The sequence below is a fragment of the Harpia harpyja genome, chromosome 10, assembly GCF_026419915.1.
Source record: "Harpia harpyja isolate bHarHar1 chromosome 10, bHarHar1 primary haplotype, whole genome shotgun sequence".
NCBI lineage: Eukaryota > Metazoa > Chordata > Aves > Accipitriformes > Accipitridae > Harpia > Harpia harpyja.
In genome coordinates, this window is record NC_068949.1 from 30,251,009 (window position 1) to 30,482,628 (window position 231,620).

The 231,620-nt window shown below is 55.2% G+C and overlaps 8 protein-coding genes across 10 annotated transcripts; 5 read left to right on the forward strand and 3 right to left on the reverse strand.

Annotated features, from left to right (window-relative positions):
- Nucleotides 1-9,061: 9,061 nt before the first annotated feature.
- NKX2-3 (NK2 homeobox 3) lies at nucleotides 9,062-10,810 on the reverse strand. Of its 2 annotated transcripts, none has more exons than XM_052799589.1 (2): nucleotides 10,349-10,810; nucleotides 9,062-9,702 (listed from the first exon to the last, which is right to left on the reverse strand). In XM_052799589.1, exons 1-2 carry the CDS (start codon nucleotides 10,689-10,691, stop codon nucleotides 9,062-9,064), a joined length of 984 nt encoding a protein of 327 aa, XP_052655549.1. In that variant the 5' UTR covers nucleotides 10,692-10,810. The 2 variants fall into 2 exon arrangements, with proteins under 2 accessions (XP_052655549.1, XP_052655550.1); XM_052799590.1 differs by having other exon boundaries at nucleotides 9,062-9,698; nucleotides 10,339-10,810.
- Nucleotides 10,811-35,680: 24,870 nt separating this feature from the next.
- On the forward strand, nucleotides 35,681-40,036 carry GOT1 (glutamic-oxaloacetic transaminase 1). The gene is made up of 9 exons (XM_052799291.1): nucleotides 35,681-35,894; nucleotides 36,230-36,411; nucleotides 36,994-37,117; nucleotides 37,351-37,463; nucleotides 37,658-37,762; nucleotides 38,338-38,488; nucleotides 38,624-38,789; nucleotides 38,919-39,061; nucleotides 39,348-40,036. Exons 1-9 carry the CDS (start codon nucleotides 35,780-35,782, stop codon nucleotides 39,485-39,487), a joined length of 1,239 nt encoding a protein of 412 aa, XP_052655251.1. The 5' UTR covers nucleotides 35,681-35,779; the 3' UTR covers nucleotides 39,488-40,036.
- Nucleotides 40,037-41,772: 1,736 nt separating this feature from the next.
- Nucleotides 41,773-62,262, reverse strand: CNNM1 (cyclin and CBS domain divalent metal cation transport mediator 1). The gene is given in 13 exon segments (XM_052799290.1): nucleotides 41,773-42,551; nucleotides 43,337-43,453; nucleotides 43,548-43,661; nucleotides 44,002-44,179; nucleotides 44,393-44,556; nucleotides 45,589-45,651; nucleotides 48,780-48,827; nucleotides 49,005-49,104; nucleotides 49,288-49,457; nucleotides 49,734-49,874; nucleotides 50,446-50,589; nucleotides 60,709-61,886; nucleotides 61,888-62,262. Coding segments are annotated over 13 exon segments (2,961 nt in total). The 5' UTR covers nucleotides 62,238-62,262; the 3' UTR covers nucleotides 41,773-42,357.
- An 11,329-nt stretch (nucleotides 62,263-73,591) lies between these two features.
- On the forward strand, nucleotides 73,592-187,899 carry HPSE2 (heparanase 2 (inactive)). Of its 2 annotated transcripts, XM_052799732.1 has the most exons (12): nucleotides 73,592-73,866; nucleotides 74,922-75,079; nucleotides 86,685-86,846; nucleotides 147,795-147,968; nucleotides 148,556-148,727; nucleotides 160,031-160,078; nucleotides 168,777-168,870; nucleotides 171,486-171,592; nucleotides 172,719-172,833; nucleotides 186,329-186,474; nucleotides 187,474-187,620; nucleotides 187,703-187,899. In XM_052799732.1, exons 1-12 carry the CDS (start codon nucleotides 73,607-73,609, stop codon nucleotides 187,866-187,868), a joined length of 1,749 nt encoding a protein of 582 aa, XP_052655692.1. In that variant the 5' UTR covers nucleotides 73,592-73,606; the 3' UTR covers nucleotides 187,869-187,899. The 2 variants fall into 2 exon arrangements, with proteins under 2 accessions (XP_052655692.1, XP_052655693.1); XM_052799733.1 differs by lacking the exon at nucleotides 86,685-86,846.
- Nucleotides 187,900-188,825: 926 nt separating this feature from the next.
- Nucleotides 188,826-193,733, forward strand: HPS1 (HPS1 biogenesis of lysosomal organelles complex 3 subunit 1). The gene is made up of 18 exons (XM_052799811.1): nucleotides 188,826-189,008; nucleotides 189,091-189,228; nucleotides 189,295-189,437; nucleotides 189,666-189,774; nucleotides 189,976-190,136; nucleotides 190,225-190,327; nucleotides 190,427-190,531; nucleotides 190,623-190,692; nucleotides 190,802-190,869; nucleotides 191,478-191,645; nucleotides 191,720-191,896; nucleotides 191,968-192,035; nucleotides 192,170-192,292; nucleotides 192,395-192,459; nucleotides 192,654-192,799; nucleotides 192,897-193,010; nucleotides 193,150-193,232; nucleotides 193,515-193,733. Exons 1-18 carry the CDS (start codon nucleotides 188,910-188,912, stop codon nucleotides 193,675-193,677), a joined length of 2,103 nt encoding a protein of 700 aa, XP_052655771.1. The 5' UTR covers nucleotides 188,826-188,909; the 3' UTR covers nucleotides 193,678-193,733.
- Nucleotides 193,734-194,817: 1,084 nt separating this feature from the next.
- Nucleotides 194,818-199,766, forward strand: PYROXD2 (pyridine nucleotide-disulphide oxidoreductase domain 2). Its single transcript, XM_052799812.1, has 16 exons — nucleotides 194,818-195,128; nucleotides 195,567-195,586; nucleotides 195,832-195,925; nucleotides 196,006-196,079; nucleotides 196,191-196,337; nucleotides 196,481-196,634; nucleotides 196,872-196,933; nucleotides 197,045-197,142; nucleotides 197,564-197,705; nucleotides 197,797-197,931; nucleotides 198,033-198,105; nucleotides 198,216-198,372; nucleotides 198,507-198,661; nucleotides 198,824-198,930; nucleotides 199,037-199,157; nucleotides 199,375-199,766. Exons 1-16 carry the CDS (start codon nucleotides 194,951-194,953, stop codon nucleotides 199,443-199,445), a joined length of 1,788 nt encoding a protein of 595 aa, XP_052655772.1. The 5' UTR covers nucleotides 194,818-194,950; the 3' UTR covers nucleotides 199,446-199,766.
- A 2,287-nt stretch (nucleotides 199,767-202,053) lies between these two features.
- LOXL4 (lysyl oxidase like 4) lies at nucleotides 202,054-208,632 on the forward strand. The gene is made up of 15 exons (XM_052799245.1): nucleotides 202,054-202,147; nucleotides 202,732-203,032; nucleotides 203,230-203,408; nucleotides 203,554-203,765; nucleotides 204,329-204,367; nucleotides 204,492-204,708; nucleotides 204,857-205,040; nucleotides 205,312-205,466; nucleotides 205,780-205,947; nucleotides 206,150-206,312; nucleotides 206,439-206,682; nucleotides 206,947-207,062; nucleotides 207,161-207,297; nucleotides 207,508-207,619; nucleotides 207,733-208,632. The coding sequence occupies exons 2-15, from the start codon at nucleotides 202,753-202,755 to the stop codon at nucleotides 207,801-207,803; spliced, it is 2,277 nt and encodes a 758-aa protein (XP_052655205.1). The 5' UTR covers nucleotides 202,054-202,147; nucleotides 202,732-202,752; the 3' UTR covers nucleotides 207,804-208,632.
- Nucleotides 208,633-209,839: 1,207 nt separating this feature from the next.
- R3HCC1L (R3H domain and coiled-coil containing 1 like) lies at nucleotides 209,840-222,109 on the reverse strand. Its single transcript, XM_052799676.1, has 8 exons — nucleotides 222,078-222,109; nucleotides 220,292-220,317; nucleotides 215,057-216,525; nucleotides 211,177-211,352; nucleotides 211,007-211,077; nucleotides 210,794-210,889; nucleotides 210,467-210,607; nucleotides 209,840-210,286 (listed from the first exon to the last, which is right to left on the reverse strand). The coding sequence occupies exons 3-8, from the start codon at nucleotides 216,509-216,511 to the stop codon at nucleotides 210,231-210,233; spliced, it is 1,995 nt and encodes a 664-aa protein (XP_052655636.1). The 5' UTR covers nucleotides 216,512-216,525; nucleotides 220,292-220,317; nucleotides 222,078-222,109; the 3' UTR covers nucleotides 209,840-210,230.
- Nucleotides 222,110-231,620: the final 9,511 nt, after the last annotated feature.

Consider the following 231,620-nt stretch of genomic DNA (forward strand, 5'->3'; position numbering starts at 1 on the left):
ATTTCGGCACTGGGTGAGGCTGGAGGGCTTTGTGCACCTCACATAGGAGATTCGGGGCTCAGCAGGGCTTTTGCTCCGATTTTGAGCAAGTAAACTAGTTTGATACTTGACGAGCACCTTAAAGCACTACCAACACACTTGCTCAAAGCGCTAATATTTTTTCCAATTTAATGATAATTACCAGAATAGCTTATTTTTTGGCCATTTTGTTAACTGTCTTGATAGAAACTTCTTTTAGAGTCCCACCCAGCTCTGGACCTGCGAGCCAGCCTCACCGGCTTGCGTGCTGAGCACAGAAGTATCACCTCATTGTGCTGACCCTCCCAGACCAGAGCTCTGGGTTCCTCAAGCTGGCTGCCCGTGGGTGACGCCTGGTTCTCGCAGGATGCTCCCATAGTGCCTGCAGGAGGGGCATGCGTCCCACGGTGCCATGCCCAAAATAACTCCCTGGAGGAAATGCGTTCACAGCCATGGTATGTGCTGCCGGCGAGCATCTGGCTCGGCTCAGGGCTGCTCCAGAGGATCTGCCAGCCTGGCCCGGCCTGCTCACAGGGCTGCTGGGGTGGGCTGTGGTGAGGGGAAAGAGGGGTTTTCCTGCAGCTGGAAAGGCTGCTGGGTGAGCAGGGAGGATGCGCAGCCCTTGGGGGCATCAGGCCCCAGCAGTGCCAGAGGACTGGAGGGCAGAGGCCCAGAAACTGCAGGGCTGGGTGCTCGACACCCTGGCCAAGCCCTAGCCCAGCCCTGGCTCCACCTTTCCCTTAAGCACCTCTCTTGCTCTGGTACTTGACAGTGGGTGATGGATGCCAAGCGACCACCCATGGGATTTTCAACGGCTGTCCCAGCAGGTCTCGGTGTCCCTGAGCACAGAGCGGCCATGGCCACTGCTCTGCAGCCTGGGTCCACCTGGGTTGTGTGCTGTGTCCATCCTCTGCTCCTGGTGTGGGCTGCAGGCTCCTGGTCCCTGCTTTTTCTGCACTAGCAGGAGGATGAGAAACTCCTTAAAGAAACAAAAGCCACCGGAGGTCTGGAGCCTCCACTTTTCCCACCATTTCAGGAGCTGGGGCTTTAAGAAATAGTCTGAGTATTGCAAGATTTGGCAGCCCTGCGGCTCCTCCACCCAAGAGGGAGAAATCTGAGAAGCAGAAATGGCTGGGAGAGACCAGGGGAGGATTAGCTTGGTGGGCAGGGCATTAGACGGGAGTTTGCAGAAGACGGGTATGACTGGCCTCTGCCAGGATGGGTCTCCCTGCCCAGAAGCCGAAAGCTGTTGGTAGCGGAGCTGCAGCTTCGCCTTTAGCCCTCACCACGAACTGGGGCAAACACAAATCCTGTGGAGGGAAAGGCATAAACTGGGGCTGGGGAGAGATTTGCACTACTAAATCCATCAGCCGCTAGAAGAAGCTCTATAAATGTCAGCAAGCAAAGGCATGATTGAAGGTGACTCCAGGATGTTTCCAGGAATAACTGCCCACAGAAGTGCTGGGGGAAGGAGCAAGACCCCCAGGAATGGAGAGATGATAAGTCAGCACGGCACAGAGTTGCTAATGTAAGCAATTGGCCTGAGTGCCCTCTTGTTAAGGGCATGGCCTTTCTGGTCTCCTGGTGCTTCGCCAGCTTACCCAGCAGCGGCTGGGTGTTGGCCAGTGCAGGCAGCAGCAGCTCTGCAGAGGATGGCGCTGCCTGTGAGGGGTCTGGTGCTGCAGGGACAGCAAAACTGCCCAGGGGGTTTCCAGATATCCCTTGGGTCAGGCCACGGAAGACTGGAAAAATCCCCTGTCCTGCTGCCGTCTCCATCCCCTGAGCTGAACCTCTGCCACAGACCAAGAGCTGGCCATGGCAGCGGGCAGCTGCTCCCCAGCTCTGCCAGGGTGGGGGTGTCCCCTTGCCAGCCAGCCCAATTGCTCTGGCACCTTTGGCATGATAAGATGCCCAGAGGTAACAGAGTTATTGGCTGGTTCAGCTACAGCCGCTGCCTTTCCAAGGTCTGATAATGCTTCTGTGAAGCCATGCTGCTCTGGGTCTGTCCTACAGCCTCCTAGGTATTTGGCTGCACTTCGCCTGAGATCCCTCCTACAGCCTCTTCTGAGTAAAGAGACTATTTTTGGCTTTCCAGCAAGGAAGCCACTCTCAGCCTAGCAGTTTTGGAGACAACCCCTTTTCCTTTTGCCTCCCTGCAGGATCCCCAGCCACATCCAGCAGGGATTTGCTGCCTTGCCTTCCTGTGTCCGACTGCCCCTTGAGCCCTGTCTTGCCGCTGGTGCTGGGGGGGGGTCCCAGATGGGGTGAGCCCTGCAGCCCCCAAGCAGGCAGAGCGGGGCAGCACTGCTGGCCTTGCCCCATTCCAGGTGACAGATCCAGGGCTGACGCAGCTTTGCCGCGGCACAATCCCAAGCTATTTCAGGCAGCTTGAGTTTGCCATGCCAGGAGCAGCTCAGGAGCCCCTGGCCGCTTTCCTGGGGTAATTGGAGACACCGGCACTCCCACAGGTTAAGGGCAGATGAGGGGAGCTGGGGGGGGGGAATCATCTCTCCCAGAGCAAGAAGGGGAGACCCCTCCAGCGTGTCTGCCCTGTACCTTCAGCCGGCGGTGGTGGGCTCCTGAGGTGCTCCTGCCTCAGGGACCCCAGACAGGCTGCTGGGTCCCAGCCCACAAGGCCCTTTGCGAGACCAGCTCAGGGGCAGGTGGGGGGGCAAGGGCACTGCCCTGCCTAACCATATCCCTGCCCCTCCTCTGCCAGCGCCCTGAGCTACCCTGAGCTTTCCTGCCCCCCAGCTCCTCTGTGGTGGGTGCCTGACAGCCCTGCTCAGTCAGAGGAGGTGGCTGGAGCCCACGGGGAGCACAGAGGTGGGCTCCCAGCCTCCCTCCAGCCCCGACCCACCCTGGCTCTGGGATTCCTCAGGGTTCTGTCAGACCCCAATAAAGTCGTATATGGTCTCATGACCCCACGGCCTCACAGTGGTGGTAAACGCGGGCGCCGGGGCTGCCTGGACACAGAGCAGACATTGCCTCTGGTGGGCCCTGAGAAACCCTCTTCTGACCCACATTTCTGCCTGGGTTAAACTGCTGAGAGACAGCTCCTGGACGGGCTGGTCCCAGCCTGCCTGGCTCCAGCCAAGCATCGTGGTGCAGGAAGGCGGGGAATATAGCCTGAAAGGTAATGCTGAGGCTGAAAAACCTGCTTTCTTGGCTGTAAAGAGCCACCAGAGGAAGCAGTGCCCAGGACTGGGCTGGGACTGCTCTCAGTGTGCCTGGTTTGATGGGGAGATATTGGTAATACCTGAACTTAATGCAGGGTCATGTGTCAAAGTCCCCCAACAAGGGGCTGCAAAGTGGCCTTGGGAAGATGCTGCCTGGCTGGAGCTGGGGTGTGGGCAGACGGCGTGTTGCACTGGGGAGGTGGGAGAAGAGTTGCTCATGGGCTAGATGGGAGTGGCAGCAGTGGTCACTCTCTCAAGGGCACATGGATGGGGACAGCTCAAGTGTGCTGTGACACTAGAGTCTGCTCTGGGATCAGTCTCAAAAACAGCTAAAGCAAGGGCTGTTCCAGGAGACCCGGGGGGGGGACGACTCCAGCCCTAATCTCCCCAGCCCAGCACACCTGCAGGTATTGCACTGGCGGCAGTGCTAGCCCCGGAGAAACCCTGCAATCCCCCCCCAGGACACCTATGGCATGGGGACTGACGTAAGAGCCTCCTGGCAGTGCACAGACCATGCCTGGCACGGCTAGGTGGGTGCCAGGAGAAATGCAAATCCGAGCAGCTTTCTCCTCTGTTCCCAGCACCTTTGGGTGCCCATTAGACCTGAGCAGTATGTGGCCTGGGGCATTGCCAAGGGCTATAAAACCCGGAGGGAGTAGGGAATTGGGCCATGCCTCCATCGTGGGGGGGAGAGCTCCCTCTGCTGAGGACGCAGCTGTATCAGGCACTAGATGCTGGACACCACAACCATCATAAATGTCCTTGGGAAATAACTTGCAGGGGGTGAACACAGTAGCTAGAGGCTGCGGGCAGTACCAGGAGTTTTGGGGGGTTGGGCAGCTTCCAGCATTGGGTGAATTGCACCACTTTGGGATGGAGAAGATAATCAGAGCTAAAAACCTGTGGGGTCTCTCACAAAGACATGCTGGGTGCCTGTGCTCAGTTAAAAAAAACACAGAGTGCAAAACGTTCCTCACTAGAAGGGGACCTGCACAGTGGCTAGAGGCCAGGAGGGGAGCCCCAGCTCTCCCACCGCAGTGGGGACACGTGTGGGTGCTTTCCTTTCACTGCGTATACAAGCCCCAGCGATGCTGCCCGCTGCAGCAAAGCTGCTGCGTGTGCCGGGGGACCCCAGCTCCCGCAGAGCTCAGCCGTGGGGAGACAGCAGCCTGCCCAGAGCCAACGCAACCAGCCCAGCGTCTCCCACTGGCGTCCTCAGCGCCGGGGACGCGATGCCAGTGGGGGAGGCAACCCCGCCCGGCTGCTCTGCAGCCCTCCAAGCCTCGCAGGGGCACTCGGGCACCCCCAAACCGAGCCAACACCAGACGCAGAGCCCCCGCGGTGTGGGGTGGCGGGGACAGAGGGGTCCCGGTACCTGTCGCTCCCGGTCCCCGGGTGCTGGCCGATAGATGGCGGTGGCGTATCTCGCTTGGGGACAAGCCCCGGGAGCAGTGTCCCTCCTGGCAGCCCGGGGGACCTGGGGTTCCCAGGCAGCACCCCGCCGGCAGCCGGGAACCCCCTGGCCCCGGCACCACCCGCCCGCAGCAGCCCCGGGCACGGCAAAGGGTCGTTCCCGGGAAACGGTCTGTGGATTTTATTGCCCAGGCAGGGTAGGGTGGCTCGGTGCAGCCGGGAAGAGCTCTGGCAGGGCCCAGGGAAGGTCTGGCCTTCAGCAGCGCTCCGCTCTGGAGGGGACGAAGATGCAGCCCCCTTCTCTGGAGGGGTCATGTGAATCCCTCATAGCAGCACTGTGCCTGGTCTCACCGTTGCAGGGAGGAGAAAAGGAGCAGCTGAACTATGCGAGTCCCCCCACCCCGCTTAGTCAGGTGTAGTCATCTTGTCATGCACGGGACAGGCTGCAGGACTGGGGAGGGTCTGTGGCCATCAGTGACTCATCCAAGGAAGGGAGACAGGTCCCTGGCCCTCATGTTGGCCGGCAAGTAGTGGGAGAAACCCTTGCTGGAGGCTCCACAGCACAAGTACCAATATTTTAATTTAATTACCTGATCCATGGCCAGCCACAGCTTTCTTGGCATTGGAGAGTGCTTGTGTGACAACCCCGCATTGCCACTGCCAGGAGGAGCTTCCAGCATCTCCGAGCCCCGACGGCTCCGCAGAGCCCCAGTGGCCAGGCAGCCTCGGCAGCTCCCAGCATGCAGCATGGGGTGGCTGTGGTGGGAATTGCTGCAGAGCAGGAGCTGCCACTCCAACCCAGACCCAACACAAAGGGGCAAGAGCTGGGCACCACCCCAACACACAGCTGGGTCCCCGGGCTCCCGGCCCCAAGGCAGCGGGAGGTGGCTGTGCCTGAGTTGAAGTAGATGGGAGCAGAACTCAGCAAGGTCTGCCCAGGTCCGTGGGCAGCCTGGCCGGCCTCGCTGGGAGCAGGTGTCTCGCTCCGCACCCAGGCGAGCTCCTTGCTGACGGCAGCGAGTAGGTGGTGAAGAGAGAAGGATGAAGGGCATGAGGGGGAAGGATGACCGCAGCGGTGGGGGGAGGAATGGATAAAGTTGTCAGGAAGGAGAGGAAACCAGAGCACATCTGTGCTGCTGCAGGGGGAACCGTGCTGCTCCCGTGTGATCCTGAGCATGACGGAAAGGCCACAGAAAACCAGCTAGCACTGGGATTTGGATAGAGCCTCCCTAGCAACCACTGGACAGAAGGAAGTTCTGCTCATGGGCTCCTCCTTGGCCAGGAAACTTGAATGAAGCCCATGCACAGAGTGGGCCTGAGGCCTGGTAGTCAAAGCCTGGCTGCTCCAACAGTCCCTCCTTTGCTTTAAGTCAGTGCATTGTCTTAAGAGAATCTCGTCCCTGCCCAAAATCAATCAGCACCTTCCTGCCCTGACTCCCAAACAGCAGTAAATCCCCCGCTCAACCAGGAAGAAACAACACGTGCCCTCCGCCCCTTGACCATGGCCCTCCTCACCCCTCCCTCCCCAAGGTCCCTCTGGCCATGCTGCCACCGCAGTGGGACTATGCCGAAGGGATTTCCACCAGCACCCTGCGCCTCTCGCCTCTCACCCCACTGGCAGCACCCCACTTTGCCCTTGGGCACAGGGGACGGGGTGCATCACGGGCAGCCACTGCCTCCAGCGCGGCCGTGCAGCAACTTCCCTCCATTGTGTCTCCCCTCCCTGGGCAGCCCATCCAATCTGCAGTCTCCCACCATCTCCCTCCCACCGGTCATCGCCGGCTGTTCCTCCTCTTTGGAGTGCTTCACTTCCGCCGCCCTGCTCCGGGTCCTCCGGCATCGCCATCTCTTTGTGCTGCTCCATCTTCCCCATCAGCTCGGGGGCTTTGGGCGAGAGTCTGCAAAGGGGTCCCTCCCACTAACCCTCTGCCCTCCCCTCAGTCTGAGCTGGTGGGACAGCTGGGATCTGTCCCAGGAATGGGGCTCGCTGTGGTAGACATCCAGAAACTTCCACTGCCATGCCACATCGGCCCGCAGCCGGGCCTCTCGGCATTCCCCGGCTGGGCACTGCTCCAGCTCTGCATGGGGAGAGCAGGGCTGGGGAATACACGCGGGTGTCACCAGCCGTTAATGGGGTGAGCTCAATACTGACCTCACGCCTATGGCAATGCTGGGCACTGGTGGTGCTTGATAATGCTGGTACTGCCTGGCATCGCCTCTTGCAACACGGCTGTGGGGTCCCCGTGTGCCCCTTTGCTTTACTTAGCTGTCCATGCTCCAGAGACTCTGGCTACAGATGTGGGCAGCATGTTCCACACCAGGGTTCCGGTCTCATCCGGAGCCCCTGGGTGCTGCTGGGGATGCAGTGGATTTCTAACCAGCTGCCACGTACTTGGAGGGGATGTGCTAAGCTGGAGCTCCTCTCGCACACCCTGATTTTGGAGGAGCTTGTATTGTGGTTATAATTCCTCTGGCTTGCATGCTGAGGCAGGAACTCACACGGGTCCCCTATTTTTGCAGACAACAACCTGGCAGAACATGGAGGAAAATGCAACTCTTTCCTATGGCAGAGACAAATCTCCCCAGCCTGACTGCTGCTGCAAAGAGAGAGCATTACCTATCTTTGTTCTTGGCTATCCTGTTTCTACCCACGAGACCACAGGGCCCTAACCACTCATCTCCGAAAGCCAAGAGCAGGGCCTGGGCTTCCTCTCCCGCGACACCTTGCTGCCATCCAGCAAACAATCGGCTGGGCGTGCCGCATCCTCTCCCAGCACTGGCCCAGCAAAGCCTGCCGGCCTTGGGGTGGCTCACGGGACAGCGGGGTGCCGTGCCGTGCCGAGCCAGGGCTGGGAGCCGGGGCCTGCTGGTTGCCCACTCTGTCCCCCCGGTGCTGCAGTGGAAAGAATTTCTCCGGTTCCTTTGCAACAGCAAACCCCAAGGGTGCACGTTCAGCTCGTGTGGTGCAAACGTGCAGCGTAAAACCGGGTTTAGCAGCGTGAACGGTCGTTACCTGCTGCTTCTGCAATGGCAGGCTACAAAACCTGGTCTCTGCTCGTGGCGGAGGGCCCGACGAGCGACACGCATGGGGAGGGCAGGGGGAGGACACGGTGGGCATCGCTGGGCGAGGGGGGAGGCATACCGAGCCCCCGGGCTGCGGCCGTCCGGCGGCTCCGAGACGGCTCCACTGCAAAGATCTTTGGGAGCTCCAGTGCCGCAGCCGGGGAGACCTGCGGGACGGCGCGGGAGAGTTCCCGGCGCCTCCGGTCTCCGCTGTCGCCCCGGGCGAGCCAGACCGGGCTCCGCGGGTGTCCAGCCCTCCCCGGGCGCGGCTCCGGCTCCGGCTCCGGCGGCGCTGCTCGGCGGGACCCGCACGGCAGAGGCATGGCCGCGGCGGCGGGGCCGGCACCGCCCCGGGGAGCTCCGCGGCGGCGGCGGCGGGACGGGGCGGCCCGGGACGGGACGGGGCGGCCCGGGGGCGACCCCGCGCCGGTCCCGCGGGTCTCGGGGGCCTCGGCCGCCCCCTCCCCCTGCAGCCGAGCGAAATGGCTGAACATGGAGCAATAATGCCCCGGCATTCAGGCTGCCCGGCCCGGCCGGCCCTAATCAGCGGCCCGCGGACCCCCCTCCTCTCCCCCTGCGCTCCCAGAAAGGGGAACAAAACCCAGCACGTTTCTTCAGCCCCCGCGCATAAAGCGCCGGGCCTGGGCCTCAGTGGGGGGCAAAGCGGCCCGTCAATCTCGGCGCCGGGGCCCCTTTGTCCCTCGCCTCCCTGCCACACCTTTTGTTCCCGAATCCAATAAGCGCCTATTCCCGCTACCTTCCTCGGCGGCTCCTTTCAGCGCCGGCCCGGCGGCCACAATGGGCCCGGCTCTGAGCTGCGCGGCCCCATTCAGCGCCCTTGGCACGCTCACAAGCCGGCCGGGCCGCCCTGCCCCGCGGGCAGGCCGCTGCGACCGCCCCGCCGCCGGACGCGGGCACGGGCACCGGCCGCTGGGCGAAGGAGGAGCGGGCGGCAGATATTGCACCTGGTTTATTGACTGACTCGGCGAGCTGGCGCTGGCAGTAACCGATACAGAGTAGAGGGGCCGCGGCACCCCCGGGCCCCGCCGTCGGCTTTTTACAAGCAAAGCTGCTCCGCTGGCGCGGCGCGATCGGCTCCAGCCCGGCCCGGCCCGGCCGTCGCGGCGGCTCCGCGGGGCGGCGGCGCTTGGCTGCGAGCTCGGGCGGCCCCGTCCCGCCCTGCCGCGCCGCTCCACTCCGCCCGCCGCCGGCCCCGCACCGCGGCCCGCGGGAGCGCCGGGGTCCCGCCGCGCCGTCCTGCCGCCGCTGCCGCCGCTCCTGGGCGCGCGTTGCGCGGCGCGCAGCCGGGCTGCGGTGCGGATGATAACGGGGCCCCGGAGCCGCCGGGCCGTCCTGCCGGTCCGCCCCCGGCCCTCAGTGCGTGCGGGCTACCAGGCCCGGATGCCCTGCAGTGCGCCCTGGCTGCAGGAGGGCCCCGCCGCCGCCTGGTGCAGCGGCTGGCCGCCGCCGCCGAAGCCCCCCAGGCCGCCCACGTTCACGAAGGGGCCGGCGGCCGCCGCCGGGCTGCAGGCGGCTTGCATGGAGGCGCCGCCGGTGCCCGCCGGGTAGGTGCAGCCGTAGCCGGGGTTGTAGGAGGCGGCGTTGCCGTAGCCGTAGGTGGGGAAGCCGTTGTAGGAGTAGGGCCCGTTGTATGCCGAGCTGTAGCCCTGCGACCCACCAAGGCACGGCTTGCCGTCGCGGACCAGCACGGGCACGGCCACCCTGCGCGGCGGTGGCGGGGCCGCGGGGCCGCCCAGCTCCAGCGACTTGTCCTGCCGCTGCCGCTTGCACTTGTAGCGCCGGTTCTGGAACCAGATCTTCACCTGCGTGGAGGTGAGCTTGAGGCTGCTGGCCAGGTGCTCCCGCTCAGGCGCCGACAGGTAACGCTGCTGCTTGAACCGCCGCTCCAGCTCGAAGACCTGCGCCTGGGAGAAGAGGACGCGCGGCTTCCTCCGGCTCCGCGGCTTCGGCCTCTCCGCCTCCTCCGCCTTCTCTGCCGCATCCAGCGGCTTCTTCAGGACGCAGCTCTCTGCACGGGGGAGCACAGGTCACGGCTGCGCCTCGCCGACGCCGGGCGCTCGCTGCTCCCGACGGGCCCCACCGGCGGGCGAGAGCCCCGCGCCGCTCCCTGGCCGGCTACGCGCCCGTCGGGGAACGACGGTGCAGGCGGGGAGGCGGCGCCGGGACCGGCCGCCTCCGGCGCCGCCTGTGTTTGCGAGGGGCCGGTCCGGGCGGCGGGACCGGGCGCGTTCCCGCGCCTCTGGGCCGGCTGCGGCGGGGCGCTGCGGCACCGCGGGACCGAGCCCCGGGCCGCGCCGGGCACCTGCTCGGCCGCCTCGCTCCCCGAGGGCCCCGCCGCAGCGGGCGCAGGTTGGGCCTAACCCGCCCCGTTCCTCCCTCTCCGCTACCGAAACTGCGGAGCGCGGGCCTGATCCGGCAGCTCCGGATCGGGGCCCTGTGGAGGCGCTTCTCGGGGGGGGCGGCGAGCGGCGGCGGGCGGTGGCAGCCCCACGACGTGCCAGTCCCGGCTCGACATGCCCAAGGGACGCGGCGGCGGGCACCGGGGCTTCGCAGGGCGATGCCCAGCGGGCTGGGAACGCACCGCGGGGAGCGAGCGCGGGCCCGTCCCGGCGGGGCGGTGCGGTGCGGGGCAGCGCGGCGGGGCCGATACTCACTTGGGTCGCGGGCCGCGGGGTCCAGCTCCTCTCCCGGGCCGGGGGCCTCGCAGGAGCCGCGCAGCACGGCGTGCACGTAGTTGTCGGCGGAGATCCGCGCGTCCGCCTGGCCGCCGGGCGCTGCCATGGGGCTCAGGTAGGACAGCTTCTCCTCCTCCTCCTCCTCCTCGCCGTCGGAGAAGCGGGCGCCGTCGGCGGCCGCCAGCAGGCAGGCGGCGGGGTGGAAGTGGTGCTCCAGGTGGTGCGGGAGCTGGGCCCCATAGCGCGGGTCCTGCTGCTGCTCCAGGTTGAGGATGTCTTTGACGGAGAAAGGGGTGGAGGTGACGGGGCTCGGTAACATCATCAGGGCAGCGCAAGCGGCCAGGCAGTCCCGCGGGCCCGGCGGCGCTCGGGCGGCGGCTCGGCGGGGAGCGCCGCGCCCGGTGCGGGGGGAGCAGGCAGCGCCGAGAGACGAGGGGCCGCGCCTGCTCCTGTCTAAGTTGCCTCCATTAGCCCGGTGCTGGGGGTCTGCGTTTTGTTACAGCTTCTGCAGGGACAGCCAAGGGCTCGGGAGCCTCCTCTGCCCCGGGCCGGCACGTCACGGCGAGGAGGGGCCGGGGGCCGGGGGCGGCCTCGCCATTGGAGGGAGGGGGAGGCAGAGCCGGCCCCCTGCCCGGCTCCGGCCGCCCGGCCAGAAATAGCAATGTATTAAGGCTGCGCTCGGGGAGGCCGCTTCCCCGCAGAGCGCCCCGGCGGCCCGGCACCCTCCCCGCGGGCGCGGGGACGGTGCGCCGGGGTCGGGGTCCCCGCAGAGAGCCGCGGCCGCCGCGCCTCCCAGTGCTAAGCACGCGTAGGTAGGTAGGGACCCCCGCCCCGGCGCGCCCCGCCGGCCCCTGCCCGCACACGGCTCAGCCCGGCCCCGGGAGGGGCGAACACGTGCGGCCCCGCCGGCCCGGCCTCTCCGCCCCGCCAGCACGGCCGCCCGGCTCCGCAAGTGCCTCCCGCCGCCCAGGACGCGGCGCGGAGCGGAGCTTCGCCTCCGCCGCCCCGCACTCCTCCCGCAGCCGACGACGGCCCCGCCGTCCCGGGCGAACGGTAGCCGCGCGACGTACATGTAGCCGACCCGCTCCGAATCCCCCCGTGCTCCCGCAGATGCCCCCGCAGATCCCCCCGCGACGGGCCAACGTGCCGCCCGCCCCGGCTCGCCGTAGCCGGTGCGCAGCGCGCCCGCCCGGGGGAAGGCGTGCTCCGCCGCCGCCGCTGGATCGGTCCCCGCAGCCCCGCGACAGCCAGGCCCGGCCGGGCCGGGCCGGGCCGGGGCGGGCGGGCAGGCCGGGGCCGCGATGCCGCGGGGCTGGGGCAGGGAGGGCTACCCCGCGCCCTTCCGCGTTTCCTTTCGTTTTCTTTCGTTTTCTTTCGTTTCGTTTCGTTTCGTTTCTCCGGCCGGTAACGGGCGGCGAGCGGCTCCGCGGAGCCACCACGCCGCCGTCCCGGCGGGTAACCCACCGAGCGAGCCTGTCGAGCCCCATCCGTACCGCGAGGTCCCCGGCCCCGGGGCTGCGCCGAGCACCGGCCCAGCACCCCGGTGCGGCGCGGCGGGGGTTGCCGCGACCCCGCGGCCGCGCCCCGCGGCCCCCGGGCCCCTCCGAGGGCTCAGCGCCGCCGCGGCGCGGGGAGCGGGCGCACCGAAGGCGGGGCGGAGGGTCCCGGCAGAGAGATTTCGTTGTGATTAAAATCCTGCCGCCCCGCAGGGCTCGGATCGGCGCCGAGGCGAGGCCACGGGGAGCCGGGCGCGCACGCCGGGCAGGTGAGTGTCCCGGGGCCGGGGCTTCGCAGGGCCTTCCCGGGCGCTTCTCTCGGGTCGTTACCGCCCGGCGGCTCCGCCGTTTACCGGCTCCCGCCGCTCCGCACGGCCCCGAGAAAGCCATGTAGCGGCGGCGCGGCCCGGGACGAGAGCCCGGGCCCCGCGCACTTCGCCACAGCTCGGGCGTTCCCGGTCCCCCGGCGGGGCCGGTTCCCGTTCCCCCGGCGCGCCGGATCGTTCCCACCGCGCCGCTGCAAACCCCTCGCCGTAAATCGCGGCGGGTCGGTCTCTTCTCGCCGCTTCCCGCCCACTCCCGGTGCCGGCCGCCATCCTCCCGTCCCGAGGCCGCCCGGTCGGGACGGTGACGGGGAAAGGCGCTCGTCGTAACCAGGCCTGATCGGGGCCCGGCTCCGCGCTGTGCCGCCGGTGCGCGGAGAAGCCCGGCGCTGCCTCGCTGCCACGGCCCCGATAACAGCAACAATTAGCGCCTTCTCGGTGTTACGCATCCGCCGCCGGCCCGGCCCGGCCCGGCCCGCTCCCGCCCGCCGCAGGGCCCCGCTCCTGGGAAGGTGGAGGCGCGGAGGCCCGGCGGCAGCGGGGCGGGCGGCCGGGACTCTGCACGGTGCCGCGCTCCCCGGGAGCCCGGCGGCGGCCGGCTTCCGTGGCAGGGAGGGCAGCGGCCGGTGCCCTCGGTGGCGGCGGCGACGAGGGCTGACGGGCCGCAGCCCGGGGTCCGCCTGCCCGGCCGTCTGCGGGAGCAGCAGCCGCCGCCGTGCCGAGGGCCCGGCCCCGGGCCCGGCGGGGTCTGGCTCGCCTGGCGCCATCGCGCTCCCGGCCGCAGCGGGATCCCGGACGGGCCGAGCGCCAGGCGCGGCCTGCGGGCACGGGGAGCCCGGGCCGGGCGGAACCGGCGCTTCGGGACGTCTTCCCCGGCGGTGGGAGCGGTTCTCCCGCCGGGACCCGCTCAATCGTGCCGCCGCGCACAGAGAGTGCTCGGGGAACCCACGGCCCGCGGAGGGGGCAAGCCGCGGCCGGGCCCCGACACGCGTGAGAGCACCCCTGTGTTATCCTGGCTTTTCCTGCGGCCGCCTCGTCCCCCGCCGGTGCTCCCGGTGCGGTAACCGAGCCCGTGCCTTCCCGCCCTGCCAGCATCCCCGCTTCGGTGGGGCCGGATCAGGCCCGCTTCGGCGGGACGCGAGCGGCGATCGCGCAGCTGGGGAAGCCGAGGGAGCGGGGAGATGCTCGGGCCCGGCCGAGCCCCTCGAGGAGCGCGATCGGGCCGGGGCTAGCGGCGCGGGGGTGCAGGAGCCAGGGGAGGGCGCAGCCCCGGTACCTGCCGGCGGGTGTCAGCCCCGGGACGCGGCTCCGGGGCTTTCCCAAGCTGGCTGGGCTGGGGTCACCGGGCTATTAATGGTTATTTTATTTATATCATTAGCGGCGTCCCCTGAGCTCTGTTTACAGCGGGGCCTTGTTGTCCCGGCCGCTCCTGCACTCTGTTTAGACAGGGGATTATTGTAATGGATGGAGCTCGCCGTGCGGATGCTGCAGCGGAGCCAAGAGCCCCCCTCGGGCCCGGGGAGGGGGGAGCAGCCGTGCAGCGGCCGCGCACACGGCGGCTGGCGGGCAGCCCCCCCTTCCCCGGGGCCCCGGGCGCAGGCAGCCCGGTAGCAGACGGCCGCGGCCGGGGGCCTCGCTCGGGGCGATGCTATCAGCCCCAGGGCTGCTAATTGCTCCATTAGTCTCGCGGGTGCCGAGTGCTGGAGCCGGCCCCGCGCTAATGGCCGTAAACAAACAAACACGTTAATCCGGCCCTGTCTCCAGCCCCGGTGCTCGGGGAGCCAACGGGGGACGGCGGCGCGGCCCCAGCGCGGCTGCGGGAGGCCCTCGGCGGGCGGCACCCACCTGCCCCGCCGCCCCGGGCAGCCCGGAGGCCCGCGGGCCGGGGCCGGGGCCGGGGCCGGTGCGGACCCGCGCCGCCGGGAGCTGCCCCCCGCGCCCGGCTCTATTTACACAGAGCCTGCCCTTGTGTAAACGCTGCGCGCCGTGGTTTATCTCAGGGCCCGTCTGTTTCTCGTTCTCTGTCAGCAGCGCCCGGTGAAGGATGGCCCTTTCCCAGGGGCTCGGCTCTGATTTATGTGAGAACCGCAGCGCGCCGGGGACGCCCCCGCACGGCGGGGCCGGCGACGCGCCGCGGAGAGGCGGCGGGTCCCGGGGCAGCGACCCCCGACGGGGCCGCCGGTGGGGACGCGCCCGGACCGGCCTCGCACGCCGTCGACACCTACCCGCCGACAGCGAAGCCCGGTCCGGGACGGCGCGGTACGGCACGGCGCTCCGCCCGCTCCCGGGCCGTGCTCTCCCCGCACCGAGCCTCGGCCGCGGCGCAGTCCCCCACGGTGCGCAGCGGGCGCGCCCGAGGGGGTTCCGGGGGGGGAGCGGGCACGGAGCGGACCTGCCAGCAACTTCCAGCCCGGGCGCGCTCCCTCCGTGCGCCCGCCTGGGCACGGACCCTGGCCCGCCGTGCCTCCCGGGGTGAAGGGCGGCTTTTATCCCAGCCCCGCCGCTTGCCCAGGAGTGACTCTGTTTCACAACTTTTTGAAACAAAATGTTATCTTTATTCCTCAGGAGCACAGAGGGCTTCTGCAGGTGGCGGAGCCAGGTCCAGGCAAGGGATGCTGTGCACTCACCCAGCAATGTGCTGTCTTCGTCTCCCACTGCCCTGTCCCAGCCCTGCCCAGGCAGCGCCGGCACCATCCTGCCCATGCGGGTCTTCCAGTTGACAACTGCCTCCACCTCTCAGGGTGCTGGAAACCCCCTGGCTTGGCTTTGCCAAGAACCACCCACATAATGCCCATTTTCTTGAGAAATATGTCACTGCAAATATTTGCTTTTCTTCAGCATTTTCTTGCTCCACTGGCATTGGCTGATTTACTTTTGCTTCACAGTTCTTCTTCACAGTACAGGGATGTACGATTTGGAAATGTGTCCTAAAACAAAGCCTCAATGAGAAATGTGTTTTCTGGGGGTCAGAGACCCAGACTCTTTAGTGTCCTGAGAAACGCATACGTTTCCACAGTGGGAGCTTGATTTGGGGGGTACCAGTAACTGTGTGCAACATTCAGTGCTCAGCACTTTGGGGGGTAGGAGCGGCGCATGCACGGGTGCTCGTCGTTGCAGCAAGGGGAGCTCAGTAGGTTTGGACACCGAAGGGAAGGCTGCCCTTGATTTCACTGCCCGATGGACCTCTGAAACCGAGGCTGACGCATTGAGCTCCGTGAGAGCCAACTTGCAGGAGCAGGTAAAGGTCATCCCACATCTGAGGCAATGCAGTATAGGAAATGTCAGTGCCAAGGACCCTCTCCCACCTGCTTTTATTTGGCGTCTCTGGTGCACAAAGGATATCCAGGCTTCACAAAGCCACAGCCCCGCGACTGTGGACGTGCAGAGGGTAGCAAATCACCTCTTCCTCTGGAGGAGAAGCTGTCATAAATCACAGTTTACTGCTCGTGCGATGAGAAGGTCCCGTGTCGAGGCCTCTGCTGGAGGACACGGACACGCATACACCACCCCCTTGCTAGAGCAAAACCCACAGCCTTTCTGGGAGCACCTTTGCTCTGTGCCTCGGAAGCCATTGCTGCATGTTTGCATCCATGAGGTTAAGAAGCCGGGCTGAAATTCATCCTTCAGCAGAGGCCCAGCACAACGCTCACTCACCGCTCGCATCCACAGGCCTGCGTACCACTTGCATCCCATAGGGCTTAAGTGGAGCCTAAGTGGACCCTGGGCCTTGCGCTGGCGGCCAGCCCGGCACTGGATTTCAGCTCCGAGCCCAGGCCTGCAGCTCTGATTCATGCACGTAATCCTGCTGAGGTCAGCGGGTTTCATCCTGCTCCCACTGCAGCCCGTGGGATGGTTCACACGAGAGTGGCAGGGTCAGGCTCTGTGTTTGCATGTGCCGTAGAAAATGGAACAATTAAGATTAAACCAATTAAATTTTAACAGGTCTGGAAAGCGTTTTATTACATAATAAACAGAAGGGATTAGCCGTGTCGGGCTTTGCTGCATGTGTGCTGGCGGAACGGTTCCTTGCTGTCCGCGGCACTTGGTGTTCATCTGGGCTGGGGACCTCCCTGCGCTGCCGCTGGGGCCGGTCCGCTGACAAACACACGGGGCTGGAAGCACAGCTGCATGCTGGCTCCCGTTCCCATCCAGCGCCTTCCCCCGAAGCATTCTGGGTGCAACGCTTTTCTTAGTCCAAGCAAAGCCTTTTCTAGAAGAAATTTCGCAAGTTATTCAGTGGCTATTTCTACGGCGTCCTTCAGGGAGAGGGAAGCCCTCGTGCTTCTGTACAGGCGTGCTGGTGAGGAGTGAGCGGCTGGGCTGGATCTGTGCGAGGTGGTGACACGTGTCTCATCTTGGAAACAGAGCTGATAAGTTTCTCTTGTTTAGGGCATCTGCCCGGCAGCCAGTCCCCACTTCTCTCCCTGCTTAATCAAGATGCCTCCAGCTGTAAGCAGGGCTTGTTCCCATGTGGGTGAGGCCATCCTGGGCATGGCTACCCCCAGAGCTGGCAAATCTGCGCCAAAAATGGCACACAGCTGTGGGTTTGCCAGGGTGGTTTCGGGGTAATTGGACTGAGAAAAGATGCAGAAACCAGCTCTGGCAGAAACTATGCTGCAACCTTGGCTGAGCGCACGCATGGGGCAGTGCCCAGGCAGCTGCCTCTCTGTGGTGGCACTCGCTCGGGTCTGCTGGCATTCATCTATAGGGGCTGCCGCGGGCTCCCAGGGGCACCCACAGCCAGGGGCTCTTGCACGGCTTCATCTTCTCAGCTGTAACTTGCCGCTGGCCAGCTCAGCAGCGTTGTGCACAAATATCCCCCTGCCTTGCAACAACCTGCAGCTGGGGGCGAGGGAGGAAGACCGGGGCTGGGGAACCTCATCCTTTCTGTCTCTGCTGGGTAAATACGGGACAAGAGACGGGCAGGCTCAGCCGAAAGGCATTTTGCACGCTGCTTCCAGAGGCCACCACAGGCCCAATTCTGACGCTGTGGCTTTTTTTTTGTCTGGAAGCGGAATGGTTGCCGCGGGTGGGGACTGTGGCATGTTCAGGGGCAGCGAAGGCAAACAGCTCCCTGGCTGGCTACCATGCCTGGAAAGGTTAACGGTGGAGCGTGTGCTTGGTCTGCACACTTCTAATAAACAGCCATTCTTTCGTTTTCCTTTAAAATACTTTTCATATTTTGCAATGGCTGCTCGTGTTGCTCCCTCCTACGACAGCTCTTCACCAACGGCCGCTGTATAAATAGAGCAGCCCCTGGGTCCCGCACGCAGTCGGGCGGGTGGCAGATTTGAAAACTTCTGTTAATAGTTTATTTCTGAGTCCGCCTAATGAATTCTCCTCATAATTACTGCACAGAAATTGTTAGTGTATCCTGATGATTCAGAACTTTCTAACAACAACTCTGGACCAAATTATAAACTGTTTTTCTATCTTGGAGTGGAGACTTGAGAGAGGATTCCTAATTGTTCTCGTCCCCTCGGGGGCCAGAGCCGGATTATCCCACACAGGCTTTTCTGCAGACTTGTTTTTAGCCTGTCGGTGGGCTCTCTGCCAGACCGAAGGGATGGGGAACTCAGTTTTCCAGATTTAAATCCCCCCCCCCTTTACCCTTCCACTCCACTTACACCTCTAAGGAAGAGCATGGATTAGAAAGGATTTGCCCTCATGGGGCTTTGGTTTGGGTCTGTAGAGATCGGTCCTTAAAAGCTTTGCCTTTTTTTTATCCCCATGTAAACCTGACTCCCGGCTTTACACCAGGAATGGGCAGAAGTGAAGTGCTGTTGTTCGGAGAGCAGAGATCTCCCATTTCTTTTGAAATACCTGCCTTTAAATGGCGTTTCCTCTTGGAGACAATGGCTTAACATGAAGGACAAGCAGGTGGGGATGGGCAAGGGCAGTGTTTTGGGAGCAGGGCACGGCCGGACCCCCTCCTGCCGTGGTTGCTGTGCTTCGGCCATGTGTGCAAAAGGCTGGGTGGGCCCAAGGCTCATCCAAAATGCCTCCCTGTGCCAGAAGCAAGAGGGCAGCCCGGATCTCTTGATACGGTTCCTGTCTTGTCCCTGTGCCGCTGATGTCCCAGCGCACCGGAGGTGGTGGGCATCCCAGCATGGCTGGGATGCTCTCCTCAGGATCCATCCTGATGCTCTCCCCCAAGGACCTGTGCTGCACTGGGAATGACCCATGCAGCGATGCCGTGTCAGGCCAACAGTCCCGGGGGCGCTGGGGCCATGGCGAAGGCGGCCAAGGCAGCTCTTCCCTTCCTCGTCCCCCCCTTTGCCGGGGAGGCAAGAGGCCACGCCACCAGCCGTGCCCCGTCTTGCTGGAAGCGGCGACGCCTGTCTGGCTGCCGGGACACCCCGCCAGCCCTGTCCCGGGCACGTCCCCCACGCCCGGCAGTGGCGAGCGGGCACCGTGCCGCGTCACGGAGCCACCCGGGCCCAGGCGCCCTTCTCCAAACATCCCTCCCTCCGCGCGCCCGCGGTACCCCCACGGCTCGCCCACGTCCGCCCCGCGCACCCGCCCTTGCTGACAGTGGGGAAAGTAGGAGCCGTGTCCTTGCGCTGACCTTCGCCTGACCTTCCAGTAACGCTCGAGAAACCCTCGGAAAGGCTTTCTCATTGTGCAGCCCCAGGGTTTCCAGGGAATTAGTCAGCAGGCTGGAATTGTGCTCTGTGTATGTGACCCCCCCTCTGCTCCCCCCCCCCTCCACCTCTCCCATCTCTGGAGCCGGACCGGTCCAAGAGATATGTTGCCAGGGTGACAGCGAGGTGTGATGGATGGACAGAGAGTGGCTGTGGAGTGGCAGGGCCGCTGGTCAGTAACCCAGGGCTGTGTTTATAAGAAGGAAGAGGCTGTTTCCTGGAGCTAACATAATGCAGCTCTAAAAAAGGCAGGGGAAATACATCATGCGAGGAGAGCGCAGCCCTGGGAGGGGAGGGCCGCTGGGGAGCCCAGCACCAAAGCGAGCCTCCAGGTCAAGGTGCCTTTGACAGGGGCCTTTTTTATAGGCCATTTGCGTGAGAGTTCGCTGCTGTTTCTCTGCAGCCCTGACAGCGGCTCAAGGCCCAGCCGGGGTTTGGGGAGGGTCTAATCTAAACTCGCCGCTTTCCAGCTCTTCTCTTGCAGGACCTGCTGATTTATTTGGAAAATAAATAATCGTCGCTGACTGTTGTTTCGTTGCTGCAGAGCGACAGTCCCCCCGCTCGGCATGTGTCCATGCCCTGTCCCATAGCGGACGCTCGGAGCTGTGGGGAGCTGGGGAGGGACCCCAGTGTGGACGGAGTGAGGGGCTGAGTCCGCAGCCCCCCCGTCTGCCCCTGCCTCGCCGGGCCCCAGGGAGCAGCGATGCTGATAGCCACGGTCCCTGCATGGGGTGAGGGCCTGGGGCATCGCTCACGGCACTCATGGTGCCAGGGCTCAGAGCTGGGACAGAGGTGACCAGCTGAAAAGGCGAGGGAACATCCCACCCTCCTTCCCAAACGCCAGCATGGCAGTTTTCTTCCCTTTAGCCGCATCGCAGGTGTGCGAGGTCCTCATGCCCGACGCCAGCATCTCCCCCCCCCCGCGGGTCCGGGGGCTCTGCAGCCCTGCATGCCCGCTGCTGCGAGAGCTGCAGGGTCGTCCCTGCACCTTGTGTCACCTCCCAGTCCTGCGGCCACACTCCCCCTAATGTCACCCCCTGTGCTGGAGGGTCTGGCCGTGGGAGAAGCAGTGGCTCCCGGTGCTGCAGACAGGGGTTTTCGCTCCCCACCTGGCAGCGTGGGAGCTGAGCCCCCCAGGTGGGCTGGGGCATCACCGCTCCCTCGGCCCTGCTGCTGCTCCTGGTGCTCTGCGCTGCCCTTGTGTTCTCAGGGCCTTAATCATCCCAGCTAATCAGAGACCAGTGCCCCAGAAAATAGCCCCCAATTTTTTCCCTACTAAAACAAAAAAATCCCAATTAAAGCATTTCAGAAAAGAACTTCACAAACAAAAAAAGGAAAAAAATCCAGGCTCATTCGGCTGTTAAGTCCCACCATTTTCTAGGTAGGCAGAAATTGTTTCTACTACAGCTGAAAAATTATTGAAATGTTGAAAATTATTTCTTCTTTCTTCTACTACTTTTATTCTTACAACCCTTCAATAGCTGAGCAAGTAATATTGCATTTAGGGGTTTTCTTTTTTTTTCTTTTACAAGAGTGCCAAAGCTTTGAAAAGTGTCAGCATAGGAAAGAAAAGATGAGAAAAGAGGAGGAAATCTAGCGCGAATGTCAGGCGTTCCTCAAGCAGCTTCGGGGCAGGGGAGAAAAAGACGACAAGGAAAACATGAAAACACAGTGCTTCCAAACTTTGAACAGCTTCCTGGTTTAGGAAACTGAAATTTAAAAATTTCTTCAAAATATCCCATCAAAAAGTTAAATGAAAATTGTTTCCATAGAATAGTTTTCAATATAAATCTTTTTGGGCAAGAAAAGTTTCTGTAATTTTTATACTGAATAAGTATTATAGTTTATTATTCACATTGTTAAAAATAGTAGTTCTACCTCAGTATGATAATAAAAATCCTCAATTTCCACCTTTCCAGCAAATATCTGGTTTCAGTCCTGTCCTCACTGGTGCAGGAGTAATTTTCTTCTTCAAGTAGAGCCTCATTTTTGGCTCAGGTTTTTGCTTTTCCCTTTTTTCTTCAGAGGAGTGTTCTGTCTTCAGCATTGCTCATACTTATCCTGCTCTAATTCATGCAAATACTGCCACATGCACAAATTCCTCAGTGAGTTCAATATTAATCAGCAAATTATTCTTTTTGCAGCCCAGCCTGATCACTGTCTAAAAGTCACTTTCTAAAGAAGTATTTGGTGAGTATTTGTATATTTCATGTTTGCATTGTTCTAAGTGACTTTTAACATTAGGTTCTCTCACCCACTTTCGGTTCAAATGAGCGTGTTCACACACACTTACATTTGAAGTTGCATTCGGCTGGGATTTTACACAGCTGTGTTTGAACAACTTTCAAAAAAACAACCCATATTTTGGAGTTATTTGGTTTTGTCTGACATATCTGTCACAGCTGCCAGTGCAGGGGAAGGTGATCCGCACTTCTGGAAGCCCCAGTGGGAGTTGGACCACGCGGGTCCCCGAGCAGCCCCAGCCCCAGCCCCGCTGCACGGGTGTTGTGGGGCTGCCGAGCTGCAGCCCTCCGAGATCAGCTGTGAGTGTGGGCTGGTGTTTTTTCAAAACACTGTATATTACCGTTTCCATGACCAGTTCTCGTTGGATTTGTGTCGGACCCCTGTGGCACCCCTGGACATGTGCTGCCTGGGGGGAACAACGATGCTGGTCCTGGGGGAAGGGGGTGGCTCATCTTTCCAGCTCTGCAGATTAGGGCTGCCCGGCTCCTCTGCAAGCCTCCCCAGGTGGCCATGATACTTCTAAAGGACTCGTCCATGTGCGGCAGTAAGCTCATTAGCTAATTCCCTTATTACGCAGCATCAACTGAAGCATGTGTGTTTGGGCTTCCAGGCAGCCCCCTCTTGCCTTTCTCCCCAGCTCTCCTCACCTCCTCATTACTCCCTTCTCTTTCTTTTAGGTAAGAAGGAGGGTTTTTAAAAGTCTCCTTGGCCCAGCCATTTTGGGTGCACGCTCATCCCTCCCTCGCCAGTCCCGGTCCTGGGGTACCCCCAGCAAGAGGGGCTGCTGCGGGCTGGGGCTGCAGTGGGCAGGACCCTGCTTGCCCGGCAGTGCGGCGCTTTTGCCTCTGCCAAAGTAGCTTTTCGGGCCCGTTCACATTTCTGTGTCAATCTCGGAGCCCAGCCGGGTGAACGCACTGAGGGTTTGATTCAGACAAAGCAAGGCATGGGGGAGTTTTCTTGGAAGGAGGCTGCGGCGTGAAGCCGCCATGATGGGATGCTGCTCTTTGCGGCGTTGCCACAGGTTTTGAGAGGGTCGATGGGCTCTTGCATCTTGTTTGCAGAGAGACGCCGAGCCCCTTGCCCCTGACCCCAAACCAGGCGGACACTCACCCGGAGCCAGGGGGTCAGAGCCCGCGGGGCCAAGCCTTTCGCCCCCAAACATGGGGAGCCTGGGGGCCCTCTTCCCTCACTGCCTGCTCCAGGAGAAGCCTGGTCACAACCCCTGCCTGGGGAAGAGGGACGGACCCAGCATCCCACCCTCTTCCTTCTGGGGGGCCACACACCGCAAAATCCACCTCGAGCCGGCGCTTTCCGGCCCTCTGTGAGAATGTACAGTTTGTGGCTCCTTCATTGACTTTGAAGAATGTCCTTTTATTCACAATGTTATTTCCTTTAATCACTGTGAGGTTGCAGGAAATCTTCTTGGAAAATTGTTTCAGAATGGCTGGAATCACCATACTGTCGTGGGGATGGAAAAGTCACTTGAACTTGTTTTTATTTTACCCTAAAAAGTCGCTGTCCTCAGAAGGTTCAGTTGAATTTGGATAAACATGGGAGTTCCGAGGATTTAGTTGTTGTTGAGCAGTTCCCCCCCCCCCCCTTTTTTTTTTCCAAATGAACCTCTGTGTCTTTCCAAGTTCCTGAGCTTTACTCAAGATCAGGGGTGCAGAACTGAAAGAAAAATGGGACATTGGCATAAAGAGATTGAAGACAGGCAAATACATCATTAGGGGACACAACATAAGAGTAGCAATAATGAAGCGGTAAGTGAAGCAGCTTTGGCTGCCAGCTAAGAGGTGAACCAACTGAATTTTCTTCTACTTTAGGATATCTATGCTGGCTGACACAGGAAAACAAAGGATGTGCTAAATCTTGACTTTTGTGGGACTTTAGTCCCATTTCCACGTCAAATTCTTGTGAGCAATGGAGAGAAATGTGGTCTAGGTGAATGTGTGGCTACATGAAAGCACAGCTGGCTAGAAAACTATTGAAAGGGCAGTTACCAGTGTTTAACCCTCAGACAGGGTCTGGTCGGGGTCTAGGGCTAGTCAATACTTTCATCAGTGATTTTTACCTGCAGCATCAGTCTGGTAGGGCCTGCAAGAGTGCTTTTCTTAGAAATTGGAGAAATCCGAAATAAACCTGATAATAAGAACAAATATAAGGCTTTTCTATGAGTTGGGGAAAAATCAACATCGCAAGCACTAGCTGGGGAACGAGCAAGGTTGCTCTGTGGGAAAGTAGCTGGAGGTGACAGTGGGTCCCGCAGGGAGCGGGAGCCACCAGCAGCCCAAGTGAGAAGAGCGAAATCAGGCTGGGACATATAAACAAGGTGTTTGTAAGACACCTGATGTGATCCTGCTGCACTTAGAAAGTGTTAACCTGAGCGCTGAATCCCACTTGTGGCTCAGTGTTTCAAGTTGCGGTTCTTGGAGAAAGCCCAGGGAAGAACTAGATCAGAAATTCAGGAAACATGACATACTGGAGAAGGCTGAAGGACCAGGGTAGCTTGGTATCAAGACGAAAAGACTGCGGGGAAATAAGATAAAAGTCTTTAAATGCATAAAGCCCTGCTACAAAGCACGAGATAATGGGCTATTCCCTGTTTTCAGGGTGGGTAGAAGAAGAAGCCATCGGCTCACCCTGCAATGACTGTGGTAAAGGAGATTAAAACTCGTTTTTCTTGGGAGCTGTCTTCACCACTAGAGGCTTATTTTAGGAAGAGGTTAAGACAAAAGCTTCACCAGGAAGGGTTGCCTCATTCAGGGGTAGGCAGACAGGCTAGGTGACCTTTCAAGGGCCTTCCAGGCTTATTTTTTATAGTTCTATGAATACGGATACTAAAAAGAGAAAACATCATTTTGCCTCTGGCCAGTCTATTCAGGACTGGTCCTTGCCAGGTGTGTTTTGCTTCAGCTGTGAATGTCATCCAGGTTTCCATCATCTCCATCAGCTTTTTTTTGTTATTTACTCGTAAGAATTTTTTTCTTTCTGTCCAATTTTTTCCCTGTGTCTGTACATCCCTGTGGTCCTACTTTTGCCAGAATGGTCATATGCCTTGTGTGGTCCCCCCAAGCCCTGCACAGAGACACCTTCTCTTCCCCACCTGATGGACCATATGCTTATACTTGGGATCCAAGAACATCCTGGGGCAGACTCCATCTCGCTCATGAATTTGCCTGGTGACAGACTCCTGGTGTCGTAAGCTCGTATCTCGCTCGTGGTTTCACTTCCATCGCAAGGCCCCTGTGGGTCGTCCGTGGGCTGGGTGTTTTTCTCTTTCTAAGACAGGATGAGCAACTGTCGTCTCCCTCCATCTGTGGGTTTGCAGATGTCGACTGTTCAGTGTTTACGCTGAGGTCGTGCGATGGGAATTTTTCTATGCATATCAGTGACACGATGTATTTTTACTCATGATGTTTAAGATCAGAGTTAGTCATTAGATCACCTATGCTGATCTCCCCGACTGCCTCGTCTTGTTACTCTTTCTGGATCCGAAAAACTTGGGGTTTCACTAATGCACAAAAGCATCTGGTCTGGAGGAGCAAGGGAGTTCATGGTTTGGTCTTACTTAATCACTGATGGTTAATCCACTGGCTAATCAGCATTGCTCAGAAAATGTATGTCGTGTTTCTTATGCAGGTTTGTCTAGCTTGTAATTTCCAGCCATTGATTCTTGTTCTGCATTTTTTGGCTGGAATAAAAACGCTTTAGCACACAGTATTTTCTTACTCTGAGAGTACTTGTGCATAGCAGTCAAATTTCTTAAGCTTTTTTAAGAAGAAAACAGGTTGAGCTTGATTTTGTCACTGTGGGGTGCATTCTCCTGCACTTGTGTCTTTTCTGTGGCTGTTTTCTGCACCCTCTCTCATTTCACAGAATAATTTTGGCCTCAGGAGCTCTGGCGGTACAGCCCGCTGGTCGGGCCTTGATCTGTCGAATTTTGGAAATGTCTGAAGATGCAGATCCCACTGCCTCGCTGTGTCCCTGTGCCAGTGTTCAGTTTTTAACCGACCTTGTGTCTCCCACTTCCAGCCCACACCTCCCCAGTCTGGCTGCAAGGATGCTATGGGAGACGGTGAAAACCAGGCAGGGGGAGGGAATCACATCTATGGCTCTCCCTTCATCTGCGTCTTTTTAAAAGGGGGCACCAGGCTAGTCGCAGTATCTCAGGGCTGGCATCCCATCCCCTGCTGAATAAGACACTGCCTCGTAACTCCCATTCACTGTGCCCCCTGCTCTGATGCCCAGGACTGCATTCGCCATGTGGTCCTAGCATCGAGCTCACATCCAGCTGCTCGCTCCTGGGACCCCAAACCAACCCCGCTCAGTGCCAGAGCCCTGCCTTAGCCCCTGCCACCCAGAGGGATAGCCCACTTTCTTCGCTGACACATCCAGCTTGTCATTCAGCTCAGTCAAAACCCACGACCAGGTGACTCCATCCCCTCTGCCATGTGCCGGACTGCAGCCAAGGTTGGCAGCAGCGAGTTGGTGCTCTCAGCTCGCCTGTGTCTGTGCTGGGTACCTGGAGTCCAGCGCTGACCTTTCTTGACACAATTTCGGCAACATCTCCCCGTTGAGAACGACTTCTGGAGACTGGTCAGGATGTAGGTAATAGATGGGCAATCAACATTAATCAGGACAAATACTTAACTGGAATATTGTTAAGCACCTTGCAGATACCCACAGGTCTGACACGTGCAGCCTCACTGCTCTCCCTGTTTTCTCTGAAGCCATTGCTTTTTGGTCCTACAGGCAGTTTGAGTCCCTGCTAGAGTCTCACAGACAAACCTCTTTGTTTCCCATTTTCAAGCAAGATTTCCTCAGAAGATCCTATGAAGACAGCTATTGACTAATAATATCTTCACCATATATGGTGCATTTAATTCTCAGTTTGTGCGCGGCTGTGAGCATGCGTTACCCTGCGTGCCGCAAGCAGTCAGCTGCTGGCCAGCGAGCGTGTGTTCTCCAGCCCAGCACAGCTGCACGCTGTGGAGACCCAAGGCTCGGGTACAAAACCAGGTACATTTTGGCCAGGCCTCTGCTTTTCCTTCCATGCAACGTCAAAGCTGGACGGGTTTGGCCTGTGCAGTGCAGATGACTGCACTATGCGTGCTTTTATAGTGTAGCATTTCAAAGGGCTGGTTGCAAGGAGGTGCATGCACATTTCCTGTACGTCTGGCCAAAAATCCGATACTTGAGAGCGCTGGGGAACCCTATAGTTTTGCAGAACGTGCCATTTTGATGTTCACAAAAGACAAGGCATTGCCAAAACCTGGGGAATGGCGTGGAAGGTGCCAGCATTATTTTCCTTCTCCTGGCTTTGCTTAGTTTTATTTCTCACTCTGCCCCTCCGTGACCATCTGGCTGGCTTGTTCCTGCACCGTGCGGGTCCCAGCCCTGTGAGGGACAGTGGTGGGATGTGCCCCAGCTGGGATGAGGGCTCAGGTTTAGCTTTGCTCTCTGCCGGTGACTCGGAGACGGCCAAGGCGTGAGTGACTGCACCAGTGCCGATGTGACACGTGCCAGGCTGGGCGAGTGCAGGTGTCTGGCTCCGGAGGGCAGGTATGTCCCCAGGTGCCAGCTGTGCCATCAAGGGCACCTTTTGTGCAGGTCAGCCCCCTCAAACCTGCCCAAACGTGCCGGGGTCTCTCTAATGGTCAGGCAGGAGGACAGACCTGGTGCTTCCAGGTCTCCTCTCATGACATCCGCCGAGTCCGCTTCCTGCACTCATCTTGTCCTTCTATCCAAAACAATTATGGAGGGCTTGTTGGTTTTGGCACAGTCCTTTATTTACAAATCCCATCCTGCTTATAGCTCATGGTTTCATTATCCTCTAGATGTTTACAGAGCTCCTTTTCTTAATATTTGTGCCATTATTTTACTAGGGACCCGGGTGAGACTTTCCAGACAGTAATTGTCTGGCTCATCCTCTCCCCCACCAGCTCTTTCTGCAGAAGTACACATCTCCCTGCTGTCCCTGCCTGCCCGGGGCACCCGGTGAGGCAGGGATGGGCAGGCCTGTGGGCAGTAGCAGAGAGGTGTCCCGCCGTGAGGATGCGAGGAGGGATGTGCAGAGGGGGCAGCTGCCCTGCTGCGCCCTGCCACCCACACCACGTGTGCACCCTGCAGCCCCTTGTTGCTGCATCTGGGTCACTGATGTGCTCCTGTAGCCTTGAGCTCCTGATGGACACCCCCTTCCCCCCGCACCCCTGCGCACCCTGCTCCCAGGGTCAGGGCATGGGTGCACATCCCTGGCCGGGGCACTAGCCCCTCGGGGGGCTTTTGGCTGGCTGGGGACCACATCCTGGGAAGGCAGACGGTAGCAAACCTGGCGCTGGGATTTTGGGGTCATTAGCATGGTGCAGACGTGGGTCGGCGGCTTATGCTGTGCATTGCTCTGATGCGGGTTCCTGCCTCTGGGCCGTCTGTCACAGGGGCTTGTTTAACCTTCTTTGCCACAATATCTCGCAGTCTTTAATCTGTTTATCCTCGTAACCCCGCTATGAGGTGAAGGATAGTTATCCTCATTTCAGAGGTAGGGAACTGAAGGGATTCTTTTCAAATGTAGATCAGTGTTTAATGATGCAGAGATAAAGATTTTAAAAACATGCCCGAGACAACAGGCGAAACACGTGTAACTAAGCTGGGTGTTTCTGCAAATCCCATTAAGAGCCTCTGCCTTTTTCAGCTGCTGCTGTTTTGGGGCAGACCTGGCACAGGGACCCACGGAGGTGCCAGGCGGGCTCCAGCCTCCCGGCCCATTAGCCAGGCACAGGCCAGGCACGGGGAGACAGAGCTGACCCCTCGTCTGCCATTCCGTTTCCTTGGGTGCGCTGGGGGTGTGCGGTGCCACAGCAGACTCTGCTCAAAGCAGGTGTTGAAACCTGAAATGCTTGAGTGCGTAAGATCCTCGGCTGCATTTAGGGATGAAACCTAAAGCCTGTTTATGCTGCGAGCGTGTGCATAGAAGTGTAAGGTAGGGAATACGAGGGGGTGCTTGTGCAGTATCCCTCTGGCTGGGCAACACAGGCAGCGCCGAGCCCACTGCACCACTGAACGAGGAGCGAGCAATAACAGCAGGGTCTCTTTGCTGTCACTGCCTGGGCGATTGATATCTACAGTAGATCTGGTTAAAAACCTGTGGTTTCTGTGCAGTGATCCTGGCGAAAGTGTCACCGGCTGCTGCGCAGGCCCTTCCCAGCGGCTGGCCAGTGGGGTTTGGTGCAGGTCTCCCTGCTGCTGCTGCTGCTGCTGCTGCTGCTCCCGGGCAATTGTTGCTGTGCTTGTGGGAACGCAGTGGCTTGGGCTGTGCGGAGGTCAGTGCTTTTGTCTTGCTGCAGGGAGTTTATCTCTGCGGATCTTGCCTGCTTTCCTGGGTCAGGCTTCACCTCCGCTGTTATCAGCAAATGCAGGAACAGCCCGGTCCAGAGCCAGGCTGCGTAAGAACCTCTCGACCCCCTTGCAGCGGGAGGCTGTGCTCTCGCATCCCTCCCACGCTAACGGGCACTGGCCAGGCCGGAGCCCGAGGGCTGGGTATGGGATGTGCATGGCCCCGTGGTCGCCGTTCCCCCTGCACCGCTTCGGCAGTGCCGTTCCCGTGCACCCCGGCAGTGTGGGGCGCAGGCGGCGTGGGGCGCAGGCAGCGGGCACGGTGGCATGCTGGCAGCAGCCCCACACTTGCAGCCTTGTGTTTTGCAGCAGCGGCTGCAGCCAGCAGCAAAGGAGGAGGCAGCAGAGCTGTTGGGGCCCTCCCCAGTCTCATCTCCCGTTGGGTCCTCCACCCCAAACACAGAGAGGACAGATCCCCAGTGGCAGCGCCAGTGGCACCGATTCCCCCTTCCCTGCCGGGCTGCCCCGTCCCAGAACACCCTCCCCTTCCCAGCAGCTCCGGCCGGACCCCTCCAGCTGTCTCCAGAAACTCAAACCATTAGCATTTCCTGTTCAAACATTTCTAATAAATAAATGGAGACATCATGCCACAAGCCCGCAAGTGACCCAGAGGCGGGTCCGAGGCCGGGATGGACACGACCACCCAGCGCCCGACCCCCTGGCTGGGCGCCAGCCCTGCCTTTGTTTGAATTCCCGGGTGAGTAAGCACTCGGCTGACGCCAGCCCAAACGCCGTAAGAAATTATTTTTGATATTAAATAAATTGTTTTCAGTAAATCTGTTCCTACACCAAGGTCCAGAAACTACCCGCAACACCAGGCTCCCTGCAAGGGAGCTGGAGTCCTCTTTCCTGGCCTCGTCCCAGCCATGCCGGGGCAAACGCCCTGCCCGGAGGGGTCCAGCTGGGACTGGCTGTGCTACAGATGTCTCCGTCCTGCTGGCCCCACGGGTGCAGCCGGGCTTCTGCAGCTGCCCAGCAGCCTGGGCATGCCGCGGCGGAGTAGCTCCCTGTGACATGTCGGGTGTCTCTGTCCCAAGGCACGAGCAAGTCTCGCTGGTGAGGGGGCAGAGGCTTGGACATGGGGTTTGCTACCTCTGGGGGTGGCAGCTATCTCCCCATATCAGACCTCCCAAAAATAGCTTCCTTGGCTATGCAGAAGTCCATCCCTCGACATAGCAGTGCCTGTCCTGCTCCAGGGCTGGGGATGCTTGGGAACCGACAGCCCAGTCTTTTCTCCATTGGTCCTCTGCACCCTTGGGAAACCATCTTTAATGTGCCGGCTACCGGGCATCAGCGCCTGGGCAGGTCATTGTCCACAGACCGGTCTCCTGACATCTGCCAGTGGGTGCTGATGCAAAAGGAAATATTAGGGGAAAGCAGATCTCTGAAACGCGCTTTCCCAGCCCCAGTGGCTCATCCCATGGCGAGCACTGGGACCAGCCCATCCCTTGCCCCTTTCAGGGCCAGCGCTTCTCCGGGGTGCCTGTGCTCCTCCTGGGTGCCTGGGGGATGAGCGGATGCAGTAGAAGTGAGCATGGCCATGGGGTAGGTCCTGAGTAGTCCATGGGCCAGGCTGGCACTCCAGGGACATCAGGACTGATGTGCAAAATCGGTTTGAATAGCGAAATGGTGAACCTCTGGCTGCGCCCAGGCAGCAGCAATGGCAGGAGAGTTTGAGCCTGATTGGGCTGGTGGATATGCTCCTTCTTGGGAGTGCACAGGCTTTGTCCTCACTGCTCTGGGTTGCTCTCTGTCTTTCAGCTGGAAGCAAAGAAGATGGATATGGAGCTAACCAAGCTCTGTCATGGTGGCAATTAAGAAGAATACCAGGAATATAGCTTCCACTAATTTTTTAATTTTGTTTTGCTGAAGCCAAAACTTCCTTCAGGAACATGGTGTTTAAAGGCCAAATTTTGCTGTTGAAATTTTCTGAAGCATTTAAAGAGGATGAAATTTTCCTTCAAAGAAAAGATGTAGATGTTCTGCTCCAGAAGTCTTCATTCAGTGGGATGTTACGCTCTGGCATTATAAGACTTCAGAAACTGAAATGCAGTGAAACCACATTTTAAATAATTTGGTTTATGGAGAAATTATAAAGTCTTTTCTGATTTGGAATTATTTCATTTCTTTAGAGCTTCTGCCTTGCTCAAGGGAAACTCCTGTTGCTCCCACCTACAGCAGGCGAGAGAGGAGGTGGGACGATGTGTCAGGGGTCAGGCAGCCACCACGGGCACAGCACCCGAGTGAGCGGCTACCGAGCAGCCGTGTGTTCACCTGCAGCTCAGCAGAGCAGGAACTGATTTTTTTTTTATGCTGGTGGGTGAAATCCCTGGCACTCCCTATCTGTGTGTGCAGTGGGGCTGGCGTGGGCGGGAGGGCAGGAGGTGGATGCTGCAGGGCAGTGTGGCCGGGGGCTCAGCCTCAGGGGCACTGTGGAGCTGTGGATGGGCGCTGCCCGTCCCCAGCCATGCTGGGATCTGAGCTGCTGCCGGTGCCCCGGTGCAGCAGGAAGGCAGTGGCAGGGGCCCCTTCCCAGCCCCTGACGGTGCCCCTCTGCAGGACCTGCGGCCCCGGCTGCCACCAGGGCTCGGTGCCATCAGCACTCGCAGGCGCTGACAGACGGACCAGGCAAGGGGCTGGCGGGGGCCGGAAACTCCTGATCCCTCTTTATCTGCCCCTCACCCCGCTCTCTCATCTCCCCGTCACGCTCTCCGTCTCGCCTGGTATCTCGCGCTCCTGTTACCGTGCCTCCCCGGCTGCTGGGGGGGCTGCCTGCCCCTCACAGCACCCCGTAACCAGGCACTGGCCCTGCACTCCCCCATCCCAGCCACAGTGCCGGGTCCCAGAGACCCCAGGACCTGCTGGGCTCGCTGCCTGCAAGGAGCACCAGCCCTGAGCGAGGGGAGGCATCTCAGGTGCCTCCGTCCTGTGTTTGCACACTGAGCATCAGCCACAGCGGCAGGCAGGTGCCTGGGATGGAGCTCTGTGGCTGCAGTGCATTGCAGGTTGGAGTGGGAGGAAAGGATCAGGCCCAGCTCAGCATCATCATGTGCACTGAGGAGGTGAAGGAGGCTCACTGCTGTCTTCCCCAAATGTGCCAGCTGCTCCTGGGCTAGGGTCCAGCTGGGTACCAGCTCAAAACCAAGCATGAACCTTTCACTTGGCTCTCCTGGCACCCCTGATCCCCATCGCTCCATTGCAAACCCACTGCCCCAGCTGGGCAGGGTGGTGGTGGTGGTGGGGGTGTCAGGATCCGCAGTTAATGTAGCTGCCCCTAAACGCACTGCCAGAGATCAGCTAATCTGATAATTACAGCAACAAAAGCCATTTAGACAAACCATGACCTGACCCCGGGAGCTTGGAATGAAAACATTTTACCCTCCTCTGTCTGGATCCTGCACTGAGAAAACATCTGTATTCGGAGGATGGCTGGGAAAACAGCCCCTGCGCAGCACCCACTGGGAACGGCCGTGGCTCTGCTCCCTGCCCGCACACTGCCTGCACCCAATCTTAGCCTGAGATGGGCAGCGCCTTGGGGCAGGGCAGCCTAAACCCTTGCTGTGATGCTGGGATCGAGGGTGCCCTGGCGCTGGGCTCTTTGGCAAGGAGGAGGATGAGATAGAGGCTGTAGGGGGTGTGAGGATGGACCTTGCAAGGGGGAGTGAAGGGGACGGGGTGAGCAGAGCTCATCTGTACTGTCCCAGGAAGGGCTTTTTCCAGGCCCACGTGGGGCTCAACAGTGCAGGGAGGGCAGCACCTGGTCCTCAGTGGTGCCCACATCCCTGCAGCAGCCTGAGCTCTGCAGGAGCCGGGCTGGCCGCCGAGCCCCCCTACCTCTGGCTCCCAGGAGGGGCTGAGTGCGGGGGGCCGTGCCTGCGTGAGGTGCGGCAGTGCATGCCCAGGGGGGCTCCTTCGCTCTGGGTAAGGTGCGCAAGCCTCCCCATTGAGTGGCAGGTCATTGCTGGCTGTCAGTCGGAGGCAGGAGATGAAGGGAGGGTTGCCTCAGGGCCGGCTCCCATGTTTCTTCTGCTTTTACATACATTCTGGTGGCACCCTTTGTGTAGGCTGGGGAGATGAAAGCTCAGGGCCAGAGGGATCTTGCTAACCCACAGCCACCCGGCTCGGGGCCCGGCGGCCTGCTGCTTTGTGCCTGTCTGTCTTGTTCCTGCATCTGTTCCCAGCAGAGCCCCGCTCTGCGCCGCCAAGGGCATGGGACGCTGGCCGGGCTGGGGGCAGCCAGGCGCACCGGCAGGTAACTCCTGCTGGGTCAGTGACCCCGGCCTCGCAGGCACAGGCAGCAGCACAGACGGTCTCCTCCGGGCCAGCAGCACTGAACTCAGGCTGCCCAGGAGCCCCTGAGGAAGGAGAGCAAGACAGTGCTGATTTCGGGAAACCGCATTTTTTTCCTGCGACTGCCACTGCTCAGCCTGCTCTGGCAGTCCCAAGCAGTGGCTTGGTGCAGCCAGCTTGGCAGGCAGAACCCCTGCGCTGTTGTGACTTCCCTGCTCTGCACTGGGAAAGGGCTTGGCCATGTCCCCAAATATCCCAGTGCTCTTTGGAGAGTGGTGGGATTAGAAACCAGTAAGCATGGTGAGAGCCTGCCACTCTGGGGACTCCCCAGCATTTCTGCCTGCTCCAGAAATAGGATGCTCTAAGCAGCCTTGGTCAGCTTTTCCCATTGCAGCATCCCACTTGTGCAGTGCTTTACTCCTCGTGAGCAGAAAACACGATTCACCCTGTGGTGGGCTACCCCCATTTACCTCTGATGCTCTTGTTCTCATCAGCTGCTTCCCTGCTCAGCACTGCAGCATCTCATTTAGCAGCATCCACAGACCTCAAGAAACCCAAGCGTTCTTGATCCAGTTGGGGTTAGAGTTAAGCTTAGCGTTAGAGTTAAGGGTAGGGTTAGATTTAAGGTTAGGGCTAGAGTTAAGGGTGGGAGTCAGAAATGCCCTCACAAGGTCAGGCATTTGCAGGGGCTCACAGCTATTGCAGAGAGCGGACCTGAAGCCCTTTCTGGGTTTCCACTTGGCCTTTTCTCAAGGTCCGATAGAGGTTTTGTCTGAGTTGGGCTAAAAACCCCACCAGGGCCAAGGCTTTGGTCTAGTGCTACTGTCTTGCTCCTCTGCCTTTCCCATTACGCTGTTTTCTCCAGAGGCAGGAGCGTTGGCATGCTGCTGCGCCGCCAGGCAGCTCTACCTCTTCCCTGCTCTCATGCTAAGCAGAAAGTGCACTGGGCAGTTCTTCCAGGTGCTGCCCGGAGCTGGGGGAGGCAAGGGCTGTGCCCCCGGGCTCCCTCCCAGGCAGCCGGGCTGCGGAGCCACCTTGGGCATGGGAGGGGGGGGAGGAGCCAAACTGGTTTTCAGAGGGATCTTGGCTGGGTTAACAAAGGGTTGTATGACACGGGTTGTCTGCAAAAGCGTTTGGGGACAGCATGGCCTTTCCTGTCCCGTATCCCCGTGCTTTATGTCACGAGGGGCGGGGGGGGGTCGCGCTGCCGGGGGTTTTCGCGGCGTCCTTCCCCTTTCCCTCGAAGCCTTTCCCAGATGCTGCAGGGTCGCGGGCGGATTCCCACAAACTTTAGAAGCCGCTTGAGCCAGGCGGCGGGTTCCTAACGGAGCCGGCCATGCACCGGGGAGCAGCGAGCCCCCTCCCCGGGGATGCGCGGCGGGGAGCGGCGGGCGGGATGCTCGGGTGGCCCCGGGCCGCCCGTCCCCCCGGGCCGGGCCGGGCCGGAGCCGGTGACGCCTTGCTGTGCCGCTCCCCGCGGGGGTTGCGGGGTAAGCGGCGGGGCAAGCGGCGGGGCCGGTCCCGGCGGCGGCGGCGGCGGCGGCGGCGGCGCGATGCGCGGGCCGGCTCTGCCCTCTGCCGACACCCCCCCAGCACAGCCGCCGCTCCCGGCCGTGTGCCTCTCCGCCGCGCCCCGCGACGGCGTCCGCCCCAACGCCCAGGGACCCCAGAGGTCCCCGCACGGCTGGAGGGAGGCTCCCCGGGCGGTGGGCGGCCCGCAAGAGCCACAGAGGCTCGGGGCCCCCCGTGGGAAGCGCTGCGCCTTCGGGAAGGATGCAGAGCTGGACGGCAAGGTGCCACGAGAAATTCCCTGCGGATAAGCACGATGCCGTGCGCTCGGGGAGAAGGGCCCCGAGCTAAGCAGTGATCCCAAAGGCTCCCCGTGGGCCAGAGCAGGGTTCGCCTTGGCGGTGGTTGCCACCGGCCGGAGGCTCTTGCTGGGAGGGGAGAAGCCCCCAGGTGACCCCGGGGTTTCTCCGGGGCTGGGAGGCTCTCAGGGGGCTACCCCACAGCCTGACCTGCAGGTGGCCGGGAATCGGGAAAGTGCCTTAAAAACCCCGGGGCAGCTGCACTGGAGGGTCCCCGAGACCCGCCCTGGGGTGGAAACACCCCCCCGCCCTCACAGCCCTCCTCGTCCCGGTCACCGCACCCCTGGGAGCACCCTGCACCCCGGGCACTGCACCTGCACCCACCACACCCGGGCACGGCCCTCCTAGCACCCCCCTAGCCTTGCACCCTGGCATCCTCCCGCACCCCCGGGCACGGCCCTGCACGGCCCCCCGGGGCTGTCGTGCGCCCCAGCTTTGCACTCCAGGGCTGATCTGCACCCACGCATACGCTGCACCCCGGGTCCCCTATGGGGACCGTGCCGTGACCCCCGAGCACTGCACCCCCGAGCGCTGCCGCAGAGCAGCGCTGCCTCGGGCACGACATCCCCGGCAGCACCCCGTACCACGGGCATTGCACCACGGGACCACCCCGCAACCCCATCGCTGCCGCTCCCGGACCTCCCCCCCCGGGACGCTGCACCCCCGCAGCCCCTGTGACGGCTCTGCACCCCTGCGCCGCGGCCCCGGGCCTGCCGGCACCCCCCGATCGCGGCCCTGGTCCCGGTCCCGGCCGCGGTCCTGGTCCCGGCCCCACGCCGCGCCCCCGGGCGCTGCACCCCGGGGCGGCCCCGCCGCGCGTCGCCCGCCCAACCCGCGCGCGCCGAGGAGGGGGTGGGGCCGGGGGGGGGGGGACGCCGGCGGCCAATAGGCAGCGCCTGCGTCTCCGCGCCGCTCGCGTCACCGGGCGCCGCGGCCGCCGCCGGCCGGCGGCCCCGCCGCGATTGGCTGCGCGCGCTCCGCCCGAGGGGCCGCAGGGCCGCCGCTGGCTGGCGGCGGGGGCGGGGCCGCCGGCTGCCCGCTGATTGGCGGCGGCGTGCGGCGGCGCCGCCCCGCCGGTGAAGGTGAGCGTCTCCTCCAGGCGCCGCGCGCCGCCCGTAACGGAGCGGAGCAGAGCGGAGGGGGCTGCGCCGCCATGGCCGCCTCCATCTTCACCGCCGTCCCCCGCGCCCCGCCTGTCGCCGTCTTCAAGCTCACGGCGGACTTCCGGGAGGACGGGGACGCGCGGAAGGTCAACCTGGGCGTGGGCGGTGAGTCCGCGGCCTCCCCCCGGCCCGGCGGGGCCCTTCTCTGCGGGGCAGGCCCGCCGGCGCCCTTGCGGCGGCCCCGGCACCTGCCGGAGCGACTGGGCGGCAGCGGCGGGACCCGGGCTCGAAAGGTCACCGGGCCGCGGCGAGGCTGGGTGCGGGCGGGGCGGGGGCAGGGCAGGCAGCGGGTCACCGGCGAGCGTCAAGGTCGTGGGGGCGGCCCCGCGCCGGCCTGCCTGCCGTTCTCGGGTGTCGGTGCCCCGGACAGGCCCCACCGGGGACCGGGAGGCCCAGCATCCCGCCGGGTGTAGGAAGGACGGCTCTCCTTCTCCTCGCAGCCTACCGCACGGACGAGGGGCAGCCATGGGTCCTGCCGGTGGTGAAGAAGGTGGAGCAGATGATCGCCAACGACCACAGCCTGAATCACGAGTACCTGCCAATCCTGGGCCTGCCCGAGTTCCGGGCCAACGCCTCCCGGATCGCCCTGGGTGACGACAGCCCCGCCATCAAGGAGAACCGGGTAGGTGGTGGACAGGGAGCGAGACCGCTCCTTGCTGGGAGAGCCACTGGGACCCCCAGCGTGTCTACACGGCAGACAGAGCAGAAGAGCACAAATGTGCGGAGTAACTGCATTTTGGCGGGATTTGGGGATTGCTCTGACGTGGTCTTTACTGGTCGTAGGTTACTTGATGAAGCCGTGTACTTGAAGCTGTTTGTGCAAGTAGTCGTAGTTTTTGGGAAAGACCGGACGTGGGCTGTGATTGGAATTTGTTTTTTCCTTCATCTTTTAACGGTTGCCCCACGGGAAACTGAAGTCGGATAATAGACTACCTTTCCTGAAATAAGCTGCTAGCTGGGAATCTGCTCTGTGCCAAAAAGTAACGGGAATAACTGGAGTCTATTTATAACTGTAGAAGGTGTCTGGATGGGCCTGAGCGCTGAAGGAGGTTGAAGACCACTGGAAGGGGATGGTGTCCTGCCTGGGGCGACCCCAGGGAGCACGTCTGGGATCCTGTCTCGCTCTTGCAAGCGCCGCTGTTCTCTGCACACTGAAGGCGAGGTTGACCCGGGTGGACCCTGCTGGCAACTCTCTCTGTTGCAGATTGGAAGTGTTCAGTCCTTGGGCGGGACAGGCGCTCTGCGTATCGGCGCGGAGTTTCTGAAGCGGTGGTACAATGGAAACAACAACACGGCGACCCCGGTCTACATCTCCGCTCCGTCCTGGGGTGAGTGCTGTCGTCAGTGCTGCTGCCTCCTTGCAGAGAGCCCTGTGGGTCAGTGGGTGAGGGAGGCACGGCAGGGGCCTGGGCGGTGAGAGAGGGGCCTTCCCCTTGTGGGTTAAGGGAGCGTAAGTGTCTCCGTCACGTATTTTAGTGGCATTTAGGGAGGTACTGGGACTGGAGAAGGTGGCTTGCCGGAGGTGGGGTCCACTTTTCTGAAAAATGATTTCTTTCCTCAGAGAACCACAACTCTGTGTTTGTGGATGCTGGCTTTAAAGATATTAGAACCTACCACTACTGGGATGCTGCCAAGAGGGGTCTGGATCTCCAGGGGCTGCTGGATGACATGGAGGTGAGTAAAAGTGGCATGGGATGGGCGGAGCTTGGTGCTGTGCTGTTGGCAGCTGGCTGGGCTCTTGTGTGCTGTGCCTGGAAGTGGATCTCTGCAAAAGAGACTGCTAGTGCGCAGAGTAGCTCAGGCCTCTCCCTCTGCTGTGGGTGCCCAGTCTCATCCGTGTGTGTGATCAAGACCTAATCTCTCCTCAGAAAGCCCCAGAGTTCTCCATTTTCATCCTCCATGCCTGTGCGCACAACCCAACGGGCACAGACCCTACTCCTGACCAGTGGAAGCAGATTGCTGCTGTTATGAAGGTATGGGCTGCTGCTAGGGCTAAAGCAGTGCTGAGGGGACAGGTAGCTCTTGAGCCAGCCAGAGCACTTGCATCCAAAATGGGCTCTAGGGAATGGCATGAGGTGTAGCAGGAGCTGGAAGACTCCTGCTTGGCAGGTGTTGAAGGGAGAGGTTGACAGGATGCTGGTTGTCTGTGCACAGAGGATAGAAGCATCCCAGTTCTGCTCGTGTCTCCAAGTTCTTGCTTTCAAACTCTGTGGCATGAGCTGCAGTGAGGTTTCTCATACTGGGAAGATTATCCACGGGCACCTGCTTTTCACAGGTGCTGGACAGTAGGATATAAGGTGGTGCATCTCTTGTGCCTGTGTCCTCAAATGCAGTTTTATCCTGCATTTGACCTTTTATTGACCACTTCAGTCTTCCTATTCTTTTACCCCAGTAGAAAGAAAATATCCTAGTCTGGTGTTGCAGGACCATGTTTCCTTTGAATTCACCCAGAAGCTCAATGGTCATTTTTCCCTCCTATGGGGACAGCGGGGGGTAAAGTGAAGGTTGTGGGGAAGGGGTTTCCCTCTAACACTGTTCCTCCTTGCAGCGCCGGTTCCTGTTTCCGTTCTTCGACTCGGCGTACCAAGGTTTTGCCTCTGGCAGCCTGGACAAGGATGCCTGGGCTGTGCGATACTTTGTCTCCGAGGGCTTTGAGCTCTTCTGTGCACAGTCGTTTTCCAAGAACTTTGGGCTCTACAGTGAGTGTCTGGCAGTAAGCTGGCCCAGTAGCATCATACCCAGACAGATGGGGCTGGCATGCTGGGGGGTGGGGAGAGCACTGCCTTGCCATGATGTGTGCAACCAATGGCTCATGTCTCTTGGCTTGTCCGCAGATGAACGTGTGGGGAACCTGACTGTGGTGGGGAAGGATGCAGACAATGTGCAGCGTGTGCTTTCCCAGATGGAGAAGATTGTGCGCACCACTTGGTCCAACCCTCCCTCCCAGGGAGCACGCATTGTGGCAACTACGCTTTCTTCCCCGCAGCTCTTTGCTGAGTGGTACGTGTTGCCAGGGCTGGTGGGAGAGGGAAAGGGGGGGGAAGCTGTCTCCCTGAGTGCCAGGCTTGGCCAGATGGCTCCAAACCAGACAGGTGCCTGTCCTCACGCTCTGCTTCCTGCCTGCTGCAGGAAAGACAATGTGAAGATGATGGCAGATCGGGTCTTGCTGATGCGGTCAGAGCTCCGGTCTCGACTAGAGTCTCTGGGGACCCCGGGCACCTGGAACCACATCACAGAGCAGATTGGCATGTTTAGCTTCACAGGGTTGAACCGTAAGTACCAGGTGGCCTGGTGAAGGGAGTATTGGGTGAGGACGGTTATGCTGGGGGTTGAACTGGGCTGAAGCAGTCCAGGCAGGAATCTCTCAGGGACCTTACTGGTGTCCTGGCATCACTGCCTCTGTGGCTAGGCAGGGATGAAGCATCAGACAGCATTTTAGTGGCCAGTGCTCGAAGTTTTCTGCTTGTTGTGAAAGATTCAAGCAGCCTCGACTGGTTCTTTGGGCTTTTCTGATCTGTGGGGTCATGGCTCTGACCTGATGTCCAATTTTTTCCCCAGCCAAGCAGGTGGAGTACATGATCAAGGAAAAACACATCTACCTGATGGCTAGTGGGCGCATCAACATGTGTGGCCTGACTACCAAGAACCTGGACTATGTGGCCAAGTCCATCCATGAAGCCGTCACAAAAATCCAATGAAGCACATGAACAACCAAACTTACATGAAGTCACCAAAGCTGTAGTGTGTAGTCCGTGTCTTTCCCTGCCTGTGGCTTGCCTTGTCCCACACCTCTTGGGGTTTAATAAAGGTGGGAGCGGTAGCTGAATCGGGGATAATCATCTTTTGTCCTTTTTGAAGTACTCCTTGCAGTATGGTAAGCCAGTGCCCCCAAGAGGGTGGGGGCAGCATGAGCTGCCTTGGCTCTTGTTTGACTGACAGCAGCCTGGTCTTCAGGCACTTAGAGCTGCATCTTTAGCACATCCACATCAACTCCATGTAACTGATCAGTTTGATCTAGGTGAAGTCTGGTGCCGGTGCAATGCGCTGTGGGATAACAGCCCAGTCGGTTGGGATCTTTTATGGCTTGTGAACTAATGTCACTTGGTAGTATTTTGGGGAGGGGCAAAGCTGTTGCTGGCTTCCCCCCCACCCCGAGTTCTGAGCCTTATGCGAGCAAACATTCGTAATTGTGATAATTGCTTCTTTGTGTTGCTGACAGAAAATTAAACCTTCATCTCTGAACACTACCCCCGCCTTGTGTGATGAGCCTTCAGCCTGCGCTAACATCTTCCCAGGCTGAGGTTAAAGCCTCAGCATCCTGGTTTGCCCACTGGGTCTTACTCAGTTTGTTTCAAGGCTTTCCCTTTCTCCCTCATGGTGTGTTGCATCTCTGATGGTCATGGTTGCTACTAATGGGGCACAGTTCTATTGGGAGAGTGTAGCTAAGGGCTCCCTGTGGCTCTACATGAAGCTCCTCCTATGCCCGTCTTGCGTTCCTCTTTCTGTTCCCCTGCCCTGTGCTGTCCAGCTCATCCTGTCTGTCTGTATGTGCTTGCTTTCTGGATGGTCATGTGTTACCCGGCCATCTGGCCACCTCTCCCTGGCCCAGAGCTCCTGGCCTGCTGCTAATGTGTTGAAAAGCAGGTCTTTCCTGTTCCTCCTCAGCAGGCCCCTGGTGAACTGCCACCTACTCCCCCTGGCTTCAGTGGGACCTGCCAGCAACAGCCTGTGTTTCTGGCACTGAAAAAGAGCTGGGACCATCTGCTGCTGCTCTCTGCAGTCACTGTTTGCAGATCTATTTGTGAGCTGATACCACTACCTTGACAGAGCAGCCTCCTGCCAAGATCTTGGTGAAGAAAGGGGAACAGCCCCTTTCCTTGAGTCAGTTAGCAACACCCACTGTTGCCCTGATGGATTTTGCTTGTGCTGCAGCTTAGACAGTAAAGGTGAAAATGGTGCTTTGTTCCCGTGTTGTGTTTGCAGAGAGACAGTGCATGGGGGTCTCATTTGTCCTTTTCAGATTAGTGTTCATGTCACATAAGAGAGTGAGGCAGAGGCAGCCTTTCCTCTGTGCAGGTGCAGAGCTTTTTCTCATCTTGGTGTCCACCTGCAGCTGGGATGATGGGGTAGTGGTTGTTAAAGGATGACTTCTAGGGGTGATCTCAGGAGAAGGAGTTGAAGAAATCAACTCTGCCTTTGTTATTTCTGACATCTGCTTACACTTCTGTCCTTGCAGACCTCTAGGTGTGGTGCCTGGCTTACCCCCCCATGTGATCTGTACCAGTGCTTTGATAGCCTTACCAGCCTTGTTTTTCCTAACGAGTGACCTAAATTTCTCCTTTTCTGCGGTGTAAGCTCATTACCCATTATCCCATTTACCATGGCAACAGAGAACAGATTATTCCTTTCCTCTTTGCAACAGCTTTTTATGTATTTGAAAACTTCCTCTCTCCCCTTCACATCCTTCACCAGTTAAGATTAAGCGACCCTGTTTCCTTCAGCCTTTGGGGTAGGTTGTTTTCCAGCCCTTGCTTTCCTCTGGCTTCCTTTCAATTGCTGTGTGTTTCCTTAGAAGGGCAGTGCCCAGACAGGGATGCAGTTACTCCAGCTGAAGTTTTATCAGCATTGGTGGACTATGAGATTTCTGTCGTTATCTGTCAGGCTGTACTCCAGCATGTGTATCCCACTATTGTGTTTGCAATGGCAGGATATTAACTCCTGTTCTTCCCCAGTCCTTGTCTGCACTGCTATGGTGTAACTCTCTGCACCGCTGAGTGCTTTCCTGGCAGCAAGTGACAGGGAGCCCAGGTTTACAGGGAGAAGTTGGGAAGCACTTGCTGACCTGGTCCTCCACCTGCTCCCTTCAGCGATGCCGAGTCCCATTATGCCAGGCACCTCTGGCTGCAGGTATGAGGGCAGCCTGGCCTGGTGGGAGAGGTTAGCATGTCTTTCCCTACATCCATTGACACAGACAGGGCATCGCTCAGGGAGAAATCACTTTTAATGTTAATATCCCCGTTGCGTTCAGCCTCTACAAAAACTACTGACTGGTCTGTACCAACCCAAAGGCTCAGCGCAAGCCTCTCTCGCACAGGCAGCCACGTGCGGAGAGGAGGATGGTTCGATGCAGTGTGGAGCGGCCCTCCCCAGGGAGGGGGGGCTGCGCTTGGCGGTGAGCTGGACTCCCTGCCCTGTGCCTAGCAGGGGTTCGGGAGTGCTGGGCTGTGTCGATGGTCAGCGTGCGCAAGGTGCTGCGAGTGTGCACGTCACTATGCACGGCACAAACACGTGCTGGGGCCCTGAGCTGTATGTGGCACCGCCCAAACAGCACGTTCTCCTCATGGTGGAGACCCCATCTGTGCGGCACCCAGCACCAAGGGGCTCCAGGCCTCGCTGGGATGGAGATGGTAAATGATGCTAAGGGCAGTTCTGGGTTGGGCCGCCCCTCCCTGCTCTGTCCGCAGGGACGCCGTGCCAGACACTTCTCCACCTTTCCTTTTTCCACCTCTTCCTTGAGACCAGTTGCTACCAGGGAGCAGCTGGGCAAGGGCCCTTGGACTCCAGCTAGCTAGTCCAGGCCGCCTGGGTGGTTCAGCCCCACCGGGGGCACATCCTTTCTCGCCTGGGGATGAGGCTCTGCGCAAGTCCTGCAGGGAGGGGCGGCACGGGCGGGCAGGCGGGTGGGCAGGCAGGCAGCGAGCAAGTGCAGACCTGCTGCTGTTGAACGTGAGCCTTGCGGCGGGAGACCCCCATGCTGCAGACCTGGAAGACACAAGCGCAGCCTGGTACAGGCGGCCAGAGCTTGCCCTCCCTGACCTGCTGCTGCTTAAGCCTGCAGCACCTTTCCTAGCCAGACTTAGGGATATTGGTGCAGACACATGTTTCTAGCTGCGAAAACATGAGTCAGGGTCTCACTCTGTCTCCAATATCCATTCCTGCCCCAAGGATGGTTGGAGTCTGCTGCTACATCCCTTGACCCTGCTCCAGCCCCCAACAACATGTGTACCTGCATGGGCTCCAAACCACATCGTTTGGCTTTGCCGCTTGAAACTTGATTTTATGCTATTAAAACTGAGCAACTTCCCATTTGCTGGGGAAGGAATATTGCACCAAGAGGCAGGTTCCTACCTCCAGTCTGCATGGGCCTCCAGCACTGTGCTCTGGCCACGCTGCTGCTCAGGTGATTAATGGGGCGAGATTGGAGCTCTCCTCTGGCGTCTTCTCTCCCTCCGGTGATGACCGTGACTTGCGCCCACCTGCAGCAGCAAAGGTGCCTAGGGCTGGGGTGCTGGGGGCCAAGGGTGCTCAGGACGGGGGGTGCATAGAGTTGGGCCGGGACCAGGTGGCTGGCTCTGCCTGAGCTAGCCCTAGGTGCAGTTTTTGCCTGCTGCTGGGGTACTGCCAGGGAACTGGGCTGCCCCTGCTGCTCCAAGCCAGCCCCATGCAGGGTGTCCCCAGGACAGGGCTGGGGAGCAGCTGACCTGGGCAGCGGGGTGCCGGGGCAGAGCTCTCCCCCTGGGTGCTCCCTCCCTGGGTCAGTCACTCACTGAGGGATCTCAGCAGCCTCCTGCCCAGCGTCTCCTCGGAGCTACTTGGCGATGAGCTGGTGCCAGCCTCTTTCCCCAGGGACTCTGCCTCCGGGACAGTGCCACAGCACTCACTGTCTGCAAAAGCCCAGCGTGGCTGTAGTGTCTCAAGGCACCGCAGGCCTCGCCACCCCCAGGGTCATGTGTGTGTGCGTCCCCTGGCCACACTCACTCTGCCGCTTGCTGTTCTCCTCATTGTCAGCCAGCTCCTCCTGGATGAAGGGGATGCCCTCCATGCGCAGGAACACCGACTCGCTGGGACTGCGCAGCCCCTCGGAGCGGCAGCCTGCAGGGACACAGGGCAGGCGTGGCAGCAGGGTGGCGAGGTGCTGTGCCCTGGAGCAGGACACCAGCCACGACAGCAGGTCCCAGTGCCAGGGACCCCCAGGGGACACAAGCACATGGCTATGAGGAATTACACGCCTGCACGCTTGCACCTGTGTGCGTGTGCAGGCACAAAACAGCATCCACAGGTGTGTGTGTGCAAATGCCCACGTGCCCCAGTCCATGTGCAACTGTGTCTCTGCGGTGGCATGCTTGTCATGCCAGTGGGTCCCCGCACAGCCCTCCCGGGGAACATGCAGTGTTGGCCTGTGGTAGGGAAGGGATGCTGCTGGGTGACTCACACATGACGCTGTTCCTCTCATTCAGGAGAGTGGTGGGGTCCTCCTTGGGTGTCTGTGGGGTTCCCCGTGTGGTCGAGGCCTTGGTTGAATCCCTGTCGAAGACCTCCATGTCAGGGGACTGCGGTGAGCTGTCCATGCGGCTGGCCACCAACGCGTTGTGGTACTGCTGCCGGGTGACCTGGGCACACAGACATGCATGCCCAGCTCAGTGGGTACCAAGCCCCACTGGGACCTCCCGGCGACTTAATGGCACCAAACCCCTGGACAGCAGGAGTGCGGGACTCCCCAGCACCCACTGGGCACCCACCAGGCTCCCAGGGCAGAGCAGAGCGAGAGGGTGCCTGGGCAGGGGGTGGCTGGGGTGGGACAGTCCCTGCCAGCTCAGCGGTACCTTGACAAACTGCACGTCGCAGAGGATGTGGACAGAGTAGTCAGGTGTGTAGATGTTGTTGCTGCTGCTATGGAGCTGTGTGGTGCTGCCCCCGTAGTCATTGTGCTCCCGATTGGGGGACTCGGAGCGGTTGAGCCCGCTGCACCGCGACGGTGACCTGTTCACTGCAGGACGGGACGGCAGAGAGGCAAACACTCACTCTCATTCGTGGTGCCGCTTGGGTCCCCGGTGCCGGCGCAGGGCCAGGGTGGACCAGTCACCTCTGGCAGCTGTGCCCCACGAACACCAGGGCTGGCAGGGGCCCTACAGGGACCTGCAGGGGCGGGGGGTCTTCCTCGGTGCATGCTGGCGGCAGAGGCTCTGCGCCATGCCAGCCCCATGCAAAACAAAGGGACCGGGCAGGCAGGCATCCGACCTGGCGCCTGGCAGCAGAGGTCAGGGCTGCTGCCTGCCACCTGCCCGTCACACTGACTGACTGACAGCTCTCCTGCTAACACAGGCCTTCTGCACGGCATTTGGCACAAATTCTCCTGGTTGCAGCTGGCAGCCCACAGGGTTTACTTAACCTGCCTCGAGGGCACGCTCCTGTCCACCCTGACTCCGACAGAACAGGAGCAGAGGCTGCCACAGCAAGCTGGCCCATCACTCATGTTGACTGATGGCCTCTGACATGCGGTGTGATGGATTTTGTCTGGTCAGTGATTTATTAGGGAACAAAGGCAGCTTGTTCCTTACATGGGCGACGTCAACATCTTGCTGACTTTGCTCTGCTGCTAAAACGCCCTTCTATTACCCAGATTGCCAGAAAGCAAGCGAAGTAGAGCAGCGTGCATGCAGGGCTGCGGGTAACCGTGGTCAGAAGCAGCAACTAGCAAGAAAACGCAAGCACCGAGTGCAGGAAGTTACAGAACTGTGCACCAAAAGCCCGAGCTGCCCATGGCTCCTCCTTATCCGCATCCCGTTCTTCCCAGGGTTTGCATCTTACTAGGGAGGCTGCAGCAGGGACAGGGCTGCTGTCCCCCATCTGCCACCCGTGCTCCAACTAGTGAGGGGCTGCCTGGAGTGGGGTGCCCTGGGTGCTTCTCTCCTGGCACTGCCTGGCATGCAGGGTGGAGGGGGCTTGGTGCACTGTGCACAGGGAACTGGAAAGAGCCTGGCACATGCAGAGGTCCCTGCCCAAAACCATGCCCCATTACCTGGAGAGCCAGCCAGGGAGTCCCCTCTGCTGAAGGCAAAGGTACGGGACACTGAGACAGGCACTGCAGAGAGAAAGGAAGGAGGAAGGAAGGAGGGGATGGGGGAAGGCGAGAGACAGAGGTGAGGGTGGAAGACAGACCAAGAGGAAGAATGAGAAAAAGAATCATGTGCCAGCAGCCCTGGGCTGGGCTTCCACCACTGCCTCCAGTATCCCTTCCCACCCCTCTTATACCCTCCTGCTTCTGCTCTGCAGAGGCACTTGACAGCCGCGGGGACCACGACACTGGCAGGGACATCAACTTGAATGCTGTAAATCAACAGGCTGCTCTGTGATGAGGTAAGAGGAGGTGAGGCTGGGGGGGGACCAGCTCCTGCCAGGCCTGTCTGCACAGCCACACATCTCCTTAGAGCCACGGTGAGGGCAGAAAGCATCTTCCTCCCATCAGCTGAGTGCTGGCACCCTGCTCCAGCCTGTCGCCAGCCGCTGCCAGGACAGGGGACTTTGTGGTCAGCTTGTGCCACCTGGGAGATGGGTGGAAGCTAAACTAAGTCACTGTGCTTGGCATCTGGGATGCTTCTGTGTGTGCAGGCAGGTGGCAGAGAGGGAATGTGCTCTGCAACAGTGCCCACCTCCACACAACCCCACAGCTGCAGGCAGGGGCCCCTCAGCATGATGCAAAGCAAAGGCATTCATGCCCAGCTGCCTGCAGCTCCCCCCAAGGCCCTGGATCTCAACAGACTCGGGGCGATGCCAAGAAGAGTTCCCCACCGGGAGCTGCTCCATGTGGAAACCACAGGAAGCCAGGATCCCATGTCCCGGGGTGCCTGACCCATTGCCACAGACAGGGCAAATCCCTGGACATTCACTTTCCACGTTTTATTGCCATGGGTTACAGCAGCAGTGACAATTTCAAGGGCAGGCATTCCCCCTCCCTGTGACTCACTGCCTGCGGGGAGCTGCCCTGTTGCCCTCCACAGCATCCCTGGGCCATGCCACAGGGGTGCAGGGCTCCATGGGGAACATGGAGAGACTGGCACGCAGCGTAAGCGATGCACTTGTTAACACCTCCTCATGCCTCATCTTTCCTCTCACTGCCAGTAGCGTCCACCTCGAAAGCAGTGGGAGATCTGAGCCCGCTGGCTGCCAGCACCCTCCTCCAGGCACGGCCACGCTTCTCCCAGCTGCCGGCCCTCCTGCCCGGGGCACACTGCCCTCCCTCCAGCCACTGCGTCCGCAGCGTGGCTGCAACGCTCTAGGAACCGTCTGCTGCCTATGTGATTAGTGTTCTTAAATTGCTTCGAAGGTAAAACCTCCAGGAAATTTGTCCTGCAGCCCCCTCCTTCTGATCTCTGCGCTCCTCCCCCAGTAACTCCTGTTCCGTGTCCTCCCCTGGATCAAAACCTTCTGCAAATAGAAGTCCAAGCAAAGGCACCAGCACGGAGCGCTGCCCAGAACAACTTCATCCAGCTGGGAGCAAAGGACAGGTTGATAACCACTAGCACTCTGTCGTGGTTTAACCCCAGCCAGCTCCCTGCTCTCACTGCCCGACCCACCGTGGGGCTGGCTGTACTGGGTCTCTGCTGCTGCACCCCTGCCCCGGCCGCCAATGCCAAAGATCGCCTGGTGATAAAAAGGTTGCATAACAACGGTTAATTAATAACAAATTGTTAAATGCTCAAGGGTTAACGTCTGAATTCTCCGCTGTGACACACTACTTGCGCTCATTTCTGCTGGGCTTTGCTTCAAGGAGGAAGGAGGACGCCAGCCCGACAAGGGAGATGCCCTGCGACCTCTGCCTCCCACCCGGCCTCCTCACTGGCCAGGGGTGCAGCACCGCACACGTCCTGCGTCCTGTGGCAGGCAGGGTGGCAGAAAACATCTCGTGACACAGCATCACGCGCAAGCACGGAGAGCAAAGGAGCCCTGAGCAGCAGCGTCCCGGCAGGCAGCACTGCGGACACGCGTGGCCGCACCGACATGGCTCCCACCGTGGCTCGTGCCCTGCCTGTCCCGTGGCCCACAGGCAGCACTCACTGCCTGAGCCCCAGTGGGGCCCTGGGGATGGTCACCGAGGGCACGGGGGCATCAGGCCATGCAGCAATGTCCCAGGGGAAATGGGACACTTTATTTATTCCCTCTCTCCAAACCAAGCACAGGGGAGCAGGAATGCACACTGCAGGGTTAATCCAGCAGTCCACGAGCCAGCCTTTCGAATGGAAGAAAAGCAGGCAGCAAGAAATAGGTGAGCCCTAGAGCTGCACGCAGACTGGAACGCATGGGAGTGACAGTCACCTGCCCCAAGGGACTCTCCCTCTTCTCTCCATGACAACTCTCCCTACACCTCCCTAAAGGTTGAACTTAGCGGGTTCTTGTTTTGATTAGGCACCCAGCGCATCCTTGGCTTACCATCAGCACTGCAACATCTGGGGTTTGGGATGACGGATGTGCCGGACTGGGGGTGGGCAGCACCTCTGCCTGCTCCCAAGCCACCAGGCACTAAATGTTTGCAGGGGTGATCAGCAAAGGCGGCGGGGGGGGCTCACAGTCTCCCCTGATCAGAGCTCCCTCTTAACTCTTGCAAGCAGGGGATCTGCTCATTAACCCATCAGCTCTACAGGCAGGGAATTTATTGGGACCGGGACATCTACTTCTAACTCAGCTAATTTCCACAACCACCATGTGCGAACAGCTCGTAAGTAAATTGACCCATCTCTGCAATTCCTGAGCAGCCCCTGTTCCCCCAGCGTGGGACCCGTGTTCAGCTTGTGCTCCAAGCCTCGGGAACACAAACGGGTCCAGAGATGTTACGCTGAGACCTAGATGCACCATGCCAGAAGTCACAGGGCTTACTGCTCCCATCTGTGTGGGCATGCTGCTGCCTGTGGGCAGTGCCCCTTGCAGTACCCCTTGCAGTGCCAGCCGTGCTGGTTTCCACCCACAGGGATCCAGCACATGGCTGAAACCTCAAAGGGACTTCAAAGGGACCTCAAAGGAAACTCCAAGTCCCTCTGCGGGGACATTGCTGCATTGGTCCCTCAGCATGTTGTTTCTCCACCGAGGTTTTTAAAGGGGGTGATCTGAGCGCAGAGCCTGAGCTGCTCTGCACGGGATGCAAACCCATCCCTCCTCCAGCCGGCCAGTGCAGCAGAAGAGAGGTTTTAGAGCCCCAGCCTGTCCCAAAATACTTACACAGGAAAGAGGATCCAGCCAGGCTGCCCACTTTCCGCACGTCGTTATCTGAAACGACAGTTGGAGGTGCAGGAATCACAGGGGAAGGGCTTCCGCCTGCCCCACGCCCCATAGCAGGGCCACCCCACCCCACGGCCAGCCCCTTCTCCTAGCCACCAGCCGGCTTAGCCCTGTGGAGGCTGCAGAAGCAAAGGCAGGGCCAGAGGGAGCCCGCAGAGCCTTTACCTGAGGAGATGACAGCCATGATGGCAGGGACACCGTAGTAGGTGAATGCCCCATTCTCAAACCGCAGCCCTTCCTTGCCAACCTCCACCTCCACTTTCCCCTGGAAGGAAAAGGAAAACCCGCTCAGACAGGCACCCCGTGCTCCTGGCCACCGACCCACCCAGGGCTGCAGGGACCCCTGCTGCCCCGTATGAGAAGACGGACATCTCCGCTGGCAGAAGCAGCCCAGAGCAAGGTGGCAAGGAGAGACGGGCCACCCTCTGCTTGCCACTGCCCCAGGCACCTGCAGGATGAGGATGAAGTAGTCAACGGGGCGGTTGCGCTGGTAGAGGTAATGCTCCGCTGCCTTCTTGTTCTTTCGGTCGTACTTGAGCTCCTGGATGACGTTGGGGTGTTTCAGGAGCCGCAGGAGGATCTTCTCGGAGAGGTAGGGGGACTTGAAAGGCTCCACTTCTAGAGCGGAGGCAACACACACTCACTCAGTGGGGTCAGGGCTGCTGGGAACCCCTCATCCTGAGCTGCACAGCCTCAGCCTCAGCACCCCACTGCACTGAGGGGACCCAAACGCAGACCCACGATGGAGGAGCAGCAGGATGCCCAGGGTGGGGGTCCAGGCAGGTGAGAACTGCTCGCTGATGGGGGAAGACCAACCCAGGAACAGCTCAGGGATGTCCTGCAAGGCTGGTGCTGCTGCAGGGAGATGCAGGGCTTGCACAAGGGCAAGGGTACCTGTTGCCATGAACCGATGCGTAGCCAGGAGGAGCTGTGGGGAGATCTTCACCTTCATCTCGCTGTCTGAGAGCCTGAAGATGGAGAAGTCCTGGGGCTTGCGTCCCCGGTGGGGCACCCGCTCCTTCTTCCGATTGTCCGCTGCAGGGCAAAGAGCAGAGCGGTCGCCTGCCTGCAGCAGCCACAAAGCCACTGCAGCTGCAGAGCCCCATACCACATGCACATGTATATAGAGAGGCATGTCTTGCTGCACCCTATGGCAGGGCTGCTGTGGAGCAGCAGCCAGAGCAGCAAGGTGCACAAAATGTGCCGTGCATCACAGCCTTGGGGTGGAGGGAGGGAGCAGGGTGGTGGAACACGCTTCCTTCTCAGGAGCACGTCCTGGGTTGCCCTTGCTAGATGCATCACCCGAGCTGGAAAGGAGCTTGGGAACCACCCATGGGCACTTCATGGCCAACACATGTGTCCCTGGGTCAGACCCTGCCCCACCACCGGCTGCTGATGCTGGTGCTTCTCTTATCTGGAGCATTCAAGACTCCCTGACATCTGACCAGCATCTCTCCATCACTCTTGTTTTTCCCACCATGACTTTGAATTGCTCTGGGGAAGGACCACGATTTGTTCTGGCCTGTTTCCTACCCACATGTCTGTCTGTCTGTGTGGGCTCCCACCCTGGCTCCTGCAACTGCAGTAGCTGCTCTGGGACACTAACTGTACAGATCCGTCTCATCCAGGATCTCGGACTTGATGATCTCCTCAATGACATCCTCCAGGGTGACAATGCCCATCACCTCGTAGAACGGGTCTCCTTCCCCTTCATTGTTCACCCGCTGCACGATGGCCAGGTGGGACTTTCCTGCGAGGGGAGAGCAGAGCGGCAGTGAGACCCCCAGCCCACGCGAGAGGGGTCCCCAGCACGGTGGGCTGGCAGGCGGACAGCGCTCGGTGGTAGGCACAGATCACAGCCAAACCTCAGAAGCAGCCACTATTGCCCAAACCCACCCCAACCGCACTAACCCACAGAGAAGGGCTGGACACACAGCCCAGCCTAACAGGGCTGCTACTCCCCAGGCTGATTTCTAGGTGTCACGGGACTCTGCCTGGGTCTTTTTTGGGGCCGCTTGCTTTCTTTACCCAGGCAATCTGCTGCGACTCAGTCTGTTTAGCTCTTTGACAGCCTCCTGTGCAGGAATGAAGTGTACGTTATACCAGCTGCTTCTTGCTTACCCTCAGCTTCATTGGCATGAGAAAACTCTTAACAGAGCAATGAGACAGTGTCCTCCAACACAGAAATGTAAGCATGTCCTTGGGTTCTACTGGCTTCCCTCATCCTCCTGGTGTTTTCTCATTCTGTTAATTATCTTTCCTATCAAACTGCCAGGAACAGCTCCCCCACATCTTTCTATCCATCACTGTCTGGACTGATCCTAAAGCTTTTCTTAAAATACAGGCAAAGCCTCCAGCTCCTTGGAACGGCAGCTGGTTTTAATGTAGAAATGTGTATGTTTGTTTGCAGCTTTCAGCCCAGCTCCTGCAGAACTCTTGGGTGAACCATCTGGATGCAGAGGCTGAATGCTTTTCAAGCCATCAGCTTGCACCTGAACGTCTTCTCCAACCCTTGCCCCTGACAGCCCCTCCTCTCCGTTACCTTAAACAAGCAGACTGGGACCAGGACCTTTAGCTGCAATGATGGTGACTCCTGCTTGGAAGTCGCAGTGTTTCTCAATCACAGTTTCAGTTTCCTCACTTGCCCCAGTAAGCTGGCAGCTCTGCTGACACATTCTCAGGCTTCTTGCTTTTGGCATACTTGAAACGTTGCTATTTGTTTTTGCACGTCCAGCTCTCTGTAAGCTGTTTTGACTTCTCCAACTTCTCCCTTCCTTTACTGTCTGCTCTGATTTATGCTCCTGCTCAGCAGCTTGACCAGAACCCAACTTCCAAGCCACAAACAACTTCTGGGTTTCTAGCTCCAGTGTATTCTTGGATCTGCCAATGAACAGCACTGGCTTTCTTACTGCCCCTGTGGCTCCTACACTGCTCAGCAGTGCACACAGGTTCTGAACCTCTAGTTTTACTGAGAACGTTAAAAATGTCCTTCATCAGTCCCACAGCCAACAATTTCGCCTCCCTCTGTTTGCTCTGCATCCCTGGGGTCTGCTGTTGCAATGCCTACACAAACCCAACCGTACCATGGGCACTGCAGGGACCTCCAGAACCTGCAAACACCTTATTTTCCCCACAGGCCCAGAGCTGAGGTCCTTGAACAGCAACAGTCACCCAAAAGGGGGGCAGGTCCCTTCTGCTATGCAGCTGCTTCTGCATCTGCTTCTCCCATAAACCCTCCCTGACAAACTCGCCTGCTGCTCTGGGCGAGGGGATGGGAACAGTGTTTATGTATAAAGATGCAATAGGGGTGGGCTCCTGCCTGCTGCACAGCTCCCTCCTCGCCCGCTGGTGCCCTCTGGCTCATCCCTGCGAAGGGACAGGGATGAACGCACCCAGGGCAGCCCAGCAATCCCATCAAACACGTCTTGCTGGGGACCACGCGACCTTCAAATAACCCTGCCCTGGATCTGAGACGAACAAATGATATTTCTCAGCCGAAGATCAGTACTATACATTTCTCACAGCAAAGCTTGGGCACTTTCCACAGTATAAATTCCCTCCTCCTCATACCAAGCTTTTATTGCAAGATTTCAGAGAGCAGCTCGCTGCCTCCCACGCCTACGGAATTAGAACATAACATCGCAGGAAGTAGCACCGAGATGCACTTTAAAAAACCAAATCAATAGCCTTGGGGCATTGAAAATTCAGCATGTTCTTTGGACCAGGCTATTTCACTCCTTTTTGTACATGGGTTTGTGCATCTTGTCTGTTCAGTGGGTAATAAAGCAACATGACTTGAGACTTAAAAAGAGAAAAGCAGCAGAGTTGGCTGCAAGACAGCAGCAACAGCTACGTTTCATCTTAGCAAAGTCCAACTTTTGAAAATGTCTCCTTTGCCAAACCCCGCTCCCAAACACTGGGGCCATCTGGTCTCCTACAAGTCCTCGGGTGAGTGAGGAGAGGGGAGAAGTTATTTCTTTTGGCCAAAAGCTTGTTGTTAATGACATTTACATGCAACCCAAAACCACCGAGCCCTTACAAAAAGCTTAGGTGCTACTTAAAGGCAGTCAGAGAGTAATGGAGGCAATTCTTTTTTTTGGCCAAACACCTACATCGACGCTGTAATTTACTCTAGAGCAGCCTCAGAGAAACATGATTCCAGCTCCATGTTCACGTAGCGACAAATGAGATTATTTAGAAATAACCCAGCACTGTTAGTCTGGGAGGGGACCCACAGTTTCACTACACTGGGGGCAGAGCCAGGAGGGCTGTTAGAGTGCTCAAGAGTTCTTTATTTTCACAGAAAATAAACACTTGTAGCCACACCATAAACCCCCACGTTTAGGTTTCCAGGCTAACATCCGCATTAGAGATGGAGCAGGTACCCAGCAATGGAAAATTGTTGCAATTCATGTGGTTGCTCCTGGCCCACACCGAGCGAGCTGATCCTAGCCCCTGCCTGGCCAGCTGATCACAAAACACCCCAAAACCCACTCCCATCCCTTGCAGAGCTGGGTGCAAATGACTGCTGCTCCAGCTGGCCCCCACTGGGAAAGGGCTGACTTGCCCGGATTTCCCACCTGAGGGACAGGAGATCGTTTGCAAAGTCCTGCCCCCCAACCTGGCTGGGTCCTGGGTCTCCTCCCATCACTTTTTTAACAGACCCTATAAATTTGACAGTGGGGAGGGAGGGTGGGTTTGTAGGTGCCCTGCCTGTATGGTCATGGCTTGTTCCCTCATGGACTGGGGATGCTGCCAAGCTCAGCTGCATCCCCTTACCCTGGGAGCTGCTATACTTGCACAGAGCAAAAGCAGTGGCATTTGGAGCAGGTATGAGGGCAGAAGCTGGGCTATTTTATGAGGTGGAAGCAATGTCCAAGGGAGAGTGGCACAGGGACAGACCCAAGGATATCAGGGTGGGGCGGAAGGGTGTCATCTTCTCTTCTTGAGCTGTTACACTACAGGTCTGCCTCGGTGGGAGTACAATGGAGAGAGATAAATCATTTAAACAAAACTCCAAACTTGATCTAAACCAGCTTTAAGATCTGTGAAACTGATTCAAAAATCTGAGCTATTGTAACCATTGCTTGATAGCTCAAATGAAATGAATTATAAGGGTGAGCTGCTTCCCCACTAGCAAGCTGTCACATGTGAATTTTACAGAGCTATCACTGATGCAGGAAAGCACAGTGAAACACTGGAGAATCAAAGCCTTCGTTTGGCAAATGCTAGAACAAATGGGCAATTAACTTCACTTTTGTGAATAGCTCCACTGGCCTCTGCAGGACTGCTCTCGCACAGGAAGTCTATAGGTGATTAAGTGTCTGCTCAGCATGGGATACAACTGTACTAAATTCTTTATGAGCTACATGAAATCTGCTCTTTTCAAACAACAGCTTCAGTAGAAAGTTAATGCCTCAAAATGCTAAATTACAGAGCTAATATAAACAGCCAAAAGCTTCCGGATGGAGCGAGCATCTGAACAGATATCTAAAGCTTTTATGCCCATTTTTAGGAGCCTTGTTTTTCATAGGTACCTAAATGACCTTGGGCTCATAGATCCACCTCAAAGCGTCCTCCCTGATGGGAGAACAGGGTCTGAACACATGGAAATGCCTTTACTTGTGGGAAAGAAACTGCTGTTGGCTGCAAATATAGCCCAGACTACTTCCTTATCATTTTTTTATGTAGGTGCTCTGCCAGAGGAATGCTAAAGATGCTTTAGCCTTGTCTCTCGTTCCACAGGATGAGCATTCTGAGCATGAAATTTATTTTCATGAATTTTATGGTAAGATCTAAAGCTGTTACTAGGAGATCAAAGGTACAGGCACAAGCCATGAACCATTTACAGCTACAAAATGGAAGGCAAAAAAAGAGTAATTGGTAAATAAGGTTGATTTGTGAAACAACCATGAGGTAACTGAAATCTGTTTTCTGTGTGCTTTTCATCAGAGCTCTTCTCTGGGCCAGGGGCTGCCAGCATCTCTGTGTCCTCTTGCAGTCCTGCATCTGAAGTAAGTGGGGACCCTGATTTGAACTTCTTGACCTGGAAACGTGTGTGAGTGTGCTCTTGTGTTACCACACCTCAGCACCAAGGGTGAAACCACACGCCTGAGGAATTGCACCTAGAGACAAAGCACGTCTACACCTAAACAGGGGGGAAATAACCAGGAGGGCTGCGGGGCACCCAGCTCTATGGGGAATCAGAGCTATGTGAAGGGAAAACTGTAAACCCTAATCTAAACCAGACCTTCCCCAGAGATGAGAACTTCATCTGCTTACATCTGTCTCTAGTAGAATACAAAAGCCTTTCTCATACTCTGCTTTGGTGCTTTTCCTAAACCTAAGGAAAACTGGGGAAAAAGATGGAATATTTGGAATAGCTGATGTATTACCATTGACAAAACAGATCAGGAGGGTAAGGGGGATATTAGAGGGGACATGGAGTCTCATCTTCCATCTGCTGTACAACAGGGTTCTGACCTCCTGGGTATGACCCTGCCTGCCCCCAAATGGTGGGTTCCCTTGCATGTTACTTGGAGCCTAAGGAAGCCTACAAGGATGCTGAGGCTTTCTGAAGCTAAAAAACTTCTAAAAAGCTGATGCAAAACTGTTTTCATTGGTGTCTGTAGCATAGGCCACTTTATGTTTTCCCACAGCTCAGTCTGAAGGTGCCTTTGACAGCTCCCAAAAGGGAGATGGCTGGCTGGGTGCCCTCTCCCCCAAAGACACGGCTCCCCTCTCGCTTTGCTGAACACCTCCCCGGAGCAGGCCTGTTCCTGGGCTTGCTGAGGCAGGGTAAAGCAGCCCAGGATCCACACAGTAAGATTTAGCACTGTTTGCAGGGGGGAAAGCAAAGTAATGTTTCAGGCAGAGTTGCAGCACGAGTCACTGAAGCCATCTTTGTGAGGTGTATCGGCACCTCACCCACTCTCAGCCTGGCAATCGGCCATCAGGGGACGTGTACGGGATAGTTCCTGAATAACAACGAGCTCCTTAACCCATACAACTGGCTAGGGAGGTCATTGCTTCAGCCCATCAAGTGCCCAAGATAGCGGCTATCACACTTGCACAAATCTCTTGAAGGCCGATTTAAATTTCAAGCCGTGCTTTGTGCTTTTGTGCTTGCAATGACTGCAGGCTCAGAAGAAGGACCTTAAGAAAAGCAGCTGAAGTGGTACTGGCCCCACAGTTCCTGGCAAGTGTGAGCATCTTCTCCAGCTACATTCAATTTGTAGAAGTCTAATAGAGGCCGTGGAGTATTTTGAAAAGCAAAGACAGACAGACCCTAGGGCAGAGCTGTCTTCTGCAGGACAGGCTGTTTTCCCTGCTAATCCAGGAAGTTTGTTTTTGGAGAATTTACTTTTAGTAACTCCTAAAAGATGCCAAACCACAGAAGGCTAATTTGAGCTGCACGTCAGCCTCTGCCCTGTTGCAGGAAAATGAACATAAGAGAAAATTTCTACTGTTCCTCTCACAGAGGAAAATTACTTGCTAAAAGGTGCCACTGCTATATATAGACTCCCCCAGGAAATTAGTCAACAAAATCTATAAATTACTTCAGGAATGGGATAAGACTACGACTTTCCAAAGGCACTACAGAAGAAGGAGGTGGACCTCACAGAAGAGTTCCCCATGAGGAGTTAGATCACAGGACTGGAGCCGCAACACGCATTGCTTCGGTTATTTTGTAGGGATGGAGGAGAAACAGACTGCATCACCCACAGCATTTCACGCTGAATGAATGCATAAACCTTTCCTCCTAGCTCCATGTTCCCAAGGTGAAGTTTATCCTACTGGGACCTCATCTGCCCCTCTACATTGCTTTAGCTTGCTAAATATGGTGCAGTTATTTCTCTGGTGTATTAGGTATTTCCTCCTGGGAGCCTAGAATAAAGGTAGGTACTCCGAGATGTACCAGTACCAATTGCCAAGAAATTGTCTCCAAATTTTTTCACTCCAGTAGTTTCAGCTCCTTTCAGGCTGCAGGTGGCAAAGTTACTGTGCTGGTATGTATTTTCTTATTTGTAGAGAAGAGGGGACACATTTTCTGTAGTGTCCTCCCCTTAGCACTTCTATGTAGATGCTGCACAACTATGCATGCCTTCTATAATGACCCCGTCTAGCTTGCCTGAAAAGATGGCAAATTGGGTGTCCAGATCTCGCTATTTCCGAGTGCATTCTGCTGAGTTTTGATGAGAAGATAAAGTCAAAACCATCTTCTAGCACAAGTACTTCCTTCTTTCAGCTGGACCTGTCTCATGCTGCTGTAATGTTTTTCAATAGTTTTTGCAGCTGCCCTCCTCTTTCGGGCTGTGGGTCGAAGTCCAAGCTATCCCATTGCAGGCTACCCCCCCCCCCCCCACTCCTGCTGCTGTTTGCAGCCTTCTCTGGGTTCTTCCCAGTTCCCATTAGTGCCCCCAATTTAACCATCTTTCTCCAGGAATTAGTGGCAAAAGAGACATCGAACGATGCCAGCAGCAGCAGGCTTGTGAAGGGGCAGATGTGAAGGGTTTGACCAGTTCTGCTGTGATGGGGCAGGGGCCAGGTTTTGTCAACCAGGAGCTCACAGCTGCTCTTGGGCCCTGTAACCACACCAGGCCATTAGTTCTCTAGGTGCTACTGAAGTGCATGCTACTATTTTCATATAATTTAAATGTTTTGGCAAGCTGATGCTACAGAAGTGCCCTTCCCCAGGTTTGTGGAGGGTAATCCCACCTACAAGGGGTCCTGCTGGGGGAGAGGGGATTTGCAACTCATCTATGCATTAAACTCAAGGCAAATGTCAATGGGCCTTAATGGAACTGAGCTCAAACAAGGTTAGGCGTGAGCGTACGTAGAAACTAATGAAGGAAAACTTCCCTTCAAACCCTGCTATAAAAGATCAGAGAGGAAAAAAACTGATCGTCTTCACAGCTAGGATAGTACAATGAGAGAAAAGAAATGCATCAGATAAACAAGGATAATAGTGTGGTATCGGTGAGTAGGAGGAGAGACAGAAAAGAGAAAGTCCTGCTGGAGGTGTGAGCAAGAGTCCTAAAGTGCTGTATTTAATCATTCCTTGACATCTTCAGTAAGAAGGAACAAATGTTTGTGTACTGTGGCAAGGAGCTCTGGCAGTGAAATTGTGTTACTTATACATTATGCAAAAAAAATGACATTATGGGTATAATGAATGTGACAGAACATTAATCATTAGTGAAACAGATCAGAAGTATACATTGCTATCCAGGAAAGAAAGATATAAAATGTAATGAGTATTTTGTATAAACACTGTAATAACAAAAAGAAATAAAGGATACAAAAACTGTTGGAGTTAATCACGGGAGAAGGAAAAGAAAGCTGGCAAGGTTTCTCTAGAGGTTTGTCAGGGACCTAAGGACCTGGAGGTGGTTATCAATGCCCATCCTTACTGAGACTTGAATTTCCTAGAAAGAGACCAGGCCGTAACAGTGGGAGCATTTGCTGTCCTGCAGGCACTTTGGATGCGCAAAGTGATGAATGCCTTCATTAAGCACTTGCTGAGCCAACAAGCAATCAGCCTACTCTCTAATTAGTGGAGGTGTCACAGAAGACCCCACCACAGAGAGCAACCTTGGTTGGATCAAACAAGATACTCCACCATAATTCAAACAGACACAGAAAAGAAGACAGTGATGAAGATTCTTAATTACAAATGGGAAATCTTTATTTTAGAAATTAAATAGTCAAGTGAACGTGGCTGAAACAGCAGTGGACGGGACCAAAGGCAGCTGGGAGCGAACGTCTGTCGCAGTGTGGGAGCTGGCACGGGAATCTGTATGTAGAACTAGGAAAAGAAAGTTTAGGAGGGGTTCAGGGCTTGGCTGGGGGGTGGCTATCTACAAACACAGGGTGCTGGGGGTGACCAAATGCCTACAAATAGGGGAAGAATGAATTGGAAGAGAACAGCAACACCTGAGGAGAAGAACATTTGGGGGAAGAGCTGGAATTGCTAAACACCATGCTGAGTTAGATACTAAGACCAAAAGCAAGTCTTTTCAGCCACATAATTGAGAAAACAGAAGGAGAAATTAGATGGGAACAGAAATAAGTTTTAGGAAGAGCTCTACGTAGGGGCTGTAGCAAAACGCCCCAGAAGGCCATGATGGCAACCAGATGTAAGGGAGGAAGACCCTGAAGCGAAATGCCAAGAGTTTAATGGAGTAAAGCTGAAGAAGGACGGATAATCTTCATGTGTGATGAGGACTAGCATGTGAAAGTGTAGAGCAGGTAGCAAAGCTTGTTAACGCACCTGTCAGCTCAGGGAACAACACACACAAAACACCCCTGTTTAAGCAGGGCAGAGAGGACAGCAAAGGGCAGTGAGCTAAGCAACCACAAGTCCATTTCTATAGGTTTATTGATCCGTAGGGTACCAGGCTGTAGAGCAAATTTGGAGGGGGAAGTAGTTGAATGCATCAAAGTAAATCAGATAAAGGGCAGGGGAGGCTGACCAAGGGGGACTGTGCCAAAGTCATCTGACATCTTCGGTAAAACCAAACTCCCTAGACAAGGAAGAGGTAGCAGAGACCTCAGGTGAACTTCAGTAATGTAGTATCATGCAGGAAGCCAGAGTTAAGAAGGAACTGTGAAGCACATAAGGAATTAGGAAGAGGAGAGGGAACTGGTTATGTTAGAAGAGGCATGGGGCTGGGGGGAAATACTGCAGCTCATCAAGGTTGAACCCAGAGAGCAATCTTAATGCTTTTGCTAACAGTCTTGGTATAAAACCCAGGAACTGGCTGATTTGCACCGTTGTGAGTCTCCAGTTGTCCTGAGGGGCAGAGAGGGTTGGTGGTGTGTCAGACAGAATGCTCCCTGTGATCCCAGGAGGCGGTGGGGACACAGTTGTGCATCTCCAGAGAGGATGCTGACCTGCATGTATCTGATGATCCCTGTCCTGGCGCACAAGAAACGTCCTCCCTCCCCTCCTCCCAACTCTAAAAACGAGCACGGAGGTGACTCACAGAGAGGCTTTCTCTGTATCTTGGATGGACCAGGTTGGCCTTTCTCACATGATCAGCTCTGCTTGCGGCAGAGCGGCCCCAGGCAGCCCGGGGAGCCAAGTGCTGTCCTCCCGCATTACATAATGCAGGATGTCACTGCTGCAGCCATTTCTTAAAGACTCACTCACCACTGTACGACCTACCGAGTAACATGCAGCAAAACACAATTCCCAGCGAGGGGGAGAAGAAACCACATGCTGTGTGTATTCTCGAGGTATGGTTAATGAAATACAGCTCTCAGCATCTCTGGGGCTGCTGGCAGCTGCTGCATTATGAATACTGTCACAGCTGCAAAAAAAGTACAGCTATTTGTAAGGGTTTAGGCTTTGTTCTTCCTTCAAATCGCTTGCACAGAAACACTTTCTAGACCTGCTTCTCACTGCTAAGCTGAAAACACAAGAGCCGAGTAACAAGATGGGATCTCCTGTCATAAACTCCTCTGCGCAGAACAGAGTGGCGAATGCTGCCTTGCCTGGGCAGGGGTGCGAGGCAGGCACCGTGCCCACGCTGCCAGGCCCCCGCAGAGACATCGGCCCTGCGGGACGGGCTCACCCGCTGAGCCAGCAACCTCTGAGGCCGAAAGCCCTTACAGTCTCCATAACATCACAGGCACGACCGGCATTGCAGGCCCTCGATCCACCCGGGGGCTGTTCCAGCACGTGACACCAGGGTCACCGCCACACCAGCACATGCAGGGCCCAACTCCCCCCAGCATCCCCGGTACCTGCCGGGTCCTGCCAGGAGGCCATGCGGGGTGGGCCGTGGGGCTGCTGACCTGGGACTCATTGGGGGTGCAGAGGGGTGCAGGGGGAGCCCGGGGGGTGGCGGCCGGGCGGCCTCACCCTTCTTGAACTCCTCAAGCAGCGTGTCAAGGCGCGTGTCGTTGAAGACGCAGTGGAGCGGGCGGCGGTAGAAGCGGGTGACAGTCTGCAGGGGGGTGCAGTCATCGGGGTCGACGAAGGCCAGGTCCTTGACGAAGAGCAGGTCGACAATGTTGTCACGCCGGTCGCCCTCGTAGATGGGGATGCGGGTGTAGCCAGAGCGGAGGATCTCGGAGACGGTGGCGAAGTCCAGCACGGCATCGGCACGGAGCATGAAGCAGTCGGCCAGCGGCGTCAGCACGTCCTCCACCACCTTGGTGCGCAGCTCCAGCGCGCCCTGCACCATGGCCAACTCCTCCCGCACCAGGTCGCCGTGAGGGCCGGCGGCACGCAGCGTCTCCAGCAGCCGCTCCCGCGTGGAGAAGACGCTGAGCTCCTGCCGCAGCGCCCAGTCCAGCAGCCGGCTGAGCGGGTAGCAGAGGGGGAAGGCGGCCAGCATCAGCAGCCGGGTGAGGCACAGGGTGCGGGAGGCGATGGCCAGCCCGTGCCGCGAGCAGACCGAGTAGGGCAGCACCTCGCCGCCCAGGAAGACGGCGGCGGCGCACAGCAGCACCGGCAGCCAGGGCGCTCCCCGCGGCCCACCCGCCGCCGCCGCCGCCCCGCCGCCGGGCAGCGAGGCGCAGAGCCAGCCGGCCAGCGCCGCGTTGGCCCCCGCCTGCCCCAGCAGCAGCGTGCAGAGCAGGTAGGTGCCGCCGCCGCCGCGCACCGCCTGCACCCGCCGCGCCTGCTCCCGCTCGGCGGCCGAGCCGCTGTTGCGCAGGACGCGGAGCTCCAGCGGGTCCAGCGAGAGCAGCGAGAGGCGCAGCCCGCTGAACAGCGCCGACAGCGCCAGCAGCAGCAGGGCGCCCAGCGCCCGCAGCCAGCCCGCCTCGGGCAGCGGCAGCAGCCAGGCGCCCAGCGCCGGGGCGGCCGGCCGGACCCGCAGCAGGAAGCCGCCGGCCGCCCCGTGGTGCGCCCAGGCCCGCCCGTCCCAGGCGCAGAGCGAGAAGAGCCGCCCGCCCGGCGCCGCCGCCGCCTCGCCCTTGCGCGGCTCCCGCACCCGCACCTCGGCCAGCGCCGAGCCCGCCGCCCCGCCCGAGCGCAGCGGCCCCACCACCTCCACGTCCGAGGCCCAGGCGCTGCGCTCCCGGCACCGCTCCGCCGGGCCCCGCGCCGCCTTGCCCCCCCCCCGCCGCCGCCGCCGGAGCCGCCTCCTCGATGAAGACCAGCCGCGGCTCCCGCTCCCCCGCCGGCCCGCGGCTGCCGTTGCCCTCGGGCGGCGGCTGGAAGTAGAGGCGCAGGAGGAAGCGGCTCCCCTCCGCCGCCTGCACCGCGCCGCCCTCCAGGGACACCCGGCCCGGCGCCGTGTCCTCGGGCCGCAGCCCCAGCAGCCAGGCGGCCCCGGCCGGCGGCCGCGGCGACAGCGAGAAGAAGAGCAGCAGCACGGCGCCCCGGCTCCGGCCCCAGCCGCCGCCGCCGCCGCGCCCCGGGCCCGCTGCCGCCGCCGCCATGCCGCTGCGCCGGCACCGCAGCGCCCGCCCGCCGCACCGGGACTGCAGCGGGGAGCCGGCACGGCACGGCACGGCGCGGCGGCACACGTGGGCCGGGGGGGCGGGCAGCCGCCGCGCCACGTGCGACCGGGAGCCGGCCCGCGGCGCCTCGGCGGGAGGAGCCGGCGGAGCGGGGCTGCCGGGACGGCCTACGCGGGGAACGGGGCGGGGGGGGGCGGGTTCGTCCTCCCGCCCCGTACGGCCCACGCGGGAGCATCCCTACGGCGGGCGGCACCGCGCGCTCTCCCCACATCTGGCGCGACGCTGGCGGGGCTGCCCGGGAGCCCATCCCCGGGGGTACGGGGCCGCCCCCACCGCCAGCAGGTAGAGAGGGCTGCGGGCCCCGAGCAGCGAGCCCTGCCCCAGCCACCCGCGACCGGGCTCGCTCCCGGTTTCACCCCGGGTGCACCGCGAGGGCCGGCTGTGCGGGGGGGCTGCGCGGAGGGCTGTGCCTCCCCGTGCGCTGTGCGGTCCAGGTTTGCTGAAAGGCTTCCGCCGGCAGTCCCTAGAGCTGGGGTGTGCAGTCAGCCTCCCTCTGTTACCCGCCGAGGCCCAGCTCTTCAGTTCAAATTCATCTCCCTTCTTCCTATGGGAGTGATTTTTTTTTTTTTTTTTTTTATAATGGGGGGCGGAGAGTCGCTAGGTTTGCGGTCTTGCTAGGAAACAAATGTACCACGCTGTAACTAACATTTATTCTCACGTCTAGACCTGATGGGGAATGTGATACACAAACGGGGTTTGTCAGCTTCAGGAGTATATGCTGAAGAAGGCTCTTAGGGACTGTGGAAACTTTCGGGTCTTCCCTGGACCAACATCCACGACAACCTTGAAATGAGGCTGGGGAACCGGAAAAGAGTCAGTTGCTTACAACTGTAACAGGCTCACTAGTGGCAAAACAGGCAGCTGGTCATAAAATGTCATGGAGGAAAAGGAAATGCTCCAAAAATTCTGATTATTCACTCACTGATGCACCCATGAAAATGGGCCACTTTCTGTGTCAGTATGTCAGCAGGCAGATAGGCGTGAAAAGCTGCTGGGGAGATCTGTGCTCCTTGCTGTGTTAGGAGACACTCTTCCCCCTCTCTGGGAGACGCAGCTAAATTTTTTCCAAATTTGATTAATTCCCTGGGATTTCACAGGGGCTGTGTGCTGCTTCACAAGCTCTTGCTGATCTTCCCCTTTCTAACTCTCCCCTACCTCCAGTGGGGAAATACTGCCTGGTGCTCTACCTAGGCATAATTTACAGAGGAGCCAACTGGTAAGCTCCTTTTGCAGACCTTACCCCAACTTCTATCACCTGAGGAACAGATCTCACAAACCATCCTAAACAGTACCCAGAGTGACTAGGTACAAGCTCAGTCTGCTCCTGCCTTTCTTTCTGCAGGTGGTGGGGACGAGCACATGGCTGCTCCTTCCTTACTAGGACCCCAGGGGAACTACTGTGCGAGACCATCCCAAATTTTTGAAACTGCAGGCTGTCATCAGCACTGAATTTCTCTCAGATTTCTTGATGCCAAGAACATTGTAAAGACGATCTGGTTTTGTGCATCACTGCCATAGCATTTTGGATCGCTGTTTGGAAGCTGTGTACCCGTGCCAGTACTTACTCATCTCTATTAATTTGCAGATTAGATTCCTGAAAGATTTTCTGGTGATAAGTTTCTCGGTATAGGAACTGAACACTGTGAATTACAGGCTTGCTTTTTTAGTTGAGTAAGTACTTGGAAAATATTCTTGCCTATAGTACCCTTGTCATCAGAAATCCTCAGACAGCGGTTTGGAAACCAGTGGTCTAGGCTAGTACAATTAAAAAAAAAAAACCCATGGCACTGCAGGAGGAGGAACCACAAGGTGGCAATCTCTCTCCGTACTTCTACTGGCAAAATAAACCTCTGGCAAAAAAAATCTCGGACAGTGACTGTGTAAAGCTGCAGAGACGGTTGGTCACATCTCGTATCTTCCAGAGTCGCAGCAACATTCGTTTCGATGCCGGATTTTCTCCTCTGAACGCTTTTCCCTTTAGGATGAAACTCTCAGTCTTGAAGAGGTGGCACTGGAGGCTGCTCTTAGCTGGCTTTTCCATCCTTTGCCCCAAAATGGGCACCAGATGTTGCTTGTTAGATTGCTAACTACCAGTGCTGCTTTGCATGCATGCTGGCAGAGCTACTGTGTGCTTGGAGAGGAAGTTTCCTCCTGCACTGGAGGCACTATCTGGTTCAGAGTATGGCTAACCTCATGTTATATTAATGTACAATGTAACAGTTGCGTCAGGATCCTGCTTCATGCACGGAGATGCCTCAACGGGAGCAAAATAACCTGGACGTTAGGACTAGGCAGTGATATGTAGGTTGAGTGTGGCATATGGTCTCGAGGGGACTGCAAAGCCTTAGTGACAATAGCTCCACTCCCCAAAAGATGTGGCCAGAGGGTGTAAAAACGCAGAAGAGAAATAATGCTTAGTTTGGGGTGGAGCTGCCCTGTTCCTGCAATATCAAACACCATCTGTTGCAATGAGCTCCATCTCGATCAGGACATAGTTGTGTCCTTGCCAGATGTTAGCTTACATGTGCTACATGTAAAAGTAAACTGGTGCGAAAGCTGTGGTCTGATGTGCTTTCAGTAGGATTTGCCCTGCATAAGTGACGACGTGCTAGCCAACCTCTTGCTGAGAGGATGCACTCCAGAAGTTGCAGGTGTGTGGCTGGAGCGTGTTCAATGAGTCAGGATAGGAAATATCTTCCAAAGCTCCAAATAAGACAAAACAAACTGAGCTTTAGCACATGCTCAATTGATTGAGTCTTTGGCAAAGTATGACATGAATTTGCAAGGCTCTCACTGAGGCCTGTCCCGGCTGTATCCTGCCTGGCGAGTCCTTCAGCAAGCACGGCATAGCTGTCCTTGTTTTCTTCTTATGCTGAAGCCTCCTTCTTTTACCTGTTCTTCCCTTATGAGATTGCTCTTTGGTTAGGAATAATAACCTGCTTCCCACCCACCAGGACTGCTCAGGTTCTGCTTTACACCATGTCTGCCACCACTGAGCTCCTGCAGTTTCTGTGTCGCAGCCTGCAAATTCCACGACCCTTGCCAGTGGTGACATCTCTGATCACGGCTGTCCTCTTCCAGCTCTGACTGTGCAGGTCCAGGCAGGACCTGGAGGAGGAGGGAAGTGTGGACATGGGGAGTTTTGTAAAGACCCCTCACATCACCTTGACTTTAAGGTCTGAAGTCAGAGACCCAGAGGCTGCGGATTGCAATTCGCTTCCTTCCTGGCTGATGGGAGTCCAGGGGGTCTGCTCTCTGCTGGTCCTCTAGAAAAGGGCCAGGAGCCACTGGGGGACTGCTAGTGGGGATAGAAATGTTAGCAATCCAAATCATGATGGGAAACAGGAGGAGTAAAGAAAATCTGGATTTTTTTTTTTTTTTCGCCCAGAAAGCAGGAAGAAATCTAGCAAGCACAAGGCTGGCTTCTCCTGGAACATGTGTGCAATGTGATTGTCACTAATGCTCTGTAGCCAGCTGAGAGAAGATACTTTCCCCAAGTAAGTGAAATAAGCACTGAGATGTGGGATATATGATAACTTCTGAGGCAGAAGGAATAAGACCCCAGGCAAAGGAGCTCCAAACAGTGCACTGTGTCTTTTTTTTTTTTTTCCATCTCTGAGTCTGTGGTGTTGAATTAACCCCTTTTCTCTATCCTGGCCATGGTTACTGCAGGTTTGCAAAGCTTTACCCAGCCTTCTGGATGATGATGTGTTAAGCGCTTGGTTTGTGATAACCAATTTTCTCCTGAAATGATACCAAAAGTCTGCTGGTTTGATTTAAACTGTTTTCCAAGCACTTTGGTTAATAACAAAAGACAGTCCACTCCAAGAGAATCTTAACTTGAGGAAGCCATGAAATTTAATTCATTTCTGCAACTTAAATGTATAATCAGTGACATATGGTAATACTAAATACAGGGGGAAATGTCATTGTTTAAGTCAAATTTCTGCATTCAGTCAAAACCCAATAGTTCTAACATCAAACTGTAGTTTCCATTGTACAGGAAATAAAGCATCATTTTTTCAAAGAAAATAGACATGCAATTGCATGCCTATTATGTTGCTTATATAGCTTTATTTTTAGCTTTCTCCATGTTGCTGTTACTAAAGGGCTAACAGAAGGGGAACTGTGGAGGGAGAAGAAACAAGGCAACACCCAGATCATGGTAGAAAGGACAAAGGAGATGTCTGTGCTGTGAATATATGCTCTTTCCCTGCAGTTGTTTCTGGGTGATAAGCTACTGTGCCTGGGCTAGGGACCCTGTGCCTTCCCCCTCACTTCTGCAGACATGCCAGCACCTAAGCAGAGCTGAGGTGAGGCTGTGTTGCTGTAAGGGCTGTGGAAATGCTTCTGTCGGAGCTTTGTCATCATACAACATTTTTCTCCTGCCCCATTGCTGCCAAGCCAGGGGAAGGAACTATTTGCTTGTTCATTGTCAGTAGGAGGGGTAGGGTTTATATCAGATTCGTGTGAAGCTGCAGGCAGACCATGTCTTTGCATGGTTTCAACCTTGCAAGTGATGCTTGCAGACCTTTGTCTCTCATCACCACCTTAAAGAGGAGCAGCTCAGGAACTTAACTGTTGTTATTGGAATTTATGCAGAAAGAGGATTGCTTTTTCTCGATTTGTTTGAGAGCTTTCACTGGGCAATGGAAGCAGGGTATTGGTTTAAGGTCTATCCAGCATCAGCCCATCTCGTTCTCCCTCCATTAGTACAGCTGGCCTTTGCCCCTCGTTCGGTGGTGCTCACTTCTGATCCTCCTCATCTCCTGGGTTCATTCTGGGCATTCACTGCTTCTACACCACTGGCATTTCACTTCATTTCTCCTTCGTCTACTTGTCTGGTTTTCAGGCATGACCCATAGTTCTCAGTGGTTCCTCCTCTTGCTCTCTGGCTGTGAGTTTCATGTGTTGCTTCTGATTTCTCTACACAAACCAACAGTTTGCAGCTTTGACATAGCTGATTTTTCCTGTCTGTCTATAGCAGGGCCATGCTCAGTTGTCCTGATAGAGCTGGTGACAGAGGTGCCATAATCAAACAGATACAGGGGACGGAGGTTTACAGTTTTATCATTATCTGAAAGATTCCCATTTTTTTCCTGTCTTTCTCACCCCAGCAGTGTCTCTGACTTGAGACTGTTTTGGCTGCTGTTTCTTCCCCTGAGCTCCATCTCCTCATTGGTTTCTGCACACAGCCCCTTCCTCTTTTTCATAATTGACTCGTTTGCTCCTCCAGCCTTGCACTTCATCCATCTTCCTATTTCCCCTCTCTGATCTACTCCTCATGTCCGCTTCCTTCATTTTTGCTGCTGGAATGTGAAGCATCCCTCCAGAAAAATAGAAGGTCTCTGTGAACTTTTACCATCCCCCCCGTATTCCCTTTTCCTTCACTTCTATCATCTCCTCCCAGATGGTGGGACAAATACTTGCTCGCATTCATTTTCAGGCTTGTAAAACTGGCATATTCACTTCTCTTTCTTTTTCACGTGATGATGTGAAACGAGGATAATTCTACACATTTCTCTGCTCCTCAGGGCTGGGCTCAGTTTGAGGAAAATATTTCTGAGGCTATTGTGGTCTTTGGAGCGCTGCAGAGCTCCGGGTCTCACTGTTGTATTTTACCTCTCTATCTCTTTGACAAATTGCTGTCACATTTACTTCTACTCAAGATACGAAAGACAAAAGCTAAATCAGACCCAGCCATTGATGAGTTTGGAGAAGTTTGTGGATCCAAAGAGTGTTCTCTGTCAAAGGGTGTTGTTATACACAGGTATTCTCAGTCATTATGTGGGGTTTTTTTCTGCTTGCTGAAAAGGCACTGGGCAAAGGGGATTTCTGTCTGCTGGAATGGCACCTGGTTTGACCAGCTTCCAGAGCAGTTCCCACAGCTTTATGGAAATCGTGCATCTCTGTTTTTCAAGAACCTCAAAACACCTGTTGGAAGATGGACACTTTGGGAGCTCACTAGTTCTCTCCGTAGACAAATCGGCAGGATTAGGGTACCCTGAGCTTGTCAGAGTATTTTTGAGACCACGTGTCAAATTAGGCAGATTAAGGAAAATAATAAATGCAGTTTATTCTAGCAGAGGACATGGTATCTAACTGCTCACAGAACTGGGAATTAAGTTACAACAAGAAAAAAAGAAAAGAAAAATCATTTATCAGCAGCTGCCTAAAACTCAACTTCATCCCCCCATTTTCTCATGTGTCTTTCCATGGTGTGCCAGCTAGGGAGAGCCCACACTCGCAACCTTTATGGGACCGGTGCCTTCTTTTTGTCCCTGTCCCTTTTTTTTATAGGCTTCTTAATTAGGCAGCTAGTGAGTACAGATTGACTCTCAAAGGAAAGCTTGGCACCACTGTGCTCTATTTTCCTATGGCTAGATTTGGAAATACCAGTTTGTGTCCCTTTCATGCTGGCAAAAATGCAAAGACAGCATTGCCAACTGTGCTTTTCCTGACCAGGCAGTTGGTTTTGATCGATGCCTTGCTTTTTGCACGTACGGAGGGAGGAAGCGCTCTCAGTAGGCTTGCTTTCCTCCCGCTGTAGCTGAGCTCCTTAGCCAGCCAGTCATCCTAGCCCAGACAGATGTATTTGCTTGTTACAGAGCTTCCCAGGTCACCTACATTAAAGAGCAATGCACGGATACTGTATTAAATCAAGCAACTGTCCTCTGCCTGCTTGTTCAGGTTAGACATGATACATAAATGTGCTAGAAAATGGTTTCAGCAGTGGAGTTCAGACTGTGCAACCCCCACCTTGAGCCACTAGCAGTTTTAGGAGATAGATTGCATTCCAGACATTAAGGCTTTTGTGGTGAAAATGATGGACACTGCAGTGCAGAAAGAGCAAGAACCTCAATAAAAAGAATCTGTCATGCAATTGTGTGCTCTGATGACTACAGCTTTACCACATTCACTGGTCTTGCTCTTCTTCTCAGAAATTGTCATAGCGTGGTACAGGGCAGGAACTTAAGAGTCTGAAAAGACATATTTTGGTAAAGTATGTATGGATAACGCTCTTAATTTTCACTTGCTGAATTTTCTCCTTGCTGGCTTCTTTTAGAGCATCCATAACTCAGGTTTACTTGACAGCACTACAGAAACAGACATGGTTGATGTCTTGGGAATCAAAGACATGATGATTTTTTTTTTTTTAAAAAGGCTGTCTAGCCTGTTTTATCCTTCCCAGCCTAATGGAGGTTTGTTTGGTACAGCACATCCTCTGATGATAATAACTTTCATCATTTATGAGCAGAAGTTTATTTTCTAGCAAACTAAAAATGTTCCTCCTAAGGAGGTTTTCCCTGTTTTCTTTTGGGCCAATTTGTACAGCCTGAGATCTCCGTTTAAATTTCCATTGTGCTTTTTCTTCTCTCTCTTTTTTTTTTCTTGTATCAGCCCTGCCATCCAAGGAAGTTTCCTCTGCTGAAACCCTTCAACAACTGCTCAGACCATTTACAACAAGCACTTGCACAGGCGGTAGCTCTACAAAAGTGAGGAAAAATCAAAGTAACTACCTATAATAACGAAATTAAATGCAGATTTAAGTGTCTGTGAACTGCGACTGACTGAAAGAGTGCCAGACATTTTGCAAATATACACAAAAAGACAGGCCCCTGCTCTAATCGGCTTATAAATTAAAAGGAAAGTACATTGGCAAGAGCAGAAGAGATGATATGACATGCTTTAAATAGTTTATAGGGAGCTGGAGGATTGTTGTTTATTTGGTGATGTTGGGAAAATATTTAATGTGCTTTGGTTAAACTCTTTATAGAAATGCTTCTCCTCCCCCAGTTTTCTTTCCCAATGACTGTTTTGGAGATTAAAAACAGCAAGTTTAGCGTAGATGGAAAATGGAGAAACGTACTTCCAAATCGACAAAACCGCGAGTAAATCTTTTATAGATACTTTTTACATGAGTCAGGCTTTCTAAACTCATTATCGTAATATAAGAAAGGACCAGTGCTTCACCGCCCCTGCGGACGGCCAGCCAGGGTCGCAGCTGGTGTAAATTGAGATACCTCCTATCTGGTATGCATTGCTGTGCAGGAGGTGCGCCGTGGCCCCCCCACGCACCCCTTGCAGGTTCCCGGGCCCTCCCCGAGCTGTGCCGGGTGGCAGCAGCGGCTCCTGGGGCTCCCCAGGCGGCAGCGCTCGGGGCCCGGGGCTCCCCGTACCTCCGCGGCTGCCCCAGCACTCACAGATAACCAAAGCTTTTTAGCGTTTAAAGGACTTCTATAGCAAACCTACAATTTATTTAAAAAAAAACCAAAACAACAAAAACCAACCAACAAAACCCCAAAAAACAACAAACCCAAACCGGTTTATTTTTAGATTCGACTTGCCAGTTGCTTGCAGCCAGATGCAAAGTGCGGTGCAATTGCTTTTCAAAGGCCACCAGATCGGGGCAGGTTCCAGGTGTTGGTCTGGAAAGCTGAGACAGGTAAGTGAATATTTCCTTTAGCGCTGTCTTCCCAGAATCTGGAAGCTGACCCTGGCAGCTGGGAGACTTTTTTGCTCCTTTCCCTGCTGTTTTATGTTGTTGGTGATACCTCTGCAGATAAGTGACTTCGCTGCATCCGGAGTTTGCGTTCAAAGCAGAGACTAATTGTGAGGAACGTTTCAGAATAAACACATTTCTCCTCCAAAGTAGTTTGTTTGTAAGGAAGAAAAATGTATATATAGGAGGTTAAATGGGATAATTTGTTTTCTTTCTTGTCCTTTACTACATAATGCACCAGAGTTTCATTTTAAAATAGAGCCATCCTTAGCAGAAGGCACAGTACAAAATTCCGGCCTGCAACCACAACACTGATTTGAGCAACAAATGCCCCTGAAGCCTTGCTGACACCTTCTGATAATACAGGGGGGGAAAAATTTATAAAATAACGAGATATTTCAGAAACATATGTCCCTCTTTGGGAGGTGACCCCAAAACTGAGCAGCTTCTGAAGAGGAGGCTTCGGGTCCTGGGTCAGTTTTAAGCGCTATTGCAAACCGCGGCTGAAGTGTTTGCAGCCGAACACAATTTTCCAGGCTTAAATTGCCTTCTTCCTGTCCCGGGATGCCAGGGCTTTGCACAGCTGAAGTTGCACAGCCCTTTCCCCCGGATCCTCTTACTTCTTCAGCGCTCAAAGCCCCGCTGCTCCGGGCATCCCTTTGCTGCTTTTTGTCAGCCCGTGCTGCGCTCGGCAGCCTCCTCGAGGCGTGTTGTGAGCCCCGCTCCCCTCTCTGCCTTAGCGGGATGATTTCACGACAGGTCCTGGTTTGTGCATTCCCTGCTCACCCCTAGCAGGGCCAGAGGTATGTGTCGTCCTCCCCCTCCGTTACTATTCAGTGCACAGTGACTCCGTGCCCCGGCAACCCCTGCCTGGGTAACCCGGGGCTGGCAGCGGGGCAGAGCTGGCTGCCCCCCGGGGCGATGGGCTCGAAGCGTTTCGTGGGGTAGAGACGAGGGGAAGGGCGATTTCCACGGGAGACGGCGCTGCCCGCGGACTTCCCCAGGCCCGAGTGCCTCCACTTCGTGCGGGGCTCCGCCGAGCGCACCGAGCTCCGGGACTTGCCGTCGCGGGAGACACCGGGCCCGCTCCTTCCGCCTCCCGGGCCCGGGTTGGGACGGACGAGGAGCGCAGTGGCTCCGTACGGGCACCGGGAGGAGCGGGAGGGGGTTCCCACGGCGGGGAGCCCTGCCGGGACAGCGGGCTGCCCGTACGCCGGCTCGTACCTGACCCCGGCCGGGCTCCCCGAGGGCGGCCGGCCGGTCTCCGGCTCGCTCTTCCGTGGGGTTCCTTGCGGCTCGGCGCCGGGCGCGATTTGTGCCTCTCTCCCGGAGCCCCGCTGCTCCCCGCCGCGCCGGCCCCTCCCGACCCCGGCGCGGGGGGTGTCCGCAGGTGGGTGCCAGCTCCCCCGCCGCGCCGGGCCCCTCACCAGCAGATGGTGCTGCGGGCGCCCCATCCCCGGGGCTGCGGGGCCCCGACGGACCGCACCGGGCCCGGCTCGGCCCAGCCGCTCTCAGCCCTCTGTCGCCGGGCCGGGCAGCGGCACTGGGGCCCTGCGTGCCGCCGGGCCCGGGCGAAGGGGGGACCGGGGCGGGCCGCGGCGGCGGGGGGGCAGGTAGGACGCGTTACGTGTCCCGGAGCTCGCCGGCTGCTGTTGTGCGAGAGCCCGGGGCTTGCCCGAGAAGCGGCTGCTGGCGGGAGAGGATGCCCGGTTCGGGTGGCACTCCCTGTGGTGGGCCGTCGCTCCCGGGATGCTCGGCAGCCGCCATCGATCACGGGCCCGGTGCCACCAGCCTGCGCCCAGCGTCGAGAACCGCGGCCGCTTGCACCTCTGCAGAGCGCCGAGCCCGGGCCGTCGTGCCCCGGGCCGTCCCGCAGGCAGCGGCCGCGGGCTGGCCCCGGCACGGGGGACATCGTCGGTTCCATCGAACCGTGCTGTCCTTTGCACCCTCGACGCGGTCGTTTCCACACCGGGCGCTGCTGCCGCCGCCGCCCCCCCTCCTTTCCCCGCCGCCGAGCCCCGAGAGCGGCGGGAGAGGCCCGATTCCCCGTGCGCGGGCCGGCCGAGCCGGTGGCTCCGGACAGGGCGAGGCGAGCGTGCCCCGCCGGGGCTCCGGGCTGCCGGCGGCTCCGAGCCCCGCTGCGCCCGTCGGGTCCCGCGGAGCCGTCAGCGCTCAGCCCCGGGGGCCTCGCCCAGCACCGCGCGTCCCGGCTCGGCTCGGGGCGAGCTCTCCCCGCCAGTAGTGCTTTTTTTTTCGGGGTGATTAACTCCCCTTTCCCCCAACCAGGGCCGCCCCCGCAGCCTTACCGCCTGGGCCGTTCTTGCAGCCGGCGACAAGCTAGGGCCGTGCTGGGCAGCCGCCGCCCTCCGACCCCGGTGCGGAGCTCCCCGGTGTCTCGGTGTCCCGGTTTTGCGCGGTGCGGGAGCTCCCGCGGCGGAAAGCGGCCGCCGGTGGGCGGCGGAGGCGGTGCAAAGCGAAAGCTCGGTGCTGGCGGGGCCGCGGCGGGGCCGGCAGGCCCCGAGCCGAGGGGGTTAAACCAGGAGCCTCCCCTTACCTTCAAAAAGTTAAAAATGTCTGGAGCCTGCATCTCTTAAAGGGGCGGTGCTGGCTGCAAGGAGTCTTGGCACCGGCTGCGAGAAAGGCTGGTCAGGGGCGTGAGTTCCCCTCCACCAGCACCAAAACATTGCAAAAAAAGGCAGAGCGCCCCACACTTTAGATAAGGACAATTAGCCACCAGCGAGCCCCTGCAGACAGCGAGTTAATTAGGGGTTTCCTGCTCTCCGGCATGCCCTGTCCCAGCTCCTGCCCCCCCGGGCTCTTAGCCCTGATGGCACCTGGGCTGGCTCTCATGGCCACCTTCTCGCTGCCCTCCCAGGCCGGGGACAGGAGAGCGCTGCCGGTGGAGAAACCTCCAGGTGTGAAGGGAAGAACTCTCATTCTCCTTGATGTCAACACCAAGAGCCCTGTCAGGATAATCAGTGAGAATTTCCTCTCCCTGCAGCTGGACCCCTCCATCATTCATGATGGCTGGCTCGATTTCTTAAGGTAAGGCAGGAGCCCCCCGGCGCCCTCCCCACGCCGCCCGCGGGGCTCCCCGGCGGCCCCGCCGCCCAGCCCCGCCGGGCTCCGCGCTGCTGGCGGCGCTTGTTGTGACGGAGGGAGCGAGGCCATGGTTTCCATTAAGATGCACATGTTTGCAATGGAGAAAGCATTTCGGAGACTTATCAGTTATGACTGCAAAAATGTCGTGCTCCCTTCGCTCCAACAACCGCTCCTCCGCAAAAAAAGCACAACACGGGGCCGAGGCAGCACAGGGAAAAAAAAAACAAACGAACAAAAACCAGCAGCAGGAACGGGGCCGCCTGCCGAGCCGAGCCGAGCCTTCCCCAGGTCCCGACGGGCGGAGAGCGGGGTGTCGGCCAGGTCTTCAGAGCCCTCCGCTCCCCGGACTTCCAGCCCCGCGCGGGGGGCAGAGCCGGGCTGCAGCTGCGCTGGGCTCCACCGGCGGTGCGGAGCGGCCGCGGCCTGGAGGCGCTGGGACGGCCAGAAAGCCCTCTCCCTGCTGGGTAAGTCGGGGAGGGAGAGCGGGTCTCCTCCGCACGCCCGCTCCGAGGGTCCCTTCGCCTGCCGCCTCCGGGGAAGGAGCGGGGCGAGGAGGCGGGAAGGCGCGGGCGAAGCGGAGCCGGGCCGGCTCCCGCTTTCCTCCCCTCCCCGGCTCCGCTCCCCTCCCTGCCGGCTCGGCCCGCGGCACGGTCCCGGGCTGAGCGCTTCTGCCTCCGGGACGTCGCTGCACTTGTCCGGGGGGCGCCGGGGCCGGGGAGGGGAGGGGAGCGGGGGGGGGGAGAGACCGGGTCCCGCCGGCCTCCGGGCCACCGCCGGCGGGCGGGGCGGCTCCCCGCTCTCGGGCCGCGCCGCTCGGCCAGCGCAAAGCCCCGCAGCCGGGTGCCGCTGCGGTGGTACCCGCACCGCGCGGGGCAGCAGCGCCGGGGAGCGCAACGGCGGGTCCCCGAGCCCCGTGGCCGCCGGTCGTTGCGGGTACCGGGGCCGGGAGGGGAGGGCCCGGCCCGCGGCGCCCTCAGCCCGCTGTCTGCTCTCCCCAGCTCCCGGCGGCTGGTGACCCTGGCGCGGGGCCTGGCTCCCGCCTTCCTGCGCTTCGCGGGCAAGAGGACGGACTTTCTGCAGTTCCACAACGTGAAGAACCCGGCCAAGAGCCGCGGCGGGCCCGGCCCCGACTACTACCTCAAGAACTACGAGGACGGTGAGCTCCGGGGCCGGGGCGGGGGGCGGGCGCGGCAGCGGGGGGCTGCGGGCGCCGGGCGGTCCTGCTCCGCCTGCCCCGCGCTCCCTGCGCCCAGGCGGGGCCGCGCCGCGCCCGGGCAGCGCTGCCGCCGGGCACCGGGCAGGGGAGCCTCCCCCGTGCCCTTTCCTCCCCGGGAGGGGTGAGCCGGGGAGCTCGGCGGAGCCCGCCTGCCCGTTGCCCGTGGATCCGGCGGATGCCGGCCCCCGGGAACAAAAGGCCGGCACCGGGGAGCAGGGCTTTTCGTATTCCCCCCCTCTTCCCCGCCGCGTCCGCCGGCTCCCTTCGCTTCCAAGCCCCGAGCGGGCAGCGCCGCCCGCTGCAGAGGGGGGCTTTGCCCCGGTTCCTGGCGGGGACCGGGCACCGCAGCCCCGGGCTGCCTGTGCACGCACCGCCCCGCGCCTCTCCCGCGGCTCTCGGGGACCCCAGCCTTTCCCCAAGGACCCCGCCGTCGTTCCGCGTTTCTCCGCCCGCCGCAGACCCGGGGCTCCCCGCCGGGCTTGGTGGCGGCTGGGCCGCTCGGTCCCCGCCTGTCGGTGCCCGGCCGGGGCCGCTCCCCCCCCGACCCGGACCGCTCTGCATTCGTAGGTCTTTCTAAAGGGCACTGCCTGGCCCACGGCTTTCCGCTGCTCCCCTCTTCTCCGCGGCTCTGCCCTCCTCCCCAGCGGTCCCCAGCTGCACTAAAGGCTTTCACCTTCTGCGGCCCTTTATTCACACAAAGAAACTTCGTAGAAAAGTCAGGGCCAAGTCTCCATCCTAAGGCATTTGTTTTAAGCAGCAGGATACCATGTCCGCATGCAAGAATTTATTGATTTTTCTCTCTTGCTTCTTTTTTTTTTTAAACTTTTTTTTTCTTACTCAATGACTTACAAAAATTAGCTGAAGATATTTCCATAAGTAATTTTGAAGGCCAATTAATGCCAGACAGATCCTGGCAGGCAGGTCTGTGGAACAGAGGAAGTTTTGCAGAGACCTAGTCAGCAGCACAGTGCTGAATGGAAAAAGCAGATGCATTTGCCAGTTTTCTGATGGCTCTCACTCCCGCTGTTCCCTCACGTAACATCTGATCTCACGGAGATGAATGTCCCTCTATTCCCACACGCAGGCAGGTGGGTAGGTTTGCATGCTCCATCTTTCACTTGGTCTCATAGATGGAGCAATCCCGATGTTATTCCTTATTTTTCTTCTCCTTGTAATAAATCTCGGGTTTGTTGTAAGCTCTGCCTACTGAGATGTACTTCAGGAGAAAATGCTGACCAAACCTGCTGCAGCCACCTTGAACAGAAGAAATTAAGCGTAGTGCATAAAATTGTGGATGGGACTCATACAAAACATTTGTAGGAATAAATTTTCCCACTTTCAATATTTCAACAACTTGCAGGAGAGAACTTGCACTTATTAAATGTCTTCACAAGAGCTTTCATGTTAGGGAAGGACTGAAAGCTTTTGTTTTTTTCAGTTTTCCTCATGGCAATAAAGTTGAAATGTAGCAGCCCTTCAAAATGAAGCTTCTCATAGAAGCTGTAACCACAGGTCTTAACTTTTCATCACTTAAATATGGAACAGAACCATTGCAAATGTGGGTGAGGGAAGGAGGGGACACATGTGGTGTGTATCAAGCATCGGTGTAAATCAGAAAGGTGTGGTAAAAGGGATTTCCTGCCTGGAAGCAAAGCTTTTGTATTTGTTCTTAAGGTCTGTGTGCAAACTCCAGGGCTAGAGTTGCTGGTAGCTCGCATCTTTTTGTGCTGAGGCTGCACTGAGGGCTTCACTAGAGGGATCCAGTTCTCCAAAATGAAATCCTGATGCCACTGCAACTCTCTGCCCTGCTGTACTGGATCTGAGCAGCCATCTTCTTTCAGAGCACTGGTCTGGTTTTTGTTCCCTCATCTGTGGCTCGCCCGGGACCTGCTTGGGATCAGGGCATGCACAAATGTACAAGCAGATGCCCTTGCTGTAAAGAACTTGCAGCCTGAGCAGACAGCACAGAAAAAAGATGCCAATCAGTGCCTGAGTGTAGGGGAAGCCAGCAAGCATCCTGCTAGGTAGTCTTCCTCCTCCACAAGTTATCTGGGGTGGTTGAGGTTGTTTTCCATGTCTGTGGCCTTTTGGATGTCCAGCATCTATTTTCTGAAATTTCTTGTCTCAGCTTTAGTGGCACGGGAGCGGGGAAGAAGCAAAGGGGCTCGATTAGTTAAAAAAGTCAGAAAATAATGAGAAATCAGTGAATCTCTGTCTTATGCATCACCTTAGTGATTTTTAGTTACATGACAAGCGATAGTTTGGTTGTTTTCTGCTTTGAGTGTTTGTCTTTTTGCCTGTTCACCCTGTGGGTGCACAGAGACTCCAGGCCCATGACCCCAGTGCCTGGGCTCTCTTTGCAGCCCCCATAGGTGTTCCCATGTGGTCTGTGCATAGATGGGGAGGGAAGGGCACATCTTACGTTCCTCTCAGCTGCGGCAACTCAATAGGGTGCAGGACTGAGAGGTGAAGGGCACCTTTACAAGACTGCTCGGAGAACTGCAGTCACTAATGAGTAACTCTGTGAGTGGTAGTCGCATTACAGGCAGCTGCACTCCTCTGCGTGCTCACAGGCTACCCCAGTGTGGCCATCTCAGGCATTCAGATGGGCAGCAGCAGCAACAGGACTGCTTTGCAGCATCCTTCGTGGATCGTCTGCCCTGTGACTATGCTTGCTGGAGTTTGAATGAATCTCTGTACAGGGATCTTTGCGCTGTAAATCCCCCTCTGCCACCCTGTTGCCCTCCAGACCGGGTATTCTTCACTGCTGCCTTTGATAGTCTTTTCTATCTCTGTAGTGCTCCACCTTCCTGATGACTCAGAGATTCGCCCTACTCTTTCTCCTCTGTTTAAATTTCTATTTATTTCCCTTTCAAACTGTTACAGCCATGCGTACCTCCACCTGAAAATTGCCTTTACCTAGACCTGCCTTTGGGCTCACCGACCCATCTTTTTCCTTTGCTTTCCTCCATGGAGAGTGTGGGTGCTCTCTGAGGGTTATAGTAATTGTTTTAGACTTGTATCTAAAATGTACTTAATTTTCCTGAAATAATGTGTTCCCTTTAGGCTTCAGGGTCATTCTTGTACAAATTCTTCCTGGAAGCACAGACCTGGAAGTATTGTGTAATACCAGGTGTGTACGGCGTCTGTCTTTTGTAACCCTGAACAACCTCACCCCAGTCCAGACCAGTCATGTTTGGGCAGTAAAGGTAACAAAGTGGTGAGCTATCTGTGGTGGCAGCCTGTGGTGCCCATGAAGAGGCTGCGTGTGGCAACTTGTTTCAGCACTGCATATAAAGCTGGCACAGCAGTTTCATCACCTGGTGGCAGGTTTGTCCGTACCTGACAGAGCAGCTTGTAAAAGCGATTACCTATGATGAATGGTTTAAGTGAGCCTCAGGGTGTGCAGTCCCTGTTGATGGTAGCATGGCTATATGTACCCCCTGAACTTTGCTAAATATGAGAAGGTCATCTAACTAATCTGTTATATTAACACCTCAGGCTATAGTGTACACCAGGTGGCTGCCATCCCATGCAGCCCCTACTTTGCATGGTCAGTCCTGGAGTCCACCCTATTTGGATATGGCATTGGCCAGCCGGAGGTCTGTTAGAAACAGAAAACCAGTTTAATGTATGTCACATTCTGTGGTACCAGGAGGTGGGGCTGTGCCAGAGACTTTTTGACATTTGATGATCAAGAGGGGTAACATTTTTAGCCTGAGACACTTTTCTCTCCCTTAAATGGTGTTTCTCTGTATGTGCCCTGGTGAGTTTGTTTTTCTTCACCAGCTGTGCTGAGAGTAGTGCTTTGTTATCTGGAGATGTGTTTCTCTCCTGCCATAGGCACATGTCTGATCCCTGGGCAGGTACCAAGATGTAAGGTCTCATGCTCAGTCTATGTAGTAGACCTGCTTCTCCTTTTGCTGTTGAATTGTCTACCAAGAAATCCGTTTGTCCTGTCCTTTCAACTGCCTCACACATGCCAAGGACCAGCTGGGTCTGAGGAATGGGATGATAAGAAACATTGGTCTCCAGGAAAACAGACTCGAGCAGCTCCTTTTTGGAGCAAACACACAGGGCAACCTTTTTGCTCAGGCTATAGTTGCTGGTACAAAACCTCTTCTGAAGTCGGGTTTGCTAAAACCTGACTCACATGCTGCCCTGGAGCTTGGTGTTGGAGTGTTACGTGTGGTGTGGAGACCTGGTGTTGGTTCAGCAAGGGTGCTGCAGGTGCTGTCTCCATGCCTGAACCTAGAGCCCAATTTGGAAGCTCCCTGCTGGTGCTACAGTGTGAGTTTGGTGGGCTAATGTGGAACCTGCTCATCTGCCGGGTGGTCCTCAACTGCCTCTCACCTGGAAGCCACACAGACCAGCTTTGGACAACCTGTGGTGGCATAAACATTGCTTAGAGTTTCCCCCTGTGCATATGTGCTGTGAAGGAGAACTCAAGGGAGAAAGAGAAGTTACTTGTAGCTGGAGTTCTTCAAGATACGTTGGCCCAAGCGCACGGCTCATCCATCCTGTCCCTCAGGCTTTGTGTAGCCTATTGGGCTTGTGTGGCTGAGAAGAGACCAAAGGACATTTACCACACACAGCCACAATGGGCCTCTGTGGGTCATGGGAGGGAGAGGGGAAGGGGAGCACATATGCACGCTGTAGGGTAGTGCGTCAGAAAAGTTTCTGAGCTGAAGTGCATATGGACAACACATTTCAAAAATACTCTCTTAATTACTGGTAAGTTACTTCCTTCTATTTTATCTCCTTTTTTGGAGAGGATACTGGGCATCTGGAAAAATGGCCGATTACCACAAACAACTGGAAAAAGACATGTTTCTTATGCCTTCCATACTGGTCAGGAGATTTTGCCATATAGTGTGGGAAACTTCTCATTATGCTGTGTAATTCTGGCATAGGTTTTCTGGGTGTCCTTTCAGTCTGGAATTCATTCCTTCAGATGCCTTCAGGTACCTGGCACTGCATCTGAACCTCAAGATTTGTGCAGCAGTGGGAACGTCGTTTCACCCTTGCTCAGTTTGTATTGCACGGGATGCTTCTAGGATGCCATGCTTTTAGAGTATGTGCGAGGGTCTTAGGTATTAAGTGGAAAGGAAGATAATAAATGCTAAATGACCTGAGGATTCCTTTACGTGTGTGTGGTTGCGCAGGGGCTGGGGCTGACCTCAGCCAGGGCTGCTGCTTCCACCCTTCTGCCCCTTCTGGCATGTTCCTGCCCTCTCCTGTGCCTGGAGCCTGAGTTTACCTGGTGAGTCAGTTCAGGGAACCCAGCTGGCCAAAGCCTGATGGTGGAGAGGTGATTGCACTTCAACTCATTCAGCTGCCTGAACCGATTAATGACGCGTGACCGTGGAGGTGTAGAGGACAGTGCTGGGAAAGGAAAGCTTGCAGGGAAAGATGGGAGTGCAGCAGCCTCAGCCTTGGTCAGATTAAATCCTACAAAACTGTGTCCTGAAGGTGGTGAAGCTTGGTTTGCTGCCGCCAAAAGGGCTGGTCCCCCTGCCTTCTTTTGCTCTGCACTGTGTCCTTCTGCTGCTTCCCTTCTATTGGTGCTGGCATGTTTCTGATCCTCTGCTAAGCCAGCAGAAAACTAATTCAGGAAAAAAAAAGGCAACTGTTTTACTGTGAATTTAGTGAGTGGGATCATGAGGGTCATCATGGGGTATGAAGATACCAGAACCAGAGCAAGGGAGGGTTATTGCCATGTGGCTGGGACTGCCCCTTTGGCTCTGCCAGCTCATAAAACTTAGCAGCAGGTGTTTCTGAATGAAGAACCATCCTGTTGTCCCAGTAAAAATGAACAAGTTTTCCTTTATTCAAGGAATCACCTTCTGTTTCTGGTTGCCCAGAGCCCCTTTTTTGTCTGCCTAAGCATTCCTCAACAGTTTAGGCATCTGTCCTTGCCGAGCTTGCAGAGGGAACAGTTGTTTTTTCACCCTCCAAGTGTTTAAAACACGGCTCCTTTGGGAGGGCTGCAGCATTTCAGACATTGCAAGCACTCGGTCCCAAAAGACGGGTAGAGCCTCTGATGTCCTTTGGTCTCCTGGGATTTGCCAGACCTGGGGCTGCCTTGGCGTGAGCTCTGAGGCAGCCTCCTGCTCTCTAGTTCCCAGGCACCACAACTGCAGGGAATGAGCTGCAACCTGCTCTGCCTGGCAGGGATTTCTATGTAAGGAGCGCCGGTGCTTAGTTGTTTCCTCAGAAATTAAAAAAAAAAAAAAGGCCATAGAAATCACCTTACACAAGGTAAGGGAGACACTGCGCATGCGGGAGATGCTTCCAAAGATTTCCTGTTTATCTCAACTTTTTCTTTTTAAATTTCAAACTGTTTTGCTAGAATTATGCATGAAAATTGTTTTAATAACTGCAGGAAATGGCACAATCAAAGAATTAGATCCTGATTTATTAGCTATTTGCTGGTATATGGGTGAGATGAAAGATTTCTATGGTTATATGTTTGATTGTTTATAATAAGTGTCCTAAATTCTCTAAAAAACATTACATATTTTTGCTAGTTCCACACTTTTTTGTGTGCTACATCTTCTTATGAATGAAAAGTGATTGATGCAAAGTTACATGCACGAGGGAAATGTGTGTGACTTTTCATATACGACTATGGGTTTTAAATTAGCAGTTGCTATTCAGGGAAAATTTTTTGAATTTATGGTCTCTGAATACGTTTAGGGAAATAAAAAGTGAATCCAATGTTGGGAATATTAGAAAAGAATTGCAGAAACTCATTGAGAGCATTCTTATGCTATAAGCAAACTAGGTGACGACACACTAATTGGTGTAAATAATATATATGTGTCGAATAAGGTGATGGAAATGATCAAAGTCACAGCTTTCAGTCATAGAGCTTAGAGTTTTTTTCAGCTTGGAAAAAATGACTGAGAATATGATAAATGCTGTGAACTCAGTGGCACAGAGAAAAGACAATTTGGGAATGATTATTTTCTTGTTTTCATGACACGAGAAATAGGGAGAATCCAGTGGAATTATTACATATAAAACAAACAAATATGATATTTTATTTTTTTTTATATAGTGGGAAATAACTTGTGGAACTCATTGTCAGGGAATTTTGCCCAGCTAAAAGAAAGGAATGGTACTGATGTGTCAGAAATTTGCCTATTGAAGACAGACATGATGAGGATGCAGTTTCTGGCTTGAGAAATCTTCAGGCTTTCTAAATAGAAATTGTGTTCCAAATTTCACAATCACTGGGCATTTTATAATAATTTCAGCAGACAAATCTGGTGTTTAAAGCATTTTAAAATGTGGTGATTTAAAAAGTAGATATTTTACAAGTTTGGCAACCTGCAATTTGTAAGAGTTTTGGCTGGTGACCCATTAAACATCTATTTAACTTCCGCACTAACGCCATTTTCTAATATTCCAATTTTGTAGTGAGAATATTTAGTTTTTGTTAACATAAAATAGTTAGCTTTTTTCTTTTTAAATTCACTTTCTAAGGCTGGAAAGCTGAAGCAAACAGTCCCATTAGGAGGATGGGCAACCTCAGCTTGTTCTGGTGCCACGGCAGTGGCAGTGGTGACTGTGGCTTTTGCTGGAGTGGCAATGGCTGTGGGCAGTGCTCGCTTTCACACACACACAGAAAGATGAGTTACTTCTCTTCACCCTTCTGTCACGCATGCCTTTGACCATAACCGTATCCCTCTGCCCTGTCCGCATAAACCTGGGTCTGTGCCCTCCTCCCATCTCCCAGCTGACCAGCTGCAATAGCCAGTGTCTGCTCCGTGACTCCAGTGACTCCTGGAAGGGAAGTCGCCTGTGGGCAGATGGTGGCACAAGCCATCGGATGGGCGCTTGCACGCAGGCCACGCTGATGCCGTGTAAATTCCCGTGTGCAGAAGCTCACTCTGTGGGTCGGGGAAAGCCTCTCCAGCAGGCAGCTGGGAGCTGTCTCTGTGTGCTGTGTGCCGTCCCAGAGGTTTCACGGCTTGGGAGCTCTCTGGCCCGGTACTGGTATGGTGAGAAACGGTTAGTGCAACCCATGGTGCCGGCAGCTCACAGAAAGGGACTGCTAGTCCTGGGACGCCCTGGGATGGGCATCTTGCCCTGGGATGGGATTACTGTGCTCGTGTCGCTCCCGAGGGGTATTTTCTAACTTGTTCTTCAAAATTTCCATGGGTAGATTGGGTGACCTCCATAGGCAGCATGCCTGTAAGCTCTGGAGATGCGCAGATCCCATAGGCGGGACAGAGAAATGTGCAGGCACTCGGAAACAAAGCAGCCTTTGCAAAGCAGCATCCTCCATGCAGGGTTCGCAGCCCGGCGAGGGGAGAGCTCCTTGCGGGAGCCCGACACCTCAGCCGCTCCCGGGCTTTCCCCTCCGTGCGCCGGTGTCTCCCGCCAGCCGCAGCTCACCTGACCGCCACACGGGTGTGCTCCCGCCATACCGCACGGCGGCTGCCGGACCCGGCACCGCGGGATCCGCGCCGCCGCCGGGCCGCCCCGGAGCGCCGCGCCGCTCCGCTCCGCTCCGCTCCGCTCCGCCGGGGGTCCGCCCGGCCGGGCCGCCGCCGCGGGAGGCTGAGCTGGCCAGGGTACTGACCCGGCCCCGGCCCCGGCCCCTCTCGGGGCAGAGCTCGTGGTCTGCCGTCTTTGGAAACCATTTGGCATCCTCTGGGGCTCCCACATCTGGAGTTCTTCTTTCGCACTTCTGGCAAGTGCTGCTTGGTTTCGTGTTTTGCTGGGTGGTTTATTTCTATTTTTTTTTTTTTTTCATCGACGTTTAGGAAGGCAGCGAGTGTCCTTCTCCTGGAGATCCTGCTCGGGGGCTGCCCTGTCCAGCGCCTCCTGGGGTACCCTCCTCCTTGCCCTCCTTGCGTCTCTCTCTTTTCTGTCTTATCCTTTAAGATTTGAGGGCTACGAGCTCCTTGCTGGCTGTTTCCCCTGCGTTGTTCTGCTGAGATTTCCCCTGAGCCTCCAGAAGCTGTGGCCTGCCACCCCTCTTCCCTCGGTGCTGCTGGTCCCCAAAAGTGGTGCGGAGGTGCCCTTGCCTCCCCCCCTGCACTGAGTACAGCCTGGTGGGGTCTGGATGACCAGGCACCGAGTTCTTTGGAGAGCTCCATATCCCAGACATCTGCCCACTGTATAAGCTGGAGCTATAATGAATGTGGGGTCCACCTCTGTTTTTAGGTCTTGGGCAAGTTTCTTGGGTCCTTCATCAATTTCAGAAGCCAGGACCTTGCATGTCTTGCCGCTGCTTCCTGAATGTCTGCAGTGGTAGCTCTCTGAGAACCCCATGAAGACGACTGCCAGAAAGTGCCCCCACTTTCTGTGCCCTGCACACCTTCTTCCAGACTCTCCCAGGAATTTGTCTGAATGTGACTTGACTTCCTTGTGCTAATCCCTGTCACTGCAGCTCCATCACCTAAGGACAGGACTCCAAACACTGCTCCTGCTCCTCATTCCTGGGCCTGGTCCCCTGGGCCTGCCCTTTGTCCCCAGACCCTGCTGACAGTGCACACAGGGCCATCCCTTGCCCAACCGTGTGTTTGCTGTGACATGTGGTCCCTGAAGATGGAGGTAGGGGTGTCATGCAGGACCCGCTGCCACGTCCCCTTGCACTCTCCAAGGTGCTGTCCTGGCCCCCGACCAGGAGGGCAAGGACCCTGGTCCCAGGCCAATGGTTCCTCCACATGGGTCCACATTGGCCCTGGTTTGGTTTTTAGGAGCCCTCCCTCCCTTTTAGGAAACAAACTTGTTTTGACCCAGCCTGGACTCCCTTATAGCAGTTTGAAGAGAATTGGAGAAGGTGTATTGACTGTCTAGTTTCAAACCTCTCTGCCTCTCAGTCTTCTCCTCCTTCAAGGCCTCCTTGATGTGTTTTGCTCCATTTTGCCTTGGGGGTGGGGGCGTACAACTGTTGCATTCAGTTCTGTAGAAAAGGAAATCCGCCACCCAGGAAGGCGAATGACTATTCATGAGCTCCAGGTGACACCAGTAGCTGTAGTAACAGCCTTTCTGGTGTGGGAGAGTGATAAGGTTGTGTTTCTCAATCTTCAGTTCTCCAAATATCTCACACAACAGGGGTTCAGGATTGTATCATTCATTAGTCGGGCAGAGTTTGAGTAGGCCCAAATCTTACTCAGTGTCTACCTAAGAGGTTGTGCACCAAAAGCACATGGCTGGGGTGTGTGTGCTCTGCAGAGGAACATTATTCCTTCCTCTTGCTCCATCTCATCTTTCCACATCGAAGCCCCTGTGCTGGGTGTTAATCCCAAACTATGCAGTAAAGAGACAGAGCACAGCCTGGGCAAGACAAGTGTAGTGACTCTAGGGTGAGGCTCAGAGACAGGAAGGTGATGTGGCTTCCAGTCCTCCACCCCACCTTTGGAGGGGATTCTCTGCCAGCTGAAGATGTAGCAGAGCTTTGAACCTAGGTTTGCTGAACCTGGGATTTGACACCTTGAAAGACAGAAGCACGACCATTGGAAACAACTTTGGTGTTCCATGATGTGCGTAACAATAATGGAGCTGGAGAGTGTATGTGGAGCAAGATGTGACTCTCTTCTGACAATAAGCTCCTTCAGAAACTTCTAGCTAGATGGGAACTAAACCAAGCAAAGCGCAACCTCATGATGCAAAGGGTGACCTCATGCAATGTGGTGGAAGAACTCCAACTTCTGTCCTTCCTTATCAGTGCTGGCTGCCTAAGGTTTTGTAAGAATTAGACACAGCATATGGTGCCTGTGGATCTGAGCATGTTACAGAGTTTATTAAACTCGGGAAGGGACCTTGCAAGGACTAGTTTGCACCACTCCCCTCCTGTTTAGACTGGACACATCTTACTTGATTCTTGTTCTGCCCTGCTACCCCCATCTTGCCATTTCCCCAGCAGGCGAGTAGTTCTAGGAGAGGAATATCATGTTTGTATTTCACAATATGACTTAAAAAATGCTCATGTGAATAGAAAACAATTGATAAATAATCCTCCTGCCTTCTGAATTGAATGTCAGGAGTTAGAAGGATACAGAGACCTGTTCAAAGAGTCATAAGCCATGCTGACCTAACTCTAGCTGTGATAGCTGCAGCGAGGATAAACAAGGTGGGAACAAGCCTTCTTCATCACCTTTTTGACAGGCAAGGGTAAATGGAAGCCAGGGGTCACCAGAATGGGATTTAGTCTTTTCTCATTATTTAGCGTCAAACACACTAGTAACAGGGTCGTAATATAAATGTTGGGAGACTTTTGCACTTTCCTGCAAGGGAGGATCACTGTAAGAGATCAGCTGCTAGGCAGGTGAAGGATGGAAGGGGTGGTAGGTTGTGTGAGCATGTTGAAGTCAATGACTTGAGCTTCCTGTGGGAGAAAAGGGAGACTTGAGCAAAGGAGGTTCATTGGATACGTGCATCCAAGGGGTTTGGACCCTTTTTTTGGGTTGCTCATGCTGAGTGATGGTTGTGTGGCTGTCATGTTGGCTGGTGCTGATCCAAGCGTCTGGTGAAAATCAAAGCTGAGGTTTGGCCATCTCCCTTTTTTCTTTCCCTTTTGCTGTAGACATTGTTCGCAGCGACATTGCCCTGGATAAGCAGAAAGGCTGTAAGATCGCCCAGCATCCTGACATAATGTTGGAGCTACAGAGGGAAAAGGCAGCTCAGATGCACTTGGTTTTGTTAAAGGAGCAGTTTTCAAACACATACAGCAACCTCACATTAACAGGTAAGGCTGCAAGACCAGCTCTGGAGCCAGGAGCTGGGCTAGTTCTTGCTAACTCACAGGTGTGTTAAAACCCTCGGGTGCTTCACCTCTGTATGAATCAGCATCTCTCTGGCTGCCTCTGTTTCCTACCAAGATTACTGGGTGCTGGGAGGGAAAGGACCTGCAGGAACCTGTGGTGGACTCATAAGGCCTCTGCAGCTGGCACCTACGCAGACACTCCAGATTTGGTGCCCCTGGACAGAACGTTTTCTACAGTCTGACCTAAGCAGAATACCACAGCACGTGAAGTGCTGGAGAAATCTCCCTGCTAACTGTTCACGTCGATGGGGCTGCAGCAATTACTAAATTTGGAGTCCTTTAAGCTGCAGCTGATTTTTTTTTCTTTCCAGAGCATGCACTTTGTGTGAACCCAGTAAATATTAAAGAGCAAATATAAAGGGATAATGGCCCAGACAGAGATGAGAGGATACTCTTTTTCTGGCAACTGTTTGTATTATTCGGGGAACAGAATCTCAAAGGATGGAGGAGACTGCCACATTTTGGATACACATTTAATGGTGCTTGTAAAGGACTGATGTCTTCAGGCAGTGAGTGGGCAGAAGGATGGGATCCCAGCAGCCAGCAGTGACCTTTCATAGCTGTTCTCCTTATCACTACAGCTGGATAAGCCACAGACGATGGGAAGGAGGAAGAGACTAATAAATCAAACAAGATCCCCTTCTTCTCTTGCTGGGTCCCTTTCTTATGAAAGGCAGGGAGGCATCTGATTTTTATGGGAGGGAGGGCCCCGTGCTCTGGCTGGGGAAGAGATGGCAAGCCCCATGGTGGCCCTCCCCTGCTGCTGGGCTGGGAGAGGCAAGCGGGTCCTGCATAACCTCCCCCCCTGCTGCCGTCCCTAATTCAGTGTCCAGCCCCTGCCTTGAAGCCAGCATGGGTCTGCGTCCTCGCCAGTGCAGCAGTGAGTTCTGGCTCTCCTGGGGACATCGGCTGTGCAGGACTTCTCAGGGACCCCACAGAGGTGGGGTGATACCCACCCTGGTGATACCAGGGCTGGCAGTGGACTCAGCCCAGGGGGATGGTGGCCATCAGGGCCACAAGTGTGGCTGAATCGCATCATTCCTGAAAGCCCAGCATTTAAATGGGATCCTCAGAGCCGTTTCTCATTCTCTGTAACGTAATCCACTTGGCTGTTTATTCCCAGTACAACTGCTGGAATCAACATTGTCAGCTTTTCCCCTGACAACTTGCTTACTTTCCACTAAACAAACTTCCCTTGAGAAGAGAAGCCGCTCTCCCCTATCCTCCTTCCCTCGCTGCTTCAAAAGCTCTCCGGCATTGCTCACATTTTTTACAGAACCTGCAGAGCAGAGGTGCTACCTGGTTATCAGCTCAGTTCTTAGCCTTTCCAAGTGTGTTTACAGGACAGTTCAGAAGGTTTTATCTCTAACTCTCCAGGGGGGAGAAAGCAATTTCACTGGAATATTACCCAAAGAGCTATTTTAATGTCCTTTAACTCCCTTTGAATGTGAGCAGAGCAACTTCATAATTGTTATGAAGTTTAATCTTTTATTTCATAGACATAGTCTGAGAACATGGACTCTAGACAGCTAAGCATAATATTTAACTGGAACTCTACTAACTTGTGTAAATATTTCCCTTCTCTGTGATGGATCTGGTGTTTGGGGTGGGCAGAGGGGGTTGTACATCTGTTGCAGAAGGGCATTCCTTACCTTCAAAATTCAATCAGCCAGAGTTTGCTTGAGGACTTCTTTTTGTTCTGCACAGTGGTTTTGTACAGTGCTGTAAGGAGTCCCCAGGTAGTGAGGCAAGGTGCAGGAGCCAGGATCCAGACCTGGTTTAGGGAGGGACAGTGATGGGCTGAGTTTGCAGGGATAGAGTATCCGGGGATCCCTGAGAACAGGGTCTCCTCCTGGAGGTCTGTATCCAGGAGTCCTGTGGCCTCATGCAGTGCATGTACTGTGGATGACCCTCAGTACTCAGTGTCCAACCTAGACTGGAGGAATATTCAACCCCACGCCTCTGTGTAAGAGGGCCTCCTACTACTGCTAGTTCCTGCAGCACTTTAACTGTACCAAAAAAATGTAAATGGAGTATCTTGCCCAAAGTAGTATGAGAATAAAGGTGCTTTACGATGGGATAGCTACTCTAGGAGAGCTTGGGAGTAGGAATACCGCTGTGAGGCATCTTTATTCCCGTGCTACTACCACTGTAGTGATTTGGATAAAAAGTCCCCTTCTCTTCCTGCTCCTCCCAGATGACATTGTTATATGAACAACTTGAAAGATTGTAGATCAGGCCTCCCATGCTGCCTGCAAGTGTGGGCAAGTGATACTGCCATCAAACTTTCATGCATTATCCTCATGGCTTTAAGAATGAAAGCTCTTAGAGTGCAGGGAGTGTGATTCTGCAGGCCCTGTGGCATCAATGTAAATCGGGGGCTTTTTCAAATCTATTCACCAGTTGCACGTGGTTCCCAGCGCGCTCCTTATCTTAGCAATCAGGCAGCATTGTGGTTTTGCACTGGGATTTAAGCTGCTCCCAGCAGCAGGTACCTCCAAGGTAAGAGGGTGTCTTAAAATGAAATATGGGGGGTTTTGTGCTAAGACACAACTGAGACTGAGTGAAACCAGGCAGTCTTTCTGGCTCTTGTTCCTCCAGGAACACATGTTAGACTCTGGCTTAGGCCACTTTGGTTTCTCTAGGCAAGTACAAGCTTTACTCAGCTCCTGTCTGCAGTCTTTCTCTTGCAACTTGTATTTGCTTTCTGTACATGATCTTTCTAGGCTTACGGAGCCTGCCTCACTGAGATGAGTGATAGTCTTTGATCTGTGACAGTACTATTTAAATACTGTATAACATTTTGAGGCTTATTAATCTTTGCTGCTTCCCCCGTGGTGCTCAGAGATAGGTATCTCATTTCACAGATCAGCATCTCTGATGCTCTCGGGTGAGCCTGTGGTAGAGCAGGGGGAGAGCACACAGCATCGTCTGATCTCCTCTGGGAACTGGCGCTCTCAGCTCAGCCCACAGTGGGACAGGGGAGGAGGAGTCTTTCCGTAGAAACACTTCTCTGTTCCTTCTCAGTAGGGTTAGGTGGAGCCAGTGGTGATTCTTTTATGGCTTGTATCAGCTGGAGTAGAAGTTGCAATTGTCACAGCAGGCTCCTCTCCTTTGTAGCCCTCAGGAGAAATGTCCAGGTGACAGTAAGGTGATTTTCGAGCCCTGGAGCTGAGGGGTGAATGTACAGCATTGGGCTGGCAGCAGGTGAGGTGTGAGGAACTGCCCAGGGCACTGGAGACACAATGTGCATGCACGTTTTAGGGAGCGAGCTTGTGGGGAGTGGGGCAGCAGCAGGCAGAGCTTTTATAGATTAAATCTGAATCCCTCCATCTGTGTTGCCAGTTTGGGCTGAGTTAAGGTACTGCATTTGTACTTTAAGAGACTGGATATCTGCAGGTTTCTGCACTGTTATTAAGTAAAGCCTGTTAAGCCCAATGGAAGAGGGAATTGCTCAGGTCAATAGACATATGTGAAAAACTGTCCCCTCCTGTATTTACATGAAGTGTTAAGTGTAACCGAGCTTCCCAAGATACAAGTACGACCATAAATTTCCCTCTAGGAGTTCCAATCCTGAGGAAACAAAATAGTGCCCCACTTCTCATTCTGAACAGTGGAGAAACATCTCTTCTTTCTGCTCTACCTTCTGCCTGAAGCTACAATGCAGATTACTTCACTGCATCAAGAGACTAGTGATGACAGCTCTCCAGCCTGTCCTACCACACCACATCTGCACTAAAAAGTCAGTGAGGAGACTGCAGAGTGTGTGGTGGGAACCCTCCATCCTGTCACACCATGTGACACAGCCTCCAAAAGCAGCGGTTAAGGGAGGAGACCCTCCCCACAGGGTACGTAATACTCCCAGATGACCCTCTGTGGTCCCACCCTGCTGAGGGTGTTAGCGGTGGGTCTCTTCCAGCTGCACTGACAGAGACTTGAGGGGGTTAAAATCAGGTGGGAGCTGCCGAAGAGTGTATTTCACTGTCTGTGTCCAACATTGCAATCAGGTGTTTTATACTGGCATCCTATTATCCCTGTTAAGGTCATTAGATAACTTAAACTCTGCCGTAACAGCAGTTATGAGCTCTGTGTGAGGCTTTCCTTGGAAAAGTCTACTTCTGGAGATGTTAGCAGCCAGGCAGAGACCCTCTTCAGCCGGGGTAAGTGGTATGGGTGTGTGATGTGATGGTGAAGGAGGGTGCACACCAGCTTTTCCAAAGTGGGGATGCGTAATGGTGGGATGAGTGGAGCAAAGCAGAGCGAGGGGGAGCAGAGCGTGTGTGTGGCTATTGCAGAGCAACCATGTGTGGGGTGGCACAGAGCAGGGATGAGGGCAGTGTGTCTGCATTCTGCATAAAGAGTTTGCAAGTGAGAAGCTGCCCCACAGAAATATGTTTTTCTCCTCTCCCCTGAAGACAGCGAGAGCCACAGTTGTGCTTGTTCCTTGGCAGGGAATCACACAGCTCAGGTCAAGCACCTGTGACATTTGTGTTTCCTGCACTTGTGAACCTCCCCCAGTGGTTTTGTGATTTCTGCTGAATGCTGTGGCTCTGGGAGGTGGTGGTCCTGGAGCAGGACGGGTCTGCGGGGCCTGGGACCCATCCCATGGGGCGCTGGGTCTGGAGGGGACCGTGGCTCAGAGGCTGCCCTTGCGAGGGGGTCTGTGGAGAGAGCAGGGCATGGGACTGGGTGTGCTTTTGGTGCCTGTGCTGCTGGGCAGAAAGGCTGCTCTGCTTGCTTTTGCTGGAGTTTTCCCTAGATATATGGTTTTAACCCCAGTTACAGCTAACTCCATGGGGCTGGAGGAGGGGGCCACCTTGTCAGATGGGACCTGGGAGGGTTGTTGCAGAGGTAAGGGCAGCTTCCTTGCCTTTTTGGCAGCTTGTTTGGGATCAGCAGCCTAAACATCCTGTGGTCTGCACAGCAGTGATATGTATCATAGCTGTTTTACTGGGTGCTGCACCAGGGTGGTCCGCGCTGCGCTTGCTCTCCAGCTTTCCTTCAAGGAGAGCACTCTCTGGGGCTGTGTAACAGGCCTGTGAGTGGCTTTCAGATCAGGCTATCTGCCCTTCTGTCCATTGCAGGCCCTTACGTTATACACGTTATCCACAGCATTGTATAAAATAGATCTGAAAAGGACCTCAAGAGGGCATCTTCTAGCCTTTTCCGTGACAAATCAGCTGTACCTGGTCTCCGCTTGGGGAAAGGTGTATAAGGAGAGGCAGTATCTTTTATGTGACCAGCTGATACAGCTGAAAAAACAGACAAACTTTGGGGTGCTTGAACCCTTTGTTGGGGCTGAAGAAGAGAAAGCCTCATTCAAAGCTAACTACCCAGTGAAAATAATTTCTCTGAGTTTGTCTCTTTGATTAGCACAACTGGGGTACTGGTGGAGAAGTCATGTCAGCAAGGGGAAGACAATAATGTCATCAGCCCCTATGGGAAAGAGAGAGGGAATTGCTGTGAAACACTGGGGGGGGTTACTGGGAGGAAGGGACCAGAAAAATTGTAATATGTTGTTAAAACAATATCTGTACTGAACCCGTAGTTAATGACCAGCAGAGTTGCCAGGTCCCTTTGGATGATGGTTTGCAGGTGTCTTCTGAGACCTCGGCATCAGAACTGAGGGGACGGTGCTAGGAAAAATAAACCATGGAAAACAATCTCTTGTAACTGAGTATTTTTGTGCCATTATCAGTTGTTTATATGAGCTCATTCTAATGCGAAGTGGCTGCTTGTTTTTACCACACAGCTTTCTGAGTGTGTTTGGTGCATAGCTGAAATATATTGTGTTCCTGGGCATGTCTGTGTAAAGCCAGCAGGTTGTTGGGGCTCAGTGGCCAGGCACCAGCATTGCCCAGGTTGTGGGGACATCACCGTTAACTGTTTCAAATGATATGGCTTTATCTTTGTTCTTAAATGTCCTGTGATGGGAGTCATGTACCCTCCCTCAGCAATTGGCTCTAGGGCATAATTATCTATATCATTATGGAGTTGGTGTTTTTAAAATCTCTTGCTTCAATTTAAGCCCATTACAGCATGTCCTCTCCCTGTGGACATGGAGAGCAGCTTACAGCACTCCTTTCCTCTTTGCAGAAATCTTTTACATATTTGAGGCTTGTTATCATGTTTCCCTGAAGACTTTTGTTCTCTACACTGAACAACTGCCTTTCATTTGCTCTTTCCTCATGGCCATGTTATTTTCAAGTTGAATGACACATGCGTGGTTGATTCTGCCTCTTGAGGTCCCTTTCAGCCCTCTTTAAATTTTTTTGTGGTTCTGTGTTTTGTTGGGGTCCCTTGGGCTCTCTCCGCTTGGTCTGGGCTATTTTTGAAGTGCATTGATTTGAAATGTGCCCAGTATTGTAGCCAAGGCCTTTCTTGATTGAGAAGAGCAGCAGGGTTATTTTGTGTATCTTGTGCATGACACTCCTGTCTGTATACCCCTGCATAATCATGGATTTTTTTGTTACAGTATTGCTTGTTCATGCTTGCACTTTTGTGTACTATTTCCCAACCAGCTGTGCGTTCCCTGTATGGAATTTCATCTAGAGTCTATTTTCCAAATTTGCAAATTAAAATGTTATATGAAACTGAAGGTAAGGCCTTGCAAAAGTAGAGGTATATAACATCTGTTGCCTCTATCTCATGTATGAGACCCTTTTGCTCTGTCAAAGAGAAGGCAGGTTAGCTTCATGTGGCAGGTCTATTGCTTCCAGCCCTTCCTTGCAGATGGATTGTTTGATGATTTTTCAAAATTTTTTCAGGAATTGAAGTTATGTTGACTGGTCCGCAGTTTTCTTGAGTTTTCAACCTGTTGAATATAGCCACTATATTTGCTCTTTTCCAGTCCTTTGAAACCTCATTTGTCTTCCAGAAATTCCCAGAGAGAGTTGCCAATGGACCTCAGCCTATCTGATGACATCAAACTTCAGTAATCTTCATTCTGCTCATGTGCTACTATGCCTCATGCTTCTATTCTGCTGTTTTTAATTGCATTAACTTTGTGGTCTTAGTTATCTTTTTTCATGAAGTCTGACACAACAAAAGCATTAAATATTTCAGCTTTAACTCTGACTTGTTGGCTATTGTGAAACTGTGTCCCAATTTATACCTCTTTGCTTCCTGAGACAGCTGTGAGCCAAACCCCTGGGATCCCCCGCCTCCTCTTACCCTAATTAGTAGTTTTACAACTCGTGTGCTGACGGCATTTGTGTGTGTGTGAGAGAGGTCATGAAGGTGAATCTCTTTTTCAGGTGACACTCTCTAGTCTGTTAAGCAACACTTTGGCTTTCTCATTATCTGGTTTGGTTATTGCTTTTGTAACTGTGGGGGACGTGGCTTCTTATGGCGTGTTCAGTAGTTATTAAATTCAATTTACTGTCCAATTTAACTAGCCTCACAAGAGAAGATATTTTATAAATTGTGTATCTTAAAATTAGCAATTATACGTACATTATAATATGTAATGTCATTACCAGAACCAGCCAGTTCTGGGTGCTGTGTAGAGAATAAAGAAAACACATAAACCTAACAGAAAACAGATTTCAGGGGGATGGGGGAGGGCTGACATGCACTAACAGCTTTGGAAGGGCTTGTGGTGTGTTCAGTGGCATAAACCAATCTATTAACCTTTTCTCCCTGCTCAGGAGGTGATGAACTCTTTGGTCTGTCTCTTCCCACCGATGTAGTTATCAAATGTCTCCTCGTTACTGCTGGTGATCCCTGCTGCGAGCGCTTTCTGTTGAACACTTGGCTCTTTTGCTCTGTCCCTCTCTCCTGGTGCCGTTCCTTTGTGCTCATCCGCATCAGCCTGATGGAGTTTCCATTTCTCCTTCGTGTGCTGCAAACCATGGAGGAGTCTGTGATTTACCCTTACTGTACCCCCACACTAAGATAATTTGCATCTGCTCCCTTCCCTTGCTGCGTGTTTACAAAACACCATCTTTCCTGAACTCCCTTTTCATTCTGCATGAAATCTCACTTGCCAGCCCTCTGAGTTTACCGAAGCCTCTGTCCTTACAAAGTGCTGTTTTTACTCTGCCGCTATTTTCCCTTCTATTCCTAACAAGTACAAACACCCGTTTCGGGCTCCTTTGCCCACAGTGCTTTCCACCTTTGTGGTTTTTCCCAGTTTTCCTCTGTTGATGAGAATCAAACCTCAGGGAGCCTCTTTCCTAGATTTGTTCCTGTCTCTTCTTTCATAATTTTTTTTCTCGGTGCATTCCAGGAACTTGATGCAAGGCTGTGTCTGATGTCTTCCTTTCCCAGCAAATGTGTGGGCAGTTAAGGGTCCCTAATTACCAGTGGGTTCTGTGTTTCAGATGCTCCCAATAAGCCTGTGCTTCTGATCTCCCCGATTTCGTAGCCTAAAGCAGACCCCCAGTGTGCCAGTGTCTGGGCTCCTTCCACTCTTACGTTTCACAAGAGGTTTTTATACCTGCCCTTTGTACTACTGAATTTCAACTCCTGTTTTTATGCCGGACCCCTAGATCATCCACATTTTCTTGTGTGGTGTTTCTCATCCTCTGCTGGGCTGATGATAACTTTCCTCTTTTTCAGTGTTGCGCTTAACTCTGACTTTCAACCCCTGGAGCTTCCTTTGCCTCTCCCCATCAGGTTAGAAACCCCCTCTCCCCCCACGCTAATGTAACGTCTATGAGCAGCAGTCGAATCTTGTGGATTTTCCTCTGTCATAAGCTGAATAGATTTGGCTCCTTAAGCTTCACTTCGCCAAAGTCCCTTCGTAGCTCCTCCTTTGTCCTGTGGCCGTGCAGGACAGACTTTTCCATCCTGGAGATACGAGCTCTATATTGTTTTCCCGTACGTGTATTATCTTGTGCTTGGCTGAATTAAAGCACGCTTGGTTGGATGGTGGCCATTTAGCCGTACAAATCTGTACAAAGCCATACACAGGGTAAACGGGGGCTGTTTTGTTTGTTATTTAGTAAGCTATGTTTGTGCTATCTGCAATCTGCCTCTAAGGATCTTAAATTTATATTTATCTGAATGATTGGTAAAACCCCTGCATCCTGTGGGATGGGAAGCAGGCAATGGATATGTTTTTGTCTCATCAGCCACTTCTATCCATCTAGTTACACCAAATTATTTCTATTAACGCAAGTTCTTAAATCAAGCTGTAACATCAGTTAGACAGGACTTGATTCTGTACAACATATGTTGGCTGGTAATTAGCTGAGACATGAATATAATGAATTATCGGTAGATTCTCATATTGGCTTTTAATTACTCTGTCTAGGTCTGCTGTCAGGCTGACTGGCTGTCGCTCCCTAGGTCAGTTAGTCCTGCCTAAGCACCGGCATGGGGTTAGGGCTCTCCTACCCTTCTAGAATTACTTGGCATTCCAAGATTTATTAAAAATTAGCATCAATGGGTCAGAGATCTCCTTGGCGCACTCGGAGGTGCAAATTATCCAGGGTGGGTGATTTAACAGTGTTTATCTAAAGCAGATGTTGTCTAATACATCTCTTGGTCATTAGTAAACTGTGAAGTATATCATCTTCTTATGAGTTCATCATCATATCTCTTTCCCAAATACAGAACGCATATATTTGTATTTTTTGTAGTTACATTGGTAATTTTACTGTATGCACAAAATAATGGATCTATGTCTCTCTTCACATTTCCCTTCTTTCCTCTTTATTTAAATTCCCACTATTAACTCAGCAAGGCATGAATTTTTCCATCTTGTTTTTTAAATACTTCATTAATTTTCTAGACTTTGTAATTTGCGGTTGGTTGCTATTTCTTTAGCTTTACGATCATGGCTTATGTTGTTTTCTATTATTGCTGTCTATACCACTGCAGAAGAATGGGTTTCCAGCCAAAATCCCCTTCCAGCATGGTGGTGGAATATGCTGATTTTGGCCATCTGAACCACCTAAAAACAATGCAACCCCCCCCCCTTTAAATATTCCTTTGGATTCTTTTGTCCAGTATTTTCTTCCCAATAATCTAATTAGATAATTTTTCTCAGCCTGGAGAAGTTGAAGCACCTTGTGTGTGTATTTCTGACTGGGGTTATGGTCCCACTAGCTTTTCTCAAAAGTGGACAGAGCAGGGAACTCCGTGTCTGGTGAGTTCTCTGCGTTTTTAAAAAAATTTCTAGCAAATTGTGACATAGCAACAAATTTCACTGCAGTCGGAGGAGTATCGCCAGCTTCAGCGCTCCAGTCGCCATCCCTATGTATTTGCTCCCCGTGAAAAATAACAGGAATGGTTATTTACGTGCTGCTGGGAAGCTTGCAGCTGGGAATCGGGGATGTGCGGCTGTGGTGTGCAGGATGCACTTCTGACAGACCCACGCTTTGTGGCTGGGCTAACTCATGGAGAAAACAGAGGAGAGGGGAGAAGCATGGTTGGTAAACCTGGCTTGGCGGGGAGCGATGGGGATAATCTCTGTGGCCGGACCCTGGCTCCTGCCTGCCCCGCGCTGCTCGGTGGGGGCACTGCCTGCTGGTGGGAACGCAGTTTGGTTCCCAAGGCTTGTTCTCCAGTTGCTCACTCTAACCCCTTTTCCATCTGTCTGTTCATTTATTATTTACCGCTTTCTCTTGCTCTTTTCTTCGTTAGCTGGTTCCCGATGCTCCTGGCTTGGGAAGGGGCTGTCTTATGGGGAACACGAGGGCAGCAGCAAATGCCGCTGTACTGCTCCTCTGCCAGCCTTCCTTGTCGCGGGGACAGGAGTGTGCGGCATGCACAGTTAATTAAATTCTTTACCATTTTTCCAAGTTGAGAAAAGGGTCAAAATCCTGGAAATAAGAGGTTCTTGGAGTCCCCCATGCAGTCCATGCTCTGCTTTTTCAGAGGCTTGTATTGGGGATGGATACACGCTGGGGGGAGAGTAACGTGAGAGCCTGTGGATGTGCATGCTTTGTGCAGCTAAAAGCGGTGTGGGGAAGAGCGAGGTTACAAGGTGTTCAAAAGAAATTTTGGATCTCTCTTTACTTCATTAAGTTTTATATTGGGTTGCTGTGCCAAGAGACACAGTCATTGACTTTCTTGAAAAAATGAAAAACTCCATGAATTTAAATACTCTTTTTTTTTTTCCTGTTGAAAAGGTGGCAAAAGCAAAGGTTTTGTAGGAGAAACTGAAACTGGTTCAAATATAATTCTATTAACTAATTAGGGGAACCCTGGAAATGGGGCTGAGACTTGCAAGCCTTTTTTCTTCTCTTTGCTGGGGCACTCCAAGAATCGGATCACCTGGGGAAAGCATGTTTAAGAAATACCAGATGGTCCCTGCGATGCTCCAGCTGTGGACAATCACTCCCAGCCAGGCAATCTGCCTTGCTGTCGAAGCCCTCTAAAACTGTGCTGCCCATTTGTCATGCTTCTCCAATTGCAGTGCTCTGGATAGCTTCTTTTTTCCTTGTCTGGCTCTTCCTTTCCAATTTTTATCACCCACCCCCTCCATGAGCTAATGTAGTAACATCCCTTCATTGGCTATAAATCCATTGAAGAGCCATATATAAAATATTACTTTGTTAGGGAAGATTGGGAAACATCTGTTTTTTACCCGTAAGAGTCAGTCTCTACTTGTCTCGTATGACGATGTGACTATTTATACATTTGTGAAGTAAAAAGAAGGAGAGAAAGATGGGAATCCTAGAAACAATTTGAGTGGAGCCTCTAAACGGAGGAAACTGATTCAGCTCTGGGATTTGTTTGGAGGCTAACGCTGGCGGGGGGTGGGGGGAGCGGGAAAAGGGGGAGCACAGGCCAAGAAATTGCTTAGATGTCTCACAGAGTAACAGTTGTACCGACTGCAGAACGTCCTTCTGGAAACCTTTTGATCTTGTATAACTGTTCCTAGGTGCTCCCCAGCACATACCTAGAAAAGCTGTGGCTCTAAACCATTATGTATTATCCACTACATAGAACAGGAACCTGGGAACGGTGACAGTTCCTTAGATCAGGAGGGGACTATAACCATAGGGGTGTACATGCATAGCAGCGAAAGTACGTACCTATGGAGGCTTTGCATTTAGGTGGGTATGCCAGGGCATGATGTCTGAGCCTGCTGGCATGAACTGCCTCTTGCCCAACCTCCTCAGCACTAGTGCCTTGCAGAACTGTCTGCTTTTGCTCACACGTACGGCACTTAACCTACGTCTCCATCTTCTTGCAGGACAAAGGCGTTGGTTTCTGGGTGTACTTGGGGAGGGCTGACTCCGAGTACCCCAAGGTAGCAGTGGTGTGAGAGCAGGATGCTGGGGGTGTATTGTGCCTGCCATGGGGTGTGACGTGAGAGCTTGAGGGGGGGATATGGGGCCTCTGGGCTTGGTGTGGGAAGGCTGTCCCAAGGAGCCAGCCAGGCTTGGGACACTTTGTTCATGCCGCTGGCATGAGCCAGAGAGCGAGATGTTCTGGCAGCCGTGCTGAGATTGCAAAGAACGAGTCTGTGTGAGGAGGGCACTTGGGAGCGAACAAGGGAGGATGCTGCTTGGGGCGAGCGGGGACATTGCACCTCCAGAAGGCTGCCTGTGGTGCTGGGTACCTTGCATGCCAGGCAGCTGCACTGCCAGTGTCTGAGCCCCTCCGCAGGTGAATATGGAAGAAGAAGAAGAAGGAGATTTCAGTGCTTGCATGCAGGTAGTGGCAGGATTTGCCAGGTGGCCCATACCACAGCTACTTTCTGTTTCCTGCAAGGCTGGCATATAGGAACAAAGTCCCAGAGCTGCTACTGATAGATGCCATTCCATGCAGCTCTCCTTTCCTGGCCAGGTTCAGTGCCCTCAGCTTGCCCCTTTGCTGCACAAACATGAGATCCTGCTCTCAGTTCTCCTCTCCTCAGGGTTATGGGTTGGTGTGTTGGTTTGGACGCAGCTCACCCACCTGAGGTGGGGAATGCCCCAGAGGGGACCTCTTCCCTCCCCCTGCCAGCCAGCCTTGCGCATTCCACGTAGCCTCCACGATGGACAGCTGCCTGCTCTTCTCAGCCTGGCCAAAACCAAACTCCGTGTGTGTCTCCCCTGCCGAGCCCACTCATGCCTTTCTGCAGGGCTGTGGTTGACAGCTGCGTCTTCCCTGCGGCCTCGTAACGCGCTTGCGCTGCTCCCTCTCTGCTTCTCCCACACACTAGCTGCTGTGCTGCCGCGCGGGAGCTCAGCCTGTTCTGATGGTTATCTGCCTTCGTCATAGCCTCGTGGCCCTTCTGCTTGGCTTTTGCAGCTTTTCCTCTTTCAAGCTCGCTCTTGTTCTCCCTCCCATGGTGTCACAGCAGCCTCTCTTGCTAATCAGACCTTGAGCCCTCTTTTCTTCCCTCTGCCCAGTTCACTGCCCGGTTGGTGTTGAGCTATGCTCCAGCTCCCCTGGCACTGGTAAAAGCTCCCGAAACCACACACAACACCCACCTCCACCTGGTGCAGCTCCCCTGTAATGCTAGTGACAAGTAGAAGGTTATTTTTAAATGGTAAGGTATTAAATAGATATTGCTGCTCTAACACCTGCTGTATCTTTGTCCTCTTTGTGCCAAAGCCTTCAGTTATCTTGCATGGTGTGTCAGGGGGCTGGTGTAAAATCTACTGCTTGGTTTTGGCAAGCTCCTGTGGCAGCAAGCCCTGTACATCTCCGAGCTTGGAAGTGGCATCTGATAGTTTTACAGGTGAACACAGTTCATGTGTTTTGATACTGGGTATAAATTCGGATTTTACAGGATTAAAGAGTGTAGGCTAAATCTGAGGCGGAAGCGGACAATAAAAAAGAAGTTGGAGATGTTGCAAATAGCTGGGTGGGCATGACCCACGTGAGCAGAGCAGCAGCTGGGAGGACAGGCACAAACAGAGCCCTCTAAGGGTCAATGGGAAGCTCTGATGTTGGAAATGGTAGTGGTGAGGCAGTGTTGGGCACCATGTCGAGTTCTCTTTTCCATTTTAACAGAGAAAAGATGCTGTATAGTTGGAAAAGATTAAAAAAACAGCAATAAATGTGACCAAATCCTGGAAATATGGAGCTATAGACAAGGATTTAGTAAGATTCATCTACTTAGGGAAAATGAAAAAATAACTTGATCATAATGTACAAGTACCAATAAGGGGAAGAAAAAGTTCAGAGCAAATAGATTGAAATGTTAGCAGAGAAAGGCACAGAGAGAAGGTATGATTTAAAGCCTAATGCAGGACAACCTTGGGCTAATAATGTGCAGATTTATAATGCTGAGAATAAAAATTGGAATGTTTCTACCTAGGTATGAGGTGGATTAACAGCCACTGTCAGCCTGAAAGCCAGACTCCTGCTGAAATGGTTTCAGACAGAAGTTATGGATTTTTGTGTAGTAATTACTAGGTTAGATCCTCTAACCCCTATCGAGCAAGAAGCAAAACTATGTTCTATTAAAGGTCCTTTCCATCCTTATAATCTGAATAAATGCATAACACGAGTGTTGTGTCTCCTAGAGAATAGGTGGTGGCAGGAATTAATTGCTCCCTGAAACCAAACTGAATTTGTTAACCTTTGCTAGTAACTTGGCCAAATGGACCTTTCACTCTGCCTGGAGCAAAGCTGAGCTTGGACTACAGGCTCCAGTTCTATCCTGGTTAGGAGAGGAGTTGAACTTAGTCCCTGCCTAGGCCAGAACCTGCCTGGCTTTGGTGTGATGTGCACTGGTACTGGAAGAAAGATCAAGTTTAGGTCAGGGTTTTTTGGCCAGAGGTGGCTGAATTTAGGAAAGCTTAGCTGCTTATCCTTGCCATGACCACCCCCAGGGAGGAGCTGATGTTCTGACCAGGACAGCGGGGCAGTCTTCACTCCCTGCCACCAAATCCTTCCCTGAAACAAGATCCAGAGACCAACCAGCTGAAATGCAAGAGCTTCCCCAGGAGGGACCTATGTTTGATACAGTAGTCTTTATTTTCTGCTTTATTTTAAAGCTTGTTCATTCCCCCCAAAAAGAGATTTAGCAGATATTTCATTGAATAAATGTAGTAGAGCTACTTCTGAACTTTGGTGTCCAAAAGTTCATTTATGATCTTGCTGTATATAAATTCCCAGATCTAGGGTTTTGACACAGAAATAGTCTTCATTTGATAGAATGTTACAAATTCAAGTTTCAGAAATTATCCTCTTGAGCCATCTCTGTGGTGTTTGGCACCACGACAAGTCATTAGTCAATCCTGAAATAGTCATCAAGCAGAAAAACAGCTTATTTTATATACTGTTTCTTAGAGAGTTAAATATTTCCACATATTCAGGCTCTGATTGGAGTCTTGGATCATTTCCAAATGTTCAACCTGTAAAGATATTTGAGAACCCCAGGACTTAGGCTCTTTCCAAAAAATGATAGATTTCACTTGAATTTTCACAAATGGAAAACCACAACTCCCCATAGCTGCAAAGAAGCAGCTGTCATACCAGGTACGGAGTATGAGAAAACACTTTTTAAAAGCTTCAGGGACTTCCCATTATCTGGAAGTTTTTAGCGCTCTTAAAATTTGTGAAGAAAACAGCGTTTTTTTCCGGCACAGCGTTGCCTCAGATAATCGGCCGCACCTGTTTGGAAGCGGTGCTTCACGTTGTTCCCGTATACAGGCCGTTGCACGTGTTTCTGTTAATTTTTCCTAGAAACCCAAGTGTCAACAAATCAGAGCCCCTGCATTGCAACTCTGTGCAAAATCCCAAATTGGTGTGTTTCTGAGCATTTTGCTGTGGAAAGTCTGTGGTCTGAGTGACTCAATCGACTTTGGAGTTTTGAAGTTGAAATCCTGGAGTGTGGGGATACAGGCAAAAAGCTATTGAAGAAATCAATAGCTCCAAACTAACAGCTCCAAATCTAACATTCTGCTGTTGCTTGTTGCTCCTCTCTTCAAAAAAACCCCCGAAAAACAAAAACCCCACACCAAACCAAAACAAAAGGCAATTTTCAAATTCAGAAATTGGGATGGATTTTGGTAATGGTAATGTGCTTGTTTTGGGAAGGGTTAATTTTTGGTGCGATTCAGTGCAGACGTGTGATGAGAATTTGGGAAATGAGGAGTTAAGTCATGATGATGTAAATCATTGTTCCACATTTAAAATAATCGTGCTTGGATAATTCTGATGTTGGGGCTTCTGCTTTTATTGGCTGAGAGGTTGCCAAAACATGTGTGTGTTGCTCTGAATTGGTAAATGATTCCTATTTATAGGACAGGTGTCTTCTGATGTCCCAAGTTCAGTCTGTTCTGTAATCCCAGATCCTGTTTCTGATCTACATTTAATAATGTGTGACAGAAGAAGATAGGAACCTTGCAGACCAAATCAGGCTAGGAATGTTTTGAATTTAGCTCTGCCCAGCTCTGTCCGCTTGTTACGCAGGGTATCTTTTCATAAGGGACTCGCCCTTCTAAAATTAATTTTTTGGACTTATCTTTTCTTTCTGAAACACATTGTCTTTTGGCTCGTTTACATGCAGCCCAAAGGCTGCTGACTCTGCCAGTCTCCTTCCTTTGCACTGACTCAAGAGGAAAAATGCTTTCTTACATATATTATTTTTCTAATGCAGGAGCCGCAGTGAGGCAGGGCTACAGGAAGGGACGTGGTGGCAGAAGCAGAGTTGAGGTGTCCATGATGGCAGTCATGCAAATAAACCCTTGTGTTTCCACCAACATCTGAATTAAACAGTGCTTTACAGCTATCGGTTTGGGCTATGCAGTATCATCGAACAAAGGGTCAGACTAGTTGCAATTAGTTATGTGGCTGTCAGAATGACTCTTTCCTCTTACCTTGTAAGCTGGTGAGGGAAATGAAGACAGACCCAGTTACTGTGATGCTGGTCCTTCTGCTCTGGTCATTATACTGCATTTTGAAAATAAGTATTTAAAAAAAAAAAAAAGCTCCCTCAGCTTGAAATTAATGTGGAGCCAATGGAGGTGTTTGTTAAGGGGGAAGCAAAAATATGACCAAGATCCTCTTCTACAGAGGAGTGCAGGCTTTGGAGCTGGGGGTTCAAAAGAGGCACAGGCTGTTGGGAGGAGGGAGAGAAGTGCAGGTTCCCAGGCAGGGGAAGCTCTTGAGATGCCTAATTCAAGGGAAGAGGTGCAGCTGCAATGCCGGGGACCGGGGTGGAGGGAGGAAGGAGTGGAGCTCCCTGCCGTTTCTGCTGACCCATCACCCTGTGGTCTGGCCACTGCAGAGCTAGGGCCTGTCATGGTGTGTCTGGCTGTGGTTTAGGATGGGAAAAGTACCAAGGAGTCCCAGGCAAGCATGCTGCTGCAGGGTGGGTCGGCAGAGCGGTTTGGGAGGAGCAGCTTGCCGTTAGCCGAGCGCTGAAGATACCATCGTGCCAGAAAAGGAACTGGGTCTGGGGGGAGGTGGAGGGGGCCATGAGAACTGGATGGGAGGTTTGGCTCTTTTTCAAGCAGTTCCTGAAGCCAGATTAGTCCTCTTTACCAGCTGGTGTGAGATGTTAGGTTTGTGTCATTTCTGGCAGCCCCACGGGGACTGGGAGTAACTCCATGCCTCGTTTCTCTTTGCAAGGACAGGGTAGTCCAGAAGCAGCACAAGCTTTGTGTTCCTGTCCCCAAGAGATGCCAATGCTGGTTTGCCCTCAGGTAGAAGGTGTGAGGAGAAGGACCCAGGCTGCCATGCCCGTCTTTCACCTCTGATGCCACCAGCTTCCTCCGCTGGCTGCATCTCCTGGGCTAGTCTGCTATTCACACGACCATCCGTCCAGGTTTCCCCAGACCGTCCTCTTCTCTGTCAAGCCAGATTTGGGGGATTCAAGTGTCTCCTGGCCTTGCCCGCTGCTGTGCGTGCACAGAGACTCTGACTGGACTGCCCTGTGTCTGGGAAGCCCAGATGCATCCACAGATGCAGGAATCCTGACAGGCTGCCAAACGTCTGGAAATGTAGGATATGCCCACATATACACATAGGAGCCTTGAGCTGCTGCTTGTCTGGAAATCGCTGGTACTTTTACATGCAAGGGATTGGACACTCTTGGGGAATTTTGGATGGGCCAACTACATGTGTTACGCAATTGCTTTTAGTGCACTTGAAGGAAATGCAAGATCTTGAAGAGGAATTGGTCTGTGTGTCTGAGCCTAGTATGTTCCCAGAGGTTTAGGATTAGGTTTGTTGCACATGCACAGACTGCTCCGTACAAGCGTGCATACTTTGGACATGCCTGCCAGACTGTCCTAGACCTTTACGTTCCCTTCCTAGATGGGGGTATTTTCCATCATGATTGGTAGGAAGGCCCTCTGTGTCGTGGTCTGGCTTTGAGGCAAGACCTTGTATTTGTCCTGTGCCTAAAATTCCTTTTTCTGCCTGAGCTTTGCCTTTCCTTTTTGGGCTCCTCCATCCTCTTTCTGCACAGGTCCCCACAGGGATCTGTACCTTCCCACTCCACTTTGCAGCAGAGAAGAGCAGAGGCTGCAGGACGTGGAGACTAACATACGTCTGACATGCTGCTCACTTGCATTTAGGACATGGAAGGACTGTAACTTGAATGTAAGTTGCTGTGTTTGCACTGTGGCTTTTCTGGACCAGGGTCCCAGATTTTTGTGACAGGCTGGAGAAGGAAGGGAAGGAAGGATTAATAGCTTTCTCTCCTAGATTCAGGCAAAATGCAAGCAAATTCACCAGATTTTCTCTCTGGCACTTCTTCACTTTCCATTTACAGGGCCATGGTATTTTGTCCTCGCTCTGGAAGTGAGCAAACCTGCTTTCCCATAGCTGCTGTCCTGTGCAATGGGTGGTAGATGCTTCCCACCTTCCCGAGAGCTGTTGGGTGACATGCCCCCAGTGTGGCTAGCGCAGAAGCCACCTCATTCCCTGAGCCCCTGTTCTGGAGTGACCAAACTCCCGATATATTATTCCCTTCTTGTTCTTCTGGAAAACAGATTTGTTCTGGCATTCGCCCTTGTCCGCACGCTCCCCCTAGTGAATTCCAGGGTTAAAAAATCACGTAGGCTTTCCGTAAGAGCTGCCTTGCTTGTCATTTAATGATTCCACCTCTGAACTAGGACCCTGCTGCTTCACTGGCTGCCTTGACAACATCTCATTTGTCTTTTCTTCTTTTATTTAGCTTTTCCTACATTTTTCGCACATTCTGTAGATTCTCCTGCATTCCAAGTGTCTTATATTTTCATGCCTCCTTTTATCTCTCTATTCATCTATTCCAGCATAGACAACAGAAATGCTAAGTCCACATAATCTGTAGAAAGCATGAACTGGGTTGTTAGACATTTTCCAAACATTACACTTCATGGAAATATTTTCCTGTAAGATGTAGAAATGAAACAGCTGTCTCGCTCTCTCCTGGGCTGTTCCTGTGCAGACTCTCCTGCACTCTGAATTTACAGCACCATTCCTTGGACAAGTGACCAACAGCCAGCTTCAAGCAGTTGTATTTATGATGTGCCAAGCAGTGGTGAAGATGATGGTGTTTATATGCTAGTCAGATCTATGTGGTGGGATTAATGTACTGCAAGACCTGGTGCTAATGTTTCCAGAGTCAGGAGTATTTCACTAGCAGAATTGTCACTAGGAAATTTGGTGCAAGTCATGGCTGATGGCTCACTGCAGATTGTGGGACAAGCAGGGATGCTCCTCACTCATGCATCTTCCTTCCTCCTGCTCGCCCCTGTCCTTCTGGCTTTGTGCTTGGCCAAATGGTAAAATCCCTCCAGCTCCTGCCAGGAGCTGAGTACTGGCATCAGGAATGAAAGGCATGGGTGCCTTATGTAACCCAGCTTGCTGGAAGACAGCGGGCACCCGGCTTTTGTCCTTCTCTCCCTGCCTTGTTGGGTGGCATCACTTCTCAGCTGGCCTTCTGTGGCTGGCCTGAGCATGGGATGGCAGCCCAAAATCCTGCTGGGGCACCTGCTGATGTGGGCATGGTTCGGACACCCCCTCCTAATGTAATTGCTTATTCTGCCTGCGTGCTGTCTAACTTCAGCACACGGCTGAAGATGTATTGATTGCTGGAGGGTAATTATTTCTTGATTCTTATGGGAATTTATGGGAAGCTTAATGCATCAGTGGAGTTGTCTGAACTGGAAAGGTAAATCAGGAAAAACAAAAAACCCAAAACCACACAGCAAAAATGTTTGGGCTGAAGCAAGCAATCCTTCCCCTTCCACATGGAGAAGTGAACACCAGGCTTTTTGGACAGAAGTATGACGATCAGTGTTAGTGTGAGCTAGCGGAGAGTGTGCTTATGAGCAGATGATGGAATAGGAGAGAAATAGTGAAATTCGTATGTTACCATGTCCAAACTGAGCAACCGGAAAAAGAGTAGGAGAGACCAGAAATTATTTGAAGATTTGCTTCCCTTCAGTGTTTTAGTGGAACTGAGTGAGCAGATATTCGCAGGCTGTATTCCAAGCTGAGGTTATTTCTTTAGAGCATGTTCTGGCAAAGGATTTTTGGCTACAGCCCATCCTCAACCTGAATGACTGGGTGATACCATGGGGAAGAAATCGGCTAACAGCAATTCATGGATCTAAATTTCAGGCAGTTGTTGACTGTGCATCTGTTATGCTACCTTCTTTATAACTCTCCATATAGTAATCCAGTGCTTTTGGCTTTGACCTTGATAGGATAAAGCAGAACTACTCTTACCCTTAAATGCTGCCCCATGAGAAGTGTGGTGCTTATGTGCACCAGCAGGAAGGGTCATCTGCTCCATGGGAGGATTGAATCACTGCAGATGTGCCTGGGCAATCTCTAAGCGTGTGCTACCCAAGCGTGCCATGGGGATCTCATGGTTTGGGAGGTACTCTGGCACGTGTGCTGGTAAGTCACATGTGCAGCTGGGGAATACCAGAGACTTCAAATGGGAGCACATCTGGATACACACAGAGCACGTCTGGAGCATCAGAGTTGCTGCATGTTTGTAGCATCCCTGTATTGTGTGTGCAACGAACTGCTTTCTAGCCTTTCTGTACTCTCTGGGGGAACCTTTATCACATTTACATAAAATAACATTTGGGAAACACCTTCCCTTCCTTGCCTCTGTGGCAATGCTTCACATGTCCATCAATGTGAGCAGCAGGGCTGTTACACTGAAGGATGAGCTGTGTCAGGACTTAGTGCGAGTGCTTCAAGGTTGCATAACTGGTTGTGTTGCCTGTGTTTTGTCCAATGCTCAGGTATCCAGTGGTGTCTCTGAGAGATGTTTGTCACTGTGTTTTGCTGGGTAGTCTGGAGGGCCTTTTGTATCTTTGCCAAGTGCTGGTCTGTTGTATCATTTTTCCAGGCATGACACAGCACTTGGCACAGCAGCCCTCCAGGCTTTGCCCTTGTAAAGACTCCAGAGTTATTCCCTGGGATGTGACTGTGCCCTGGGAGGGGGATTTGAGGGTTGCCCACTCTACCAATGTGCATGTGGACGATGCAAGGGAAAAAATCAGGTTATGTACCAGCACCAAATTCTTCAAAATGTGCTATCCATATGCACTTTGAGTACCTTCCACCCCTCTTCTCTGCTTTGGAGTCTCTTGACTTCTTAGAGTGGGAAGAAATGGGGGATGTGGGATACTCCCTTTTCAACTATGTCTGGCTGTATAGGATGATGACTATGGCTTCTTGTATACCTGGTCGCCTATCTGGAGCAATTTTGGGGATTTATGCTGTCCTGTGTGCACAGACAGACAGTACTTCTCAAAGTGCACTGGGTACGTTGACATCCCCAGTCTCGGCGAGAGAGCAACTCTTGATCTTTCAGCACTTGCCACTGCTACCTGTGGTGTTGCCAAGCCTGTGCTGCCTTGGTACGGGGAGGGGAGCACTCTCCCAAGTCCACGGTGTGCAGAAGCAGGGGGAAGCTCGGCTGGGCACCTCATGGTGTCTGGGAAAGAGCAGCATGCATCTGGCTAAGCGGGTCCTTAAGTCCTAGGTGCCTGAAACAAGATGAGTAGCACTTTCATTTGCACATTGTCTGATGCAAAGTGATCATGTCTATAAATGCGCACAGTTCAGTTTTGAATAAATAGAGGAAAAGAAAATAATTTTCTGAGCTTACAGGTAGAGATAGGAAAACCCAGAAGAGGCAGGAGAGCTCTGGAAATTCTCTGGAAGCAAATATCCTATACATTCAGCACAGCTTGGCTGCACGAGTATCAGGGCTGATTTGACTGGGGATCAAATAAGTCCTTGCAAGGAGGTGACAGTGAAGACAGATTTTTTATATTGGGAATCAAATACATTACTGGGTTTGAACAAAACCACTGTCAACTGCTATTTAAGAAGGTTTTCAGAACTTCCCTGGTCTTACACTACCTTTTGTAAATGAGGAGAGGAAAAAAAAAGTGCAAGTATATTACTAATTTAAAACAAATATTTCACCGTTAATGTTTCAGAGCATTTAGGAACACTACTTTCAGTTGTTAGCTTCCTAAATAACAAAAAAATGCCCTTCCTTCTGTATCTGTTTCATGATGGGAAAGTTTCTAAGTCACCTTATCTCTGTAGGTATCAGAAACATCACATATGGCACTGCCTTAATGTCTTTTTTCTTGCAATTTCCTGGATTGCCTGCAATGTCTTTGTTGAAGCAAAGCATATTCAACCACTGGAGAGACTTGTAAGAGAGCTAAATTAATCTTTTCTCCTGAGCTTTGCGAAATAGGTTAAACCAACATGCAGTACTCATGGGTGTTAGAAGCTCAGACACGCACATAAAATGTGAGGCTACTGAATGAAGAAATAACTGCTGTTCACTGTTTCAGCAGCTTATTGTAATTATCTCTATTTTCTCTGTGATTTTTGCCAGGCAGAGATTATCAGAAGATTGAAAATGAGTTTAATATTGAAATATCTGTGTTACTGTTTGTGCAAAGCTCAAAGTTTCTTCAACAGCCAAATAATGCGAAGGGAGAGCTGAACTTGAGAATACATAACACAAAGCACATTAACTTGCTGGAAACCTGGGCACAAGAGCTGTTCTTTGATACACACAGCCAACCCCTGTTTCCACTGCTCTCGGTGAACATTTGCTTGTTCCCAAATGCTTAGTCTGGTATGACTAATGAATTTAAAGTCTTCTGAAAATGCTGGCTTCACCAGATACTTCAATACATGAAAAAGCTTGTGCTTTTAAATCTTGATACTAATACTTTACCTCAAATTTTTCACATCCTGTGCCATGCTCGTTTAGGGACTCTCACAAGTTAACCCTGTGCCACTGTCACACTTGTACTGATGTACTACCCTGCGTGACTTGGTGCTGCAGCTGCAAGACAACCAAGAAGTGTTGGGCAAAGCATTCAAGGATATGTATATTTAAATATATATTATTTCCACTAAAAGAAAAATAAATATGTTCATTTTGCTGTAGAAGTGTATAGCAGATTTCTTAAAATCAAGTGTTAGTACTGAGCAGATCTGGACCCAGTCCAGGGCGAGGGTTGTGTGGTACAAAAGAAGGAAAATAATCTGTGACTATCTCCTGCTTCCATGTCCTGCAATTTATGGTGAGAGCTGCTGCTAAATTGCTGGGTGAAGAGCCTGAAATGTTATATCAAGTGCATCTTACAACGCTGTGGTTAGTGGATGGAATGACTGTTCTCTGGGGGACTAAGGGCCAGCAGGAGCAGAGATCTTGATGAGCTCTCTTGGCTGCTACTGTGCTGAGTCCAGTTCAGGGTATCTTCAGCAGACTGTGGCAAATCCTGTTTCTGCTGAAGAGGAACACGTGGGATATAAACTGGTTTTTTCTGGGCACCCATTGTAACTGGAGTATTGCTGAGAAAGGGTGGAGACCTGTGGCTCTGCCATGAAACACAGTGACCCATGCTGAGGGTGAGCCAAGGGCAGGTGTAGTAAGACACCCTCCTCTTCTTCCTGCACCTTCCACGGCTCCCTGGCATCTCTGAGGCTGTCTGAAGCTCAAGAGAGTTTAGATACTTTTTCCCCTTTTGTTCCTGTGTGTGGCTTTTCTCCCGCATTTCAGAAGGAAGTTGCAAAAGAGGCAGTGAGAAGTCCATCTGTTCAGTGCCTCTAGCCCAAGCATGGTTGGGGAAGCTAGAATTGCTACAGAAGTTGCTTTATATGTTGGGATACTCAGCCCATATATGTAATCTTTGTGGGACTTATGTCCTGTGGCGAGTCAGCCAGACCTCTGATTCTCCAGGTCAAATGCCCAGCTCTCCAGAATCTCAGCACCATGGTCGGGAGGTGCAGATCTGCCCTTAAAAGCGGCCTGTAATGTACAGTCTGATGAGAAGCAAAAACTGCTTCCTGTAAGTGGGGGATCGAACAGAGGGGCTTTGCATTTTGGCTGCAGCTCTCCCACTGCAGAAGAGTGGTGTTAGCTGGTCGTGAGGCTGAAAATGGTCCTGGAGGAGCCCAGGAGCAGATATCTGCACAGATATGCCAGGGCCGTCTTCCTAGCTAGCTCCCTGGCCTTGGCCAAACCAGGTAGTGCATCATCAGTGCCTCTGGACGAGTTGCTCTGGTCTTGGGAAGGGTCCTCCAGGACTGGTGCAAGACAAATGAGTCCCTTCTTTTCCTCCTCTCCCCCCAGAACCGCATGTATCCATGTGATCTACGTGACTCCGGATTTTAGCTCACGTTTACTCTGTGGAGAGCCTGATGGCTTCTCTGTTTGCCTTGGTGCTTGCCTTAGCACATTGTTCTTGCTGCTGACAGTTGTGGTGGTGGTGGTTTTATTTGGAAAGAGGGGGTGGGGGGTGGGTGAGGAAGACAGCGGTGAGGAAGAGGTGTCATGCTGTGCGGAGCCAGTGCTGCCGGTTGGGCTTCCTGACCCTGGGCAGGCAATTCCCACCCGCACTGTGCTGCTCAATGCGAAACGTAGAGACAGGGAAGTGTGTTAATGGGTCAGGAACCAAACAGGTTGGTGATGTTTGGAGCATTTCTGCAGGGGCTGGAGACCCTGACTTTAACCACCTACTGACAGGTAAAAATCTGCCTCCCTCATATCTGGGAGGCACCAGGCTGCTACCACCTGTGAGAGGAAACTGATAACTTAAGTTGAAGCAAAGTGAAAGCTGAGGGAGGTGAATGCAGCTCTTTGGATGATGTGGGATACAATCACTGCTCTGCGAAAGCTTAATTGCCTGTAGGTAACACGTGTCGTTCTGCAGACGGGAAAGAAAGAAGCACAGGGGTTTTCCAGAGGCTCGCTCCCATCAGTTTGGTTTTATTTTGTGGGTCTTTAAGGGAGGATGGAGCAGGAAAAAGAGCTGGATCTTATGCAAGCTTGTGCAGATTGGTGACTTCCACCAAAGCTGGGAAGAATGCTCCAACTCCCAGTGGGTGGAAGAGATTTCTGTGTGAGAGGGGCTCGCATGGGCTCTGCTGCTGAAGACACATCTTGAAATAATATGCGGCTCTTGATGACACCTCCTCAACACTTAGTAAATTTGACCTCTTCTTTCATGTGCCATTATACTGCCTCACATGGCTTCACAGGCAGCTAGCACGTTGAATCCAAATTTTCCATTTTCAGGCAAGGAACATGTGCTCTTTCAAATTGAACGGTGATGCTACCAATGGCTGGGTCTACTTCCCATCACCCGGGAGGTGGGAGGTCAGTTCACAGGAAATCTCATTCTCTGTCATCCAGGAGAATTGCCATCCGTCACACGAAGGCGGGTTTGGTTTGGTTTAAAACCCCTGTGTGTGCTGAGCGGCACAGGTGCTCAGCCCCTCCTAGAAGCACTTTATCCTTAAGTACAATGTACTCGTCCTCGGTGTTGTTAAATAGCTTTTGTAAACACCGTCTGAAAGTGCTCTGATTATACATGACCTTCCCCCTCTGCTTAGTGTCATCTCCTTAATCTATCTATTAGGTGAATAATTCTGTTTTGTGAGCAGAGCAAATATAGAAATTGCACAATGAAACACATTTAATATATTCAAACAACTTTTTCTTAATATAAAATCAATCATTTGCCATTCATTTTTCATGTTGTGTGGAGTATTTGCGCGCCAACATTGGAAACAGGCTGGTAATTTGGTCCTCCTTAATTCTGGCACCTGTAGTTATTTTAGAACTACAGGCTGTTTTCTGTGGCTTTACTGCTCTGTAATTCAATACCCTTTTAGGACCTTAATGCTGCCATTAGTAGCAAATTGGCCTCTATTCTGAATAAAACTCTTTATTACGTTTGTTTGCTTAATTTTTATTAGAGAAGGGTTGCCCAACAACCACAGGGAATGAATTTCCTAGGAGGTACAGGGGCAGTGCCTGAAATCCTTTTCCCGTAATTGCTGGTGTGAGCAGGAAAGCCTGAGTTACTCTAGGGATCTGCAGGGTGCAGATGGTTAGCTCTGGGCTTTAGGTAGCCAGGCTGATGGTGGTGGTAACATCTCATGAGCTCCTCTCTGCACCTCTGAGTAATGAGCTTCATTACCTAATCCGTGCACAACTGAGGGCTCAAAGTCCTGTATATACTCTTTCTGCTAACATGTTTTTCATTTTTCCGTTGCAAGTTTTTTTCCTGAAGAGATAGTTATTGAAATTTGTATTCCTTCATCCATTTTGTTGACCCTTTTCTTTGCTAGTGTAGCTTGCCTGGTTTTGCCTTTCTCTGTGTTCGTACTAGCAGGGGGAGGATGAGGGCTGGAACTGGGGCTGTGAAGGGAGAAGGGGATGGTGCCTGTGCCCCTTCCTTTGTCTCAGCGACTGTCATGCTCACCAGAGTGGTGGTTTGCTCCCAGGGAGGAGATTGCTCCCAGATCTCTGTGGACCAGAGGAGAGCCCCTTAAGCACCAGCAACCCCAGCTCCCCAGTTGCTGGGGCAGGGGGTGCCGGGGTGCCTGAGCAGGGCTGGTGCCAATGTATGTACCTGGGGTTAGGATGGGTGCTGGAGGAGGGAGCTTGCTCCTCCTGCCGTGTTTTGAAAGGAGCTGCCTAGTCCTCCTGCATCCTTCCTGGCTGGCCTCGGCCCCCCCATCTCCTGGGCCAGCTCTGCCGTAGAGCTAGGAGAAGATGCTCAGCCGTTCAGTCTCCAACTCCTTGGGAAAGGTATTAGTGCAGGAGGTCAGTAGGAATGGCTCACGCCACCAATGCCCAAGGGTGCCGGCCAGCATGGCTCTGTCCTGCTGCTGTAGGCTGGCAGAGTTTTGGCAGTGGTCTCCACAAGCCCCTGTGCCTCGGGATGATGGGATGAGCTGGGAGCAAGCAAATCCAGGGAAGTTTTCCGCTCTCTCTGTGCACCATTTGTTCTTAGTTTTACAGGTCTCTAACACAAAAAAAATTAAGACTTGTTCAAGCAGACATCTGATTATGAGAATGAGAATGCAACGCCCACCTACGCCAGAGTGCTGCCAAGTGCCTCTAGCACAGCAAAGAGCTCAGACTTGCTGATTTCCAGCATCCCTGGCTGCTTAGATGGGGGAAAAAAAGACCTAAACCCCATATGCAGTGAAGTTGCCTGTTATGTAATTACTGCTCCAGCCTTCTGCTCCCAGCAGTTGCTCTCTTTGCTGAAGAGACCGAGGTCTATGTTGCTCCTTTAAGGTGCTGAGTTAAGGTTCTACTGCAGACATTTGCAAGTAGTCTTGTACGTTTGCATAATTTCATTTCTATTTCTCCTGTTTCTGTAATGACAGGTAATCCTAGACAACGCATCCAAAACCTTCTCTGTAAAGCTCCGGAAATCAGTCATACAAAAGTTAGAAAATACCCAGGCCCAGGCGACCTTAATTCAGTTCCCTTGCATATATGCATTACAAGAGTATGCGATCATGTAATTAAAAACTATTGGCTTGGCAGGACCTTGGCTTACTCCTTGCACAGAACAAGATAGAGGACTGCAAGAAGAGAGGGAATGTTTACTTGTAGTTAAGGCACTGGTGAGGGATGTGGGAGAACTGGATCCTAACCCTGGCGCTGTCACAGGATTCCTGTGATGCTGGGCAGAGCCGATCCCCCTGCAGCCACAGAGGGTGTTGAACTCCGTTATCAGCAGGTCACCTACTCTAGCTTTTTGAATATTCAGCTTTCCAGTGTAAAAAAGTCCATTAGTGCTGGTTATTTGTATAAGATATGAATCTGAATAAACATATGCGCAGACAATTGTAGGGAAAGGACGAAAACCTCTTATTGGAGGTTTTATTCCAGATTATTTCCTTCTGTAGCCGCTCCAGAACCCATGAACGAGGCTGGCTGTTTTCATGTTAGAGCTCTCAAGCTTTAAGGGCTCTCTGTGTCCAATTAAACAGTAGCATATCTCTTGAATATTAACACGTTAAAAGCAATATACTTCCAGCAAAGAAATCTGATCCTAATTGGCCCTGGAATATTTTATTTTCCAAACTGAGCTGTGAGCCGTTAAGCTTCCTTTTTTAAGACTAAGCAAACACTACGTTCTTAGGGGAAAGTCAGCCCAAGGAATAGGGAAAAATAGACTCTTAGACCGTACCTGTCAATCTTCCCTTTTCCAGTGTTTTGCCCAGAAACAAGCACAGGAACTAATTGACTTCTATCCCCTTCTGTCTTTTTTTTCCCCTTAACATAGTGACTCAAATTAAAACAAAGATAAAATTCCAGGGGAAGCTGGCATTAATCAGGGTTTGGATTAAATTAAATTAAGTGCTTTTTATTGAACTCAGTAGTATTAGTTATTAAAACCAGAAGGCCTTTCCCAACTAGTGTAAAAAAGCAAACAATGACTCATACTGTGGCATAGATTTTATTGGGAAATTAAAATGCTCATTTTCCCTTATTCTTTCCTTTTCTCTTTTTCTTTTTTCTTTTCTAACTTCAGACACACATGTAAACAACTGCTGGTGAGCCTGTGCTTGCAGACCCCTTAGCCATGCTGTCGTTGCTGGCCCTGGGGCTGGCTCTGCCAGTGGTGGCACCCGATGGTGGCAGAGTGAAATGGTGCTTCCACAGGTCTCCTGTGCCCTTGATGTCAAAGTGTGACTTGTAATTGATATAAGGACCAGTCCTGCGTGGTGCTGAGCTGGCACGGGGTAGAGCTCAAGACTCTAGGCTTCATTTAATGGCAAGCAAGACTTAGCAAGGGGTTTTCAAAGGCAGAACAGGGATGCCTGTCCTAGTTTTCCAGCGTCTTCCCCACCCACAATCAGCCATGCTTTCACCCTCTTTTCTTGCGCGATGCTTATTTTGCCAAAGCTTGTCCGGTTCATCCCTGCTGGGCCTGTGATCAGGGATATGAATACACTATTTATGCCATGCAATGCCAGGTCCTATTATTAACCCTTGAGAGAGGGATGAATCTCAGCTTTTCACATTCATGGGGTGGTGATTTCCCTGGAACCACCTGCTCTGCTCCCAGAAGGACAGAGAGATGTGGCCAAGCTGATGCTGTGGCACGGCAGTGGACCAGGTGAAGCTGTGCTGGTGCGTGGTTCTGGGGGGTGGAGACCATGCTGGAGCCTGGCTGGCACTGCCAAGGATGCAGAACACGAAGCCCTTCCAAAAGCATCCGTGAATGTGGGGCTTGTGTGTAGCTGGGATAGGAAAATGGTTTAGGAGAACACTTTGGAGACTATGTAAGTAATCCAGTCTCTGCACCAAAACAGCTGTCTTCAACAGTCCATAGAGGACAGGTTGTGTCCCGGCAGAAGGGAGTACAACAAGCATAATCCTTCTTCTCCAAGACAGGAGATCTGGGTAATTATAAACTGGTCACTTTGACTTTGATAATGAGGAAGATACTAGAGCAAATTATCAACCAATTTAAAAACACTTCTAGGATAATAAGATGACAAGAAACATTGGTCTAACCTAGACCAGTCAAGAACAAAATTTTTTTTTTTGACATCCATTGATCTGGGAAGGTAATAGTAGCTGTGATATATTTTGACTGTGAAGTAGTATTTGTCTCAAAATCAAACCAAGGACACTTAGTTTGGATGAAATCATTACAAAATAGGTGAAAAATGTATTCAAAGAATAACTACAGCTAGTTCTCTGTCGAACTGGGAAGAGAAATCATGTAGGAAGACTTAAGGGCCAAGTCCAGTATTATTCAATAGTTTCATTTAACTTATTTAATTCCTTCCATTCAGATTAAATTTAGAGGGGTTTCAAACAAGCACATTTCTGTTGTTGATTCCCCGTGGCATGTGTTTGTTAATGAAGACAGCTGAGAAGAAGGGAGATCAGCGGGTGAGGGTATGCAGCCCTCCCCACCATCAGGGCAAGGGTGCTGTGAGATGCTGCAGTTACTGACCTGGACCAGTCCAGGTTTCACCCCTCCTTCCTCCCCCAGCACAGGTATAACCTACGGAAAGGGCTTGAAGATTAAGAAAACAGCATAAATTGAGAGCTCTTGACCAGCCGGCTCAAATTGCTTTACAGATAGTATAAAAGCTTTGAATTCAAGGCAGCTGGACTGAAGCACTGGAAAATCTGGCTGTAGTTTGGTTGAAAAAAATATCTATTTCCCTCAGGTGCTGGGCAGGTTTATGTTACCAATGCAGTGGCACTGTGTAAGATGTTATGACATGACTGGTGCAGAAGCATGCCTGGGAGAGTGAGGGTCAGCTACGAGTTTGGCTTTTGTGGGCAATGCCTGACTGGTTTTTTGTTGTCGTTTTGGGCTATTCATGGCCAGTTCAAATAGGAATTGCTTTTAGCTACACAAGGGCGAGACAGAGGAGGCTTGCTACGTCTTGCTGTAGAGGAGCATGCCTGGCGAAAAGCCATCTTTGTGTATCTGCCCACTCCGAGGTGGTGCGTACTTGTGTGTCCCAAGTGTGTACATGAAGGAGGAAAATGTTTAAGAATCTGCACAGCATAGGAACGTGAGGCACCTTGCGTCTGGATTTCGTTTGAGGGAATTAAGAGCTGATCCTTAGCTGGAATATGAATCAGATCTGATTGTGTCTGTGTTGACTAAAAGAGCTTGTGTGATGTGCATGAGCCGGAGCTCAATCTAATGTGGAAAAGTTTGATCCAGACCTCTGTTTAATTTAATACTTGACTATTCTACCTATTTTAGTTCTGACTCAAAGTTCAGCGTTCTTTTTCGTCGGCGGTTGTTTGTGTTAGCAAAGGATGTGTGTGCAATGAGAGGAGAAGGACCTTCGTGCACCCAAACCTCAGTGAGTCCAGCAGAATTTCGTTATTGGGCTCTAATATTTTGTCTCTGTTGCTAGAGGGACTGGAGGAGCTTTCCCTTCACCCTGCTGCCGCGATGGTGGGGGGGAATTAATATCCTGCAACATCCCATCAAATCCCCAAATGCATTCATAGCACTGGGTTAGTAATCCATAGTTTTACAAGGTTTTAAAGTCCTAATATATTTCAGATATTTTACGTGCTTCAGTAAGTCTATTGAGCTATATTAAATATATGTTAAGGAAAAGTCCCATGATTAGTTTTAGTACCTTTTGATATCTAAATAAACACTGACTGAATAAGAATATGTATATCAAAGCAAAAATTTTCAGAGTAGTTCAAAGAAATACAATTTAATGCCCTTAATATCATCTCCTTTAATGGGAAACCTCTCTCATTACAATCATTCTTGGCTTTTTAAGGTCAGTAGGCACTAATACAAAAGTCTTGTCTGTCTTGCATAATAACATTGAACAAAAATTCTTATTCAGAAATTCCTACTTAAAACTCACAACTTCTGGTTGAACCAGAGCAGATTTTAATAAAATTTTCTATTCTTGCCTTAAAAAGATAACATGTGATGGAGAATCTTCCACAATGTAGATAAATTGTTCCAATGATTAACTCCCTTCACTGTATATATGTATAAAAAGGAGGCTTATTTCTAGTACATACATTTGTCTTGCTTCATTCTGTCTCTAAAAATTGCCCTGGCTTTGATAAATTAAAGTATAACTTATAATTAAAAAAAAAAATCTTTTTATTGTATTCCGGTGCTTAAGAGGTGATTGACGTGCTGTCACTAGAATAAATTGAATAGCTTGAAGTTCTTTCGTATCTCGCTGTGGAGTCGTTATGCCAGCATTTCTAGGAGCAAAGCCATCTTCCATTCATCTGCAAATTTCCCCTTGCTACAGCCAAATTGAAAGCTCTCATTTCCTGCCCCAAGGAGGTCTAAGTAAATAAGAGAAAGTGAGACTTAATCTTTTTTTTTTTTAAACTGAATATACAAATATATAATCTGTACACTATTTTTTGGTGGAGCCCTGAAATTTTCCAGGGGGTTGTGGGTGGGAATTAGGCTCAAATATAGAAAATGTCAGCCTCCAGGTGTTGGGCTTCCTGGGTTTGTGTCCCACAGAGCCCCCTTACGTGCTGCATTCCCACAGGTGCCAGGGGACCACGGGGCTGTGCAGCACCCTTGTCCATGAAGCTCCACGTGCCTTGGTAGGTTAAATCCGTTTTTGTAAGTTTGAGAAATGGATTGGGTCTTGCCTCTGATTAGCAGCCTGATCCCTCGGGAAGGTGCAGTGGTGAAAAACTGAGGCTGGAAAATGCACAGGGGCAAGCAGATGGTGAGAGGAAGGGGCTTGTGCAGTGCTCAGAGCAGTCTAGATTTAAAAAAAAATTATACATAAAATGTCCAGTTATAAAATTACACCTTTCTTTAGCATGCACATTTTCACCTCCAACCCCCAAATTTTCTACCACTCCTGTATTTGTGTTTTTTTCCCCATAAAAACAATATTAGCCTTAATAATACAACCCTGTTGCAGACAGCATTGCAGCAGGCTCTCCTGGGAGGCACCCCGTGAAGCCAAGAAAGTATTGCTCAGGATAAGCACTCTGGTCCTAATTTCATCATCTGTGGTACTGTGACTAGTCTTCATAGCTGTATGAATGATGATGACAGAATATGCTTGGTACCAAATCACATAAAATTTGTGCTGGAAGCAGCCAGGGACTTGAGCTGATGCATTGCTCAGCTACTGGTGGTTCAGGTTTTATTATGACCAAGGATTTCCAGTGTGGTTGTAGGCACAGTCCTTGATCTCTTTAGCACCAAAGCAAAATTCTTCTGAACCCCCACTGTTTCACAGTACCATCCTCCTCCTCTCTGCTGTCATCCTTTAATTATAAGTGGCACTGTAAGCCTTCATTACTGGGACCTTTTCCCAAAGAACAGTCTTAAAGCAATAATGAGGGTGATGGCAAGTCTCATTTGGGTGTTTGCCTTCAGCCTTCCCTCCTTCTGGGGACTCCTTCTCCCTCCCTCAGAGGGATCTCTTGCATCTCTCACCTTTAACGGAGAGCCTGGACAGGAGTGTTGTGGGATTGCCAGTGCATCACCTACAGCTTGGTGCTCATTGCTGACGGTGGATTTCTTGTGGCTCATTCATCTCAGAGCCCAGGGAATCCATCCAGCCTTGCGGCACCCTCGGTGCCCTTCTGGTAACGAGCTCCTCTGCTTAATTGCGTAGGGTGGGAGGGAAGCTGGTGCTGGCTGTGTGAGTTGATATTTCCACTTTGTGATGTCCTGGTGCTGGTGTTCCCTTTGAGGTGAGGAGCAGTGACCAAAGCTCCCCTGTCCTGCCCAGCTCTGCAAGCCCCTGTCATTGCACCTCTGTTGCTGGTGTTGTGGCTGGAGGCATTCCTCTGGCTCGTCCCACATAGAGCAAGGCTCTGCTGTGGGAACCTTCTTAAGTTGCTTCGTACACATGCCAAGAATTAATTTAGCTTTTCTGCTGTAGCCTTATCTTTTTGCCTCAGCCATCTACTGGCTCTACAGACTCTCTGGCAGGCTTCCTCCTTTTGATGTGTTTGAAAAAAAGCTTTTATTAGTTTTTAAGGCTTTAGTAAGTTGTTTCTTAAAATCTTTTTGACTTGCTTTATTATGCTCTTACATTTAATTTGCCAAAGTTTATGTTTTTTCTGTGGTGTGTTTTTTTTTTTAGACAGTCTGCATGGAGCTCAGAGAAAAAAAAGACTATTCCTTACCCTGCAATAAGGTGGTTCTTGGGGCTTTGTTTCCCACATACATGTACCAACCTACTCTTCCTTCCCTTTGATCAAAGAGCCTGTATCCAGAAATCTTTTCTGCCAGCATTGTGGTATCTCTTTCCTTTCCATCCTCAGCCCAGTACCCCAGGGGGCCACAGCAATGCAGCAAAATATGCAATTAAAAAAGACCCCAGTGTCACTGCACTGGGTACAGAAATGCATCCTGCCCGTAGTAATGTAGCCTGCCATAGCCACAGCCTTAGCCTGCTTTCTCCACGCTGAACACTGACCAGGAGGGTGATCTAGGACGGCACCAGGATGTGGAGGTCACTCCACAAACAAACCCTCAGTCGTTATTTCTCTTGAGCTGGACAGTTCAGCTGTGTGTTCCTCTGATGCTGTTGGAGGCGCGTTAACCTTTCAGGAAACCTCTTCAGAAAAAAAACATGTAATGGGCACCACTTACACTGATACCATGCAACCAGAAGGTGCTTGGCTGCTGTGGCTACGGATGCATCACCCCGCAGTGTCTCACTGACCCCCGTTGCGGTGCAGGAGCAGACGGGCTTCTGGCTGAGAGCAAGCAGTGCTGCTGTTGCCACCCGTATCCATCATGGTCACAGGGCAGCAGCTTCCTGGGGCAGCTGTGGCAGAAGATCAGCGGGATCTTCTTGCTTGTGAGCACGGCACAGCCAGCCTTTAGTGGGATTGGCCATGCCTCTTTCGCACTCCTGGCCTCTGATCTCCTCCTTACTCTGATTTATCTCTTCTCATTCCAGGACTGTCTAGCTGCAGAGTTTCATCCTCTGCTGTATCAGCATAGGGATGCCTCCATCACCAAGATGGCGATGCCTAATTTAGGTCATAACTGTCCCCTCTTGTGTTCCCAGCCTGTAATCTGGGTATCGGGGTCTCTTGCCCCTGACAGAAGCCCACCTCTGAGCTAGCTGTGCTCGTGTGCCCATTGCTTCAAGCACCAGCCCTTGTTTAATTTACTGGTGTATGGCTTCTTGGTATGTAAGTACATATTGCTAATTGCTAATATATAAGTACATTTTCTCTTTCCTTTCATAGATAATTATTTTGCCATTTCCTTAGCCCTCACTGAATGAACCACTGCTGGTTTCTGGATTCATGCATGGCATTTGATTACCTTTTCATAGGCGTATCTTTCTTAACTGTAAGTGTTATTAATGGCCATAAAATTACCCAGCCCTGAAACAAAGTGAAAACGCAATAAAAGCTTTAGCTTCAGTGAACTCCCAAGAGTGCGAATCCCAGAGAGGTGCTCGTGTGTCACGTAGCTATGTTTTCCCTTGGGGCAATCATGTCCCAAACACCAGAAGTGGTCACAGCTATTCCTTTAAAAAGCTCACATGTGAGTTACCTCATGCATTTGGGCTGCTCACATTGCCTTTGTAGCAGGAAAGTACGTGTGCTTTTCTCCTTGTTGGACTTGATAGTACCCTGAGCAGTAAATAGAAACAACCTGGTAGATCTTCCAGACAGGTTTTGCTGTTAGCGATGCTCCTGCAGTCCCTCTGTCCTTGTTCAAGAGCCCTGCAAGGCTGAGCTCCTGCTAAGTGAATTATCCAACTTCAAAGCAAGCTGCTTTGCAGCAGCAGAGCTGGTGGATGGTGTTTTTATTAGCGTTCACATCACCTTTAAGCTGCTTTAAAATGGCAGATTTAAGTTCCAGAAACATGAGGTTTAAGGGGTTTATGCTTTGCAGAAACACTGACTTGGGACCTTGTGGGGCAGATCCATGCTTGTGGCTTTCTGTAGGCTTGGAGCAGCGCCATGTGCTTTGGCACACTGTGACAGCGATGCTGCCTCCTGCCTGCCCACGCAGCTGTGAGGCTTGGGGGTGCCCGGGGATGGAGACCCCTCCATGGCACGTGTTCCTTGAAGTGGCTTCCCGAGGGAAGAGTGTCTCCAACACTGTAATTCAGTGCCAGCAGCTTCAGTGCCATTTGGTTTTGTGCTGTTTGGATTGTCAGCTCTCAACACGGGAACACGGTTCTCTGGTAGCCCCTGCTCGGGCACTCAAGGAGCCCGATTCCCACTGATGGAGTCTATGAACAGAAAGTTAAATACAGCCTGTGTTAAGGCTGGGGCTTGAGCTCCCATGGGTTTCTGTCCTTGGGAGGGATTTATCTCACTTCATGAACAGGGTGATGGAAGAGATGCGGGGGAGAATAACACTAGGTGTTATGGTGTGTCCTTATTTTGGCTTGTTGCAAGTAAAGACAAATGGACTGCGTGTGCCCTGGGGATTTAGCTGCAACAGTGCATCTCTCATCACAGCAGACATGCAGGCTTTGGCTTGCTCAGCATTTGAGTGCTTCGGTGTGAAACTAACTAGAGATGGACATGAAATTTTATATGCTCAGAGATAAGCTGGGCATCATATGCAAAGGAGCATTCTTCCCTGTGGCAATTTAGGTGACATGATATTGGGGATAATAACAACAGGAAGAGGAGACTTGGGGCTGGTGGTTCTCGTAACAGCTAGTAGCTGCTTGGGCACGTGGGTGCTGCTGCGGTTCCACTGGGTTATGATGCACATGTGGTGCGGTATCATATTCTGGGGAGAAAAAGCAAGGTTTTCCTTTAAGTAACGTGATGGGTGACAGGCAGGTGCAAGTCTTTGGAAAGAATCTAGAGGGCAAAAAGATGACAGCTAGTGGAGATGTTCATACACAAGAAAGCCTAGGAGAAAATGAAGGGATATGGGAGACTGCATGCAAATACAAACCTCATGCTTAGGGAAAAGCAATGCTTGTCCAGCTGGAGAAAGCGCACATATGGATACCTAGGAGTTAGCTATGAGCATCACCCACAAGAATTCCATCCCTCTCAGGATGCTGGTGCCTCCTGGTGTCTGAAGGAAGTTTTTGTTAAAGCAATGTAGAGGCAGACACCCTGTATGTTTTGGCTGTATGAGGGTCTCATTGTAATCTCATTGCTTCCTTTAATTAAAAGCCATGCTAGAAATTAAAATTGCTGTTCTGTCCCTGCTGACACTCGTGATTTTAAAAATCAGATCTTTGTGTCCCAGCTGCCTCCCTGTGCTGCTGAGGAAGAGCTGTGTCAGGGAACCCAGGGGTTGCTCCATCCCTGGCCCTTACACCCACTCTGTATAAAAGATGCACACAAAACCAACCTTGTTTTGGGGTTTTTTTTGGTGGTTTGGTTTTTTTTTTAATTGCATGGTGCTTGACCTCTGCTTTGAAGTGAGGAAGGCACACAGCTCTGCTACTCTGTGACTAACTGATTTTGCACCTGTTTCTGGAGTGGCTTTTTTAGGAGGTCTAAGAGAACCTGTAAAAGCTTTTGTGTTGGCAATGAGCTCCTGGTGATCCCTGAATCTTAGATGCTCTCTCTGCTATCATGTTATTTATTAAGCAGCTCAGGCTAACCTTTTCCAGAAAAGATGTTTCTCGTAACCTGCCAATTCACGTTACTTGCTTAATGACTAAGTCCTTGCAATTAAGTGGGGGATTGGCCTGAGTTAAGTTGGAAAGTGCTGTGAAATAAAAGATGCACAGAAAGGATAATAACACAATAGCACTCTGGGGTGTAGCCTGGGCAGGGAGGGGACCCCCAGTTTCTGTGCAGGATGGACAGAGCAGCATGCTTGCAGCCCATCTGACATGACTTCTCCAGGACTAGGGCAGGTGTGGTTAGTGGTGGAGAGCCTTGGGGTCAGGTTTATCACTAAGCAGGGCTTAAGTGGCACATTATTTCATTAACCTGCCTGAACCCACGGATTTACAATGGTAGGGCAAAGGTATGAAATAATAAAATGTATTGTCATTTAAAGATCAGGTTTGCCCTGGAGGTTGCAGCATCTGGGGCATCTGAGCCTGGTTCATCCGTCACTGCCACTGTCCCAGGACTGAAGTGCAGCATCTTGGCTTCTATTCTTCAAACTGCTACTCACAGCAGAAATAGGTGATCTGGTCCTCTTCTAACTTCTTTACTCCATTTACGCAGCCCTGGTTCCCTTGGGTGGGCACTGGAATATCATATTTGTCATATATCATGCATGACCATGTGGAGATCTGTCCATTTTTGTCTCCCCTTAGCTCTGGTTCCCTCATTAACGTTTCTGCTATACACCATCATGAAACAGGGATAATAGGGTGAGTTATAAATCACTTTCTGCTGTGGGAGTTGTGAACTGTGTATTTTAATGCCCAAGAATCCCATCTCGTACTTGATGTCTTTGTTCATGTGTTGACAGCTCATGATGGTCCATTTGCTCCAGCTGCCCCATGTCTGAGGCTCCCAAACCCTTACATCATTGCTTGCACCCTGTCCCAGGAAACATTTAACACTTCACTGAGTGGGCAGCAGTATAAAAGTGAATCTGGTGCACGTGTTTTTCATTTAAGAAAAAACCCAAAAATTCTCATGCTTTTTGCTATTGAGTAAAATTCAAATTACTGAGGTGGCTCTGGGAGGTACCTGGCTATGTGGGAGGGTAGCCTAGCTGGTGTGATGACCTTTTCTGGTCTTCATGTGGACTGAGGTTTTTTTTATTTTGGGGGGGGGGGGGGGTGTTTGTTTGGTTTTTTGTTGGTTTTTTTTTTCCAGTAATTGTTTTCTGTACATCGATGTGTGAATCACATGCATGAACAGGAATGGCACTTTGGGTGTTGCTGTAACCGGAGATCTCGGCACACTACAGGACAGAGTTTGGTGTGATCTCCAAGCTCCCCTGACTTTTCCTTGTGGCTGAGAGTTGTCATTCCCTTTCAACTCTTCCTCCCTGGGCTCCTCATGCACCAGCTGAGGCACGTATCTACCGAACATATTCAATATGCTATTTTGCCTGGATGTGTGCAGGTGGGAGGAGTGGAGGGTGCTCTACAGGGTGCCGAGGGGTATTGGTTCACCATGTGCAGGGAGTACCCCGTGGCAGGAGCCTTCACAAATTTGGTCAGTTTAGTGGACCAAAAACAAGACCAAAAAGTTACTTGATTTGTGTGTTCTCAGGAAAAAAAAAAAAAAAAATCTATTGCAGAGTCTCTCAATCTAATGGCTAGAGGCAGAACAAGAATCAGGGGCTGGAAGCCAATACCAGAGAATTCCAATTAGAAATCGAACACAAATATTTAGCCTGCTGCATAAACTACCTAAGGAAAAAAAAAAGTGGCTTCTCTTCTTCATCTTGTAATGCTTTATATTCAGTCTGGATGCCTTTATAGAAAATACACTTCAGCCAAATTTGAGTTATTTGGCTCAGCACATGGATAAGTGGGTGAAATACTATAGTGTGTGATGTACAAGAGGTCAGACAAGGTGATCTGATGGTTCCTCCGGCTTTAGAGCCTCTAAGAAGTTTTAGCATGGCCAGAAGGATGGGGCCAGTTAAGGTGTGAGGCTGTGACTCCATCTGTGCTCTCCTGAGACTAGCAGAGGGTCTGTGTGTGACCCTGCCTCTTGTTCCTCTGATCTCAGGAGAGGATGCTCTGAGGAGAAGCTAAAGGTTATGAATTTGGAAGCCATACATAAAACTGAATTCCCATCAGTGTTTTTTTTTTGTTTTTGTTTTTTTCTTTTTTAAACCAGCACTTAAGCCATGCGTGATCCAGCCCACATATGAGTTTGAAACGTTCCATTACGTTTTCATTATTTGTTTAAAAATGGGAATTCTCAAGATCTCTTTTGCTCTAATTACCTGATGCTACAGGGCTTCAGAGCGCCTTTTTACACTCTCCAGAACGTGCCCTTGGGATGGGACAAGTCTGAGTTCTGCAGCAGATGCTTTAGAAGAAAGTTGTTGGCATGAGTGGCTGAAAATAGAAGCTTGTTTACAAGGCTGGTTTTGCATTATCAGCTGTAGTGCTCCAATAATTAAGGCTGTGAACTTAATTAGCTCAACACTCCATAATTCTCTTCTGCCTCTCCAGGGGCTTGTCTGCGTACAGTTCTGTACAGCTTCAGCTTGTGCCGGGAACATCTTTATCCCAGGGCGGCTGCATTCACATGAGTACCACCTTAACTGCCATGAATCCCGTGCTCCGTTTTCGAGTACACAAACCCTCCGTAGGGCTTTCTGGAGAGCCCATCCCTGGATTATTTGGCTGCTTTTATTAAAACCATACAGGCAGAAGTACTGATCTCTACTGAAGCATCAGCAGAACTGAATGATGCCATTGTTACTACTGATTGAAAGGGTGCTTTTACACTGGCTTCAAGCTTGTGTCTGTTCTTAAGTGGAAAATGTTTCTTAATGCTGAATAATGTAGTAACATTTCTGGCCAGTACAGTCTTTTTGACAATGAAACATTGCCACACGCTCGAGAACGGACTGGGGCTGCCACTTTTATCTCTCCCATCTCGGTTAGGTGTCTTCTGAGCAGGACCCGACCCTGGGCAGGGGACTGTGTCCTCTCCAGCCCTGACCCAAACCAGACCATTCCCCAGTGACCCCACCGCAGTGTGCCCAAGCACATCCTGTGGCTGAGACCACCCTGTCCCTGGGCATCATCTCCTCTGTATTTCCTGATCCTCAGAGCCAACCCACGCACAACGGGAGATGTTTTCCTTCTTGAGTGCGTGAGCTTCAGCTGTTCCAACTATCCCGTGTGTGCGTCCTTCCTGTTTGGATGGATACTTGATACATACACCTCAAATGGAAAGGGCTGGACATGATTAAAACACACAGTCCAGCCACAGGCATCCTTTTTTCGCTCAGTGTGTCCCCCCCCGCCCCAAGTGAACCTAAGGGGTTGTAAGGATATTTAGAATTTATTGTGCAAAGCGTTGAGTAATTCTTCAACTGTTTTTAGATGCGGAGGGACAGACACAAGGTGCTGCGTGCTGGCATGCTGTGCCTGCCGGTATCATGGCTGAGACTTGCTATGCTTACACTGAGGTACTTTCTATTTCTGCAGGAATATCTTGACATAAAAAAGTCAAACCTTCCTGATTTATTTGGAGTTAAAGTTGGTATGTAAACTGATTAGCTTTATCAAAATACTTACATTTTTTAAATTCTTTGAACTCCCAGGATAACTGATGTTCCAAGTTATTAACATTTAACATTAACATTTCCCCTTAATTACAGGGCTGTGATGAAAGCCTCTCTCCCAGCGGGCGCGTAGCCTGGAACCAGTGATGGTTCCTGGCACATGATTAACAGCTCTGAATCAAGGCAGGACAGTTCCCTTGGACATACCACCTCTGCCAAGGGCGATGGCGTTCCCACAGTGTATCCGACCTCACCATTGCTCACATACAAGCACAAAACCATATTTGTTTTACTCTTTTAAAAACAGTGCTTGTGTAGCTCAGGTGCCTTGAAAGTCAAGGTAAAAGCAAATATTGGTGTGCTGGTTTTCACAAGCCCTGTTGTTAAACGGTTACGTATGACGTGGTTGGCAGAACATCAGCAGCTAAAGCAAACGCACTCATACTCGCTTCTTTCTCATCCTTGTTCATACTGTGTAGGCTTTCTGCTGCACGCTGCCTTTCGGCACACAGCTGGGCTAAGCGATGTTGTCCCCGTCAGTGTGGTGGGGAATGGGACTATGGATTTATCTTCCATGTTGTCTTTCGTTCTGGTTCCCGAATGCTCCAGTGAGTTAATTGTTAGCAGAGGGAGAGGGTAGGGAAGAGCCATATGCAAAAGAGGAAGGGGATATTTTCAGCTGAGACCAAGGCAAAGACGCAAGCTGTGAAGAGCAGCGATACAGAGACACGACTTTCTGGCCTTGCAACGGGCAACGTTTCTGATGGGACTGTGAAACTGCAGGGCTGGCTCGCCAGTCAGAGCCGAGAGGGCAAGTCCAGAGCTGTTATGCTAGATAGCATAAAGGCAAAACTTGCCCAACTTATAATGGATAATTTATGATGCAACCCTCGCAGAAACAGAGCCCCTCCATTTTGTGAAACAGAATGTCCTCTAGAAAATATTTGCACTTAGCTAGTACACGCAGATTCAAGGAAATTCTTTCAGGAGGGTTTGAGTCTAATAAAATGGGAATGTGTGACCTGGCCTGCACCATTATTTGCCCGGTTTTATCCTTTTGTTATTATTTCCAAATGTGGAATTCTCATTCTTCTACAATTCTGCAGGTGAAGCTAGGCCAAGAAAAAACACTGGTCTCCTGCAATCACAGGGAGCACCTATTAGGGCTGTAATGAGGCTAGCAACGCAGGCCCGCATCCAGAATGGCACATGTTCCCGGGGGTTTGTGGAAACGTCCTCGCCAGTGCCCAGGAGCCCGGTCCCTGCATGGCTGAAGAGGTGCTGGTTGGAGCGGTGGGACCCCTGTGGGGCTGGGCGACGTTCACTCTCAGCCCTTCTCTACGAGCAGATGGGTTGCCTCGGCCAAAAGAGCGCAGCGTTTGGCTCCAGTGTTCTGGGATGCAACAGCTTACAGATGATACCGTCCCCTCCTCTTCCAGGACGTAAATCCTCTGGGACGGAGGCTGTGCCATCCTTATGTGCTCGTGTTGGAGGGTTGGTCCTTGCGTGACGCAGAAGGCAGAGCTGTTGTAAGCACACTGCCGGCAAGCTCCAGGACTTTTCTGCTCTAATATTTACGATTTTTCTTACCAAAAGAGCTCCTTTTAAAAAACGTGAATGTTCCTGCTTCTGCCTGCCAGATATTACAACTGGGAGAGCTGGATCCTTCAAGTGTGTCCTTGTTTCTAGCTATAAAACCAAATTTGGACAGCAACATATAATATTTGCAAAGGGTTTTATGTTGGCTTTGTGGCACAGACGAGGTGGGTCCCGGTGCCTGGTGTTAACCGGTGGTCAGTGGGGCTGTGGGCTGCAGCAGAGCCACTGCTAGCACAGCGTGGGGACTCTGTGGCTGCAGGACGAGGAGCAATCAGAATGAATGCAATGACTATTTCCCAGAATGTAAACAGCCTTGCAGCTTAATGGCTCTACGTTGACGGAGATCAGGAAACACACTTTGTTATTTTAGTCTGAATAAGCTTATGCAGATGGAAAGCAGAAGCAACGTGTTTGGAGTCTCTGGTGTTCTCTGACATGCCAGGTTGCAGATGAGTGTGTTAACCTTGCCTTTGAAAAGCGCTTGATTTTTATCAGCTTGTTTACCAAACTGTCACAACAAGGCATAAAACCACAGAAGACTCACATGCTGATATGAGAAATGTGCGTGTTCTTGGTAGCGGAAGAGGAATAGGAGCTTTCTGCTCTTTGTTAAATGTGGTAACAAGCCATTTTTTTCTACAAACTGTGGAGTGAGCTGTTGAGCGGGGAGCCAGGGTGAGAGGAAGATGTTCCATGCGACAAATTGCTCTCCTCTCCCGCCACCTCCAGCCTCCGCAGATGCGTGGGGTGGGATTCGTCAAGTTGCTCAAAAAAAGCCATTTGTATCATATCGTTTACCGGCGCCAGTGAGTCCCTCGTTCCCTCCCAGCCAGAGGCTTCCCATGCCGGCAGGCCAGCTCCCCGTGAGCCGGTGTCACTGCTGCGGGAGCCGAACGAGTTAAGCTGTGCTTGCCGTTCCAAGTGGGAGCGAAGAGCCATTGCAAAATGTTTTTCCCCCCGTTGGCTCTGCGTGTTGTTTTAAAATTAAATTGGTTCTGGTTAACAAACAAGAACAGGACGGCAAAATTAAATTTTCTGAGGAATGTTGTGAATCCTGTGTGAAAAATAAACCCCAAAATGTTTTTTCCCTTCCCGCATTCTTTGGCTTGCCTTTGTCCCCTCTTTGCCTGCCATCCCTCCCTCTCTGCTCCTGCTGTGGACGTGTCAGTGGGTGGCAAGGCTGGTGTCCTTATGCCGAGGTGCTGTGGTGAGCAGCAGTGGGAGTTAATGGGAGCTGGGATGTCATAGCTTGGTGAATAACTTTATTTCTTTTTCCTTTCTCCTTATTGTCCTGCATCTTCTTTTCTTGCGCCTTTGTTCTCGCTGTCTTCCCAGACCATGCTCTGCCTGAGGGACGTTGTTGTTCCCTCTCCAGCAGGTGAATTCTGTGCAGGTCCAGAGAGTACCTCAGACATGTAGTAATTTTAGAGGCAGAATTGGACCTATAAAGTATAATTCAGCCCCATGCAGATGACTACCACCGGCCATCTGCAACGCTTCAGTCTCACTGGAGTCCAGCACAGACTCTGCATTGGAGGAGCTACACCCACATAGGGCTTTGTGATGGACAATACAGATTTCTCCCTGTCTGCTTCCATCTTCCTTATTTATTTATTTATGTGCAGATGGAAAATCTTTGACACAAATTGGCGCTCCTTAGATTCTGTTACTCTGGAAAGCTTCTGCAGTTCTTAAAAGCTTCTCCTCCATTTGGTCAGCCCTGCAGGCATTTGCTGTGCACTTCATAAGTCATTTCTCTAGTCATTGCCTCAGTATTTGTGTCAAGTCTTCTTGGATCTTTATTTATAATTTGGCACAAGTCTCTTTTGAGGGCTCAGCAGACTCTCGCTGTTTTGTGCGAACTAGGACATCTTGCTCTCAGGCCTTTAGATGAGACAGCAGGTTACTCCGAGTTGAGTTTCATCATACTCGTGGTGCGTGTGAAGTGCTGGGTCTATTGTTATTTACTGGCTTTTGCTATTGCTTTTATTCGGGAAGTAAGACTCCTGATGCCTTGTATGCTTGGTTCCCTGTGCCACCAATTCCTGGAGACCGGGAGTGTACCCTGGGAGGTGTCATGGCGTGGTTGCCTCTCTTGTGCTTTTCTCCAGGCATCTCCTCTTGGCCATTGCTGGAGATGGGAGGCTCAAACAGTCCTCCAGCATGATGTGGAGCAACCACATGGGCTCACCTGACTGGAGAAGATGTACAGGGTCAGATAACAGGTCCAAGAGAAGAATAAACATCTCTGGGGAGGCAGCATGGGTCTGCTGAAACCTTGCCTCCAGGTGGCACGTGAAGATGGGCCCTGTGAGCAGTGTTTTCTGGAGCAGGGTTGTGCGTTGGACTCCACGTCTGGAACAGGGCTGTGGCTGTCATGGGCAGCCAGGGAGCACTCCTCCCTCACCATCAGACCATTAGAATAAATAAAACAGCTCCACTTATACTGGATGAAATCAAGTCTTCTGGACTGTGGCCTAAACACGGTCAACAGCTCCTCTGGGCCCTCGAGCTGCCAATAGCTTGCACCTCCTAGCGAGTATGTCCTTGGGAAGGAGCCATTAGAGGCTAAGGAAATTTTGCAGATCTCCATCCTTCAAGAAGTGGGAAATCATCACTGATGGGACTTGCAGCACCTCTTGTGTCAAGGAAAGGGATATGCAGGAAACACTGATTAGAACCCAGCTCTGTGCAATGCCCCAACCAATGCCCTCCTAGAGCATGGTTATCAACAGCATTGCCAAAACTTCTCCAGGGCACTGTGGAGGCTGGGTTTCCCTTCTGCTCAGGCCTCGTGGTGATTAGTTTGTACTTGGGTGAAGAGCCATCAGTGAGCTAATGAGGTTTTCCGAGGTCCCTCTGATAGTTATGGGCTTATGTTGCATTTGTCATGCCAGGACTTGTGTGCACTGAAGTGCCAGTAAAGTTCACCAGAAAGAAATCATGATCAACTAGGGCCTGAAGGATCAGCTTGATAAACCTCTCCCCGCTGCTGCCACCTCTTCTAACGCAAGTGCTGGATATGTGACTTCTTGATTGGATGGCCAAAAGTGCTCTAGAAAGATGTAGTCACGTTTCTATGCACGTGCACACAAAATATTTCACATTCCTAAATCACTGTAGGTATCTCCTTCTTCATCACTATCAGTCTTTGTCACCAAAGCTGTTGTGTTGCACAGCAGCGCACCGCCAGCAGGTCTGGTCAGTGCTGCTGGGAGGAGGCTGGGGCTGCCTGAGTTTCCTGCCGCTACTGCCTTCATCCTGAGCACCCTCAGTCTCTTTCTGTTTTCTCTCCAGCAGGTGCTCCTGGTGCCTGTCCTCCTGACTTACCCTCCTGGTGTCCAACCTCTCACCCTGTTTGTCCCCTTGGTGCTGATATAGCACAAGAGCATGTGGAAACCCAGGCTGGTGGTTGCAAACCTGGTTTGAGTGTTTACAATTTTATCCTATCATCTCTCTTTAAATGGGAATTTCTTATGCTAAAGTTTCGGACTGAGGGCTTGAGGAGATGACCTGAAATCTGAGTGAGAATCTGTTGAGTCATTTCTGAGTGCTGTGAGCATAAATATATTTCTCAATTCTAAAAGTGTAACGTTTATCAGCTGTACAATAATGTGCAACCAGCCTCGTTTTGCAGGATCAGGCTTCCAATATCCACAGCCCTCAGCAATAAATGGAGCACGGTCATTGCTAAGCTGGAAAGTAAATGCTTTTGAAGCATTTCCTCCTAGGACGAGACCTAGTCTTTTCTTCCAACTGCTAACACCTTCCTTCCCACTCAGAGCAAGTCCATAACCTTTCTGATGCAGAAACTTTCCTGTTCTCTGCTGTCAAAAGCTTTCAGCTCTCCTTTTTTGTCTCCCTTTAATCTTCATCAGCATGCCATGGTGTGTTCATCTGCCTTTCGCTAGGCTAACCTTTATTGCACTTCCCTCTTCTAATGCTGCCCACATGGGTCCCATTTACCGAAGATGGGAGCCAGTGGGCATATCCCATGTGTGATCCAAGGGGATGGGATTCTCAGGTGGAATTATTTAATTAGAGACTGCCAAGCAGTTTTGGGTGAATTTATTTTAATAAGTTGACTTTAATATTTTCCATGCATTTATTTTTCAGTGGAGATTATGCCGTATCCAGAAAGATAACCATTTACTTAACCAGCGAGATACATTCAGTTAAACCCTGAGAAACTGTGCTTCTTTAGATCAACCTTTATCCCCAGGAATTGTCTTGGAGGGCTGTCTCCTCTGGCTGGGGGCAGAATCCCTTTCAGAGGCTTAACGATGGTTATTTGTTTAGCTGAGTAAGTTTAAAAATCTGAGAAGTACATTGCAAAAATCTCAGATCCCTCTCGCAGAAGGCAAGCCAATGACACCATTAGCTTAATCCAGCACCTCATATGCTCAATTTTAATACAACTCTTTAGCTCCAGAATTTGATGTATTTTCAGTTGAAAGATTTGTGTTCCAGTGGTAAGAGGGGAGAAGGAGGGAGGGCAGTGCTGTAGGTCACTCAGCAGTTGGGTACACAGATGTATTAAAAAACATGCAGAGGGTCTCTCTGGAAAAAAGCTAACATCCGACATCTAAATCCATTCATTGACTGGAGTAACTCACGGCAGAGCCTTCTGCTGTGTGTGTAGCTGGGTCCCACGTACCAGGAGCGAGCCGTGCTCTCAACTGCCGCCTCCTGCCTACGTGGCTCCCTGCATTTTTGACAGCCACCTCTAGGCATGATACAATTAATGGATGATATTTGGAGCTACTGTCTTGGCAGGCTGTATGAGCACCCCTCTCCATCTCCACAGCGACCGAGGATGTCCTAACTAATGCGGAGGAGTTGTGCTGGCAGCAGTGGCTGCAGAGTAACTGTTGTGAAATTTAACATCCGTCCCATCCAAGTCCATATATCTGCAGTTTGATCTCTAGGGCTGGGCTGACTTTGGGTTGTTGTCCAGGAAGACAAAGAGGTATAGAGCTCCTATATAGTTCACCTGAACCACTTTGGGTGCTTACTTCACATGCAGTCATGTCTCTTCTTCCCTGCTCACCTTAAAAGGATAAAGAAAAGTAGTTCAGATGATCATATCGCCATTGCAGTAAAGCTGGAGGAGATGCATTCCCCAGAAACACTCGCAAGCAGTGAGGGGAAGCTGAGGGTCTCAGGGATGCATCCGCGTCCAGGGGAGTAAAGCAATAAGTACACTTTCAGTATACCAGGAGTAAAACCATTTCAGCAAAGTGCAGCATTATTGCAAGAGGGCATGCTGATAATGGCAAAATGCTGGGTGAAAATGCAGGAAAAGTATTTACTGAATACATGTGAATCTTCTGTATTTGACAAAACAATCTGACACAGATTTCGTAGTCATAATTGAGCACTCCTGTGGTTTAGGTTTCCTAAGTGGCCTTTCATCTATTTCTTCCCTCTTCAGGTCTGCTTCTGTTTCACACTTAAAATTAATGTAATTAACAGCCATGTCACAGTTAAGTGTTTCTATGAAAACTAAAGCAAAGAGCTGTCTCTATGTTAATACATTGTTTACTCTTTTGCACCGAGTTACAGAATGATATTTTCCTCTTTCTTCCTCTTATTTTTATGTATTTGCAGGGTATTTTCCTGCTGTTCTTTCTGCTCCTCGCTCCCCTGGACCCACAGCACAGCTGTTGCCTCTCCATGTCTCAGTGGTTGGGAAATGCTGTCTTAAACTCCCTTCCCCAGAGATCCTCTTGACCTGTGCCCTGAATTTGTTCAAATTTGGTTTTTTTGAAATACATTATCTTTAATCCGTTGTTCTTGTTCCTCCACTGCCTTAAATTGCTGAACTTTTGGTTTTGTAATCACTTGCACTCAAATTTACTTCTAGTTTTGGACTATTAATCAACTTTCTATATCAATAATATCCAAGTAATAAACATCCCCTCCCCTGCTACTTTTCCTTCTCCAGAGCAACTTTTCTTTATGCATTCCAGCAGCTTGGTATGTTTGGGACCTGCCCTGCTCTGTCTTCAGCTGATGCCAGGGTAATTAAAATTACCTGTTCCTACCAACTCCAATTATTTGGTTGGTTCAGTCAGATGCTCAAAAAGGCATTGTCCATGTCCTATTTCTAATAAGGGAACCTGTGGGACATCTCCTGTGCTCCTTGTCTCTTTCTCTGTGCCTGGGGACATGCATAGCGTCTGTTTCTCACCTCTTCTTGAACCCTGAAGTATTTTTCATACAAAAAAATCCCCCTTCCTATTTCCTCCTTCTGTTTCCCAAACGAGTTACATCTTGTCCTGCAATGATGTCTTTCCATGAAGCATGTGTGAGGCTAAATGCTGTAGTTGTATACAAGGGCTTTAAAGCAGTCTTGTTTATCCTCTATTCTCCTAGCATTTATGTGCAGACATATAATATGATCAGAAGGCTGCCCTCTTATTCTCACTCAGAGTTTTTCTCTGAGCTTACTGCAATTTGCCTTTCCCGTAGCAATATCCTGAGCCTTCAGTTGGTGTTCGGGCACCTACTAGCTTTTGTGAGTGGCTCCCTTCAGACCTAGTTTCCAGACCTCTCTCTAGATTGGAGAGGTACCAACCATCTTCATCCAGATGCTACTTTTTCCAGTATCCTCTCTCCGCAGAAGACATCTCACCTGGGCAGCAGCACCGTGCTGTCAACAGCAGGCACTTGAGCATGGCTCTGTGGCTGGCGCAGAGGAGCAGGAGTCTGAGCGGACCTGTCCTCCCTCAGCACATCAGTATTGTTTCGTGAGATCCTGAATGTCGCGCATAGCAGCCATTTGTTGACATAGCTTGGTAAGACTTACAGGACAGCAAAGAGCTGCAGGATTGGAAGCTTGGAACAACTTGCATTACTGTGAAGGTACTGAAGACCTGCAACAAATGCTGCTTATTGAGAGGAGGCTTGATCTTAATCTTGAGCTATCCACAAGAAACAAAAATCTAGCAGGCAGGGGTATAGCAAGATCCAGCCACTAGAATGCCAAAACAAGTAAGTTTGGACTAGAAGCCAGGTGCCTATTTTGACCATGGACGTTAAATACCAGAATTTTACATGGGGATAGGCTGATTTCCATACTTGCAGCAAATTTTAAGCTGGCAGTGGGTACCTTTACAAAAGATCTGATCTGTCCTGCTGAGGGATTGGGTTTGACTCCTGCACTCCTTGTGTGCGTCCTGGGCTGTGTGGTGCAGGACATCAGGCTAATGACGCTGGCCTTTTCCAGCCATTCGTCTGTGCCTCTGAAATCAGGTTCAGACTCCACCCTGTGTGCTTTGGTACAAGATTCCCCCAAAGATTAGCTGGGGAGAGCTCCTGCCAAACCGGGTCCCTCCAGCTGAGCCGTATCTGCGAGCCCAGAGGAGCAGGAAGAGCCAGGGCCAGCTCCTTCAAATATTTTACAGATTAAGACCAGGGTCTGGGATCTGCGGGAAGTCAGCGGAGTTCACAGACCCCAGCGGGTTGTGGTCCTTGCTGCAGTGCTAGAAGTCTGCGCCAATAATTGCTGTCTTCCTCATCCGCCTAGCTTGGTCATTCACTATCGTGTTCAAATGCAATGACACTCGGCAGTGTGGACAAGCCTTCTGACATTATTTGAGTGCAGCTGGAGGCATCTACTTTAGCCTTGAAAATGCCTCTTTCTTGGCAGTGCTGTGTGTTTATTATAATGCTGTCTGTAATGTGCAAAAGTACATTTCTGTTCTAACTTCCTTCTTTATGTACTAAAGAGTGTGGTTTTAATTAAGGATTTCAGATTGAAACATTTCCGGTTTTATGCGTTGTTTTTTGGTTGGGTTGGTTGTTTTTTTTTAGGACAGTTTTCAGTTAAAATGTTTTAGAGTTTTGAAAAATACCAGATGCCCAACTCACAAAGTGTGCAAAGAGCCCTAGTCACTCCCTCTTCCTCCCAGGGAAATCAGCTGCTCCGCCGAGCGGGAACAGCCAGGGACGGCCGATGGCGAGAATGGGGTCAGCAGGCAGGAGAGGATGAGCCAGGACTGGGATTGGCGGTTTTCAGCAGCACACCATGACTGCGGCTCCTTGCACGATAGGAAACGTTGACTCAGGCCCGTAAAATGAAGCACCTGATTTTTGTGGATTGTGGGTTTACCCCCCAAATAGCTTGGGATTGTACGAGGGGATGGGCAGATCCTTGCTTAACAGCAGAGCATCTCTCTTGCAGTGTCTGCTGGCGAGGGGCGTCAGGTGTGCCCCTGCCATCCCTGGCCACCGCCTGCAGCACCCACCCACAGGGAAGCAAGGCCAACCCAAACAACTTGTAAAATAAAATGGTTGTTTTGCTGCACGTCAACTTCCGTTAAAAGGAAAAATAAAAACAAGCCAGATATTAGCTCTCCTCCTAGTAGAAGAGCTTAAAAATATCCTATGAAGGCACCCAAAATTTTTAAAAACAGCAGGCAATGAAAATTATGTTAAAACCAGGTTTCTCAAGCTAGTCCCATGATTTTGGGGAGTTTGACTCATGATTTTTGAATGTTAGGATTTGGCAACGCTAGAGTCCTCAGTTTGAATTTGTTCCCGATGTGGTATTTCAGCTTCCTAGCATGACTGATCAGTGTCACTCTCCTCTGGAGCAGCACAAGACCCGGGGGGTGGGAGGTAGAGAGGTCCAGGACAAGGTGCTGCACCTTCTGCAGTTCTGGGGATGCTGTCAGGTGGGTCTGGCTCGCATCCCTGTGCGAGGTTCTCCTGAAACAAGCCATGTGTCTGCCACATGGCAGCAGTTCAGGCAGCAAAAACAGAGGATGGGAGCTGCTGGCCAGGCTGAAGGGTATCAGTGAGCTAGATGAATAGCTTACCTGGGTTAAGCATTTTACTGAGATTAAACGAACATGTTAAAAACATGCTTCATACCCATACGTCTTTCATGCCAGTTTAGCCATGCAGCATGTTCACAGGGTGTTGCTCAGCCCGTGCTGCCCAGCTTCCTTTTTGCAGGAAAGTGCTGAAAACATCCATCCTCTTGCTGCAGTGTTAGCACTTCTGGTGCTGTTGAGAAAAGGTATTTATAAAGAAAACCTCTGCCTTGCAACTGTGCCTGGCACCTTGAAAGAATGACGTGGGTGTAGCTTGACTGAGTAGCAAGTGATGTACAGGGGAGCAGGTCCCCGTGACGGCTGCTGTCATCTGCCCTGCAGCTGGCAGCAGGAGGTGAGCCTGGGGACAGACATGGTACCTGCCCTTGTATCTTCTCACTCTGCCTCATGTTACAGAATATGGCTGTACAGCAAGCTACAGCATTATCTTGTACGCACCTGCGTGGGTTTGGGCTGCATGGGGTTTCCTATGCCTGGGAGGTGAGACTCAGTCACAGGAGGAGATGACCCTCCATGTGGCTTCCTTGGCTAGGGAGCAGCACCAAGCAGGAGCCAAGTCACCTCTCCTCCCTGGCAGTACAGAAATGGCTCACATTTGCACCTCAGGCCAGCTTTAAACCATATAAATCACCATTCCCTCCACCCATGGGTAATGCTCTGCAGCTGCCCAGGTACCCCTGCCCCAAAGCCCCCCATCCTGATGTGATCCACAGCCCCATCCTCCCTGCGAGGCAGCCGAGGAGGGCATTTGGTCCACCCATCAGCCGTCCCCGTCCATCTCCAGCTGCCTGCCTATTTGGGAGCTCACAGATTGCTGAGTGCTTGAAGAGCTGACCACTTCTTGCCTATTTGGGAATGCTTTTAAATTGTTCCAGAAACTGCTGTTTGTTGATAAATCGGGGCGATTGCAGAGAAGTGTTTTAGCTAAACTGTGTAAAAGAAGGAATGAGCTGCAGTGCAGCACTGCCAGCTGTCATTGGATTTAGAAACACACATCATAGATTTTGTTGCTTTTCAGACAGCTGCGCTTATAGCTGCTCTTATAGCCATATAAAACAGTCATTCTGTCAGCAAACAGTCTGGCAGTGGAGCTGGGTTATATTTGCAGCCGTGCTCCCAAGCCTGGCGGGTTCGCTCCCTCCACGTGCATGGGTAAAGTCCGGAGGAAGGCGGCTTTGTGGCATGGGCTGTAACCTGTCCCCAAGGTTTGTCGTTATCTCAACCCTTCGTGCCCCACGTTGGGCGCCAAAAAGGACTGTCGTGGTTTAACCCCAGCCAGCAACTAAACACCACGCAGCCGCTCACTCACTCCCCCCCAGTGGGATGGGGGAGAAAATTGGGAAAAGAAGCAAAACCCGTGGGTTGAGATAAGAATGGTTTAATAGAACAGAAAAGAAGAAACTAATAATGATAATGATAACACTAATAAAATGACAACAGCAATAATGAAAGGATTGGAATGTACAAATGATGCGCAGTGCAATTGCTCACCACCCGCCGACCGACACCCAGCCAGTCCCCCGAGCGGCGAAACCCTGCCCCCCACTTCCCCGTTCCTATACTGGATGGGACGTCACATGGTATGGAATACACCGTTGGCCAGTTTGGGTCAGGTGCCCTGGCTGTGTCCTGTGCCAACTTCTTGTGCCCCTCCAGCTTTCTCACTGGCTGGGCATGAGAAGCTGAAAAATCCTTGACATTAGTCTAAACACTACTGAGCAACAACTGAAAACATCAGTGTTATCAACATTCTTCGCTCTGAACTCAAAACATAGCACTGTACCAGCTACTAGGAAGACAGTTAACTCTATCCCAGCTGAAACCAGGACAACAGGGTAAAGAGTAAAATGCTGGGCTGTGCCCACTGCCTGTGCAGGGGATGGTGCTGAGAGGGCTTGTCTTCAGCACCCCTGGTCATTAGGAATGGGTAGTTGCTGCCCCAGGAGGGTGTTTTGGGAGGTTTTACCTCAAGTCTGCAGTTGCTGCTCAAGAGTCTGGCTAGCTGGAGGTCAGGTTGACAAACCACAGCTTGTTATAGCAGCACTCACAGCGATCAGGCCCTGTCCTCTGTGGTCCATCCTGTTTGGACTTTAAAGCTGAGAGTCCCAGGGACCAGAATTAGATTTTAAAGAATTTCCTCAAGGGAAGGGAGATAGTGCCGATTTATCAAATTTGAAGCTTTTCACAGGATCAATATCGCTTTCAATAAAACCTCATCCAGGAAGGGTTTCCTATGTAACAGACCAACTGTAAATGCCCACGCAAAGTAGCATTTGAGTATTTTATACACATTTTATTTGCGTTCCTTTATAAAAAGTGGAAGAACTTCAAGCAAACTAATCTAGCTGCGTCAGGAGGCTACTCCACAAGTGAGCTATGAGAGTGGGAGTGAGTTATTGCTGCGCACGCTATTTCACACCAGTCCCTTGTGCAAGTGGTGTCAGTGAGAAGTAACTGCAATGCAGGCTATTGCCATCTCCCGGTGGGATGAGCTGCCTACCGCAGAGACCCCGAGGATGCCCAGCAGTGCAGGCACTGCGGAGCAGTGAGGATGGTGATGAGCTGTACCCGTGTTTTCTCTGGAGCAGTTTCTGTGGCTCAAGCCCAGTGATCTGGGGTGGCCAACAAGGTGGGCAAGAGCAGGTGGTGCTCACAGTCTTATCTTCTCTTGCTCTGTTCTTCTGCTCTGCTCAAACCTGTAGCCCTCTTCCCACCCACCTCCATTTCCCTCTGAAACTTCAGAAGATGCTGGATTCATCCTGATCCAAAAGGGAAAATGTCTTAAGTTATGCAGCAGAAGAAAACAGCTTTCTTAGCTGTAATGTGATCTTGGTTCCTTCCCAGGCACCGGGCTGGAACAGAGGGCTTGGAAATTGCCCCTCTGGCCATTATCTGAGCTTTACAGCATTTGGAGATTGAACCCAGATCCCACATCTCTTCTGAAGCTCCATGTCAATTTACACTTGTTCCTAGAAACCATTACTGTCCTGTGAGCTCTTTACCACGCGAGGATTGAAAACAGAGCTATTCTGCTCATTTGAGCTCTTTCGTTCCGTGAAGGCAGAGCTCAGGGCTCATTCCTTTTTCTCACCATCTGAGGATTAAGCCCAATCCTGACTGTTATCCAACCTCGATACCATTTACACACTGAACCCAATGCCTATAGCTTTTATCTGAGCCCTTACAGCATTTGGAAGCAGGCCATGCCCCTTGTCTGGTATCAAAAGCATTATATTAATTTGGGATTCATTCCACAAAATGAGGCTGTCAGCCAGACTGCTTAGCAATTGGATATTGAACCCAGACCTCGTGGTTGTCTTCCAAGTTATATGCCAGCTGGGAACTCAGCCCACAATCCATGGCTGCCAGCCAAGCTCCTTATTGGCGAGAGATTGACACCAAGCCCCCAGACTGCTATTTCTGTATGGCGGTGTTAAGGACTAAACCTAGCTCACGTGGTCAGCATAATCACCTCTGCATTGGCAATGAAATGAAAAATCTAGTTAAAGACTTGAATGAATATTGAGGGTCGATGTTCAGCTGCTTAAAGACCAGGGATGATGACAACAATTCCCTTGGAACAAGGCCCCCTCGATACTCCGGGGGGAGTAGCGCCAGATCCCCCATCTGTCATCCAGCTGGATATAAAATCCAGGTTCTCATTAACACACAGTGCACAGCATTTCTTTACTGGCTGGCAGTATTAAAGCCAGTTCCTCCAACTTTCAGGTATTCTTCAGATGGGATTAAACTAGATCCCTTTTCTATAGCACCATTAGGCTCTGCCAAAGCACTTCTTGTCACTCAGAGCAGACCTCCAACGCTGCACCTTGCCTTGGGAAGCCCTTCCTGCACACAGCATGCCCCCAGCCTTTGCTCCTCTGTAGAGCAATAACGAGGCCTGGGAGGTAAATGAGAACGAGGGACGGTTCTGCACACCTCCATCCTCTTTGGAGGAAGTTGGGAGCCTGACCAGGTAGAGGGAGCATTTCAGGTGAAACGTGTGTCTGAGGCGAGCAAATTTTTCCCTCCTGCCAGCAATTTTGCCTAGGAATTCTTCAGCATCTTTACACGGTGCGGTTTTACTGCATAGCAAAATGCTTCAGAAGACTGAATTAAAACCAAACAGCTTCCCAGCTGGGATGGTCATCATTAGAATGCAATTTCCAGCAATCGTGTGGGTTTCTTGGTAGCCTCGAAATCTTTAAAATTCTCCTTAAGCAGCAACTTCGAAAGAATGGCTTAGCATGCAGCTAGAATAAGAAAATCTTCCCATGATCCAGTGGATCAAGCTGGATGTTATAGTGCGTATGGACAGTGTGGGATGTTGCTTTTCCTCTGAACTTGCAGGGGTGGTAAAGGCTACTCTTTGGTGCTCTAACTGTGCAAATTGTGGATGGGTGTTCTGGTTTCCCTGTCTGAAACCCTACTGTGACTGGGGATGGAATCCATGGGAAGTTTTCGAGCCAGTTTTGCAGACCTGTCCCATGGGTCTGGAGTCACTCTGATTGCCTGTTACATATCTTCTGATTCATATTTATTTGCTAAGAAAATATTAAGTCCTTGCCACACACATGTGGTTTTATGAGGACTTTCAGCCCAAGAGAGCTAGTGCAAATGGGATTCAGCTGACTGTGGTGGCAATTTGTTTGTAAATAAATTTTCCATGTACCCACTTGTTCTTCTATAAGTGGGAACACCTTTCTTTTTCCATTCATTGCTCTTGCCAGCCATCTTACTCATCTCTTGTCTGAACACTCTGTACCGCCCTTTCTGCCCCCTCCCTGTAAAGCTCTCTTTGGGCTTCTCTCTGCTCTTTGCCAGGTTTTTCCCTACCCCTTCCCTCCGCTATCTCCTGTGGGGTGCTTGGGGGGCAGGGGATGCTGCTGGCTTCAGTGCTGGCACCAGGAGCTGTTTGCAGGGATCCTCCAGGCATTGCTCAGAATTTATGGGGAATGCGGAGTTGAGCAATACCCATGATTAGTTGAAATCATTATTTCTAGAACTGCATTTCTTTGCTTTATCAACAGAAGGGTTCATCTGTTGTGCATTTGCTTGGTCTCTCAGCTAACCTGTGGATTTGGGGAGTGCAGTGTGTACTGCCCGCTCCATGCTCAGCTCTCGCCCCATCCTCCTCAGTGCTGGCACACGCTGTACGTGCAAGAGACTGACGTGGTGAACGGTGGGGATAGAGGGAGAACAGGCTCTTCTTTCCTGTCCTCCTGGTTGACTTCCCAGAGTTACGAAAGCCCCCGGCACGCCGTGCCGTGCCCCGCCACCCCTCAGCCCACTGGCTGATCTCAGGCTCCGTCTCAGTGTGTACATGAATTTCCACTCTTCGTGCTAAGCCCTGCCAAAGCAAAATTCCTGAAGCAGAATAAAAAATGTGGAAGACTTTCAAACCCAGAGATTATTGAACTGTCCCCTTTACCAAATGGCAGTCAACACTATGTTCTTTATAAAGTCTCTAGTATAATGTTTAATTCAGTAACTACAACTGGAAAGTCTTTCCAATTATTTTAAACTGCCAGAGACGTTTTAATGTGCCTCAGATTTTGTGTTGGCATACTACAGAGTTAAATGCCATCCATCTTTCAGAGAACTTTAAAATTTAGCCTTGTATAAAAAGGAGAAAAACGGGAAAGAATTCCGAAGGATGTACTTGTCCCATGAACCCCACCATGGTGGGGTGAGACCATTTGTGGCCTCACAGACACCTCCTCCTGCATTTTGAAATCGTTTGTCTCCCTCTGTGCAGGGTGAGAGATCTATGCAAACAACCAAATTCTTTAATTCCTGTGCAGAGCTTCAGCTGAGGGCAGGATTGTGAGCAGAGCTTCACTGGCGGCCACCCAGCTGTACATCGTCGGGTGGTATTCACTCTCCAGATGCATTCAAGCCTCTGCAACCAAGGATGTAAAAGGTTGAGAAAGCCCAAGTACCTTCTGATTTCTTTTTTGTGGCAGGGCCATGGGGCCTCTGTCTCTGCTTACTGACTGCTGTTAGTCCCAAACCCACTGAGGCAGGCGCCCATCCCTGCTGAAACCTGCCAGCAAGCACTGCCGCTGTGTGCAAGGGAACAGAGCACATAGCTTTGCTGCCTTGGTTAGCCTCACTCCAACTACGTGAACATTAGTACATGGCAGAAGTTGACTCTCAGCATCCTTGCATTTTTGTTTAATTCTTGTTTTTAAATTTTTTTTCTTTTTTTTTTTTGCCTTATTCCTTCTCCCTGAGCTCAGTGGCACGTGAGTGCTGAGCATGTGCATCTCTGCCCTGGGCAGATGGGGAGAAGGGGCAGGGAGAATGTCTTATAAATCCAGTTCTGCTCTATTAAGATTCACTCTGGTATGACAATAGCTTTTTCTATTGAAATGCTTTGTGAAAGCCTTGCCTAATGATCTGTTAGCTGGGGAAAGGTTAAACTCCTGCAAGATTTTCTGTGTTTGATGAAGAAAAAACAGTGCAATTATCCAGAATTCAAAGTGAGTTTTAGCCAGCTGTTAATAATACTGCGATTCTTCATGTTCTCATTGCTCAGAGGTAATGTGGCCATCCCTAGTTGTGGCAGTAAAATATTTATAGCATTCTCTTTTGGCCCTGTTTGTACTTATGGAGGGCTGGACATCACTTGAGGTCTTCTAAATTTACTTCTTTTTGTGCTTTAGCCACCCATGACAGCACTCTTCTCATCTAACTGCAGCCATCTGCAACAGAGATGTCCAGTTTAAGGCGGTCATCTCAGGAGGGGTCAGACATGCCCTTTAACCACTAATGGTTGGGCATCTTGTGCAAACTGGTCATCAAGGCTCTGCTAGAGTCACTGGAGAGACTGGTGCTTCCAGGTTCACACTATGCCAAGACAGCTGCCAAGGATGAAGGAGATAAGTGGACTTGATACCTGATACTCTTGATACCAAGAGTGCCTGTATTAACAATCTGATTTGATGGAGAGGTAGATTTATTAGTAGTTTTCTGCTTTGTGGCCTCTTTGCAGTCTGCAGGTAGGTTTGTGTGCTGGGAGACCACTGGGAACGTGCAGGAGCAACCCTCAGACATCTGTGTGTTTCTCCTAGCTCTCTCCCCTCATCGCTGAGGTTTCCAGCTTGGAAAGTCATGGCAGAACATGAAATACACGTGGCATCTCTGTGTCCAGGCGCACGGAAACAAAATAAGTGTCATGGGGAAAATAAAATTTCACAGTGGCAGGCCCTGCACTGGGATTAACAGACGGCTTGTTTCCTCCGGTGGATGCATGGAAAATCAATTCCCAGACCTCTGCAGAGGCTCCTAAACATGAACCAAATCCCCTCCTGTAATACTCAAGAACTACAACTGTTTTGCACCAGCAAAAAGGTTTCATTTCTAGCAGGGGAACTGCAGGTAACACCTTTTTGCTATCTTCATGTTGTCATTTAGGTGTCTATCTTATCCTCTTTATAGGAGTCTCATCTCAAGTGCAGCTTTTTGCCTGGAGGTCTGAAGTAATTGAGTATTAAGTAACTGTATCTGTCTCTAATTCACTAAACATCCAGAAAAACAGCTAATGTGCCTGAACCAGTGGGATGAATACATTAGATTAATCTAATTCAGCTACTTTTCACTCAAACAACCAGTAGCGTTTAGAAAAAGGTTGTGAAAGGGATTAGGAATTTCTTTTCCACATTTTTCCTTTCTTTTCCTTTCCATGACTTTGCTGCATTTCATTAAATGTTAGCTATTCGGTCAGCTGAATAACAGAAGTAGAACATTACTTTTAAAATAAGTTTATTCTTCTCAGACCTCAGAGCTGGATCCATATTCACCGAGGCTTTCAGTGACCAGGAAAGGCAACAAAATAAATGCAGACATACAGGCTGTGAGGAGTTTATCCTGACCAGAGCGAGCAGCTCCCGGCTGTCACCATCTCACTTGCACCTTGGTCAGGCAGTGCGGGTACAGGGAGTCTTGGAGCATCACCCCTGGGCCTAGAGCAATTCCCTGAGCATGCAGTCACCTCCTCTCATCCCCTTCATCTGCCTTGGCCATGGTGGTGCATGCTATCACCTTAGTACCATGGCAAGTCTGATGTATGTATCCTCCACTCCTATATACCCTTCTTCATTGTAAATGTGTAAAAAGACCCAGAGCAGGCTGCCTAGACCCTTCAGTTTAACAGCAAATTCCTGGTAGCTGCTCTCACTGTGCGTATTTCTTACTGCAGTTCAGTCTAGATCAGTGTTACCTCACTTTCTGGAGAGACAATCATGTGCAGTCATGTCAAAAGCCTTAAAAACCATCAAGGTATAAGACCTAAATGACTGCTTTGCTGCCCGCAAGCCCTGCTCTCCTGTCAGTAGTTTGCTTCAGTGTGATTTGTTCTTGACACATTCCTGTGGCTGTTGATCATCTCCTTATATTTTGTAAGTGCTGACAAGCAGCTTGATTATTTGTCCAAGTATTTTTCTGGGACCTGAAGCCGGTCTGCCTACTCCGTAAATCCCCAGTGCCTCCTTCCCCTCTTCTGAAAGCGGAGCCCTCGGTCTGCCGGTCTGCCCTCCCCAGCCCCCTGGAACCTCCCCATCCCTGGTGGCTCCTCAAAGTTAAGTGGTTGCATCTCTGAGGCTGCTTCAGGAAGCTCGCTGAGTGTCCTGGGATGCAGTTCAACAGGCAGGGATGATTGAAAACACCACAGTTATCTAATTACTCTCGCACCAAATCTCCTTGCTGTCGTGTGAGTTCGTATCCTGCTAACACTGGCATTAACTTCGTCAGGCATTTGATCGCTTTTGAGTTTTTAGGCAAGATTGAAACAAAAAAAGGCATTAAGCGTTTTGGCTCTCCCAGCAGCGCCCCGTGTTAATGTCACTCCTTCCTGAATAGTGGGTCAGCTCTTTCTTTGGTCTCTCCTGCTGCTGCTGGCTGGTGCCCCACTGCTCATCAAGGCTCCAGTACAGCAGGGACAATGCCAGCTGGGGAGTTTTGGGGCCAGCAGGTAGGACATGAATCCTGCAAAGATGCCAGCATCCCAGGAAGGCCACCCCAGCAGCAGGGCTTGGCCAGACTGTCACCAGGCAGGGAGCCCTCCTTTCTCCCCAAGCTCAAGGGGTGGCACGAAGCTCCTCTCTCTGTGTGCAGAGCAGAGGTTAGCCAGGTGCGTGGTACACACCTTGGGGGCTCTACTTGATTATTGCTGGGGCTTGGTTACTGCACAGGGGGCTGCGGGAGCTGAATGCAGGCTGTGGTGGCGTGTGGGAGAGGTGGCCGTGAGCTGGCAGCCCTGGGCAGTGATTTCCTCCTCTGCTCCTCAGGCACGGCAGGGGTCTGCTCTGAAAGAGATGCAAGGCAGGATAAGCACAGGAAAGGCTGAACTTTCCTTGCCAAGAACAAATGAAAAGAGATGTTATAAAGTCACTTGTCTCCGGTAACATGGCCCCTAGCTCTGACATGGTGGTGGAGGGCATCCAAGTTTCTTGCTGGAAGAAGATGAGCCCACACCTGGTATCCTATCCTGGTTTCAAAGGTCAGGTGCATTTCTGCGGTTACAGATGTCACGGGCATGGCATTTGACCCTGGCTCATCCTACACAGAAGGCAAGGTCTGATGGACAGCAGGATCATTTGAACCTCCCTGGAACTAGCTTTCATTTGAATTACAAACTGTTTTTTGTTTCTTCCCAGCCAGGTCTCTAGACAAACTCTATAACTTTGCTGACTGCTCTGGCCTTCACCTGATCTTTGCACTGAATGCTTTGCGCCGAAATCCCAACAACTCCTGGAACAGCTCCAATGCCCTCAGCCTGCTGAAGTACAGTGCCAGCAAAAAGTACAACATCTCCTGGGAGCTGGGCAACGGTGAGTGTGGGAACAGGAGAGCCACGGGAATGGAGCTCGCTGTAGCAGAAAGGTATTCCCTTTTGGAAGAAGATATTTGCAGATCCCAGGATGCTTTGCCAATGTAGTTTCAGAGGGAATTAAAGGCCCCTGCTATAACGCAGCACCATCTCGAAGATGGACCTGGCATGTGTTAGCACCTTAGCTGGATGTTTCCATCAGTTGGTATTAAGCACAGGAAATGTTTCTGCCCTGGCTGCTGGGCACAGCCAGCCCTGGGGTGGCCAGAGCAGCAGCTGTATGGACTTGTATGGTGGCTGCCGTGCCAGGGGAAGTGGGGGGGAGCCTAAGGGGACAGGAGCATGACACCAAGGTGCAGGTCCTTCACCCAGCACACAGCAAAAGGGGTACGGGAGGAGATGTGGCACAGAAGAGCAAGTGATGGCCCTCATCCACTTCTCAGAGGTTCCTTCTGCTGCTCCACAGAGCAGGCAGGCAGCTCTGCGGAGCTCAGGCTGTGCGACAGCGTGAGCTGTGTGTCTCTCTCCGGAAGCACGGATGAAGGAGCAGAGCTGGCAAGCCTTGCTTGTCTATTTTTATTTTCCCAGAGCCCAATAACTATCGGACACTGATCGGCCGCTCGGTGAACGGCAGCCAGCTGGGGAAGGACTACATCCAGCTGAGAAGCCTTCTGCAGCTTATCCGCACTTATTCCAGAGCAAACCTCTATGGGCCGAACATTGGGAGGCCCAGAAAGAACGTCATCACTCTCCTGGAAGGGTAAGTGATGTTGCTTTGATCAAGAAGAGATCAGAAACCCCTCCTGAGACTGATGCCCTTTGCAGCAGGTAGACTTGCTCTTTGGCTTCCCGATGTCCAACAGCTGCTAGGACAGCGAGGCTCTGTGTGGCTCAGCCACTGCAGTACCAGGGGCTTGGGGACATGGTCGTCTGTGCTGCTAAACTTCTGCAGAAGTTCCAGGTGGGATTTTGGGCTGGGCTGATTAACACTTTCCCAAGCGTTCCCAGCGTTTCCCAATTATAGGCAGACTGACGTGCCCACATTGTTGGGATGTGAAGATAACACAGTGGTGTGGATGCAGGCTCCTGCATGCCTGTGGGCTGCAGGGCCAGGAGGTGGGTCCTGGCACCAATTACCAGTGTAGATGTTGTCTCAGAGTCCTCCTGGACAAATTGCTTTGCTCTTCCCATTTGGTGACTTCTCCCTGTGCTTTCTCCATCTGTGCAGAGGAAGAACCTGTAGCAACTTTCTTCACCGGCCAAGCCCTCTGCTCCCTCCTAGGAGAATTGGCATGTCTCTAGTTTGGGGAGGCCAGAGGTGGAGAAGGAATGGTGACAGTGAGGGACGCAGACACCTGGAGGTGACATTGGACAGCTACAGGAACCAGGGAGGTGTGGGAGCCTGCTGGCAGCAGGAATTGGGACTGTGCTGCTCCAAGACCGTGCAGCAGAGGGGAAATTCCCTGTAGGACTGTAAACAGAAACTCCAGTGCAGAGGGCTGGGCAGGGGGAGGTGTGGAAGGGACTCTGCTGGGAGCGAAGCTGGGTCTAGCATTCATTAACATCTGCATGAATGATCTGGCAGAAACAATAAACAGCACACTGATGCAGTCCCCGGCGAGGCGGGGAGGGAGCCAGGGCCAGATTCTCAGCTCTGCTGCAGCAGCACAAAGAGACCATAAAGCTGGTTGAACCAGCTGCGACGCCAGCATCCCTCCCACTGACGAAAGTGGGGAAGCAGCCCGTGCTCCTACCCCATGGCTGCTGCCGATGTCGTGTGAGCGCATCGCTTGCCGGAGCCCCCACGTTCGGTATGGCGCGGTGAAAGTGGCGCAGGGGGAGTTACAAGATGTTGTAGTAGCCTTGATCAGCAGGAAATCTATTAGCGCCAGGACGAGCGGGCTGAGTAAGAAAAACAACAGGGATGAGAGCCAAGAAGCTCTTAGAGAAAGGGAAGTCCTACTGCTGTGTTTGCCCTTCGTGCGCCGCAGCCGAGTCCCAGGGAAGAGGGGTCGGAAGAGCCGAGTCGCACGGCCAGGGTGGTCTGGCGGCTCTGCGTTGCTGGAGCTGCGCTTTGATTGACGGCAACCCCGGGACCGAGGCTGTAGCGTACAATCTGATGGAGAGGATGGCAGAAACACCATCTTGAATGAAAAGGAAGGTAGGTAAGAGCTAGGGTTTGAACAGCCCTGGTGACGGGATGGTGGGGGCTCTCCAGCCCCCCACACTGGTCTGAAAGAGCTGTAACGAGCATGCCTGCTCTCCAAGCTATATGCTGTTTCTCTGCTGCCATCCCCACCTGCCAGGGTGACCCTGGTCCGCAGGCGCTCAAAGTAATTTCTCTCTCCCATGGAGAAACCTTGTGTCCTGCACCCCAAACCCGGGTGTCTGCAGCTCATGGCGAGCGGCATGTGCCTGCATGGCCTTACAGCCCATGGGGTCCTGTGAGAAAAGGGCTGTTTGTCTTTCCACATAAAGACCCCATTACCAGACAGGGCGTAAAGAAGAGGAACAAGTCTGATTACACAACGACAAAGGGCTAAATGCTCATTTGCAGTATTTGGAAATGGAGTTGCAAAAGGACAAACAAATAAACCCCAATGCCTAAGCTGCTTGACAGTGTGAGCTTTATTCCCAGCAGCTCCCTGAGGTCTCTTCAGTACTCTTGGTTGGCACTACCGAGAGCTCTGCCTTCTGCAGGAGCATTGCAGAACTGGTCAATGGGATGTGGCTCAGAGTGTGCCTGGGGCTGTCACAGCCAGGACTTGCCTCTCGTGATCCTGAATGAGCCTCACACAGTCAGCAAGCAGGAGAGAGGAGAAGGAATTTAGGAAGGTGCTCTCAATGGCAAGCCTACTGTCTGCCTTGCTGGACCACCATGAGTGGTCTATGTAGTGCTCACAGTTGGATGAAGGTTCCAGAGTGAGTAAAGTGTGTGCAGTTAATAGTCCTGATGATGCAAAATCTGCAAAGTTTTTCTCTTATTTTAAAAAACATGAAGAACAGCAGAAGTCAACCACGTAGGAAGAGATATGCCAAGTGGAAGATTATAACTCAAGTGTTAAGTAAGGCTGGAGGGGAGAGATGAGACACCCCACAGCAGAAGACAGGATGGGTGGATTAATCTGCCAGGCAAGCAGTGCCCTGTTACACAAAGTGAGGAAGTGGGTTTTGGTGGGGGAAAGCATGGAAATGAGCTGAAGTGGGAGATGAGAGCTCAGAGATGCCCAGGGAAAGCCTCTAGACTTACCTGAGGTCCTGAAACACTCAGGGAAAAGTCTCGTTGTGAAGTATTACCTAAAATTACATTTTCCTGTTGCATGCTCTGCGTTCCAAACATTGTAGTCTATTGTTTAACTGTTATCTCAAGCAACCAAGCTAAACTTATTATGTTGTCGTGGTTTAACCCCAGCCAGCAACTAAACACCACGCAGCCGCTCACTCACTCCCCCCCACCCAGTGGGATGGGGGAGAAAATCGGGAAAAGAAGCAAAACCCGTGGGTTGAGATAAGAACGGTTTAATAGAACAGAAAAGAAGAAACTAATAATGATAATGATAACACTAATAAAATGACAACAGCAATAATGAAAGGATTGGAATGTACAAATGATGCGCAGTGCAATTGCTCACCACCCACCGACCGACACCCAGCCAGTCCCCCGAGCGGCGAAACCCTGCCCCCCACTTCCCCGTTCCTATACTGGATGGGACGTCACATGGTATGGAATACACCGTTGGCCAGTTTGGGTCAGGTGCCCTGGCTGTGTCCTGTGCCAACTTCTTGTGCCCCTCCAGCTTTCTCACTGGCTGGCCATGAGAAGCTGAAAAATCCTTGACATTAGTCTAAACACTACTGAGCAACAACTGAAAACATCAGTGTTATCAACATTCTTCGCTCTGAACTCAAAACATAGCACCATACCAGCTACTAGGAAGACAGTTAACTCTATCCCAGCTGAAACCAGGACATATGTTTAAACCTTGTGCTGCAATAATGGCAGTATCAACATGAACTGGGCATTGCTCTCTGCCGTGCACCAGGCTCTGTCTGTCTCAGTGGTGGGAGCTGGACACCTCCAGGGCTGTTCTGACCCAATCCTAGGGCCTGTCCTCCAGGACAGGGTGGGACTGAACCCCTCCTGGGGTGCCACTTTTCTTTGGGGTCTCCTAGACAGGCTAGATGATGAGCACAGATCAGGCGCCTGAAGGTTTGCAGCATGTAGGGGTGTGCACATGCTGTCCTGCTGCAAAGGCTGTCTTTAGGCAGGTGACAGTGAGCTGTGCTGGGTAAAACCTATGCGCTTTCTGATGATGTAGGTAGGATATGGTGAGGGGAGGAGAGCCCTGCCTGAAATGCAGCAGCACGGGCTTTGCACACCCTTCACTGCCGAGTTATTGCTCCTGAGCTCTTGCACCACCCTGCATGGTGCAATGGCTCAGAGCAGCCACAGAGCCCATCAGTGTGTCTCTGGGCTGGCAAGTAAGGATGGGCTCTGCAGTGATGGAGCATTGCTCTGATGGCTGGGGCCTGCTGTGCGGGAGGCTAGAAATGGTGTCTTGTGAATGCACAGGTGCAAGAGGGAATTTCTCCAGACACAACCAACAGTTGAGTTTGATGAGGTGTTAATTAGACTATTCATGCAGCCTGAGCTGTTGGAGAGCAGACCACGTTAGCTACCTACTGCGTCTGCTGGGTACAGGAATCCCAGAACTGCTCAGAATTTGCTTAGGGAAAAAAATTGTGGGATTCTAAGGAATTAACATAGATTTTAACAGCAGATCAGGAATCAGACACAAAGGTTAATGCATGGCTGAATCACACATTCAGTGCTGGAAGAGAAGAAACATGAGGGATAGCTATTAGGAAGAAGAGATGCTAACACATGTTAAAGCTCAGAACATTTGGTACAAAACTTAGGCCGGCATGTCTGGGCAGATTTGGCTAGGGGCTCTCTTGACCTGTTGTTCCTCAGCTGGTGTAGTCTAGTTTTTGCCACTGGACACTCACAAGCGTTGGGAAGTTACCTCCACCGCGTTGGGAGCTGCAGTGCTATGAGGATAAGCACCGGCAGGCACTTGTGTCCACACTAGGCTGGCTGTTGTTGATGCTCTGTGGCTGTTTTGGGTCCTGAGCCTGCTGAAGTCACCAGAGAAGTGAAAATCTTTCTTGTCTGGAGCTACAGCCTTTCCCTACCTCCTCATCCCCCAGCTATCAGAGCCAGAAGACCTGCTGCATCCTTGGCTTTCTGTCTGCCTTCTTTCCAGCCTCCTTGGCCCCTCTTTGCTACTGCTGTCACCATTGCACATCCACCCTCTGGTCAAGAGCCACAGCACCTCTGGCCAGGTGGCAGCAGCAGGCAAGAAAGCTCCCACATGTCAGTCCTCACCTCGCAAGGCACAAGAGTTTCTCATCCTTCATGATTTTACTGCCTCTTACTCCTGGTTTGTAGTTCCTGTGGAGCATTAACCACCCATCTGGGTCACTTTGGCTCCTTTTGGTGATGATGTCATTCCACAGTGCTCTGAAAGGAGCCCATAAAGGTGAGGAAGCACGTCTGTCACTGGTGATGAAGTCCTTCCTCCCTGCCAGCTGTGGACACGGCAGGGTCGGGAGCGGGCATGGAGACGATGTCTTGATTATCTGTGGGCAGCCCAGGTAAGGGTCAGGTTAAAAACTGTTCCAGTCCTCAGCCCTCGTCCCTGTATCCACAAATCAACCCCAAGCCCAGGTTCCGGTGTTGGTGCTTATGTGGTAGAGAGAGGTGTTAGCTTATAGCTCATGAAATGGTACAGGCTGTACACTTAGGGTCCAACACAACCAGAGGCCAAAGCAAAATCAAGGTGCTAAAAATGGGAGAGTCTTTGGTAGTATTTTTATGATGACTGCCCATGCCTTGTGTCCGTGCCGTCATGAGGGCGAAGAGGGCTGTGACTGTCAGAGCAGGTCAGCACACATCAGTCACTCCAGGCATTGCTTTTTATTTGTGACTTGTTCTGAAGTAGCAGCCAAAGACAGTGTGTGGACAGAGCTTGTTTGTTTAAAGTCAAGTAGGGAAGAAAAACAAGGAGAGCCTGGAGTAGGCGGTATCTGGCAGAGGGAAAGACTCTGGGTGGGTTTCAGGAAGATGTGTAGGTCTTTGTCCTGTCCTTGACAAGGACTCCTGCCCTGTTCGACACAGGGGACTTGCAAGCACTGCATTTTTTAGAAGCTCTGTTTTGGCTGTTTGACTTTCTTTAAAAAGTACATCCTTGATGTATTGGTCTAAGGCTCTTTAGTGATGCTGCAGAGGCGAGCATGTCTCAGTCAGCAGAGCCAGAAGCTGCACCCTTATGCAAGCTACCACAAGGCTGGTGCCACAGACTGTACCGGGACACTGAATAGGTCCAGAGCAAGAATTTTGTGAAAAAAATCAAGCCACAAGACAAGCAACATTAAACTAATGATACAAAGGGAGGAGGAGGTCACTGCAGCATGAACTCAAGCTCTGGTAGCATTGAACTTATGAGTGAATCCGTTCATAAATACATTGAAATGAAGTGTGAAGGATGTAATGAGGCATGTTGCGGTTGGTTATATAGCAGGGTCAAGGATCTGAGATATAAGCAAAGGCTTTAACTATTGCTCTTTCAGGAAGAAAGGGTTAAGACAGTTGTTGTTGCTGAAACTTGATCTGGATGGCTGGAATGCCAAAATCAGAGTCACCTGTACAGGAAGAACAAAATGGGTAAGAAAAGACACAGGTGAGATTATGCCACTGTATAAGTACACAGTGTACCTTCATTCTGATTGCTATCTACACTCTTAGTCATTTTATCTCAGAGAAGATGTAATAGAACCAGGAGGGTTACAGGGAGAGGAGCTGAGGATGTGTGGAGGTATATGTCTTCACGTGAGAAGAGATTAAACAGGATATGTCTTTTCAGCTCAGAAGACAGACAGCTCAGAGGGAGCGTTATTGAGGCCCATAAGCCTGTGAATGGGGTGTTTTTTCCACAGTGCAGAAAGTAGTTTGGAAGGAAGCTTTGGAAAGAAGGAGGAAGCTTTTTCACATGGTATGCAATGGCATTGTAGAAGTCATTGTCACAAAGTATTGTGGAGGCCAGAGGTGTGTGTTCAGAAAGGGACCAGACAAATCAATGGTGGGAAAAAGCATCAGTGGTAATGCAACATCATGGTCCACGTGCAACCTCCGGAGTCCCTGGAGTGCAGATTACCAAGGCTGGGTGGGGCAGTCTGGGACATAAAGACCTCTTTGCTAGAAGGCTTGCAGTTCTACAGTCCATCAGGTTGGTTGAAGAAAAGTGATGCTGAGCAGACAGAGAATACAATATAGCAGCAGAATTATATGTAGTCCCCCCGAGACTGTGCTCCCCAGAGTGAAATCCATGTCTGAAATCTGGCACTGCAGGTCAAAGTCTTTGCAGCTGGTGGCATGAGTTGGGTCTAGTACCTGTCTCTGCTGCTGCAGGTATTTGATTGTGCTACTGGAACCTGAAGAAGTTAGTAAGTGAAGTCTGTGCCTGAGTCCCCCTCACCAACCAATTCAGACAGAAGGTAAAGCTATTTCTACCCATCACTGTTGGCTCAAAGGGCAGATATTTGCCACCCAGCTCTAGGGATCCACCATGGCACCACAGGCAGGCCAGTGTTGTTCCTACATTTGGGGCTTGGGGGGGTCAGTTTGCTTTTGTAGTACTCCAGGGAGTAGCAGATGAAATAACCTGTGTTTGTGAAGTCCAGCACCCAGGAGTCAGACGATGATGCTAAACCACCTGGGAGCCTGTGCAGTGGTAACTTGTCTCCTTGTGCAGCTGCATTCTTTGTTACAGGGTCACTTTTTTTAATTATTTAAAGGATGACAATCTGCAATTACCTGCATGGGAAAGAGATTTCCAAATGCAGATGGCTCTTTAATGTATCAAGAATAAGCCTAGGAAGTTCCAGTGGCTGGAAGCTGAAGCAAGACACATTCAGATGAGAAATAACATACTTGGAGGCTAATTAACCATGGGAGCAATTTGCTTAAGGTTGCAGTAGGTGCTCCATGACTGGCAAGTATTGAATCAGGACCGGAGATCTATTTCAGAGACGTGCCCACACTCTAGTGAAAGTTGCTGTCCTGGGAGATGTGGCTATGGGAGATGCTCTGGGAGAGGTCAGATTTGAGCCATGTTTTCACAATATAGAGTTTTGGTGTCAATACCATCTTGTGGTGTTGCAGCCCCCCTGCCCCACTCTCCCACAGCTCATTCCTGACCTGTGAGGTGCTGTGCCACCTTGTGCCAGTATTACCATTTCTGGGACAGAGCTGTGAACTGTTTGGGTGACTGAGCAATGTTAAATTACATTTTTCTCAGTGCTTATTTAAAAACAAGCTTGAGCCTCGGTTCTAGCTCAATGCAGGGCCTCACAAGTAGTAATGCTGGCATGGGATGCTGGCACACAGGCAGCTGCAAGGGTAAGGGGATGGACATATCCGAGCTCAGTGTCTTTGTCTCATCCTCACATCACATATCACAAACTCCCTGCCTGAGGCTCCTGTTCCTCCACGCGCCTCTGACATGTTCTGCTTTCTCCCCTAGAGATGCTGCCCCAGCAGATTTTGAGGACTTTTACATTTGCCCAGGTATGGCGCAAATGGTATGTGGAGGTCCAGCCAGAGATACTGCACAGGCATGCCCTGGGGCTGCCACCCATCTGAATTATGGGGCATCGCTGCAGTAGTCACCCACATTGCCTGCACAGCGTGAACTGAGCTTGTCCCACTGCTCCTGGGAGGGATTTACTGCACATGCGCTGCGCAGTCAATTGGTGCTCACAGAGAAAGCCCAATGTGTAGGCAAATGGCAGATTTACTGCGCCGGTCCAGCCCATCTGTGCAGCACATGTGCAGGGATCTGAGCCCTCCCGGAAGCGTCTGGTTTGCTCTGCCTGCGCCGCGCTGCACACATGGACATTGCGCAGTCCAGAAAATCCCAGATAAGAATGTGCCAGCGCTGGTCATTTGGACTGTATGGATCTGCACTGTCCTCAAAAATCCGTGGTCCGAGCAGCACAGGTGCTACAGGAATAAAGGATTAGTAACATCTGTATTCCTAAACCAAAGCTATTCAGATACCTGTGCATCACTGCATCTCCACCTGCCCTGGGCTTTCATCTCTTGCTCGTGCAGTACCACTTGTTGGCTGTTGAGCTGCTCTAGGTTCCCTTTGGAGGGTAGAGACCATTGCCCAAGTCATCTGGGGTGCTCCAGGCACAACTCCACCATTAAGGCAGGACTTGAAGTTTTACCAGGAACTTTTGAACTTCATCCTGCAAAAATCTGAATAAAAGGAAAATAAATAAAAAGAAAGAAAAACAGCCATGGAAAGCAAAATTTGAGCTAGATATGCATCTTTTATGGTAAAATTTGAAAATTGCCAAAACTAACCCATTTATTTCACTCGTATGGAGACAGAAGAGGAACACTAAGCAAGCCAGGGCCTTTTCTGTCCTGCTTTTGGTCTGCACTGCACTGCCTGAGTGTGCCTGTGTCCTAGAACAAAATTTTCTCAGGAGCTTTTTAACAACAGGCCAATGAGCTTCCTAGAGTTGTGGGAGATGGGACAGATGGATGTCCTGCTTCTGCTGCTCCAGGGATGCTGGAGGTTATACCAAGGGTTTGCTTTGCTTTTCAGTCCCTGCTCGAAGACCTCTGTAGTGGGTGTGTTTGCAGCAGGGCTGTAGGCACCATGGAAGTGGCAAGGAAAACTGGAGAGCTTCATCCCCTGAGCTTTGTCTGCTCGTGGTTTTGGACTGTGAGTGGAGAGTGCCAAGCTAAGCCTGAAGAGGTGATTTAGTAAAGTCCAGGATGGCTTATTTTGTGGCCAGAACATAAAGCATTTGAGGTTAAAAAGCAAGCAGGGCTAATCTTCAAACCCAGTTGCAATATATTGATCTTCAAACTCCATATAGATTGTGTTCATAATTTCAGTTTAGAGTTCATTAGTACACTCTTATACACTTCATGCATTACATCTTAGGCAGCAGTCCCTGTACTGAGCATTTATAAACATGGGAGTCGGGTTTCTTGATCCTTTTGGCATATTTCTGCACACTTAGTTTTGTAGAACAGCAGCCTCTCTGTAGCAATATTTGCAAAATCCCCTTTTTGCCAGATGACTGGTGTGAGTTGCGGGCAGCTCGCACCTCTCCCTCTGCACTGGGGCTAGTCCAGCTGGTCTCCTCTCCCTGCTCAGTTGGGGAGGAACTGTCCCCAAACCATCGCCCTGGCACTGGTCTCCTGGGCCTGACCCTCAAGAAAGATGTAAAAGCGTTTCTGAAAGGCAAGCCTGGGAACTGAAGCTCACAGCACTGCTAGGCAGCAGAATCAGGGATGCATCAGTGCTACGGGGTTTTACAGCATGTTATTGTTTTTCCATTTCTAATTGTATCTCTTCCCTCTCTGTCTGCAGGGATTTATTACTGCTGCCTTTGCCAGTGTCCTCTTATGCTTCACAGGGTCCAGCTGCCCTTTTGTCCCAGTCTATAATTGACCATCGTCATTAATTTAAAGTCAGAATGATTGTTTCCGAGCTATATTTAGCCTGAAGCTTGCTGCTCTTGTTTCAGACCTGATTAGAGGCTCGTGTGCTGGAAAGCTTGCTGCTCATCCCTGCCATGACAACTAGTCTGATAAAAGGTCTCCTCTCTCCTCACAAACCTTCCCTTTCCTCCCCCACCCTCAGTCATGGGGCTGTCATGGGGGAGTCAGGGTCGCAGGACTCGGTGCCACTCATCCCTGTGTCCCGGTGGAGTCAGGAGAGCTGTGTGACTCCTCTTGTGTTCCTGGGATCCCTGTGCATCAAGAGCAGCCCGAGACAATATAGCATTGGTTTCTTTCTCATCACATTCACTTGCTCAAGCCAATGTCACCTGTCACGTACAGACATTATCACTTCCCAAATGCATCAGCTACACAGTGCATGTTACGCTACTGAACAGATAAGCGTGCCTGTCTGGTTTGTGTGTGCCTTTATGTGTTTTCATATCTGTGGCCCTAAGCATAAGACTATAGTAACTGCTTGGGCTTCCTTATGGGAGCTGCAGTTTCCCAAGGTGCAGTTTGGATTGCTGGATCAGGGAGCCAGGGAGGGAACCTCTTGGATGGCAGCAAGCCTGTGCTAGAGGCTGCTGCTGTGGTGGTTGCATATGGTCCCCAAGATTAGGAATTGCTTTGGTTTTGGCATCAGCAGTGTAAGCAGATACACCTGTGTAGCCTCAAGTCTGACTCAAAGAGGAGCTGTCTGGAAGAGATGTATTTTCTTTAAGACAGTTGGGTCACAAGCCATCAGGAGACTAATACATATATTTAACTCACTGTAACCTTGTGCATGGAAGTGCTGTCGTTAGTCATAGGAATCAGACAAACCAAAAGTGCACCCAGGTCAGAATCCCATCAGTTTGCTAACAGCCAATGCCAAAGAAAGAGCATCAAACAAAGGGAAGCACATAGCAGTATTTGTCCAGCCTTTCCTCCCATACTCCAATGTTCAGGGGCTTCCTGAGCTGGAGGTGGCATCTTTGCATCTAATAGCTTTGCTGGTTTTTATTTCCATTTTCTTCCATTTTTGCAGTCCTTGCCTGAATCCAGGCAAGGCGTTCCTCAGCTTAAATACATGTGGGGTGAAGAAGTGTGTCCTTCTAAGATGGGCATTTAAAATTTTTTCTTTAATTGCCATTGAGAGTTGTTGCAGTCATAGAACTAAGTACATACCCCACGATCATGTTCCTGAAATGCTGTTGTGCTCCGAAAGCTCTCCCTGCCTGCCCCAAAATGATGCTCAGAGCTCTGCTGCCAGTTGGGTTTCACTCCGCTATTCTCAGCTGTGCTTGCTACAAGCATTTGTATTATGTATAATTTATTCCTTCCATTTGAGGATGCAAAGGTTTCATTAGAAAGGGTCTGTGAGTGTCATGACCACCTTTGGTATCCCGTGAGGTAGGATGGGCATCGGTTGTTTTAGGATTTCCCCTGTGACAACATTGGGATTATATGGTTTCTTCCTCTGTTTCCCATAGGTTCATGAAAGTGGCTGGCAGCACGGTGGATGCTGTTACCTGGCAACAGTAGGTATTCACCATTCCTTCTACTTTCCAACACTAATTGCAGTGATCAGACGACGCTGGGAGCAGAGCTGATGTGCTCTCTGGGTGTGAAAGTGGGCAGACATGTGACAGCCACCTCCTCTGTCCTCCTGCTGTATTTAAATAGGCGAAAGAGCCTCTGCCCCTCCTTCTGGAGCCTCTCGAACGAATACAGGAGGGGATGTATTAACCTTTACCACTGCAGCTGAGACAGAGGCTAAAAATACCACTGCCTGCATGCCTGGCCTGCCTGATTGCTGGAAACAAAGCCCTGTGCTGGACCGCTGAGTCCCTGGAGGCAGCTAGGAGGACAGGTAGCTCCAGTGGTGGCCAGGGTGGGGATGACAGGGAAGAAAAAGCCACGTGTGAGAGATGTATGGGACTATCTGAAAGCCCTTTTCCTTTCACCCCAATCACTGTCTCCCCACAATCTCTGGCCTGAAGCTAAACTGGTTTGGCCCAGAGGAGGGAGAGGCAGCTTAGTCCAATGGTAAATGCATAACGTCCCGGTCCCCGCTCCATTTTGTAAGGGTCTCGGATGTCCGTAGACCTGCTGCTGCCCTACACTGCAGATGGAGCTCTAGGAGCACATGTCGATGGAAAGGGGGTGAACATCCAAGATCCAGGCCCAGCTGGGGCTGCCAGAGAGATGCTAATACCTGATTTTTCTTTGTGGTTCCTGCGTGTGCTGCAGTTCAGAAGAACAAAGCAAGCTCTGAGCTGTAGCACTGAGTGTGACAAGCACCAAGTGAAAGGTTTTCTTATTTGGGGGAAAATCCATAAACACCTTTTTCCTCCTCCTATTTCCAACTGCCCCAGTTTGCACACTGTGACCAGAGGTAGGGTCCAGAGCGGGCTGTGGCTCTCTGTAGTGGGAGTGCAAATACCAGTGGAAAGGTGAGGCAGTGTGCAAGCACAGTGGCGACCACCAAAATTGATAGAAAAAGGGTTTGTGGGGCAGGCAGGACTCTCCTGCCACAGAAAGGACACATTTCAGAGACAGGCATTCACTGGAGCAAAAACCATGGTGATACCCCCCTGTTCCCAGAAAAAGTGGATTAGTTCTGACCCTGGGTTAAACTTCCCATGTGGGGCACTGGCCTTGAGCACGGGAGCCGGGGGCTCAGGTCCAAGGTGGGCTTGTGTGTGCTGCTCACAGGGCTTGTTCCCCAAGTTGGTCCCTCACAGCGACCCTTCATGGGCTGCTCAGGTTGCTTTGCTGAAGTGTAGCAGCGTGGTTTGTAAAGCCCATATTGAGACCTGCTCTTAAAAAGAGCTCAGTGGGTTTTAAGACATGAGGTTTCCTTGCAAGTGTACCCACACTCTCTGTGTTGGTGTGTTAACCTTGGAGTCTCCTGCAGAAGCAACTGTTGGCATCTTGGAGTGGTTTATAGCACCAGGCATGACCAGCATCCAGCAAAGTCCCGTTCCTCAGGGAGCTTAGCTTGCCTCGCTGTGCCACAGTGTTGCTTGCTTGGGTGTTTGGGTCCTGGGGCTTCCCTGCCAGGCAGCAGCAGCTTGCTGCGATGGGGGCAGTGGGGTAGCAGAGCATTTGGAGTGGGATTTGTGTTACAGGCTCATGCTGTGCAATGATGATCTATGTCTCAATTGGGAGTTTGCTTTTTATGATTACACGATGTGCTGATCACATTTACTTAGTCCAGGAATTTGCTTTCTGCAATGGGGCTTGATGACTGGGCCAAGCCCTTGGATGAGTTGAAGGAACAAACTTCCAGGCTTCAGATGTGGAGTTTCATCCTGGTGTGCAGGGAATCTGCCCACATGGCTGCTTTGAAACCTTTTCCTATAGGATCAGTGCAAAGTGCTTGGCAGCTCTGGTGCTGAGCAGCCGTGCTGAAGCAGCAACCTGCGGCAGGAGGGGTGGTGGAGCTCCCCGCCAGGGTCATCGGAGCTGAGACGCTGCTCGCTGACCCATTTCCACTGCAGTGTAGGAGCTGCTTCTCCCCCAGCCCGGGTTTGCAGCTCTGGAGATTGCACCCATATGCATTTGCGAGGACTGGCAATGGCCACAGCTCCAAGCTGGGCTTCTGTACTGTTTATGAATAAATGTCAAAACAGTGTCTCATCCCTCTGCTCCAAACAGCGAAACAAAACAAAACAAGTTCCTTTGTATCCAAGACGAAAATTACTAGCAGGAAACTAAACTGCTGTCTAACTTCAAGTATGAATATTTCTGTTCCAAACCCTAACGTTCTCCCGGGATATTGGTTATAAATTTGTCAAATCTGTTATTCCTTTGAAAAGGCTGTGCTTGATCCAGAAAGGGAATTGAGAAGGGAATACATTGCAGGGATCCCTTTTCTCTGTGTGAAAAGAGAATATATCTGAAATATATTGACAGAAAAGTGACACTGGTTGGAAATAAGCAGCTCGCCAGCCTTTCTGAGTATGGTTTCACTTACATATGTAACTCAGCATGAGTGCCTCCCTCTTCAGAAGTAATGTGTTGCTGGAGAGGGATGTGTGAATGGCTTCAAAACGCTCAGGGAATTTCCACTAAAGGAGGGTGTGGCAGGTGGGACTGGCAGTGGCTCCCAGAGTTTTGGCTTTTCCCTGGTAATTTAGTTTGTTTGTTATGTTTGGTTGTGAGTAAATGCTCAGTTTATTTCAGACCCCCTCGGCCTTTGGATGAGGGTTTCCACTGCTCAGAAGCCTCCCCACAGCCATCTCTCTGCTCCATGCTGGCATCCTCACACATGGTGAAGATTCATCGCCCACTTAAACCTGCAGCTGTGCCCAGTTCCATCCCTGGGCGTGCTCTCTCAGTCTGTACAGCTGGTTTTCCATCCAAAGTCTTGTGTACAACTCCAAGTTTGGCATATTTAATGAGCAAATCCTTATACAATGCTGCCTCTGAAGCACAAATCCCTATTACTTACAGGGAAAGTAAATGTTTGCATCTTTAAAGCCACTGGACATCTGTCCCTGTGGCTCCTTGGAGAATGCCATGTTATCTTTCAAGATGGAAAGTCACTTGCCCTATGTGGCAAATCAGAGATGCCAGGCACACAGGCATGTGTGAGATGCTGCTTAAAATGCTTTTGCTGGGCTTGGTTTGGGTGACATCTCTTCCAGCTTAGACATGTTGAGTGTGCAGGTGGAGATGCTCACGAGGCAGTAGCAGGGGGCAGATTTCCCAAAGGTGCCAGGGGAAAGTTGCCCAGTGTGCACGCACACACCAAAGTATATACCAAGGGTATGTATTTGGGCTCGCATGAGCCTGCTGCGAGTGTTCAGAGCACAGTGTCTTCGGAGGTCATGCCTGGAGGAAGGGGTTGCATGAAGGAATCACTGACCCATCTCCACTGGTAAATAAACCTGGTGAGGGCACGGCTTTGCCCACTGGCTTGCCGTCCTCTGCACTGTCTGAGGGAGGGCACAGTCCCTGGCAGCATCTTGGCCCTGGCCACCAGCATGGTCCCAGGCGATGCCAGGGCATGGCTGGGGAGATGGCATGGGCAAGAGATGGCTCCTGCCGGCGGGACTGAGAGGCATCTTGTCTGGGGGCAGAGAAAGGCATGGGTGTGAGTTGTGCCTTTAGGGCCAGAGAGCAGCCCCCAGTCATTCTTCTTTATCAATTCTTAGTTGACAGGAGGTAGGTAGCACCTCTCCCCTGTGCCCACAGGTCATTACCTGGGGGGAGCAGGTCGCATCCTGCCTCTCCTCTCCGGGGGGGGGAGTGGGGCTGCCCTGTGTCCTGTGCTGCAGACAGGGGCTTTGCCCACTCCTCAGGAAGATGCTCAGGGATCAGGGCCGCCTCCATCTGCAGAGGTGTCTCAGTTTCACAGCTGTGGTGGCGCTGGGGTGTCACACTGATGGCGGGGATCTGCCCCGCTCGACAGCCCTGGCAGGCGGGTGCCCTAATTCCTAGCAGACTCTCCCCATAGCAGCAGGCAACAAAGTAGATCCGGAAATTCCTGAGCTTTGGGAAGTCGGCTTTAATGTAATTAACTGCAACAGAAGAAGAGGTCAGATAATAGGGGCAAAGGTTTCTCTTTAAAATGAAAGAGGAGGTAAATGAAACCAGCTGCCCAGGAGCCAGTGCACTGCCTTCATTAAACATGGGATGATGCTCATGGTCCCACACAGAGAATTGTGGGTCTTTCCAGAAAACCATTTTAAAGGCAGCACAAGACCTGGAGGTGACAGGATAGAGATGTGTAGCCAGCTCCAGGTTCACATAAATGTCCTGGTGCCTGGCACTGTCCTTCTCTGGGAGGCACTGGGGAGCTCTGTGCATCCTGGCCTTGCAGCCTGCCCAAGAACAAGGGCATTTCTGACTGGCAGCTGTGCTCAGCCCTGCCTCAATACTGTTCCCAGCTCATGTCTTTGTGTCTCAAGTCTCATGCTACAGTTCCAGCCAGGGATGGGGGCCAGGAATTGGGGTGGTGCATTTCCTAGCACTGGCACAAATCCCTGCCCAGCCCTTGGCCGAGTCCTCCCCCTGTGCCGTGCTCTGGTTTGGCCACTTCCAGAGTGATACAGTCACACCTCCCTTTGCAAAGTGCACTGATCCTATCCTGGGTTTCTAGGGCATATTCAAATGGGGTTTTTAGAAATGGGGTAATGCAAACAGAAGGGGGAGAACTGGCCTTAGCTTTGTGTAGTATAATAGGGCACCCAAACTGGCTGTACGTGGCCTCTCCTCTTGAGATGCATGACTCATCTAGGATTTAGTTGCTAGAGCCCTCTTCTCCTTGGCTGGCTCTTCTCATGTTCCTGTAGATTGTCTGTCTACAGAGATAGTGGCATCAAACTGGGGAACACGATGAGTCAGCTCTGCATGTAATTGCCCGCATCTATTCTCTCCCGTATTATGAGAAATGGCATGGTCTGTGCCCATGGCGGGCATACTGGTATCTCCTAGGCTTTGAGGCCAACTGTGGTGCTGCATCATACCCAGAGCCCACTGGAAGATCTGCCAGCCTGTGCTGGAGACAAATAGCTTGTCCATGACCTACACGTCCTCTGCCTCTGCAGAGTTGTAGCTGCCAGAGACCCCTGCCCATGCCGGGGAGGGTCTGCCCGTTCGTCTCCTTTGGCACTCAGACCTCGCCGGCACCAGGAGAGGAGGACGTGGATGCCGCGGCCCCTGGGGCTGGCTCGGTCTGGCTGCCTGTGCACCGTGCTGCTGCCTAGGGAGGTACTTGTCAGCGCTGGAGCTCTCTGCAGCTGCTGCTGGCTTTTTTGGAGGTTGGAGAGTTGCGACTGTTCAGGTTTTTTTTTTTTTAAAGTCAAGTGCACTGAGTCATTGTAAATATCAGCAAAGCTGCAGCCTTTGCTCCTGGGAATAATCCACGCCTAACGAGCGCTTCTCCTGCTTTAAAGGCCTGTCAGTTGTTTGCATTTTGCAGATTTCTATACTGCCTCTACTGACAGTTAAAGTTCTCAGAAGTGCCCTCATCTCAATGACAAAGCCTATAGCTGGAAACAGCTCACCCATTCCTGAGTAGCCTGGCACCAGCGAAGACCTCAGTGCCTCTCTCTTCCTCACAAGCCTTGTGCAACTGGTGCCATTTTCCCTCTTTCCCAGTCTGGGGAGGTTGAAAGTACCTGTTGGAGTCCGATAACTTTCCAGGCAGATTTGCAAGAGATCCTTGCCTACCTTACAGAAGCTTGTAATTGTCTTCATGCTCTACTTAAATACCCAAAGCTGAAGTGCTCCCCTCCTCGCTCCCCCAGGAGACATGCTACCAACAAGATTTCCTGATACTGAAGCAGGTGGTTTTTTCCTTTCATTCCTCTACCAGTCCCCATTTCTCTGGGTTGTTAATGCAGGTGTCAAAAAAATGTGACTGTGGCATTGTCCCGGGGCATTTCTCTTCCCTGCAGGGTCTCGGCTGTGCTCAGCACAGCAGCACCTTCCCAGGCTGCCCCCTCCACGCGGTCCCTGGGAGGGCACAGCCTCCTCTGGGGCTGCTCCTGGAGAGATGTTCCTCTCCCTTTGCAGCAGAGCTGTGAGTCAGAGCACACCTTGTGCTTGAAGGAGATGATGAGGAGGTGCAAGCCTGCCTTTGCTCTCCAAAGGGTTTATTCTGGGCTCTGGGACTATATTGGCTCGCACAGACAAGCTGAACCCTGAAGAAAGCCTGCTGCGTTGGAGGGGCCATACGCAGGCTGAATTCTGTCTAACTCCATCTTTTCCCAGTCAGTGCAACCTTCTTTTTATGGCCTTTCAGCCAGTTTTCGGCCCAGGTGATGGGGTTTTTAGTCCACAGCAGTCTGAAAAAAATCGTTTCTGTTTAGTTCTTAAGTGCTGTGCTAAAATCCAAACATCTGCCATCCCCAGAGTCCATTGCTTTGTAATTCTGTCTTAAAAAAGTAATCTCTGTAAACCCCACCACTGCCTGCTGCTTACAGATCTGCTCTCCTCCCAGCAGCCAGTGGTTCGATAGTGCATAACTGATCAGAACGATTTTGAACACTTCCTAAGTCCCCCCTGGAGATAATCTCTGCCCTTAGCACCTTCCAGTTGCCACGGACATACAGAAATGCATCTTGCCTCCTTCCCCGGGTTACACAACATTGGAGTGAAATTGGGGTATGACTGGCATGATCTTGTGCTTTGCTGGGGACACAGCTGGGACTGCATGGCTGGGGGAGGGTTGACAGAGGAGGTTCTTGTTTAATACATTTGCAAGTTGAGCCTGTAATGCATTTCTGTTCTGGCACAGTTAGTGCTGGTGTTGTTCCCCCTTCACCACAGCCCTGCACAGCTCCAAGTGCATTTACTCTGTTACCTGGGTAGTGACTTGGAGCAGTGAGACACAAAAATCCTCTCTGAGCACTCGTGCATGTTGCACGTGTGGCGGGTGCTCTGGCTGAGGATGGGTTAGTCCACGTCATCCTTCGGGGATGCTCCTGCATTCCAGCACCCAAGTGAAGCAGCCACTACGGCTGCTACAGCTGCTCGCTGGTGCGGATGAGATGCATGTTATGGAGAAAACCCTGGAAAGGTGACTCCGCCTTTCTTCAGACCCCAGGTCTTCAGCCCGTTATGCATCCCAGCACCCATGGCTGCACTGAAGTCTGTGGAGAGGGAGAAGGGTCTGTGTAACTCTGGTGAATGCCGAGTGGACACGGCTCCAGTGAGGGATGGGACGCAATGGCTGAGCCCTGCCAACCCCCACCAGAGATGCTGTAATTCTCTTGCAAAACCTATTTATCAGCTAAATGGCCGTCCCAGGGGTAGGCCAGTGCATGCTGCAGCAGATGTCCTGGTGTCCATGCAAGGCTGGGAGGAGCCTCTGGGAGATGTGCAAGGGCTGCCACTGCTCCTTGCATGGGGGCAGAGGTGCCAGCCCCAGACACTTCCTCGGGAGGAGCTGGTTGGGATTACCTCCAGTCACAGGGTATTTGCACTCCAGGACAGACTGCTTCACCTTATGTCCTGGAGCTAGGAGATGGTATTGTGGCGTTTCAGAGCCTTCCTCTCACACTCAGAGACAGATGATTCACATCATGATTGGCAGCACTATAGCTGTGTTTTATATAAGCAAGCACATGGAAAGCAGGAATCAGCCCTCTGTATGGGAAACGCTCCCTGGCATTCCCAGGGCAGAATGGATTTCTGTGAGAGCAGGATTTCCCCTGCAGGTAATGGCCATGGCATTTCTTGTGTGGGAGGTACAGCTGTGGATTTTGCTGGAAGAGTGAGCAAGGAAGGTGCAGGGGTGCTGGGAGCAGGGCTCACTCTTGTGCCATAGGTCCTCAGCCCGTGTATCCCATGGTCGCTAATCCTTGCTCAGAAACACCATCAGGGCTTAGCCTGAAGTGTTGTTATTGCAGCAGGACATCCATGAGCAACTGTGATTCTCAGACCAGAAGAGGCTCTGTACAGTCGCCCCTGCAGACCAGCTATTGAATGGAGAGTGTCCCATAACACGGGCAGAGTGATGCAGTTATTCCCATGGCTGGGAGTGCAGGCAGCCTCCCCCATCCCCTCCTGAGGGTTTAACTGCAGGAATTTCCAGTGTGTCTCAGAGGGTATTTGCTGCTCAGGACCCTTCTCCTCCCTGGTGTCTGTGTAGTGTCCTCCTGTGGCTAAGGAGCCCTTTGTTTCAGCCTTTAGATTTGCATCTTCTGTTTTGCTATCCCATAAAAGCAGTCTTTCCCATAGCAATGATACTGGGCCCAGGACTGACTGGCTTATCTGCATTTTGAAAACAGTGTGTCCATAAGATGGGGGACGGGTACAGGCGGGGTGAGCCAGGTGAGCGGAAGATCTCCCTGGTCGTGGAGCCCAGGCGCTGCTATCCCAGGCATCGTGTCAGAGGGTCTCTTTTCGTGGAGTCTCCGTGAGATCAGTGCAGAAGGCGCTGCAAAGCCTTTGCGGATGGCATTTTGCTCCCAGCCTTTGGCGTTCTGCTCCCAGTGTTTCACCAGCAGTAGTTAAGAAAGTGCAAAACTTCTCATGGTTTGTGCAGTGCAGCATGCTCAGCATTCAGGGTGCATCCATCTCACACCCTGTTTTGGAGACTGAAAGCACCTGCCAGACACAGGCACGGCCAGAGGGCCGGGGCAGAGCAGGGTGCGAGCAGGGACCCCCCCAGGAGCAGAGGAGGCTTCTTGGCATGGGGCAGCAGCGGGACGGGAGGACATGGTTTGGGGCAGAGCTGCTCCCAGCTGTCTGATCCTTGTCTTCTTATTTTCCTTCCAGTTACTACATTGATGGCCGAGTGGCCAAAGTGACGGACTTCCTGAAAACGCGCCTGTTAGACACGCTCTCTGACCAGATCAGGAAAATCCAGAAAGTGCGTGAGTGCAAAGGGTCTGCAGGGGACGAGGGGGCACTGTGGCCATGGTGCCCGACCTTGGCACAGCTGGTGGCTGGGGCTCTGGCCTCAGCACCGACGTGCTCCCAGGGGAGCTGGTGTGGGACAGGGATGGCAGGTGTCTGCTGGGGGTGGCTGTGCTCCCAGCCTAAATGCAGCCAGCCTTCGTGCAGGGGATGGGAGGAAAGACCAGGCAGCATGATGCCTGGCCCCGGGATGGGATGTGCAGTGCGTCGGGAGGGAAGCGGCCACAGGCTGCAGTGTGGCGTGGGCTGCACCAGTGTTCTGGGATGCAGGCTGGATGCACGGGGCAGGGGCAAACACTGCTGTGCAAAGCCTTTCTAAAGCAACTGACTGGCTTGAGTCTCCCATCCGTCCATTCCTGAAGGGAGCAGCATGTAAGATGGGTATTCTCTGCAACTGGCTACCAAGAACAAGGAGAGGAAGGAGCAGCCAGGCAGTACCAAGCTGTCCCAAACACAGCCGGTGCCGTGCCTGCTCAGGAGGGGGCTCCTACTGCAACGTCTTGCCCCACTTGCTCACAGTGCCTAAAAACGTTGCTTGCAAAGTTGTGACAGTTGCATTTCCGGGGTGATTTTCACTAGTGAAGAATCATGATCATTATGAACAACAGTTTTTTTTTCCCTGATGATCATGTTTTGACTGTGTTATAAAACCCAGCTGTTGCTGGCGTGCTGTGTCAGAGCCCATTGGCTCTGCCTAGCTACCGCAGCCTGCAGCAAGCACTTCTCTCCCCAGTGGTTGGGGTGACCTGGCTCACAACTCTAGCAGCTGGGTAGGGGACAGGGGCTTCGCAGTGTCCCCCTGCTTTGGCTTATACAGAGGCCAGGGCTGTGACCGGCCCACTCAGCTGTCAGTTCCGGAAGAAATAAGGAACACCTAGTAAGTGGGGAAGGCTTAAGGGACTAGAGATGTCTGTCTGTCCGTCTTGTCTAGGTTTTCACACCATACCAGTCACCACAATGTCTTACTGTTGTAATTCCTGCAGGGAGAAACCATAGGATGAGTAAACAACTCAAAAGAGGCCCCGAGAAAGGGGATGTGAGGGTCGGTAGAGCAAAACTGGAGGAGAGGAGCCGCTCAATGAGTCCTCTGGCACAAGCTGGGAATCATCCATGCACGTGGATGATCCTCCTGCTGCAGGCAGTCATGGCGGGGCAGCCAGCGGGATCAGCACAGGGACAAGCGAGAGGCACCGGCTGACCCTGCTTCCACTGGGGGTACAGTACCCCACCAAAAGTGGTGGCACGTGTCCCACTTCTGCTGTGGGTCGAGAACCCGCTGGGAAGGGAGCAGAACCCCATCCATCCCCAGACGAGAGGCAGCAAGGAGCTGCCCCCGGTGAGGGTTGGGGGAACCCTCGCACACACAGGGCAGGATTTGGTCTGCGCAGGGCAGGGCTGGGGAAGGGCTCTCCTGGGAATGCCAGTGTGGCTGAGCAAAAGCACAGCGCTGGGTGCTAATAGCCTCCAGCTTGGCTTTGAGTCTGTGCATCCTGCCGGGGCTGATTAGAGCAGCTGGGCTTGTCCACTTCCCTGTTTTATTGCTTCCTCTCCGACAGGGGAAGGTGGCGGGCTTAGATAATTACAGGCAGGATGCCAACACCTCTGGGGCTTCAGTCAGGGATGTCGACTCTCACAGGCTGTGAGTGGGAGGCAGCCCAGAGCTGGCGTATTTAACATCTTTGAGGGATCCCAGTCCATCCAGCACATTCCAGCTCTCCTCACTAATGGGGCAGGATCCATCAGGCTGCGCGGAGCACTCCTTGGGCCGCTGGTTTGCAGACATCTGGTCACGGGAGCCTGTCACCCAGCCTGGAGAAGTGGGATTGCGGGAGAGAGGATGGGGCGTTGCGCAGTGCTGGAGGTTGCTCATGCTGGGAGAGGGCAGCTCCAGCCATCCGAGCCCTCCCATCCCACCTGGCATCTCATGGGTGTCTCCACTGCGGGCTAGAGCCTTGTAAGGGGTGGGCCAGTGTGCTCGGACCTGCGTGTCCCACCTGTGCCAGGGACCCCTCAGGTTGCGAAGCAGCCCCTGCTCAGCCATGGGGCTGGCTCTACCTGTGCCCAGGGGCATCCACTGCTTTCTTCTCAGCTGCCCACCGTTCCTCCATGTGGCTCCAGTACATGTCCCAGTGCTCCCACACCACAGAGCCATTGGGGCTCAGGTGCTCCCCGTGGCTGGCAGCCACCTTGCTTGGGGACATGGAGAGCTGGGGTGATGTGGCAGGGCAGCCTGCGGGATGGAGTGCGTGGGGAGACCACAGGGAAAGAGCAGGGTCCGGGTTTGGGAGCATGAGAGCATGTTTGGGAGGGCGTGTTTGGAGCGGCTCTGGAAGATGGGTAGTGGACGTGTGGCAGCGGCAGGAGAGAGTGAGGAACAGTATCCCACCACCCAGCCATGCTGAAGACACCTAGTGACCATGCCGGGGCCAGGCAGGCACTGACTGCCCAGCAGTACTATTACCGAAGGTCTCTGTAAGCCTTCCCAGGGCATAGTACAGGAGATGTCTGCCTTGGCTTTAAATCACACGTTCATGAGAGTCATTTTGATTGCTTTTGTCTCCTGCACAGGTAGTGAACATGTACACTCCGGGGAAGAAGATCTGGCTGGAAGGCGTTGGCACAACCTCGTCCGGAGGCATGAACAACCTCTCCGATTCCTATGCGGCCGGGTTCCTGTGAGTTACGCCGGCTTGCCTGTGCCAGGGCACTGCCACCCCCACGGGCTCTGTGGGTGCAGCCTGGGTGCTGCAAAGCCGCTGCAGCCAGGAGAGGGCCAGCTCTGTGCCCAGAGACCCCACCTGTACCTCCTTCGGTACTCCCCAGCAGCCTGGGCACCGTTATTTTCTCTGTAGCATCCCTATTACCCCTCCTCAGCTCTGCTTTCCTGTAGGTGACCCAGCCTCTGGCATACACAGGGTAGCAGAGTAAGGAGGGGACTGCATGGGATCCCACACTGGTACCCACGGTGTGCCCACAGAGCATGGGTTTGGAAGGGTGGTGTGATCTGAGCATGCCAGCTCTGGGACCCCAGGGCTGGCATCCTGACAGGCTGCATCGCTCGGCAGCTCGGGATTGCCCAGGCCTCCTCCCGCTCTGCGTTTTTGGTTCAGGCTGCATCCACATGTCCTTGCATGCATTCACTCCCAGGGCACCTGCCCAGGGAAGCACTTGGCAGGGCTCTGCTCTGGAAAACATTTTCTCTCCTTCTTCGAAGCTACAACCATTCCTAGCTCCTGGGTCTTGTCTATTGGCACAGCCCCGTGGCACAGGCATCCTGCTGCAAAGCCCCAGTTCAGATCTTCAGAGCTGGCTGTGATCACAGAAGATGGAGGAAGATTATCCAGGCTTTGCGGGGAGGCACGGGGACATGCCCAGGGTATCAGGGCTGTGGCAGGCTGTGCGGGTTGAAGACTTTGCCTGGGGGGTGTGAGGAGACAGGCTGGTGCAAAGGTCCGGTCCCCCTGCTGAGGTGGCGGGTGGAGAGTGCTGGCAGGCTGGGGGAGCACCCCAGGCTTTGGGCACAGGGCTGTGAAGCTGGCGTGCACGCAGGGGCTCAGGTCTGGCCCAGCTGCGGCAGAGGTGGCTGTGGTGGGTGGAGAGGCTTGCAGGCTTGCTGGGGCAGGGATGGTGGGAGATGGTTGATAGCCAGCTCACAAAACCATCTGAAGGCTTCAGCTCAGGTGCTGGGAGCAGGCACCAGGTCAGGTGCTTGAAAGCGACTCCGTGTGCCAGAGCACGGCTGTGCCACTGGGGCCGGGTGGTCCCCCTGCAGCGGCCTGACTCTGCTCCCTCCATCCCCAGGTGGCTGAACACGCTGGGCTTGCTGGCCAGCCAGGGCATCGACGTCGTGGTGCGGCACTCCTTCCTCGACCACGGCCACAACCACCTCGTGGACCAGAACTTCAACCCCTTGCCGGTAGGTCTGCCTGGGGGTGTTGCGCTGGTGCTGCCTTCTCCCCACTCATTTTGGGGGGGACTCTCTCCTTGTGGCCTGTTTGAACTCTGCTTGAAAATGAATTTTTCCAGATCTGTTTCTTGCAGTGTTAATAGGAGACATTAGTTCACGTCAAATGCAACATGTTGGAGGCAGATGGGAGAGTAATACCTCTGTAGCTGAAACTTCATCTAGTGCCCAGGGTCAGTAGCACAGGAGGGAGGCTGGTGCCACTGAGGGTTGCCAGTGCGGACTGCAGAGTTGGAGGGAGGGAGGGATGTGGCAGGACCACCACACATGGCACGGGGCGGGCAGCTGGATCACTAGTGGTGAGCTGGGCCGGGGGAAGCCAGGCTGGAGCCTCAGCACCCAACTTCAGATCTCTAGAAACCAAGGTGAAGGGCATTTGAAGGGCATTCCTGGCTTCACAGGGAGCAGTGGTCCTCACCAGTGCCCCGCAGCATCCCTCACTCTTCAAAAATGCCTGGGCTTGGGGAAACTCCCAGCACACATGGTGCTGATAAAGAAACCATATGAAAAACCCTGTTAAAAGTAGCAGGTTTCCTTTTCCGGGGGGGGCCTAGTAAATACACTGCCTTGTAAGCGGAGAGCCTGGCAGAGTGGCTGGGCGCTCTGCATCTCCCCCGGAAAGGATTTATGGGTCCATGACTGAGCAGACACTGCCAGCAGGCTGGGGATCCATGTCAGAGAGGTGCACAACCCTGCCGCTGCAAATCTGCCTTTGATGCTGCGCCGAGATCTCAGGGGGCGGCTCTGCAGGGGGGCAGAGGCTGACGGAGCTGCATCTCGGTCGGCTCTACCTACTCAGCCGATGGAAACAGCATCCCTGAGTGTCGGGGGAGGACGCGGGAGGTGTCGGTGACACGAGGTCTGTGCTAACCCCCCCAGCATGGCCTGGTGGGTGGCTCTGGAGAGCGAACTGCTGAGTGGGAGATCACGGTCCCCTGCCTGTGCAGGTATCTCCTGGAGCACCCTGGGCTGCTCCCGCATGTACCCCTCTGGCAAGCGTACCTGCCAGCTCTGGGGGCCTGGGCTGGGGGGAGCCTGGGGGGCTTTGAACTTTGTTTGAGATGAATCTGAGCCTGGGGCAAGCACTTGATGGATTTCTTCTGAAGAGCCAATTCCCCTGGCCAAGCCACATCCCCCCCTCCCCAGGGCCTCAGGGCCCCCCTGGATTTCTCCTGGCTGGACTGGTGCAGGCCAGCTCCTGCCCGCCAGGCGCGTGGGGGCAGCAGGTGGCCCGTGGCCAGCTCTGCCGGCACAGCGGGGGCAGCGGGTGGCCCGTGGCCAGCTCTGCCGGCACAGCGGGGGCAGCGGGTGGCCCGTGGCCAGCTCTGCCGGCACAGTGGGGGCAGCGGCCTCGGAGCGGCTGGAGCAGGCGTGCAGTTAGGAGCGAGATTAAAGCCAGGGGAGGAGTTAGAGGAATAAACCCGGGGCTGTTAAATGCAATAGAGGTCTTTAAAATGGATTTTGCTGTTGTTTTAAAGAGAAGTCTCCCAGAAGTTAGATGCCACCCTGCCTCATGGCCGTTTCCTCGCTCTCCCATGTGCTTCAGCATTGATCCCATGTCCCACCACTGTGTTCCTGCACAAACTCTGGTGGGTGCTTCCCCAAGCCCTTTCCCTTCACTCCTGTGCTATAAAAGAGCCACAGGCAGGTGCAAACCGATGGAGGGTTTAAAAGCTGCAAACCAAAAAGCCCAGCAAGACCGGACTGTGACCTGCTCTGCAGGGCAGTGGCCACTCTTTTTCCCGTGGGAGCTATCAGGGAGATGAAAGCCGCTGGCTGTACCTGCGCGGGGCCGCGGCGCTGTGAAATACAATCTGCTCATTAGCTGCCACGACAAAGAGGTTTCCGCACGCCGGCTGGGCGTGAGGCAGCTGCCTGCTGAGAGAAGGGCCGCACCACTGCAGCATCAATCGCAGCTCCGGCTGGAAGCTCCTCAGGGAGCCGGGAGCCAGGGCTGGGCTCCCCGTAGCAGCCTTTGCACCTCCTCCTCCTCCCCTGCCACTGCTGATCCCTGCTTGTCAGAGAAGAGAACGGCATTTTGGGGGATGCTGAGCTGAAGCTGAGCCTTTTATAGCAGTGTCTTTAGGTGCTGGGTAGCTGCATGGTCCAGGGAGAGTTTCCTGCGTGGTCCAGGGATGGCACAGTGATGCAAATACAGCTCTCCATCCTTGTGCTAAAGAGCTTCCCATATAAAACCAAGTGATTTGTAGTTCATCACCGTACGAGCACTGCACTGCTACCACGCGAACCCTCCTCTCTGTCCTGCAGCTGGGTCCCTCGTATGCTGCTGGTCTTGCTCACATTAGTACTGTCTCTGTTAGGGCATGTTACAGTGGATGGCATAAGGAAGCTCATAAAATGTGGTGTGGGTGCCATGTTGGGGGATCAGGGAATGCAGGTAACAGGGGTTGCTTGGTGGGCACTGCTGTGGGAGTCTCAGCTTCTAAATCACGATGTTTCTGCCTCTCCCCCAGGACTGCAGCGCTGGGGGGATTTGTTATGTACAGGGGAAGGAGCAGGCAAATCAGTGTGCCGCTCTATGTATAGCAGGGTGATAGTTGCTGTCATGGGCCATGCTGCGAGCTAGCGAGGGCTACCAGCATGTCAGGCGGGCAGGGAGCATGGCTGCTCCCTGGGCATGGGCACTGGGCAGCAAACCCAGGCAGGCTGGTGGGGCTTGCTCTGTGTTTTCTGAGGGTTAGGCTTGGTTTGAAAATAAACTTGTAAACTCTGGCCATTTTGGTGGGAAACGCAAGAGCACCTGGGAATAGCTGCTTACAGGCAGGGATGCAGTGAAACCTTGAAAGCGGAGGTTTAAGCCAGTCTATCCCCAGCTTTGTGCCATGGTGGCTTGCTGGTGCAATGCAGACTGGTTCCCCGAAAACGGTCTCAGGTGGCAGCAGTGTGGCCCAGAGGCACTGCAGCTTCATAGTGAAATTAGGGAGATGTTCACGTCTCTGCTGGGCTTTCCACACACAGCTCGTTCATGAGCTCGTGTGGCTTCTGGGGCATCTTGCAAGGGACATGGCCTTTGCATCCCCATCCAGGTCCTTCACCCATGAAAGAGCAGCTCTGAGTGCCTGTCCTGGCTGCCAGAATTGCTCATCCACCTTCTCCTCAGAGGTAATGCCATCAAAGCCCCATGTGAGGGACAAGTGCTGCAGCAGGGGAAGGTGAGGCCATGTCTCTGAGCCTCCTTCCAGGTGCAGAATTGAGGAAGTGGGTTTCTCTTGCTGGACTAATCATAGAATCATAGAATCATTTCGGTTGGAAAAGACCTTCCAGATCATCAAGTCCAACCATTAACCATGCCCCCTAAACCATGCCCTGGAGTACCCTGTCCACTCGCTTTTTGAATACCTCCAGGGATGGTGACTCAACCACTTCCCTGGGCAGCCCATTCCAATGTTTGACAACCCTCTCAGTAAAAAAATTTTTCCTAATATCTAACCTAAATCTCCCTTGCCTCAACTTGAGGCCATTTCCTCTTGTCCTATCTCCAGACACCTGACAGAAGAGACCAGCACCCACCTCACTACAACCCCCTTTCAGGTAGTTGTAGAGAGCGATAAGGTCTCCCCTCAGCCTCCTCTTTTCTAGACTGAACAACCCCAGCTCCCTCAGCCGCTCCTCATAAGACTTGTGCTCAAGGCCCCTCACCAACTAATGGGGAGCAAAGAAGGATAAACTGGGTGACATGAGGCTCCCCGGCCTTAGCACAGATGTGATTAGGCTGGGGAATAGAAATGCTCAAGCCTACCTTAATGCAACTGAGCTCAAGCATTTTAATGCCTTGTTATTTTTGAGAGAACTTTTTCATGTATGGTTGGGGTGCTTTTTCTTCCTGAGTGATTGGGGCAGCCAGCTGTATAACAGTCAGGGCTTGTGCTTGAAGTCCTTTAAATAAAGCCTCTTGCAGGTATGTCAGTCTCCTGCCTGCACCTAAACCCATCTGTACATGTGTGTGGGAGTGAGGAGCAGAGGAAAGGAGGGCAGGAGCAGCACTGATATTCACTCTTCACAGGGCAGTGTCTTTGAAATGCCACTCTGGCATTTAGTAGCTCTAGGCTCATTTCAGGCATGCAGTGTACATACTCCATTTCTGTTTCCTTAATATGTCTCTGAAACAGTCCAGAGGGATGCAATACTTTTATTTCACTGGAGAGCCCCCCAGCTAGGTGTAAGCTTTCTCTTCAGATTGTTACAGCATGTTAAAGACCTTTCTGAATGCTCTTCCACGTGGCACTCGCCTCTTTTTTATCCATTTGGTAGTGACTTCTGCTCCCTTAACGCACAGTGCTGTAAGGTTATACCTATGCATGGAAAAACTTGGGTGCATTTCTAGGCAGAGACCGAGCAACACAAACCCCATAGAAAAGCCAAAGCTGAAATCCAGACTTCCATTTCCTGATAACTGTGGCTCTTCTTGGGCCTTGTCCTAAAGACTGTGGACAGTGAGATACTTGGTTCTCCAGGGTTAGGTAGATACTAAAACTTCCTTTCTGCATATAAGTTTCATATGCAGCATGAGAAAGGCCCAGAGGGATCACAGGGTGAAGCGATGGCAGGGCCTGCCTGCTCAGCTGTGGTAGTAGAAGACAACAAGATATTGCCTGTGAATTGATGGCATCCTTGAGAAAGCATCGCAGTGGTGCGGAGGCCTGTGCCTGACGGTGCTGTGGTCGGACGCTTGGATGCTGTGGGTGATTTTTCACCTGCTTTGCTTAGCCCGAAGGCACTGGAACTCGATGGGAAAGTTACTGTCTGTCCTGGAGGAGGGAGGACCCCGGCCTCAGATCGGGTCTGTCCTTAGTGAGCTGTCCCCTTCCTAACCAGGCTTTCATAAAAGCCCTGCTATGAATGAGCTCGGTGCCAGTTTGCCGCCATCCCCAGCATCCCTTGGGGTCCCTAGGGCAGAGCTGTGGTGCGAGCCCGGCGATTGAGTGCCGATGGTGCCTGCCCCACCTGTCCCGAGCACCTCCCCGGCAGGGCATGGGCTGGGCCCCCGTCTCCGGGTGCACAGAGGCAAGGGGCCTGCCGGAGGGGTGCCGTGCCGGGTGCCAGGGGTGGGAGCAGGTCCCCCGGCCGTGCTCCTGCCTGCCGCACGTACGCGTTCCCCAGCGCGCTCGTTAGCTGAGCTGGCTTGGCCGGAGGCGTTGCTAATTGCAGCTGGAGGTCCCAGCCGTCTCCCTGGACGGTGCCTCTCCCGCCCCTGCGCTGCGCAGGAGGGGGCCCTCGCCCCCTCGCAGGTCCTCGCCCACCCGCGCCCATCCCCACCCTGCCGTCTGCTCGCCCGGTGGCTGCCCGGCTGCTGGGCTGGGCAGTGTCCAGAGGCGAAGAGGAGACCCGGCATCCGCAGGGGGAAGCACACAGAGAGCCCTTTCCTGCAAGCGCTCGCGCTCCCACCGCCGAGCCCGGCCAGCTGGCTGCGGGGCCGGGGGAATTCAGCCCCGCTGCTGCGCCGGCCCATCTGCACGCCCAGCACTGAGTCACCGCGCTGCGCACACGCAGCCGGCCGAGCTGGCAGGGGTAGGACTGCGGCTGCTGTTCCCCCCGGCGGGGACCCTCGGCTTCGGGGTCACTGTCGGGGAGAGGGCAGCCAGGTCGGGCTGCAGTCTGCCATGTGCCGCCGCGGGCAGAGGCAGAGGCGTGGTCCCAAGCCTGGGAGCGACATAGGGTGGGGAGAGGGAGCAGGTCCAATGGAGCTCGCACACACATGGAAACTGTTCCTGATGTCCATAAATCTGCCGCGCGGGTGTCTGGCACCCCCATCTGCCCCGCACGCTGGAGCACTGGCTCTGGCGGGAGCGACGCCTGCAGATGGGGAAGGGGCGGGAGAGGCGAGGACAGGCAGGAGCCGTCTGTATGGGATGTTCGCTCCGGCAGCAGGAGGGAGGGATGAAATCCTGGGCAGTTCAGGTGTGTGCGGGGGAAAGGCTCTCCCACGAGATGTCAAGCCAGAGCATGGGCCACTGAAGGGCAGAGTGGAAATGGTGTCCCGCAGAAATCTACCAGCCAGCCTCCGCACGAGCACCCAAAGCGGGTCTGAGCAGGGCATCTCCTGTACTGCCTTGTCCTTTCAGCCACGATCATACCATGTCTCGAGGACTGCAGCATCCTCTGCTTTCTGCACCTTCGCTGCATTCAGCCTTCCAGGAGCTCTAAGTCTGCTCTGAGGCTCGTTTTATCCGCAAAGAAGGAGACAGATTTAAAGCGCCTAAACTCTGCTTGCTGTCACAATGGGTTAAGGGGCCTTTCCCTCTTAGTGCACCATAAAAAACATCTCTGAAGTGTGTATGCTTGGACTCTCAAGCACATCAAAGCTATGCTGCGGCTAGCAGCTCTGGCACCCACCCGCCAGAGCTGCAGGACATGTGCAGACCCAGAGCCGGGCTGCTACTCCTGCACCAGAGACTGGGGCAGAGACACACTCCGTCTGGGACCGGCAGCAGTGGCTCGTACTTGGAAGGACGGACACAGCCACTGCCCACGTCTCCCAGACGCTCCGTGCTAGATGGGACAGCAAGACTCTTCCCAGTATGTGTTGGTGCTTGTCGGCGGAGCAGAGGGAAGTAGCGTTGTGGTGAAAAGCAGCAGAAGATCAGAAAACAGCAAAGAAGTTGCATTTGGTTTCCACGCCCTCTGATCTGGCAGCTCCGCTCCCTTCCTGCGGCCTCCATCGCCTGGTCCCTGTTAGGGAGAGGTGATGACAAAAGAGAGGTTTGGCTGTTCCTCCATCTGCTCAGCTCCCTGGGAAGGTGGAGGCTGCTGGCTGGGGGCCAGCTCATCAAGGGCAGTGGTAGGCAGGGACCACTTCCCACTCGCCACTTTCCCAATGCCTGGCAGGCTGTCCCCTCAGTGCCACCGGTGCCCAGCAGCGATTCCTGTGGCTGCCGCTCCCACAGCAGGAATTTTGCCTTAATGTCAGTGTTTGGTCTTTCTCCAGGATGGAGAAAAAGAGAGGAAGAGACAGAGACGACAGAGAGGGGCTGAGCAAAGGGTGCAGCGGCTCGAAGGCTGGGAAGACGTGATGCTCATCAGAGCCTTGGTGGGTTGTGCTGCTGGCACAGCTGGGAGAGACCCTGAGCTGTAGGATGAACGGCTTATGCTTGGCCCAAACACAATGCTTGTGGTGCTGCCGGTACCGGTGGATGAAAATGCTGCTCTCTGAGGCCATGGGTACACACATGTTAGCAGGTTATTTGGGATGGGAGCAACTCTCCTGGCTGTCCCCATGTGCTGCGCTTTGGGACTTATCGCAGAGCTGTTGTAAAATGTGACCTGGTTTCCTTTCCCTAACCACGAGTAGATATTCACTCCACAGGGCCAGACAAGAGCCAGCCTGCCATAAGCCTGTGTAAGCACACAGAGTGCACAACACAGCCACAGCAGCAACTGTTCTGCTCTACAGAGCTGTTCCTGCCCCAGCTAATGGAGCCATTGCCCTCCCTTGCCATACCTGCCTCCTCTCCTCTCCTTCCTTAGCTGAAAGGCACTGGGGTGCAGGACTGTCAGCCCCTCATGTCACACTTCAGCCATAGATCGCTTGCCAGCAGAGAAAGCTGCCGGGAAGATATGAAGGCGGAAGGCGATGCAGGAGAGAGTGGTGTGAAATGAGGCGTTTGCAGCCGTTAGAGCAGGAAGGAAGAGGATCAGCACAGTGAAAGCAACGGCTGGCCAGGCAGAGATGTCAGCAGCTTTGGGGGACTGGTGGTGGGCACCTGCAGGGACCAAGGCTAAGCAAGAAAGGAATTGGGCAGCATCGGCTGATCCTTTCATAGGTGCAGGTGCCTGGATGAAAGCAAGGGTCTGTCCTGCCCAGGAGGGGCAGGGTTGTGTGGGCAGAGCAGAGAGAAGAGGCAAGGGGCCACTTTGCGGCAGCGTCTCCGTACGTGCTGGCCCTGTGCTCCCCTGCTGATGCCACTGGCTCCTGGCAGCCCAGTCCACCTGAAGCCCCCTTTTTTGGGGCTAGGAGGATTGTTGTTCCCCATTCACAGACCCTCTCTGGAGTGTCCCCTGTGATGCTCAGGGCACACCCGCAAATTGCACCAGTACGGCAGCAAATGCTGTAGGAGGCAGCTCACCAGGTCCTCAGCTCTTCAGGACCTCCACACAAGGAGGGTGCACATGCAAAATGGCAAACAGATCACATCCCTGAGGGTGGGTGCATGTGAGCTCGTGAGGACAGCATCAGTGCCCGCTCCCAGAGCTGATCATTTTGACTTCAGCAAATGTTCCCTTTGGGGAGAAGCTCTGCCCCACTCTGCTTGTTGAAGGACCTTGCACAGGATTTGGGTGAGAAAGCTGCGAACTCCCACAGTCCAAGCAGCACATAAAACTCAGGGATAATGTTAAAAGCAGCATAAAGTCCAGACTTGCTGAAGGAACAACCAGCCGTGGTTTGAACAGGATGTAAGGACCTCCGCAGGGAGAAAGCTTTGGATGCTGAGGATCTCTTTAATCTAGTGGAAAAAGAAAGAACAAGAACCACTGGTTGGAAGCTGAAGCCAGACAAATTCAAGCTGAAAATAAGGAGTGGGATTGTTAACAGTGCGGATGTTTAACCGCTGGAACAGACTCCCTGGGAAGTGGCGGCTTCTCCGTCCCTCCAAGCCCTCACAACCGCAATCACTACTTTTCTGGAAGATGCTTTTGCCAAAAATGAGCCATCAGGCTCAGCAGAGGGATAAAAGAGCAAACCTCTCTGTCCTGTGATGTACGGGAAGGCAGACCAGCCAGCCCTTATCTCCATACAGGTTGCTTGGACTGTGGAAAAACGCAGATGAAGGTGCAGGAATGGAGCAATCTATAACAGACTGTTGAAACTTGAGCGTGCCTGAGGGATGGAGGAAGAGCTTGCGTAGCTTCAGAAGAAGGAAGAGGCAAGAGGAAGAGGAGGAGGGTGGGCAGCAGCCAGCTGATGCTGCCGGTGACACGGGGACAGAGAGCCGTGCCCCGGCAGCCCCAGCCAGAGGAGGCTGTGCACCGCAGGGTCAGCAGCCTGCTCATTTGAAGTTCGGCTGCCTTTGCCGGTTACAGCCCCCAGAAGACCAAAGGGCTACGGCTCCGTTTTACTCCGGTTTTCTGGTTATGGCAACGTCTTCTCACATGTGGTGAGCACGGAGCTGAACAAACTCAGGTGGGCTGTAAAGCTGCTTTGCTGCCTCTAGGAGAGAGCATGGGGATACGCTCCTGCGCCCTTCCTGATGACTCCTGAGATGGGAGGGTCTGGTTAATAGGTCTGTCTGAAGGTCTGCCTAATCAGCCTTGTTTCCAAAAGCTGAAGTCTCTAAAAGCTCCTGCAATGAATTAAAATGTGCAAAGAGATCAAGTGGAACCCTCTGGGCTTTCCCTGTCTAGCAGAAAGTTCGTGTGTCTTCACTGGCCCCATGGAGCTCAGAAGATGTGGCTGGCCTGAGCTCTGCACATCAGCTCGCTTGAGACAAGCACCTCTCTTGCCCATAAATCAGGGGTCCCAGCCAGGAGACCTCCTTGAGGTGTAGGACAGCTCTGCCTTCAGGTGCTCCTCGCCTGCAGCTCTGAGGGCCGCAGTGGCAGCACTGCTTAATGGGCCTGCAAAGTAATTAAAGCAAAAAGGCTCCCTTGATTCCCAGGGGACTAATAGCAGACCAGATTCCTGTCTGCTATTCCTCCTCTACCGCTACAGCTGTATTGCTGGCTAAGTCCTCACAACAGGAGCCCTCTGTGACTCCAAAAGCCAAATCCTTTCTGTGGTTGCACTGGTTGGAGCCACGTATCTCCCTAGGCATTGCCAGGGCTGCCTCCGCCAGGATGCCTGGCACCGCACTGCAAAGCGGGCACTTGTCTTTGCAAGGGGCAATTGGGCACTGCTAGCCTGGGGGCCACGCTCGCACAGGGTTTGTTATATGGGAGGGGGTGCCAGCTGCTGTCAGGGGTCCAGGAAGAGGTCACCGATGGGTGGAAAAGCCACCCTGGTTGCAGCCAAGCTGGGTTTCAAGAGCAACTGCTTCCCAAGCTGGTCACCATCTGAACAGGAGCCAGTAGCTGCAGGTGCCCAGCAGCCCTGGTGTGATTTTAACGGGTTTGCTCATGCCAGTGGTAGGAGCAGCCCCAGAGCACCGGCCCAGCTGGGTGAAGTGCCTGCACCCGGCAGGTTTGTTTCCGCAATGCTAGGTGTGCGTGTAATTCATCATCCAAATACGAAGTGTCACCAGCTCCTGGTAATTTATTGCGAGTAACATGGTTTTGGCCCCTGCCGCAAGTGGGCTTGTGATGACGCGAAAAGCTGCAGCTGTCTTCAGTACTTCCCTGCAGTAAGCTGAAGAGCTCAAGGCCGGCACTGACGACTCCTTTTCCAGCCTCGGGGTCGTTCTTCTGGCCCGCCTTTGAACTCTCTTTGGTATTTCCACATCCTTCTTGAAACAGAGACTTTGGAGCTAGCTTTGCCAGCAAGGCAAGGTAAAATCACTGCTCTCCCCTTGCCTCCTGCAGAGGCTGGAGGGAGAAGTCAGTCCCCACGCTGCCCTGGGGGCATTGCCTGCACCAAAATACTCTACGGTCAGCCATGGTCATCTCACACTTTGCAGAACAGCTAACCCTGCATCACTGCTGCCTGCCTTACCTGTCTCATGGCATCTGCACGGTTTTTCTCAGAAAAGCTGTGTACCCTTAGCTGGATCAGAAGCTGAAAAAAGTGGCCAATGCTTCCCAGAGAGACAAGCATCTGTCCTTGTGCCCAGCCCAGGAGATGCCGAATGGCACAGCTCTGCCTGTGAGCTGCCACGGCAGGAGCCCCGGGCTCAGCTCCCCCAGCTCTGCAGGGGAGCAGGGTTTGTCAGAGCACCCTTGGGAAGAGTGTATGCCAACATGTGAGACTTGGCAGCAACTGGGGCAGGTCGTGGGGCTGGGCAGCTCCCTGCACCCCCACATTGCAAACCTTGCTGCTGCTGAGCCTTGAGAGCAGAGGGATGCCGGCATCAAAGCAGCAAACCCCAGGGGACCACCCTGCCTGGAAGGGTGGGTGCTCAGCTGGAGGCTGGAGCTGCTGGTGCCAACTCCCCAACATGACAAGGCCATCGCGAGCCCCCTGCAGAACAGCTCTTGAGACCCATATGGAAATTTCGAGGGTGGCCACGATGTCTCTGGCCTCTGCTGCTCCCATAACTTGTAGGCAAAAGCAGCATCTCATCAGTGGAAATAGGGAGAGGAGGTGAGAAACCCCGCGGGGACTGCTAGAAAGACCTAAGAGCCTGAGCTGACAGGTAGCTGGGGGCACTGAACTCATTTATTTAACTCACAACCGTGCAGCTAAACACTGCAATCTGTGCTCACCTTTGGCCTCGACATAAACTCAAGTAATTACTCATCTAATGACGCCTGCTAATCACCGTGGCTCACCGGGGAGCCGGCAGTGTGCTGGGCACTGCTTCTCCCGCCTGCTGTGAGCCCAAGCAGGGTGAGCTGGCACAGCTTCCCACGGTGGGGGAAGGCTGGCACAGCCCCTGCAGCGTGGTACAGGCAGGGACATCCCCAGGGTGTGGGGCAGCACCGCCAGCCAGCAGGCACAGGGATGGTGGCACGCACCTCGGGGAAGGCACATGTTTGCGGTATCGAGCAACTGCAGCTCGTCCTCCCCGGGAGCTTCGGCCTCACAGCCTGAGCCTCCTCAGAGTGCACAAGCCTCTCCCTTCACCCTCGCGTCTCCTCCGGGGCCCGGGGTTTGCAGGGGAAACATTTACCAGGCTGGTGTGGCACAAAGCCCCGTGGTTTTGGCTGGGAGCAGTGAGAGGAGAGCAGGAGGCAGCTTTTCCTGCAGCATTGTGGCAACAGCTTCCCAGAAAGTGGGAAGTGGGTTTGGATCTCGCTTTGCCAGGCCAGCCCAGCGCTGCTGGCACAGGTCAGCTTCTGCTGAGCTGGGCTGGAGAGAGGATGGGGCCAGCAGTTCAGTCTGGCCAGCGGCTGTTCACCTCGTGCCGGTCTCTGCTGCATTAATGCTCCGGTTCATCTGCTGGCCTCTTCATCCAAAATGCATGTTAACTGGTGGCTGTGTGAGGGCTTCCCATCCATGGGATGGATACCTGTACCTGTACAAGGGATCTGTGCTTCCACCTGCCCATCCTGCCCTGTAGCCTGAGGCCCTGGAGACCCCATTCCCCCCACGTGCCCCTCTGGGGTGTCAGACCCCTTCCTGGCACTACGCTGACCACACAGGGTTTTCCTCGTGCCTCCCCAGGCAGTGTGCGGAGCCATGGGGTGCTTGATCTGTGCTCCTTTCCACAACAGCAGCCCTCCCCACTGTGCGGGCCAGACATTGCTGGGCAGAGCAGTCCCTGGTGCCAGTGTGACCATCGCTGCTGGGTGTTTGACATGGCCAGTGGGGTTGGGGGATCATCGCAATTGCCCTGAGACACATGGTCTCTCTGGGGCAGCCAGTCTGGGTTGCGCAGAGGGGATTTATCCAGAGTGCTCATGTGTGAAAAAGTGCCCCGGCACCCAGGCGGTGCCCAGCGCACCCACAGAAGCAGACCAAGAGGCTCCGTCTCCCTGGCATCAGCCGGGGTGCCCAGAGCAGAAGCAGGGCCACAGCCCCATCCTGCAGAACGGCAGGCGAGCGCCTGAGCCTGCCCTTTCCCTTCCCACAACCCTGCTTCATTTACTGCACACCTCCCAGCTTCTGCAGCGGATGAGTGGGGGGCCCTGCCGGCAGTGGCCTCCGTCACCGCACAGCCTCACCCCCCTCCCTGGGGCTTGGGGCCCATCCTGTGTGCCGAGCGAGGCTGTGCCCTGTGGGAAAAAGTAGTATGTGGTGACGTAATTAAAGGCTGCATCATTAACGCATGTGTGCAGGGGCTAAATGTTTCCTATTTCTTGAGCGCTTAGCTTCCCTGTGCTGTGTTCATGGGTGCTTAACTCCATGGGAGGCTTTAAAATGGGAGAAATACCTCTGGGAAGTGGGGCACCCTCAGCAGTCACCAAAGCCAGCGTGCTATGAACAGAGCTGGAGAGCACAGGAGAGCTCTGGTGTGCTCCAGCCCCATGTAGAGAGTGGGCTAGAGGGTGGCCTGCCTGCTCAGAGACACCACCATCCTGCGTGCATCAGCTGGAGCTAGTACACAGGTCTGCGGCATGGCTATGTGCGGGTCTGTGGGAACATGCAAGGGCATCCATGCCGCTCCCCACGCTCTGCAGCCCAGCCAAAAGCTGAGCTCCTTTAGAGGGTATCGGTGTCTCTCAGCGCGGGCAAAGCAATGTATTCCTCCCTTAATCTTTTTCCTGGAAACAGCGATGCCATTTTGGCTTGGACTGCACAAAAAAAGCTCACCCCAAGGCAGACATCTGGCACACATTTTCACCCCAACACCCAAAATTTTGCTAGGCTGTAAGCAGGGAAGCCAGCCTCTCCTGCCCGCTCCTGCTGTGAGTCGGGGGGACCGTTGTGCTGCTGACTCTCCCCTCTGCCCCCCAGGACTACTGGCTGTCCCTGCTCTACAAGCGCCTCATCGGTCCCAAGGTCCTGGCGATCCACGTGGCTGGTCTCCAGAGGAAACCCCGGCCTGGCAGGGTCATTCGCGACAAGCTCCGTATTTACGCCCACTGCACCAGCTACCACAAGTAAGCAGAGCGAGGGAGGCTGGGGGCTGCAGGGTGGGGATAAGCAGGACCCCCAGGACATGGGGACCACTGAGGACATGCTGGGGCAGGAGCCCAGGGTTTGGCTCCGGCAAAGCAGGTTGGCTTCCCAGGGGACTCGCTCGGGCACTGCTCTGGCTGCTGCGGTGGTGGAGGGAGCGCGCAGGAACAGTGATGCCTCCGATGAAAGTCATGGCAAGCCCGCGCCTGGGAACGGGGCCGGCCGGGGCCGGTGTGGTGGCTGCCGAGCAGCCCCAGCAGCAGAGATCAAGGGAGTGGATTTCACACGAGGGGCCCCCAGTCGGTCGGGTTACCCGCAGGGCCGCGCTGCCGGGGAGCCCGGCCTGGTTATTGTTTCGCTGATAAGGTCTTTGAAAGCGCCCCAGCAAGCTGGGGTGGGGGCGGCCACCTCCTCCGCAGACACAAGTTGCTATTGTGGAGGAGGAGAGTCTGTTTCTTTACACAGTCCAGATGCTTTCAACATGCCTCCAGCTCGGTAGGAAACCTTGTCCAGTAACTGACAGGTGCAAAGTGCTTTATAGCCTTTGTTTGGGGCTGCCTGATTAGGCAGGGACAGAGGATCAGTGTCTGGACCTGTCAGTTAGGTGCCCAGGGCGGCGGGGGCAGACGCCACTTGCGCACAGAGCTCCCCTCCGTTCTCAGCCTCCTCCTTGTGAGGCCCGGGGGGGGGCTGCCCTGGGACCGCCACCCCCCAGCTCCAGACACTGGCACGGCACCCCCTTGAGCCACGCCACCGCTGGCTGAGGAGGGGAGGGGGCGACTGAAAAGGCATCATTGCGGAGCCAGGCTTCGTGATGGGGAGGTGGCATCTCCCTGTGGAGGGGCAGCCAGGACAGTAACGTCCCCTCCGGATGGCTGCACGAGGCCCGTTCTTGCAGAGACCCCCAAACCACTTCTTGGAGGCGGTTGCTCCGGGGCATGTGCCAACGTGCCCCTCAGCTCCCGCTCTCCCCTTTGCAGCCACAACTACGTCCGGGGGTCCATCACCCTTTACATCATCAACCTACATCGCTCCCGGAAGAAAATCAAGTTGGCGGGGACGCTGCGGGATAAGATCGTCCACCAGTACCTGCTGCAGCCCTACGGCAAGGACGGGCTCCACTCTAAGTAAGTGTGATGCTGGCGGCTGCGGCTGCCACTGCCACCCCGTCCTCGATGCCACCACCCTCACCCTCTCCTGGTCCCTCAGGTTGGTCCAGCTCAACGGGCAGCCACTGGCCATGGTGGACGATGGGACCCTGCCCGAGCTAAAGCCTCGTCCGCTGCGGGCCGGCCGCACCCTGGTCATCCCCCCGCTGACCATGAGCTTCTACGTGGTGAAGAACGTGAACGCGCTGGCCTGCCGGTACCGATAGCCCACGGCCCAGAACGGACCCGCCAGCCCCGCTTCTGCCCCCACGCGCTCCCCAGGACACGCTGCCTCCTCGGCAGCCCGCACAGCCTCGCAGCAGGGCCGCATCGGGCAGGCACCGCGCCATGCCCTCGTCCTCACACCCTGGATGCCCTCCGGCTTGGCACCCTCTCCCGCCCCGTGACCGCAGAGCTCTGCTTGGCCCTGGCCGCCATCCGGCCAGAGCGGTGCGACGGCGAATTGGCAGGGCCTGCCGCGATCCGTCCCACAAGCTGCGAGAAGCACCCGGAGTCCGGTGCCCACCGGCTGCTGGGGAGGGCTGGGGTGCGGAGGCCTGGGCTGGGCACCCTCCCCGGCCCCCCCAAGTCCCGCTGCCCCTCAGGGCGACCCCTCCCGCAGCCGGGTCCCCCTTTCCTCTGCGCCTTCTCGGGCGACGGTCAGCGCTGCCGGTGCAGCAAGCGCATGGAAGCAGCTCCCTCTGCTGCCGCCGGGCTGGCGCCAGCCCGGCCGGGACCGACGCGGGGATGCCGCGGGCAGGGCGGGCCGGGAGAAGGGGCGCCGGGGTCCGCCCCGGGGCGGTGCTCGAGGGTCCGCCGCTGGAAGTGTTGATAATTAAATTATACGGCCCGAGGCGGGGCGGAGCGGCGGGAGGCGGGGCCGGCGGTCAGCCCCGGCGGCCGCCGGGCCGTGAGTGTGTTGTGCCCGGGAGAGGGGCGGTGTGGCGGGCGGGAGCAGCCGGGACGCGCCGAGGCGCTACCGGAGGTGTAAATAAAGTTGGGCTGTCAACCGCGTCGGCGTCTTCTGTCCGCCACGGGCCGGGAGCGGGGCAGCACCGGGGCCGGGGACCGGGGACCGGGACCGGGGGCCGGGGCGGGCAGGGTGCCGCGGTGCAGGGCCGCGCCGGGCCGCCGGGGGCGCTGCGCGCGTGGGCGCGGCGGTCACGCGCGGCGGAGCAGGAAGCGGCGCGGGGCGGGCGGAGCCGCGCGGTCCCGGTGCCCCCCGCTGCCGCCGCCGCCGCCGCTGCTGCCGCGGGGCGGGCCGGGCCATGCGCTGCGTCCTGATCGCCAGCACCGCGGCCGAGCTGCTCTTCTACTGGGCCGATGCCGCCTTCCTCCGCCGGCTGCGGCCGCCCCACGCCGGGCAGGTGGGGCGGGACGGGGCGGCGCGGGTGCGGGGAGGGGGTGCGCGGTCGTGCGTGGGCGCTGACCCGGGAGCGTGTGCCCCAGGGCCCGGCGCTGGAGGACAGCCTCAACACCCTCTTCGCCCCCCTCATCATCTCCTGCGCCGCACTGCTGGAGAAGCTCGCCGACACCTACACCTGCTTCGCGACCGAGCGCGGGCGGCACCTCCACGTCCTGCACATGGTAGGGCCGGCACCGGGGATGGGGGAGCCCCGGCTGGCCCCCCCTGACCCCGCTCGCCGGTTGCAGTTTGGGGACTGCCTGTACATCGCAGTGAACGGCGACGGGACGGAGAGCGAGGACGACCTGCGCCGGACGCTGTTTGTGCTGCGGCGCTTGGTGGAGGCTCACTGCGGCCTCGTCACCCTCGACTCCCACCTCATCCGCAAGGAGTGAGCGGGCACGGCCGGCTGGCATGGGCTGGCATGCCAGGGTGCCAGGGCAGCTGCCAAGCGGTGCCTGCATGCAGCCCCGGGGGGGTGGGAGTGGGTGTCTCCAAGCTGGGACCCCCCTTTGCAGCAGGACCCCCTGCCTGCTGGGCTGCAGCTGGGTTTTGGGGTGCCTGTCCCACCCAGGGAGGTGATGGCTGGCTCTCAGCTCTCACACTCTGGCTGTTGCAGGTTGCGGCCGGCCGATTCGGAGCAGCGGGAGCGTGTCTGGAGCCTGTTGCGGGGCCTGCTGGAGACCTACAGCCGCCTGCGGGAGGAGGACCAGAGCTTTGCGGTGGAGGTACCGTGCCCCGGGGTGTCCCTCGCTTTCAGGGCATACCAGGGATGTGAGGCTGCATGGAGTCCCGGGATGTGGGGAAAGGTTCTGGGCTGGGCACTTTGGGGCAGCTCCCTGGAGCTGTGGAAGCTCGGACCTGCCCCCGGGGCTGCGTGGCTGGGTCTGGGGGGACTCAGCAGCTTTCCCCCCCAACCTGCACCCCAGGCTGTGGAGCGGCTGATCCATCCTCAGCTGTGCGAGCAGTGCATCGAGTTCCTGGAGCGGCAGGTGGTACAGTACATCAACACCAGCCCCGAGCGTGGCGGCGACGAGGTGGGCCATGCCTTCCTCCTGGTGCACACCAAGCTGCTGGCCTTCTACTCCAGGTGCGCCCGTCCCCGTCCCCGTCCCCGCCGCCCTCCCCAGGGCAGCCGCTCGCCCTCCTGGATGACCCTTCCCTTCTCTGGCCCACAGCCGCAACGCCAGCTCCATCCGCCCTGCCGACCTGCTCGTCCTCATCCTCCTGGTGCAGGACCTGTACCCCAGCCAGAGCACCGAGGAGGAGCTCGGCTCCCAGGTGCTCCAGAGTTGGGGGGGGGGAAGCAGGTTGGGGTGCCCCTGCAGGATGATGCCTTGGTGGCCAGGGCTTGATTTTTTTCTTCCCTCTTTTCGGAAGGCCACGGCAGGGAAGCTGCTGCCCCAGGGACCCAAGAGAAGTGAGAGCATCCCCATGAGCGGCCCTGGCTCCCATGGAGCTGCGGAGAAGGACTTGGATGATCAGGTGAGTCCCTGGGATGGGGAGCTGCCGGGTGGGACTCTGGCTGGGCTGCCTGCATCGCTCCCGTTGCTGACCCAGCCATTCTCGCCGGCAGGACACAGATGATCTCTCCGCGCCTGAGGTCTACTACACGCCTCAGCCCTCACCGGGCAGGCACAGCACGGGTGAGTGCCCAGCCAAGCAGCAGCCCTGCCCCGTGCCCTGCAGCCCTGTGGAGGCTTCGGGGCTGCGTGGGGAGCTGGCAGGGAGGGCGACCTGCTGTGCTCCCTGCAGGCAGCGAGAGCTGGTCGGAGGGTGCTGAGATGCTGGGCACCGGGGAGGCAGACGCTGCAGATGTCCAGGTGAGCAAGGGGTCCTGCTTGTCCCTCCAAGTCCCTCCCAGCTCCACACCTCCTCAGCCTGTCCTGGCACTCTTTGCGGTCTCTGGTCCTCGTCACTCGTCCCTCGCTGTGCTGCGGCTGTGGGTGCCCCAGGCTCTAGGACTGGGGATGTGCCCTGCGTCCCCCATGTTGTGCATGACTGTGACAGCTCTGACCACCCTCTCTGAGACATTCTTTACAGTCTCCCTGTCCAGAGCTGTCAGCACAGAGGGGCCAGGGCTGCCTCAGAGCAGTCTGGTGTCTCCCTCTGCTGCCTCTGGGCTTTCTGGGCTGCTTCCCTGACGGATGCCGCAGAGCCTCACACACTCTGCAACCAAGTGCTAGCCTCAGCGTAAGGCATTTGCAACCTCTGTCTTTGCAAGCGGCTTCCCCTCTATCTGCTGCTCTTTTGAGGTCTCTGGGCACTTTCCCCACTGCTGATCTTTTGCCACGTGGCCGCTCCAGCTCCTTCAGTTCAGTTGTGCCTGGGTGCAGCTTTCAGGGCATTGCTGTGTCCCTCCAGAGCATCCTGGGTTGGTGCAGGCTGTCTCATCCCCGTGGGGGGCTGAGCGTCTCCCATCTTTCCCCAGATGGCAGAGGACTTGCTCCAGACCTTGGGGCCTCTAGTCCCTGAAGCTTCAAACCCCAGAAGGATCTTCCTGGATGCCAACCTGCGGGAGGGTTACTGCCCCTTGCTGCCGCACACCATGCACTGCCTCCCGCTCTGGCCGGGCATCTCCCTCATCCTCCTGACCAAGGTGAGCTGCCTCTAAGGTAAGGGAAGCGATGTTGGGTTCGGTCCTGGCTGACCCACCTCTCCCCTCCCTGGCAGGGCCCCACGACCCAGGTGGCTGTCACCTTGTACCAGCTGCTGGATGGTTTCCTGGTGCTGGAGAGGAAGCTGGAAGAGGGGCCGGAGGTGGGAGCCCCACGCTCCTACCCGTTCCTGGCTGAGCTGCGGCAGCGGATGGACAAGTTTGTGAAGAAGCTGAGCGGGCAGGACATCCAGGTGGGAGTGTGGATGCGAGGACCCTGTCCTGCTGTCCCTGCAGCCTGACACTGAGCCCTCTCTCTCTCTAGTTGCAGAACACCTGGGTGGACTTCAAGAACAAGATATTTTCCCGGAGCGAGCCTGGGAGCTCCCTGGAGTGAGTATGGGGTGGCCAGGGAAAGTCTCCAGGGCAGGCAGGGACCTTTCCCAGCCTGGGGGGCGGCACAGCTGTCCCTATGGTGCTGGGGACCCAGGGGCCAAACTCGGCACCGTCTGTGTCTCCCGGCTCAGGCTGCTGCAGGCAGTGGCCAACGTGAAGCGGCAGCTCTGCTCTGTGTATCGCCAGCTCTTCCTGGCCTCCACAGGCCACAGCCTGTCCCAGGGGCTGCGGGACCGTGCCCAGAAGCTGATGAGGTGAGTGCATGGGGGTGGCCGGCATCCCCAAGGGGCTGCCCCACGCTCTGCTGTGGTGGGGCTTGGGGGGTCCCGGCCTCTCACCGCGCCTCTTCTCGGCAGGGAGAAGCTGCTGGACTGGCGGGACTTTCTGCTGGTGAAGAGCAGGCGCAATATCACCATGGTGTCATACCCGTCCCTGCGGCTGGGAACCCAGCCCAGCGAGGAGGGGTCCCCAAGGGGGTAGCAGAGGTGGGAGTGGGGCCCTGTCCCCCCAGCACTGGGTTTAAGGGGAGAAGTGTGGTGGGTGAAGGCAGTTTCCTCAAGGCTCGGGCTGTCCTGGAAGGGTACCGAAGTTGTTGGACACCCTTAACCCATCCCACATACCTGGAGGACTTTCCTGGCCTGGTGCACTTCATCTATGTGGACCGCACGGCCGGGCAGATGATGGCACCATCGCTCAGCCTGACAGAGAAGTCCAGCTCAGAGCTGGGCAAGGGCCCCCTGGCCACCTTCATCAAGAAGAAGGTACTGCTTGTGGGGCTAGGGGTGGGATGGGGATCACAGGAGTGGGTGGCAGTTGGAGGGTTTTCTGCTCAGGCTTCAGGTGCCCTTTGTCCCTCAGGTCTGGTCCCTGATCGCGTTGGCCCGGCGATACCTGCAGAAGGGCTACACAACGCTCGTCCTGCAGGATGGCGACTACTGCTGCTCCTACTTCCTCTGGTTTGAGAACGAGCTGGTACGTGGGGCCAGGAAGGGGCTGAGCCCCTCTCCCCCAGCACCTTCTAGGGGCAGAGAACAGGGCTGTAGACACAGCCGGCTCTGGCTCCTCAGCGATCCCTTTCTTGCTCCTGTCCTCTGCTGTCATCTCTCCCCAGGGCTACAAGCTGGAGGTGATGGAGGTGCCAGTTCTCTCTGATGATTCTGCTCCCATTGGGATGCTGGCAGGAGACTACTACAGGTGAGCAGCCCCCAGCCCTGCGGTTTGGCACAAGGGCCCGGGGCTGTGCTAGCACGGGGGTCCCTGTGAGTGATGCTGTCCTCGCTGGGATGTCGCTGCAGGGCGGTACCAGTGCTGTGGTGTCACCGGGGTTGCACTAGCCCATCTCCCCAGCCTGTTGCCATGGTCCTGCCAGTGGACGGACGCTGTGTCCTTGCCAGGGACTTCCTAGGAGGAAGGTGGTTAGAAAGGGGGTGCCAGTCTGCGCTGTGCCTGCCAAGCCCCCTGTCGTCTTCTCCCCAGGAAGCTGCTGCGTTACTACAGCAAGAACCACCAGGCAGAGGTGGTGAAGTGCTACGAGCTGCTGACCGTGCACCTGGGCATCATCCCCTCTGAGCTCGTGGTCCAGCAGGCCTGCGACTTGGCCCGGCGCCTCTGGGAGCCCTCCCGCATCCCCCTGCTCTGACCTGCCTCCAGCCACCTCGGGGCCGGGATTAAAGCGGGTGTGTGGGTGTTCCCAGCGCCTGGGCTGCTTTCTCGGTGTCTGTGTGTCATCGGCTGTGGCTGCAGGCAGCCACGGGCAGCCTTCCTGTTCTCCAGCCCGGCTGGAGCTGGCACTGCCTGCCTCTCTGCTCCCCGCGGGCTTCGCTGGCACCCAGCAGCCTCCAGGGACAGGCGGAGAGTGGGGCTGAGAGGTTGTTGGCAAATCACCATCTTGCTGAAAAGCGCGTTTCCAAAGCAGGATTTATAGCATTGGCTTGGCATCACCGCCAGGCTTTGGCCAGAGAACAAAATGGTGTAGCCAAGCCTGTGTAGAGGAATGGCCGGGGGTGTGTGCCCCTTCCCCCTCATCCCCAAATGGCAGCTGTGGGGCCCTCGGGGGCTTGGCAGGCACTGGGGAGGTGCAGCCTGGCCTGCACCCCCTTCCCTGTACCCAGGCTCCCAGCCACCAGACAGCCACAGGGCTGAGCTTAGCTGTGAACAGGGGGTAAAGCTGAAGCAGCTTATGGGTTTCCCAGGCACATTTGCACATGCAAACCCCCCTGGGCACAGCTGGGGATGGGGCCAGCCCAGAGGGACTCCGGTCCCCACTGCCCCTTGTTGCTCCGTGCCACTCGCTGGGGCTGGGGACGACGGTTCAGGGAGCACTGGACCACAACAGGGCCTTTGCCCCATCCTGCTGGGCAGGAATTTGCCCTGCCGAGCAACAGCGCTGAGTTTCGGGCCAAGCTCACCCTCAAGCTGCCCCTTTTCCCACTGCTCTCAGGGCTGTGCTTGGGGCTTGCATGCTTGAGGGGAGCCAAGCTCCTGTCCTGCAGTGTTTGTTGGCCCATCACCCCAGCCATGTGCCCCTGGGTCCTCCTTGGAGCAGACCAGGGGCTGGGGGGGCTCTCAGGCCCTGCCTGCCTGCCCAGCACCTTCCTGGGGTACAGGCTGGGGAGCACCTGGCAGCCTGCTGAGCACCAGGCAGGATCTGACCCTGTCGCCTTCTCAGCACTGGGGCTGGTCTCCAGCCCCGCTGCAAGCCCCCAGCAACACTCTGCCAGGGCGACCGCCTTGCTGTGGGCAGCACCAGCAGGGCAGTGCTTGGTGTGTGCCTGCAAGCCCTGGGACACAGTGTCCGGCCCTGCGCCAAGGCGTCCCCTGCCTTGGCCCCCCCATCTCCTCCCCGTGCCCGGAAGCTCTGGGAAAAGTTCCGCCGCGAAAGCAAAGTCCAGGCTGCCAGGCGCAGGGCAGCCATGGCCAGGCACTGCGGGGTGAGGGCAGCTGGGCTCTGGGCAAGACTGGGCACGGGCTGCCCTTCCCACTGGCTGTGGGGCTGGCATCTGTCCCCGGGGCTGTCGGGAGCGCGGCTGGCCCATGCCGGGGCAGCAGACCAGCTGCAGCGGGAGTACGACGCGGTGGTGATCGGGGCAGGTAACACAAGGCAAGGGAGCCAGTGCCGGGCTGCGGGGAGCTAGCAGGGACCCCCAGGTGCCCTTCCCGCAGGGCAGGCGGAGGGCTGGTGGCCAGGTGGGGACCACAGGGGTGCTGGGCATGTTGCAGACCCCTGGCATGCTCCTTGTGCCAGGGAGGATGCAGGACTCTGGCACAGCCAGGTACACATTGCAGCCCCCCAGTGTGCAGGGCACAGCTGGGGCATCTGCCTTGAACACCTCTTCCCCCCCTCCCCTGCGCTGTTAGGGCCAGGGCTGTAGGGCCAGGGGAGGATGCTCCCTGTCACCTCTATCCCCATGTCCAGAACCCTGTTATTCGGGGAGTTGTGGCAGCCCTGTGCCCCAGGTGTGGCAGGGTGCTCTGTGCTGTAGGACTGCCCTGACGCCGGGCTCTGCTCACCTCCCTCTCTCCTTGCAGGGCACAACGGGCTGGTGGCAGTGAGTACCAAGAGCAGGGTGCTGTCTCCTCCGTCCACAGGGGACAGTGGGGAACCTGGGAGGGTCTGTGCTGTGGGCAAGGGAGGGTCTTGGTGGCAGTGCCCATGGGGCTGGGGGCTCCCACAGGGCTGTGGGGAGCGGGGCCCTCCCTGGTGAGGGGGGCACCACATGCAAGAGGGTGCTCGGGGTGATGAAGATACCTTCCACCTGTATGGATGGGCAGCGTGATGCCGTGCTCCCCGCAGGCTGCCTACCTGCAGCAGGCAGGGGTGCGCACGGCTGTGCTGGAGAAACGCCATGTGCTGGGCGGCGCGGCCGTCACGGAGGAGATCGTGCCAGGTACCCCTGCACGACCCTTGCCCCCCCCGCCCCTGGCCAGCCCTGGGCACGGGCATCCCTCACTGTCCCACGTCCTCCAGGCTTCAAGTTCTCCCGGGCATCATACCTGCTCAGCCTGCTGCGGCCGCAGATCTACACCGAGCTGGAGCTGCAGGTACCGGCACCCGTCCCTCGCCGGGCTGCCGGCCCCTCCCGGCATGCCGACAGGGTGAGCCTGCTGTCAAGCTGTCCCCGCAGGGTGGGTCCTGCCATCCTTGTCTTGCAGCGGCATGGTCTGAGGGTGCTCCCGCGGGACCCCTACTCCTTCACCCCACTCCTGGAGGACAGGAGCCCCCCCCGCTCCCTCCTTCTGGGGCACAACATGGCCCAGACCCAGCGGCAGATCGCTCAGTTCTCCCAGAAAGATGCCCAGGTACCGCAGGGGCATGCACCCAGCATGGCAAAGCTCCCAAGGGGCTGCCCTGCCCAGAGAGTGGCAGGGATGCTCCTGGGTGGAGTATCCATTGCACCCACTGTGGCGCAGTCCCCGTTGTCCCCCCTCTGTCCCCTTTTCAGGCTTACCCTGAGTACGAAGCATTCATGGGGGGCTTGGTGTCGGCCCTCGACCCGCTGCTGGATGCCCCGCCGGCGGATACAGCTGCCTTGGGGCAGGGGTCTCTGCTCCAGCGGCTCAGGGCCCTGCGAGCCCTCCAACCCCTGCTGCGGGCAGGTACGTCTGGGATGGCAAAGGCCCCCAATGGCAAAGGGCATTTGCCTGCACCTGGGGCAGGCAATGCAGAGCTGCCCCTTCCCAGGACACAGGCTTCTCAGGAGCACCAGCTGGGCTGGTAGGCTCTGGCAGGCTTGCCCACCTTGGTCCCACCACCTGACCCCCAAAACCCAGCCAGGCATGGGCAGCTGGCCCTGGCACAGCCATGCAGGTCTCACACCTCTTCTCCATCCCCAGGGCTGGCACTGGGGCAGCAGCTGCCCCGCTATTACGAGGTGCTCACAGCCCCCATCTCCAAGGTGAGTGCCAGCAGTAGTGGTGTGGAGCCACCGGCTGCCTCACTGCCTGCCTGCGAGAGCACTGCGGCAGCCCCCCACCCTGAGCCTCGTGCTCTTTTTCTCCGGGGCCAGATCCTGGATCAATGGTTTGAGTCGGAGCCCCTGAAGGCAACTCTGGCTACTGACGCAGTGATTGGAGCCATGGCCAGCCCCCACACCCCTGGCAGCGGGTGAGGGTCCCTATCCCTGGGGCTCATGGCTGCACCGTCCCCTCATGCCATCCTCTGTGCCAACAGCTCCTTGGTTCTGCTGCACCCCAGTACCCCATGCCCTGCCCCACTGCCTCTCCCTCCTGCCACCTGCTCGGCCTTGCCGGGGTGGCCCAGGGGTTGGGGCTGGGCAAGGGGCTGCCCCGCATCGCCGCTATATGTCTCTCCTGAGTGGTCCCCGCCTGCCCCTTTACTGTTTGGACACCTTGGTCCCCAGGTTGGGTCAAGTCCCAGCCGGTGGGTGCTCCCTGTAACTAAGTTGGCATCCTATGAGCTGGCATGGTCCCATCTATGGGGGCCATGGCACCACCCTCACTATGCCCATGCAGGTGACAGACCTGTCCCCTTGGCCAGAGGCTAACCTGTGGTCCTGCCACCGCAGGTACGTGCTGTTGCACCATGTGATGGGTGAGCTGGAGGGACAGCGGGGGGCCTGGGGCTACGTGGCTGGCGGGATGGGGGCCCTGTCCCAAGCCATCGCCCGTGCAGCAGCTGCCCAGGGAGCCCACATCTTTGCTGAGAAGGTACGGGGTGTCTGGGCGCAGGGAGCTGCCTAGCTGGCCTGCAGGCAGCAGGGATGCTCTTGGTGAAGTCCTGTCCCCTCCACTTGCCCAGGCGGTGTGCCACGTGCTGCTGGGCAGGGACGGGCGGGCACAGGGCGTCACGCTGCAGGACGGGACCGAGGTGAGGAGCAAACTGGTGCTGTCCAACGCCTCCCCCCAAATCACCTTCCTGGAGCTCATCCCCCAGGTACAGGGCACGTGGGACTGGTAGGGACTTGGTGTGGCAGCGTGCCCCTGGCCGCAGTGCCCCCTCACAGCCAGCCTCTGCACCGGCATCTCCCACCCCAGGAGCAGCTGCCGAAGGATTTTGTCCAGCAGATCCAGCAGGTTGACACGCGCTCCCCTGTCACCAAGATCAACGGTAGGTACTGGTGGGGCCACCTCCATCGCCATCCCTACTGGAGGGATGCTGGCACCGGGCTCAGCAAGAGGCTGCACCCTGCTTCCCCTGTCCCCCCCTCCTGTGCCCAGTGGCGGTGGATCGGCTGCCCAGCTTCCTGGCTGCCCCCAATGCCCGTGACGGCCAGCCCCTGCCCCACCACCAGTGCTCCATCCATCTCAACTGTGAGGGCACCCACCTCCTGCACCAGGCTTTCACTGAGGCCACCCACGGGCACCCCTCCAGCAGGTAGGAGCCTGCACTGGCACACCTCAGTGCCCTAGGGAAAGGGTAGGACAGCCATGGCGGGTGGTGCTGGGGGAAGAGGTTTGGGGTGGCTGGGTCTCCCCTCTGCCTGCCCAGCCGATGCCCTGCTCCCCCAGGCCCATGATCGAGCTCTGCATCCCCTCAGCGCTGGACCCAGGGCTGGCCCCAAGGGGCTGCCACGTCGTGTCCCTCTTCACCCAGTACACCCCCTCTGTGCTGGCGGGTGGGCGGCCCTGGGACGAGCAGGCCAGAAATGCATACGCAGACACGGGTATGTAATGCATATGTGGATGTGGGTACGTAATGCGTACACGGACGCAGGTAACACCAGGAGCGCCGGTCCCTGCCTGCGGGCAGAGCCACCCTGGAGGTGCTCAGGGGGCAGCCAACATGTCCCCCCAAGCTGCCGGCCAGTCCCTCCATCCTCCTCTAGTGTTTGACTGCATAGAAGCCTATGCCCCGGGGTTCAAGGCATCCGTCATCGGCAGGGACATACTGACACCACCAGACCTGGAGAGGATCTTCGGGCTGCCTGGCGGGGTGGGTACCATGCGGGCTCAGCTCTGAGCATCACTCTTGTGCCAGCACTGGCGGGCACACAGCCCTGGGCCAGGCACAGACAGCTTACACAGAGCTCTGCTTGCAGAACATCTTCCACGGAGGGATGTCTCTGGACCAGCTGTACTTTGCCCGGCCAGTACCATCCTACTCAGGCTACCGGTCCCCAGTTCCCGGCTTGTACCTGTGTGGAAGTGGAGCCCACCCTGGTGAGCAGGGCTGGGAGCTAGAACCCTCCTGGGGGGCTGCAGGAGGAGGGCAGAGGCATGTGGAAGAGGTGCAAGGGCAGCATGGGGCGGGGGAGTGTCCGCTCCCCTCTCTGCCCTCGCATGGGCAGGGAGGTGGGGCAGCTCCGCTGATGCAGCCCTGGGCCCCATCTCCTGGCGCTGGAGCTGCCAACCACCCCCCATTTCTGCTCTCTTGCAGGAGGAGGAGTGATGGGAGCAGCAGGACGTAATGCTGCCCAGGTGGCCCTCCAGGACTTCAGGCGCCTGTGATGGCAGTGGTGACACCGACTTCACCTATGCAGGGTTGTGGCCTCAGCGAGCAGTGTTGATCCCATGCAGAGCCCTGCCTGTCCCCAACTTGCTTCCCAGGCACCACAGGGCAGCAGTATCCCCTAAGAGCTGGGGTGTGCAGGCTGGCAGGGTCCCTTGTGCTCCCAGTTGCTACTGTCACCTTGCACACGGGGCTGCTCCCAGCCTGCCGCAGCCCAGCCTTGCCCGGGTGGCTCCTGGGCACGGGGCAGCCATGACGAGTCTTGCTCAGCCCCTGCCTGCGCCTATGGAAATAAACCCTGGCGCAGCGTCTGTCTTTGAGCACTCTCGCTGTGGTTTTTCAGCTTTTCGTGCAGCTCCCAACGTGCTGGCGTGGGGGGGGGGGGGGCTGCACTGTGGCTGGTGCATCCCTGGGGGAGCTGCCAGAGGGGACAGGCATGTCCCAGAGCAGTGAATGGGGACAACCAGCCTCTCGCCCTCTCCTCCGCTTACTGATGCGGGCTCAGGTGCATGCAGAGCTATTTGGCTGGAGGCACCCAGCCCCGGGCTCTCCTGGACCACTCCAAGGTGCCTAGAACAAGCAGGGAAGCAGGGAGCTGCTTGAGACCTGCTTTGCTACCTGGAGCCCTCGGTGTCTGTGCGTACAGCAGCCAGTCACCCAGCAGCTCAGAGACTGCAGGAGCCAGGACTGGCAGCTGCCCCGCTGTGCCCCACACCCCCCCCCACTCCTGCCAGGAGCTGCCGGCACGTGTTCTGGCCCCATCCCTCCATCCCCAGGGCAGACGCTCCGTGCAGCCCAGCGGCTCTGGCTGGCCACCCCTCAGCCGGCGGCAGGCCCGGGGTGTGCCCCTCTCCCGGGCTGCTGCCGGGAGCCGCTCGCTGAAGATTACAGAGCTCACATCCTCTCCCTGCCCTCTTCCTCCCTCGGACAATGCTCCCGATTCAGCCACCCGCCTCGCCTCCCACCGGGCCCTAAATACGGGGCTGCCAGGCTGAGCTGTTGCACCTGAGCTGGCTGAATCAATATTGACCGGCCAGGAATAGTCCCGCAGCCCTCTGAGAATAGCCCCGCACGCCCCCCCCGTGCTGCCCACAGCTTCCCGCGCACGGGGCTGCCCTGCTGCCGGCAAGGTATTTTTAGCTGCTGTCGTTGTTGGCTGCTGGGGGCTGCAGGTGCTGGCACCCAGTGAGCCCCGAGGGGTGGCAGCGAGGGGGATGACAGCGGGGGGGGGCACCTCCAGCCTACCATGGTCACACTGAGCAGCGAGACACAGTGCCCCCACTACTGCGGGTTAAGGCTGGCAGGTCCCAGGTGTGGGAGAGCCCACCGGACCCCCCCCGCTGCCCTCTTCCTGCTGTCCCCAGGAGCAGAGGCAGAGCTGGGAGTGGGACCCAGCACCCGCCTGCCCTGCACCCCTGCCGGCATCTGCCTTGGGGGGGGGGGCGCTCAGGGGGGCTCCTGGCCTCACACTTGGGTAATTGAGTTCCAAAACGTTGAGACACGAATGAGTCATGGGCTCCACTGCTGGCACCAGCCCTGCCCTTCCCCAGGGCTTTCTGTGGCCCCCATGTTGAGGCTGGCCAGGGACCCCCACCCCAGGAGAGGCTCCAGCGTGTGCCCTGAGCCCGGCTGGGGCATAAGGCTGGGATGAGGGTGCCCTGCAAGGGGGGGTCCCGGGGCTGTGCACCCCTGCACGCCCGGGGGTGCTGGAGGCTCCCGCAGGACGTGGCGATGAGCTCACGCGCTATTCTCGGACGTGTTGATCCTGGCTCCTCCTGGCAGGAACCAGCTGCTTCGGCACATTCCTGTCCGGCCCTTGGCCACAGAGAGGGCACAGGGCTTCCTGTTTTTCCCCCGTCCCACGGTGTGGCACGGCGGGGCGGGTGGGCAGTGGAGTGCCCCAGGGACTGGCAGCACCCCAAGCCGGAGGTTGCTCTCGGGGCAGGTCGGGGGGGGGGACGGGCATCCTCCATCTCCATGTCCCATGGAGTGGGGCTGTGCTTAGGGGCCCCCGCAGCCCACCTGGCTCTGGGATGGCCCAGGTGATGCCCTGAGCCCCAGGAGGACCCTGCTCTGGGCTCCCAGTCCCACGCCACAGCCTCCCCTGCTCTCTGTGGCCCCCCCAAGTCCTGGCCCCATTGCAGCAGCACCAGGCACCCCATGCCTGCACGCCTGCTTGAGCTGCTGTGTGGGGTAGGAAGGGGCAAGGGGTGTCCTTTTGGGGTGTCCCTAGTGTGGCAGTTTGTCACCCCCAGAAAACCCATGCTCTGCCTGGCTGGGGGCTGGCCCCATGGTGCGGTGGTGCTGGGGGGGGGGCATCCCTGACTGGGGGCATTGGGTTCATTCGGGGGAGGGGGTCCAGGCAGGGGCTATCCCAGAGGTACTCATACCCCCCCAAGCTGGGGGGGGAGAGGCAGGGGTTGGGGCAGAGGCAGGTTTGCCCCAGGGTGGCAGAGGAGGGCGGGGGGGGGCGGGGCAGGGTGCAGGGCTGGGCTCCAGGCACGGTGCGGGGGGGCCGGGGCCAGGCTGGGCAGCGTGGGCCCCCACCCGGGGCGGCCCACCCCACCACACCATAAAAGCAGCGGCAGGCGGTGCTCAGCAGCAGGAGAGCTGCTGGAGGCCGGTGTGAGCCAGCGCCGCGTCCCCTCGCCACTGCCTGCCCCACGCTGCTGCCTGTCCTCCTCCGTCACCCGCTGCCAGGGTGAGTGCCGAGGATGGCCCCGGAGGGGGGGTTCTGGGCACCTGGGGGGAGGGGGGCAGCAACCCACTAGTGCTCTGAGTGGGGATGCAGGGGGAGAGGTGGGGCGATGGGGGACAGGGGTTGTGTGCAGGATGGGGAGGGGACCCTGGTGTCCGGCAGAGGGTTCACATTGGGGATAAAGGGGGGCTCTGTGGGACCCCCACCCATGGCCCGAAGCATGGGGCAGGCAGGAACCAACAGGGGCAGGGCAGCATTTGCGGGGCTGCCCGTGGCTGTTGGCAGCCAGGGCTGAGTGTGGGGCTGTGGGTACCTGGGAGGGCTGTGCCAGGGCTGAGTGAGCCCAGTGAGGGGCAGGTGGGTGTGGGGCTGGGGCTGAGCCCCAGGGTGGGGGATGCTGTGAGCTGTGCATGGCAGGGACCAGCCCCAGCATCCCCCGCAGCACAGGGACAGGGATGTCACCAATGTGTGAGGGGGCATGATATCCCTCTACCATCACCCAGCTCCTGGGGCATGGAGGGGGGGGCTGCAGCAGCACTCCCCACCCTGCCATGGTCCCCAAGGGCTCAGTGTCAGGCTGTCCCCAGGCATCCCACCCCAGGACCACAATGGTGATGCCGGCTGCTGCTAGACCCATCCTGCTGCCGCTGGTGCTGCTGCTGTGCTGGGTGGTCCCCAGCGGGCAGGAGCCAGCCCCAGTGCAGCTGCGGCTGGCGGGGCCGCAGGGGCCGGCTGGGGAGGGCCGGCTGGAGGTCCTGTACCAGGGACGCTGGGGCACCGTCTGCGACGACGGCTTTGACTTCCACGCGGCCACCGTTGCCTGCCGGCAGCTGGGCTACACTGCGGCCGTCACCTGGACCCATAGTGCCACCTACGGCCAAGGGGAAGGTAGGGGGCAGGTGGGGAATGGGGTGGCAGGGGGTCCTGGTGAGGGCAGTGTGCTTAGCGCTAGCTGGGGGAGCCTGCCCGGGGGGGCTGTGGGTGCAGGCAGCCTGCGGGGGGCACTGGATGTGGCCCATGGTGCTGGGGAGGGAGATGAGAACCCCCCCAAACGGTGACCCCCAGCCCTGCGTGTGTCCCCCCAGGCCCCATCTGGCTGGACAATGTGCGGTGCGGGGGCAGCGAGGGCTCCCTGGCAGAGTGCGTCCACAACGGCTGGGGCACCAGCGACTGCCACCATGGCGAGGATGCCGGCGTGGTGTGCTCAGGACAGCGCCTGCCCGGCAGCCCCCCCCAGGCCACCATCTCTGGTCACCTGGGAGAGGTGAGAGGGGGGCCATGGGGTTCCTCTGTGCCCAGCAGGGTACACCAGGGGGACTGGAGCAGGTCCCCTTCCCTTTGTCCCCATCCTGAACACCCTGCCCTCGATGCTGGAGCCCCCGTGCCCACCCCTGTGCCCACCACGGCAGGTGCCGGGGCTGAGGCTGGAGGAGGTGCGGCTCAAGCCCATCCTGGCACGAGCCAAGCTAAGCATGCCGGTGACGGAGGGTGCCGTGGAGGTGAAGCACAACGGGCGCTGGAGGCAGGTGTGCGATGCTGGCTGGACCAGGAACAACAGTCGCGTGGTCTGCGGGATGCTGGGCTTCCCCCGGGAGAAGCACGTCAACACCAGCTTTTACCGGTAGGAATGCGGGAGACCTTCATCGCAGCCATGGGGCACGTGGGGCAGGGTGCCTGGCTGGACTTTCTGTGGGGGCAAGAGACCAGGGGGTGTCAGGGAAGGGATGCACTTGTGGGTGGTTGTGCAGGGTGCTGGTATGGTCTCTCCATGCCTGGGTCCCCTTCTTGGGGCCTCGACGAGGGGCAGAGCTGGGCTCAGCAGCAGCCAGGGGTCTGTGGGGAGGGTCATCAGCCGGTGCTGGCAAAGCGTGGGTGGAAGGAGAGGAGAGTCAAGTGGCCATGGGCCCCTCCACCCCTGCCTCGGGCTGGGGCTATAAATACAGCCTGTAATGAGCCCCTGCCGGTGCCAGGAGTCACGCAGTCCCACTGGGGCACGGCACAGCCGGGCTTGGCATGGTAATTGCCAGTGGGGAGAGGACTTGTCCTCACCCTGCCATGCTGTGGGAGGACCCCACAGCTCCAGCTGGTGAGGGTGCTGGTGAGGGCAGGGATGATGGGGTGGGGGTCTGGAGCCCTGCAGGGTCAGCATGGCCCGCCCGACCTCCTGGCTCCATGCACCCACAGGAAGCTCTGGAACATGAAGCTGAAGGACCCCAACTCGAGGTAGGGCTCAGCCCTGGGCAGGGTGGGCAGGAGCACCCTGGGTGGGCACCCAGCGCGGGTGTTGGGTAGGGGAGAGTCTCTGGCACCCAAGCTGATGCCGGTCCCTGCTCCTCTCCCTTGACAGCCTGAAGACCCTCAGCCAGAAGAACAGCTTCTGGGTCCACAAGGTGCGGTGCCAGGGCACGGAGCCCCACCTGGCCCGCTGCCCCACACAGGTGGCCCCACCAGCCCCCCGCCAGCAAGCCTGCCCCCACGGCATGCACACCATCGTCAGCTGCCTCCCCGGCCCTACCTTCCAGAAGGGCACGGGCAAGGGCAGGAGCAAGACATCCCCAGGAAAGGTGAGCCCTGGCACGGACCCGCACCCCATCCTGCCGACGGAGGGTCCTGGAGCCGGGCAGCACGCGGCCACCCTGTTTGCACTCGTGCCCGTGGTGCAGGCAGGCGGTCGTGCCCTGGGGCCACTGACCGGCTGCTCCCCATGCCCAGGTGCTCCCAGTGCGACTGCGAGCAGGCACCCATGCCGGTGAGGGCCGGGTGGAGGTGCTGCGCCACGGGCAGTGGGGCACCGTGTGTGACAAGCAGTGGGACCTGGCCGCGGCCAGCGTGGTGTGCCGGCAGCTGGGCTACGGGACAGCGAAGCAGGCCCTGGTGGGAGCCCAGATGGGCCAAGGTGAGGCGGGTGGCATGGCAGGGACTCAGGGTGCCACTAGGCTTGGGGGGGGCACAATGGGGAAAGCCCCTGGTTTACTGGGTGCTGCTGGAGCATCCTGGGATGTCCAGGCAGCTCCAGCCTGCACTGGGATGGGGCTCCCCTGGCTGTTCCTGCCATGGGGCAGCCCTGTTCCCATAGGGAACGCCCAGTCTGGGGAAGGAGGGTGGGAGTCCTCCCTGCTCCATGATGGGCACGAAGCAGGGACCGCTGACCCTCCCCCCTGCTTCAGGCCTGGGGCCCATCCACATGAGCGAGGTACGGTGCACTGGCCATGAGCAGTCCCTGGGCGAGTGCCGCTTCCAGGATGCTGAGCGGAGCGGGTGCCGGCACGAGGCTGATGCTGCCGTCCGCTGCCATGTGCCCCACATGGACTTCCAGACCCAGGTGAGCCCCTGCCTCCTCCCCAGAGCCTGTGGAGCCCCATCGCACAGCCCCTGCACCCCAAGCTCTGTGCTCGGTGTGGATGCTCAGAGCATTCCCGAGGTGGCCCAGGGGTCGGGGGAACACAGAGCAGCACGCTGATGGGGGTCTGCAGGATGAGCCGGTGGCAAAACTGGTCCTGTGGGGAGGAAAGGAGGAAAAGGAACGTGGGGGAGATGTTCAGCTGGATGCATGGGGCTGCCTGCCCCATGGCAGTGCCGGGTGGGAGGGCTGGGGGTCTGCCCCACGGTCCAGCTCAGCCCCTCTTTGCCCGCAGGTGCGGCTGGCCGGGGGCCGCAGCCCCGAGGAGGGTGTGGTGGAGGTGCTGGTGCCGGTGCAGGGGCGGCTGCAGTGGGGCGCAGTGTGCGGCGCACAGTGGGGGCTGAACGAGGCCATGGTTGTCTGCAGGCAGCTGGGGCTGGGCTTTGCCAGCCATGCCCTCCAGGTGAGCGGGGTCCCAGCCTGGGGCCTGGGCTGCGAGGGGTCCAACAGGACGCGTGGCGTGAGCGTGGGGCTCTGGGAGGGCACAGCCCGGAGGACAAGCCCTGGTGGCAGTGCTGGGGCAGGGGAGCTGGCAGGGGAGGCAGGGTGGGTGCTGGCAGGGGGTGCGAGGGCTGGTCTGAGCGCTGTGCTCCTCCTCTGCCCAGGAGACGTGGTACTGGGCAGGCAGCCCCGACGCTGCCCAGGTGGTGATGAGCGGGGTGCGCTGTGCCGGCACTGAGCTGGCCCTCCAGCAGTGCCAGCGCCACGGCCCCGTCCACTGCCCCAGTGGCGGGGGACGCTTCTCGGCAGGGGTCACCTGCACCGCCCGTGAGTACTGGGAGCCCACGGGCTACCGCTGGGTGGGAGCACCCCCTTCTCCTGGCACAGAGAGCGGGGGGGGGGCTATGGGGGGTGGGGATCGCCTGCTCTGTCCCCACTGATCCCCTCTGCCAGATGCCCCGGACCTGGTGATGAACGCCCAGCTGGTGCAGGAGACAGCCTACCTGGAGGACCGGCCGCTAGAGCTGCTGTACTGCGCCCATGAGGAGCGCTGCCTCTCCCGCTCCGCCGACCACATGCACTGGCCCTACGGCCACCGCCGCCTCCTCCGCTTCTCCTCCCAGATCCACAACCTGGGCAGAGCCGATTTCCGACCCAAGATGGGGCGCCACGCCTGGACCTGGCACCAGTGCCACCGGTGAGTGGCCCGTGGGCAGGAGCTGGCAGGGAGCTGCCCTGTCCCCGGGCCAGGCAGGGCACGGTGGCATCCGTCCCACAGAGGCTGGCCCACCCGGGGTAATTGGCGGCGTCTGCACTGGCACTGTCATTACAGCTTTATTTGGCTTCAGGGCTGTAATTTGCTCAGAGCCTCTGGCTGCTGCCCGCTCCCGGCTGGGCGGCTGGGCCGGCTGCGTGGTCCCTGGCCAGGCACCGGCCCCGTGCTCAGCCCCTGTTCCTGCAGGCACTTCCACAGCATCGAGGTCTTCACCCACTATGACCTGCTGACGCTCAACGGCTCCAAGGTGGCCGAAGGGCACAAGGCCAGCTTTTGCCTGGAGGACACCAACTGCCCCGAGGGTAGGTGCCAGCTGCAGAGCTGCCAGCAACCCCCCCGCCTCCTGCTCCCCAAGGGGGACTCTGCCTGTGCCCTCTCTCACCTCCCCTCCCTCCCACAGGGCTGCAGCGACGCTTCGCCTGTGCCAACTTTGGGGAGCAGGGGGTGAGCGTGGGGTGCTGGGACACCTACCGCCACGACATTGACTGCCAGTGGATTGACATCACTGATGTGCCGCCGGGCAGCTACACCTTCCAGGTATGGGGATGGAGGGGCAGGGGGGGCACCGAGCCACTGGAGCTCAGGGCAGGGGGCCACCCTCCATGGACACCACCAGCACCCCTCACCCTGCCCATCGGGGTGCTGCTCTGCACCCCACGGTGCATGCCATGGTCCTGCCTGGCCAAGGGACAGTGGCACTCTGGGGGGCCCAGCAGTGACCCCAGCCCTGCCCCTTGCTCTCCCCAGGTGGTCGTGAACCCCAAGCATGAGGTGGCTGAGTCAGACTTCTCCAACAACGTGATGCGGTGCCGGTGCAAGTATGATGGGCAGCGTGTCTGGATGCATGGCTGCCACACAAGTATGGAGGGATGGGAGCAGAGGGGGCACGGCGGGCAGGGCAGGGGGAAGGCAATGGGGCTGGGGGTGCCGCAGGTCCTGTCCCCCCCTGCCCCATGCCATCACTGTCCCCAGGTGATGCCTATGGCGCCGACGTGGTGAACGATCTGGAGCGACAGGAGCGCCTGGCCAACAACCTTGTGTGACCCCCCCCTCCAACATCAGCATGCTCCCAGCAGTGCCGCAGGGCAGCCCGGCTCCCGTGCCCAGCCCCTGCGCCCCAGCAGCACCAGCCTGAGCTCAGGGACTCGAAGACTCTTGTATTTATTGATGCTGCTGCAGAAGATGGAGATGAGCACTGGGGCCGGAGGGGAGCGCCCAGGGGTGCCCAGCCCTGCGCTGCCAGTGGGACCTGCGAGAGGGGCCCAGTACCTCAGCAGCCCCCACCTCCGTGGCTCCAGTGCCTCCCAGGATGACTACCTCAGCCTGCCTGCCTGGCTCCCCCTGCCCCAGCAGACTCAGGACAGGACTTGGCCACTGCTACCTGTGCACCAGTCCTGTCCTCAATAATAAAGGTGCTGTGCAATGGGAGACAGGTGCTGTGCTATGGGAGAGGGGGTACCCCTTAGCACCCCCACCATCCTCTGCTTCTTCCCCTGTGCTCTTCCCCACCAGGACCGTGAAGCCAGTTCCCAGCCAGGAACGACTCTGGTCTAGGTGATGTGTCCCCAGCCAGGCAGTGTCCCCCCTCTGCCACCCAGGGCCACCAGCTCGCCAGCTGCCTGCGTGTGGCCAGTGCCAAGTGGCTCCGGCTTGCCGCCACCAGTCCCCACCAGCCAGGGCACCCCGGCCCTGAACTGGCTGACCCCATGCACACAAAGGGACTCGGCCAGCTCTGTGGCAGCTCGGGCCGGCAGCCAGCCCACTGGCCGCTGTGGCTGCAGCCACCGTGCCGGGCTTTCCAAGGCTGCCCTGGCAGCTTCCCAGCCCTGGGAGCAGGGATGGGGCCGCTCTGCCCCTTGAAGCCCTTGCTCCTGGGCATAGGGTGAGGACACAGGGGATACCGTGCCCTTGCTCTCTGTGTTTCTTTCCTCCTGTGGTTTCCAGCAAATTTCTTTAAAGGAAATAAAAGGGAATTTTTGCCAGCGACCCACACTCTGTACTGCCCAGCCCCCGGTAAGCCAGCTACCAGGCAGTGCCACCCCTCTCCTTGCACAGCCCTGCCTGTCCCCACCTTGCCGGCAGACACCAACCCAGGGTGGGGGGCTGCCAGCACCCACCTCGGCCCTGCACAGCCAGGACAGGCTGGGTTGTACCCACACATGACGGTCCCCACACGTGGAGGAGCTGCCGGGGACGGTGGTGACGTGCTGGGGTGGCCCGAGGCCAGGGGCCGTGGCGAGGCGCATGCCGGCAGAGGCTCGCTCTGCCGTGGTTGGGCTTCAAGGGATGCCGTATGGTGGGGAAGATGCTTTCCACAAGAGATTAGCTTCGCGCCCTGACATTTCCACCGGCAGAGCCACGAGTGGCTGGGACAGCTCCCAGCTGGCAGCACCACCGGCGCGGGGGCAGGCAGCCACCGTCCATGGGGTCATGACCGGCTCTACCACCGCCAAGCTGGGGGACAGCCAGCGGACACGGGGCAGCCGCACGAGCCCTTCAGCGCAGGCTGGGGCGAGGCAGCCGTGACCAAAACCGCAGGCGGGGGTGGCGGAAAAGCACCGTCCCCGTGCCCACCCGCTGCAAAGAGCACGGGAGCCCCACAAACTGCGGCCCCGAGAGTTTGAGGGGTTACAGGGTGGGAGTGCTGAGGCACACGGGGCTGTTTCCCGGATGCTGAGAGACGATGCAAAGCAGAGGAACCAAAGGCAGGTCCCAGCCGCCTGCCCGCGCCCCCGCACCGGGGCAGGGCAGGAAGCCCCCAGCCCGCCAGGGCCGGCAGCGCAGCCACATCACAGCCCCGCGCGGGGCCAGGAACGTGGCCCTGCCCGCGCACCGACAAGGGCCCCGCTGTTCGGGCAGCAGCTGCTCCGCGGAAGTAAACAGGGTCCCTGCCAGCACATTCCTGCCCTCCGCCCTGCCCGACCCCTCCTGCCTGCGCCCCCACCCACCCACCCACCGGGGACACCCACCACCTGGGAGGGGCGAACATCCCCACGGCGGCAGGGACCATGCGCGGCAGCCCCTGACACGCAAGCCCTCCCCGGCACGCAGGAGCACGGAGAGCCACAGCCAGGCCAGGCACAGTAAAATAAATGGCATTTATTAGCAAAATAAAGGACAGAAACTCTCGCTCGCAAGGCCCTGCCAGGTGGCCAGGGCCACCCCGCACGACCCTGCATGCTCGCTGCCGAGCTCCCCGCATCCCGCTGGCTGCTCCCGCTGCAGCAGGCAGCACCAGGGGTCCTGCCCCGGGCAGGATGGGCAGCGCTGCCTGACGGCGACAGCATCTGCACGGCACCAACAAACCTGCGCGCGTCCTGCTCAGCCCTTTCGGTGCAGCAGCCCAGTGCTTTTGGATGCGGTGCAGGATCCATCCCAGCTCTGAGATGCAGGGTGCCCTGCCTGCCCGCAGAGAAGGGCCCGGGCACCCCAGGGGGTTCTCAGTGGGGCTGAAGGTGCAGTCTTCCAGCTCAGTCCCGGCCCTCCCAGGCATCCTCCCGCTGCTTGTTCTCCAGGCGCTTCCTCTCTGCAGAGACAAGAGGAGGGTCAGCCCCATGTCCCCATCACCCCACAGCCACCCACTTCCCCACGGAGGTTGCCAGAGCCCACCCTGGCACAGCCCCCTCCCATCCAGCACCCTGTGAGAAGGGGCATCCACGAGGAGGGTACCCCCACACTGCAGCCCCCCCAGGCATCCAAATCTCACCCCGGGCTTCTTGCAGCTTCCTCCGCTCAGCATCTCGCTGGGCTGGTGTCTGGTTGCTGCGTACCCCCAGGGCACCGATCACCAGCCGCCTGGCCAGGGCGGCCGATGTTTCAGGGCGCTCCTTGGCTGGCTGCAGGTAGTCTGGGTGAGCAGAGATGGGGGACATCAGTAGGGGCATCCTGGGAGGGATGGGGCAGCCAGCACGGCTCCGCAGTGCTTAAGCGCTGCGGAGCCGTGCCGGCTGTCCCATCCCTCCCCAGCTATTGGGATGAAGATGCTGCAGCACAAGCACCATGGCACAGGTTGGCACAGGGCAGCATCACTCACCGGCGTACGCCCTGGCTTTGGCTTTAGAGGCATGGGTGCCCTGGGAGAGCGGGCGCGTCTTCACCAGCAGGTGCTTGGTGCTGAGGGCATCGCGTGCTGCAGGGAGAGAGCAGCGGTGTCTGCGTGCAGGGCCAGCCCCATGCCCACGATCCGGCCACGGGAGAGGCAGGGATGCCTCCCCTCTGCCTATCCCAGCCAAACTGGGAGCAGTACCTGTTATGGGGCTGGAGAAGATGCCCAGGGCGTGCGTGTCATCCACCCACTTAATATCAAAGCCTTTTTTCCTGCCAGAGAGAAGGAAGCTCAGCAAGGCATCGGCACCAAGTGGGGAGGGGTCCGGAGCAGAGCCCAAGCAGGGGACGGGGCATTGCCAGCAGACTCACTGATAGCTGCAGAAGACACGCAGCAGGTCCTCAGTGCGGAAATCCGAGGGGAAATCATAGATCTCGATGACGTGGGGCAGCTCGGCATCACTGAGGTCTGGTGCGGTGGGCTCGGCCCCATAGTAGTCGAAGCGGGGTGACTGCCGGCTCTCCCGGCGCTTCTCACCCCCCAAGAGCTGCAGGGGTGGGAAAGGCACAGCACTGAGCAACCCATGCCCGCCCATCCCACACCAGCTCCGAATCCATGGCAAGCAGGCCTCAGGAAGTGGTCCCACCCCCATGACCCACCGCAGCACTGCAGATGGATTCATGGCATTGAGATATTAGGAGTTATCGACCGGGGCTCTCATACCATGCACTTGCTTTTCCCATTACCAGCATCCCTTCACTTTCTGTGCTCTGCAGTCCCACCGGGGACACAGTAGGAATGGCACTGCGGAGACAGCCCATACACCCCCAAGCACACCCCTCCTTCCACAGTGACGTGCTGACCTGAAATACATTTTGGGAACAACAAGGAGCGGGACAGCAAGGCCAGGAGGAAAGACTGACGTCTGCCCGCCATGCAGGAGCACCAGGCTCAGCGTGCCCTGGCTGCATCACATGCATTGTAGCCCTTTAGGAAATGCAGCCCTTCGGCACCCCAGACACCAAGATGGAAAAGCCAGCACTCCCCTGAGGAGCAAGTTCTGGTACTTAATCACGTGCGCGGCTAAAATTTTATGCCTTATTTCTCATTTGAATTTGTCTGGCTTCGCTTTCCAGTCGGCGGTTCTTGTTCTGCCTCCCCGCTGGATTAAAGAGCCTTCAGTCCCTGGTCCCCTCCCCATGATGGCACTTACTCACGCTAATCAAGTCCCTTCTCAATCTTCTACTTGATAAGCTAAACGGGTTGTGCGTGTTTAGTATCTCACAGCGGGGCACTTTCTCCAGCCCTAAAAGATGATGGCTGTAGTGCTTTTCTACCTCTCCCATTTGTCAACCTTCATTTTAAAACACAGGCAGCAGTCTCCCACTGCCACGACACGGGGGGTGCAGCCACACCCTGCTCCCCTTCACCCCGCAGCATCGGTGCCAGTGGGCACCACTTGCTGCACCTCTGCTTTCCAAACTGTGCCGTGCTGGCAGCCAAGGGGATTCACGGCCCCACTCCGGCTGTGACACGGGGCCAGGCGCAGTCCGAAGTCAGTGGTGGCTCCCCTGTCCCTGCTGAAGCGTGGGGCCGGCGCGGTGCCGGGGAGCGGGTACATAACTCAGCCGGGTTCCCAGCCCGATCCCCCAAGCGATCGTAGCAGAGCACACCACGGCTGGAAGGTTAGAGTCCATAAATCCCAGCCAGCTCAGTCAATAAAAAGTGCTCATTCCGACAATTTTATGGGGAAGATGGATTCACGGCAGGTGAGGGGGTGCTGCCAGGGCGGCTGGATGCCAGCGGAGGGTAGAGCTGAGTTATGGAGCTCATGGGACAGGCTAGCACTGCCGCCTGCCCCACCACCAGCACCCATTATCCGAGCCCACCCTGTGGGCAGGGGACTCATCAGGCACCCCCTGCCCACTCTGGGGGAGTCGAAGGAGCCGTTCCCAGGCAGGATGAGCCCTGTGGTGCTGCTTGAGGGAGCAAAGCACTCGGGTAGTGCCAGGCGCCGGGAAGATGATTAGAGAGCAGGAGCACAGAGTGCCGGAGCGGTCCTTGACCTTCACAAATCACGGAGTGTGGTGGGGCGGCAAGGACGGGAGCCGTCTGGCAGCCGGGCTGAGCCACACAGCAGGCACGACTCAACAGGTCCCCCTGCGCTGCCAGCCTGGGCACGCAGCGTGCCTGCAGCCCCCCAGCCGTGGGGCAGGGCAGGGAGCGGGAGCTGGGGTACGGACCCCAGCCCTGGCAGGCACCCGGCACTGGGAAGGGTCTGCTGAGGGATGGACAGACGGACAGCGGAGGTGGGAAATGAAGGCTGCCTGTCATGCCTCGCGGCTCTGTAAAGACGCACCCTCACCAGAGCACGTTAGAGGGGTCCGTGGCCACTCGCTTACACTCCCGCTCACTTGCCGAGAGCGCACCTCCAGGGCTGGAGGGGAGGTGTGCGCTGGCACGCATGCACCGCAGCCCCCGGCACGCATGCACCATGGCCCCCACCCCACCATGCTGGCTGATGGAGAGTCCACCGAGCCTGCAAGGAAATGGTTGCAGTGCTTAATTACCCTCTGCGTTCAACCTGAATTTGTCTGGTTTCAGCTTCCAGCCAATGGATCTTGCTAAGGTGTTTTTTCCTGCTAGATTAAAGAGCCGTCCCCTATCAGAAATCTCTCCTCCACACAGAACGTCATAAATCTTGCTCTCTGCCAGCTATCCACAGCGCATAAGGATTCGGTTACGAGGAAAAACACTACTAATTTTCTTGTCCTTTTTTGTTAATTAACAACAGCTCCATCTCCCCAAGAGCCTGTACCCTCCCTGAGCAGCCGCGTCCACCTGACGAGAGCTCGGAGGGCTCGGGAAGCACCAGGCTCAGCATGGGAATCTGCAGGGGGGTGAAGATGGCAACTTTTAAGTGATAAATCCCTTTTTCAGGTTCTTATTCACCCATTTTGGGAAGGTCCCTGGAAAGCTCAAACTTTGCTCAGAGCTTGTGCACAGGGGAGCTAACACGGATGCTCCAGAGCTGTTTGCAGTTAGCACCGGTGCTGCACGGCACAACCTTGCTCACAGCATCCTACGGCTGCAGCGTAACACTGGCCCTCTCTGACCTGCCTCCCCAACGGGGCCAGGCAGCCGCTCTGCTGTGCCTGCAGATGAAGCCGTGCCGCCGTGCCAGCCCACGGAAAGCCAGTGCCAGTGCCACATGTGCCGGCTGCCATCGGAGCAGCAGCGCTGTCCCCCTCGCACCGGCACTCACCGCAACCTCCTGGCTGGAGGGTGGGGGACCGCAGCTGTGGGAGGTACGCAAAGCTATTCCACATCACCCTCTGAGCAGCCCCAGAGGCAAGCCTTGCCTGCCCCACACCCTGTCCCAGCCCCACACCAGGCTTGGCAAGGGCACACCAGCCTGAGCATGGCCCCATGGACAAGGTGGGTACCAGTGCTCCTCCGTAGTGATGCTCTTGATCTCATCCCTTCCCAGAAGCTGTTATCAGGCACCATCCGCCACTTCACACCCTGCTTCCAGCCTGGGGTGGACGGACGCTGGCTGTAACAATATTAGCGCTGTTTGTTACATTGGGCACATTAATGTCATTCGGAAAATTACTGGTTTGACGCTACTGATTTAAAATGCAATAAGGGATATCCAGCCTCACTGCAGAAGCCGAGCTTTCCTCCCGAATGGCAGGAAAACGGCGTGGGTCCCGGTGCTAAGCAGCTAATTGTAGTAAATTCAGCCGCACGTGTGCAGGAGGGGACGGTAATGAGCCACAGCTGATTAAGAAGCCGTAGTTTCGAGGAAACTTCCCGTTGCTATTTCAATGGGAGCCCATACGTCTCAGCCCATTTCTTTATCACCAGCCCCAGTTTCACAAGGGTGCAGTTGCAGTTTACAGCGCTCGAGCAGGTTTTACTGGGTGCGCTTTATGTACTACAGAGGGAAGATCTCCCCTAGCCCTCACCGGCACCAAGGGACGGGATGGGAACCAGCCGGGGGGGGACAAGGTGGAGGTCCCAGGAGTTTTGGCATCGCAGGCAGCTCCTGCCCTCAGGGATGGCTGGCAGTGACAGCAGGCAGCACAGCCAGGCTGGCCGTGTGCTCCGAGTACAGCCTACCCCCCCATGCACCCACCCCAGAGGACACGGGGACAGCTGACCCCCACAGACCCCTGTCCCTGCATCCCAGCAGGCAGCAGCCACTGTCCCTGCAAACCCCCGTGGGCGCCAGCTCGCAGGACGTACCTCCTCCAGCAGGCGCGGGTCCAGGCAGTCCCCGTCGTCATTGAACAGCGCGTCCCAGCTCTCCTCGGCACCTGGGCTGGCCTGGCTTGGGGTCCCGGCACTGGCCTGCTCTACCTTTGGGGAGCCGCTGTGAAGACCTCCCTTTTTCTCCTCGGCCTCCTGGCTGCAGCGGTGCTGCTGCGGTGAGCCCATGTCCTCGCCTGCCCCTGAAGGCTCCTTGGCCCAGGCCACTGGTGAGAGACCCTCTATGCCGCAGCACAGCAGCTCCAGGTGTGGCGGGGGCTCGCGGCTCTCCGGGGGTGCCCCCTCTGACGCTCCGCTCGCCGGCTCCTCATCAGCATCCAGCGGGCCACTCTCAGCCCTGGCACTGCCATCTGTGCAGGCAGGAGTGCTGCCCACTCCCTCCGCAGCAGGCACTGGGTCACCCTCCCCACCAGGATGCCCGACACCAGCAGTGTTCTCCTGCTTGCCAGGCAGGAGCTGGGACAGGCTGACAATGCCCTGCCCTGGGGTGCTCTCCCCTGGGAGCACTGGCACATCACCCGCACCACCCCTCGAGCACCCGGGTTCGCAGCTGGCTCCTCTTGGTGCATCCAAGGTGCTCTCCCTGGCAAGCTCAGCCGTGCCTCCCCACCTCTCCTCCTCCTTCGGCACCCCAGCAGCACAGCTCTTGCTCTGCCCTGCCAGGAGAGACTCCCCACATTCCCTCTCCTCCTCCTGGGCTTTCAGAGCTGCAACCTCCCATGCCAGCCCGGGCGCACTGCCCTGGTTGCTCGGCCCTGCCAGCTGCAGGACACCCTCTCCTGGGTGCTGGGAGAGGTCCCCAGCTGGATCCGGGGTGCTGTCCCCCAAATGCTCCGACACACCACTCAGCCCTGTCCGACACACCAGCGTTGGGATAGCAGGGGGTGTTGGGCTAGTGGGGTTGCCCCCGGGCTCAGGGGTAGCCTCCATGGCCCCAGGCTGGGCACTCGGTGGGGATGGAAGGTCAGGCTCGGTCCTCATCATCCGGTGGCTGCAGCTGAGCTCCCCGAGTCCTTCATCATGGGATGCTTTGTCCTGCCTGTCCCAGGGCTGGGCAACAGCCGGATCTGAGCATGGCTCCCGCACGCTGGGTGATGCCCCCGGGCCCCCAGGCACAGCAGGGCAGCTGCCTCCCGGCCTCCGGCAGCACCCGACAGAGGCTGCCCGCGGCTCCTTTGGGCTGGCATCCACCTTGCTCTCCCTCCTCACCGCTCTGCCTGCCTGTGTCCTGGCACGGGGGCTTCGCCTCTGCCCCTCGCCGCTGCCCCGGCAAGAGTCCTGTGCCAGGCGGTGGTTCTCAGGCTCCTGGCGATGCCCGGCCAGCGTGTCACCCACCACTTGCGCCGCTCTCTCCCGCCGCGCTTTGGGCACGTAGAGGGCCATGTCGGGCTTCCTGTGGCGCGGCCGGCCACCCTCCGCCTCCTGCTGCATGGTGCCACCACTGCCTGCCAAGGAGAGACAGCGTCACTTCCCTGCCCGCACCCCAGTGGCCCCACAGCCAGGCACGTGGTAGGCAGCCCCTGCCCAGGTCGGTGGGTCGGGGTCCCAGCCTGGCACCCACCCTCGCTCCCACGGCAGCCGGCACACAGCGATGGATAGCAGAGACCCAAAACTGCCCCCACGGTAGAGGCTCTGCAGATAGGGTTTGGCACCCAGACCACCCCACAGCCCTACAGCCTTTGGTGGGGTGTACTGGGCTTGGGGGAAGGAGGGAAACCCTGCCAGCATCACAGGGATATGCCTGCCCCGCTCCGGCAGCTAGTGCCTGGGACCCCCCAGTCCCAGGGGCCAGCAGCCGCGGCCAAAGCAGGACACAGAGCCCTTGCACCATTCATGCATCAAAAACCGCGGAGAAGCCCGCAGCAGCCGCGGAGCACCAGAAACCAAACCCGAGGCCAGGGACACCCCAGCGCGGGACCACAGCTGCCACCCGGGCACACCACAGCCCCGCTCACCTGCTGCCCCGTCCCGGCAGAGATTTATTTTTCATCATCTTTGGCAGCAGCAGGCACGCCGCGAGCTGCCAGGCCCCCCTGCCCCTATAAATATGCATCAGGCAGGGTTTATGGAGACGGATGGCGTGGGGGGCTGCGCTGCGGTTGAGGGGAAGGCAGAGCGGGGCCGGGCTGGGGCCCCATGATTAATCACTGCCCACTCTGTTTAGGGGGATTCATCACAGGCCGCTGTCAGGTAAATCACTGGAAAAACACCTCTTCAGTAATTAATGTGAAGTGACGGATGGACAGCCCCCGGGCCCATTAATCTGGACCATCAGCGCCGACCGAGATTATGAATGTCAGGATGCATAAACTGCCGGCGGATCAATAGGGCCAGGAACCCATCCAAGGCTCTCATTTCCGAGGCACCTCCGGTACATTAGCCTCCCCTCCACGCAGCCCCCAACCGAGGCGCGAACACTCCCCGCGGCCCCTCACCAACAGCCGGCAGCGGTGCCGGGAAGGCGAGGGGAGGCCAACCACTGGCTGGAAAGCGGCCGGGGCTACCCGTGCCGCACGGCATCATCCCCTCCTCCTGACGGACAGACGGACGGACGGCTGCCTCGGCATGATGGATGGGTCTCTCACAGCTCTCTGGAAACTGCCGGCAAGCCTGGGCAAGGCAGTGCTCCCCAGCATCACCGCGGCGCCCGTGCCTGCACCTCGTGCCGCGGAGGTGGGCAGGAGCGCGGTGCGCCCCTGCCCACCTCCGCGGCACGAGGTGCAGGCACGGGCGCCGCGGTGATGCTGGGCACTGTCCCGGGGCTGCCCCCAACCATTTTTCTGTCTCCGCAGCTCTTGTCATTTTTTTTCCCTCTCTTTGATACACTAATTTTGCTGGCAGAACGATCCCCTTTATCTTTATCGACCGCGAGAAAGGAACGTATCCTACAAACCCTCCAAGGTCTGGATTAGTCATTTTTCAACACCAAGGCATTATACATTTTCTCGCCAAGCACAGCCCAGGTGCCAGAGGGGGGGGCCAGAGGGGGGGGGCACCAGGAGCCCCCCCGGCACCACCATTTCCAACCACACAGAGCTTCCAACTGCACCGAAGCACATTCTGCTAAAGGACTTTTCCCTGCCAAGCCCAGAGTCTCAGCCCATGGGACATCACCGAACACCCTGGGGGGATCATGGATCTCCCCAGGGCTCTGTTTCCCAAGAATTGCCAGCACTGGGAGCAGCCAGGAGCAGCCAGGAGCAGCAGTGCTCCACGCACATCCCGAGTCACCTCCAAGAAGGGCCTTCGCACGCGGGATTTATGGGCTCCTCGAAAGCTTGCCGTTCACCTTGCCTCACCCTCCAAAGCAGATGGTGCAGCATTAGCCAGACGGCTGGTGCTGGGAGCATCCTCTCCCCGCACAGCTTTGCCTCTGCCTGCCACACTCTGCCGGGGAAGAGCCTCTTCCTGCAGCCTGGGGAGAAGCATGGTAAGGTGGTGGCTGGCCCACACTGGCAGGGATGATGCATCACTTTGTTTTTTCCCCACAGGGCAGCACAGCTCCTGCCCCCAGCCTATTACACACTTCATCGATGCCACGGCCACGCGTCGGCACCGACCGATTTCACGCTCCGGGAGGCAGAGCAACAGCCCTGGCTTCGGGTCTCATTCACACTACACTGGGCAGGGCAACCCTGCCACTTCCAGACTCCAGAACCAAGCTCACCCTGCAAAGCCAGGCGGTGATGGGCAGCACATCCCCAAAAGGGCCTGTGCTGCCCCGAGTGCTACCCTGCTTTTCAAAGCCAGCTAGCAAAACAGCTCAGCATTGCGGCACCAAGCAGTGAAAGGCAGCCCCGGACCGGGCACGCCACAGTACCATGGTAAAAGTGGCGGTGGAAGCGCTGCCCAGCTGCCTGGCATGTAATGCCTGCCAGCCTGGCGCAACACAGCCTGGCATGGCCAGGGGGATGCTGGAGCATCAGCCAGGAGGTGGCCGGAGCTCCCCGCAGGCACAGGGTCCCCTCGCACTGTGCCCAGGAACACACTGCTCATGGGGAGCTTGTGCTCGTGGCATGATTTTGCGAGGTCTCAGAGCAGCAGCCCGGGCGATGTGCCAGCCTGCATTTCTCCTCTAGCGACCATCTGCAGCACAGACGGGCTGCATTTTCTCCCTGATTTCTCTCCTCCTCCTGTCCAGGGAAGGACCCCATGAACATCAGCAAGACAGGGCTGACCACATCGCAGAGCCCACTTCACACTGCACAGCGCATCACCAAATTCCTCCATCATCTGCATCCCTGCCCGGTGGGTGAGGACACCTACAGCGCAGCTCCGACGGCAAAGCCAGGGCTGCTGCGAGCAGAGATGCCAGCCACGGTCCCACTCGCGGAACCCGGGGATGGGCATGGATGCTGGGCTGTGGGGCTCACACAGAGCACGCCAGTTCCCAGAAAAGTTTCGGTGCCACCCAGCGCCCTCGCAGCAGGCTGCCGCATTTCCTGGCAGGGAGCTGTATTTTTAGCCTTCGAGGTTTCTAATTCCACTCAATCCATACTCCCGTCGATAGAGCAGATAACCTTAAAGCCTTGACGGTGAACGGGGATGGCAGCACCGGGGGACCGGGAGCCTTGGGGGACCACGCGCAGCCTCGGCATGCAGCTCGCGCACCTGCAATGTCACTCTTTACAGCCTGCCGCAGATTGGGCTCTTTGGAGGGGAAAAAAAATAAATATAATAACAAGACTAATAAAAAGGCAGGTACAAGGAGATTCTAAACAGCCCCGCTGGGGAACCTGCCGCTCGCAGGGCTCATCCCATGCCAGACACGTGCCGTGGCACACTCGCTGACTGCACAACACCGGCGCCCGGCAGCCCAGGTAAGGATTGTCAGAGGTTTTGGCTACCCTGCACCTCTCCTGCTCTCAGCAGAGCTCCAGCCCAGCCCACCCAGCTCACACAGCAGGCGACAGGGCCAGGAAAGGACCTGGATACCTGGCAGGGAAAGGCAGAGCAAAGGCGAGAACACAGAGCTGATGGCACAAGGCAAAGCAAAGCACTTAAAGGAGCAGAGAGCCGCGTCCCATCCGACGCCTGCCCACAGCCCCGCAGGCTTTAAGACGTCCCTGTCCCCTGTTGCCAGGAGAAAGATCCTCTCCAGCAGCCGAAGCAAACGCTGGCTATGTGAGGAGGCAGCGAAGGCGTCAAAGGCACTGAGAAAAGAGAGAGATTTCAATCGTGCCTTTCATTTGTGATGCTCTTAGGAGATACCTGGAACAGATGCTCTTAGGAGATACCTGGAACAAGAGAAGGGGAACAGGGGGAGGACTTGTAAGTCAATAGTGTCCCCTCGCAGCTGCAGGGGGAAAAAGGGACAACAAACCAGCAGAAGGAGTTAACAGCTGGAGGGCTAAGGGGAATACAAAGGACTTTACAAATATACCTGGGCAGAATCAGCACAAAAGTGAAAAGGTCTATTAATAAACAAGGAGGGAGAGAAAATTAATGATGCCTCAAAAATAAAGATGACTCAAAAGGGCAAAATTACTGTTTTTAACCAGAAAAATGCAAATGAGGCGGCAGCCTCACAAAAACAGCTGCAGGGAAAGCAAAAACAGCATCTCCACATAGACACAGTCACCTGGCCGGTGTGGCCAGTGCCGAGACAAACTGATTAACCCACCAAAACATGCGCGGTGCTGGGAAGAAACCAGGGCCCTGGTGACAGGCAGAGCAAACCAGGAGCTGATTTTCTGTGCAAGAAAGGACAATAAAACCAAAGCCAGGGCAGGATAAACCCAGTGCCCATCCCCAGCACAGAATGTAATGGGCAGAGGAAGGAGCCTGCACACCCACCACGATGGGCTCCTGGATGAAGGATGTTGGCTTGCCCAGCGGGAGTTATTTCAGAAGAACTGCTGGGCAAAGCTTTTGGATAAGGCAAGCAAGACGCAATTTAGCTAACTTCAAGGTATCGTTTTACACCATCTCCCAAACTTTCACTTGGATAGTGAATTGTAATTAAATTTGCAGATGATACTGAGCAGAGAAGTGTTGCAAACACTGGCCAGAGCAGAGCAACCATTCAAAGGATCCAAGAAATGTAGGCAGGAAACAAAGTGAGACCCAGTCTGGGAAAATGAGGGTAAAATAACCCAAAGCAGCTACACGGTGGGCAGGAGCAGCCTTGAAAGCAAGGCCCAGAGCCCCACGGTGCACTCAGACTGGAAAGCAGGTAGCCAGGGTGACCACTCGAAAATGTGCAAGGGGCAGAAGCTGGTCACTGGTGCCATGGGCCACCCCAGGGCTGCGACAGCCTCACAGCGGGCAGCACACTGAGCCCTGCAGGCGTCGTGAAGGATGGAGGGGATGCCGAGGGCAGGCAGGCAGCCGTGAAAAACAGCGTCCAGTGCCTGGGAGCACCAGGCACGTGTTTTACGAGCCATGGGAGCCTGGCGCACCAAGTGCCCGGGGATGCTGTATAACTCCCCTGCCCTCGAGGGCTGTCACTGCCAGCATCACCCCGTGACTCAGTAAGTTGCAGAGAGTTATGGGATCTGCAACGTGCCATGTTATCCAGGTGCTCTGGGGGCTGCATGCCAGCGGAGTGGGGGTCAGGGCTGGGACAGGGGGTAAGGATTGGGGCTGGGGCAAGGGGTGGGGGTCAGGGCTGGGAAACTGGGGTGTAGGGGTCAGGGCTGGGACACCAGGGTGGGGGTCAGAGCTGTGACACCGGGGTGGGGGTCAGGGCTGGGAAACCGGGATGGCGGTCAGGGCTGGGAAACTGGGGGGGGGGGGGGGGGGTCAGGGCTGGGAAACTTGGGGGGGGGGGGGTCAGGGCTGGGAAACTGGGGGGGGAGGGCGGTCAGGGCTGGGAAACTGGGGGGGGAGGGCGGTCAGGGCTGGGACAGGGGGTGAGTGTCAGGGCTGGGACAGGGGGTGGGGGAAAGCGGGGCAGGGGGCACAGCGTGCAGCCCGGGGACCGAGCAGGGCGCGCACCCCTGGCTGCTGTACCCCCGCCGGGCCGGGCCGGGCCGGGCCGAGCCCCTGCCGTTACCAGTGGCCGCGCCGGGTCCCCCGCCGCTCCGCGCCGCCGCCGCCGCTTCCGCCGCGCCGGGCCCGCCCCATCCCGCCCCGCCGCGGGGAGCGCCGGGACCTGTAGTGCGGCACCGGCATCCGCACCGCTCCGCGCCCCGGGCGGCCGCTCCTCCCCCGCGGGGGCAGCCCCGGCGGCTCCCCCCACCGCGCTGGCACCCCCGTGGGCACACGGGCCGGCACCCACCCGCCCACCCACCCCCGGTCCTCGGCGCCTGCCCGGAGCTGGGACCGGCACGGGCAGCCCCGGTGCCAGCGCGGCCCTTCCTCCGCCGGGCACCACTCGGCAGCCCGGGGGAAGGGGGCCGAGGGCACGGTGCTCCGTGGCTGGCGGGGGTGATGGACACGGGGCTGCAGGAGGGAGAGCGACCCCCGCTCCCGTCCCCGGGTGACCCCCACGGGAGGCTGCCGTGGATTTCCCGTTACCGTTTAATGTCACGCCCTAGGCGGGAGCAGCGGTGCTCGCTGCGGCTGGGCTGGCTGGGCCGGCGGAGCCCCGCTCCCGCCTGCCGGGGGGGGCACCGGGGAAATTGCCGGGGGCACAGGCACCCCCGGGCCACATCCCGCGCTCCCGCCGCAGGGCTGCGGGCTGGCCGGCGTGCCGGCTGCCCAGACACCCAGGCGGGGGAAGGTGTCTGCGCCGGGCAGGTTTGCTCCGCTTCCTTCCTGGGGTTTGGCGAGAAGCAGCCTGCCTGCGCCCAGCAGATAATGAACGGGGCCCCGGCGCTCGCACGCGTTTGCAGGCAGCGTGGGCAGCGAGGGGAGCGTGTCCGGGACCGGTGCATCCGCTGGCTCCTAATGAAGCACCGGTCCTGCAGAGCACTGCCGAGCCGGGGCCTGTGCCGGCGGGGAAGGATGGGGCGCCCCGGGGAACAGGGCTGGATCCTCCCACAGGCAGGCGTGGGCTGGCAGGGGAGAGGGGGCTGCTCGGGGGATGCAGGCAGGCGTGGGGCTTGCTGCCACTGCGCGCCGAGGGCAGAGCGGGGCCGTGACCCGGCTCACTGGGGCACAGGGCTGTCAAAGCTTTGGGCAGGCTGGTGCAGCCACCCTGGTTTGTCTGGCTGATGGACAGGGGGTCTCCCCTCTCCCAGCCCCCAGGACCGGCTTCCTAACTAGCCGAAGCTCTCCCATGCGATTCCCGAGCAGCTGCTTCCCTCATGGTGCGGGTGAGGGAGGAGTGATGCCCCATAGCTTGCACACAGCCTGCATGTGGTGGGATGGGAGGCTGGTGCAGCCAGCAGCCAACGGGACTTCTGCGGCTCCCCAGAGGCTGTGCAGCTGCTGAGGGACCGGGGACCGCAGCAGCTCCCTGCCACCCTGACAAGGTGTCACTGAGGCATTTCATGGAGCATCAGTGCATGGGGCTGTGCCAAGCATCTTATCCCTCCTCGGGTGCAACTACAGGGCTGGGACTGCTGATGCCTGAGGTCTGGGATGCCCTGAAGTACTCAGACCTTCCTGACTGCCCAGTGTGGGTCCCAGTATAGCCACAGGGGCTCAGACCCAGATAGGTAGGGCCATCCCACCCCAGTCGCGTGGCCCCGTGCAGGACGAGGAAGGCTCACACCAGGCAGGGCCACCCAGCACCCTCCGGGGACCAGCCCCTGCCCCAGCCTGCCATGGCACACAGGGAACCGTGGTCCCTCTCACAGGTAATCGATGGCAGCAGATCCTGATCGCTTTCATTATTATTATTTTCTTATGCATGTGCGCACAGGAGATTTATCGCCAGCTACGGAGGCAAAATCAATTATTCATGTTATAAATTAGAAAATGATTTATGTTTGTGGGAGGCCAAGAAGCGTGGAGCCCCTGGCCGCGTGGGAGCTGGGTTTGTCTGGGAATGGCACCAGACACCCCCTGCCAGCACTTCCTTGGTCTCTCCGTCCCTGCCTCACCCTGGGTGTCCCACCCCGGGGTGCCCCCATCCCGTCACAGCCCCAGGGTGACCCAGGGATGGTGGCTGACAGGGAGCACCCAGCCTCTCCTACCCTGTCAAGCCAGATGCCCGTGGATGGAGCCCAAGGAAGGCTGGGGACCACGGTGGCCTGGTTGCCCTGGCCGGTGCGGCAGGATGATGCTCCACCGGCAGTTTCCATGGCAGCAGCAGCACGGTCCAAGCTCTGCGAGGTGTGGGCTGCAGAAGGACCCCCTCTCAAGACATCCTCACGTGTCCCCTCCAGCCCTAGCAGCTGTGTCTGTGGTCCTGCCTCCCACAAGGGACACTGTGGTACCCTCCAGACTGCCACCATGGGGACAGAGACCCATGCTCTGACACCCCCATGTTCCCCAGGAAAGAGGGGATGGGTGAGGGTAAGGGGGCGGTGGAAAGGTAACCCACTTGCACCAACCCCTGAGGCCAGCTACCCCAGAGTGGGGCTGCAGGGCTTTGCTTGGCTGTGGCCTACCTTCTCCTGGGCTAGGGGGGTCTCAGGGGTCCTGGGGGTCTTCCCAGGCATGGAGACCCCATTCCCCAAGGGCCGACTGATGTTCTGCACAGAGCAGGATGTCACTGGGCTCCGACTGCGCCCAGTGCTGGGGCAGGGGGTTGACTGTTGCTGCCAAGTCTGCCCCCAGCCCAGCCATGCTCCAGGCACTCAGCCCAGTGCTGGTGGGAGCTGCAGCATCCCATGGCTCTGCACCGGGGGGCCCAGCATCCCAGTCCTGGCTGCCCTGGCATCCTAAAACCCACTGCCCATGTCACACAGCCAGTGGAAGCGAGTCCTGGGAGCTGGCCGGACACTCTCTGCTGATAGCCGGGGCTGCTCTTGCTTCCGAAGAGTCTTGATCTAAAGCTGCCATGTCTGTGCCTCCCAGGGGATGGCAGAGCGGGCCGGGAGTGCTGCCTGGCTCTCCTTGTCTGTTCATCTGCAGCTGCGTCAGCCGGGGCCATGGGGAGGCACGGGCTGAAAGGAGCAGCGCAGGAGAGAAAAGCTGTCAGCGGCCCCAGATCTGGGTCTGATCACAAGCAAGCTGCGCATCCAGCTCCTGCTCGCACAGCATCCTGTGCTGGGCTGAGCCCTGGTCCTCGGGATGGGAAGGAGAGGCAGCATGGGTTGACCTCAGCTCTGCTCTGGCTCCCCAAGCAGCCTTTTTTTCCCCAGCCCAGCCTCTGAGCCCTGGAGCCTCCTTCCAGCTGCCAGAGAGCCTGTCACACCCTGTGACTCCCAGGGCTCTCAGGGAGCTGAAAACTTGCTGGCTCAACACACACATGGGGGTGTCCGAGGAGGCAGGGGTTTTGGCTGCCACCCCAGCTCCCTGCCAGGCTGTGAGCAGGAGGGACACTGACAGTCAGGCACAGTCCAGGGACAGGGAACCACCTCATCCTGGAGTACCAAGGCTGCTGCAGCCAGCCTTGTGGACCCTCTGGGACCACATGCGGGGTGCAGAGGAGTCCCTGGTTGCTCTGCTCTGGCTCTAAAGGAGCCAGACAACCTGGGGAGCTCAGAGACCCACCAGCGGGGCCTGGACAACCCCCCCCCCCCCCCCGACCTGTGAGCACTGGGCTTAGCACTGAAACATCGGGAAATAAATGAGTCACGTTCTGGGCCGGAGCATCGCCTCAGGCACCTCTCTGCGCCCTGGTCCCGGGGAGCCCAGCGCCGGCCCGTGCTTGTGTGAGCATCCCTCTGATTTATTGCTGCGGAGCAAATGCTTACAGAGTGCTTTTGGCAGAGAAAAGCCCTAGGGAGCTGCAACGGGCACGCAGGGGCAAGGAGGGAATCGCCAGTCAGCTGCAGCATGCCAGGGGCACCCAGGGCACCCCCCAGCCGTGGGTGTCTCCCCCATGCCCGGCCAGGGGACACACTCAGCCTGCGGGGAGGGGACTGCGGAGAGCTCGGGGCTGGGGTGGATATAGATCTGCTTTGCATTATTGCACCAAACACCTGGGGACTCGGTGGCTCGTGACAGTGCTGTATAATGTGGGGAAGCAGCCCACAGTGTGGGCAGGCGCCGGTGCTGCCGGCAGCTCGCGGGCAGGGAGGCGATGGGGCCGTGCCTCTAGGAGCGTGGGCTGGCTGTGGATGGGGAGAGCCGGGGTCTCTTGCTCCCTGCTTTCCTGCACATCTACAATGAATAGGCAGGGAAGGCAGAGCTTGTGCTGCAGGAATCAATACCGCTCCAGGAGCGGCCTGGGTGCTCCTCCCTGCGCTCCCCGGAGCCTGCCCCTGAATGCCTCTCCCTGAGCTATCGCTCTTGTCTCCTTCTCGCTATTGTCTTGCTTTCCAGCACTCTCAGCAGGACCGTGCAGCAGCATGGGGTGGCCAGTGACAGCCCCGGGGCTGGGGAGCTTGCTAACCCAGATAGCCTGGCTCCTTCGGGAGACAGGGGGAAACAAGCAGGAGGGACCTCTTGGGGAGGATCTAGGTTTTATCCTGACTTGAGGTAGCCCCTGTTGGCATCCTGTCGCAGCCCACTCCATCATGGCCCATCCTGCTGTGGTCCCTAGGAGGTACCGGGGCACCCTGGCTGGCTCTGGCAGGCAGAGATGCTGCCAGGAGGCGGTTTCTGCCCGGCAGACAGCACTCGGGGATGCTGTGACTGGAAGCAGCTCCCGATCTCACCCAGCCCTGGCCGTGGCAGTGCCGCCGTGTCGGGTGACAGCCGCTGCCCTGTGGGAAGGAACCCAGATGCTTTTGATAGACCATGATTTGAACTGATTCATCATCGGGATCCACTTGGAGCTGATAAATCTTTTAGGAGCCCTTGCAGAGGAGGCTGAGCTGGGCAGGCTGGGCATCCCCCTGCCTCCCGGTAGCTGCACAGCTCCTCAGAAGCAGCTGGCTGCACATGTACCGGCCCCATGGGTCCTGCCAGCCCCAGCCAGCTGCCGGCAGCACCCCAGGTTTCCCTGTGGCCTGTTTGCTCTTCCACAGCCAGGGCTGCTGCCTGGGAGGGCTAGAGCACAGGCTGCTGCCTTCACCCTGCTGAGACCCCCAGCCAGGGAGCCCTGTCCCAGTGATCCTTTCACAAGGGACCCCATTGTCCCTGGCTGAGAAGAGCTGACGGTCCCTGGCTCCATCGCAGCACTGGCCAGGTCCCTCCTTTGGCCTCCTGTCCCCCCTCCTGGCATGGGGCAGGGCAGTTCCCAGGCCAAGCACTGGCACTGGTGCATCTCCATGCCAGCCATGGCTCTGGGATCCCAGGGGGGGACAAGTCCAGTTTGTCCCTTGGGGCCATGTCCTGCAGGGGAAAGGGGGACTGCCCTCACTCCCCCACCCTGTGCCCCAGCAGGTAGCAAGGGAAAGCAGGGAGGGGGACTGCGAGGCGGGAGGCGAGCGCGGGCGGATCCGGTTACAGGCAGCACGGGGCAGAGAGATAGGCAGAGAACAGCAATGCAGCAAAAAGGGCTTTTAGTGATAATTAATAATTAACATTTCTAATGATGTCCCGGCGACAGGAAGAGTCCAAGCAGGGACCCAGGGGCACTGCACATGGTGACAGGAGTGGCTGGGGACCATGCAGGGACCATGGAGGCTGTGCAGAACCAGGGACTGGGGTGGGAGTGAGCTGTAGGGCCAGGGGTCCCGGGGCAGGGGCTGGGCACCCCTGGGGCCCCCCTGGCTGGGCAGTGCCTGGGGCCCAGCCTTTGCACCTGGCTGCTGCCAAGGGTGCAGTAAGCCTGTGATGAAGGGGACTTGAAGACAAGATAAAACACACCTCAGGGTTGGCCTGGCCTCCGTGATAAGATAACACCTTGCCAGGGGTTCCCGTGCCCAGCAAGTGCCTGAGAGGGACCTTGCGGGCAGGAAGAGGGGACTGGGGAAGGGCTGGTGGGAGGCAGCAGTTCATGGGGAGCCGTTGGGATGAGTGGCAGTCCCCAGGTCACTGCCAGCCCCAGCACAAATTGCCCCCGGCGCCGGGAGGTGTCCAGGCACTGAGGAACAGCGAGCTGGCCCAGGGTGCAGGACCAGAGCTGGCAGGAGTCCACAGGCAAGGCAAGAGGTCAGGTGCTGTGGGACAGTGACAGGGAGGGGATGACAGGGAGGAGATGGACGGAGCCAACAGCTGGCTGAGTGTGGGAGTCCATTGCTGTGAGGCACCGCACAACGGGCATGCAGTCGTGGGAGAGTCAAAAGCAATCCTAGGGACATACCGGGAGAGGCATTTCTGGCAGGGCTGGGGACTTGCTTGCATCCCTGCATGGACCCCAGGGGACCTGCCTGTGCTGGAGCCAGCCTGGGAGACAAGCAGAGGCATCGCAGGGCTGCCAAGGGAGGCAGAGCCTGGGAGACCCATGATGGGAGGACAGTGGCTCATGCCCAGCACAGCGCAGGCTGCGGGGGAACAGAGCACTCACTATAAATACATCGTGGGGTAAACGCCAGGGAGGAGAAGAGCTATTTCAGCTAAAAGACAATGTTAGCACAGAAATGACTGGGGATAAATTATCCATGAATACATTTAGGGTGGAAATTAGACCCTCAGAGCAGGGAGGTCCCAGCACAGCCCCTCCAGAGAAGGAAGCGGTGCCAGGCAGAAGCCGGGGTCAGCTTGGCAGCTGGGGGATCGTGCAGCGTGCTGTGGTGACAGCACATACCCTCTTCCAGTGTCAAAAAGCAGCAAGGGTGGCTGGTACGGCCCGCCTGGCTGTGCTAGTGGGTGCAGCGAGCAACAGTGCGCAGGGCATGGTGCATGTTGGGGTGCATGCACATCACTGCATGCATGTGTGGGCAGCGCACAGGCTGCGTGTGAGTGCAGATATGTGTGTGTGCACAGGCTGCACGCACGTTTGGGCAGCATGTTGGGTGCTCACCTACCATGTGTGCATGTGTGTGCACAGAGCGCGTGCAGATGGGGGTCTGCACACAGACTGTGTTGCATGCGTGCATGTAGGTGCGCGAGTGTGCTGACAGTGTGTGTGTGCTGTGTACCCACCAGGCCGTGTGCAGGTGTCTTGGCCTTCAAGAGGCTCTCGAAAGAGGAACAATGGCCCCAGTGAGGTATCTTGGAGGTTAGTGCCTTGAGTCAGCATCGCTCTGCTCACCTGCACCCAGTTTGTGTTGTACCATCTGGAATTTGCTGCAGGGGACAAGCTGGGTGCTCCATGAATCCAGCTGGTCCTGGGTGAATTCCCATCTGCTGAGGGTCCTCCAGCTCCCAGAGCAGTGCTGTCCCTGCGAGGGCCACAGGGCTCACTCTGCACTGCCACCCCACAGGCTCACCCCAGCTGTCCAGAGCACTTGGCACTGCCAGCAAACAGCCCCGTGCCGCCCCTTCAACCATTGCAATGCAAGCAAGGGGCAGGCTGATCCCCAGCACCCTGCTCCTTTCTCCCCAGGGAGAGCCCAGGGTGGCAGATGAGCCACCAGGCACAGAGACGCAGGGTTGTCAGGGCTGCCGGCCGCAAGAGGTTCCCCATTCCCAGGGACCTGGGTCGGCATGGATGGGGCAAGCACCCCAGGAACAAGGGCCAGGGAAAGCGGGGGCACCTCTGCCCTGGGGAAGGAAAAAGGGTATCCCGGGTGTGCGAGGAGGTGGCTGGTGCTCGCGCTGGCCCCAGCTCAGCAGAAGAGCCTCCTCCCGCCTGCCTGCAGCCCTCGGTGGAGCACAGCAGCTCCCTTCCCCCCGCAGCGTGTCTGGCTGCCGCTCGCTCTAATTTCCTGTGCATTGTCCCCACCGCCGCCACCACCATCCCCTGCGCATCCCCCGGTGCGCCGCACAGCCAGGCTCTCCACACCCCGGCGCCCGTGCCCTGCCTCACCGCCCTGCGATCGTCCCCGCAAACATCCCAGCTCATTTCACTGATGCTCTGAGCTCCCCTCCGCAGCTCCTTGCAGAGACCCGTGTCCCAGCCCGGGGTGCTTGCCCCACCATGCCCCCCATGTGGGTGCAAGCAGAGGGGTGGGATGGAGGTGGCTGGGCCAGCACGGGGCAGAGGGACTTACGCAGGGCTGTGGCTTACAGCCACTCCAGTTGTCATGCTAAGGTGCTTGCTGGCTGCTCTCATCCCCCCAGAGAAACATCCCAGCCCGGCACGGTGGCAGCATCCATGGGAAGGGCACCAAGGGGCTCCAACAGCGGGTATTGGGGAGCACCTTGCAGCCTCACAAGTGGAAAATCACCCTGCTGGGTGCGGTAGCATGGCCTCGGGGCTGCAGCGTGCAAGGCCCTCTCGGCACGTGTGCCCCGCATGCACGCAGCGTGCATGTACCCATGGGGTGTCATGGCATGAGTACATCCCTGCTGACATGGTGTGTGCACCTGTGGAGTTGTGTGTGTGCACACCACACTGTGTGTCTAGCTGTGCACATCATGCATGCACACCTAGGCGCACACACGCCTGTACAGGTGCATGCACACAGTGTGCTGGCACGCCTGCCTGCATCTGCAGGTGGGCACGCACACGCTCAGGGCCGGGGCCAAGCCCCGGTGCACTGGCACGCCAGGTTTGTGGCCCTGGGGAGCTGGTGTACCTCGCACCATTCGCAGTCTCGGCATGCTCGAGCTGGCTTCCTGACAGCGTTTGTGTTCTGTACCTGCCAGTCGCAGGGAAGGCATTGGGAGCCGGCTTGCAGAATTTGTGCTAATAATTACCCAGGTGGTTACTAAATCTGGGATGAGCTAACGACTCAGCAGAGGGGGTGCTTGCCCTGAGCGCATATGCACATGCAAGGCTGCAGCCAGGCAGTCAAGCTGTGGGCCACAGGCAGGCAGCGTGCACCCGCACCTCTGGGGCGCACAAGGACACGTGAGCACAGCATCACACACGTGTGACGGTCATGCCGGCCCCCCCAGCCCCAGTGGGTTTGCTCAGCATCCCGGCCTCCCTGTGGCAAATGTGGAGAGCAGGGGTGGTTCCTGCCCCACAGCAGTACCCAACAGTGGGTTCCCCGTGCCTGGACACGGTTGCGCTGGCTGTGGGGGCCCTGCAGCAGGCAGCCACGCAGCAAACCCAGTGCTCAGCCAGGCACCCTGCAAGAGGGGGTCATCAAAAATGAAATCAAGGGGTACTTGATGGCCACATGGAAGCACCTTCATGGGAGACAATCGCCGTGACTGGAGAGCTCTTGAATCCAGCAGGGAGAGAAGAACCGGGAGCAACAGGCAGAAGCTGTAGCCAGACACGTTCAAATGAGAAATAAGGGTTTTAGCAGGGCAGGTGATTAGCCACTTGAAGCAGCCCAAACGGCGTGGGGTCCTGCGGCTCCTGCTGTCTCCCAGCATGTCTCTCCCCTGGTGTCTCCTGCTGTCTCTCCTGGTGGCCGCAGCCCCAGGTTCCATGCTGGGGCACCTGCAAATGCGCTCCACTGGAGTGACCTGGTAGCCCTGTGCCCTGCCAGTGCTGTCCCAGTCCCTGCCACAGCCACCTTCTGCATCCAGAGACACACAGAGAGCTCTGTGCCCAGCCCCGCAGCGGCCACGCAGGAGAAAGACACGTCAGGGAAGGCAGGCTTGCGGGTTAAGTGCCATCCTGCCTCAGGCATCCACTGGCTACAAGATCTGGGGCAAGTCAGTGCCTTGCGTGGCCTGAGATGGGGCCTCGCTCGAAGTTTGGACTGGC

Coding starts and splice junctions, on each gene's coding strand:
- PYROXD2 (XM_052799812.1), top strand. CDS start 194,951: ATGGCCAGGCACTGCGGGGTGAGGGCAGCTGGGCTCTGGGCAAGACTG. Junction 195,129..195,566: donor CGCGGTGGTGATCGGGGCAG/GTAACACAAGGC, acceptor CTCTCCTTGCAG/GGCACAACGGGCTGGTGGCA. Junction 199,158..199,374: donor TGGAAGTGGAGCCCACCCTG/GTGAGCAGGGCT, acceptor GCTCTCTTGCAG/GAGGAGGAGTGATGGGAGCA.
- NKX2-3 (XM_052799590.1), bottom strand. CDS start 10,691: ATGATGTTACCGAGCCCCGTCACCTCCACCCCTTTCTCCGTCAAAGAC. Junction 9,699..10,338: donor CGCGACCCAAGTGAGTATCG/GCCCCGCCGCGC, acceptor CCGTGCAGAGAG/CTGCGTCCTGAAGAAGCCGC.
- GOT1 (XM_052799291.1), top strand. CDS start 35,780: ATGGCCGCCTCCATCTTCACCGCCGTCCCCCGCGCCCCGCCTGTCGCC. Junction 36,412..36,993: donor CCGCCATCAAGGAGAACCGG/GTAGGTGGTGGA, acceptor TCTCTGTTGCAG/ATTGGAAGTGTTCAGTCCTT. Junction 37,763..38,337: donor AGATTGCTGCTGTTATGAAG/GTATGGGCTGCT, acceptor TCCTCCTTGCAG/CGCCGGTTCCTGTTTCCGTT.
- HPS1 (XM_052799811.1), top strand. CDS start 188,910: ATGCGCTGCGTCCTGATCGCCAGCACCGCGGCCGAGCTGCTCTTCTAC. Junction 190,693..190,801: donor ACCGGGCAGGCACAGCACGG/GTGAGTGCCCAG, acceptor TGCTCCCTGCAG/GCAGCGAGAGCTGGTCGGAG. Junction 193,233..193,514: donor CTGGCAGGAGACTACTACAG/GTGAGCAGCCCC, acceptor TCTTCTCCCCAG/GAAGCTGCTGCGTTACTACA.
- R3HCC1L (XM_052799676.1), bottom strand. CDS start 216,511: ATGCAGCAGGAGGCGGAGGGTGGCCGGCCGCGCCACAGGAAGCCCGAC. Junction 211,078..211,176: donor CGTGTCTTCTGCAGCTATCA/GTGAGTCTGCTG, acceptor TCTCTCTGGCAG/GAAAAAAGGCTTTGATATTA. Junction 210,287..210,466: donor GAAGCTGCAAGAAGCCCGGG/GTGAGATTTGGA, acceptor TTGTCTCTGCAG/AGAGGAAGCGCCTGGAGAAC.
- LOXL4 (XM_052799245.1), top strand. CDS start 202,753: ATGGTGATGCCGGCTGCTGCTAGACCCATCCTGCTGCCGCTGGTGCTG. Junction 203,033..203,229: donor CACCTACGGCCAAGGGGAAG/GTAGGGGGCAGG, acceptor GTGTCCCCCCAG/GCCCCATCTGGCTGGACAAT. Junction 205,467..205,779: donor ACATGGACTTCCAGACCCAG/GTGAGCCCCTGC, acceptor CTTTGCCCGCAG/GTGCGGCTGGCCGGGGGCCG.
- HPSE2 (XM_052799732.1), top strand. CDS start 73,607: ATGCCCTGTCCCAGCTCCTGCCCCCCCGGGCTCTTAGCCCTGATGGCA. Junction 147,969..148,555: donor CTCCTGGGAGCTGGGCAACG/GTGAGTGTGGGA, acceptor TTATTTTCCCAG/AGCCCAATAACTATCGGACA. Junction 160,079..168,776: donor GATGCTGTTACCTGGCAACA/GTAGGTATTCAC, acceptor TTTTCCTTCCAG/TTACTACATTGATGGCCGAG.